Genomic DNA, 287,487 nt, shown 5'->3' with positions numbered 1-287,487 from the left:
AACCCGGCACAAGAACAAGTTCAAGCTCAAGAGCAGATTGTTCCAATTGCAGAACGGGGCTGTGCCGTTCACTGCGTATTTGCTCCTGAGGAACTCCAAGTCCTGGCAGAATGGAGATTCGACCTCGACAACCTGGCTGCAAATGGGTTTGATCTTCGTCCTGAAGTCCAAGCTCAAGGTTGGGGAAACTACTTCAACCGACTTCGAGGACCGGTGTATGAGAAGTTGGTCAAGGAATTCTGGAAGCACGCCGACTGCGATGATACTCAAGTGGTATCTCATATTCTTGGCAGGAAGATCATCATCACGGAGAAGTCATTCGTGAATCTGCTAGGTGCAGAAACTGCTTATGGGTTTCGATTCCAATTCACTGAGTCGAAGCTGAAACCCAGCACCAAAGACAAAACCAACCAGGCCCTGTACACCACTTTCAAACCGGGCAAGACAAGTTACAAGGTGATGGACCTTCACCCCAAACTCAGGATCTGGCACAAGATCCTGCTCAACTGCATCAATCAGAGACCGAAGGGCAGTTCCCCAGATTACATCAACTTCAACCAGAAGGCGATGCTGTTTTTCATTCAAGACAAGAGGAAGATCTGCCTTCCCTACTTCCTGTTCTCCTACTTGAAGGAGTGTATCCGGAAGTCTAGGACTACTGCCTCAATCAAGTCAGCAATCAAGTATATCCCCTTTGGGAGACTGCTGTCTGATCTCTTCATTGAGAGTGGCCTCATTCAAGACCTGATCAATGCTGGTTGCACAGAGGACTTGAGCACAATTGTCAGCGATGTCTTCACTGCCAACTCTCTGAAGAAGATGGGTTTGGTCCAGAAGAAGATTGCTCCTGCTCATGAAGACACATCTTCTGAGATCAGAGGAAGAAGGATGCCTCTGAATGACTACCCACTGTGGACTCAAGCAGACAATCCTGACGCCATCAGATGCTATGTTGAAGACCTCAGGGCTCAAGGATTCGAGATTGACCTTGATGATTTCGTCCGCAGACTACCGCCAGCTCCAGAGTTTCCTTCTCCTCCCAAGAAGAAAGCTCAGAGGAAGATGGTTCTGGAAGAATCCTCTGAAGAATCTGATGTCCCTCTGGTCAAGAAGACAAAGAGAAAGCCTGATGATGGTGATGATAGTGATAGTGAGGATGGTCCTCCAAAGAAGAAGCAGAAGAAGGTCAGAATCGTGGTGAAGCCTACTCGGGTGGAACCAGCTGCTGCAGTGGTCAGAAGGACTGAACCTCCTGCCAGAGTGACTCGATCATCAGCACATTCAGGTAAGCCTGCACTTGCTTCTGATGATGATTTGAATTTATTTGATGCACTTCCTATTTCTGCCTTGCTTCAACACTCCTCAAATCCCCTCACTCCTATTCCTGAATCCCAACCAGCCGCACAAACCACCTCTCCACCACATTCCCCACGATCCTCCTTCTTTCAACCTTCTCCTACCGAAGCACCTCTCTGGAATTTGCTTCAGAACCCAACCTCTAGGTCAGAAGATCCAACCTCTCTCCTTACCATTCCGTACGACCCATTATCTTCTGAACCCATCATCCATGACCAACCAGAGCCCAACCAAACAGAACCACAACCCAGAACGTCTGATCACTCTGCTCCCAGAGCATCAGCACGTCCTGCTGCCAGAACCACGGATACAGACTCTTCAACAGCCTTTACACCTTTATCCTTCCCAATCAATGTTGTTGATTCTTCTCCCTCCAATAACTCTGAATCAATTAGAAAATTCATGGAGGTTAGAAAAGAGAAGGTGTCTGCCTTGGAAGAGTATTACCTTACCTGTCCAAGCCCTAGGAGATATCCTGGCCCTAGACCTGAACGTCTAGTTGACCCAGATGAACCTATCTTGGCCAATCCTATCCAAGAGGCAGACCCCTTAGTTCAACAAGCTCACCCTGTCCCTGACCAACAAGAGCCCATTCAACCAGACCCTGAACCCGAACAATCAGTGTCTAACCAATCCTCGGTTAGATCACCTCACCCTCTGGTTGAAACTTCAGACCCTCACCTTGGAACCTCTGAACCCAATGCTCCCATGATTAACATTGGTTCTCCACAAGGTGCCTCTGAAGCTCATAGCAGCAATCACCCAGCCTCTCCTGCACCCAACCTCTCCATAATTCCCTATACTCACCTTCAACCCACATCTCTCTCTGAGTGCATCAATATCTTCTATCATGAAGCCTCCTTGAGGCTCCGCAATGTGCACGGTAAGACTGATCTCAGTGAGAATGCTGAAAATGTGGCTGATGAGTGGAACAATCTGAGCACTTGGCTAGTGGCTCAAGTTCCGATTATGATGCAGCTCCTGCATGCAGAGGGCAGTCAGAGCATTGAGGCTGCAAAGCAAAGGTTTGCTAGAAGGGTGGCTCTTCATGAACTAGAACAGAGAAATAAGCTTCTTGAAGCTATTGAAGAAGCCAAGAGAAAGAAAGAACAAGCAGAAGAAGCTGCACGTCAAGCAGCAGCTCAAGCTGAACAAGCCAGACTTGAGGCAGAGCGACTTGAAGCTGAGGCTGAAGCTCTTAGATGCCAAGCACTTGCACCAGTTGTGTTTACTCCTGCTGCTTCTGCTTCCATTCCAGATCCTCAAGCTGCTCAGAATGTTCCTTCCAGTTCTACTCAGACAAGCTCATCCAGACTCGACATCATGGAACAACGTCTTGACACTCATGAATCCATGTTGATTGAGATGAAGCACATGATGATGGAACTTCTGCGACGCACTGACAAACCTTAGTTTTAGGATCTCTTCTTTTTCTTCTTTTTCGTTACCTTTGTTTTCCTTTGTTAAACTCTGTTTCTTTTTATTTATTTATTCTCTTTTGTTCGTTCGTGATTATATATGCATAACTATATACTTATGTCACATATGTTTGCTAAACTCGTTTTATTCATAATTGTTTTGTATTTACATCATATTTCTTTCCATCATATAATCTAGAATGGAGGATCTCTCCTCATTCTTCTGCACTCCTGGCGCTGCTCTGACCTATCCTTCTCCAGACGCTCCAGTACATGCTGGATGTTGCTGAGCCTGATCTTTCGCTCATCCCTCTCCAGAATCTCTTCTGAAGTCTTGAGCTTCTCTTCCAAACTCTCTTTCTCTTCCAGCAGCTTGAGTTCAAGCCGGCTGAGTTCTTGCACCTCCTCCACGAAGGCAAGAAATTCCTTCAGGTCTCTCTCCAACTCTGGACGCAGGTCCTCTTCCAGCAGTGTCCGTGTCAGCTCCGCGATGGTAGTTGCACCCTCTGGATGCCTGATGTTCAGGAACAGGTCCTCTTCAAAGGCCTTCTTCCTCAGCTCTTCTAATGCTACGTTGTATGATGCCATTTTTTTTACTGAAAATTATTCGAGGTGTGAAGCTTACCTTTCTCTCCAACGCTTTTTATAGGCTTCACTTTCTCTCTGAAAGTTAATGCTCTTACAGTTTCTCGAGGTTAAGTTCTTGGTAACTGACCCTTCTATTTACTCACTTGACCGGTGGTAAACGTTCATCCCTTGCATTAACTCTTCTATTTATTTTCGCCTAACTCTGATTCTTACATCGTTTTCATTTTCTTTTAAACTTAGACCTTCTCTAAGGGGGAGTACCTTGTACGTCAAGCTAAGTTTTTCACACCCCAAGCTTTTTGCTTATGACAAAAAGGGGGAGTAAACCCAGTTTTTGATTTGTAAGATGTGTTAGTGTGACTTATTTTTCTTTTGGAGATTTTAAGAGTTCCACCTTCATGACCATAGATGTGTCACTGGGCAAATACAAGGAATACATTTCACTTCTTCTGAAGTGATTCTAAGTTGACTCTGATACCCAAGACTCTGATACCTTGTCCATGACTCTGATCACTTATGCGCTCTGATTATTCGTTTTTCATCTATGTCATAAGCTTTTCACTCTGAACTCTTATATTTTTTAGCTCAGAATCTAGACTTTACTAACGTTTTCATCAAGTATTAGATTCAGGGGGAGCTAAGCTCAGAATCAAGCAGTGACTTGAATTCAGAATGAGCAAGATAAACTATTCACATCAGGATAAGTCTTATTCTATATCTCTAAACTCTGAGTGAATTCAGTTTAATGTTTAAGAATTGTTCATCAAAAATCTTAGTTTTGTCATCATCAAAAAGGGGGAGATTGTAAGATCAAGTTTTGATCTAGTAGTACAACTCTATGTTTTGATGATTACAAGTTAACCTTTTGATATGAACAATTGTGGTACTCTAACGTGTTTTTCTGAGTGTGCTATTTACAGGCTCTGACCTCAACTCAATCTCACACAAATCAGAAGCACTGTGTATAAAGGGTAACCCAAGAAACGCTTTCGCATTCACCATGTTCAGTATGAACAGTGGAAAAGCTTCAGAAGTTCTGAAGCTATACAAACTCTGATGTGGACTCAGTCGCTAGAAGCTCTGAAGATCCAGAAGTTCTGATAACCAAGAAACACTGAAGGTTCAGATGTTCTGATGGTGTAGAAGACTCTGAAGATCCAGAAGCTGAATAGTGGAAACTCTGAAGTCCAGAAGCAAGAAACTCTGAAGGCCATGTTCTTCCCTCTGAGTTCAGAATCAGAAGATACAATGGTCAGAGGATCTGTGCTTTCCCTCTGACTCTGATCAACCGGCTTCACAAGTTCCAATATGAAGTATTCCCCTGATCAGAAGTCTCCTAGGTTAAAAGGTCAAGTCGCTATCCAAGTACAAAAGCAAGTGTACCTTCCTGACGACCTACCTAACGTTCTCAGCCACAGCAGAAGCTGGATTTTCCAGAACTGCCCTCCAACGGTAGCATTTCCCATGCAACGCTCAACCCTAATCCTTGGAGTATATATAGAGGCTGAAGATTGAAAGAAGCGGCTAGAAAAGAAACACATATACGCGCAAGACATATTCAAAATATTCTAAGCTTTCTTTCATCTGAAATTCATTGTGTTTACTATTAGCTTTTTAGAAGCAAATCTCTTGTAAACAATTCTTTGATAAACAGTTTGTTTAGTTCCTTTAGGAGATCAAGGTTGATCGGATCCTAGAGAAGACTAAGAGAGTGAATCTTAGTGTGAGCTAAGTCAGTGTAATTGTTAGTCACTTGTAGGTTTCAAGTGCAGTTGTAACTCTTACCTGATTAGTGGATTGCCTTCATTCTAAGAAGGAAGAAATCACCTTAACGGGTGGACTGGAGTAGCTTGAGTGATTTATCAAGTGAACCAGGATAAAATCCTTGTATGCTTTTCTATCTCTTATCTTTAGCACTTAAGTTCTCGAAAGATTTGTCAAAATCTTTAAGGTGGAAGTTTTGTTCTGAAAACGTTATTCAAACCCCCCCCTTTCTACCGTTTTTCATACCTTCATTAGGGACATGAATTGGAATAGATCCTTCTATACTTGCTTCTAGGAATAGAGTGAGGGTAGGGTTTTGTTGCCTGAATAACCATGCTATCATACCTCTTATGAATGTTTAAGTACACAAGGAATTGGGCTTATCTTTCAATTTGAGAGAATTACTTTTGTGAGGAATCAACTAGTAAGTACATAGGCTATAACAACAAGAGATAATTCAAGATATCACATGCATAGGATAAGTGGACTAAAATGGATTAGATGATCAAAAACCCAAGGCAATTTACCATCATTGTTATTTACCTCATTTTCAACATTGCTCTATTGCAAAACTTTACTCACAATCAACCAAAGCCAATTTCTGAATTTTACTGTTTTAAGAACTTGCAAACTCTAGGCTTAAATCAACAATTCTCACTCACAATCCCTGTGGTTCGATATTTTAAAACCCGGAGGTATTCGTACACTTGAGAATTGACCAACAAAGCGTCTCGTTAAAAAACTCCTTTCGGAGAAAAAGAGCACGCTTTTGTTACAATGGAGAGTTTTGGAGATACTTTCAGAGAAATTGAAGATATCTAACTTTGGCGAATTCACTTTGCTCGTCAGAAGTTCTTCCTTGGAGCTCCTCGCCTTTCCAGCTTCCTCGCTCACGATCAACTGTAATAATAGCGCAGACTTAAACCGTTGAACGACCTGGGTAGTCGCCTTCCATCAAGCTCTTCCAAGTGATAGGCCCCTGTACCAAGAACTTTGACAATGCGGTAGGACCCTTCCCAGTTCGGAGTCAGCTTGTTTCCCGGGGCTCCTGATCGCCACTTTAGGACCAGATCGCCAACTTGCATATCTCGGACGCGAACCCTGCTATTATACTTGGCGGCCACGCGCTGCTTCATCGCCGTTTCTCGAATGTGCGCCTCGTCACGCGTTTCAGTCAAGAGATCTAACTCCATCGCCATATTGGCTTGATTCTCCCCTTCAAAATCCGGCTGAGTCCGCCATGTGAAATTGTCAATCTCCACCGGCAACATTGCATCTACCCCATAGGTCATTCTAAAGGGGGTTTCTCTTGTAGTAGATTGCACAGTGGTGTTGTACGACCATAGTACCACTGGGAGTTCATCCAGCCAGGCTCCTTTAGCTTCCTCAAGCCGTCGCCTTAACCCACGCAGAATTACCCTGTTTGCAGATTCTACTTGCCCGTTCGTTTGCGGATGCTCCACAGAGGTGAACCTCATCTGTATGCCCATTTCCTTGCAAAATTCCCTTGTTTGGTTGCTTGAAAACTGGGTCCCGTTGTCGGATACGATCGCCCTTGGGATCCCGAACCTACAAACAATACGCTTCCAGTAAAAGTTGACTATTTTTGCAGAGGTTATTTTGGCCAGGGGCTCGGCTTCAATCCATTTAGTGAAATAGTCCACCGCTACTAATATAAACTTCATTTGCGACCTGGCGGTCGGAAAAGGTCCTACTAAGTCCACACCCCACATGGCGAAAGGCCATGGGGCGCTCATCGTTACCAGCTCTTTTGGCGGTGCCTTAGACAAATCCGCAAACACTTGACATTTTTTACACCGCTTCACAAAGTCCATACAATCTTTCCTGAGGGTGGGCCAGTAGAATCCCGCCCTTAACACCTTGCAGGCTAAAGACCTTCCCCCAATGTGGCTTGCACACACTCCTTCATGCACCTCAGACATTATCGCTTCATATTTCTCTGGCGGTACGCATTTTAACAAGGGCGTCGAAAAACCACGGCGATACAAGTGTCCGTCAATGAGAGTATAGTGGCTCGCCTCTCGCCGTTGCTCCTTCGTGCATTGCTCCACTTCCGCCGGGTCCCCCGCCAAGATCGATAATATGGGTCCCATCCACGTCGCCCCTCTGTTCATACATGCCATGAGCTCGCCTTCAATGCTGGGGCACGCTAGCGTTTCCTGAATCACACTTTTGTTGTTGCCGGGCTTCCGCGTGCTCGCCAATTTGGCCAACGCGTCCGCCCGCTGGTTTTCTGCCCGAGGAACATATTCTACCACAACTTCTTGAAAAAGTGTCATCAAATATCGCACTCGCTCAAGGTACTTGATCAGATTGGGATCCTTGACCTGGAAAGTTCCCTTCACTTGATTCTCTACCAACTGCGAGTCCGTTCTTATCAACAAACTTCTGATCCTTACTTCCCGCGCCAACTTCAATCCGGCGATGAGAGTTTCATATTCTGCCTGGTTGTTTGTTGCCTTGAACTCGAATTTCAGCGATTGCTCCAATACTAGATCTCCTGGTCCTTCCAACGTTACTCCCGCGCCACTGCCACTGCTATTGGAGGATCCATCTACAAAGAGAGTCCACTGAGTGTCCACTCTTTCAAACCGGTCTGGGGTCAACTCCACCACAAAATCAGCTAGTGACTGTGCGCCAACCGTGCCTCACTTATCATATTGCAACCCATATTTAGACAATTCGACCGACCAGGCGACCAATCTACCTGACAAATCCGGTTTTTGTAACACTTGTCTCAGGGGCAAATCCGTCCGCACCTTCACTGGAAAACTCTGAAAATAAGGTCTCAACCGCTGGGCGGTGACAATGACCGTCAGCACCGCCTTCTCAATTTTCTGGTATCTGACCTCTGCGCCCTGGAGTGTGTGGCTAACAAAATAAACAATTCGATGCTCGCCATCTATTTCCTGCAGTATCACAGAACTCAGAGCACTATCACTCACAGCAAAATACAAGTGCAGCGGGTGTCCCTGTATTGGTTTTGACAAGATTGGCGGTGATGACAGGATTTCATTGAGACGAACAAAAGCTTCTTCGCACTCCGTTGTCCACTCAAATGCAACATTTTTTCGAAGACACTTGAAAAAAGGGAAAGATCTATCACCAGACTTAGGGAGAAATCGAGATAAAGCTGCTATTCGCCCTGTTAAACGTTGGACTTCTTTTACATTAGAGGGGCTTTTCATCTGCTGAATCACCTTGCATTTATCTGAGTTTATCTCTATTCCTCTGGATGTGATCATGAATCCTAAAAACTTGCCACCCTAAACACCAAAAGAGCATTTCTCCGGGTTGAGGCGCATATTGTGCTTCCTTATCTCGCCAAATGCTTCTTCCAGATCTTGATGATGATCCAAACCACGTACTGATTTAACGATCATATCATCAACGTAAACTTCCATGTTTCTTCCCACCTGTCCAGCAAAAACCCTATCCATCAATCTTTGGTAGGTCGCCCCAGCATTCTTTAATCCAAACGGCATGGTGGCAATAATTGACTCTGGCGGTCATGAAAGTCGTTTTGTCCTCGTCTGTCGGGTGCATGCGGATTTGATGTTAACCAGAATAAGCATCCATCAAGCTAAGCAGTTCGTTGCCCGAGGCACCATCAACGAGACCATCAATGCTGGGAAGGGGATACGAATCCTTTGGGCATGCTTTGTTTAAGTCTGTGTAATCCACGCACATTCGCAATTTTCCATTCGCCTTCTTCACCATCACGACGTTCGCCAACCACGTCGGATATTTCACTTCCCTGATGAACTCTGCCGCCAGCAACTTGTCAACTTCCTGTTGAACCGCTTTTCCCTTGTCCCCGCCCAAGCGCCGCCTGAGTTGTGAAACTGGCTTGACACTTGGATTCAATGCTAATCGATGGCATATGAAGTTTGGATTAATTCCGGGCATGTCCTTGCAGCTCCAAGCAAACAAATCTAAGTTCTCGCCTAGCAACTTTGTCAGGCGCGTCTCCTGTTCGTCCGTCAATCTGGTCCCAATCTTCAAAGTGCGATCGTCAAACTTTAGCGCCTTTGTTTCCTCAATTGGCGTGGGCCTGTTCACTCGCCCCTCGCCACGTGGGTCAAGATTTTCATCTGAAGTCTCAATTTCATAACATCTGTGCCCAACCAACGCACTCTTCTTGCCATACAGGTTGAGGCAATTATTGTAACATTCCCTCGCCAATTTCTGGTCAACCTTCAGTTTTCCAACCTTGCCGTTGCTTAGTGGATATTTGACCGCCAAGTGAGCTGTTGAAATTACAGCACAGAGGCGATTCAATGTATTTCGCCCAATGATGACATTATAAGATACCACCACCTGGAGGACCAGATACCTTACCTTCAAAACTTTTGCACACTCATCCTCCCCAAATATTGTGTCCAGATCAATGAATCCTCGCACCATTACTTGCTCTCCTGCAAAACCCACCAAGGTTCCCGCATATGGAGTCAGATCATTGTCAGTCAGTCCCATCTTGTCTAATGCATCACCATAGATAATATCAGCTGAACTGCCCTGATCTAGGAGTACCCTTCTAACGTTGAAACTATTCAACCTTAATTGCACTACCATTGGATCATCCTTGTGAGGTTTTATCCCCTCAAAGTCTGCCATCGAGATTGTTATGTCAGGGTGCACGAATCCGAAAGCAACTTCATGAACTGAGTTAACTGCACGAACATGGCGTTTCCGTGCTGCATGGGTGTCGCCACCACCGCCAAATCCTCCAGCGATGGTGTTTATGGTCCCTACGGGCGGTCCTGAGTGTTGAGCGAACGTGTCATCAGCCCCTTTTGTGGCGATAGCCGCTGATTCTTGCTTTTTCTTGCCCTTAGTGTCCGTTCGCTCCTTCTCTCGCTTATGCGTTTTGTTGTGATCGCCGTTGTTGCGCCACTGGCCTTGGCGATTTCCTTGATATTCCGCCCGAATCAACTTATCAATCTCCCGCTGCAAAGTCCAGCAGTCGTCCGTGTCATGCCCGACGGACCGATGGTATTCACACCACTTCTTGGGATTGGCGTCCCGTGGTTGATACTTCGGGGCCTCCGGCTCATCCACTAGGTTTGTGCCCCTCGCCTCGCGGAGCATATCTGTTAAATCTGTGTTCATCACCATGTCAGCCTCCTCCCGCTGGCGATGAGACCTAGATTGCCAAGGCCGGCGTTGTTCATAATCATCACGCCGTGGATATAATTGCTCCTTGGTCGGCTTCAATACCGCCTTCCCTTTATCTTGTCTTTGCTGCTTGCCATCCCCCTTATCTTCGCCATTCTTATCTTTTTTCGCGCGCTTGGGTGACGTGTCGCCTTTTTCCAGTTTTGCGCGCTTTCTTTTGAAAGCATCGTCCTCTTCGTCAAGAATATAAGTGCTGGCGCGAGCACGCATCTCTTCCATCGAACATGCCGGCTTGCGTGTCAACTTGCTGTTCAACCCTCCCGGTAACAAACCATTCTTGAATGCTAGAGCGCAGGCTCGAGGCTCCTCGTCCTCTACCTTGACCGATGCAGCGCTGTACCTTGCCATGTACTCCTTCAGTGACTCTCCCTCCTGTTGGCGAATGTTGTATAGGTCATTGATCGTCACCGGCTGATTCTTATTCGCCGAGAATTGCACTAGAAACTTGGATGAGAAGTCTCTGAAATTCGAAATCGATCCGCGCGGCAAAGTTGTGAACCATGCCATCGCCGTCGATTTGAATGTCGATGGAAACATCCTGCACTTCACCGCATCTGATGCCGCAATTATCACCATCTTCGTGTTGAAATACAGAAGATGATCCTTTGGATCAGAATCTCCACTGTAAGAATCCAGAACTAACGTTTTCATATTATCTGGAATCGCCACACTCTCAACGTCCTCCGAGAACGGACGGAACTCAGCTACAGAATCCGCTTCTCTGCTTCCATCATCTTGTTGCTCGCGGCGGTAGAAATCCAACTTAGCTTGTAGATGCTCATTCCGCTGCTGGATGTTGCCAATGCTGCGCATCATATGGCGCCATTGCTCCTGTGTCACTGCCGGTTGTTGCTCCGGAGTAGGTGAATTCTCTGGTGAGCGCTCCAGAGATCCGATCTGCGAAGGCGATGGAGGAGGTGGTGGTGATGGAGGAGGAGAAGGCGGCAAAGAAGTGCGTGTAGCCTGTACTCCCGCTGTTCGTATCGGAGAATCCAGGACAACTCGATGAGGCCGCCGAGGCGGCGAGATTCGCTGTCGCACTGGTGAATGATGTTGCTTCCTGCGTCGAGTCTCCATCTAAACCAGGAATTAAGCAAACTCGATCGAAAAACGAACACCGGTCACAAAATCAGAATCAGAAAACTAGAGAATTGCCTAATCTTAATCAGAGATAGCTTCTTGCACAATCAATCCACGTGAATGGGAATAGAAAGTTTATCGGTCCCCACAGACGGCGCCAAATGTTCTAGGAATGAATATTGAAGGAAGGGATAGTACCTAGAGAGTTGTGGAATGTGCTAAAGAGTGAATGAGAATGAGAGAGAAAATGCTGAATTTCATGTGTTATTTCATCCAATGAGCAAAAAGTCCTTTACAATTGATATCTACCTCCTATTTATAGGGCTTGGGTACTATCCCTTGGGCCAATTGGGCCTTCCGCGATTGAGGCCCAATTTAAGGCCAGGTACCCGCCCTTGGGCGGGCTAAACCCTGGGCGTCGCCCCCTAGGGGGCTCGCCCAGTCCAGGTTGAAACCACCGTGACAAGGCGCGAGCAGGGGTGCTGGTCCTTAATTAAGAGGACAGAGAGCAAACCCACTATGAACTCACCAGCGACCAGAGATCAGCAGTTCTGTTGCAACCTGATTTAGTAAGATAGTCAGCAAGCTGATTTGATTCTCTAAAGATGTGTTTAATCTCTAAACAATCCACTTCAACAAACAAAGAAGGTCAATAAAAAAATTACATTACAATATCTTATGGGTTATCCATAACAACAAAAGCACACCACAATCGTCAATCGAGTCAGTGCATGTTTTATAAAAAGTTGTTTTCTTAATTTTTTTTCATCTTAAAAATAAATCATACTCCAGTATATTAAAATTTTAATATAATAAGGTAAGTAAATAGTCTCACTAAAAAAAGAAAGTAAATACTCTTTTATTTTTTTGTAAAGTAAATACTCATTTTTATTCTTGAAAAATATGGTTTAATCACTTTAGTACTTTAAAGATAAAAAACATTATTTTTGCTACTAAAAAATAAAAAGGTTATTCATTTTTTCGCGATCACATTGCTAGTATATTTTTATTTTTGAAGAGAAAATTTGAATGCTTTGATCTTTCATAGATGCAATAAAAATTTCCATATTGCAAGAATTCAAGTTTTTTTCTTAATGAACAAAAATAAGGGCTCGTTTGGTACGCTCTGTAGTATAAGGCCTGATAGTATAAGGTTTGATTGTATAAGGCTTGATTGTATAAGACCTGATAAAAATTTAATATCAAACAACGTTTGGTGAGACATTGTATAACTTATCGTATTGTTTAACTTAATACAATCTTACGTTTGGTGAAGCGATGAATAATGATGGGTAGTATAAAAATTAAATATTTGTACAAAAATACCCTTTAATAAGGAGCACAACATATGCTTTAACCTAATACAATAGAACAAAAATTAACTTGAGGTAATCTAACTATGAAGACATATCTTCAATGAGTAAGAACACCAATATATCCCCACAAAAGCCTAGCCACCACCCATCCCAACAATACATACCAGATCAAGGTTATATACCAACGGTGCAACATGTTGTCAAGTGCAAAATAAGAATCAAGATGCACACCACAACAAGTTTTCAATATGTTACACTGCCCCACTGATCACCATCAATCAAACCAGATTTTTAATGCTTAAGAATGGGTCCATAATAAGTTCCACATATTTACAAAACATAAGTTCTTTCAACTTTCTCTCTCTAGTCTCACGCCTTTTTCACGCTCTCGCTCAACTGCTAGGGTTGCCGCCGTACCCCTCCCTCCGACGCGGCGGCAACCCCTCCCTTTTCTTGCTTTTTGACTTCCGATCTTTTCCATGCCTGAAATAACGAGAGCTTTCTCTCTTTCTTGGCCCGCTGTCGCCTCTCCTTCCAGTTCGATGTCGCTGCCTTTGCTCCGCCACCGCCTCAACATCGACGCCGGCGATGTGTCTGCTCGGTGGTGGCGTCGGGCCCTGCTCAGCTTGGTTCTTTGGAGTTCGCTGCGCCTCCCGCCGGAACCTCGTTGTGGCTCACGTTTTTCGGCCTGGATCTGTGCTTGCCTGTTGAGGCCAGATCCAGGGGCGCGGTGGCCTTGTAGTGCAGCGGCGTCTCCCTCCCTCCCCTTGGAGTCTAGGCCACTGTTGTCTTCATCAGAAGTCGCTTTCCTTTTGCTTGCTGCGTTGCGGATTGGATCTGGTTCGTGTCTCGCCATTGGTGCTTCCATCGCTACTGCGCCTTGCAACTTCGTCGTTGGTGAGCCTCTTTGCTTGCCTTGATCTGTGCTAGCCTGTTGAGGCCAGATCCGAGTCTGTGGTGGCGGTACAGTGCGATGGTGGCGTCCCTGTTTTTCCCTTCGCTCGGAGTTCACTGGTCGTGGCTCCTCAGATCTGTTGATTTCGGCGTCTTTTCTCATATTTGAACCTTTCAGAGTGTTTATTTGCTATTCTATCCTTCACCATTTTGCAACTTTGGTGCCAGTGGCAGCTTCTTTTGATCTGCTTTTGAGGTGTTGCGCGGTGGATTTTTACTGAAAGTTCGATGCAGACAAGGTCGGTGGTCATGGTGCAAGCCTTCGGTGGTGTTTGGGTCTCTTTGGCTTAGGTCTCGGAGGTGCTTTTGGTCGATAGTTCGTGCGCTGTTGTATTTCTAGTGCCGAGATGTGGCTCCGTTTTTGTTGGGTTGTGTGACTTTTGTTACAAATTGGGTCCCCGACGGATGTCCGTCTCGTAGGTTTTTGATCTGAGTTTGTTCTCATGATCACCGGGTAGCAGTTTATCTGTTTTGTAGCATTGGATACTTTTGTACTATCAACCTTTTATATATATATATATATATATATATATATATATATATATAAGTTTTGTTTTCAAAAAAAAAAGAATGGGTCCATAATCCATTGGTAAATAGAAAAGGTGAACCCGTTATTCCTAAGAAGCCATAGTGACCAAACTACAGCAGCGCAAATCACTCTGAATTTGCTATTTTAGTCAGAGTTCAAAAGATCCATGAATTTGGGGAAAATAGTGTTTTTCATATATCTAACAGCAGGTAAACTAGAGGTTCAAGTCACGAGGAGAGCAATTCCACAAGAAAGATGATGCAGACAATGAAAAAATAGAACAGATGAAAATTTGTAAAATAGCCATGGAGAAAAACTTACTTGACAAGGAGGAGAAATGACGAAGAAGATGAATGAATGGAGAGGAAGCCAGAAGAGGAACTTGACAGCAAGAAGAGAAACATCGACCAACGTGATGAGCGATTAGGAGATGAATGAGGTTAGGGTTGGAATATTTTTTAAGTTTCTAATACATCAAAACTATCATGTCTCATCCTCCCTTTAGATGATGTATTAAATTATTCATCATTTTGATGTATTAGAAGGATTGATGGATTAAGTTATCCAATACAATGTAACCACCAATAAAACTTATAAGCTCATAACGTATTGTATTAGCTTATACAATGAGGTCTAATACAGTGCACCAAACAGACCCTAATAGTTTGGTACTAGAGGTACCAACCCAAGATATATGAAAAGTTACCTACAACAAGCTACTAGGTCCATTGTCCATTCAATAGAGAAGGGGGTAAATTCTCCACCCCACTCACCCAATTTCTCACCCCACTCAAATTTTCTAAAACTCCAAAATACCCCTTCTTCAAAATTAGATTTCCCCACTTCTTTTACCTTTCCTACTACCCATTTCCCACCCCACCCCATACACAATCTCCCACGCTCTTAATCTGCTTCTACTTCTTGTTTTCATCTTCATCGTTTCATCACCTTCATCATCTTCTTTTCATCTTCTCTTGGCTCATCACCTTCATCACTTCATCATCTCCTCTTCATCTTCTCCTAGCTCATCACCTTTATCTTGTAGTTGCTTCACCTTTATCTTTAGTTGTTGATTCATCTTCTTTATAACATTGGTTGCTGCTTCATTTTCATTATCACCACCAATCTTCATCACCCTTTATTCTTCAATTCTAGGTATGATTTACATTCCCTCCCTCTTTCATTTTTACTTTCATTTCCTCTCAAACGAAGTTTCTCCATTGGAGCCGACCTTCGTCGTTTTGGGTTTAAAAACCTAGAACTTTACTTTTATGTTCCGAGATTTAGGTTTAATCCTGGATTTATATCCCGAAATACATTGATGGTCTTCCAAGATTTATAACCCGGAAGCATTGTTAGATTGTTTTATGTTGTAGTTCTGGGAATTAGAACCAAGAACACACCATTACGTTTCCAAGATTTATAACTCAGAATCTTCCAGTATTTATAACCCGGAACATTAAATCAAGCTAATATTAAATTTAGGTTCTAGGTTCTAAAACCCAGGACTCAACCCTTGGAACATTTTTGCTTAATTTTGTTTTGATTTTCTAAACTAAGGTATCTTTATAGATAGATGGCTCGCATACGTGGAGGGCGACGAGGCCAGGAGGACCATGGTCGTGGTCAGGCATCGGGTCTGCTTATGCCACATATAGCCTCGCACCACAAGCGTTGACTGGAGGCTGCAGACGCTTAAGCTCCACCACCACCTATTTAGGAACATGCTTAGCAGGAGCATGTGTTGCAGCAGACCGTGCCGATGAGGAGCCTATACATGAGCATGTGGTTCCGCAGCAGAGCCCATGCCAGCAGCAATTCAGCAGGAGCCCGTGCCAGCAGCAGCTCAGCAGGAGCCCGTATTGCAGCAGACCGTGCCTCCAGCAGCTCCTCAGTGGCTGCCTCTTGTGCTTCAGCAGGACCCTCCATTTCTTGGAGGCCCTGAGGACTTATCATTGCTGACATCCTACTCAAAGCACGTGGAACCGTTTTTATGGAATGCCTTGCTACGAACTAACTCGGCATGCATTGGTTTGTTATTTAAAGTCTAATAGTTAATGTATGTTGATGTTTATTCAATGTATGATGATATTTGAACATATTTTCAGGCTTACATTTACAGAGGGGACCTCATAGTCGCCACTTGTAGGAACAAGTTGGCAAAGATGAGTTGTGAGGGTTCTCCCGAGGTGTTGGAGTTGGTGCAGCAATCAACCCTATATCCACTTTGAAATTCTTGTTCACCTAGGACGAATGTGTTACACAATGTTCAGGACATTATGTTGAACATGGACACAACAATAAACAAAGTTAAACGGGCTATTGAAACAAATAAAGCAACAAAGTAAAATAACACAAGGAATTAGTAACTCAGTTCGGTGAAACATCACCTACGTCTGGAGGGTTTTCACCCAAGAAAGGAAATCCATTATTAGTAGTTTAGGAACAACCGGTCTTACAAGAACACTCCTTGTTCAAAGCCTTACAACCTAAACGCTACCCAGTGTATTTCTACTTAGTACTCCCCCTAAGTATGAGAGCCCTTCTCATTTTCTCTCGCAATCACTGCCACAGTGATTGTATCACAAAGTACAATAAGGATGTAGAGATTGAAACTCAACTAAACAAAACAACTCAGTGCTTTAGTTATCAATGGGAGCACTAGAGTTGATTACAATACTCACACAATGGACTCACAAAGAAAACCCTAATAGCATAAGCAACACAACTAACAATCCACACGCAGCTAGGGTTTATTGATCAGCTTAAATAAATGTTCTCCAGACCGTGTCTTCAATGGGTTGAACATCACAAAGTCCATGTAGTAAAATTGAAGCAAATCTTGAAAAGATCTTCTACCAATTTAAATAAAATAGAACCAAATTTTCTTAATTAATTGGTTCACACGAATTAATCTTATTTCTCCAAATAGATTAGTTCTCCCAAGTCCACAAAAGATATGCACAGCGTGCAACGCGTAGAATCACAATAAATCTTCACAATTAATGCTTCACGTAAAACACACAAAATCCACACAACAACCAGTTGCACAATCTTCTACCCAATGCTAGAACATTTGGTTGCACATCACAAAAACCAAGTTGTTTATCACACCAAGATACATATCCATGCCAACATATAAAGTTTAGACAAAATGCAGCCAATATTTAAACAAAATACTCAACACACTTGTTTCTTGCTCTCACACGATGATAGACAAGGGGCTTATCTCAACCTTCGTGGAAAGGTGGCATAAGGATGCCTCCTTCTTCCATATTCCCATTGGGATGATGATTGTCACGTTGGATGATGTGTCCTACTTGTTGCACATCCCGATCATTGGAACGTTCTTTACGATTCCAATGGTCGGCCGAGAGGTGAGGGTTGTTGCTTGCGTTTATTCAGCACAAACCATGATTCAGTGGTGACAGAGTTTAATTCAAACAAAGGCTGCTATATGAGGTTCTCGTTGCTCATAAGCAATTATGCTTAGGAAGTTGCAGGTTAATTTAAGCATTTTTAGTAATTATAATATTCATATGAGCATTATTTTTACATGATTTAACCATTAAAATTGTTCTTACAGAGAAGCGTTGGGAGCATGTTGCTAGGACTTGCCTGCTCTATCTTGTTAGTGTGACCCAGTTCACCAACAAGAGCTAGACCTACATTGGTGTAGTGTACCTGTCGCCCTTCAGGGACCTAGCTATAGTGGGAACGTATGCATGGGAGCCATGGGTCTGGCAGCCCTATTTGATCATCTTTGTGTGTCGACTCGCAGAGAGACAAAACAACTTAGTGGATACACTTCTCTCCTTGAGGCTTGGATATATGAGCATTTTAAATCCAGTATCTTTTTCAAACATGAGGCGTTGGGTTACATAGAGGACCAGCTTAGAGTAGGGCTGAGCAGCGGGCAGGTTCGGTCGGATTCGGGCCCATTTTGGCCCAACCGACCAAAACCGAGTTGCGCATTTTTTGGCCCATTTCCGACCATTAACAGCTACGGGTTCATCGGGTCCGGGTAATGCGGGTAAACGGTATTTTCGAGTCGGTTGCAACGGGTTGGGCCCAGACCTAGCCTTTTCTCAAAAACGTGTTTTATGTCAAAAAAAAAAAGACATTAATGACCAAAAATTTGACGGGCCTGCAACTTTTGACAGTCTCTGTAAGGCCCAAGTTTTAACGCTTTGGATAAGTGAATAAAATAAAAGAGTTATTTGATTAAGATAAATTTGGGAAGGAAAGAGGTTCAGGAAAAGTCCAAGAATGTATCGAGAAACCGAAAGAGTTATTGCACGACTAACATACGCTTAATCCTAGGTCGAAGGTATTAGTGAATAGTTAATTTACGCTTTAGGACACGATGGAAACTAATTTCAAAAAAATCCTCAGAGAAATGTTAGAACTTCTCTTTTCCGTCCTTAAACAACCATTTCGATGCGAAATCCTGGAAAGTACGAACGTCAAATTCCAATTCTCGGAAGTTTGCCGAAACGGAATCCCTGATAGTTCGAAAAACCTAAGATCGACAGACGATGAAGACTTTTTCTATCCGGAAACTCAAATGAAGATTCCACCCGCGTTCTCCTACTTCTCTCATCATTCCTAATCTTTCTTCAGAAGGAAGTTTTCTCATCCGACGATCACTGCAAAAAGTAGTTTTTCGGGATAAACCGACTTACACCGACTTATGCCGATTTTGGATCTTTTGGTTTAATTCCAAGAATCCTGTTTTGAGTTCTGGAATTCTGTCGCCAGAACCTATCTTAGAATGCGCAGAGGAACGCGCAGGAAAAATCGGAATCGCAAAAAAATCATTTTTCCGTTTTTTCCAAAACCTATAAATAGCTTGAAAATTAGATTTTTTTGCAAAAAACCCATTTTCCCCACCCCCAAAACCGCGAGTTCCTAGAGAGAGAGAGAGATCCGGATCTTCGTCGTTTCTTGCCCGTTTGCTTCACCGATCGTCACTAATCGAAGACCTCGAGGTAGGTAATCTATACTCTCCTTCGAATCGTCGTTTCTGTCCATTTCTCCTGCGACTTTCTGAGTTCAAAATTTTGAGGTTTTTGAAAAACTGTTCAAATCAGCTGATTTCAGCGTCTAAACTTCTTCCCTGCATGCTCCTGAGCGTGTTCTGCGGATTAGATTTTGTCAAATGTCGACGAAATGCCGCCGGGATCAATTTCTACCCTAAATACCCATTTTTCGGCAAAGTCGCAACCTTTACGCTCTAATCTATCGACTTGGCTTAGTGCTAGTAGGATTTGTCGTCATAAACGTCGTTGTGGACGTCCCCATCCAATTTGTTTTTCAAAAATCCAATTTTGAAATTCTGAGCTAAAAATAATGACCAAACTGCCCCTATATCAGTTTTCGATCCGAAAATTTTTCCAAGCCTAGAACCGTCTTAGTTACGGCTTATGTTAACCTAGGAACCAAGTTTGATCGAAGAAAAATCGACCCTCCCAATTAAGGAAAGTGGCCGAGAGCTATATCAAGGGGGGAGGAGAATCCGATTTTTCGAAAACTTGTCTTAACGCGTTAGATTGTCGTACCAAGGAGGTAGTAGTGTACTGTGTAACCCTAGGACTCTTTGATTGCTGAGTTTCTGACTCTTGGTGTTGATTTCTGTGATTTTTGCTTAAGGTTCGTTTGAGGAGATTCCCAGAAATCAAGGAGAAGAGTTTGGAGAACATCTTGAGGAAGAAGCTGGAAGACCCACCGGTGAGGGCTACTCTCTGAATTACTAGATAATGCTTTAGGTGTCGACAAGTTCGACTTGATCTATGTGTTATGCACTTAATTGCTAAATGTCTGAATTGTTCTCTGAGGCTTCGGCCGACCTTGTTGAGTACTTGAGGCCATGATATTGTGTGCTAAATGATTCACATGCTATGTGCTACATGGTTAACTTAGGATGTGTTGGAAATATGCTGTTTATGCTTTTGACTGAGCTGTTTTATTTATGCTATTCCACTTGTACCTGAGATTCTGAAGAGTGAGGTTTACGGGCAGGTCATGCCGAATTTTTATGAGATTTTGAGAGAGTTTTAAAAGGACGAACGGAGTTCGGACCTTGTCATGCTTCAATGGATCGAGACCTTCTCAGGGAATTACTTGGGTTTATGGGAACTTTGAAACTCATAGGGAATACGATAAGACTAAAAAGAGCTATTTTTATAAAGAAAATTCATAAGATATTAAACAACCTCTAAACCTTTAAATAAAGATAACAATCTCGGATGCAAGCTTTGGATTGAAGTTTAGTTTTGGAAAACGAGAAGTGTCGTCGGATCCAAGTGTTGAGAAGATTTCGAGTTCTGGGTATGTTGATACTCATTCGCTCTGGGAGCAGTTTGTTTAGCCATCCAAGGGATGAGCCGAGAAGCTTCACGGAGGTGTGAGACCTTGTGAATGCGTGATACTCCACTGAGGCGTGAGACCTTGTGGAAAGCATGGATCTTCACTGAGGCGTGAGACCTCGTGAACAGCATGAAACTTCATTGAAGCGTGAGACTTCGTGCAAGTGTGTAAATTCACTGAGGCGTGAGACCTTGTGAAAGCATAAAACTTCACTGAAGCGTGAGACTTTGTGAATGTGTGAGACTCCACAGAAGCGAGAGACTTCGTGAGAGCATTGATGACTCGAAGAGTTGTCGTGAGTGGTTGCACTCTTTTGTTTATGATTAATTGTATTTTGTCGCAGAATCGACATTTACCTTAGGGTATTCTTTTAGAGACTTTAAGTTATCTAGAACACGTGGCGACGTGTCGGGTGAGGTCGGAGACGTTGTTTGGCTAATCACTTGCATTCATGCACTCATTTTGAGGTTAATACACGGCGTGATACCGGACCTCGGTGGATTCCAAAATGGTCATAAGACCCGGATTTCCATATTTAGGACACTACGGTGGTCCTCAGTAGCAGACGGAATGGCAGACCTACGGGTTCACTGCTGATCTGACTACTTTTGTGTGGTGTAAGAGACACGCGAGCAGGAAGGTACCCACCGTGGCTGGTGTTAGGGCCGCCTCGTTGATGTCCATCCTTCTTCCGGAATGCATTTTGTTACCCAGCATTGCATTTCATGCAACATACATGCTGACTTAGTTGCTGAGTGTGATTGGTAACTGTTTATCCTATTTTTGAGGTATGCTACTTGTTTTTATGGCTCTTTATATTCATTGTGATACATGCAACCCTAGGAAGCTATCCCAAAACTTATAAGCCTGAGAGGCGAGTATTTATTATCCTATAATTATATCTGGTTTTATTAATTATATAATTCTTTGGAGTTGACCCTCGCGTCTGCTGTATGTGTTTGGGCGGACTACGCCATTTGTCAGATGAGTATGGGGGATTGGTTTACCATGGCCAGCCCGTCGGGGGGGACCAGGTACGAGATGCTTGATCAAGATGACCCAGGTGCATGGGTGGTCGATCCCGAGGGCCACCGTGCGACCTACACCGGTCGGATCATGGAGGACCGTGTCGACCGATTTGGACGCTTGACGGAGGGAGTGATGAGGAGGCACATAGTGAGCTTCAACCTGCCTCCAGGAGTACACTGTGGACCCGGCTTGGGAGTACCTCCACCGCCATCATCCCCTTCAGATGATGAGGACCCCTCTGAGGAGGTGCCAGTAGGTGGGGCTTCGACGGAGTCTAGTCCGTCTACTGCTGCTGCTGTCGTCGCGGATCTCGTTCCGGGCCCCGAGCCCGAGAGTCCAGTGCAGGAGCGCATTAGGGTGGACAGAGAGGGCAGTATTGAGTACGTCGACCTAGTCGTCCTGGATGCAGATTCGGATGACGACCGCGCTAGCGTGTAGGATCGAGTGCTAGTGTGGGCTCCTCGGGTAGGGATAGTGTAGGAATAGTGTCGATGCTCTGACCGTCATGTTTCCGTTTTTGGGGACAGGGTAGTTTTCCTACCGGTAGCTTTTGTGTGGTTTCCTATGGAGATCACAGAGAGCTGGTTGGATTTAGGGGGTCTTTTCTTAGGCCGCTGGGCCAACTTGCTCTCAGATTTTGTAGTTTAGTGTTGCGGACACAGTATCTTTATCTTGGACTGTACATATTGCCTTCGGGCGTTACTCTTTTTCTGTCACCCGTCACTGGAGGTTACTCGTGACGTGGTAGTGTTTAGCGAGGCATGTATATATAGTTGTATAGTAGTTCCTGTTATCTTTTGTTGGGGAGTTTTATTGCTTTCTGTCTTTAGTTATATTGTCGAAAAAAATAATTCACGTTTTTCCGCTTAAAGTATTTTCTTTTGGTTACTAAAGTGACGCCACCGAAATCGGGGTGTTACAGTCTCTGGTTAATTTAAGCTTAGAATACTTTCTGTCTGAATTTGAATTGGTTATATTTTAGCACTATGTTAGCCTTATTTTTTAATTCTAAATCAGTTTACTAAAAAATCTAATAGCATATTGACCAAAAAAGTCTAATAAAACTTCTTCAACATAAAATCTGAGTGAACAACAATTTTTATCTTAAATACCATAAATAAGCCCAATCAAATACAAATGTTACAATTATTTTACAAATGTTATAAATCTTCAACACCCTGTTGTTAAATTTTGGGCTTCAAGCTTCCTTCAATCTTGTTTGGTTCTCTTCTTTCTTACTACACAGGAAAAGAATAAAAAGGAATATTAGTGAGATAAAACACAATAAGATCCATTCAACTAAGAACAACGAACACACAAATGCAAGGAACAATACCTAAGAACAAACTAACATAGATCAAGCCAATCTAGTTCAGCAGTTCAGTTCACACAGTAGCATCCAAACACAGACGGAAGCACAAACAAAACTAATGAGAAGAAAATCCCAGTAAATTTCAATGAAAGGCTCAACCTTTAGGTGTTTACATAAAAAAAAGATTTAATTTTTAGGTGTCCCAAGCATAATAAGACACACTCAACTGATAAAATGTGCAACCTTTACATGTTTAAAGGCAAAAGAAAAAGAAATACAAACTTGGACGGTGTAAGTGGCCATTGGCTTTATGAGTGCTTTTAACTCTGGAAAATGAACATTGATAAATTAGCAAAGAAAAATAAACAAAGATCTACATAAAAAAAAGCAACAAAGATTATAGAATGAAAACAACCGAACATTATAGCATAATAGCTACAAAATCTTACTTTTCTATGTAAATCAAAGAAAAAACAGAACTCCAATCCACTTCCCTGTTCATATAGCTCGTACAGTTCATCTTCATCTGAAAAATTAAAACCAAACCAAAGAAAGTTCAAACCTTTAGAGAAGCAAATATGAGAAGAAGTGCTCACAATAAAAAAATTTAATCTTTAAAGCAAGATGAAAAATAAAGTAGTAAAAAATAAAAATTTCACGGTGTTTGTTTAAAAAAGGAGAGATCTTTTGGAACAAAAGAGAGAAAGGTCTGAAAGGGGTTATGATTAGGTGGAGAAGAAGGAATGAGATGGAAAAATCAAGAAGGAGGAAGAAGAACTTGATTGGAAAAGGGAAACAAATTGTGGTTTCTCTTTCTTAATCCTTGTGATGCACCGCACAAGAGAGAAGGAAGTGTTAAGAGTTAGGGTTTTTTCTAATAGAGTATATTTATTGTCGAGGTAGTGAGGCATGTGGCACTGGAAAGTGGAACACGCGTTTCTTTCTCCAATAACAAGTCGGGTTGGTTCGGGTACTGATGGTATTTTTAACCACACCCGAGCCCGAACGCATGTGTCTGTTTCTATCCGTTGAAGCACTTCGCCTAGACCCACAACTAGACCCGTTTGACTTTTTTGCATGCAGGTAGATCGGGTACGGGCCGGGTCGGACTTTTTGCTCACCTCTAACCTAGAGCGTCGCGGTGGATTTGTGGCAAGGAAGGGACTTCCCCAATTCCGGTCAGGAGAGATCATCTGGATGACATGGATGCACATTCGGTCATATGGACCCCTTACCGTGATCAAAGAGAGTACTTCCCACTTCAGGAGGTGTAACTAGTGACTTCTTATGCCACAATGGTCCTTCATCTTGATGACCAAACCTCTATTCTCAACAATAATGTCAAGCAACGACGGTTCCGAGAACTAATTGATATTAAGAAAAGAATGCTTCCCGCACTTTAGTGGCTTCTTACATCACAACAGCTCATCCTCTTGATGACCAAACTCAAATTCACTTTATTTGCTCAACGCTTGGATCACCGATCTTTCCCTTTTTAACAAAGTTCCAAAGTCCTAAGTTCTTCTTCTAAAGGTGGTTCTCTTTAGTTGTAAATGTGTTATCACTTGGATAAGTTTCATTATGAGGTTTGATTCTCAAGACTCGAAGTCTTTTCTTAATTTTCTAAAACTTATCATTTCACAAAGAGTTCCCTTTCCTCCATGGACAATCTTCTCAAGGAAGATCTTTATCCCACAACAACAACAGTAGTTCAGACCTCTCGTCGAAACCTACTCGCTAATACTAAGAATTAGTTTGTGTTTACAATCGATAACAGTCAATCTCAACTATAATTAGACAGTCATTATCTCAAAAACATGCTTCAATAGCAATCAATATCTCAATCAACATGCGTCAATAACAATCAATCACAAATATGTCAAAGCTTAACATATAGCTAATAAACCGAAAGTTTCCTTCACCTTGCTCGTTTCCTTGATTCTCCTTCCTTCCTTGTGGTCGCTCCAACCGAACGTTTCAAACCTTAAGCAAAACATACTCACTTAGTCACTATGAGACTCTTCGACTTAAAGCGACTCACGCGATACAAAAAAAGCTCCCTAGGCTCTAGGAACCCATCACTTGAAACTTACCCCCAAAAGACAACTTGACTCAACTTGACTCAAAACACATGTCTAAAACAAGCATTTACCAAGTTTATTAAAGTCATAGTATCACATACAAGCACATAAATCATGCAACTTCTCAAGATTTAATCCTAGGCATGTTCCTAGTGATTTCCAAAAACTTTTCCCTCCCATTACCCAACATAAACCCACGATGACAAGGCCTAAAACATTCATAACTTTTCCTTTCAATTAATAACTCAAACTTAGGCTCATACAATGCTATTCAAGAAATTTCACTTAGCATATCCTTCATTTACTTCAAGAAAGAAACACATAAGATTTATCAACTTTTTCCACAAGTATAAACAAAAAAAATTCCCAAAAACAACGTAACCATCATGCATTAATTCTAAGCTTCAAAAACGAGTTTTCACCCCTAAAACACATATATAAGGCACAGCCAAGCTTGGTTCACAAGCAATAAAATATTTTCTTTCAAAACTAATTAATTCCTAAGCATATTCATGTCATTCCTATGGTGAAAAGCCCAATCAAACACTCATACAAGTCCTAACTTGAATTACAAATTTCTCAAGTTCACAATAATACATCAATATTGCTATCTTTAAAAAGTCCAAAGCATGCTTATTCCTCTTTTAAAAGATTTAACTTAAAAAGCCTAACTTACAAACCCTAAAAATACAAATTTGGGGTTTTCAAAAATTGATTCCATACATCTCAAATTAAAGGTCACCTGAACACAAAACATGAAGGCACTTAGCATAAATCATGTCATGACTCTATTATCAAGTCACAAAGTTTGAAAGTGAAATTCTTGTTCGTCTTGGACAGATGTGTTACACAATGTCTGCTCAAGACATTGAGTAGAACATGCATACAACAAAACACAAAGTTAAACGTGTTGTTCAAGAAATTAAAACAACAAAGTAAAATAACACAAGGAATTGGTAACCCAGTTCGGTGCAACATCACCTACGTCTAGAGGGTTTTCACCCAAGAAAGGAAATCCACTATTAGTAGTTTAGGATCAACCGGTCTTACAAGAACACACCTTGTTCAAAGCCTTACAACCTAAACGCTACCCAGTGTATTTCTACTTAGTACTCCCCCTAAGTATGAGAGCCACTCTCACTTTCTCTCAACAATCACTGCCCCAGTGATTGAATCACAAAGTGCAATTTGGATGTAGAGATTTAAATTTAACGAAACACAACAACTCAGTGCTTTAATAATCAATGGAATTACTTGAGTTAATTACAATACTCACACAATGGGCTCACAAAGAAAACCATAATAACACAAGAAACACAACTAATATTTCGCGTCCAGCAACTAGAGTTTCTTGTTCAACTTAAATAGATGTTCTTCAGACCGCGTCTTCAATGGGTTGAGCATCACAAAGTCCACGTAGTAAAATTGAATCAAATCTTCAAAAGATCTTCTTCCAATATAGATACACTAGAACCAAATCATCTCAATTACTTGGTCCACCTGAATTAACCTTATTTCTCCAAATAGATTAATTCTCCAAATCACAGAAGATATGCACAGCATATAAAACGCGTAGAATCACTTCATATCTTTACAATAAATGCTCCACGTAAAACACGCAGAGATCACACAACAACCCGAATCACAATGTTCTACCAGATGCTTAGAACATTAGGTTGCACATCAGACAAATCAATGTTGTTTGTCACACCACAAGACATATCAAACAAACACAAGTACCTTAGACAAAATGCAGCCAATATCTACAGAAAATACTCAACAGAAAGCATTGGGGTTTTGCCCTTTTTCATGCCATAGATCCAAGCATTTAAAGGTAAATCAACCATGAAAATATACTCCAAATCCCATCAACTCAAAGCTTGGGGCCAAACATACCCAAAGAAACTACATGAGAAAAAAAGATGAATATGAAGATGATAATGGTGTTGTGATACTCCTAACAACTTTCAAGAAAACCCAAACTCAAACACCAAGAATCACTCACTAGATCTCAAGAACACAAGATGAAGATCAAGCTTTTCTCTCCCTTTTTATCCTTTTAAACCCACGACTCACTCTCTCTCTAAGAATGGGGGAAATCATCTTTTTTTCTTTCTTTCTTTTAATCACTTGGGGTGACTAAACATGTGGTAAAGATACATGGTCTCTTTTCCACCACAAGTTTGGACATGTGTCCTTGTGTGGCCCACACCAAAAGAAAATGTCTTTTGGGCCCACAAATAACTTGCTCCTAGATTGGTGCGTTTTCGACCTGAAATTTTTCTCTAACAGGAGAAAAAATTTAATTTATAATTGAATTTATTTTCTTAACTGGAATCTTTTGGTGATTTTTGGATTTTCGAATCAAAGTTCCGAACTTGTTCGTCCGTGGCCCAGAAGTCATCCACTGAATATTTTCAGTCGACGAGAAAAACCTTCCTCCGATTTTCAAATTCCGGAATTAAACATATATTTTCAAACAGAACACCACAAGGTCTTATTCTCGCTCCAATTTAGAATGTGGGTTATTTAGTACTTTTACGACCAAATGTCGCCTTTCGAATATTCTGAGTCGTAGCTTTGCCATTTATACAATTTAGAATTCGCATTTGAGGTGTGACTACAACTTTGTATAGAGATATATAAGAATTTTACATCATTTCACTTGTAGGTTATATCATACACTTCTTACAATCACCCTTACACCAACACAAAAACCTAGGCCTAAATCAGAAATTAATTAATTATATTATGTTCGAAAATCTAGGTCTTATAAGAACTTTATTCAATCCCAAATTTACTTCAATCATGTGGATCTTCTCTATATCGGTTAAGATGTCAACCCAAAGGCAGGCTTTGATACCACTTGAAGGTTAGACCACGGGGACACAACAAGAGGGGTTGGATCATGTCCATTAAATTCGATCGCAATTGGCTAGATTCTGCTGGAATTTGTAGATGAATTGCTTCGTTTAAGCTTGTAGTCCAGAGACGAGTTGTGCAGATGATAAAGTAAAGAGTTAAGCAACAGACAATGCATACAAGTCTTTTATCTTGATTCACCCTATATTAGTTGGCTACGTCTATTCCTTTGAAACTACCAAGATTTCCAGTATCAAGGACTTTTCCTTACAAGCATTATTTTACGTGCCTCTTCAGGAACATTGAGTGTTCTTTATCCTGCTTCTCCAAGTATTGTTGATTATTCTTTTATACACTTCCTCTTTAGGCAACTACCCTGCCTCTCCAGGCAATGAGTATTCTTTTATACATTGCCTCTCCAGGAAACGAGTATTATTTTATACACTGCCTCTCCAGGCAACAAGCATTCTTTTATACACAGCCTCTTCAGGCAACATCTATTCTATTATACATTGCCTCTACAAGTAACAAGTATTCTTTGTCCTTCCTATCTAGGCCTTGTTGAGTATTTTTTATCCTGCCTCTTCAGGCACTGTTGACTATTCTTTATCCTTCCTCTTCAAGCATTACAAGTATTTTTTTCCATGCCTCTATAAGCATATTCATATATGAATTGATTACATTTGAGAGTGTTGTTCATACAAACTTAGGAGATGAGTGCAAGTATGCAATACAATCAATTCATCTCTAGTTGTATAGGATAGAGCTAATAGGCAATATATTTCTCTCGGTCCATTTCTGGATTTATTTGTGTTAATTTCAAACGCTATTCATATTGTTTATCATATTTTGAATGATAACAATTTCAATGGTATAAGTGTAATAGTTAAAATTTCATATGCATTGAATTTCAGGAAATACCACTCATGGTCCATGCCCTCCACTATCTGATGACAAGTGCAAGATTGATCAAAGCTACAAGACAGTCTGCACAAGAGAAGAATGATAAATGCAAGTCAATTTGTAAGGCCCTAAGTTCAATTTGGAACAATTTTATGGAAGTTTGAATAAAATTGAAGTTTTAGCTAATGTTTGATAACTGGCAGATTAGAACTGTCAACTTGTGCGAATTTTTAGAGGGTCTTAACGACTTCATTTGGGAAAACTTCCTTCATGAGAGTTGTAGCCCTTTAAGTTAAGAAAATTCTCGATGTAGTTTCGTGTAAATCCGATATCTGTAGCTCCAGATATCCCTGTTTTAATGAGCAAAGGTCGGGCTGTACAGTACCAGCGAACTAGATGAGGAGTTTTTATTTTAATTCCGATTTTGCTTCTGTTTTTACATAGAAGGACTTGGGTTTTAATTGAGTTTAGACCAGATTAAGAACTAAACTGATGGGCCAAGGGTTCGGGCTTGAAAAGAATATTGAAACCCTAGCCCACTTTGCATGGGGTTTAGTCTAGAGGGGGGAAAACCCTGTTCTTTCACAATCAGAACAGAACCTGCACAAACTCACGTAAGAACAGAAAGGGAAGCATACAGAAGAGAGAAAAGAGAGAACTCGAGAGAGAGCAAGAGAAGCCGCCGCCGCCCAAGCGATAACCATCATCGTGTAGCGCGCGCAAGGGAGTGGAGGAGGTCGCGCGCGAGGGAGAGAAGAGGGACGGCGAGAGAAGCTGAGAACGTGGACAGCAACGTTTCTGAACCGTGTTCATCACCAAAGCTTCTTCTTTTCAGACCAAGAACCCAAGGTAAGGGCTGGTTCTAGGAATGGGTAGGTTCTTTAGGGAATATGCCATGAGAAACAACTTGAGTTTTGGACTGTTTTTGCATGATTTCCTGTACATGCTTGCTTGCTAGAATTTTTCTCTTGAAAAGCCATGAATATGATCCTCAAACGTTGTTTATGATCTGAATCTATGATTTTATGCGAGTTGCCATGGTATTTGTTAAGTTTTGTGCTATTTTGCACTTGTTATAACATGATCCTTGCTAAATGTTTGGTTCTGAAATTTTGAGTGGATATTTGGGTTGTTGGGGCTGTACCAAGATTGCCATGATCAAAGGGGAAGGAAGGAAAATTATTTTTGAAAACCATAGAGCCATGGGAGTTTCGCTGCCAGTTTCCTGTACTGGACAGCGGACTTCAGAGCCCCTTTTTACCTGTTTATGGTCATCCAATGAAAAAGTGATTAAAATGAAAGTTGTAGATTTTCGAAATATCTTTCCAGATATATAAAAATCATAATTTTTGGTTTAGTAATGTGATCTGGGGGTCGTGTTTAGTAACTGTCACACCTGCTGTTTTTCCTGTTCCGAACAGTTAGCTTTAAGGCCTAATATCACCTAATTCTGGGACTCAAATGAACAAGTGTGTAACTAGAGAGTTGTAGATATTTAAAATAGCTTTCTAGAAAGGTATCATACGTGATTTTTGGTTGAAAGATACATTCTGGGGCTCTATTTTTGTGAAAGTTGTTTCTGCTGTCAATATGTTGAAGTTGCGATGATATATTATGCATGAGTGAATGTTCTTGCGTTCCTTTACGTGGATTATATTTATTTTCTCAGTTAATGGTTCAAGGGTCGCTCACCTAGCCGTAATTCCCTTGTAACCCGTGAATGTTGTGTTGTGAAGGTTGTTTTATAAAGAGTATGATAAGACTCTAGGATTGACTTTAGAGACTTAACAAAGAGAAAAGTGTAATAAACTCGCTTGCAAGTAAATGTGAATAATTTGGACATAGGTCAGGTAGACTATGGTCCATGAGAACGATGGTACCTTGCACGCGAGGGAGTTATTTGGGTTGACTGCGGTCTCCGTGAACCTTGTGGGCCGGTGTGGCTTCACGTGATTTGGTTGACTGCGGTCACCGTGAACTTTTGTGGATCATTGCGGCTCCACGTGAATTGGTTGACTGCGGTCACCGTGATAACCGTGCCTCTGCGGAAGCACGAAGATGGCCATGGAAGTTTTGGTGGGTTGTGTGAAGTGAGATTCCGTTAGTAACTGACTCTTTCCCATAAAAGACATATAATGTACTTATATTATATATGTTGTTGTTGATTTTGTCATTATCATTCTTTCTGTTGGACCTGACCATGCTTGTTTGCTATGTGTTTATTTGGGGGGGGGGGGGTAGATGGTCGTGAAGATAATGGCGATGACTTATTCTTGGGAGTTGATGCTACGTGACGTGCCAATACCGGAGGACGACTACACTTCAGAGGAAGAGGAAGAGGCTAAGGAATAGGGTTTTGGTTGAGAGTCTTTTGTTTTCTGTTGGGGTTGAGAGTTTCCGAAGTGTTGGTATCGAACAATTTTATTGCTTAAATTCGAATGAACAAGTTTTGATGTAATCTTTATTTTCATTCAGGTCTTTGATTCGTACTCTTTACAGTTGGTTATTTAAAAGGCTTAATTGCATTTTTCGTCCCTGATATTTGACATTTGTGCAATTTGAATCCCCTTTGTTTAAAACGAGCGATTTTAGTCCACGAACTTTCAAATTGTGCGAATTGAGTCCTACTGTTAGTCTCCGTTAAATTCCAAACAGAATATTCTTATATAGATTCTTTTTTTTTTGCTAATTACACCACCAAAGATGACACATCACCTTTTCAAAAAAAAAAAAAGATGATACATCACTAAATAAACTAAAGAAAAAAAAATGAAATTCTACATAAACTATTTTTTTTTTCAATTTTTAATCATTGAACGTCAAAAAAAAAATCTAATGTATCTTCTATCATCTGCATCCCACCATCTTCATTATCTTTCTTCGACCATTTTCACCAAAATCCAAAAAAGCCGTGATCATAAGCAGAAAGGACGAAGGATTGTGAGTGTTTCATTCAACCAATCGAGCCTTGAATGAAGATAAAAACCTATTTCATTTGCTTCAGATCTTTCTTCGATTCACAAAAACTGATTGCTTTAATTTATTTCAACTTCCTATTGATTCTGATTTCTTTTTTGTTCTCGCAATTCCCTTTCCTGTGGTCATTGTTATTCAAGTTGGCGCAATTGTTTCAGATCTGGGTTCTTCGAATACAAAAGACAAATGGCCCCCATCTTTCTTCTTCTTTTAGATCTGGGTTCTTACAACCACTCTCCAGACGAAATAGGGGTAAAAAGGAGTGAGAATGGGGTAAAACCGTAAAAAGGAAAGGATCTTGGACGCACAGCAAGGAGAGCGACTTATTATTTATGGAAATAGGTTTTTGGTGTTATTGGGATGAAGATGAAGATGGAGATGAAGATGGAGATGGTGGTTGATGTCATATTTTTTTTTCTCTTTCTGGATTTTTTTTTCCTGGATTTGGGCGAAGGAAGGGGAAAAGTTGATTTTTGTTTCTGGAATTTCTATAACTTGTTGTTTTGTTGTTACTTCTGAAACTTATTTCCAGATCTTTTTGGTGTTGATTTATTGGATATGAAGATGGAGAGTGATTAGAGATTAAAGATTTGATTAAATTAAAAATAAAAAAATTATGATTATTTTATTTTTTAGAATTTTAATTAATTTTATTTTGTATTACGTGGAGTCCAGGTGGCATCTGAGTGGTTAAATGTGTCAGAGCCACGTCATTAATGAGCGCCACGTATGTAACTTCTGTTTCAATTGAACGGTAGACTAACGGCAGGATCCAATTGACACAAATTGAAAGTCTGTGGACTAAAATCGCTCGTTTTAAATAAAGGGGATTCAAATTGCACAAAGGTCAAACATCAGGGATGAAAACTGCAATTAAGCCTATTTAAAAAGTTTTACGATGTTGGTTACTTCCGCGTGTTTTTGGAAAGGTTATGTTTCAAGAGTTTTCGTAAAATGAAAGGTTTGTCATTAATTGAAGATTAATAAGTGAATCGACGAAAACTCTTTACGAAAATTGGTTAATTAGTTACTGTGTAACACTCGAGAAATCGGGGCGTTACACAATTCTACAAGATCGTCTGCCCAAGAGAAGACTACCCTGACTGAATACATCCACCGTCTATCTTAAGCTGACCAATGAAAGTGTTGTCCAGAGAATGAGCGCCATCTTCAAATTAAAAAATATCTCTGACATACTTGAAGAGGAAGTCAAGTGCAAAAGGATCATGTGACACTCTACAAAGCACACAGACCATGGAAACAAGTACAACATTATCACAATCAAGCTTCCTCTTTCTCTCACTAAAGGAACGGAAAAAAGTTCAAGTGCTACCTACTGACTGACAAGATACATCTTTGTGGTAACAAGTCTCACTCAAAGGGTACAATGCATTTAATGTACCTGATGAAAAGATCGTTTGATCAAACAACAAGAACTTGTTGTGCTCTGCACGCTCTAACGGCTCTCAACAAACCCTAGAAGCACATAAAGTATAAAAGGAGGACTTGAAGATTTTCATAAATAAGAATCATCAACGCAAGAACTTTTTCTTTCACTTAGAAATCTTCAACAAGCAAAAAGTAAAAAAATCCTCACATCATCTGAGAGAACAAACCCTAAGAGTAAAACCTTTATATCTTGTTCTCTCTACATCTAGAACTCAAAGTATCTCTTAGAGTCAAATTAACTTCTATACTTTGTAGTTTCTGTGCTCAAAAATTTTCTACCATCCTTCTTGTGAGAAGAGAACTTTGTAGAAGCAAACAATCTTGAAAAAGATTGTAGGAGAAGTCCTTGATAATACTTGGTGAAGGAGAAGTCCTTGATAATACTTGGTTAGGAGAAGTCCTTGAGAATACTTGTATGAGAAGTTGTAAACACTAGATAGCAACCTAAGAGGGGGGTGAATTAGGTTTGCAATAAAATTGTCAAATTTAAAAAACACAAACTAAAAGTTCAAACCAAACGGAAGCGTAATCAAAGACCTTAGAATGAAATCAAGTATAACAACAAATGAAAATGCTGAAAAGTAAAGAGATAAGGTATAAGAAGATCACAAACAGATGTATCCTGGTTCACCTTCAACCACCGAAGGCTACGTCTAGTTCCCCTTTCTGATTCGGGGATTTTTCCACTATGTAATGATGTCCGGTACAAGTCTCAGTCCTAGACCCTCAAGAACACCCTCAAGAAAGCACACCACATCCTTGTTTACACAGCAAACACCAAACCCTATGGTGGACTCTGAATCACCCCCGATTCAAAGAACCTTTTCCACTATCACCAAACACTATGATGATCTTCACCAAACCTATGGTGGAACAAGAATCACTCTGATTCTAAGAGGAGAAGAAGCTTTTACAATGGCTTAAGAATTCTCTACCCAATCTAGATAATCTAGATAATAGAATCCTTTTCAAGAACAAGTTTAAGCACAATATCACCAAGGCTCTTAGTTTTCTGTTTTGTGAAAAATTGACAGCATTTGCACTCTTTGTAAATCTGAAAATTTTACTCAAATTTTGTGTTTTATCGTCTCTGAAAAATCTAGACAAAAATCAGATATAAAAGTGGTATTTATTGATTGTATGTTAAAGAGATATAATGGTTCATAGACTCTGTTTAAGGCACACTGGTTAAACGTTAAAATTTTTGTTCAGCAACGTCCCTGTAGAAACTTAAAGATATGCACTGGTTCACGTCCTTGTGTTTGGCTGTGCTAATTGTACCGTTGGAATTTTAAACTGATTTATATATGTATAACTTCCAATTCATATTCGCTTTGGCTTTTATTTATTTATTTATTTTTTTGAAACTCGCTTTGGCTTTTAAACCCAATATACATTTCGCAGAGGCATATCTTCGATGGCATTTTTTATATGTTCAAATTACCAATATAAATTCATGTGAACTAAATATCTATATATACCTATATGAATTTGATTTAGTGAATATCCAAACTTTTTACTTTCACTAAATAAAACCTTGTAGTTTTATTTTAAAACTTATTTTAATGGTTTCTACCTCTTTCAATTTGGAAAACATTTTAGCTTGGATATAAAGAGCCATAGGTGATATCAAACTCAAAAGTGAACTTTCAAAAGGAAAGACCTATAACTAGAAAGCCATAAAACTTATCTATGAACTTGAATTCTTGTGCTTTCCAATCTTCATGGTCTTCAACCTTTTTCTTCATTGTTGATGTTGTTGTCTTCATCAAAACCTAACCGAGGTCAAGGAGAGGCTCTTCTTCACAGAAGTCCTTGAGAATACTTGTGGGCGAAGTCGTTGATACTTAAATAGTGAAATCTGAAGTTGATTAAAGATAGCACAAGAAAGGGGGGGGGGGGGTTTGAATTGTGCCAAACAAAAACTTGGTTTTCCAAACGAAAGAAAGATTTTTCATCTTCGCTGGTATCCTTTGGTGTAGCGGAAACTCTATCATGGTAAATATCTGAAGACACACAAGCATTTTATCCTGGCTCACCCCCTGAAAGATAGGGCTACATCTAGTCCTTGGCTATACCAAGATTTCACAATTCAGGTATCAAAGACTTCTCCTTACAACTATTCTTTATACCTTGCCTCTTCAGACAAAACAAGTATTCTTTTGCCACTGCTTCTTCAAGAATTACCGAGTATTATTTGGACCTTGCCTCTCCAGAAAAAACAAGTATTCTTTTGTCACTGCTTCTTCAGGCACTTACAAGTATTAGAAGGACTTCTCCTTACAAGTATTATTGGGACTGCTCCTTACTAAGTATTATCAAGACTCCTCCTTACAACAAGTATTATTCAGGACTTCTCCTCAAACAATCTTTCTCAAGATTGTTTTCTTCTACATAAATCTCTTCTTTTAAGAGTGATTGTAGAGACTATTAAGCTTGGGAACTATAAAGTATTTTGTGAGGTTTGCTCTAGGCATATAATGTTAGATTACAGGATAGATATAGAGAAGATTTGACTCTTAAGAAAATCTACTCTCATGTTGAAGTAGACGATGAATAATGATTATTTAGTGGAGTGTATCATCGACTTTTCTAGAAATAAGTTGAAGGCTTCTGAGCGTGATCGCTTGTGAGCTGAAAAGCTGGTGAGCTCAAAGCTTGTGAGCGCAATTGCTGCTTGTCAATGTTTTAAGTTCTTCCCTTTATACTTCTGAATCTTCTGTGTGATGGATTATAGCTGTTGGAGCTTTTGCTTCACAAAGATTCTAGTCGTTGGATCAAACGGTACATTGTGTACTTGCGTCAGATGCGGAGTACTGTTTGATTGAGACCTTTTGCCGAAAAGATGTATTTTGTCAACTAGCAGGTAGCATAGGTCTGAACTCCTATCTGTTGATGTATGAATATAGCAATTTGATAGTGACACCACAATACCTTTCACGTCATCATAGAATTGTGCCAGATCATATGAGCTTGTCTTTGAAACTTCCGCACAAAGCTTTCTTGGGTTCATCTTCAATGGGAAGTATATTGATTTGACATTGTAGCTTTCTTTGAATATACACTTCAATCTCTTCTTCAGAATATTCTTCTGCTTCTATCGTCTTCCTTTTACTTCAGACGATCTTTATTCATCGTTGTTCTATTATTCAGACGATGTTTCTGTTTGGCTCATTCTTCTTTCATTTCTTCTATTGGTCATTCAGAATGTGAGTGATAACCTTTGACCAAATTCTTCTTCTTCTTCAAAAATGGATTGTCTTGTGTTGCCTGAATCAGATAGATGCTAGTAGGCGTAGATAATAAGCTTTACTCCATTTCTTCATTTCTTGCATGAGAGAGAAAGAGGAAACTTTGATGGTAACATCATTGTACTTGTTTCCTTGATCAACGTGCTTTCCAGAGTATCACGTGATTCTTTTGCACTTGACTTTCTCTTCAAGAATGTTAGAGAGATTTCATTTGAATATCCCGCTCTTTCTCTTGACACTGCTTCTCTTGATCAGCTTTGAGATAGACTATGAAGGTGAACGTTGAGTGTAGTCTTCTCAAACGATCTTATGACTTGGATTATTCTTGCATAGTTTGTCCTGAAGCTTTATTTCTTCGTATGTAGATCGATCTTGATGCTATGACTTTTCCTCATGAAGACGATCTTGATGATTTGACTTCTCTTGCGCAGACCTTCTTGTATCTTGATCTTGCATCATGCTCTCTCTTCTTCTATCTTTGGTTAGATGATCTAGCAAATATAGAATTCCTTTGCTAGTCCAAGTTGTCTTGTTGCTTTGGTAGATGTTTTCTTCTTGTCATTGTCTTGCATTGCTTCTTTGGACGATAAGGCATGAGGGGCATGTATATAATTTCTTGAAATATAATACACATGAAATATTTAAGCACTTCACTTGTACTCTTGAATTTTTTTTATCATTCAAAATATGATAAACGATACATCTAGCATTTGAACTTAACAAACCTCGTCATTTAGGGGTGAACCAGAATAAAATGACTATGTCTCTATTGTTTACTATTCTCTTCTTTTATCCGCTGCATTAAACGTTTGCGAAAAAGCTTTTAAAACTAACAATCTTTTGAAAAGCAAATTTTTGTAAGAACACAATTCAAACCCCCTTTCTTGTGTTATTTCATTACATCTCAAATTGATCACCTTGTTGAGTAGACAAGACATTGGATGCTCTTGATCAAGATCAGTTTACCATTTAGCATAAGCTTTAATATCTTCGTCGAATCAGCTCTACCCTTCTATTCTTCATCACACTAATGCTCCTACATTTGAGGTCGCCTAGAAATGGGAGTGTAGAGCTGAACCATCATCATCAACGAGCTTCTTCTTCTTCTTGCTACCCTCTCAATCTGTGCTAGATTGGGATGCTCCCCCTCAATCTGTGCATTCTTCTTCGGTGGAGGATTGATTAATAAGGTGAGGAAGCAGTGTTTTTCTCACTAAGATTAATATTGGTATATGAAAATTTAAAATAGATAACAACCAACCATGCACATCGCCTCGTGCGTGTTATCGTTCTGAAACTCACTAATCATTCTCCATAAATTATGAGTTATCTAAATGATCCTAGAAAAAATATGGAATAAATCATCTTAATTTTAGGTGGACCAATAATATGAGATGCAAATAAATAACACAAGAAAGGGGGGTTTGAATTGTGTTCTTGAAAATTGCTTTTTAAACTTTAGTTTATGAAAAGAGTATAAGTTCTTAAAAGAAAGTCTTAGGTGTGTCTTTTCAAAAACTGTTCAGTGCAGCGGAAATAAATGAATAAGTAAAGCATAACGATCAGCACATAGAGATTTATACTGGTTCACCCTAAACGATTGGGCTACGTCCAGTACTTGGCCACCACCAAGATTTTCACTAGCAAGTATCAAGGACTTCTCCAATACAAGTATTAGACAGGACTTCTCCAAGTATTATCACGGACTTCTCCAAATTGTACAAGACTCCTACAAGTATTGCTCAGGACTTCTCCTCCTACAATCAACAAGATTGTTTAACTCTACAAAGTGTTTCTTCTCAAAAGAGTGATGGTAGAGAATTTATGGCACTATAACTCTAAGTGTTTGGGTTCAGATATGACTTTGGATCACACAAGAGTTCTAGATCTAAGAGAGAAATAAATGAAGAGGTTTGACTCTTTTAAGGTTCAAGGTTCTCTCTTAGTTTGCAGAAGTAAGAGTTTGGATTTGACACTTATGAATTTCTGCTATAAGCTTTGAATGCTTTCAAGAATGTTTGGAGTAAATGCTCTGAGCTTTTTCTTCGTTGATAATGCTTGTTCTTCTTCTTCAATCTTCAAGTTTGTCCTTAAATATGATCTTGCAAGTGATGTAGCCGTTGTGACACAAAATCTGGCCGTTGATCTATCCGTTGGAGGTGTCATCTAACCGTTGATTCAAAAGCTCCGGTTGGTAGCTTCATTGAATGCATGCTGCTGTTCAAGACTATCCTTTAGCTAAAAAGGTAGAGTTTGTCAGCTAGTAGGTGGTAATAGCCTTGGGCTACTTTGCAGAAAAGAGACAATTTGGAAATATGATGTTGACGCTTTGTCCTTTTCCTTTTATTGGCCAGAGTGCCTTTATCAAAAGTAACTTAGTTTCCAAGTGTTCGGACCGGTTGCCTTCTAATTTGGGACAAGGGCAAAAGGTTGAGAGTTAACTTTAACTTTGCCGCTCAAATTCTTCTTCAAATATTCTGACATATGACGTGGCATTGAACAGTTAGAGGCAAGCTGTATTACTTCGTTTACTGAACGATGTGGCGAGAGCTTGAATATTCTCTTTCTTTTTCTTCTCAAAAGAATTAACCGTTGAGGCATATGACTCGAAATAAGTTTCTCCTGTAAATGTAATTGTTTTAGGAGATTAGTTTTCATACTTGAGTTATATTCATAAAAATTGTTAGAATCAAAATAAGATTGAAAACGTTATAAAGTGTTTGAACTTAACATAATATTTAAGATAAGTGACCCACTTATTATAAATATCATTGGTCCACCTAAAACTAAAGTGATGTAATTTAAATTTTATCTAGGATTATTTAAACAACTATGTAAATCATATATAAATAAACAGCTATGTAAGTCATATATAAATCTTCATCAAAACACATTTTATTAATTTGAAAAACATTCTAGATTTTTAAAAATTAATATTAGAATATTTGTTTTATCTTTTATTTATTTTGTTATATATAACCGTGCTATAGAGAAGATACTACTCACTAGTTAATTAAATGAAATTAATATAATAGATGAAAAGTAAATAAATTTAGAGATATAACTATTATTTAATTAAGCATGTAACTAAATTTAAGAGCAATGACGAATAGTAAATGCTAAAATCAAAGTCATAACGATAGTGATGCCATTATTAATATTATTATTATTATTTTGCTCTATATCATATAAAAGACTCATATATAGGTGGTATATTCTAGCTTGCATAGTGATCATTTTTAGTGGAATTATGACATTCTTGTACCTTCTCTTCCTACATCTCGTTTCCTCCCTTGTTTTTCATATAGCCTATTCAATTCTTTCTCATCCAATCATTTTTCATGTTTTTTACTTTTTTATTCTCCCGTCTCTTCGCAAATGGTGCCAACCCATCTTTATCATTTTACGTGGGGCAAGTGAATTTTTAGACAAACATGGGGTCAGACTGGATTGTTGTTATCTCTTGTTTCAAGAGACTCCGCTTGCAATACCCTCCCCACTCCTATCAGATACGAAGGTACTTTTGTTTGATTTAATTTGCTAGATTGCTACTAACTTGTTCTTTTCCTTCTTTGTTTCCCAAATAAACAAATGAAAAACACTGGTAATTTTTCATTGTCTAATACTTTATTTCTTGACCTTCAATTTTTCGTTCAATTAATTTCAAACTAAAAATATAAACTTCAGAGATTATAGATGATATTTAATTTATTTATTAATATGTGGATTGAATATATTTTAATTATTTTCTTGTTTTGTAAAATTTTGTCAGGTGGATTATATTAGTGAACTACCTGATTGCATCTTGTTTTATATCCTATCAAAGTTATCCATGAAAGATATATTGAACACTAGCGTACTGTCTAAAAGGTGGAGCTACATTTGGTATCTAATGAGAGATTTTAAATTTGATATGCTAAATGTGCTTGGAAGTGAGGAGACATTACTAGAAAAGGGATATATTGTTGATGTGACTGAGAAACGATATGAATTTTCGGATGCGAGTAGGAATGAATATGTTAAAATAGTTGATCAAATTATCAAGAATTTCAAAGGTACTGAGATTGATTCTTTTATGGTGGAATTCTCTATGAAACAAGAAAATAGTAGCACCATTGATCAATGGATCACTTTTGCAGTTTTAAGGGGAGTTAAAAGAATTGATCTTCTCTTTGGTTTTGATTATGATGGATATTACAAGTTTCCTTTTGGCTTATTTTCCAAGTTTGATAATTCAAAACTCAAGCATATGCAACTTAGATATTGTCTGGTTTATCAAGAAACAAGCTTTGAAATTTTACCACTCACAAATTTGAGATCTCTTATACTTGAAGATTCAAAGGTAGATGAAATCTTTCTCAAAACCTTGCTACATGATTGCCATTTACTTGAAGAGCTCAGCTTAATTCGTTGTGATATCAATACATCAATCTTAAATATTGAAAGTTCATCATTATGTCTTCTCAAGCTAGAGTTTTGCACGTTAAAAGGGTACAATTTACACACAGATCGGTTATGGATTAATACTCCAGCTCTGAAGAGTATTCACTTCCGCGCATATTGCACTATAGAGGAGACAGCTAAAATATTTCCACTCATTGCAACTCTTCCTCAGCTTGAGATTCTGAATTTATATATTCCCAACACACCCGACTTTATAAATTATCTCAACCGAGAAGATTTCACACTAGAAAATCTCAAAGAGTTGAATTTGATTTATGGACCGAGAGAATATAACTTTGATATTTCGTGGCTTTCAATCATTCTTCAAGCTTCTCCTATTCTACAAAAACTTTCAGTCATGGTAAGTCAATGAAGTTGTACACATGCATTATTTTAATTTATATGGTTTATTTTGCTTATATTTAATCCCATTTATCATATATTCAATCATATTTTACTATCTTACTTTATTCATATGTTTATAAAGCCTTTTTTATAAGTTTCTCTTTTTGAGTAAAAGAATTAATTAGAAAGACCATAGGCAAAAAAAATACCACTTGTCAGATACAGTTTAAAATAAATAATTTGTCACTTAATTAATTAATAATTATTACCGATAAGAAAAAATAAAAATATAGTGACAATTCTAAATAGAGTATCATATTACAACTTACTATACCCATCCTACCATATCAACAAATTTATAAACAAATGATGAGTTGAAAATAAACTAATATGGTGGATATTGTTTTTTTATAGTTTCTTATTTAACTTATATATAATGTGATAAAATTGTGACCCTATATCAATGTAAAATTTTACACTATCAATGTATAATTGTTGTTTTTTAAAAATCATATATTCCATACATTTATATTTGTATGTTTACACTATCATTCATATTAGTTATCGCTGCATATTTTTCAGATAACAAGTCCAATGGTTTCTACTCACCTACCAGCAATTCGAGATGTTAGGACGTTTTCTCATTGCGAGATCAAAATTATTGAACTAGGGGGCTGTGTGGGTAACTTTTATGAAATTGAGATCACCTTGAATGCTTTGAAATATTTTCACAAACTTGAGCGAATAGTTTTAAGTCCTTATTGGATAAATGAATTCTTGGATCAAGGCTTGAAATGCGATCCAACATGGTCTCAAAGTGGACGTGAAAGAATCCTTGAAGAGCTTCATGGTAAAGGGATTGGACTAGACAAACTTGTACTCGTATAAGAGTAGAATTTTTTGTTTATTTTATTTTAAAATTTCATAGAATAAATATATTATAATTACGGTAGCTTTATTCCTTTGTTAGTATACCAATAAAGCACAGTTGACTAATATGCACATTAAAGCTCGGTTGTGAATAATTTGAAGCTTATTTAGAAGCATTTTTAATATGAATAATAAATTTTCAAGCTAAGTCTTAATTTTTTTCATTTTTTGAAATAATCCTAAAAATAAATTATTTTCCAATATCTTATTAGCTGCTGATACAACAGAAGCACACCACAATTGTCAATCAAGTCCTTGCATTTGTTTTTAAAAGATGTTTTAATCTTAAAATAAATCATACTTCAATATATTAAAATTTTAATGTAATAGAATAAGTAAATAGTCATTTTAATTTCTGAAAAATATGGTTTGATCACTTTAGTACTTTAAGGATAAAAACATATTATTTTTGCTAATAAAATTAAAGTTAAAAATGAAGTGAAAATGGGGTTGAATATAATTGTGTTTGTAAAAAAAATTCGTATTGATAACTTTAAAACTTTGTGAGTCTTTGCTTTAGTTGGGAGTGTGCTCTCCCTTCTTCTGTCATCATCACATGAATCAACTTGCCTATGCAACACTAGCTACATATCTCATTCCCATGTACTAATCAAGATGTTGCTGCAATAAGTGAATGGGGGGTGGCGACTGGATCCCCATTCTGAATGGCAAAAGACGAGAGAGAAATGAACAGGAGTTGAGGGAGAGAAATCACCAGATTCAGAGGGATGTTGGGACCATAGGGAAGGAAAAGAAGCATTTGAGCCAGGGGTCAACGACGATCTTCATTGATGGGTTAGATGACCGAACTTCTTACGAACAAATCAAACAAGCATTTTCAAGGGTGGGAAAAATAGCAAGTGTTTTTGTACAGCGAAGAAAGAAGTGGAATCGCAAATTCAAATTCGGGTTTGTCAGGTATGAGGCAAAAGAATCACTCGGTATAGCTATCCAAAAGCTAAATGGGATGTCCATGAATGGCATACCCATGTCAGTTACGAAAGCAAGATTTCCCCTTTTTCACAACAAGGAAAGGAAATTTCCTAGCAATAAATAACAAAGGGGGATACGTGATCAAGATACAAAGACCCAAAGGAATGGACATGAACGGGACAGTGTCAAGAAAGTTTGGAAGAAGGGAACGTCCCCTCTGTGTCTGAGTTCATCTATTTTCCCCAAGAAGAGGATCGCGTGAGAGTGGAGAGATCTGCTATTGCGTCCTTAAAAGAAATCCAGAGTGTAGACTCCATTCAAGATTATCTGATTGCCAAAGGACTGTCCAGAATCCAGGTGAAAACATGGGGAGCCAGGGAGGTGGTCCTAGAATTTCCAGAAAAGGAGGAGTTAAATGCATTCATCGCGAAAGGTGGAGATGTTCTGGGTTGCAAATTTGAACTCGTTCAATCGGCGGAAATCACTAGTGTGCTTGGAATGAGGCATTCTTCAGAAAGGTAGCAGGGACCATGGGTGAATTCGTCTGCCTAGTTGAGGAGACAAAAGGCAAGTTCAGATATGATATAGCTCGGATGATGATTGCTTCCTCGGTTCCAGTTATTGGGGTGACTTCGATCCTGATCAAGATTGAAAGTGTGGAGGTCAAAATATTGATGGAGATGGACTCCACCAAAGTATTAAGTGTCAATTATCGGGACCATCCTGAGATGTTTGGGTTCTCTTCTTCATCGTCAAATGGCAATGTGAGTGACGGTTCCCAATCTTCTATGGTGGCAGAATCAATTTGTATGGAGGATGAGGTGGTTTTTTCCATGCGATTGTCCCGTCCTTGAAACGCTAAAGTGACAATGAGGTGGTTTTGTCCCACGCAATTGTCCCGTCTTGCGAGACGTTATTGATTGACCTATATTGTTGGTTTTGTTGATATATGAGTTTATCTATTTTGTTGAGGTTATTTTCATATGATTTGATTCTATATTGTTGAGGTTATGGTTATCTGAGTTGATATATATTGTTGAGGTTGTTGTTATCTGATCTGATTCTATATATATTGTTGTTAAGTTGTTGATATCTGAGTTAATATTTTGTCGTTAAGTTGTTGATAACTTGAGTTAGGTTTCTAGTTTATTTATCATGGCATACAATTAAATTCGAATAACATGCTCTTCTCTTTTATATGCGGTAATTGTATGGAGTTAACCCTTTCTGTTTTGCTACTTGTTGTTTAGGCGCTTAACGCTATTAGGCGATGAAGAATCTTCGATGGAGTTTAACCTTTGTGCGAGTTGGAGATGGGGACTTGAAGAATTGTGGAAGACTCGAAGAGTAGAGTCGGGTTTAGGGCTAGAGCCTTGGGTTAGAGAGCTTACCGTTATTGATTTAAGCTTGCATAATGATTTCATTGATTTATATTTGAGGTTTTGGGTAGTTCCGGTGTATTGCTTTCCTTTCCACAATGTGGAGATCGTAGGTAATATGTCGGACTTAGGGAGTCATTGCATAACAGATTCCTTACCGAATCTGGTACTGTTTGCTAGGTTTTGTAGGTTGCGTTTCTTTCGTTCTTACCTTCGGGTGCTTAGCTTGTTTAAGGCTCGATGTAATTTGATTTACAGTTGCATGACATATTTTAGAAATACATTTGAAAGGAAAAAAATGCTCGTGTTTATAAATTCTTTTGGAAAATATTGCATATTAATTTTAGCAGTTGTTACCATAACCTCTGAAAGTTGGGGCGTTACAGTGGTGGTAGTGGAGAAGGTTGTGATAGTGGAGGGTGGTGGTTGCAGGTATATATAGTGGTAGCAGTACTAGTGGTGGCGGCGGCACGATGTCGGAGGTGGTGTCAGCGGTAGCGTGGTGGTTATGGTGGTGGTAGGGTCATGGTGTCGATGGTGGTGACGGTGGTGTCGACAACGTGGTGGTGGTGACAGTGGTAGGGTGGTGGTGGTGGTGGTGATGGTAGTGGAGGAGGACGGTGGTTGTGGTGGTACTGGTGGAGGAGAACGGCGATGTTGGTGGCGATAGGGTGGTGGTGGTGATGGTGGCGGTGGTGGTGGTATTGGCGGCGATGGCGGTGTGGTGTCGGTGCAAGAGAGTGGTGTTGCTGCTGGCGGTGGAGGAGGACGGTGGTTGTAGTGGTGGCAGCGTTGGTGGTGACGCCAACGATGGTAGTGGTGGTGGTGGTGGAGGGTTGTGGTGGCCGTAGGTGGTGGTGCTGGTGGTGGCGGCGACAATGGAGAATGGTGGCGGTCGCGGTAGTTGTGGTGGACTGTGAATGGTGGAAGTAGTGGAGGGTGGTTGTGATGGTGGCTTATACGTTAAATCTTATTATGCCTTATCCATCACCTACATGGTGGATTAAATAATACATCATTTTGACGTATAAGGATGGGTTGATGGATATGCTTATACAATACAATGTTAGCACTAAACAATAGATAAGCCCATAATGTATTGTATAAGCTTATACAATCATGCCTAATACGACGTACCAAACGAGCCCTTAATGTTCATTTCATCCAGCGGAGCCATTCCAGCCACCATCTGGTTCCTACCTCCGCCTTGCCGTCAACATTGCTTCTTGTTCTGTTTCCTATCCATACACTCTCACCCAAACGATGGAAGCTTCTCTATATTTGGGCTTTATTTTTTGTGGGCAAAAGTTTAAGTTTGGGCTTTGGATAAAAACTGATATTTGTAATAAACGGATAACTGAACTAGTTTTCTTTCCATAAAATGGATTTTAAAACATAACTAATAAATTGGAATTTTTCCAGTTCAGTTTTTGGTTTGGTTCCAAAAACCCGTGTTTTTGCACAGCCCAGCAACCATGTCTCGCTTCTGCCTTACAAAGACATCAGAGATTTGAGGAACGTAGTGATAAAAGAAATTGTTTTTTTTTTTGAACAAGATGAAAGAAATTGTTGCAGCCAAGCAAGTTAGGTTTCAGCTGCATCATGAAATTACTTACCTTAGTCTCAGGATCTTTTAGCTTAGCTAATAGCATTGAAATAGTGGTTCAAGATACAACAAGCTAAGCTTTTTCATTCTCTATAAAAGAACTTAACGCACATTTAAGTAGCATATTTAAAGTCATAAAAATATTTAAAACCAAATTCTAATACCAAATTGCTTCCATTTGCATGCCCTTCCCATTTCAGACTGTCCTAGCTATAATTAAGCCTGGCCTCACTTTTCCCATTCACGCATCTACTGCTTCTTGCACATCACTATTACATTAGATAAAATTAAGTAACGGTTTATTGCATAAGAAACTTTACTTTTTGAGATCTTAGATTAAAAGATTGTTCTTTCTCTCACATTCATCAACTAGTATAAAAATGATAATTAAAAAAGTTAAGTGCTTAGGGTCATAAGCAACTATAAGCGCTTATGACATATGCACTTATTTATAAACTATTTTTAAAAATTTATTGAAATAAATTGAAAATAATCTATATATCTCTTTCGTAAGCTATTCTGAGTAGCTTATAGAAATAAGTTCAGAACAACTTATGGTAGCATAAACTTTCCCAAACACTTATACAAGAGTTTATGCTATCAAATAAGCTCTTCCAAACAGGGTCTTAACCTCTTTTACATAATTGTACGGGAGCATCTGGTTATTGGAGTTTGTTTTGTTGGGCTTTTAGCCCTCCTTATGACACAACTTTATTTTTGGGTTAAAGGTTAAATTAGTCTCTGTCTTTGTAGCAAATTTTGAATTTAGTTCCTCCCCGAAAAATACTAAGCGATATCTCCCTGTACTTTCACGCATTTTGGTATTAGTTCTCGCCGGAGGGTGGAGCTCCGGCGAGGTTGCCCAGTGGCAGGCTAGAGTGCCACATGTAATTTTGAATTAAAATTTTAATTCCACGTCTGTAATTAATAATTAAATTAAAATTATTAATTAAAAACTAAAATTAAAAAAAAAAACAATCATCTTTATTCCTAAAAAAACATTAATCTCCCACTCTCTCCTCTTTTTCCAGAAACAAAAAACAAAGAAGAACTGCTTCATTCATCCTTCAACTTATTTTTCCAGAATCTACTTCTAGACCGAAGAACAACAACAACATAACAACCCACTTTTCCTTTCACACTGGCTTCAACCATCATCATCGTAGGAAGGAACACAATACACCAACATATCTTCTTGTTTTTTGTAACGCCCCAATTTCTCAACTGAGGAGTCACATTGGAAACCTAACAAAGTTTAAGGACTATTCTACAATCCTTAAAATCCAAGGGGAATTTTTTTCTGAAAACAACTAAACACTTCAACCATAGGGTTGGAAACATAACATAACTTTATTTAGATAACCTGTTTCCCAATACCCAGTAATAATAGTTTACAACACCATAAGTAAGGTTCAGAATAAGTACGCGCACTTTATTAGTGGCGGAAGCAAGGCTTAAATAACAGAGTTCTCAAATAGAGAAGGAGACTCAAAACGTATTCCACAAAAGTGAAGCAAAACTGCTTCTTACACCTCTACTCCACCGCCTATAATCCGATCTCCAGCTTGAGCAGCTAAGCCTCGGTGGAAGGATCTCCATCGCCTAATAGCGTTAAGCGCCCAAACAACAAGTAGCAAATAGAAAGGGTTAACTCCATACAATTACCACATATAAAAAGAGAAAAACATGCTATTCAGATCTAAGTGCATAACATGGCGCATAAGCTAACAACCTAATTCAAGATAAATGACGACATATATTCAACAATATAGATTTAAATCAACTATCAACAACCTTAACAATATCAACTCATATATCAGCAACTTAACAACATATAGATATATTGACTCAGATATCATTAACTTAAAAATATAACATTTATTCAGACATCAACTTAACAGCATATAACAGCTCAGATATCAACAACTTCAAAAGTATAAAATCAAATCATATGACAATAACCTCAGCAATATAATATCAAATCAAATATCAACAACCTCAACTACATAACATGTAATCAGATATAGACATAATCAACAATATAGAATTTAAATCAGATATCAACAAGATCAACAACAGCATAGATTAACTCAGATATCAACCAAATCAACAGAAGCAAATATTATTGCCCTATAATGCAACTATATGCTGCAACCAAAATGGATCGATCAACAATGTCTCGCAAGACAGGACAGAGCGGAGAACCGACTCCCCTGAACTGTCACTAAATAACGCCCATGAAAGACGGGACAGACGGTGAACGGATCTCTCCTGAATGTCACTTAATAACGCCTATGAAAGACGGGACAGTCCTGTGGAAACAACCACTACACTGCCACTTAATAACGCCCATGAAAGACGGGACAGTCATGTGGAAACAACCACTACACTGCCACTTAGCACAAACATATATAGCATGTGATTCAGTCAAACATCAACCATAACAATAATCAAAACATCAACAATTCTCAACCCAATAATCAAGTCAGAGAAACCACATGTTATTCATAATTTCAACAAGCATAAAAAATCAATTCAAATATGAACACATATACATCAAGCTCTATTGAGCGATGAATCAATAATTCAGTGCTGTAAAACATAACCCTGTTCTATCCACTAGAAAGAAATAATGACAGAAACCAGTAAACGGCCGAAGCCTCTCAGAAAATGGAGACACACGTCTCAATAAGTTCACTCGGTCGAAGCCTCCCGAAAACATTTTCCAGCTCGGCACAATAATCATAATCATCTGCCAATCAATATAAACATCTTCATCTCAAACGCATGCAGTGCGATAAAAGCAGGCAAGACTCAAAGACACGCTAAAACCGAGTTACCCTTACCTTCGTGAGTAGAAGTTGTGCATGGAAATTGCGAACCTAGAACAAAGAAATACAGTCCCATCAACACAAGCTCCACCAGAAGCAAACAATTCATTAACACTAATTTGAAACCGAAAGGAAAGCTCCTACAACTTCAGAGTTCCTATTTAGGCACGAATAGACAACGGAGACTCCGTTCGCTAAAACGTACATAACTCGAGCTACAGAATTCGGAATGACACGAAACCAAAGTTAAAATTTTGACAATTGAAAGAGCTACGCTATAGTTCAGACCATACACGGTCCAAATCCTACAAGTTTCGGCCACTCCCAAAAATAGGGTTTCCCGAACTTTTTCTTCGATCTAATTTAATTCCTAGGTATTCTTAGGCGATATCTAGGCCAGAGAAACTCTCAGAAAAATTATCGGGTCGAAAACTAACACAGGGGTATTTTGGTCAGTTTTTAGCTCAAAAACTCAAAATTGAAATTTCGAAAAACAAATTTGATGAGTTGATCCTAACGACATTTATAACAACTAATCCTACTGAAGCTAAGCTCAGTCGAGAGTTTTTGATCCAAAAAGCGGAACCTCTGTCAGAAAATGGGTATTTTCAGAAAACTGGACCTCTGCGACGATGCGGCAGGATTCAGCCGAAGACAACTGGATATTCATGCTCTTGGGCACGTAGAGAATAAGTTTAGACAGACAAATCAAGTTATTTGGACACTTTTACAAAAAGCTCAAAACTTTGAGCACAGAAAAACATAGAGAAAAGCGACAAAATTTACAATCAGAGGTAAGGAATAGCATCAGTACCTCGAGGTCTACGCGTAGCAACGAACAGAGCGACGATCGGGCAAGAATTGGCAAAAATCACTTCTCCTCCTCTTCCTCTCCAAAGCCACGACCAAGAATGGGTAATGGGGTTGAATTTTTTTTTTTCATTTTTCAAACTATTTATAGGAAATGGAAAACGCGGGAAAATGAAAATTTCGCGATTCCGATTTTTCCTGTGCATTCCTCTGCGAATTATAAGTGAGAATCCGGCGACATAATTTCAAAACTCAGAAGAGGTTCCTTGGAATTAAAACAAACGATCCAATGTCGGTATTAAACGATTTAACCCGAAAAATTACTTTTTTGCAATCGATGTCGGATCAGAAAACTTCCTTCTGAAGAAAGATTGGAAACATCGAAAGAAATAGGTGTACGCATGTGGAATCTTCGTTTGAAGCTCTGAATAGAAAAAGTGTTCACCTAAGGTTAATTTTAAGGTTCTTGAGTTCTCAGGAACTTAGTTTCGGCAAACTTCCGAGAATTGAAATCTATCGTGTGTACAGTCCAGGGTTTCGTATCGAAACACTTGTCGTGGAAAGGAATAAGAGGAATTCTTATATTCCTCAGAAGATTTTTTATATTTCGCTTCTATAGTGCTTTAAGAGCAGATTAGTCCTTTACTAACGCTTTTGCCCTAAGGCGGAAGTTAATAAAGCTCGTGCTATAACCTATAGCGACTACAGTACTATTCTTAGTCATTTCCTGAACTTTCTTCTTCATCATACTAATCCAAACATCAAACACAAGTCAAATTCCTCTCACGCATACACGGAAACCTATGCGTGAGTTGAAAATTAATATTTATTTAATTCTAAAATCCTGGGTCTTACATTTTTCTTCCCCTACACCCCAACTAAAATTCATTTCATTCATCTCCTCACAACCGAGACATCATCACCTTCACGGCTTCACCCATTTTCTTCCACAAAGAAACAAACAGCCCCATTCTCTATTAAATGTGCAGGCCGTGAAGCACATGGTCACCTAGGAGGAGCTTCACCCATTTCATTATCATTTTCCAAAACTTCTCTTCATTTTCATCTTCACCTCTTCATCTTCATCTTCACCCCAAATCTAGATTCAACTTCATCCCAACCCAACCTCATTACCCAGAACCCAATCGGAACCACCCCCACCCACAGAACTCAGAAGTCCAGAACCTCATCCCCAGTTCCCAATCTAAACCACCCCACCCTCATCCCCAGAAAACCACCCCCACTGATCCCAAAAACTTCAGATTTGTGCCTCACCCTATGGATCTGCAGCCAACGCACCACCCACGAAAAGTTTTCTCCTCTCACTCCATCGCTCTCCTTCTCCCACCTCGGTTTTCTGCTTCTTCATCCTCTCTTAGGTTCTGGATGGGGTTCTACATCTTCTCTTCTCAGATTTTGGGTGGAGGTGGGTTGCGATGGGTTTGGGGTGAGGGTGGGGGTGAGGTTTCTGCGTGGGGTTGGGTTTCTGGGTGGAAGTGGGTTGAAGGAGAGGGTAAGGGTATGATGGGTTGGGGGTAAGGTTTCTGGGTAGGGGTGAGGTTGTGATGGGTTGGGGGTGAGGTTAATTGATCTGTAGATCTGCAGAGATTAATTAGTTGTGATGTGTTGGGTTTTTTGTGATTTTTTAAAACTTTTTATATTAAATTATTAATTACTGTTTAAAAAAATTAATTGCAGACATCGAATTAAAATTTTAATTCAAAATTACACGTGGCCTGCCACGTAAGCTCTAGACTGCCACTGGGCAACCTGCCCTCCGGCGAGGACTAATACCAAAATGTGTGAAAGTTCAGGGAGTTATTGCTTAGTATTTTTCGGAGAGGGACTAAACTCAAAACTCGCTACAAAGACAGAGACTAATTTGCTTTTTTCTTGCATATTGTGTGAAAAAATAAAAAAATAAAAAAAAAGTCTCAACCTATGCCAGTTATTAAATACAGATTTATTATTTGTGACGTTTTAAGCCGTTTGGAATAATAGTAAGTAGTGGAGCGGGAACACAAGTTTGAAATACCCTTTCTCATTTCTCTTCTCTCTCTCTCTCTCTCTCTCTCTGCTTCTCTCTCACCATTCAACTTCAACATCGATTTTCCATTTTCAAATCTCACCTCTCTCTCTCTCTCTCTCTCTCTCTCTGTGATTCGAATCATCTGAATCAACAATGGGCTCCGTTGAGAATTACCATGTCATCGAGCTCGTCGGCGAGGGTTCCTTTGGCAAGGTCTACAAAGGGAGGCGCAAGCACACCGGAAAGGTACCGCTACTGCTACTACTACTCTTCCTCTTTACTTTTCATTTTCCATCATCATCGCTCGATCGCTCTCGTTTCAGACCGTTGCGATGAAGTTCATCATGAAGCATGGCAAAACCGACAAGGACATTCACAATTTGAGGCAAGAAATCGAGGTGATTCATTTTTCATCCATTCGCATCTCACACACTTTTTCTTTCTGAATAGTTTGTTTTTGGAGTTTTCGGTGCTGTTTGGGATGCAGTGATGGTTAGGGTTTCTCTTTCTAGGTTTTTGTGAGAAAAATTGGTGTGATCTGAGTGTGTTTCTGTTATTGTTTCTTGGTAATAGCTGGTTGCTTTGGTCACTGATGCCAAAAATAGTAGATTTATAGAGCAACAGTGTGGGGTTAGTGCATGTATTGAACTTCTTCTACAATTGATTCTATGATGAGTAGTTTTTCCGTGCCAGAATTGATTTTAAGGAGAAATAAGCTGATCCAATCATCCAAACATGCTAAAATAGTAATTTTATTTACCTACTTACTGCAGGTAATAACAGGTTCTTAGGTCACTGAGCCAAAAACAATAGACTTACAGAGCAATAATTTTGGGTTAGAGTTATGATTATCACGATTCTCGGGTAATTGTTATCAAATAAATAATCAAGTAAACAAAAAGAATTATTTACCAACTCACTGTAGGAAATAGCAACTTTTTTGTTGTTGTCTTTGATGTTAAAAACAGGTACTTAATCTTACCGAGCATCAATGTTGTGGGTCTGTATGAGCAAAAAATGTGTTGTGAATATGGCATAGGCAATCCTTCTATTTACAAGGGGAAGATTCCATGACTTGAACTAGCACATGGCAACAATTCCAAGGGTCATGCTAAGACTCTCTTTAAATACTGCTGTTCACACCTCTGGTTAAATACTGTTAAGACTTGTAGGAACATTGTTAGTGTCCTGAAACCATTAATAAAGAATAAAGACTTTGTTTTAAATGGTTTAATTGAAACTCTTTTTTTTTTTACTTTGTGGAGCATATTGGCATACTTGAACCATGTCAACCTATTAGTATATGGCTTTTTATTGTTGTTTTTAATAATTATTTATGAATGCCTGTGCTGACTGGTGTGACATTTGATATTCATAAATTTTGCAGATCTTAAGGAAGTTGAAGCATGAAAATATTATTCAAATGCTTGATTCCTTTGAAAGCCCGCAAGAGTTTTGTGTTGTCACCGAATTTGCACAGGTAATTATCTGTATTTTCTGCCATATTTTTCAGTTGATAGTTTTGTTGATACTGGATCTGCTGTACTTTTCAATCTCTAAAAGTTTCTAGTTATGCACCAATAGGTGAACCAAGTATGCACACTATGCATAGGTAGATGATTGTGAAACAAGGCTGCTTAGACGGTTAGAGATACTGTCATTCTGATGATACTTTTTATTTTGCAGGGTGAGTTATTTGAGATTCTTGAGGATGATAAGTGCCTTCCTGAAGAACAAGTTCAAGCAATTGCAAAGCAATTGGTATTTCCCTTCGGAACCATCCTTTCCCTGTCTAATAATTTTTAGATGAAGAGGTACAAATATAAATATTATGTATTTTCGTTTTGGTTTGGATTATGCAGGTAAAAGCCTTACATTATCTGCACTCCAACCGGATCATTCATCGTGATATGAAGCCCCAAAATATTCTCATTGGTTCTGGATCTGTTGTCAAGGTTGATTAAACTATTTGTTCACATTGAGAAACATGCACTTGAATATTTCTTGTTATTGCTTGTCGAAGTAGTATTTTCCTATATCAATTGTTATGATTTGCATTAGACATGGAGTTAGTACTTCTTTTCACTGAATAAGACACATCATTCTCCATGGAGGGACTGCTTACATTTTTGGTTCATGTTAGAAACCCGGTTTTTCAGCAAGGAAATGTAGAAACAATGTTAGACACTAGGAATAGAACTAGAAAATAGAGGTGGAATTGCATAATATCACTGAACCCTCTGGTAGAAACCCAGAAGCAGTGCTGCAGAAGATTACAGAGAAAAGGAAAAATGAAAAGATAGCAGAGGCAAATTAGAGAGTGCCTCTATTCTCTCCCAAGTCCAAGCCTAATCCCAATTCAAGCCTACCCCTCTCTCACACAATACTTGCTTATATAATCCCCAATCTCTCTCTATTTCCCACTACCTGCACAGCTCATGCCACCTCAGCAGGTGGTTACACCTCTCATGAGAATTGATTTGGTGCATTGCACCTCTTCCTCTTACTTCCATGGACTCTAGTAGTATTGGGCCCATCCCTAACAATTGGGTTCCTATCATCACTCCCCCCTTCAAAACATCCTTGTCCTCAAGGATGGATGTGGAAAACCCTGGTTGAATGTATGTTGTTGCCCCCAAGGTGACCTGTAACAGCCTCCATTTGATCCCCTTCCATGCAGAATATGAGTATGGACTATAGAATCCAACACCTGGATCCCATTGTTGAAACGATGTGGGCCAAGTTGTTGCTGAAAAGTCAGAACAACCTCCAGGATTCCATATATCAGTCTGGCATCCCATCTCAAGTAGCAACAAAACCTTAATTGCTGTCATGTGCCGCCAGGACTCCCTCAACATCTCTTCAGCAAGAACAACTTGTGTGCAAGCATAGAAACCCGCCTGTAGTTGTAGTAACATTGGGACATCAGCATCTTTTCTCACTTCCGGGGACTTCATAACCAAAACACCCACATTTGCATATCTGAATAGAAGTGATTCATAAACATCATAGACAACTTTGCAGAAATATGAACTTAGCAATTGAGTTGCTAGGTCAAATCCTACCCCTCCAAGCCCACTAAAACCACTGCATCTCCCCATCTTTGGATCAGTAGTGAATTTATAAGCCAACAGTTCAGAATTGTATGCATAAGAAGTCCTAGCATCTGAAATATTCACCCAGTGGGTTTTTTCCCAATTCTGAACTACTGTTGAATTATCCTTATCTGCTAACCATAACACCCGTTGAATACAGTAGTATCCCTCAACATCACAGTCCGGCGGTTCCGGTGGTGGCCACTTGGCAACCCAGGGTTTGTCAACCACCATTTTAGTATCACCGTGTGATGGTTCCAGCAGCAAAGACAGGGCATCCACTAACCAGTATCTGATCACTATACTATCATCACTGCTTGTTTTTGGCAGAAGAAACTTGTGTCTCTTGTCCCACACTCTGGGTGTTCCATCAATATCTGTTTCTTCCCTAAAGCTCGAGTATCCACAGCTAAGTCTTTTATCTCCGCCTTGAACAATTGATTTCTCAAATGAGAGGAAGTGACCAATCTTTTCTATGTTATCCTCTGAATCTGACAGTTTTCTTTGAATTTGTCCACCATTTAGAAGATCACTTTCCTCCTTATCCTCATTGTAACTGCACTCATGGAATGTCTCCCAACCAACAGTAGCTGAATCCCTGCATAAATTCGTGCTTCCAATCCCTGCTGCAAAAGAAGCTGCAGTTGCTCTTTAACAGGTGTATCCTCCAAATTCATTGTAGAGATAATGTTTTTGAAAGGCCCAGTTCCTTTCTTTACTAATGGGCCACAATCAATGTGTCCACAAAATAGGCCACGGTTTTGTGATAAGAGAAGTGAGTAGGAGAGCAATTCCTGTGTTGTAAAATAGTTGCACACCTGTTGGGCCCGGCCTGTTAGGTCAAAGGGTGGCCTCAGATGTTGACTAAGATAAAAATGTTGACTAATTTGTTGTAATTCCAGTTTTGCCCCTCCTTGTTGAAGTATCTCTTCCTCGTGTTGTTCAAGAACTTTAGCAACTGTCATCTGTGTAACCTGGGTCTCCGACGCCGGCGCCGTCGTCGGTGGGATGAGCGCTGCCGGACCAACACCACTGTCCAGAGATTCCGGTGGCTTAGGTGGTGGCTGTTTGTGTGGTTTCTTCGGTCTTGCTTCTCGACCCTTCCTTTCCTTGCAACGTCGAGAAACTTCAGCAACATGTCCCTTCATCTCTGTCGTCCTTGTACTGCCGGTTACCTTCGTCATCTTCGCCGGCGGAGTGGAGTGCGTGGCCGGAAACACACCTTGGTTCTGCTTCACTGGTAGAATCTGGATTTTCTTATTCACTTCCAGATCTGTTGCTACTGCAGCGTCTCTTCTTGATCTAGGAAGAAAGAGGCATTCCACCTTCTCTTCCGTTGCTGTATCGTCGATCTCCTTCGGAGTAACTTCACTACTTCGGTGCTCTGAAACTTCGTCTCCATGTTGTTGTTCACCACCGAAGCAACTGGCGTTTATCCACTCTTCACACCGATTCCTTCTGATTTCCAGGTTTTTGGCTTTGGCTTTTCCGACTTCATCCCTCTGAGTCTCTTCCTCCCCTGTATCTGGAACTGGATCTGGCAGGAACGAATTAGAGTCTGGTTCGAATTTTCTCAGTAATGCTATCACAAAATCCATCCATGTTGCCCTCTGATTTCTTCTTTTCCAGTCGTACCACCAAAAGAGCGCATCACGCGTCAAAGCCTTCTCAGCCTCTGAGAATTTCTTCTCTTCGGAAACTCCCTTGGCCTCACAGTGCTGCTCCACCGTGATGATCCAGCCATAGGCCCATCTCCCGTCAAATTCTGGAAACATCCTCATGAATCAATGGTTACCACAGCACCTAGATCGGTGCTCTGATACCAATGTTAGAAACCCGGTTTTTCAGCAAGGAAATGTAGAAACAATGTTAGACACTAGGAATAGAACTAGAAAATAGAGGTGGAATTGCATAATATCACTGAACCCTCTGGTAGAAACCCAGAAGCAGTGCTGCAGAAGATTACAGAGAAAAGGAAAAATGAAAAGATAGCAGAGGCAAATTAGAGAGTGCCTCTATTCTCTCCCAAGTCCAAGCCTAATCCCAATTCAAGCCTACCCCTCTCTCACACAATACTTGCTTATATAATCCCCAATCTCTCTCTCTTTCCCACTACCTGCACAGCTCATGCCACCTCAGCAGGTGGTTACACCTCTCATGAGAATTGATTTGGTGCATTGCACCTCTTCCTCTTACTTCCATGGACTCTAGTAGTATTGGGCCTATCCCTAACAATTGGGTTCCTATCAGTTCACCACATCATTTTTTAAGCCTACTCATTGTTGGTATGACTCTCAGGTTAAGTTTCCTATTTTTAAGTACACTTGATCATGTTCTAATTTGTCATTTTCTTTTTTTGTGACCATTCAATAGCTTTGTGATTTTGGGTTTGCACGTGCAATGTCCACAAATACAGTTGTTTTGCGATCCATAAAAGGTTTGGCTTATATCAGAACTGAATTTGTTGCTTTTTTTAATCTGTAAGGTAGCTTTTGTGTAGCTACTTGTATGTTGAGGAATTGTATACCATTTTTGTACTATGTTTTACAGGCACTCCATTATATATGGCCCCAGAGCTTGTACGGGAACAGCCTTACACCCACACTGTAGATTTATGGTCTCTTGGCGTTATATTGTATGTTGAATATCTTTATTTATCTGCATCTAGTAACAGCTTCTCAGCTTCTTTGTATTCAGTTACATAATTGTGGTTGATTATTGTTCTTTTAGATCTTGCTTAGAGTCATGATATTAGAGGCCTACTCAAGATTTGAACTAGCCATTCATATTTTTCAGAATATATTTGTATTAAAGTCAATCCGTACTTCAAGTGTCAGACACCTTTTTACGGTGTGAGCAACTTTTTTTTCTTCAGCTCAGACACTTGAACCTGACACCTCTTGTGGCTGGGCACTTGTGGTTGTGGGACATGAAGGTGATTTCTGAGGGCCCAAACAAAATAAAAAACAGAAAATAAAGTTAAAAATGTGACGTTTTTGTAATTCTCATTGAAAACTGGAGTTGGATATTCAAACCAAAGTGACCCTAATTTTTCTATCTATTCTTCACATCTGTATTATATTTTTGGATAAAACTTTTGGTTTCATTCTAGAAGCAGATTCTTTCCCCTGCTTCATGTTTGCGGTACTCAACCACTGCTTTCCCTTTCCCTTATAAAATGCGAATAGGCCAGGCCTGTTAGAATTTACTGAAGTGAACTAAATGTTGACATTGTGTAACTAATAGTTTTCATAGCATGTGTTGTTGAACAAGGCTTTCTTTCCCTCATTTTTCTTTGCTCGTTCACATTAATTTGAAGCCACTTCTTTTATGCCCTTAACAGGTACGAGTTATTTGTTGGCCAACCACCATTTTACACAAATTCTGTATATGCTCTCATCAGGCACATTGTGAAGGTAAATATCTCAAATTTATAAGATTTGTTATGCAATCAATTATATACTTGTACTTAAGGGCGGGCTGACCACTAATTAAATCATCCAGGATCCGGTTAAATATCCAGATAGCATGAGCCCAAATTTCAAGAGCTTTTTAAAGGGTTTACTTAACAAGGTAGTTCACTTGTGATTATATCCCCTTATTTATTGCTAGATAACTGCATTTTACTATAACCTACAATGATTTTTGAAATGCTTTGGTTTCGGAATTTTTTCCATGCAGGCACCAGAAAGTCGACTAACTTGGCCAGCTCTTCTTGAACACCCATTTGTTAAAGAAACGTCTGATGATCCTGAAGCCAGGGTAGCTATATTAAACTTTTATGTAAACAGTTCCAAAATATGTAAGATGCTCATTAGTAAAATATGAATTGAACTTCAGGTGTTGCATGAGATAACTGGTTCAGCTGGAAATAGTGATACAGCACAGAGGGTCGAAGGAAAAACCATTCAAATTGCAACAGGTTCAGATGCTTCTATGACTGTAGGATGATAGTGCATACTACATACCCTACTATTTTATATTAATAAAGAATCTACTCTATATGCATATATGTTTTGTTTTCTTTCCCTTCATTAAAATAATATATCTTGTCTCAGTCAAAAACAATCATACAAAACGTTTGGAGGAGCATATTGCGTCACCACTCCACGCTGAAGCTCAGTTAAATGGTTCTAACATAAAGAAAACCAATTCTTCATTGCTTGATGAGTCCCCAGGATTTTCTAATGAAAATGCTACTGGAGAATCAGGTATTTCTCTTGGCTTTATTCCATGCTTATTCATACACAAATATTTCTTTGGCTGTTTGGAGAAACACTATACTGTTTCCATATTTCCAACTCTTGGCAGTCTTGTTATTAATTCAAATTTAATTTAATTTTAGAAACATTTTAATTCTAAGTACTTTCTATATTGAAGGCTGGACTGTATATATATATGAGAAGGGCTCCATTTACTCCAAGAGTAACTCTAAAGAATTAAAATGCAATATATTTATTGCATTTCAATAATAAGGAAAATACTTTTTTAATTATAAGGTGGTTTATAATTTCGTTAGTATTTAGTATTTACTAAAACTTAAAGAATAATTTCAAAAAAAATTTTTAAACTTAAATGGGTATTATTGGTTTTGGTTATGGATGACATTATAAAACTATTTAACACTTGCGCGTGCTTTGTTTCAGTCAACATTTTTCTCTTTTTACTTGCTGTATCCTTTCATATGATTGAGTTTGTTGATATTGTGAGAGCGTTTGCTGTTCAAACTTAAAAGTAATATATTTTTACCACCCATGTTACTTACTGTGTAATGGTCAACTAAATCAGAAATATAGAAAATTCATGGCATTGATTAAGTGTTTCCTTTGTACTGGCCCTTGCACTCGAAAAAAGAACATAAGAAGACACCTTTATAAGGTTGAAATGACTTAGAGAATTCAACATAAATAAGCTATAGCAGTGTTGTTAAATAGCGGTTATAGCGCCGCTATGCCGCTATCGCGATTTGACAACACTGAGCTATAGCCACCTGGAAATTTTCCCTATGCAGAAACCAATGAGTAGTGGATGTACACATATGTTTTGTGAGCATTTAGAGATTTGAGTGAGTTGTTAACTTGGTATTAGGTAGGATCTCGTGTTACAGTTTTGTTCTATTAGCTTTGTGAAATGAATTGTCAAATGTCTCCATTATTATTCTTTACTTTGCATGAACACCTGTCATATGGGATTAACATAAAAACTTCTGAGTAGGTTGCCAAAGATTGGACAGACTTGAAAACAACTCTCGCACAGTCAAAGGTGCAAAAACAATTGGTCAAGATAATGAAGCATTGGGACATATTCTGGTACCACTGAAGAAGTGGTCAAAGGGATCACAAAATACTTGCAGGTAAACATCACTTGCAGACTTATAACTATATGTATTTTGAGTCCTCATAAATCTCCTTTTGATAATGAATTGTTTTTAATGTCTGGAGTTTTACTAAACTGTATGCTTCTTGTTTTTGTTTTTATTTTAAGCTTCTGCTCATTGTCATGTTGAATATTCTTTTGACTTGGAATGTAAAAGATGCTTGGATATATTTATCTTCCAAGGACTTGATTAGTTTTAGTTTGATTAAGGGTTGGTGTGGGTATGGCCTAAATGAAACTTTCGTTGTATTCTGGTTGTTTTTTTTATGTTCAATATTGCAATGCTACCTAAAATAAGAGTCTAGTGTTTGCCTATTTGATCTCTCCACATTGTGTAATTCTTATCCTAAGAAATATTAGAAAAAATAAAAATACCGTGTTGTGTTATTCTAGTCTTTATTTTTCCTCAAAATGAAAATAAAATAAAATCAAGTGGATTAATGAGTGATTATTTATATAATTATATAAAATATAAAATGTTGTAGGCTTTTAATAATTAATATTAATTATCATGTATGAAGTCTAACTGTTTGTCAGGAATCTACAGTGATCAAGATATTCCTGATTCGAACCAGTCATTGAGGATTCTCTTAAACCTAGTTGCGGCTGGGGCTATCAATTCTAGTGGATGTGTAGACGAACTAATAAGTGAACTCCTCTTCTTTACTAAATCTGTTATAACCATGAAATCCGTTGAAGTTATTGACTTGATAACCAAGGTACATCACTAACATGCTTTATATTTTAGTTTCTTTCTTTCACAAGTATATAGCTTTTCTTCCTTCACAACTGATAAAAACTGCTTGGATCTAGTTTTGATATGCGTTAGATCTAGTTTTGGTATAATTTTATAGAATCACGCAGTTTAATATTTATCTATTCAGAAAGAAATCTCAGAAATTGTTGAGAAGCAATCTTAGGCGTGATTTCCTAATTTCATTATGTTTCTTGATTTTTTTTCTGATTTAATTACTGTTCGTGGCCTATTATATTATTGGGCTTGGGCTTATACTAGAAATTCAAAAGTAATACTTGACCTGATTATTAGAATAAATAGCTATTTTCATTATGTTTTATTTTGATAGGCAAATGTTAGTTGTTAGTAAATTAGTACAAATTATCCCTCCTCAGGGTTCGAACCCTGGCCCTTCAGCTGCAATTACCCTTAGCTATAGCCAAGACATCTATTTGATCTCTTGTTATCTTCTACGAGAAGAAATGCAATAAGACATAAGGTGCATTCCATGTTTCTCAACTTCAAAATGGAGTTGAATTATATTGACTGAAAATGATAATTGCACAAATTACAGTCACCTTATCACTGTAATTGTATGATTTATAATAGATTCTGATTTTTAAACATCCCACAATACATCTACCTCCAATACACCCCATTTTTCTCTATCTGTTTCCTCCTCTCTCATCACATCATATATTATATCGGTCACATCTCTTCCTTTCTAAGTGTTCTTATTTGGGGTATCTACCAAACATTTTCTGTTCTAAATAGCCTATATTTGCATGTTTTGTAACATTCCCTTCAAAGTGGAGCATAAAGGTTATATGCACAAAGCTTATTTCATGCGTAACATATCTGAGACTGAGTACCCTACAATGAGAAAACATTTGCTAGCTGTCCTTTGAATTAACAAAGTGAGCGGCTGCTTCTCTTTTAAACTGACAATCCATATTATCTTTGGTCTTTCAATGTGTTGAATATCTGTTTAGATTTAGTTTACTATTAGTATTATCTCATTGAGATATAGTTTAGATTTGTTTCTCTATTTTAGATTAGTATCTATTTAAATAGAGATAATATCTATTTAAATAGAGATAATATCTATTTAAATAGAGATAGGTTTAGATAGATTTAGTTTCTTTTTATCTCTTTGTTAGTCTATTTATATTGTAGTTTTAAGTCAAGTATTAATCAATGAAATACACAATAATTATTTTATCAAATTCAAGTTGGTATCAGAGCGAGTTTCGATCCTACCGCTGTGAGGGGGCTCCTCCCCCGTGAGCCCCCTCATGGTGACCTTCCAAATCTCTTTGGATTATTTTCACTCGTCCTGTGCTTCCGCGCTTGTTCGTTCTAGCCTTTTCTTACGGCCTCGTTTCTTTCTGATTATGGTCCCCTTTGTCTTGGAACCCTATTGACCCTTGTTTCTTAATACCTAAAACAACCGCGCCTTCTTCTTCGGCGCGTGAAGGTAACGCACAAACCTGAACTCGACGCGACGACCACATACATGTTCGTCCGTTGTAGTATAGTTGGTCAGGATATTTGGCTCTCCCTCCTGGTTCTGTTCCAGATGTTGTTTTCTCCAGATTTTCCTTCCTTTAATGCAGTTGCGTGATTGGAAGAAATTGTGGGAATTGATTCAACAATTGTTTACTCAAGAATTCTTGATTGGAATGACATAATAATTCTTCACTGCCAGCGAGAGTATTGGTTACATGAAGTGGAAATATGGAATGCCAATGCGTTGGGATGGTGATATTGGAAGTTTCTGATGATGCCAGAATGAAGCAGTACCATGTGGCTCTTTGGTCCAATCCAGTTCTCAATTAGTGTGTTGGGTTGTTCTAGTTTCTTGTTTTTGGTTTCTTGGTTTTGGTTGGCACAGTGTGGTTTTGGAGTTGGAAAAGATTTTTGCTCTCTATTAAAGTGGAGAATTGGTTTTGCATTGTGTGGTTTGTTGGTGTATAAATTTTGGACTATTTTTGGGAATATCTCTCTCCGGCAGCAGCTGCTTCTCAAGTTAATTATATTTGTTACAAGCTATGCATATGACATATATGCTATAGTTTGAAGGGAAGTGTTGGATATTGCTAAATATCCTAATAGAGACCACAGTCAACCACCGCCGACAATCGTTATCCTTGTTGCTGGTTTGGTGGAGGGTGTATTCAAGAAGTGTTTGGTTGGATCTAATTGTATTGCGCTGCATTGTTCTCGCTGGTCCTATTTGTGTTTCGGCCAGGTTTGGTTTTTAAGGTCCTCTATTTGACGTGTGTTGTGGCGCCACCGTTAATGGTCGTCTGGTCTTCCTCTTCCAGTTTGGTTTGTGGGTCTGCTGTGTTTTCTCATCTGCGATGTTTCTTGCTGTTTGAGTTCTTAGTTTGCGTCTCATGGTTCGTGATGCTCTTATTATATTGATCTTGGCTGACTTTATGCAATTTGGTTTTGTTTGGTTTTGAAGGTGACAGTTCGTTTGTTTTGTCTCGATTGTTTGGTTTTCTGGTTTTAGGGCTTCAGCTGCAAGTTGCGCTGGCCCACTCTCTAGTTGAGAGTTATTGGTTTTGGTTTTAGGGCTCTAGCTGCGAGTTGCGCTGGCCCGCTCTCTAATGTTTGAGAGTTGTCTGTGTCAAAGTTGACACCATTGTTTGTTTTAGAAGCCATCAATCGATCGACCTCAAGTATGTTTTATTTCTGTGTGGTTGTTGTTGGTGAGTTGTTGCTTCAGCCTTGTTTTGTTTTCGGGCGTATTGTTGCTGGTTTTTCGCCCTTGTTTGCTGACTCAGCTACCCTACGACACTCCAGAAGAATTGGTTTTTGTCTTGCATCAATTTCAGCCAGATCAAGTATGAGAAGTTGTCTTTTGCCTGCCCATGGATTTAGCAGAAGTTCGAAAGATTATTCAATTTGAAGTATGAGAAGTTGGCTTTTATCGCCATGGATTTACTAGAAGTTTGAAAGGTTATTCAATTCAGAAATTCGCCAAGACTGTCATTATTAAGGGATATCTATTAAGATAATTTTTTTCTTGGGTTCGATTTGTTACAAGCTTAAAGCTAAGTAAGCTTTAGCTTGAGGGGGAGTGTTGAATATCTGTTTAGATTTAGTTTACTATTAGTATTATCTCATTGAGATATAGTTTAGATTTGTTTCTCTATTTTAGATTAGTATCTATTTAAATAGAGATAATATCTATTTAAATAGAGATAATATCTATTTAAATAGAGATAGGTTTAGATAGATTTAGTTTCTTTTTATCTCTTTGTTAGTCTATTTATATTGTAGTTTTCAGTCAAGTATTAATCAATGAAATACACAATAATTATTTTATCAAATTCAAGTCAATGAAACAAATTATTTGCAGTGATATGCATTGCAGCTTGTTCATCACAATATACAAATAATTATCAGTTGTCTAACCTCTCACAATCTAAGTTTTAGAATGCATTTTTTTGAGCCAAGTTAGCTTACAAGCGATTGATGCAATTATTCGATATTTTGCTTTAACACATGATCTTCTGACAGCATTCTAATTCTTTTCTTGGATATCAAGTTATCCCTAGTGAACAGACTAGATTTCTTATTAGTTGGGTGATCTATCAAATTCATCTATGGATCCAATAATCTTAATTTGATGTATATTATCGTAAATAAGTCCTTTTCTTTGATTGGAGCCCCTTTAATGTACTCTATGATATACTTTATTATATCCCTTATGAATGATAATGGGGTAATTAGGTTTCCCGACTCTGCATCTGAAAGTTGCTCCTCTTGAGTGTCAATTGGTTTTCCCTTCAATAAATCAAATTCTTCAATAATCTTCATGGCATGCTTTCTCTAGTATATGCCGATATGCTTGGCTTGTAACACGTCTATTCCTAAGTAGCATTGAAGTTTCCTGGGCCATTTGTTTTAAAGTGATAATAAAGATGTTGTTTTACCTGAAGATATGCCATGGTGATCACTATGAATGATGACATTGTTGTTTACTTACACAATATGTAAATGCACCCTTCAGCTGACTGGCAATAAAAAATCGTGGTCAGCGGAACTCCGTGTCACACCAAACTATTGAACTACAATGCAATAATACCAAGCTAAGTTCTAAGGGCTTTTTGTGCCAGATAGAGATTTCCGGAGGTGATAATCAAGTCGATAATATTCCCGATGACAGAATAGACGTAGGTTGCTCCATGCAAACCCCTTTAGTGAGACCACCATGATGAATAAATCTCGATATAGAGCTGTTGAAGGGGTTAGTGATGACTATCAGTCTTAGATAGAAATGGTCAAGTAGAAGCTATATTTAGCCACAAGAGAGGTGTCACCATAATCTAAACCGAAGATCAATTCTATTGAGTAGTAAATGTGGCACATTAGTTTAGCTCTCTCTCTCTCTCTCCCCCCCCCCCCCCCCACTCTCCAATTACCGAGGACAAATCTGTTAAGGGTAATTTTGGAAAATTAATATAAATTGAAGACACTCAATGTTAGTAACAAAAATAACTACATTTCTTAATGGACGTGAAATAGTTACTTGATTCCTATAAAAGGACTGAACTAGTAAGTGCATCAATTACAGTACCCTTAATTACCAGAATTACTTGATTCCAATTATGTATGCCATATTTACATACATTCTAACATTATCCATTTAGGTATTACTCTTATTCACCCCTTCATTATCTGGGCCCTAAGTTTCAACATAGTTAGAGTGTTACCATCCACCTTGAGATGGTGCTCCCTTTGACTCCTTTCAGCTGGGCCGAGTTCCTCGAATATGAACTTTTTTGATAGTGTCCTATGAATTTTCCAAACTATTAACACCTTGAGAGCCCACATTATTTTCATGATTGTTTTGTTTTGGCATGTTTATTCTTTTTCTTTGATTAAGTCACTGTCTGCATATTTTTTGGTGGATGATTTGTGAAATTAATTGGAAACCTTTTTCCCGTGAGTAGCTAGTAAAACTTCAGATGTTCTATTTATGCAGAGTTTCTCTATCACTAAAGTTTTACTAGATAATGGAGGGAATTGTACTTCAAGCTCTTATCTAAATCACTGGGTCGAATTTCTTGAAATCTATTCTCAGGTGATATTCTTTCTATCTTGTAAGTTAGCATCTTGTTAGTAATTTACTAATTTATATTGGTTGCTACAAAGTAAATCTAAACTAAAATGCCCTGTATCCTTTCCTCATAATCTATACTTATCATACATCATTTATTAATATGTATTTGCAGGTTGTAAATTCAACAAATGATGCATCTGGAAGAGTTCTGTTTGAGTCTAGTGCTTGCATTACAGTCATGCTCTCTAAAGTTGCTCAGGTGCTTAGATCTTGTCCTCAAAGTACAAGCCCAGGGACACTAAATGAAACAGCTAACAGAATTATGGAGCATGCGAAAACATCTGGTTTAGTGGACCATTTGTGTCTGTGTTTAGCCACTTCTGGTTCGAGTCTTATTTCAGGTTCTTCCAATATGCTACGGGCTGCTTCTGAAGCATGCAGAGCTGTCTGGTCTTTGATTAATGCACTGGATATCCTTTTTATGAAGACAAGTGCCATTTTGTTTCCCATAAATGCTTTGCGGACTCATTCCAATGAGCAAGATCCCTTGTTTGGAGCAGAATCTACAAAAATTGTTGATGCAATGACAAGAGCATTCCTGAAATCCAAAGCTGTTCAGGTTGCTGTTTACTATTGTTTTCACCAACGTCTTGAGTCTGCAATGGGTTGTTGTCTTCAGGTACTTCTGAGTTTTGACCCCTTGCCTTGTTTGGAGGATTCCTATTATGACAGCTAGTTTTATGCATGTCTTAAAGCGGATAGATAAAGTGTATAAATCCAATTATTATTACTACTTTCTTTGTAATAAAGTTCTAGTAGTTCTGAATTTTAATTGATTTGTAGTTGAACGTATGGCAGTCAAAGTTAATTAAAATATTTATATTCTTGTTCCTTTTCAGCTTTTGTCAAGGTGCTGCCTCCATAGTGGAATTGTTCCAGCTCTTCTTTGTGGTCTGCCGAGTTCGCTTCCTGTGACTACTGTTGTTAGTGGTGGTGGTGATGGAACTATTGTTTCAGAGATTTTCTCTGTTTTGTCATTATGCAGTTCGTCTCTTAATAAAGATTCACAGAGTGTAGAACCAAGTAATGCTAAATGCAAATTAACAAATCCTTCTTCTGTGGTTCGTCATTCATGTCTAATTCTTGCAACAATTGCACAATGTTTGAAGTCAACCGGAAGAAATTCAGCAATTTTCATTCTCACTACCTCTCCAAAGAAGCAGCTTGCTCGACTTTCATTGCTTGCACATTATATTTCTTCTGACGATAAATCGAAAGCCTGTTTCCAACCTCAAAGTGCATCTGCCATGTTGGCTTTGGCGTCCATTCTATGCCTCGAATCTGGGGCTTTGGTTGAGTCTCCGATATCTGAAATTGCTATGCCCTTAATTCCTCGAACTTCTACACTTAGTGACCATGTTAAATTTTCATCTGGAAATGAAAATGATTTGGACTCTGACAATTTCAGTGGGAAGCTTTCATATTGGCAAGGGGTAAGAGATGGCTGTGTTGGGCTTTTAGATTCCAAACTCAAGTTGGGAGGACCATTAGCTGTTCAGCAGTTGTGTGCAAGTGGTATACCCCTTCTTCTTATGGGCTTATTAAGCAATGACTTCTTAAATGCTTCTGAAGGAAACGAGCACCTAAATGATAGAGTTGGATTATCTCCTATTGGTGTTGTATGGACAATTTCATCACTATGCCATAGTCTTTCTGGTGGTGCTGTGACTTTTCGTCAGGTTTTGATTAGGAATGAACATGTTAAGCTCATCTCCAAATTAATATGTGATGTTCATCTAAAGTTGATAAACTGCTGGACCGGACCTGGTGGAGGGAGGGCAGGAGTCAGAGATCTAATAAATGCAGTAATAGATCTCTTAGCTTTTCCTTTTTTTGCTCTGCAAAATGCACCTGGCATTCCATCAGCTACTGCTTCTGTCAGCAGCGGGTTTCTTCTTAATGCTGGTTCCCCCGGTCAGAGAGTATGCGTGGAAGACAAGGATATAGTTAAGGCAATAGAAGAAGATATGGGCAAGTACACTAAGATCCTTGTGGAGGTAAGATTTTCCTTCAATTATAGAAATTCATTTTTAAAACTGCTGAATTGATATCTTGTAACATCAATGCTCAAAATATTATCCTTATTAATTGCTTTGGAGTTTTCAGGTGGGTGTGCCTGGTATTATACTTCGATGCCTAGATCATATGGAATTGAACGATTTGGGAAGGCCTGTGGCCTTTCTTGCTAAAATGGTATTGCATCGGCCTTTAGCAGTACAACTTGCGGATAAAGGTCTTCTGGATTCAAATAGGATGAGAAGATTGTTTGATCATTCAGCCCCAAAAGAGGTCACACTAGATGCTCTTATGATAATTTCTGATTTTGCTCGCATGGACAAGGTTAGTTTTCATTCTTCATCAATTGGTTGTGTTATATGAATGCAAATACCAAAGGATGGTTGATGCTTTTAAACATGGTGTCACTCAATTTAATCCTCGAAGGATTTAATTATTTATTTTTAAATGAATTTTATTGAAATTTTATTTTTGTTAGAGCCTTACGGGCTCTTTGGTCCTTAAGCAAGTATTTGTTTTTGTAATGTCAAAATTTTGATTTAATTTTAGTAGATTCATATTTTACTTTGAACAAACATGCTTATGGTTTGTGGCCTGTGATGCTTATGTTTTTATTTCAGACATGCTTAATTGATTCATGTTCCCTTTCTTTTTCGATGTTCCTTAATGATAATCCTAAAAAATTACTAGTCTGTTTTCTGGTGTTCAGAGATTCTACGAGTACATCAAAGCTGCTTCTATTTTGGAGTTCTTAAAGGCCTTTCTTTCGCATGAGGATCCCAACATACGTGCCAAATCTTGCAGTGCTCTTGGAAACATGTGTCGCCACAGCGCCTACTTTTATAGTTCACTTGTAAGTATGATAAATAATATTATTGGTCCTGGGTCTTTATGAATATAATAAAAAATAAAGGAATAAAACTATTGAGAAGTCTCACATTGATTAGAGATGTGGCCAAATGAGTGTTAAAGGGTAGAGAAACCCTCACCTCTAAGCTAGCTTTTGGGGGGTAGAGTAAGGCCTAACCCTTATTCTAAAAAAAGCAATGATATTTCGTTAATCATAACAAAATTCTGAACTTGCTATAGTGACGTTCTCCTACGTCAACTTTCTCCTCCTGTTCATTGTTTCCTGCCAAGCAATCATCTCTTAAATCCTAGAGATATACAATTTTCCAACATGCATCTAATCATCTATAAATATCAGTTAAAGGAAATTTGGATGCCAGCACACATTTGACATTACATTACGTAAATTTCACTGACACCATAAAAACAATGAAAGTTAGTATTGATACTCCACTTTCGGAAGTTAACATATTTTGGATTATCTTATAATTTAGTTGGAATTTGCAGGCAAGACATCAAATTGTTAGTATCCTTATCGATCGGTGTTCTGATCCGGACAAACGCACACGCAAGTTTGCTTGTTTTGCTGTAAGTTTTATCCATCCTTACCGCAGCCAATATTTATGATTTACATGTTATGCACATTTATTTCTTTATCAGCTGAATTAATTTTCTTTAGAGGACTGTTGTGGTATTATATCAGCTGAATTATCCTGTAAATGCTAATGTTTTAGTTATTATTATTACCATTTCTATTGAGAAAATTGTGGCTTTTTCAGGCTTGGCACTCTTAAGGCGTTAGACCAATTTCTGCGATAGTTGTTCTTTTTTGTGTAACATGTTTTCCTTGTCAAATATTGAACAATTTAGTGTGTGTTTAGTTTAGAAAGTAAAGTGCATTTAAATGCATCAGAAAGCGAGATTATACTTATCAATAACACCAATTAGGAAAATGTGGAAGGGACTTCCCCTTTCCGTTGTAATTGAATATAATCTAACTCTTAAACACAAACTTAAACTGTCTATTTAGTGAGATGTATGTGCCTGGCATAAAATTGTCTTTCCTGTATTTAGAACAGATGGCATCATGGCTGGCTATGCTTTTCATACCGTGTATATGCTGCAAGTTATACTCTTCACATCTCTTCTAATCTGCTGTTCCATGCCTGAGCTCAGATTGGAAATGCGGCCTATCACACTGACATGTTGTATGAAGAGTTGAGGAGGTCGATTCCTCATTTATCAAATTTATTGCAAATGGCAGAGGAGGACAAGACTAAGGCAAATGCAGCAGGTGCGCTTAGCAATCTGGTTCGCAATTCGGAGAAACTTTGTGAAGATATTGTGTCCAAAGGCGCGATTCAGGTACGAGCACACTGCAATTTGATATATTCACACTCATACCTTCTTCCATCACAATTTCACCCACTTTCTTTTCCTATCTTTTTTTCCTATTACATCATTCATCCCATCTTTCACTTTTATTCTCTCCTAAGGTTGAGGAAAATTTGAGGTGTAAATGATTTTTTTTTCCGGTTTTTTGAGGGCAACATCACATTACGTTTACACGGTCAAATGCAATTTTTATCTTTTCTTCAATTGTTGAAGATAGTTTGCGAATTCCATCCATTGAGGATGACATAAAAGAAATTAGTTTTATTAGTTTCAATTCAAGCTCGGTTGTGTTTGCAACAACTGATTATCAAATATTTTGGTCCTCATGACAACTATGACTGTTTGATTTAATGTATTCATTCGGTGGTCTTTCGCTTTTGCAGTCTCTCCTGAAGTTAATTTCTGATTGTGCGGTAGTAGCACTAAATCCAAGCAGAAATGATTCAGCAAGTGAATCTCCTTTAAAGATAGCCCTCTTTTCCCTAGCAAAGATGTGTGCACATCCACTCTGCAGACAGTTCATACGTTCATCACCTTTGTCGCCTGTGATTAGTAGGCTTCAGCAGTCTCCAGAATCATCTATTGCCAAATATGCTTCTATAATCATTGGCAAAGTTTCTTAACCTTGACATTCAAAGTTCCACCCACTGTTTGGTTGATTTCCCTTAAGTCATTCTACAATGCTTCCTAGAGCACAAGGGCATTGTAACACTGCAAATAAGTGATTTTGTCAAGTCATGCTTTGTAGTGGCCCCTAGAAAGTTAAGAACTTAGGACGTCAGATGGAATTTTCTATTGTAAACTATGTTCATAATAATGCATTGTTATGCGTTTTTTTACCGCTTTAGTTTTGCATTTTGTCAGTAACTTAACTCTCATTTAGTACAACATTGGTTTAGGAAAGAATTTATTGACAAAAATTTATCACAAACTAAACTACCTAAAACTTCTTTGTGCCTAGGTGACTAATCCATACAGTGACATTTATTGAGAGACACAATTAGTGCCTTAGAAGAGAAAACAACTAGAGAACCACCACGCTAGTATTTTTGTTGATCTAGCTAGATCTTGAGGATGTCAATGAAGTTCTTCCCTTCAGCAATGTCATTGTTTGCCAGAAAGTTAAGAAAATCCCTAAAGCTGCTTTCCCTATACTTCTGAGGATGCTGATCATCCACAAGCTCTATAGCGGACTCCATCTTATCATCTATCCCCAAACTGAACAAGCAAGTAATGGAGATCCTGGTTCTGACACTGTTAAGTGTAGCCCTGTGCACCACACTCTTGTACAAACCATTGCTGAGGACCTCAAAGTGGTCACCCACATGCACTTGAAGGGCACCAGGAATGTGTGGGATTGCCTTCCAAGTTCCATCCTCAAAGTCCATTATCTCAAGGCCAGGGCAGCTTTGGTAGAGAATGGTGAGGCAGCTGTAGTCAGAATGCGGTGGGAGGCCAAGTGCAATCTCTGGCTCTGGGCAGGGTGGGTAGCAGTTCACTGCCATCACTTGCATCCCATCTTCAATCTTTTTGGTCAGGTTTGTTGGGTTTTTTAGTCCAAGACTCTCAATCACTGCTTCCATCACCTCTAACCCCACTTTCTTCACTTCTTCACAATATCTCCCCATCTTTTCCCTATCAAATTTAAAACATTTAATTTAGTTCACTTTACAATATAATCATTTCATCTTCAATTAAACTTGTATCTATACTGTGGATACGTTCAGGGATCAATCCCTGGAGGGTGCAATTTATCTTTTTGATGTTAAAAAATAAAACAGTACAAACTCCCATCATAGACAATATTTTTCTCTCTATTATTACATAATATATCTATTATTTTCCTCTCTTCTCTTTTTTTCTCTTACTAATATTTTCCATTTTATTATGAGGCTTTGAATAAAATATTTCAACTTTTTTGAGAAGCCGAACATTTTTTAAATTGCAATATATTTATGCCTAGAAAAACTACAGACATTCAATCAGAATTAAAAGTTCATTGAACTTATAACAGGGTATACCTATGTTTGCAAATAGGACAAATGAGTGAAGAGTGGGACAATACAATATTGATAGGGATATGTAAATGGAAATGATCACGATCGTCAAAGGCAAAATAACTTGGATGATTATAGGTAACCCCATAAGTGAGTTAAGAATGCTAATTCAAATAAGAATCAAGGACAAGAAATATATTAATATTTCAGCTAAAGCTTTCCAAAATATATAAAAAAGGGTTTGTCTTGTTAAAGAAATATAAAAATGTGAAAATAATATTTGAGAATTGTTGATAATTAATTCTTTAAATATTAGTTTTGACTTTGAGGTATTTTCAAAATGATATGGAGCAGATCATGTTAAAGCTTATCCACAGTGCACATTAGAAACCGACAGATGAACGAAATCTAACACGTGACATGTGATGATACAATATAGAAAAATTATGGGTAAATAGTCAACTTGGTCCTTGAATGTGTTAGCCGTCTTCACATTGGTCCCTAAACTTCTAAAATGTCTCACACAGTCCTTGAATGTGGCAAAACTCCTTCACGGTAGTCCCTGAGTTAAAAAAAGTTGACGGACGTTAACGGAATGCTGACATGGATTTTTTTTTGGCAAGGGTTAAGCTTATGTGTCATTTGAATGTTGGGAAAGGTTTAAAGCTTCAATTTAGTCCCTGTCCTTGAAAAAAAAATTCTCTCTCCCCCATCTTCCTCTACCTCTCCCCACCACCATCACCCTCTCTTCCTCCCCAACCGTCCACCCACTCCACCACCACCACCACTCTAAAATCTCATCACAAAAACCATAAACACATGATTCATGTTGTCTCCTTTTTTCACACCTGAAAACCAGAGATCTTGACAAGGAACGCCTGAAACAGCAAATAGAAAAAGGAAAAAAAATGATTTTTTAGGTACAATTCTCTTGATTGATGAGGAATCTAAACAAAATTGAACCAAATCTGATGAAATCATGGACGGAGGTAGCGGCAGTGCGGGTTTGAGTGTTGGAGGTTCTGGGTTCCTTTATTTCTTCTCCTTTCTCTGTTTATGGCTTAGGGAAGGTTGGGGTTGTTTCGGGTGAGGGGTTTTGGAAGTGGCTTGGATTTAGAGAGGAGAATCAGCGGTGGTGGAGCTTTTTGAAAAGGGTATTTGAAGGTGTTGAGGAGAGAATCGATGATGGTGGATGACGAAGATTGATGGAGAAATGGATTTTCACTTCTGCAATTTTTGTAGATGATGAAGGGGATTTGCTCTGATTTTGTTATGTGGTGGAAGGGGAAAATCAAAGAAAGAGATGATGAGTGAAGAAAATGGTGATTATTATTGAAAAAAATTTGATGTGGGTTAAGGAGCTGGGAATGGAAGAGATTTCATGGAGGTTGTGGCTGGTTTAGGAAGGAGGTGACGGTAGCAGCATGATTTGTTTTGTTTATTTATTTATTAAACTATTTTATTTTATTATTTTCTGGGTTAAAATGCCACATAAGCTCAGTCTTGCCAAAAAAAAATTCATGTCAGCATTCCGTTAACGTCCATCAACTTTTTTTAACCCAGGGACTACTGTGAAAGAGTTTTGCCACATTCAGGGACTGTGGGAGACATTTTAGAAGTTTAGGGACCAATGTGAAGGCGGCTGACACATTCGAGGACCAAGTTGGTTATTTACCCGAAAAATTATAGAAAACTTCCGTCTTCATTTCATGGTCATCGACGACTTCACAATATATAATCCAACCGCTTATTGATGTACATTAAAATATTTGGCTGTTAAGAACTGCATGTCAAATAGTGATAAGAATGCTATGGTTTCAAAGTTAGGGTAATCGGTTTGAAGTCATTTCTTTATATGAAGCTGACAACCATTCATCTTTCAATTTTGTGCTCAGATGTAAATCTATACAACATTCATGTTTGTACCTGTAGTCTGGTGGGTTTTGTGGCCACAAGTGAATCCAATCCTTCAAAGGGTGAGCATAGTGTTTGAGAAAAACCCTCCAAAATTGGACTTTGTCAATCCCATCTTTTAAGCTCGTTCCGCACCTCACTGGCTTGTGCACATCGTTTGACATTAACTTCATCTTCTCTCTTGTCGGCAAATCAAAGAATTTGCCAGCCACACTTAGAGCATCATCTAGCATTGCCTCACTAACCCCATGCTTCACAACCTGTAAGTTTTAATTAATTCCAACTTCATGGAATCATCAAATGTATCATCTCAAGGTTAAATTAAAGTATGAAATTGTAACGGATAAATTTACTTAAAACTTTTATAATTTTATGGGCAATTCTATGTGAAAATTTGTTTTTTACTACAAACATCTAGTTTACTTATGTGCTAAAATCAACGTGTTGAGAAACTCTTTTAACTTCTAAATCAGATATATTCTAAGTGGAAAAAAAAACCTTATAAATCATTTTTTTTCCAAGGTTGACTAAATATACTTTTAGAAGAGTATAATCCTTGAAAAGTATGCATAGTAGTATTAGTAAGTCAAATAGGTCAAGTAGAGTATACATACTGTTTTGTGATTTGTCAAATACCAACTATATACATCCTATTAAAATGGAAAGCTGGGTATTTGCTATACGTACAAAATGTTTTAGGACTTTGAATTTTTCAAAAAGTATTTTATAATTCTAAAAAAATGGAGATGAAAATTAAAAAGAAAATTGTAATCTGCTATAGCTAGCAGATCAACTTATAGAGGTGGAGTAAAGAAATGGAAAAAAGATAACGTGATCATTAGAGTTTTGATAAACAAACAGAAAAATTGGATGGAAAGAAAAAAAGATTATGACAACATTTTTGGAACACTTATATTTGGTCCCCGTAGGCCGTAACAAACCCAAATTGAATGCTAATTAAAGTATGTATACTACTACTATTATCATCACAACATCGAAAGAAATTAGAAACTTACTTGAAAGAAACCCCAACGATGACATGCATCTTTAATTTGTTGAATAACATGGGATCTTGATATTGAGCTATTCTTAAGGGCAGCCATATCAATAACAGGAACTCTAGCATCTTTAGGTGCCAAATGCAAGGTTGGAATCACGTAACTTTGAGGGACACAAGAAACACCCTTCTCTTGAGCACTCTCTAATGTGGAGAATGAGCTTGGAATCTCATCTTCATGCTCCATTTCTAGTGCAACTATAACCTAACACCAATAAGCTTGATGCAATGAAAATTATAAGATGCCTCCAATGCATTAATTTGGATTTTATAGCTCAAGTTTGAAGCCAATACTTGGTGAGTAAGTTAGTTAATGATTTGAATTGAGACCTGTTTTGTGATAATTAAGAGGTACAATCCAAAATATGCCTTTTATTTTTTGAAGAATCTGAATTTGGTCTAGTTTCCTGAATCAGAATGCTCAACGCAGTTTTAATTGATGGCTTTCATGTTCAGCACCTAGCTAATATATTGACTCCTATTTGATGGTATTACATGATATATATTCAATTGGAATGGACATAATAGGTCTAATGGGCAAGCAACAATTACTAGTTGCCACTGCCTATAAAGTTTAATTTTGAGCCATTTGCAAAATTCTCAGTAAATTTATATTGAAATTAAAATAAACACGTATATTTTGATTATTTTCTTATTCCATTGGGCCAAAATGCAGCTTTTTGAATTTGGGTATAGTTTCGTCCAAAACCACTTTGCCCATAATAATATGATAAAACAACAGGCCTGAATCAAAGTCTCAAATGGTATTGTATAATGTTCCAATCATTCAGGTGTATGCTAATAAATGCAGTTTGACGCGTTGGAGAAGTGCAACTCTTTGGAATGCTTATCCATATGTAAAGTCCCTGCTTATAAAAAAAAATTAAAATGTAAAGTCCCTCATTCCCTCATTTATGCTCTGTTTGTTTAGCATGAAAACAAGTGGAAGGAAAACAAGAGGATGAAAGTTGAATGGAAAACACTTGAATGGAAAACACAAGTCTTGGTTGTTTGGATAACAATGAAAATTTGAGGGGGAAGGAATACTGACACATGGGTCCCACCATAATGTTTTCCGCACAAGTATGGACAGAAAACTGAAAAAGCAGACATTTCTTTATCAAAAATTGTAATTGAACATCATACTCATTTTCCTTTATCTTACTTTTTCGTCTATTTTACATATATTTTCACTCAATTCAAACATCTTTTAAAATCACCTCATTTTCCACTTATATTCTTTTCATATATATTCTTTCCACTTATATTCCTTCCTCTCATTTTCACCTTTATATCCCAAACAGAGCATTAACTTTCGGAAGGATGTGAACAGAAAATCTACATGAATAAAAATAAAAGAGTAAATAATGAAAAAATAAGGATAAACTATTTTTTTTAATTTTTTAAATAAAAGTAAAAATATAATTAGAGATAGTCTTTTTATATTTAATAAAAATTAAAATATAATTATAGATAGTCTTTTTAAGTAAATATTTTTAGACTTAATTGCAACTTTGGTCCTCGACGTTTACCAATACCACGATTTTGGGCCCCCGCCTAATTTAATTACATGGATATGGTCCCCGACGTTGTAGGTCGTGTGCAACGTTAGTCCTACCGTTTATTTCTTAACGGATGAGACTTACGTGAATGTCCAGTTGGAGAGAGAAAGGAGGTCTGAGGAGAGAGCGAAGCACGTGAGTTCCAAAGCTTCATCTCTTCGATTCTTCACTTTCTCTCATCAATTCCTCTCCAAATTTGTCCCATTGTGTTTCTGGAAGATCACAGGATAATTCTAGGCGCAATTTGACAAGTTCTGGGTAAGAAATTGCGAAGAACAAGACGCTTCAAGCTCTCCGGCGACGCTGCCTAGTTGCCGACGACATTTCACGCCCTGTAACCGCATGTTTCTCCCTCCTTCGATCGACCCACTGCACGAGAACACCTCCATTCTCTTCCTGGAAGCGAGGCGCATCTGCCCCTGGTCCCAGATTCCTCAAACGCTGCGAACGACGCCGCTCCGGTCATCTTCTCCAGCGAGCAAGAAAATCGCATAATCAATCTCTGGTTCGTTCTGACCTTCCTGAACGTGTTTTTGAGCTCTGTTTCTGCATTTAGGACATGAAAAATGTAGTTTTAGGCCCTGAGCATCTCACTTTCGAATTAAACTAAGTAATGAACATGCATGATAAATTTGTTGAGTTCTAGGTTGTCCTGTGTATCAAAATTGATCTCTGCGATGTACTGGAATATTTATATGCCTTTCACGTTGCCTAAAGGTGCGCAGGGAAGGAGGAAAAGGATGGGGAGAAGAGAAACCAAGTTTCTTCTTCTCGGCCTCCATGGCCACCACCTCCATAATGGGAATCCTCCATTACTCTGGCTCTGTACGTGCTGTGTAGGTACTACATGTGACCTTAGAGCAATTCTGGACCAGAAAGGAGGGAAGAGAACTAATGTTTTGAGTTGTTGTAGTTAAGTGCATGAGCTTAACACCTTAATCTCACGTGCTTCCCTCTCTCCTCAGACCTCCTTTCTCTCTCCAACTGGACGTCTATGTAATTAAGCCTCCTCCGATAAGAAATAAACGGTAGGACTAACGTTGCACACAACCTACAACGTCGGAGACCATCCATGTAATTAAATTAGGTGGGGGGACCAAAATCGTGGCATTGGTAAACGTCGGGGAACAAAGTTGCAATTAAGCCATATTTTTATTCTAGTTAACTAAATACATAATTATATATATAGTTATTAGCGCAATATTTACTATTTTAATTAATATGTTATGAATTAAAATACTCATTCTAATTTAATATGTTTCTTAAAATGTATTTAATTTTATACAAAGAGTTAGTATAATATTTTAATTTTTTTTAAAACACACCGGTTTAAACGATTCAACCAGTGATCCAGTGGTTCAACCATCAACCAATTAATCCAGTGCCTTGACCGAGTCGATGACCGATTCGAGTTTTATAACACTGTATACAATTGCAGTCGCGAAAAGCACTCTTTAGTTTAGTTCCTATTTTCTAGATTTTCTAGATGAGTCTTATAAGCAAAAAGCAGAACCTATAGCTATAATTGCAGCAGTAGCTAGTCGTCACTGATAGAACCCTAAGTTGCAGAATGAACATAAAGAAAAGAACCCTTGCAGACAGTGACAGATCTAAGTAAACAAGTATGAGGGCAATGCCCTCACTTGAATATGAAAAAATGCATTAGAAAAAAATTTGAGTAGTAAAAGTATGTGGTTTTTTATGATTTCTTTGATAAATATTGCCGTCACTTATGTCTCATATTGCTAAATGCCCTCACTTGTGCCGCACATTGTTAAATGCTCTCACTTGAGTAGTAAAAATATGTGGTTTTTTGTTGTTCCTTTGGTAAAAAATGTTTTGACTCGTGTCTCTTTTGGTAAAAAATGTTCTCACCTCTAATTGTATATGTTAATTTTTTCTATTACGAATTTATATGTATATTTTGCCATCACTACATAAAATTTCTGGATCCGTGACTGCTTGCAGACTGAGCTAATATGTGGGACCCACTTATTGAATTGAGGTAACCATTAGGATTAGGACAGAATATGAGAACAATAACCTTTCAATAATATTTTTTCAAACTCATTTTTTAGGTGTAAAGAGGTGAAGTAAGAGAGATGAGAAGAAAGAAGAGAAAGAGTATAAACTTGATCAGCGATTTGATCGGTAGAGACTAGAGATATAAATAAAAAATAAAGGTGCAAAATGAATGGAGTCAACAGGATAATGTAACAGATTGAAAGTGAATAATTGACATTATTTCATATATGTGAAACGGTAATCCGTATGAAGCATTTACAAAAAATATATTGCCTAGAAAATGAATAGAAGAAGTCTCTGAAAGTTAGCTCAAGTGGTAAGAGTTAAGGTACATAAGGGTTGAGTGTGATGAATGATGAAGGAGTTCAGGACTAATTTACGCTTATCACTAAGCAAACTTTTATTTTCGGTCCAGCAATATGGTCAGCTTCCACAATTTATTGTGATGGATTTGTCAAGGCTGATTTAATTCCAATAAATTAAAAGCAACATATACTAATTTGCTGGAGGAATTATCGCCACGTTCAGAACCTAAGGGAAAGCAAATCAATTGGATTTTGACTTATTTGAAAATCATGAAGAGTAAATTAATTGGATGGTCAACAGAATAATGTAACGCATTATATTTCACATATGTGAAACGGTAAACACGACTTAGGAGTGAAGAAAGACAAGTACTGTTCAAAAAAAAAAAAGGAAGAGAAGTAACTAACGCAACAACAATTAAAAGCTCTTTTAGCGGCAATAAAAAAAGCCGCAAACACATTTACCGGCAACCGCAACTTTGCAGTTCAAAGTTGCATCGGAGTCGGTAAAGGCTTCACCGGCGAGTACACCTGGCGTGGTAAATGTTGAACCTTTTTCGCGGCCATAATTTACGCCGATAAAGATGTCATAGATGATCGTTGTAACAACTGTGATTCGCAATCTCATCTTACATATCATTACTTTATAGTTTATAGTCTCTTACTCTCGTTCTCTTGCATTCCCTTTCCTTTCATTAGTCCGATTTGTGTTGTTTCTGTTTCACTGAAATTGGAAATATTAATAAATAAGTAATTAAACAAGAATAACAGAAGATAATAATATTCTAGAAGATAATAATTCGAAAGATTCTAAAAGATATAATTTAGAATGTTCTAAAGAACGAATTTAATTGCGTTTCTTCATAAAATTCAAAGATTTTTTTTATACATCGAAAACTAAAATTCAAAGGTATTTTTAAATTAAATGAAATCTTATCAAATTTCAGAATAAAAGAAGATCAAATCTTAATAGAGTAGGGAACAAGAAACCCTAAGCGAACGACTATAAATAGAGAGGCTTTGGTGATAAACTAGAGTGAAAGAGAAAATAGTAACTTACGAGTTGTGGTTCTATCTTTCAGCCACAATTCTAAAACTCAGTTATTCTGAGTGTGAGAATAAGCTTCATCCTTGTTGTTAGATTGTGCAGAATGTGCAAGACGAAAAGCAATGTTTACAATTTTGCATCACGCAGGTAACTCTTGTCCCTTTACATGTTGAACTTGTGAATTTCATGCTAATTCTCTTCCCTTTACTTGGCAAATATGTTATGTATGCTTTCGTGATTAGGGTTTAGTACTGCTTGTGTCATGTATGTATCTATATCATTGCAAGTTGTTTGAGTATTACAAGCAAACTTAATTATCAGTTAATGTATACAAATATACCAATGAACAAATTTCCTTGTCTTCTGTGGCCGGTCTTTCTGCCTCCAATGTCCTTGTCTTCATCGAGAGGCCATCTGCTTCTCCATATCAAAACAATCAATCATCGCCGCAACCTTGCAGCCGCTGTGTTGGTGGCAGGACACATCTCCTTTTCAGGCCAACGCCGTGCTGTTGCTGTTTAGGCGGTCTTCTTCTTATGTCCATGGAGGTGTCTCTCTTCTCTCTGGTACAACAGCGTTTCTTTCTCACATATATTATTAGATTAGGTTTCCTTTTGTTTTAGATTTATGCATTATATTAATAAAACGAGAAATAAATTCAAAATAAAAGATGCAGCTGCAGCAGCAGCAGCTACCATGAATTCGTTAGGATAGTTTTTTTAACTTTTCCTTTCCTTTATTCATATTTGATTTGTTTAAAGGAAATATATAAAAATCATTAATATTAAGATAACTAACGCTTAAAAACCTAAAAGTTAATAAACTAGATAAAAACAAAACACAAAATCAAATAATGGAAAAGTGACAAGATATATTTTCACAAAATACATCAATATCAAATATCCTAAATAGTAATAAAATAGAATACAACAAATTTCAAAGATACTCTTGTGTCATTGTAAATTTAAATTATCATTCTTCAGGTTAGAAGTTCTTTTTCAAGGAATGCTGTCTCATTCGCCGGTTTAGTGTGGACTGAGGAGACTCCTCCTGAAGTCGTTTCTCTTGTAGACTCTGATATTTTTGCTTCTTTGCCAGCTTAATATTCAAGTTCCGGCTTTTTAAGTCTTTCAAGCTCCGATTTCTTCAAGCCTTTCATAGTCAAGCTCAAGCTCAAGCTTCTTCAAGTCGTTCGTAATCAAGCTTTCTCCAATCCTTTCAAGTCAAGTTTTTTCAAGCTTTTCCTCAGAACTATGTTGCCTTATGTTTCTCTAAAAAGAATAGGTAGGCCGAAAGTCTTCCCATCAGAAACCCCAAATAAAATTTCATTTAAGCCCTCAAAACTTTGTGGCATAGAAGACCCCATTGCACAACATGGGATATATAGGCGCAATCCTAAAATGCTTGTCAGGCACAAATTGTTAATTATATAAATCTATATTGCCTTAATTTATTGAATTTAAATATGTACTACAAACATACTTTTTTGGGGGTAACCGTTTTATAAACGGATGTCGTAGGGTTCTAGTATCTTCCCTACGCATAATTGACTCTCGCACATAACTTTATGGGGTTTTTAATGTTTCCCGCTTTAAAAATATTGGCGGCGAATCACCTAAACTTTAACCTTTTAGCGTCGTCCCGGGTTGCGACATGAAAGGTTCATCATCATCTTCTTCATCCATGACTTCCAGGAGAAATGATGCGGCTCTCAAATGCAGAAAAGTGAACAGAGTATTAGCAAGGTTTGCGGAAACACATCTCCAAATTAGAGAGGAATATAAAGCCAAAGGAGAATCAGTCTCACAAATCAAAGCGCTGAATGAGACAATACAGAGAATGAGGGATAAGTCACAATGCGAAAACACTAAAAAGCAACTAGGAGCTATTGAAGGTATCAAAATTGGCGACAGGTTTCGATACAGGGGAGAGCTTGTTGTTATAGGACTTCATCATCAATCAATAAAGGGAATTGATTACATGTGGGAGGATGACATCTCCTTCGCCACAAGCATTCTGGTGACCAATCGCAAAGATAATACCATTGTTCTGTACTAGGGCAAGCTTACGTAAAAGAGTGACAGAAAGTAAACCCTAGCAGAGCACTAAAATAGCAAAACTACCATAAAAGGAATATTCTCATTAATGCTGAAAAAGTTGGTTTCGTACAAGTGGATGACCTCCCCTTTTATAGAGGGGGTGGTCATGATATGGACTTTTCCTATATTTGGGCCTGACAATCAGGGCCCAAATCCCTGTACATATAAGACAAATCCAAAGGAATCTTCCAGCTGGCTTGTGGGTCCATCATCTAAGGGAGGGCAATGAAGCTCGTTGTGTTGCACTTCCCGCCATGGCTATCTTCAATGGTTTATTGTTCATTTTGGGCGGGACATAATCTTCTTTATGTCCCGCCCAGTCCACATGCCCCCAAGACATGAAACTCGAGTAAAGAGTCGAAATGTCTTCATCATGTTACCTAGTAGTTCGCCTCTATTGTTTATTCGTTCCTCGCCATTTTACTTTCGTTGTTACATCGCCATTTTCACGCTTCGCCACCTTTGTTGCCGTTTCAAAGATATGTCGCCATTAATCATAACCGTCAACCACGTCTTTTCAACTGACGCACGTATCCTTATTTTCCGGGATTTCGTCATCATTTGTTATAAATGCAATCTTCAGTTGTGCGTCTCGAGGAGTAATGTCTTTTCGCTTCCTACCTTTTCAAATTTCAAATCCCACGATCCCACGATCTTCCCCCACTCATTCTCTCTCTTCCTTTCTCTCTATAAAATCCCCTTTTCACCTTTCATTTTTCACTTTCTTAAAACTTTTGTTCTGAAAACCCTTTTCACCGCAGCTTTCATTCTCTTCTTTGAACTCCGGTGAACCTTTTCTTCCTCCGGCCGTCGTCATTGCGCGGTGCTCCCCTATCGCCGACGTTCTCCTTTCTCAAATTCACAGTTCTCCCTCTGGTTAGTTTTTCTCTTTCTTGAGATTCTTCGTTTACTTCTTTTTTCTCTGACTCTGTTCATCTTCTTTCTTCTTTTGACTCTGTTCATCTTCTTTTTACTTTTAGTTTGTTCATCTTCTTTCTTCTTTTTATGAAACTGCCTCGCATGTCTTTACCAAACGCTAGCCTTTCTTCCCTAGAACTTTCTTCACCCTCCACGGAGGAGGAAGTTGTCGCCCCCTCTATAATTGAAATTCACTCCTCGCCTTCTACCCATGATGATTCTGGTCCCGCCGGTTCTGTAGACTCAATTCTCTCCTCTAATGGAGATTTGTCTTCACCTGAATGGCGCTCTGACGTGCATTTAGTTGAAGATAAATGTCTGTTGCATTCTGTCTGGAGCAGTGTTGGGAGCATTAATTCGCTTCGAATATCTGCTCAAGGTTTCACGAAGATAAATCCCGCCACCTCGAATAATGAAGATCATCTGTTGAATGTCCTCCCATGTGGCGACGATGACTGTGTTCTGTTGCGCAAAGAACCAGCCGATGAATCGCCCGATTTCTTCTTTGTTTATGGCTATTTCTTCTTAGACTTGAACATCAAACTTCCTTTCTCGCCATTTATATGCCACGTTCTTTCTTTTCTGAATGTGGCGCCTTGCCAACTCCAGCCCAACGCCTGGGGTTTTCTCCGCTGCTTTGAAATTCTTTGTGAACACCTGAGTTTCACTCCAACCTATACTTTGTTCTTCCTTTTCTATAAATCAGTCACCACTAAACCTACTTCTGTGAAATGGGTTCCACTTTTAGCCCGTAAGAACATGAGTCGGTTCACCGCCCTTAAAAGCCATTACAAAGTATGGCAGAAAAAATACTTTAAAGTTGTGGAGTCGCCCGAAATAAAGAACTTGTTCCGAGATTCCGACAATAACCCTCTCTTCCCTTTTTACTGGACCAAGAACCCTCGCCGAAAAATATCCGTTTCATATGACGCCTTGGATGAATCTGAACAAGGCGTCGCTGATTACCTCCGCACACTACCGGTAATTTCCGGTCACGACTTGATTGAGGCGTCGAAATCCGGCACTTTAAATCAATTTTTTAGTAAGTTTATAATCTTTGCACATAACTTGTTTCTCTTTTTGTTCATGTATCTTGTCTAATTGGTGTTTTCCATACAGCTACGATGGGAAAAAGCAAGGTTGACGCGAACCCTATCAAGATGAAGGAATACCTCGCCCAATCTGCCGCGGCGGCGAAGAAGAGGGCCGCCGAGACTGAGCAGAAGAAGAAGAATGAAGGTACTTCGGGTTCTGACAACGTCAGGGACCCTAAACGTCAAAAAACTTCAAGTGCTGCTGGTGGTAAGCCTCTCCACCAATCGACTCTTGATCCAAAAAGTCATCCAGCTGAGAAAAAGAAGGGACATGATAATGTCCCGCCCCCTCAACAAGATTCAAGCGCGCTGATCAACCGCCCACCAACTCCATTTGGCCAGGCTGGCCCTAGTTCAGCCATTGGTGGCGAGGCTCCTCCCCCTTTGCTAAGTTTGAATGATCCTCACTTCAACGGGCTGGAATTCATGACCCGTACTTTTGACAACCGGATTCACAAGGACATTTCTGGTCAAGGCCCCCCCAACATTGCTTCCTTGGCGATCCATCACGCGCTTTCCGCCGCCAGTACTGTGGCGGGAATGGCTCAGTGCGTGAAGGAGTTGATCTCAGCCAAGAACCGTTTTGAGAAGAAGGTAGCTGATTACAAGACAGCCTATGAGCGGGCTAAAACTGATGCTGAGACTGCCAACAAAAAGCTGAAATCTGCTGAGGAGAAGTGTGCTAAGTTAACTGAAGACTTGGCTGCTTCGGACCTGCTTCTTCAAAAGACCAAGTCTCTTAAAGAAGCCATAAATGACAAGCACACTGCCATTCAAGCCAAATACCAAAAGTTGGAAAAGAAATATGATCGCCTGAATGCTTCCATCATAGGGCGTGCTTCTCTCCAATATGCTCAAGGCTTTCTGGCGGCTAAAGAGCAGATCAGTGTAGTTGAGCCGGGCTTTGATCTTACCCGCATTGGGTGGCTGAAGGAGATCAAGGATGGTCAAGTGGTTGGTGATGATGACATTAGCCTCGACCTCCTTCCCCAATTCGATGATGAGAGTGAGCCCGAAGAAGATGGCGAGGATGGGAATGAGCAGCACAGGAATGAGGATCAAGAGAAGGAAGATCCTCAAGCTGGGACAAGCCAGGGCAACAACGCCAACAACGAGAACCTGGCTTGAATTTGTTTTTATTTTATGAAGTTGAAATTTTTCTTTGGGCATTGCCCTGTCTTTTATTTTCATTCCGAATCATGTATGGGCGTCGCCCCCTTTTCTCTACTTTAAATGAATCATTTTAAGTTCATTCGTTGTTTTAGTTGTTTCCCACTTTCGTTGTTACTTTGGTTTACGTACCTTAGCCGATTTTTCGACGAGGCTTGGTTTCTAGTGGCCACTAGAATTGCCAAGGCTTTTAACTTTTGAAGGCGATACTCTCTTATTCCGAAAGGTTTACTCGCGGTATTGCATACCTTGATACGATTTGCATTGCATGAACTCGTAATATAAATTAAAAAATATATGCGATTCTGTTGAAATGAACTTTTTCATTAATTTTCTTTCGTATGGGAACAATTGTCCCTTCATTACAAATGTCGCCTCATTAAAAACCTTTCCAAAGAAAGGGAAAAAGAGTGCGACTTCATTTACATTTGTTGTTTCTATTAACTAAAATACTGCTTTAGATGGGAGGCGTTCCATGTTCGTGGAACCTTTTGACCATTTAGTTGTTCCAACTTATAAGCTCCTCCTCCAACATCGCCAACAATCCTGTAAGGCCCGCCCCAGTTGGGTGAAAGTTTGTTGTGTTTATCGGGTATTGTATTTTTTCGGAGTACTAAGTCTCCTACCCTCATTTTTCTTGGCACTACTTTCGTTGAGAATTTTCTTGCCACCTTCACTTTTCCCGCCTCATTTCTTATGTGAGCCTCTCGTTGTTCCTCGGGCAGCATGATTAGATTTGCTATTAAGTTTTCTCCGTTGTCATTCTCATTAAACCGAGCCACTCGCCAACTTTGGTTTTCAATTTCCACTGGGAGCATGGCGTCAGTTCCATAAGTTAAACGATACGGGGTTTCCTTTGTGCTTGACTGTTCCGTGGTGTTGTATGCCCAAAGAACGCCTGGCAGTTCCTCCGCCCAAAGCCCTTTTGCTTCATCCAGTTTCTTCTTTAACCCTTTCAGGATAACCTTGTTAGCCGATTCAGCCTGCCCATTGGTTTGTGGATGTTCTACAGAGGCAAATCGCATCTCGATTCCCATTTCTGCACAGAATTCCCGGGTAACACTACTTGTGAATTGGGTTCCATTATCCATTACTAACGCCATGGGGACCCCAAATCTACAAACGATCCTTCGCCACAGGAAGTTCCTAACCTTGGCAGCTGTGATAGTCGCCACCGCCTCGGCTTCTATCCACTTAGTGAAGTAATCAACCGCCACGATGATGTACTTCATTTGTGCCTTCGCTACAGGGAATGGTCCTAAGATATCAGTCCCCCACATGGCGAACGGCCAAGGCGCCATCATAGTTGTTAATTCTTCTGGTGGAGCCTTGTGCAAGTCAGAAAAGACTTGACATTTTTCACATTTCTTAACATACTCCAAACAATCCTTCTTCATGGTTGGCCAATAGAATCCTGCTCTTATCACTTTTGTTGCCAATGATCGCCCGCCGATATGACTAGAACATACACCTTCGTGGACTTCCGCCATTATTCCGAGGGCGTCCTTGGTATCGACACATTTGAGCATAGGAGACATGATTCCTCGCCGATACAACTCACCATCCACCAGTGTGTAGAAACTGGCTTCCCTGCGTTTTGTTCTCGTGTTCAAATCATCCTCCTTTGGTGGATTCTCTAAGGTGGTCTTAATCGCTTCCATCCAAGGTAACTCGCCCTCACTGACCGACTTTACACCTTTCAACTTTATTTCTACCAAATCAATGCTCGGGCGAGGCAGGGTTTCTTGAATGACTGTTTGGTAGTTGCCCAATCTCCCTGTGCTTGCCAACTTCGCCAACACATCAGCCCTCTCATTTTGTCCCCTCGGGACATGTTCTATTTTGATTTCTTTGACCTCCATCATCAATCTGCGCACCACTTCCAAATATTTGGACAGTTGCGGATCCTTCACCTGGTACTCGCCTTTCACTTGTTTGACCACTAACTGCGAATCTCCTTTAATAAATAACTTCTGGACTCCCAACTCGATGGCCAACCTTAAGCCGGCAATCAGAGCCTCGTACTCAGATTGATTATTGCTCGCCTTGAACTCGAACTTGAGAGACTGTTCAATGATCATTTTATCTGGACTTTCAATTGTTATTCCCGCCCCACTTCCAGCGTTATTAGAGGATCCATCCACAGACAGGACCCATTCTCCTTGAGTCTTCTCTCCTTCAGTGGGTGTTAATTCCGCCACGAAGTCAATTAAACTCTGGACTGTGACTTGGCCCCTTGGCTCATATTGTATGTCATATTCTGATAACTCCACTGACCAGCTAACCAATCGCCCTGATAAATCAGGCTTCTGAAGTACTTGCCTTAAGGGAACATCAGTTTTAACTTTGACTTGGAAACTTTGGAAGTAAGGTCTGAGGCGCCTTGCAGTTTTCAGAATCGCCAAAGCCGCCTTTTCAATTTTTTGGTACCGCAATTCTGCCCCCTGTAAAGTATGGCTCACAAAATATATAACTTTCTGCTTTTTTCCTTCTTCCTGGAGCAACACCGTACTTACCGCCTTGTCAGTAACCGCTAAATAGAGCACTAAGGGAACGCCTGGTGTTGGCTTGGAGAGTACTGGTAATGTGGCCAATGTTTCTTTCAATTTGGTAAAAGCTTGTTCGCATTCCTCTGTCCACTGAAACTTTGAATTCTTTTTTAAACATGTGAAGAACGGGGCCGCTTTGTCACCCGCCATTGGCAAGAAACGTGACAAGGCGGCCATTCGCCCTGTCAAACGCTGAACCTCCTTTACACTTGTTGGGCTTTTCATCTCCAAGATCGCCCTTCCCTTATCAGGGTTCACTTCTATTCCTCTTGATGTTAACATAAATCCCAAGAACTTTCCTCCCTGGATCCCAAAAGAACACTTCTCAGGATTCAACTTCATTTGATATGTTCTTAACTGGGTAAACGCTTCTTTGAGATCGCCCCCATGATCACTAGCCCTGGCGGACTTTACGATCATGTCGTCCACATACACCTCCATATTCCTGCCTACTTGTTTTGAAAAATTTTTATCCATAAGCCGTTGGTACGTAGCTCCTGCATTCTTCAAACCAAAAGGCATTGTCTTGTAACAATAGTTCGCCTGATTGGTCATAAATGTTGTACTTTCTTCATCCGAGGGGTGCATCATAATCTGATTATAGCCCGAATAAGCGTCCATGAGACTTAAAAGTTCATTCCCTGAAGCTCCATCCACAAGTTTGTCAACATTGGGAAGTGGGTACGAATCTTTGGGACACACTTTGTTCAGGCTTGTGTAATCCGTGCACATTCGCCATTTCCCATTGGCCTTCTTGACCATTACAACATTGGCGAGCCACGTTGGGTACTGTACCTCACGGATGAAGCGGGCCTTGATCAATTTTTCAGTCTCTAATTGTACAACCTTGTTCTTTTCTTCACTCATTCTTCGCCTTGGTTGGATGACTGGGGTCGCCCCTGGTCGTATGGCTAGTTTGTGAGTGATCACCTTGGGATCGATCCCTGGTACATCATTGATGGTCCATGCGAAGAGATCTAGATTATCACCCAGAAGGGTGACTAGTCTTTCCTCTTGTTCTGCTGTCAAACTACTGCCAATCTTGCTTGTCCTTGACTTGCACCTGCTTGGTTTCTTCCAGAGGTTGTGGGCGAAAATCATCAGCATCGTCTCTTGGGTCCAAGCTAAATCCTTCTTGTGGGAAGATTTCTGTAATTCGATGGCTCTCCTTAGCCGCCTTTCGCCCATAGAGCGCCACGCTTCTCAAATAGCACTCCCTTGCTGCATTCTGGTCTACACGCAATATCCCGACCTTCCCGTTGCAGGCGGGATATTTAACAGTTAAATGAGCAGTTGAGATGACCGCGCAGACCTTGTTGAGGGTGTCTCGCCCCAAGAGTACATTGTAATTGGCTCTACACGCCAATACTAAGTACTTTACTTGAAATTTCTTGACAAACTCTCCTTCTCCAAAGGCAGTCGGAAGTTCGACGTATCCCCGTACACTGACACGGTCCCCCGTGAATCCCACCAAAGTTCCCTTGTATGGTTTCAAATCTGATTCCTTTAGTCCCAAGCGATCAAAGGCGTCTCTATAGATGATATCCGCCGAAGATCCCTGGTCTAAGAATACTTTCTTTGTCACATAATTGTTAACCCTGATTGTCACCACAATTGGATCGTTGTCATGAGGAATTACATGCGCGAAATCCTGAGGGGTAAATATAATAGGGGAATGATTCACCCAACACTCGCCTTCGTACGACTCCTGTACTGAGTGTACTGCCGCCACATAGCGTTTTCTAGCCTTACTTGAAATTGCACCCCCGCCAAATCCTCCAGCAATAGATGAGCATTCCCCAACAGGATCGCCCAACTCTTCGACTATCTCTTTACCTTTGCCTTTGTCCCCCTGAGTGATCTTAGCTACCTCTGGCGTTGCCGTGTCTTTAACAAAGTTTGCCAAATGACCAGCTTTAATCAGACGATCAATTTCCCGCCTTAAATTCCAACAATTATCTGTCGTATGCCCCAACGCCTTGTGGTACTCGCACCACCTATTGGTGTCCACGTTAGCTGGCGGCCGCCGTGGTGGTGGAGGATACTGCACAACGTTGGTCTGCCCAACTGCCCTTAAAATGGTACTTAAGGGTGCATTCAACTTAGTAAGTGGGACTGGCGTTGGCGAAGCACCAGGCTGACCAGCTGTGGCAGCAGTGGGACCTTGTGAATTTCTGTGCCATGTATTTTGAAAACCAGGTTTAGAGTTTTGGTATGGTCCCGGTCTTGGTACACGGGGGGTTTGCGCTACCCTGGTTTCCTTCCCCGCCTTGGATTTTTCCTGTGAAACACCGCCAGTCTGAGACTGTTTGCGTCCTTCCTCTCTTTCTTGTTTCTTCTGATCATCTTGCTCGATTAATATGAACTCTTGAACACGAGCGCGAAGATCCATCATATCCTTTGCCGGTCGCCTTGTTAAGTCTCTATTCAAATCTCCCGCCCGAAGGCCATTTTTGAATGACGCCAAACAGACGTCTGGATTTTCATCCTCCAACTGCACCGCCATCTTGCTGAAGCGTGCCATGTAGGTTTTTAATTTCTCACCTGGTTGCTGATGTATGCTGATAAGATCAAACATTGTTGCCTTTGTGGTTTTATTGGCGGAGAATTGAGTCAGAAATTTCGTGGACAGATCAGTGAAATTATCAATGGAGAAGGGCGGTTGTCGAATGAACCACTGCATCGCCATGCCTTTGAACGTGGAGGGCAATAATCTACATTTTACCGCATCCGTCGCCCCGCCGATCACCATTTTAGTATTGAAATATCTGAGGTGCTCCATAGGATCAGATTCGCCCGAGAAGGCGTCTAATGTCATGGTTTGCAGGTGCTTTGGAATGTCCACTCTAGTTATGGCTGGAACAAAAGGTTGAAATTCAACTACATCCTCCGCCTCCAGACGTTGTTCTTGCTTAAAATCCTGCCGCTGAGTAAGATACTCAACTTGGGCTTGCAACTGCTCGTTTTGGGACTGCACCTTCTGCAAGGTATCTAACATTTGTTGCAAAGCCGCAGGCGTGATACCTGTCACTGCCTCTTGCGCTCTCCGTGGAGCAGTGGTTTTAAGATCTTCCAAGTTTACATATTCAGGCGGCGTTGAACGCCGCCGAACACCTGGATCTGATTTAGCGATCAGATCTGAAGGTCTTCCCGGAGCTGCATGCACCAATGACGCTGGCGACGGCGCCACTGAGTGGACCCCCTCCGAGGAAGCTTCCTGCTCTTGCTCGTCCAGTACGGGACGGTTGTTGTTTCGTCCGCCGCCGCGACCGCCGTGTCGACCACCACCGCGCCGACGATGATCGCGTCGACCCCCGCCGCATGAACGAGTTTCCATGGCTCGCAATTCCTCCTTTTGTCACCGGAAGAGCTAAGTCAGAGCCACAGACGGCGCCAATGTTCTGTACTAGGGCAAGCTTACGTAAAAGAGTGACAGAAAGTAAACCCTAGCAGAGCACTAAAATAGCAAAACTACCATAAAAGGAATATTCTCATTAATGCTGAAAAAGTTGGTTTCGTACAAGTGGATGACCTCCCCTTTTATAGAGGGGGTGGTCATGATATGGACTTTTCCTATATTTGGGCCTGACAATCAGGGCCCAAATCCCTGTACATATAAGACAAATCCAAAGGAATCTTCCAGCTGGCTTGTGGGTCCATCATCTAAGGGAGGGCAATGAAGCTCGTTGTGTTGCACTTCCCGCCATGGCTATCTTCAATGGTTTATTGTTCATTTTGGGCGGGACATAATCTTCTTTATGTCCCGCCCAGTCCAACCATGAATCGTGATGGTTCTCTGACATACGTTGGTGAAGGAGAGATTGGTGATCAGAAATTAGAGGATGGGAATCTTGCTATGAAAAATAGCATGGATGCTGGAGAGGAAGTGAGGGTCATAATGAAACTGAATAATGGCCCTTTCTCGTATATCTATGATGGACTCTATGTTGTGGACAACATGATCCAAGAAATAGATGACAAAGGGAAAACCATTTTCAAGTTTATATTGAATAAAGTTGCACAGAAGATTTGAGTTAGAAACAGATTTTGGGATGCCTGCATAACTTGAGAGTTGGAAGAAAATGTGAGGGAATGATATTTCTACACTTTCTCTTACTTCTAGTTTCGATGAAGAAACTTTTTTTTGGATTGTAGTATTGTGAGATTCTGAAAATAAATAAAAATATTTTATTTATTTAATTTCCTTAATTTATAGTAACACGTGCTATTTTACTGTTTATTTGTTATTGAAATATTATTCGCACCACGATAGTGGGAGATAGCTTAAGGAATAATTACCTTATATTAATTAATTGAGTGTTTATTTTTTATTATTTTTCCGACCCAAAAGTATTTGCAATTCATGAAAATTATTTGCACCACGATGGTGGGAGATAGCTTAAGGAATAATTACCTTATATTAATTAATTGAGTGTTTATATTTTATTATTTTTCGGACCCAAAAGTATTTGCAATTCAAGAAAATTATTTAAGTAATAATTAATTTCAAAATATTTTTATTTTATAGAGTTTTCTTTGAAAATAAGAATAATATTATAATTAACTTTGTGTCTACTATTTATTATAAATTTTAGGAATTTATATTCCTAAGTTAACCCACAAACACTTGTTATCTATATCTTTTATGAAGAGATGACTTGCACTAATTGGTCTCCTGACTCTGATACCTAAGATAGCCTTCCTTATCCCTCTATGGTCTTCAGCCAACAAGAATGAAGGAAAATATCCACGACCAATGAGAAGTCACCACCTAAGCGCACTTTCTCTATCTTTCAGTCTGCGCTGTAGTCTCCCCACCTGACTCAATATCTTGTATCCTCGAACGCCACGTCGACGGCCTCCCGAACCATCGTCCTTAGACGCGGCTCCTGACGACTCAAGAGTCTCTCGAGCATATCCTCTATGCGTGCCTCCTCAGCGACTGATGCAGCAGCAGGCTCCGGCTCTGGTGAAGTCGGAGAGTAGTCAGGATAGGCGGGCGTATACTCTGGAGAAGCTAGAGTGTACCTAGGTTCCTCGGACGGGTCAGTCACCATCGATGCCTCTGACGTGGGCTCCTCGGCAGGCGGAGTAAAGCGAGCAGGCGGGTAAGGCATGCGAAGTTCGCCTTGGAAAGCTGTCATCGTCTCGTGTGCTCCTTTATGAATGAAGGTCGTCAGAAGAATAAGACCTTTATGTGTATAAAGGCCACTCCCAGGACCGGTATGTGTATATAGGCCTTGCTCTTCAGACGACCTTCTTCCAGATTGGAGCACACAAGAAGATGACAGCTTTCTAGGGTGAACTTTGCATGCCTTACCTACCTGGTCGCTTTACTCCGCCTGCCGAGGAGCCCACGTCAGAGGAATTGATGGAGACCGACCCGTCCGAGGAACCTGAGTACACTCCAACTTCTCCAGAGTTTACGCCAGCCTCTCCTAAACTCTCCGACTTCACCAGAGCCGGAGCCTGCTGCTACACCAGTCACTGAGGAGGCATGCATGGAGGATATGCTCGAGAAACTCTTGAGTCGTCAGGAGCAACGCCTGAGGACGATGGTTCGGGAGGCCATCGACGTGGCGTTCGAGGATAGAGGATATTGAGTCGGGCGGGGAGAGAAGTGTGTCTGCAATGGGGGTTAGGTCGAGTGTTTTGTTTCTAGGGCTCGACGCCTACTTAAAGCCAATTGTATGTCGATGAGCTTAGGCAAGGTTGAAAGCAGTAGTTTCTCTTCTTTTGAGATTATGATGTAATGAAAAGCTTTGTCGTTTAATAAAATGAGGATTATTCAGTATTTACTTGTATCATTTACTTTACTGTTGTTTTAAAGTTTTTGTTTCGGCGGAAATTTACACACGTTTTTGGAAAAAAGGTTACTAAAGTGACCCTTGAGAAATCGAGGCGTCACTAAAGTGACCCTCGAGAAATTGAGGCGTTACATTGCATTACAACCACCAATCACGCTCTCTCTCCCTCAACACTCTCATCTCTCAACATTCTTCTTCTTCTCACTACCATCACCAAACTTTCTTCTTACTCTCACGGGTGCCACCAGAACTCACCCACCTCACCATTTGTTATTCCTTCTCTTCCTCAAACGTTGGCCACACCACCATCATGGCCTTCCACCTTTCCTTTCCCTCTCACGGCCACAACACCACTGAGTGCCACAACCCAATCTGTGTCGACGAACGCCAATAGCACCACCACGAACACGACAGCCCTAGAGCCACGACCATAAGCAGCCACCCCTGTGTGTTCTTTTTCTTTCCTTATTTACGGCGAGCACGAAAACAACGTCGTCGTCACCTCCTTGGTTTTCAGCAAGCTCGGCCACCACCGTTTGCCATGGTGACGCTACCACCTCCTCTCGACCTCTCCCTCTCTTCCCACGTCAAAGGGAGTAACAACGACGAGGAAACCGTGAGAAAAACAGAGAATAACGATGAAGAAACGCCGCCGACGTCGCAACATTTTCTCTTAATTTCGAGCATCCTCCGACCTTTGTTCACGATGAACTCAACATAATTGGAACCCATGTGACGTCCGCAACAAAACCCATGTCTTGGATATCGTTCCGCCGTCGTCGACCGCCATGGCTGCCGCCTTGAAGGGTGTTTTCCGGAAAAATCTGACCACCAATGGGAAAACAGACTATACCACGACGATCCTTGACACGAGGGGAGCAAAATCCCTCAATCAATTTATGATTTGGACCACCTTCTTTACCATGTGTTGCCGACCTACGACCGAACAATTGTTCACCGAGCAAACTGTCAAGCGTTTGGAGAAACAGACAATTGCATTGAGTTCCTGGCCACGAAAGGAAGAAGGAATACTTCTCGTTTTTATCTTCGGTGACAGCTACGCCGCCAACCAATACCTTTTCCGGTGACCTTCGTTGACAAGTTTCCTGAACTTGGATTTTGTGAGCATTTTCAACCTTTGATTTTGGTTTTAGCCTCGGGCAAACAAGGTTTTAAAGAAAAAATGACACATTTCTTGTTGTTGTTGTAACGCCCCGACTTTCGGGGGTCACCATAGTAACCTGATAAAATAAATATGCAATGTTTTCCAAAAGGATTTATAAACATGAGTATTTTTTTTTCTTTTCAAAGTGTTTCTAAAACATGTCATGCATACTCCCATCTACATATAGATTTACATCAAGCCTTGAATAAGATATGTACCCGAAGGTAAACACGAAAGCACCCAACCTACAAAACCTAACCAATAGAAACAACTCAACAAAGAATCTATTATGCAAGGACGCCATTAATCCGACATACTTCCTATGGTCTCCACATCGGGGAACCGCAGGAAAGCAAAGTATCGGAACCTACCCAGAAATTCAAACATAAATTCCTAAAAATCATTATGTGAGCTTAAACCAATAACGGTAAGCTCTCTAACCCAAGACTCTAGACATGAACCCGACTCTACTCTTCAAGTCCTTCACTAATCTTCAAGTTCTCATCTCCGACTCGTACTGAGGTCAAGCTCCATCGAGGGTTCTCCATCACCTAATAGCGTTAAGCGCCCAAACAACAAGTAGCAAACAGAAAGGGTTAACTCCATTCAATTACCACGTATAAAAGGGAAAAGCATGCTATTAAAATTTAAGTGCATAACATGGCACATAAGCTAGCAACTTAATTCCAGATAGATGACGATATATATCCAACGACATCAAATCAAATCAGATATAAACAACATAGATTTAATCAGATATCAGCAACATAATAACATATTTAGATCAGATAACAATAACCTCAACAATATAACATCAATTCAGATATCAACAACCTCAACAATAACATCGAATCAGATATCAACCAAACCAATATAAGTGCCCTGTAGTACAACTAGGTGTTACTACCAAGACATGTCAAATCAAAAGCGTCTCGCAAGACAGGACAGTCACCTGGTACGAAAACCATTGATCTGCCACGAAGGCCCACAACATGCTACACAGGCTCCACAACATGCCACACAGGCTCCACAATATAATCCAATAACGCATATGCACAAATATCAACACAGTATATAGCTACTTAGCACATACTTAGTATGTGATCCATCCCAACATCAACCACGACAACAATCAAAACATCCACAAGAAAGCAGTAATGACAGAAACAGTAAACGGTCGAAGCCTCTTAGAAAACGGAGACACACGCCTCAATAAGTTCACTCGGCCGAAGCCGCCAGAAAACATTTTCCCAGTTTAGCACAATAATCAAAATCAAATGCCAATCAATTTAAACATCTTCATCTCAAACGCATGCAGTGCGATAAAAGCATGCAAGACTCAAAGACGCGCTAAAACCGAGTTACCCTTACCTTTTATTCCCCTTCCCAGCTCGATATCACAGTCCAATCCAAAGTCAAACTCCTGAACTCAGCAAGTCCCCTAGTGCGTCTTCCTCCGTTGTGAAACCTCACAGCTTGTTCCAAACCTCTTTCCTCAGCTCAACTCGCTCCAAACCTTAAGCACAATATCATTTCTTAGTCACTAAGAAACAATACAATCCAATAACACTAAACAAGACCGAAAGAAAGCTTTTACAGCTTCAGAGTTCGACACTTGAGCACGAATGGACAATAGAGACTTTGTTCGCTAAAACGTGCATAACTCGAGCCACAGAACTCGGAAAGACACGAAACCAAAGCCAAAGTTTCGAAAATCGAAAGAGCTACGCTATAGCTCAGACCATACATACCCAAAAATTATTTTTGGACACGGTACCATAACAAACAGGTTTCGGCCACTTCTAAAAACAGGGTACCCGAACTTTTTCTTCGATCTAATTTAATTCCTAGGTATTCTTAGGCGATATCTAGGTCAGGGAAACTCTCAGAATAATTATCGGGTCGAAATGTAACACAGGGGTATTTTGGTAAGTGTTTTTACCTCAGAACTAAAAACAACTAATCCTACTGGCGCTATGCTCAGTCGAGAGTTTTCGAACCAAAAAGAGAAGCTTTTACATGAAAATGGGTATTTCCAGAAAAAGGGAGCTCTGCGATGATTCGGCGAGATTCAGCGGAAAGCAACTGGATATTCATGCTCTTGGGCATGTAGGAAATAAGTTTTGACAGAGAAATCAAGTTATTTGGACACTTTTACAAAATGCTCCAAACTTTGAGCACAGAAAAACATGTAGAAAAGCGACAGAATTGACGATCAGAGGTAAGGAATAACATCTATACCTCGAGGTATACGCGTAGCAACGAATAGAGCGACGATCAGGCAAGAAACGACGAAAATATCTCCTCCCTCTTCCTCCTTGAACCCGCGGCCTCAATGGGTGAAAATGGTGAGGATTTTTGGTTTTTCAAGCTATTTATAGGAAAGGGAAAACGCGGGAAAATGAATATTTCGCGATTCCGATTTTTCCTGCACATTCCTCTGTGAACTATAAGAGAGAATCCAGCGACAGAATTCCAGAACTCGAAACAGGTTTCTTGAAATTAAAGAAAACAATTCACTAACGGTTTTAATCGATTTAACCCGAAAAGTTACTTTTTGCCGTTGATGTCAGATGAGAAAACTTCTTTTTGAAGAATATTGGAAACATCGAAAGAAATGGGTGCACGCGGGTGGAATCTTCTTTTAAAGATCCGAATAGAAAAAGTCTTTATCTACAGTTCGTTTTAAGGGTTTGGAGTTATCAGGAACTTAGTTTCGGCAAACTTCCGAGAATTGAAATTGATCGTGTGTACAGGTCCAGGGTTTCGTGTTGAAACACTTGTCTTGGGAAGGATAAAGAAAAATTCTTATATTCCTCTGAAGATTTTGAATTTCGCTTATGCAGTGCTCTAGGAGCGGATATAGCATTTTTCGGACATTCTCGACCTTAGTCGGGTGCGAATATGGCTCGTGCTATCAAACAAAATGACTATAGTGTCATTCTTAAAATACTGTGAATTTAATTATCATATAAATAATATTCATGACTCGCAATAGGGTTCGAGTCAAGAAAATAACATAGAATATAAACACTCAATCATTTCATATAACGAAAATAGATAAATTAACTAGTTATTTATTTCGGGGTCTTACAGTTGTAAATATTCAATTTTAAAAGATGCTAAGTGAAGAGTTTTTCCTTGTTTTAAAAAATGTTTTCATTCTTAAAAGAGAAACAAAAATTTAGTTTATAATCTCTTTAATTGTTGTATCTGTTTGATCGAGAATGAGTAGCTAACGACATAAGTTAACTGTTTTGTGTGACTTAAATGAATCTATAATCTATGAACTTATATGTTTTCGATGATTGTAAGGGCAATTCTTAAACTTTGTTTCTTTTTATATTTGATTGAACATTTGATCGAGTTGGAACTTTGAGGATGTTTTAGTTCGAGTTGATTAGATTGTGTCGGAAGTCTGGATGTTGAAAAGGTGATTTGGGACTGAAACTTGACTTTTAACAAGTTTAGGAGCTTTTGTATTAAGTACTTAATTTTGGAGGATTAATATTTGAATCATTGGAAGTTCGATGACTTTTTATAGTTAAGTGATTAATCGGGGACTAGAACTCGATTTCTTAAAGGTTGAATACGGAAAATGAATATTTGAATCTCTTTCAGCTCAGTTGAAACCTTGATGTAAAACCTTCATTTGTGTGACTTAAGAGAATCTAGGAATTGTCATTTATTGTCCAAAGTGTTGTCTTTAATCGTTTCACGATAAATAATACATGGGTATGGAAGTCAATAATTTCGGAATGGAACATTTTTGAGGTCCTTAATTGGTTGGTTCACACGATTACTCCGAGTAATGATAGACCAAGTCAAGATATTCGATGCTAGACAACATGCAACGAAGTTGCACAAGTCTCTGTCAAAATCTGATCTCCAAGTCTAGGAAGACAAAGCTCAAATCGTCCAAAGCTTAAGGTCTCACTGAACCACAAGAAACAATCTGACATCCACTTCTGTGTAAGGAAAAGTTGTTTAAGGAGAATCAAAGGTACGATGACTCAAGCTTTCAAAAGAGGAACAAGTTTCCTGAGGCAATAACTAGAGTCAGATTACGCTCCCAAGGAAGTAACTAGGAACATGCAACTAGAAGTTTCCACCAATATAAGGTGAACCATAATAAAAGACTTGTGTGCATTGTCCGCTGCTTAACTCTTTACTTTATTGTCTACACCACTCGTCTTTAGACTACAAGCTTAACCAAAGCTATCTATCGAACGAAGACCAGTAGAATCTAGTCAATCACGATCAAATTATATGGACACAATCAAACCCCCTTGTTGTGTCCCCGTGGTCTTACCTTCAATTGGTATTAGAGCCTCGCTCTGGGTTGACATATTAACCAATGTAGAGAAGATCCACATGATTGAAGTAAATTCAAGATTGACTAAATTTCCACTATTCACTAAGATTCTGCATCCATTGGAAATCTTATGAAGCTGCTTGTGCCTAATAAAGATCAGAATGTTGAAGCATTCAAATATGAAGTTACACGAGCTCATACTAGAGTACATGGTCATATCCTAAGAAGCTTGAAAGCCTTGAGAATATAGAGACATTGATATCTGAACTACACACTACATGCTGCAATGTGCCTCCATGCTTCAAGCTCGATGTGTTGTGGACTTGCGAATTGGGCGAGACTCGAGACCCCTCATCATAATAGGGGTCCCGCTTTGGTGCTTGTTGAAGAGGAAGAGGAGAAAGACGAAGAAGAAGGGGAGAGAGAAGAAGAAGATAGGGCCTCCTAAGGGTTTAAACCCTGGACCCTTCATTCCCCTCAAACCCTTATGTTCCCTAACTCTTACCATTTGAACTAATCCTCGAAGATAAATACATAATTAATTTTTTTTGGGTTACAAACTACATAATTAATTAAGTAGTAATATATATACACACACACTCTAAATTAAAGTGCAAAGAATGTTAAATATTTGAATAGATGATATTGTTATTTTTTAAAAATGACTAGCTAATATATTTTTATTGTGAAATCAAGCAAATCAGCAATATAATGTGTATATATATAATATATGTATACGAGTTTAAAAGGTGGAGTAATATTGTCTGTGAGAGATTTGATATTATCCTATCAACAAACCTCAACTGAAAGTTAGAAGAAAAGGTGTTAGTCTTCAGTCACCCTTGTTTCATTAAAAAGAAAAAAGAATATAGGTGCTGCTGGAAAGTAAGAGCACACAGGATGATTGATTCAAAAGCACACATATTGACTTAGAATCATCCTGCAGGAAGGAAGTACCGTGGAAATGCCATATCGTGGACTGGTAGTCCCCACTCCCCAATGTTTATCTCAAAGTCAAGTTGAGGTTTGAAAACACCCAAAACGACAAAACAGAGACCAAACATTAATAAATTATTGATAGCTACCAAACGATGCTTCCTCTCTCCATCTTGGAATCCCACTAGAAGCCCACCTCTTGATAATTTTCTTCTCTAACACTCAAATTTCTCTCATATTTATGTACCCTTCACTCCCCATTTTCCACTCAAACCATTCTATTCTCATTCTCCAATTTTACTTTTCCTCCTCCAAGAATCATCAAGTCTTCTCTCCACAAATCACCACCACAACACAATAATCAGAAATATGCAAACCTTTGAGCCTAGCTTCACTTTTTGCACCCCACAAACCTCAATTTTAGAACCCCTCAACTCTGATATCAGTATCAGTGATTACTTTCTACCCCAACAAGTTGTTCCCAGTTTCTCCAAGCCTCCAAGATCTTCCTCAAATCTAAGCAACCGCAAACCCTCTTTAAACATCTCAATCCCTTCAATAAACTCAGGTCTCAAATCCAATATCTCACAGAGCAAAGAAACAAGCTTTTCCCATCAGAGCTCTTCTTCTTCTTCTTCAAGTGACCACCAAACCCAAGAGGAGGACAATAACAAGCACTACAGAGGTGTTAGAAGGCGACCATGGGGGAAATTTGCAGCAGAGATTCGTGACCCCAATAGAAAAGGGTCAAGGGTGTGGCTTGGGACTTTTGACACAGCCATTGAAGCTGCTAAAGCTTATGACAGAGCTGCTTTTAAGATGAGAGGAAGCAGGGCTATACTGAACTTCCCTCTTGAAGTTGGTAATTGTCATGAAGAAGAAGAATCATCAGTTGTTAATGTTGGTGAGAAGAGGATTAGAGAAGAAGACAAGTGTGTGGAGGAGAGTGTTACTGTTAAGAAGCAGGTGAAGAAAGAAGAGTGCTCTGATCCCAATAATGGGGTTTCTGTTTCTGCAGCAACAGTTTGCCCTTTAACTCCCTCATTGTGGAAAGGGTTTTGGGACACTGATGTCAAGGGAACTATCTTCAGTGTGCCTCCTTTGTCACCCTTATCTCCACTCATGGTTGTTTGAAATTATGGACTCTTGAAAGTTACTTATCCATGATTTTAACCAACCATAATTCTTTATGGTATTTCCAAATATGCATTGAGATGATACTAGTGCTTATCCTCTATTACAGAAGTGGAAGTAGATAAGGCAGAAGGATGGTTTGTCTCTACCAAAATAGGAAAACTAATAGTATATTTTTCCAGGTGAAGATATATATATTGGTTTGTTTAATGTAAATATAGGATAGTGTGAAGCTAGCTACATTAGTTTTTTTGGGGAAAGTATTATGGAAATTTGTTTATTCATTTATTGGATCAAAGTATATTGTCTATAATTTAAGGATTGCCACAAGTGAGAGTTGTTATTAATTTTCATTGTTTACTTGATTTGGATCAAGGTTGGTCTCGCAACATCATTTATTGGATTCCTATTTTCATAGGAATATATTGGTTATTTAAAAAAAATAAAATTGGAAAGAGCAAATTTGGGATGAGCTTCATCTCAATGCATATTGTGAGCAAATTTGACTTAGAATTCATCTTCATAAGAATTTTCGTTAGGGATGAGCTTGTTTACATTGACAATCAAAAGGGAAAGAGCAAAAACAAGAAAAGAAAACTACTAAGTACTCAACTTCTATTCAATTGTGCCAAGATGAGGACATCAAATGAAAAGAAGGGCTATCAGCCTATCATGTAGCTTTACTAAATAATCACTTTGATGAGTTTCCTTCACCAACTAACTTAGCAGAAACCACTTTCTGAACTACATCAGAAGCCGCATATGCTGTCTTGTCAAAACCTAACCTTTGCAATTCGTTTAAGAAACCATTAGCATATACATGTTTCACTGATTTTATATGGACTATATTCCTGAGTATCAGGAAATGAACCATTTATCACATCTTCCTTATACTCCACAAAGACTTTAGTGATGACATATCCAACACGGGCAAACTGCTGTTACTACAGCAGCCACTGGTGCAGGCACACATTCTAGAACAACAGAGAAGTACCCTGCTTCCTGTAAAGCCAATGCCGTCTCCACAACCTACACAGACATATTCCTCTTATGATAACGAAAGAATTGTTCCAAAACCAAATAGATGCATCATGCAAGAGGGAGATAGACCTTGACAGCACTAGCAACATTCCTTCCTTGAGGTCGAAATCCCCCTTAAGCACTAATTGCATGGGCAGTGAGCCCGACATGCCCATCACTACTATTCCAGCCTCAAAAATAGCTTTTGTTGCGACGATCCTATAGTTGAAGCGGACCCTGCTTCCAATTTTATGGCATCCATTCCCTCTTCTTTCAAAATCCGAACTGCTGCGTGATCCACTGCCTGCTTATAGCCAAAACAACACACTTAAAACCATTGCACAAGTGAAGAGAAGAGAGAAATAAATAGAAAATGAAGGTAGAAAATGAGTAAAGCTGTGTATAAATCAACTCATTCTCAATAGACACATAGGGGAAATTACATTGAATATCCTCTATTTCAAGTTCACATTATCGCATACTGACATACATGACATGACCAATGACACACATCCTCTATTTTAAAAAACCATTGATTTCCCTTGTGGTGCCTTCCTTGGCGGGGTTGAGGAAAAAGTGAAGAGGTGCAAGGGAGGTGGTTAGTCGGAGAATGTGACATATCATAGGAAGAGGGGGAGGTGAAGCACTTGCTCTCATTTGAGAAGTCATTTTGATTATTCTGATTTTACTGTTGAATGAGGGCGTTGCGGTAAAACAGTGATATTTTGTGGAGTGTATGTACAAATATTTTTTTGTGGAGTAACACCTTTCAACACTTGCTAAGGCGTTTTCAAGCCAATTTACATGAGGCTTAGCACTAGAATGTGGCACTTATCGCCACTCAGCTTCTTCTTTCTTCATATTTTAGGTTTCTCATCAGATTTCATGGGACATCTTAGATCTTTTAAGGAGAAAACACGAAGGAAAATAAGGGGAGAGACTCAGGAGGCCGGAGAAAAAGCTTTGAAGGTCATAGTGTAACATCTTAATGATTTCAATTCTTCTAGTTCCTCATCTCTATTTGCAAAGCTTTCCATGGAAATATATAAATTAGCTCTATTTTACTAGGATTTAGATGTAATACTATACTATGAAACTTATGGTTTATATGTGATTCTCTTGAATATAAATCTTGTTCTTTGCAATGATTCAATGGTTTTCTCTTGATCTTAATGTTATGTTTTAGTTTGCGCACCTAGAACATATTTGCTTGATTCGACGTAAGAGCAAGCAATTAGTATTTGCTTGAATGAATGTGAATATAGTGTAGAGTTTTTGTTTTCAATCTCTTGTGTTAGCTTGTTCTTTATTGTGCATACCAAATAGCTAGCTAAAGAGAAGAAGCAACAAGGAGCTTCTGAATAACAGTCTTCCAAAAATGCAACAATTATCCTTTAAAGAGAAGGTAATGTGGTTTGTTGTATGTTTTGATACTCATATGTTTGTTATTTCCATTTTCAGGAAGAACAATTGCCACCACCACTATACCAGCTATATTCATCCCCATAACATGATAGTACTTCAAGATTGGAGGATACACTGGCAAAATAAATGGAAATAACAATGATTAATCAAAAGAACACAGAGGCCTCCATCAAGAGCTCAGACATTTAGATGAGGCAACTAGTTGAACTAAGGATAAGCTTTTTGTTGAAAAATTGAGAATGGGGGAGAAAGTGAAGAAGAAGAAGAAGAAAAAAGTGAAAAAAATCAGAAAATCAAAGAAAAATAAGAGGAAGGATTGACAAATTCACGCATTTATAAATTTTCAAATCATTCAAAGCTCTCCAAAGGTGATTATAACCTTAATCACAAGATGAAGTTGAATTAACAGCAACCACATCCTACTGCATATTGCGTTGTGAAAAATATATTTGAGGATTCTTTTAATGAATATTATATACCCCTTTTATCTCATTATGTGTGCTAGAAAATATTGAAGATCATTCTTTATAACAGTAAAAAGGACTTTGTCCCAAGCCCTTTTTTATTTTACTATTATTGCTTGAAATAAATATGTCTAGTGTTATATATATTTCGAGTATCGTATTAAACGGCCATATTTATTGAAAATAAGAAAATAAAATCTACAAATTCATCTTCATCTCGTAAGGGAAACAATATACAAAATGAGAAAAAAACCCATAAAACAACCAACCTAGAAAAAATTCACAGATGAACGATAACAAAAAGCCCTAGAAACAAACCTACAATACCAAAGCCACAAAATCCTCAACTAGAAGCCCAAAAAGGTCAGATACAACACATGACAAAAACCACAAAAAAAACATCAAATCAACCACACAAACTAATACAACACAAACCAACAACAAAGAACAAGCTAAGAGACCAAAATGAAGGAACAAGATCAACACTAACGAAGGAGAAGCCAACTACCTCGACTAAGAGGACTTGCGAGCACGAATTTTAGATGTTATTTGGTTTAGAGCAGTCTCATTTGTACAATCATACATCATACCCAAATGATTCCCCATCAAAAAGGCAATCCTTGCCCTAGTCAAGACACCAGGTGACTCTGAAAACTCCGCTTGTAGAAGCATTAGATGATTCTCACTTTTTGAGCCGAGTCTCCACTAAAAAAAACTCCAACATGAACTTCCATCTTTCTAACTCTCTTCTCAACTTTTTTGGGTCGTCTCTTAGGCCTCACGTTTTTAAATGGAAGCATATGTTATATTTGCATTAGGTCTTTCATAATCAATTCCGAAAGTAAAGTGACATAAAATGTAAATGCATTAAATTATAGGAACATAGGAGTGATTGAAACAAAAATATATAAATAATAAGAATTTACATGGACATTCTGGTAAATGTAGGCTATCCTTGGATGCTATAAATCAATACGTAAGTTGTTTCGACTTTCAACACAACTCGAGTAAATTTCAACTATTTACTCATTTCTACAACTAGTTTGTCTCTCTCTCTCTCTCTCTATCCCCTCGTCTCTTTCCTTTTGTTCAACAATGGCTAATGAAATCGTTGATCCTACAAACTCACCTCCATCACCACCCAGAACATCATCTAATGCACCAATAATCTTTCTCAATTTTGGTGATTCTTCTTCAACAAATGTTCAACTACAAAGTTCTCCCATGCCTTTATGGTCTAATATGAACCTTACATACTATCGTCAAAATGCTTTATGGCCAGCTTCATCTCACATCTATGAGCCTTTTCACTTTCCTTTCAGTTTCCAGCCTAGCATGGACGGCAATCGAGTTTTCACAGTTCTCGAACCAGTCCCTGAAGCAAAATCATTCCTCTTTCCTCATGGAGTTAGGTTCAAGGAGCCTTGGACCGAGAGAGAGCATGAGTTTGTCCCTTTCAACCACAAATCTATTTCATTTTATATTAGTATTTTCTTAGTTTTCTCATGCATTTACTTGCATTTTAACTCCTAATAATATTTCAAACTTTTGGAAGAAAGATATTGGCAAAGACTTCATAGATCATTAAATATTTTAACTATGACTAATTTTCCTTTTGAATTTATTATTATTCCTTCCTTTGATTTAATTATGAAATTAAATGTGAGTTTATATTGTATTTCAATCTTAGGTTATTTTTGATGGGGCTAATCAAGTTTGGAAAAGGGCACTGGAGCGAAATCGCTAAATACTTTTTGTTGAACAAGACTCCACAACAAGTTCAAAATTACGCTGCTAGCTTTTACAGGCACCTACCAGCCACATACTTGTATGGATTTAGGAGAAGGAGGCTCACTAACTACTATGACTGTAGCCTCATGGCTGGAAACATGAACCTCATGGAAGCCCCAACCCCATATTCATGTCCTGTTGTTCTTAATGAGGCACCAAAAACCCTCACTCTTTTCTCAGAGAAAACTCCTTTATTTCCTATTTCGCCATTTGAAGAAGGTGGTAGCGGCAACGCAAGTGGTAGCAGCAACAATACCATCAACTATGGGTCCCAGATGCTTCCAAGTGATGCAAGCATTTCCTTGACTACTAGTGATAATGAAGGCATTGATTTGGAGCTTCGCTTAGGTTGATTCCAGTGAAATTTAAAAGTGTATCATGCGTGCATAGACAGCAAAAACTTAGCTGGATAGTGTGGCAGCATCACCTGAATATCTGGCTTTTTCCTGTGTAGCTTTTATTATTTTGTTTGTTGTTATGTTAGAATTTGTTTATGTTATCAAGGTTATGTGTATGTGTTTTCTCATAAACATGTATTCCTTTCGTGTAATATAACTATCTTGAGTTGTGCATGTACTGAACAACTTCTGTAAATGTTCATTTTCAATGTATTTTCTTACAAGAATTTCCTTTTATCTTGAAATTCTAGCATGTCCATGTATTCTTCTCTTCTTCTCTTCCTTTTGCAACTCAAATTTTGAATTTTTTTTATTGTTGAGCCACTTGCAAGTTCTTGAAAACTCAATAAACAAGTGTTGTTAGTGTAACAATCAAGTTTTTCTAATAGTTAAATGTGTTTTTCCATGGTCCTATGAGAAAATGGACAAACATCATATCTCCATTCAAGGGGGGCACCAAATTGTTCTAAAACCCCGTCACCACATTAATTATTTCATTTAATTGGAAAATTAGTTAAGTTTCTCACTGTCATCACGTATGACAAAATAAGGGAGAATAAGTATCAATTGTATGATAAAAAGTAAAAATCTTCTATCTACAAATTGTGCCTTTGCCTTACCACTGAAATTTTTCTACATCAATAAAAGGTACTTGTGTAAGTTTGTAACAACCTCACTGACTTACATGGTAAAGTTTAATGGGGGGGGATTGATAGAGAGTATTCTAGGCTTATTTGTTTGAAAGTCCAGAAACATTATGACTCAATTTTCCACTTCATAAGTGATGGCCCGGGGGTTCAAAATGATTGAGGATGCTATATTTCTAGTTGGCGTGTTCGAAGGATGCTTCGCTGGCCTATCCCTCCATGGATGGTCTTGGTAGATATGGATGCGACTCCCTCTGCCATGAGTGTGACGACTGAGCCAAACACTAAGTCTACCCCGGCTGAACTTATCATTTTAACATCTTTGGTGAAGGAGGATCCTTTCTATACTCCTTCTACCCCGGCGCATTATCGTCTCTCCATCCTATGATTGTTGAGGAGAACGTGGTGTGCACCGTTTACATGGATCTGATACGCACTTTGTGGATCTCGACCCGAAAGCCATTTTGGGGAGTTGTAATAGGCAGTGGGGGGGGGGGGGGATTGATAGAGAGGATTCTAGGCTTATTTGTTTGAAAGTCCAGAAACATTATGACTCATTTTTTCACTTCATAAATGATTACCCGGGGGTTCAAAATGATTGAGGATGCTATATTTCTAGTTGGCGTGTTCGAAGGATGCTTTGCTTCTTGGTAGATATGGATGCGACTCCCTCTGCCATGAGTGTGACGACTGAGCCAAACACTAAGCCTACCCCAACTGGACTTATCATTTTAACATCTTTGGTGAAGGAGGAGCCTTTCTATACTCCTTCTACCCTGACACATTATCGTCTCTCCATCCTATGATTGTTGAGGAGAATGTGGTGTGCACCGTTCACGTGGATCTGATACGCACTTTGTGGATCTCGACCCGAAAAACATTTTGGGGAGTTTTTATAGGCAGTAGAGAAGCGTGCTGGAGCATCGAGGGGCATGGAAGAGGATCCACGGAGGGGCCATTGCACTAAGCTTCCTCTGAGCAATTGACGTTTTGAGGGTAGATTTGGGCATGTAGGACATTTCTCTTCTTTTTGTACATGCAGGAACATTTTGAGGTGGAGTTCGATGTTGTGCTGCACTAGTAAATCTCCTGCGTGGGATTACAGGAAGTGTATCGTGTATGGAGTCTTTCATACTTGGTGTACTATCCGTTTTGTGTGAAGTTGACATCTTTCTTTTAACTTTGTTGTCCGCTAATTACATGTATTTAATTGCACTCTTACTTATTTATGCATCTTTGTTTTTTAAAACAAAAAAAACTACTCATATGTTAAAAGTAGTTTAGCATGTTTATTTTTGCATTTGATCACTATGGTAATTTCCTGAAAATCGAGGTGTTACAAGGGTTCGAATAAAAGTGCCATGTAGACAGACGACATTAGATTTTGGACAGAAAGATGGCAAAAGGATGAAAGTCGATGAATTGCATTACCAGTAGGTACAAAATAGCTCCATTTTTTTTTTCTTTTTTTACAAAAAAAGGGGACCACAATCATGTTAATTATGGGACCCAAAATGCAAGTAAGCCAAAGCCTTTTAAGTGTAATAGGCTGATCTATTTAAATAAAACCTCTTATGGACCATTGCTTCTCCTTCTTGCCACCCCTTCCAAGATTTTCTCTCATATTGTTTCCCCCGCTGTTTAGTGTTTTACTCATTTTTCCAGTTTACTAAGTTATCTTCACATTTTATTGTTGCCAAATGCATATGAACATGCTATCCTGATTCAAAGGCTTTCATATAGAAAAATCTGCCGGTCTACCTATCTTATACATATATTCTAATACATTTTCAAGGATCACGAAAAAACAAAATTTCAATTGCTTCTTCACCTTAACTTTTGGAAGAACTTTGTTACTGAGAGAATCAATTTTTCCATCCTGCAATGAATTCAATTTAAGATAAATTTGAAAAATATCAATCAGGTTTAATTTTAGATAACATAGCCCTTGTATATTTACCTATGAAAAGCTTATATTGCCAAGAGGGAAATATACAACTCTAGAGACAAGCAGCTTCTAGATACGAAAATGGTCAATCATATGCTGTATAACATCTGCACCATCTATATGAGAGATTTGGTCTTTGACCTGTAAGATAGGCATTGCAAAATATTATGGACAAGGAATATCAGCAAATAAAACCACAATAAAAGGAATGCTATCAACACTCACTTTAACACTCTTATTCAGTGGTTGAAATTTATGTGATCGCACAAAAATTGGAAGTGGAACCCACATTTTAAGGGGACCCCATACGAATTTCAACCAATAAATGAGAGATTGTTGAAAAAAGAGAGTTAAGTGAGTGTTGATACCATTTTCTTCCAGAAATACAACAACATGCCTGACTTGAAAGATTGTCAATAGAGTTGGAGTTGGATAATGATGGTGCCATATATATATATATATATATATATATATATATATATATATATATATATACACACCCACACACATGGTGATAGCAAGGCATTGACACATACCTGAATGACACTATGAGCAGCAAATCGCAGTCTGCTACTATGGAAGCTAACATCTACTTTTTCCCACGAAACACGAGATAAGGCCGTTACCAGCTCCTCTGCAAGTGTTCATTCTAGTTAGAGATAAATAATTTCTCAAATAGTTTTTAGTGAACTGAATATACAACACATCTATTTATAGAGTATATTCTCTAACCTAGAAGCTTATAGAATTTTCTAAGTTAACTTTTTACAACTGTTTCAGTTCCTTAGTCTTAGGTTTAACCATGTAACAATCCTAACAGTCTCTGAACTGACGACGGTAGTTGTCATAACTGTCTAACAACTGATCTATCCAAGTTCAGGGCTGACTAACATAACAACTGACCGAGCTGTCATACACTAATATTCTCCCTCAAATTCAGGAGGATGTGATAAAGTGAATCTTGTGAAACACCCAACTTTGTCACGAATGCAGAGACAACGTAGTCCTGGAATTTAAAGCATCTGCAAGTTGATCATCAGCTGGCACATGAGAAACAACCAGTTGCTGAGCAAGTACTTTGTCTCTGCCAAAAGAAGACGTCTAGCTCCATGGGCTTGGTGCAACTATGCAGAATAAGTTATGTGACGGATTCACAATACTTAAATTGTCACCATATACAAAAGGAGTAGCATTGAAGAATACAGATTTCTCCAAGGGTCTGTATCCACAAAATCTCTGCTGTGGTATTGGTGAGGCTGCAATATTCAGCCTTGTTGCTTGATTGAGTTAGCCATAAGGGTACCACCAAGAAACCAATTTTAGACCCAAAAGAATGTAACAGCCAGATGTGGAGCACCGGTCATCAAGGTTCACAGCCCAGGAAAAATTAATGAGGTAAAGGAGAGTGAGGTGAAGCTGATCGCAGCAACAATCCAAAAGAATAGTAGCTTGGGAATAATGAAGAATACATTTAGTAGCCTTCCGGTGAGAGACGAACGGCTGAGACACGAATCGACACACTTTGTCGATTGAGAAGCTTAAATTAGGCCTAGTAATAGGCATACAATACGTAGCAAATGGAGCGACATAGTGAAGTGGGGGATCATAAAAATAGTCACTGCCAAATTTTGACAGTTCACAGTTCCTAAGAAGTCATGGGAGTAGAAAACCTACAGATTGCATATTAACTTTGGAAATAAGCCACGGATGTATTTGACCTGAGAAAGTAAAGACAGCCACCAGAAAGAGAAATGACCTCAATTACAAGGAAATAATCACGGATGCCCAACAGCTTGAGAGCGACGTTCTGATGAAGTTGAGCAATAAGCTGTTGAACTAAGTTTGGAGAGGAGCCAGAAACAATGAAATCATCAACGTAAATTAAGACACGAAGTTTTAGCGATCTGAATGAAAAGAAAGAGGTCACGCTGGCTGGCAGAGAACCCAAAAGAGACGAGTAAATGAGCATTTGAAGGCACAACAAGGCTGACCAGACCATACAGAGCTTCCGAAAGATGACAGACAAGAGAAGAATTAGAAGTCCCAAAATTAGGAGGTATAGTCATGCGGAGAAGTCTCACATTGACTATGGTCAAATAAGTGTTTATAGAGAGTAGAACGACCCTCCCCCCTAAGCTAGCTTGGGTAGAGTTAGGCCTACTAACCCAAATTATAAGTTGATATCAAAGCATATCCTAGATTTTTTTCCCACGCTACATATGTCAATCTCTGGGCGTGAGAAGGTGTGTTGAGAAATCTTATATTGACTAGAGATATGACCAAATAAGTGTTTATAAAGGGTAGAGCAACCTTCACCCCTTCAACCTTCAACCTACTCCTATAACTTTCACATAAAGAAAGTCCCCTCTCCTCGTCATAATTTGCTTCCCAATCGAGTTGGTCATCATGAAATGTCTCCATTTTCTTCAGTTCATTTTTAAGTTTGAAATTTCAGTCATCTTTAGAGTAGGCATACTCTGTCACCTTTATTTGTACTTATTCTCAACATACTTGTGTTTGACAAAAGGTTGATCTAAGTTGTTTTCTATCTCAAAGACCTAACGATTTAATCTCAATTTGGTCCCTTCATTCATACTTGCGTAGTGATAATGCAAACAAACAGAATGTAATTTTTTTTAGAGACTGTAATTTTGTTAGAGAGAAGATCGTACATGGGTCACACCACTAGCTTCGTCAACAAATGTTTTACCAAGTCTCTGAGAGGATACTAAATCAGTTAGATGTGTAACAAGATTGGAGCATGTGATAAACTCGCTCCAACTTGAAGGGGAGGGGTCAAAATAATATAAATAGGGTAATCAGGTTGATCTTATGTTGTATATTGATATGTAATTATAGTAATTACTAATTCAGTTAATTATTGGTTGTTGTACGTATGACACCTATTAAATATATGATTCTCTAGTGTGTTCCTTTTCATTTTCTTTATCTCAATAGAACATAACAAAGAGTGAACATTCAAGAGACTAGAGATTCAAAATGACAATCGTAGATATGTGAAATCGTTAATATATATAGCAGGCGTCTCAGGTGAGAGGGCTTTCTTCATGTGAAAGTTAGGAGTACATCCTGAACATTAAATCCAACTATGATGGTCAAAGATTAAAACATATAGCCCTTTGAACTTAAATAACATTCAATCTTGGTCATATGGTTAGGATTTACTCCTTTCACTCTCAGATAAAAAAAAACCCTCTCATTAGATACGTCCAACGATACACACACACACACACACACACACACACACAATAATATACATAAAGATGCAAACCTTCAATCTTGTCAGAGCCGTTATCTTCTGTTGAATCACACTGCTCAGCATCACATGCCTTGCAATGCTCTTGATATACAACATGTGGATACTTTTCATTGAGGGTATCCTCCCACTGCCAACCAAATATTTTAACATCACTCAATGGCAACAAACGATTCATCAAATCAGACAGCACTAACAAGTTATGCTGGTAAATATACCTTTGGAAGTTCATTATCACGTCTAATGCATGATGTTCTCCAGCCAACAATATCTAAAGAATTATATAAAGGAAAAACCAAATAAAAATATATGCAATTAAAAAACTAGACACCAAACTAAGCAGAAAAAATAAGTAAATCCAAAGGATACGATCATAGCCTACATTTGAATATACCACCCTACGTTTGAAAGTGCGTAATGCAGACCTGCACATAGCAAGTAAGATTCATTTGATGAAGATCCTTCAATGGAAACAAACTCAACATAATCTATACATAAATGATAAAATAGGAAATTGATATGAGATAAGAAAATAAACATACATGAAATAACAGTCATCATAGTCTTCAACCATGCGTTTCAGCAACGGAGGTTTTCCTTCATCATCATCAGTAAGGAAAAGATGCCGACCTGTTCTTCTAAAAATCAAGTGAATGACACAACTTGCAAGTTTCTCAAAAGCAGTTACCCCGAAAAGAAATGGAACCTGAAATTCAAAACCCAGTAACATGTTTAAATACCCAAAAAGCAAAAGGTGATGAAACCATCTTCAATGAAAATATCCCAATAAAATGCAAAAACTTGTTCGCCCCTGATAGATGGTGAGACGGCACAGATAGATATTCTATGTGTTGAATTCAATTTCAACATGTATACTTTTGATGCAAATAGTATACTTTTAATTGTGTGTAGAATCTTACAATCGAAGATAGATGTTCTACATTTGAATTATGATCTGGTTTACAATTCTACGATTTACCATTTTGCACCCCATCTCCGAGCCTACGCAAATACCGATTTTCACAACATTGCTTGCACTGTGCTATAGTCAAATTTACCCCAAACCAGAGTAAAGAGCACGCGTCAGTAACTTCTTACACTATTTCCGTCCCTAATTTAAGTCAATTATTATAAAAGGGCAGCAAGATGAATAGCATGAGGCTCCCTCATTGTTGGACCCATGGAAAAGTCAACTGTGCACATCCTTACCCCCATAATAGAAAGGCTTCTTCTGATACCAGGTCGCCAAACAGCAACCTGGCTATTGCACCGAGGCTTATCCTCAACTTTCTAGGACAATTATTATATCCAAAAAATGGCAACGTGGTGATATAAAATTCCATCCAGGAAAGGGTCGGACCTAATTATGGGACACGTTTAGCAGTCTTGCCTTGAATTGCAAAGAGGCTAATTCTACAACTTGAACCTATGTACTCTTAGTCACACAGAAGCAACTCCAACTATTGCCCCAAAGCCCACCTATTAAGTCAATTATACCTAAGATTGCTTGACTTCAGTCTTGCATTACAAAATACTAAAGGTGTTAGTATGTTACATTATTGACCCTTGTGCTTTCTACCTGTTTTAATCCATTGTTCATTAGGTATGTAGCTCCTCAATCAAACCAGTCTTCAAGTTTACAATAAGATTATGCAACATAGCAAAGTACCCTGTAATAAAAGGCATACAAGGTTTTAAGCCCTTGATCTAAGCTTCTAAATAACTTATTCATGCTAGGATTTCCATTCCAACTACATAGAGGAAAAATGTTAAATTAAGATACTCGAGACGTGGCTTTAGAGTCTCCAATGTTCACAAGGTAAGCCAACATCCAAATCCAATGTACTACATTCGCTATGCGGGAGAAAAAGACTTGACCAGTTCAAAAGCATCCAATACCATTTTGTGTGATGCACACCCTACTCAACAGTATATTATGTTAATTGACCACCAAATATATAGTTTGCTGAGAGAGAGAGAGAGACAGAGAGAGAGAGAGAGGAGAGAATCATATGCTAAATCCATGTGTCAATGCACATTACATACAATAGAACATGTAATGTTACCTTGACACACTAGGCTAGATTATTTATGTCACCAATAGATACTTCAATCCCTATTACTAGATCTGGGCAACAACAACAAAAAATTAAGATAAAATGTTGGCACCTGCTTATTGCCCCTTGACCCAAGATGCGGTGTAGCAACAGTTATGAAATTCACTGCCTCCAAGCCACATATTGTACCATTTGAGTCCTCCTTACTTTCTTTATTGCATGAGTCCTTTATACACTCTTCTTTCTCAGGTGGCCTATACAGCCTTCCAATCGCATATCGAGCCACCAAACCTCCAACTGAGTGTGCGACAAAGGAGATTTTACGCATATTTGGCTTTCTCTGAATCAACTCAAGGACCTAACAGTTAAATTAGTTGTTAATAGCAATAATAATGATGTATTCAATGCCATGGTATAGATGTATGTAAAGAAGTACAGATCTCAAATACTACACTTTTCTGGTTAGTAAATGGATTCATTTGAACCAAAAACGAAACATGAAAGTTGTCTATCTACCACATACACAAGCAATTAACATATCAGTTTTCTATGTTGAACTCATAAACTGAATGTAAGTTCCCTTCTCCAAATAGAGACCAGCCATAAACCCTAAATCCTACAGAGTTCTACTGTGGAAAGACCTTCTTTCATAAATAGTTTATGAGATCTCCACAAAGAAAACTTCAACAGATTATGTTTTACCCGTACCCGTAGCAGAGAAGATATATAAAACAAAAGGCTAAACAGTATCACACTATTTAGCACGACACTATCATGAACACTACTTGGCAACAATAGAGATCATTTTATCTGCTTTCAAAATCATAAAATTTGACCCACTGTATTCTGTCTCAATTTGTGATTGATGGAAATAAAGTTTCATGATAACAAGTGGCACTGCATATCAAAACATATTCAATGCAGTACCCTATGATGCGGTACGTAACTTCAATACTAGGATTGTACTGACATCATGTTTAATCTCTAATTTTTTTCCCCTTCATTAAACAACACAAGATATCCCTTCTACGTATCTCATAAACATGATAACATTTATAACATCTAATGTATGACAAAGGTTGGGTAATGTAATATATGGATAATGAATCCGGAGAACTAGGAGTAAATTGATTTTAACAAGAGCAAGACATAAAAAACTCGTAAAGCAAAACTCCTATACAGTCAGATACTAACCTCCTCTGCCAATCGCTCCCCCATGACGTCGACACCATCAAGTGTCAGCCTAGACACATTTCGTTCGCTACCTGGGTGAAAGAATATGGAGACGTAAAGCAAGCAAATTATGCAGAATTTTAGGTCCATTCTAGATTCCAGAAGAAGTTAAAATGCTGAAAGAATGAAGTCAACAAATACTTCAAGTATAAAAAGTGGCCCTTTAAAGAGCCACGTAAAATAGATCTGAAGGTCTGAACTTCCAAACTAATAAATTCACAAAAAATAAAGCATACGTAATTTTGAATAATTTTTCAAAAGATATCTTCTCTACAATCAAAGAAGGAAAACTGTTTTCTGAGGATAACATAGGGCTAAAACAAGTTAAAGTAACATTCAAGAAATCATAACGAAGTAGAATCAGTGCCATGTTCCTATCAAACAATTAGATGAATGCAAATGGAGGAGTGAAACGGCCTTTAAAAGAAGGCATCGAGATTTGTCTAGCTGAACCAAATATTCTAAGATGTTTTATTATGCTCTAGCTGAGAAGCATGACTACTTCAACTTGAAATTTATTGAAGATAACTTAGGCCTAGGTGCTTAAAATTGAGATCCTACCAAGGATCAGAAAGGGATGAAATGCGTAAAGAAGTATGCATATCATCTGTTTGTACATCTAATTGTACTTAACCAAATTTATAAGTATGCATATAAAATAGAATAAATAAGGCAAAAAAACGTTTAAATCACTAATAACTCATACACTTATACATTTTAATTCATATTCCATAAAAATATCATGTATAAACCATGAAAATGTAAGATTTGAGATTTACATTATGTATTTTAAAAAAAGGATTTAATATTTATCTTATTTATAAGGATTTTTTTTATTAAGAAGCACATGATATGATATGAAAGAGAAAATAACCCTAACATATTTGCAGAGAGGCTGCGAGGCCTCCTTCAAAGGAGATAGGCTGCGAGGCCACCTTCAAAAGAGATAGGCTAGCGGCCTTGAGGCCACCGCCAAGAGAACGAGGGCAACACAAACCTGATGAGTAGAAGAACTCTCACGGTGGTGGACCTTAATCCTAACGAAAAAACAGAGCCTCGCATTGCATCGCCAAAGGAGGAGTGTTGCATGGTTCCATCAAACACATTTCAAATCCAATTTCCATTAAAATCATTAATCATGGTTTTCCTGTGATCTTGAAATCAAAATAGCGATTTCAAAACGATTAAGCGCATCCGATCAAAATCGGACACTAGAGGACAAATCGCATAATCGTACCATTTTGGGCTTTTTATGAGTTTGTGTATATGAGTATGAGCAAATAAAATAAAATAAGTAACTTTGAAATCATCACAAACATTTAATATAACTTACAAATTTAAAATCACATAAGAAGGTCACATAAACTCATAAGTCACAAATTGGCAACTGAAGCTTAAGTAGCAAGTTGACTAATCCAAACATAACATCATTCCCTCCCACCAAATGATGCTTCAATAGGTGAGCCCCCTCCATTTATCATCTTGTGATATTTACACCAGTCACAGAATTTATAAGAATTTATAATTACCCTACTAAGCATATCATGTTAATGAATATGATGATCAAATCAAATCAAATGAAATCTTCCGAAACAGAGAAGAAGAATGGTCCTTACAGTGAACAAAAACTTTATCAGGAAGCTCTTTAACAAATCGCTCTGCCCCAAACTTCCAATCTGATGAACTGCAGGAACAAACAAACAGTCAAAACATGCAACAAACAGAGAATCAATGAAGAAACTAGAGTCAATTCAATGCCGACACGCACCTTCCGAGAATTCCATTGACCATGACAACAAGATGGTCGGCGGTGGAAGAATCGGAGGAATTTGAACTCCACACATCGCGGCTGCTTCCATCGACGGACTCCGATGTGCAAACCTCGTTCTTATCCATCGGATTAACAAGGAGAAGGAGGCAATTGGAGTTTTCCCGAGAAAATAGAAAAGAAAGTGCGAGAAAGTTTGAAAAGAAACTTGCGATGGATAGTTAGTTTGGTGGGTAGTAGTGTCTACTTGTGATACCGGTTACCCAACAACAAAGGAAATTAAATAGAAATTAAATAATTAAATAATAATAATAATACATTTACTAGATAAGGAATAAAGATCATTGAACACCCTTTAGGTGTAGACCACTATAGAGAGATAGAAAGAGATGAGAGATAAGTGATAATTGTGATATATAATGTGATGCATGTAATCAGTAGAAAGAGATAGAGAAAAAAAGGTGTCCCCTTAAGTGTATGCATTGTTTAGTGATATATGAATCATTACTGCTAGATAAGTGTTTTTCGAAAAATACTAAATAAGTGTGAATTGTTGATAGATATTTTAAAAACATTTTTTTTTATTTTTTTTGAAAGATAAAAACATTTTTTATGGTTGATCCAAAATTTCAAGGCATTTTCTATAAATAATTCTTTCACAATTCCGATGTAGAAAAAAATGTGTTAAATTATTCCCTTGCCCTTTTTTTTTTTTTTTTTTGAGTGATTGCCCATTCTTAAATGGAAAGGAAAGGAAAGGAAAGATGTGAACGCTACTCTTTCTTAGAATACCGACATCATGAGAATTTGTTCCCATTGCATTGATCAGCACAAGGGGCAATTTTTTCTTCAAATTTTTCTAAAATGGTATGGTTTAAAATATTTTTGTAACGTACAAATATTTTTCTTTGTTGTATTTAAAAAAAAGAAAAAGCAAATCATTATGTGAGATGTAAAAGGTAAATCATATTTCTTATATACAATTAGTTTGATCACCATTTTAGAAATTTCAAACCTAAATTGTCTCCTTAAGGTAAAAAAAAAAAAGTTAGCTCAAGGATTCTGAGTTCTTACTTAGGGTTGTTGGTATGTCCGTTGGAAAAAAGAAAAAGAAAAATATAAACAGTTCTTGCAAACAAAGGAAGAGAGAAGTGGAAATTAAGAAAAGTGGATAAAAAATCTAGCGCCATTGGTTTATATAGATTAAATATATTTTTGGTCCCTCTAAAATTAGGATCTTTTAGTTTAGGCCCCTAAATGCAAAATAATATTGAAGTTTCAACTCCTACCATCAACTTACGTCGTTTAGAGGGACCTAAACCAAATAACCATGATTTTAGAGGGACCTAAGACATGAAAAAATCGAGAGAATGCTTCAAAGGATTGAGTTGTCTCATCATCTTCTTGGCGAAGGTAATGTCGTAGCGGACTTCTTGGCCAAGCCTGGTGTGTCAAGCCCTACCAATATTATGCTTTGGAATGCTCCCCGTAGGGTGTATCTTCTCTATTTTGTTACTGGCTGATCGTTTGGAAATTTACATTGCGTTGGATTGCTCGACACTAGTAAGTGAGACTGTTGAGTGTTAGTACTTCTTCCATTTGATATTTTGAGTATAATTGGTAACCCATATTTACCAAATTTATTTAAATATTAAAGTTATAAAAATGATACACGTAACCTGATTTTAAAAAGCGGAAGTAGGAGTGTTCAATATTATGGGAGAACTAAAAAAATTATCATTGCATAATTCTTTTTTCTGTATAAGACACATGTTCCATGAGGTAAGACACATGTTCCATGAGGTAATTATATTTGAGTTGGAAACATTTACAATCCGGTAGAACTAATTCTTTTGATGAGATTTTGTTTCATACACAATACTCCAAAGTCCAAACTTAAGAAGAACCACGGGCCATAGAGAAAACATGCAGGGAGATGGCAGAGTGCTGAGTGCACCAGTGAAAATCAGTAAAGTACAGACAGACTATGATTTTGCCTAAAAATCAGAATTTAAAAACAATAATACATAATTTTTGTCATGGTAAAAGTAACAATAATTCTGCAATGAAGTCATGCAAATGTTCAGCCTTCAAGTTGAAGGCTTTTCACATCTTTCATATTCTCTGTTATTAGTAATTAGAGTGCAAGTCATCAATTGGACCCTTCCAAACTTCACATTGCAAGATCTCAGAAATCGTGTGCTATATAGAAACTTTCTTTAGACTTGAGTTTCTCAACCTCTACCATTGTTTGATAAGTCAAGGTTATGCCACTCCAAACCTTTGAAGTTCAGGTGAACAGGATTAGATGAAACCCAGGTATCAGAGCTTCATGGCACAAACTAGTTGTAATCCAAATATATTTAACATGTCCAAAATCAATACCACTGACCACCAGCTCCGCCTTGAGCAGCAGCAACTTTTCTAGCCATGTATTGAGGCTTTGGCTGCAGTCCATTGGAACCTTCAATCCCATCATCATCTGGCCTCTCATTTTTATAGCTTGGATTTCTCCTAGGATATGAACCGCTTGAAGCGGCATACTGAGCTGAAACAGATGGATTCCTAACCACCCTCCCCTGATCGGTCTCTGCTGTCACTGCCACCCCACAGTTATTGTAACGCATTACTGAACCTACAACTTTTCCGGGCCTTGCAGCAACACCTGAAGAATGAGCCAGAAATGTACATTGGATAAGAATAACATTATAATAGGATGAGAAAAAATGGATAATATGATGAGATTAATAATAATAATAATTATATGACAATACCTAAAATCATATGTAATATTGCCATGGACATTGCTCTAGTACAGTATAAAAGGGGAGGGTTTTAGTACCTTCAGAATATCATGTAAAACAAGCCACTTACCACCAAAGATGACATGGCACAGTAAGGAAAAAAATTATTTGTTCAATTTAAAAGGGTACGAAAACCCATCTACTTGATCGGGTACCGGAGAAAATTCCTACTATCATATTCTGTAAGACATTTTTTTAATAAAAGGTGTTTATATAAGAAGTCATTTTATGTCCTGTGAATGTGCACCTGGATATGTCTTAACATGCATATAGATCAAAGAATATGATGACAAAGTAAGTCATCGGTAAGAATTCAAAGAATTCCACAGCTCTATGTCAGTATTTCATCGATAGAAACCTGATAGTTTTCAGCCATTCACACATAATTCCCATCATGTGGCTGAAGAAACTAGTAAATATGTGCGCACATATGCAGAAAACAATCTCCTTTTTATTCAAATAAAGATGGACTTAAATGTAACATGAATCAAGAAGGCACAGCACTATTGTTAGATAATGCCTGTTCCGTGTGTATATGATGGGTATGAATTAGGAACGAAGAAAGGGAGCAAAGGGATAATATGAATAGTTGAATAGTAAAGTAAGTCATCACACCTTGAATATTTTGAGGAGCTTGTAAGGGTACCCGAGTCATAGGGATAGCACTTCTCCTATCTATGGGTGGTTTCTGAACTTATTTGATGCAACATTTGGATAGATCATCTGCAACCTCAGCCGTATTCTGTATCGTGTTATCAGTATATGACACGCATGCTCTGCAAGTACAGCCTCAAATCAGCGGAGACAGAGATGCAATTCCAAAGCAAGAACATAGTTGTATTTTGTATTTCTATTTAACAAAATAAAAGAACAATGGCCAAAGAAGAGAGTGACAATTTCCAAAAAACAGTCACAAAATTAGGATACCTAGGAAATGATGCATTTCAAAATAGGTGGTAGGAAAAAAGAATGGGAGAAATCAAAGGCTGGCCTTACAAAGCTAAAATAGTTCAGGGCAAAAAAATCAAACTAAGCTAAAATACATCTATCTATACAAATTAAATATGCTTGAAAACCAAAATTTTACAATCTTACACAGAATAACTTTTAAACACATTTCAACATACATAATCAGGCAAAATTTTCAAAAAAACTTTAGCAACACACGACAAACAGTACGCATTGAAACAAATCAAGTTGTTCAGAAAAAAGAAAAAAAACCTTCGCCATCAAAGGTGGAGGGGGGGGGGGGAATTAAAACATAATAATCGAAAATGTTGCATAGTATGACAGAAAATGTTGCATAGTTTATGATTAATAATCAAAATACTCTTTGACTAAAGAAGAAATAATATAAAAAGGAAAATGAAGAAATGGAGGATTAAGAAAAACACAAATGTCTGACATACACATCTTTATGAACAATTACGTAAGAATATCAGGTAAAGCAACACAAAAATAAGTTCATGGGGTGTTTAAACCAATGCAAGAGAGTGAGATATGAAACAAAAATATGGGTATAGGTTTAGACCAACCATGGATACATGATACCCGTTGGCTCTGCAACATCTTCAGATGGTATTCCAAAGTCTCTCGGTATATAAGCTCTCGTACATCTTCCTTTGTTATCCTGCGTCTCTCAAATTCAAATTCCATCTTGGTAACTGGCTGAGCAGAAGGTTCTCTTTCAACCTTGGCCAAGCCTTTAAAATATGGATCTGCTAGGGCCTGACATTATTATCCACAAGATGCCCTGTTAACCAGATATAACAAAGAAAGTGAAAGACAGCAAGATGGACATCAATATTTAACCTCTTCAGCAGTAGGACGATCCTTAGGCTCAAATGCCAGCATTCTTTCTAGCAAACAAAGAGCAAGGGGGTCTGCATGAGGAAATTTATGAGAGAAAGGAATTGGCCTCTTACGCATATTGCTCAAGTATCTCCGAGCTTTCTCATTTCGTACCTATAAATATAGTACCAAGGTTGTATTTAAGTAAAAAATAAAATTATAAAATAAAATAAAATTGGTAAAAGGAAGAGAAACTGAACAACAGACCCTGGCTATGGCTTCAGGAGATGGTGTTCCAAGAAGATCAGTCATGAGATCCAGTTGATGGACAAAATTCTTTCCAGGGAAAAGAGGTTTCCCAGTTAAAAGTTCAGCAAAAATGCAGCCAATGCTCCATATGACTATAGTTGGTGTAACTGAAAATAAAAAGTTTCTGACCATATATATTACTAAGTCCAGCATTGTAAATCAGCAAGATATACCCAGAAGCATGACATCTTTATTTCACTAACATGATCTACCTCCTATTTTATTGGACTATAAGTTAAGCAGTTCAAAGTTAATGTGCATAAGTACGCAACCAAACACTTCTCACAAAATATGTAGCAACAACAACAACAACAACAGCCTTTTCCCACTAAGTGACGTCGGCTATATGGATCACTTTCACACAACGTCATTGTGCATGATCAAAACCAGATTATGAGGCATATTATTGATAATGAGATCAATTTTAACAAAATATGTTAGCATAAGAAGAAAAAAAATAGGCACTGATTCCTACGTTTAAATCATACAAGCATCCAGAAAAGAAATTATGATGATGTGATTAAAAGTAAAAAATGACCATAAGCTAGTTTTGAGGTCCAAACGCATCACAAAGGAAATAAGACCTAGCATTAATTTGATGAAAGTACTATTCTCCTACACAGGTACCCCTGTGAAAACCAAAGAGACTGAGTGAAAATGAATAGACCAGTTGAGATGTGACTGCAGTACATCAAAACACATTGTCAGACCATATCAGATGAAGAAAGCCCTAACTTCAGAAGGCACAAATAAGTACTTCTACTATACATATGCAGATGACGACATATTAGATGCCGGAGAATGATTTGAAATTTGTATTATGATTCAAGCTACCAGCTATTTACAAATTAATCATGGTAAGCATGAATAGGACTTCTGAAGCAACATACATATTATTTCAGTAATCAGTACAATTACAAGTTAAAACTACTATTTGAAAATTCATCATAAAAAGTACCTTTTCTGACTAAATAAATCAATAACCACCGTAAAAGAGTATATGATAGATGAAGTATAAGAAACAGAAACATAAAAAAAATCATATTCCATGATTGGGATCCTATGCCATTTCCACTAAACCTAAGAACTATAACATGAAAAAGTCCAAAATCACACTAATGGGTGCTGGTCAATATTTTAGGCACCCATTCCATGAGTCCTTTATTCCTAAAGGGCAGAAATTGTCATTATCTGTAGAGGTCAGACCCAATAGCTTGACAACAACAATCAGTGCCATACGTCCATAGACATTGATTGAATAATTTTTTATAAAAATCCCCAAGTCTAGTTTAGAGATCTGTAAATTGAAGAAAGCACAAAAATAGAAGAGATTTCTGCCTTATTGGTTTGAAGTAGAGAAGCAAGAGGTACAACTACAAGAACAGCGGGTGGGGGCGAAGAAATAGGATGTGCCTAAACTTTCAGATATCAAATGAGGGCAAATACTGAAATAACATATATTGCACCTTGTAGAAAAAGGATCCTCACAACTCAGGAGCCCTGTACCACCTTGTTGCAACATAATCCTGTGAGTAAACAAATGGAACTGAGAATGATGAACTGAGAAGGAGAGATATATTCAAGGTGATAGTTTCACGGAAAAAGATTCATACTGTCCAGAATATAGCAGTGGGTGTATCATTAAAAGCCACTCTGGCAAGACCAAAATCACAAATCTTCAATTTTCAGTCAGCATTGGCTAATATGTTTTTGGGCTTTAAATCTCGGTGAAAAACATTTGCTACAAGACCATTAAAAAGTTAAAAAATCAGCAATAATAATCATATAATTTAGCAACTAGTATTATGCACTAATGGAAGAAAATATGCTAGAGCAAGCAATCTAAGAAAATTCATCTAGCTAAATGTAAAGAGCATTCCATTACCTGTATGTATATATTTCAAGCCTCCATTAACTACCTTATAACACCACTGCACCCAGGCATTCTCTCAATTCTCTGACCCTGCATGACTCTTCTTACCAATGATACATCCTCCCACCTTCCTGCATCTGCATATATGTTTGATAGGAGAACTTTACCTCCACCATGAGATGGTGCCAATCCTGCCAAACTCTTTGCAGCCCTCTCTCCTATATTGACATTTCCATGAGTTTTACATGTCGCTAATAAAGCTCCCCATATCACAATGTCGGCCTCCATAGGCATGCTCCTAATAATTTCCTCAGCTTCCTCTAATAGCCCTGCTCTGCCCAAAAGATCAACCATACAACTATAATGTTTGATATCTGGTTCCACATTATATGTACTCTTCATGCTTTTAAATATTCTCCGCCCACGTTCAACCAGCCCCGCATGGTAACAAGCATTTAGGACTCCTATAAATGTAATTAGATTTGGTCTAATATGATACCTCTGCAAATCAGAAAAAACCTCCAGGCACTTACTTGCATGTCCATGTGAGGCTAACCCACTTAAAATTGCATTCCATGGGGAAACAGAAGAGACTTCGTCTCGAATCTGATTGAAAAATTGTAAGGCGCTGTCGATGCTCCCACATTTGGCATACATAGCAATCAGAGCAGCACGTAAATTGTCATTCAAAGGAATACATTCACTACTTATGTAACCATGGGCCCATCTTCCTTCCTTCAATGTGCCTAGTGTGCCAATTGCAGATAATACACTCACCATGGTGACTTCATTTGGTTTGATTCCACTGGCTACCATTTTATGGAAGATTTCAAGTGCCATCTTGGGCTGTTTGGTTTGTGCATAGCCAGAAATCATGGTACTACACGAACACACATCTCTTTCAGGCATCTCATCAAAGACTTGCCTTGCCTGGTCTGTCATTCCATTTTTTATAAATCCACCAATAAGAGCATTCCATGATTCTAGGTGATCCTTTACACCCACTTCAAATTGCAAAGAGGCAAGGTCCATCATCCCACAAGCTGCATAAAAAAAGATAATCCTTGTCTGTACAAAATCTTTACAGTCAAAGCCTTTCTTAACAACTGTTCCATGCAATTGCCGGCCGTCATCAATTGCAGTCTGCCGACCGCATGCTGAAATCAAATTAGCAGTTGTGACTTCATTAGGTCCTGCTCCAGTTCTTAGCATTGAACGATACATCATGAAAGCTTCACGGACACAATTCAATTGGGAATAACAATCAATCATTGTGCCCCAAGAAATCACATCTTTATCAGGAAATCTCTCAAACAACTCCCTCGCCATTTCAACAAGGCCTGTCTTTGAATATCCATTCAACATCGCATTCCACGTAGCCAGATTCCGCTCAGGCATCTTATCAAACAACCTTCTCGCTTCCCATACACCTGAACAACGACAGTACGCATTCATCAAATTCGTCGAAACACGGACTAACCCATCAACGACCAATTTAATCGCCAAGGCATGAATCATTCGACAATTCCAAATTTGACCAAAACGTGAGCAAGCAGATGTCACATTCACCACAGTCAGGTCATTAGGGACCACCCCATCAAACATCATGTCCTTGAAAACCTCAAGGGCTTCTCCATAGCAGCGATTTTGAACAAGACCCTTGATCATGGTTGTGTAGGAGACACAATCTTTACCAGGCATTATGTCAAACAGTTGGCGGGCATTGTCAAATTGACCAGCTCTCACATACCCAGAAACCATAATGTTACAGGATACATGGTCCAACACAGGAGAAGCCTGAAAAAGCAACCGGGCATCAAAAATCGAACCGCATTTGGCATACATGTCGATCAAGGTGTTTTGAATGAAGGTGTTGGAGTGGAATCCGAGTTTCAAGGCGAGTGAATGGATTTGGCGACCCTGAGAAGGGAATGAGAGGGAAGAACAGGACTTGAGTGCGGAAACCAGAGCACGCTCGCACTGGGCAAGGTTCTGGTTTTGCCTGGCATTGGAGAAAATGCGAATGGAGTGTTGAGGGTCTTGAAGGAGTGAAGGGGGTTTGATGAAGTGGCGCTTCTTGAGAGCATTATTCAACACACGCACCCTCACCATTTGCTGTGTGTTTCAGTTTTGCTTCCTCTGTTTTTTCCCCTTTCTTTATAGCGTTGCCCTGTTTTGCTTCGCTTTGCTGTTTGCGTTGCCCTTGCTTTCATGGCCCAAATACTTGTGTCCATTTAGTTTCAAAACCTTTTTTTTAAAGGGTTAAAGGTCATATTAGTCCCTGTATTTGTAAAAACGTTTGATTTTGGTCCCTCCGTCAAAAAACCGCTAGTAACTGTATTATAAACCGCCAGTAACTATACAAAAAACCGCCACTAATCATCATTTTTTAGTTAAGGGATCAAAATCAAACACTTTTACAAACACAGGAACTAATATAACCATTAACCCTTTTTTAAATTACTTGTGTTCATTGACAAAAAATAAGTTACTTGTGTTTGTTGAATTTTATTACAAATTTATGAAATTGAATTGAATCGAATTTTGTTTTAAAGTCAATAAATTTTTTAAATATTTTCAATGAAATACACAATATCACTTTAAAGTGCATCATCATTGCGTTTAGCTTCAGATTTCAACGGAACTGGTATTATATATTTTTAAAAATTATGAGGCAACCATAGTAAATCAAGATAGAATATTTGGAGATTTATGGTGGAACAAAAAAAATTTGAAATTCAAACTAAAATAGTAGATGAAGAAATTTGGTTCCGGAACACAGCTCGTGCGGCGAAGCCACAAGCAAGAAATTACTTTATTTTTCTCTTCAACTTTGCTTTGCTTAATCCGAGACTGAAAAAAATCATTTTTTAGGAGTGAAACATCCCATAGTGCATAAATCCTTACCATACACCGTCAATTTGCAATTTTTAACTGCAGATTTGAGCTCATAATGGTCATGTTACCTTGACCAAGAAGTTCCGGTCTCTAATTCCTTCCTGAAATTAAACAGGAAGATAAAGAAAGAAATTTATCGCACTTTAAAATGTGAGTGAAAAAAATTTTTAAAGTCTTTTCAGATTTTATGAATATAAGGGTGGGTTGAATAACCATTCTCAAACATAATATAAATTGGGGGATCAAAATCTATTACCGTCATAAATTGTGGAACAATATCATTGTACCCCGGGAATTCTCTCGGATGCTCACAATAATCCATCTCTTAGAATTAAGATACCATATATTAGTCTATTGGGTTCGATAACTAGGTCTTAACTCCTATATTGCGTTTAGGATAGAGTGAACTCGCTCTTGGCGTGAGTATGAAACATAACACGTGATAATGTCAAACATGCATTGTGTGCATCTCTCATTTCACTAATTATTTAGAGGGTCATACCTATTTCATACACATTATGATAGAGATAAATATAAAATGTCCATATGAGAGAACATGAGAGGACTTTCGTGAAAGGATCTGAACCCTTCTATTACATTCCATATTTAATTATGATTCTTTAGTGTGTAAATTCTCGCATGTTTTCACATGTAAAAAATTGTGTCTATGTCTCTCTTGGTACTTATTAAATAAGTGAGACACTTTAAATGTGTATAAAAATAGAGATAAACATAATGTTTCACTTGAAATATTATCTTTTTTTGGTTACAACTTGAAATATTATCTAATCCCAAAGAAGTGTGAAATTACTTCCAATTCTTCCATTTATTTCACCAACATGTGCATATATATAAAATGAGCTTGATCACCTACTAATTATACATACCTTTCGAAACATGATACTAAAAATTTTCAACGAGCAAATTAAAACTGAAAGAGAGTACAAAAAGTTAGCAACCCATGACTTTGTTTGCGGCCTTAGGCTTCTCCGCCACAGTGCCATCATTACCAGCAAGTGCTCGGTACTTATCCCTTCTAGTAAAGCTAGTGCACTCATAGGATAAGGTGGCTGCAATCACCCTTTGTATGTAATTCGCCACATCATGGCTCGACTTGCTTGCGGTACAAGTTAACTCTTTGGGCAACTTGTTCAAGAAAGTGACCTCATAGACAGGGCTAGGGTTCATGAAGAAGTAAAACGGGTCCATCCCTTTCCACCCTCTTGCAGTGGTTCCATGGAACATGCTCATCCGGTTCACCATGGCTACGGGCACGAGCTCATCAGTGAGCTCGGCAAAAAGTGCGGAGAATCTGAGGAGGAAGGGCTCCCGACAGGTGGTTCCTTCCGGGCATATGGCCAGGTCACCCTCCTGCAGGAGCTTCTTGATCATGGAGGCGTCTGTGGCGCGGTCACGGCTGAGTCGGACGGTCTTGATAGGGGAGATGATCTCGGAGAGGCGGGAGACGGAGTAGGTGACAGCCGGGATTGGGCGGCCGAGCGCAGTGGAGAGGAAGATTGGGTCGAGGAGGGTCCTGTGGGAGCAGATGAAGAGGACACCAGATTTATGAGGGTTGGATTTTCCGACCGGTGGTGGTGGTGTGCCTTTGACGATGACGCGGACACCAAGTGCCCAAAAGGCGTGATAGACTAGCTTCATGGGGAGGAGTGAGCCTGCTGCTATTCTGAGGCATGCTAAGGGGAAGCCTATGGGGATCCAAAGAATGATGAGAAGAGCAAGGAGGGGTGTGGGTTTGTGCACCAGCCTTCCATCATGGAAGATTATGGGCTTTGGTAGTTTGTCAGTTGTGACTGCTTTCACCTTTGGATTGGGTGGTACTATGTAACCCTCCTGCATGCATAAGATGGTTTGAATTTTGTCATACATATTAAAGTTGGAATAAAGGGCACAATTAAAGTTATGGTAGGTTGATGCCAATATATATGTCATGAAAATTTATGTGTTAAAGATTACCATGAATTGAGCTAGTATGCCAATAAGTGTTGAACCATAATCTAGATCTGATGGGATTACATATTTTGTAAAACCACTTCTTTTAGAACTTTTTTCAATTGTAACTTCATATCCAAGAATTAATTTTAGAGTTAGAATTAATTGTGAAAGAGGTACCATATAAACAACCAAAAATTGATTCTGAAAGCGGAGCTTAAGATTATAAAACCAAAAAGCTATTTAGGTTTTGAAACAAAACATACTCTTACTAATGCGGAAAAAGAAGGAGTTAAGATTATAAAACCAAAAAGCTAATTAGGATTTGATGTTACCTTGCACAAAGCCATGAAGGGAGCATCAGTGAGCCTATCTCCAAGTCCAATATCTGGCTGCTCCTCTCCAAAAGCTTTCTTGAGAGCATCTGCTTTTTTCCCACCAACAAGTATCCCAGGCTTGCAAATCATCCCAGTAGCTCTCCCCTTATAAGTCCCAATCTCAGTCCCCAATACCATGTCAGCACCCAAAAACTCTTTCAAGAAAGGCTCCACCATGATCCTCGGGTTCGCAGTGAGCACGCAACGCTTCCCGCACGAGGAGAACACACGCCAGCTCTCCGGATGAAGATCTCCAGAATAGAATTTTGGAAGAACAGCTCTCGCCACTGACTCAATGGAGGACACTTTCATGCCGGCCATTGATGCGAAGATGAGAACTTGTATGCCAGCAGCCTCAGAGACAAAGTAGTAGAGAATGCCGGCAATAGGGGCACACAAGAGATAGAAGAAGAGTCTTAAAATGCCACCGGCTTCGAAGGCCACAAGAGCAAAGTAGGGAAAGGAGCTACGACCTATGAGCAAGGTTCCATCCATGTCAGCAACCACTGTGTGCTTTTCCCTCCCTATTGAGGTGCATTTGTTCACAGCTGGAAACGTTGAAGACACCATGGTGAATGCACTTGTTGTTACTCTAATAACTCACTCTCTCTCTCTCTCTCTCTCTATGAGGACCAAAAACAAGGCATGTTTGTGCATGAAGTTCTTGTGTGTATATATACTCACTTAGAATAGAATGAATCTAGCTAGTATGTTAAAAACTCTAAATATCTCGACAAGTTTCAGACTATCGTGTAAGACAGTATTGGGTTTGGTATGAGTAACTATTTGAACGATGACATTAATGGCGACTCGGTGATTTCCAAAAGTGATTGGCGGATACTGAACGATGTAAACGAGGATTGGCCATATCCTTGTGTATGGAAAGGAAATATAAGGGGTGAAATTTAGAAGGTGCTTGGTTGCTCCGCCAATATTTGTCTTGGAATGTAGTCTTGGTTATTCGAATATTTGTTGATATGCAAATTGCAATGCTTTTTTCTTGGGGCATGACGCATCTACATCAGCAAAAACTAAAACTTTTATTATATTCATATCTCATTGCTGTATCTCATTACAGGCTGTAAACTTTTGGTTAGCTTCGGTTCTGAGAGAACCATGAACAGTCCTAGCTGTAAGCTAAGTCCAACTTCCTTTAGAATTTAACTAGTTGTCCTTGTGAAGTAAAGTTATCAAATTACAGATTACCTGGCTATAAAAATGAATAAGTATTAAGATTCAAGCATTCAACTACTCTAAAGTCGGTTGGTTAGTTTAGATGATAAAGTAAGTCATTGCAATCATTAATTGAGAAATAAATGTTAGAGGATTTAAATAGCCCTATAATTTGTAACACATGGGATTTTGGTAAGGAATTACCAAACTTGAGTAAGGACAATGACAATATGGAAGGGGTGCTTCGTGAGATTGCTCCTCCGTGGAATGGTCTTCTCCTAGTATTTTTTTTTTAAAGCCTCCCCTTCTCGTATCTAGTAATTAGGTGGGTATTGGAGGTGGATACCTGCAAGACACTCTGTCGTTCAAGTTAGCAAAGTTGGGGGAGAAATAAGGGTAAGGGTTAAAAGGTAGTGTGTACCTGAGGAGTGTCATCTTGGTGTGTATCCATACACTAGGGCGTGACAAACATGGAAGGAATCATATGAAGATATGATATTGATATGTCGATATGTAATAGATACTCCCATCGTTCATTTTTAAGTGTCGTTTTAGAAGAATTTTTTGTTCCCATTTAACTGTCATTTTGATGTTTTAAGGTTCTATTTGTCAATTATACCCTTACTTTTTCAATAACTCAACTTCACATTTTCCATAAAATTCTCCTTTCTCAATAACTATGAAGAGCTTTATGACTTTATGATTGGGTGAGAGTGGTAGATGGTTTAATGATATGAGAGAGTGGAAAAAAAACTAACAATCCACTATCTTGGTTAGAGAGCTTTATGACTTTATGATTAAGATGTGAGAGGGTAGAATGGGAAAAAACCCTCTAACAATCCACTATCTTGGTTGGAGAGCTTTATACTAAAATGACACTTAAAAAAGAACGGAGGGAGTATTATATTATAGTAGATTTTAGCAAAATTAGAAATCTTTATCCTCACATGCGTAGGACTTGTCAATATTGAGTCAAAGTAGACTTGTCAATATTGGGTCAAAGTATTGAGCCTATCCTTTTATTCCGTAATAGTTTTCCCTCGAGTATTCGAGGCATAAGGATGCTTAGAATGTTAAGATCTGAGATAGTCTTTGGTCCGAAGCAATGAGATGTTTGGCCGGCTTGCCCCATGTGGTATACTGGTGAATAGTTTGTTTGTACTTCTCTCCTATTTGGCTATAGCTTCTCTATGGGTCCCAAGTGTTCTTATGCAGCACCACCTAAAGATTACCTCTGCGGTATAAGACTCTTTTAGGGGTCGTCATCTCGCTTCACCATGGATTGACCTAGAAGTTCTTTCAATCAGCAATGACTTCATGGGTGGAGATCATGTGACCTGAGGGAATGCTTCAGGTTAACCGAGGGAGGTCGGACAGAGAGGAAACTCAACATCGAAGTTCCAAGGAAGATGGTCATGTGTGCGATTTGCGCATGAAATCAGGTCATTTTATGTATGTTTACGATTACATGTTTACTAATCTAAATGTCTGCCTCCCTTTCACTGGCTTTGAGTAGGAGGTGTTGAAGCATTTAAGGGTGACTCCGTCCCAATCACACATGAAGGGATGGGCAGCTATGCGGTCCTTTCAACTATTATGCAGAAACTTGCAATTTATTTTCTTAGTATTGACATAATTATCCCATTCTTACCTATGGGGAAGCTTTCAATCAGTATGATATCTGGTTGCTACGAACCATTAAGTTTTCCAGAGGCCCCATATTTCTTAATCAGGTGTCCAATCTTTCTCTCTTCTTGGAACCAACTTGGGCTGAATCTACGTAAAAATTGTTCCATCTAAAGTAAATAATAGGCCCTTGTAAGTTATTACTTATTAAGCAAATCAATCAACAATGAGGGAAAAGGTCGAACTCTATTGGGCAAAGATTGTCTAGAATAATTTTACCATTGATAGTAAAATATGCACCCAAAAGCAATCTAAACAAGAGCCAAATTTCTTGCACTCTATCACAACTCATGAGGTCTATATCATATCATTGACTGCAGATTTGCAGTGTTAGTGAGAGGACAAATGCTGATCATACCAATTCTGAAATTCTCATGACCTTTACAGCTCCAGTTCATCAACTGATTCAACTCTCTAAGGTCGCCAAATCTGAAGTGAAAAAGAAAAGAAGGTTAGGCAACCACAATCTTTGAGATAAAAATCCAATAAAAATTAAAACAAATTAAACCCTGATTCAGAAGAAACAACACTAGCAACATCTAGAGAAAAATTGGTGATAAAAATGACTAACTTAATTCACAAAAGAAATAAAGTCATATTGAATAAGAAACTCTATCTCTTTCTGTTCCGTACTAGGGAGTTCTGACGTCGGAAACTTACAGAAAGTAAACCCTAGCAGAGTACTAAAAATATCACAAAAGGAATATTCTCATTAAATGTTCGAAAGGTGCTTTTTACAAGGGGTTGACCTCTCCTTTTATAGAGGGAATGATCATAACATGGACTGTCACTGTACTTGGGCCTGATAACCGGGGCCCAAGCCTCTATACATATAAGACAAAACTAAAAGGAATCTTCCAGCTGGCGTGTGGACCCATCCAGAAGACGGGCGGGCTTCGACGTTATTCAATAAACCCCGCCATGACTGCTTTCGTTCATCTAAATGCTCGATTTGGGCGGGAATAAGGGATACTTATATCCCGCCCAGTCCACTTTCAATTGGTTTAATTCAGTTTAATATTTCAGAAAACACTTCAATTCCTTGAATTCAACTAGCTCGTACTTTTCCTGTTCTATTTACTTCAACATCAACTCTTTCAGTACAGTCACTATGAATGTGGCACATGAAACAAGCAACAAGAAAAGAGGAGCCTTGATAAATCATGCGAGCAATACGCAAGTCAAATTGAAAATGCATGAACAGGGGTGGATTTAGATATTTCACATAAGAAAGATCATAAAACAGTGGATTTACTTCATACTTTCAATGTATGCAATATTTATAATGTAATCAATTGGCACTCAGAAAAATCTGAAAGACTTCACACTAAATATGCTATCATACTAATTTCATTATACATGCAAATTTGTATAGCATAATACTTAATGTTGAGAAATCGATGTGAAGAATTTATGAACCTTTTCAATCATTTTATTCATTCCACTTCACCCTCCAAACATAAGTTTTAAAGATAAAACTACTTACTTAAAAAGCATCAATCTATTAAACAGTAAAGTAGGTAACAGATATAGTCATCTACCTCCGTTGGACATCCTGTTTCAGTTTGGACATGACATATGCTTCTTTGTTGTTAACAAAGCGAATTCAGGAACCATAGTCCGTAGATGGTCAACAAAGGTTCTTCCGAGATTAATTTTGAAGTCATTGCCTAATGAAGCCATCACAAATCAGCCAGTACATATTAAGATTTTAAGTCGGATGCTTTTTTTCACGAGAAACTCAGAGCTTGAAAAATCCTGTGAAGATCACCACGGTTCTCTTGGGTAAGCATCAGGTAATGTAGGAGCAAGGACCTTTTCCTTATTCTTTCTTGAGCCTTCAACTTGTTTAATTGTCTTTCTTTGTCCAATTTCCAGTGTTCCTGCATCATCATAATCTGAAGCTGTATCATCGTCGTCATCATCTTCATCACTCCAGTTATCATCATCACTCCAGATATCGTTATCATCATCATCATTGTCATCAAATCCATCATCACTCATGAAACTATCAACATCTGACCATTCTTGTTCCTCTTCACCACTTGCATCTTCTCTACTATCATTCCCTTCCATGCCATCTCCAACCCTTCTGCGAGCAGCACCCTTGGGAAACCTTGGAACATCAACAAGAGAACGGAGTTTTTCATTGATCAGTAACAATCGGTCCTTCTCTATCAACTGAGAATCTCGATAACCTTCCCTCAGAAACACAGAATCCGTATCTCCTTTCAGAGAGACATAAAACATATCGGGATGCCGAATCAACATCCCCCTCAGCCGCTCAGGGAATCTGAACTCCTCCCGGAAATGAGTCAAGTGATCAACAAGAGTTCTCTTCTCAAGAGTGAGGCTCAAAATCTCATGAACAACTCCACAAGAATGCTTCTCTTTCTCCCGTGACCCAAACCTCAGCATTGAGAAATCCGAGTAAGGCGATATAAAATCCAAGTCCCTGAATTGCATTAGCTTCCTTGTCTCTCCCTTGGAAAGATTAAGACCCTTAGGAAGCTTCACTCTATTGAACTTGGGAGGCCTGTCTATGATTAAATTTAGTTCTTCTAGTTCTCTGGCCCGCTTTTCTTCCGCGGATAGCTCGGCCGCAGAAACTGCAAGCTCAGGATCCCAGTGTGTTAATTCCAAGGCAGGCCCTCTTTCAGTTGCTACAACTTTGAAGTATTGAGGGTACCTGCGACAAATGGTGTCACGAAAGTCCAGAGGGAGCCCCAAATCAGTCATGAGATGTGCTATTTTCTCCAACAATATCCGTTTCTCCATGGACATCATCAACAATTTCCTAAGCTTGAGAACTAAGAAATCTTCCATTTCATTCCTGACCCTCAATTCCTCAAAATAAAGCCTTTCGGCATCAGGGGTCATCTTGAACCTGAGAGAGTGAACCCCTTCTTCCACAATCTGAAACACAGCAGGGAATTTCTTCAACAGAGCAACCAATCTCCTCTTCCTATCCAAACCCAATTCTCTTTTATACCTACCCAGGTCCTTAACCGACATGAACCGATACGGTTGCCTCATCAGAATCTTCCTGACCTTGAGAACAAATTTGAGCTTCTTGTTCCTCTGTATGACATTATCAAAGGGAAGCTCTTTCCTTCTCTTAACAGCTGCTCTCACTCTCATAGGCCTAATTTGAAATGGGGTTTCAAATTTAACATTCCCTTGTGACTGTGAAGGAACAAAACTCAAACTCAAACTCAAATTCCTCCCCCAAATTTGGGACTGTTTGAGGAATTTCACAGAAACACAAAGCTTTGGTTTATTTGAGATGAAAAATGGTAAAGGGGTAGAATATGATGAAGAAAAGACATTTGAGGAAGCAAGAAATGATAATTTAGACTCCATTTACCAAACCCACCTAAAACCAAAAGGATAATGAGAGCAAATAATGAATACTATATATACAGAAGCAAATAAAAAAATAAATGGGTATAATGTTTTGCAAACAAGACAAGAGACTCACAAGCAGTTTTGAATTTGGATAGATAACATTGGTCTGGGTTTGATCATACATGCTTTTGCAAGTCCACTGTGCAAACACCGGAACCCTTCCTCACCCGGCCACACTAGATATTGTTTTTCGAATTGTGTATTTTTCTTCTTCTTCTTTTTTTGAGGTTGAATTATGTATTTTTCCTTTTATTGTTTTGTCAACTCATTTCCTCCCTTGAGTTTTATCTTTTCTACCCCCCTTGAGTTTTATCAATACATCATTAAGCACTCCTCTATTATCTACCTATGTATTAACCACTCATATATATATATATAAATGGCTAAAAAGCATTTTTGGCCCCTGATGTTTCAAGTTTGTGCAAGTTCTGCCCCTATCTATTTTTGTTGATGTTTCTACCCCTCATGTTTTCAAACAGTGCACCGTCTACCCCTCCGTCAGGGGTAGACGGTGCACTGTTTGAAAACATGAGGGGTAGACAATGCACTGTTTGAAAACATGAGGGGTAGAAACATCGACAAAAATAGAGTAGGGGCAGAATTTGCACAAAGTTGAAACATCAGGGGCCAAAAGTGCTTTTTAGCCTATATATATATATCAAGGGCCCGTTTGAGAAAACAGCTTACTTAAGTGCTTATGGTCATAAGCGCATATTCATAAAATATTTTAAAAATTTTATTGAAATAAATTGAAAATAAGTTATATATAAGCATAAGCTCTTTTTCATAAGATATATTGAATAGCTTATGAAAATAAGCTCAAAACAGCTTATGGTAGGTCATAAGCTATTTACATAAGCTATGTCAAACACTTGCACAAGCTCTTATACTATCAAATAAGCTCAAATAAGCTCTTCCAAACGGAGCCAAGTATATAATAAACCCTACAATATTTGGAAAAAATAAAAATAATCAGTGACTTTAAGGAAAATTCAAAGAAGGACCAAGTTTGTTTAATTTTGAAAGTAGAGGGACTTGATTAGTTCGAAAGAAATTGAGGGACCAAGAACATGAAGTCCAAATTAAGAGGAGGACCAAAAATAAAATTAAGCCTTATTATTTAGGTGTTCACCAATTTTATTAGTTCAGGTTTGAGGTGAAATATAATTTTAACCGATTAAATTTGATCAATTTGGTTTTGTTTAACTTTTATAATTTTTATAGAAAATCTAACCAAATCGGTTTGATTAAAATCAGATTGGTTAGGTTTGGATCATTGCGTTGGTAAAAAACTTATTCATATGGATTATCTTTTTAATGTATAAATAATTAAATTTTATGTTCCTTGTTATTTTTTTTGTTACATAAGGAAGAAATGTTCCTTGTTCTTTAATCATTTTATACAATTTTGAATGTTGATATTACTTTTTTTTAATATTATTTTTCATTATTACTTTACGTAACTCATTTACCCTTTTTATCTAAATCATATTGAATAATAAATATGATAACCACTATGAAAAAGTCAAAATGATGTAAAAAGGATAAAAAATAGAAAAGGAATGTAAATCATAAAATTTAAAAGATATATATAAATATAAATATTAGGTGGAAGCCTCCCAAGCCAGGTATTTTAAAAGTTAATTCTGATGGGTCAGTTTTCCAAACCTCCTTCCAAGCATCCTGTGGTGGCCTCATTAGAGATGACATGGGGAAGGTTCTTGCTGGTTTTTCTACCCCTTTGGGAATCTGTAGCATCACTAGAGCTGAACTTTGGGGAGTCTTAAAAGGTCTCCGGCTAGCTTTCTCCCTTTCTCCGCCAGCTATCTCAGTTGAGATGGACTCAAAAACTGCTTTTGATTTGATCACTGTGCGATGCCCTCGGGGCCACCCTTGCTCTGATCTGGTTAAGGACATTCAGTACCTTGCTTCTCAAAGATGGGCAGTAACTTTCCACTTCATCTACAGGGAAGGAAACCGTTGTGCTGATCACCTAGCACGCCTTGGCCACAATTCTGTTGAAGAAGATTTTAATTTTACAAATATTCCTCGCTCTCTCTTCCCATTTATAAGGGATGATGTTATTGGGGTTTCTTTCCCCCGATTTATCTTGTAGTTTCTTTGTTTCCTGGGGCTTTGACCCCCCCTCTTAATCAAAAAATAAATAAATAAATAAATATTAAATGGGGCTGTGTAAATCACTCATGTGACAACTTTACACCAGTTTAATAACCAGAATTATTTATAAATAATAAAATATTTTTTGTAAAATTCTAATAATTGATCTGCAAGAACTTAGCTTAACAAACCCAATAATACTATGACATACTGATAAGGAAGACACAGATTATCGTTGACTGATTGAAGCATCCTGTTTCAACTGCTGAAATACCATATGAGTGTGAACCAACTATGACTATCCCAATTGTTTAACTTGTTGGGTAAAGACGAATAAATGGATTTATGTTATAAAGAGGTCCTGCTAAGTGCAAACTAATGCTCTAGTATCCTGAGATGATCACTGACATTTCCCTTCTCAGTGAACTATACACACTCACTTTCTATTTCCCAGCATTCATTTTCCTAGTCCTACCTATTACCACCTAGAACAGTGCATACTGCATAGTTTAAATTATCCCAAGAATCTTATGGCCATGAATCAAGCAACAAAGATCACCTAAGTTATCCAACAATAACAAGACCACACAAGGCGATGACCACAGAAAATGAAAAATGATATTAAAACACACAAAAAGAAACATTCAAAAATCCCTTTTTATGAACAAGTTCATATCAGTTTAGTACGTAGTCTCACATGCAATCAAATCAACAATAGTTTCTAATCAAAATTTAGCCAAATTATTTGGCCTATACAAAATACCAAAAGATATCTACACCTCAATCTTAACAACAATTAAGAGGGAAAACACATCTATATATATCATCTAGTCTTCATTCAAATCCGACCATCAAAGCCAGATAATCCAATCCAAACTCCTAGAACCCTGCCACTTTGCCTGTAAAAATGATAAGAATGAGAACTAATTAAGTATGCCTGCAATTAAACTTGTTATTTCCAAAAGAGAGCCACATATTAGAAAAGAGACAACTCAATGCAGCTATGAATTAAATTTCATATTACCTGAAGTAAAAGTGTCAGGTGAATTTCAAAAGCCAGAAACAAACATATTTTGGAATTCTGCACAAGACAACTGCCAAAAAAGGAAAAAAAAATCATGAATTTCAATAAGAATGAATAGCTTTTCTTGAGCCATGAAATGAAATTGAAAAGTTGTCAACTTCTGAAACAATGAAGAGCTTTTCCATTCAAAATTAAACTATATATTTCTTGAGCATGAAAAAGAGGGGAATGAAACATTCAAAAATTCCATGAAGGATGGTTTTTCGAGCCTTGACATGACATTCAACAAAGAAAGGGTAGAGTCCGAAGAACCTGTAGAGGTTCAAATTTTATATTTCTTGAGCATGAAAAGGGGGGGGGGGGGGAACAGATAAAGAAGTGAAAACAAAGTCAGCTGAAAAAATAAAAAAAACAAGAAAGAGGGAAGAGGGGTTATGAATGAGTGAATGTACATTAAATTGCCATTGTGAATTTTCCTTGTCCTGCTGGTGAGCAAACTCTGAGCTTGATCAAGATCCATCAAACTCCTGTTGGGTATGAAACGATCACCCTTCACAAAACAGAAAAATTAAAACAGAAAAGAGTGAAAAGTGAGGAATGCAATACGTGAAAACATATAAAACCCGTTTGGATACAGACCAAAGAGCACCTATTGGAGCTTCTCTACTAAAAAATGTTCTAAATAAGCTCTAATAAGTGCTCTTTGGTCCGCAACCAAACGAGCTCATAAAAGAAAATATTATCTTAATGGGGATATCTTCAGGGACAAAAGGTTATCCAGATATGAGATCTTTGATGTATCAGAAGCAGGTGGCCCAAAAATGTCCCAAAAGCGAAGAGTTTCATCTGCCCCAGCTGACACCACTGTTAACCCATCTGGGCTCTGCAAGAGATAAGAACCTAGTGTTAACTTGAAAGAAATAATTGCCAGAATTGACTTCAAATGGATTAATTCATTGGAGTCATCAGCATAATATGGCACTAGTGTTCAAACAAATACAGGTACTGCATAAGATGCTCTTCCTGATTGCATACCTTACATTACATGCTTTAAATATTTACAATTGGACCAGGTTCTAGAGTTAAGTTATGGAAAATAATACTTTGACACCCCAATTCCACCCCACACCACATTGGAATAAAAGAGAGAGAACTGAGATATATGATGAGTGGTGTGATAGGAAAAGGAGAGAGAGATAAAAAAACTGTTAAAAGTTTTTACTTATAGGAAGCATATATACCTGAGATAGATGGAGGACTCTTGAAGCATGAGGGTCCAAGCCTCCCACTTTATTCATGGATGGATACCTCCACAAGCAAAGTTGGTTGTGGGATGCACTTCTGCTAAAGCCATGGCCACTTAGTATCTCCTTGTGATGCCTATTCCATTCTAATCCACAAACCTGCACAGAATGCCAAACTATCATTCAGCAAGAGTAAACAACGGATGCATCTGTCCAAAGGACTAAAAAGTAATCAACTAAAACAATGTGATTAATTCTTAGTGGTGAATGGAAATCCTTAATTTTCCAAAAACAAACGGTAAGTATGTAACTTACCTGAGCTGTAGTGTCTGTGCTAGAAATGCAAGTTCCTTTTTGAACATTCCATATCTTAATACACCTATCATCTGTGCCACCTCCAGAAGCAAGCACATTTAAATCATAAGGGCACCACGCAAGGGCTTTGACTGCAGCAGAGTGGTCCTTAAAACAATGCAAGAAACTCGATGATCTCATTTTAGATGAGTCCCATATATAGATATGATTATCATTGCCGCCACTTGCCAGCATATTGCCCCTTTTTGACCATTTTAAGCCACAAACTTCTGCTCCGTGCGCTTTTACTCGTGAAATGACACTTCCTCTTGCTCTAACTGCTCACAATAACATAATCAAGCAAGGTGTTATATCATCTCATTTCACCAATAGCTTGCTATAGTCAAAATATATCTCTGAAGGGTTAATTAAAAAGAACCATACCATCATGGTTGATTATAGATTTGTCATGGCTTCCAGAAGTTAAAGTTTCGCCGCTCCATGCAATGGTTCCTATCCTTTGACGATGACCTTCTAGCACTCTTATCTGAAAGTTAAAAACTAGGAATTGAGTCCAGACGTTCATATTGTATAATTAGAGAAGCAGATAAATAGAGAGATACATACTGGCTTAGAAGTCTCAGCATCTCAGAGTTGAAGCTTAGAGTGCATAAATCCTGGTGCCAAAAGTTTGGCATCCCGTGACCAGGCAACACTTGAGAGACAATCATTGTGAGTGGCTTCAAACAACCTATGTACATTGTTGTTCACGGAGTTCCCAAGGTACATTTGTGATCCCAAAGCAACAGCAAGAATGTTATTTTTCCCCCAATCCATGATGTTAGCATAGTAATCATTTCTAATATTTGGTGCATCCAATCCAAGACCTTCGCCTCTTTCTTAGGCATTGTGCGAGGGCGGGGCTGATTGATACTGTTTTGAAGTGCGGCTGCCTCTGCTTCTCGAATAGATTGAAAATCGTGTGTTGCATAATGGAAACCCTAGAAGAGAAGAATGGAGAATGAGAGAACAAACCCTCATTGATTCGAAAGAGAAAATTAGTTACCGGAAAATGGTAATGGGTTGGAGGGCTGAAGAGGCTTCTAGGAGAGTAACAATCACGATCAAGACTCCACATTTTCGATCGCTTCCTTCTCCAACAAGAACAAGAAGAACTGAAAAAGAAGATGATTGGAATGAATGAATGAGGGTTTAATTGTTCTCAGACTCAGTTGTGTTTGTTTGTTTCGCTCCCCCGCCAAATAACTTACAGTTTATCTTAACAACTATTTTTTCAACGGCTTAATCTTTCCACTTTAACCTTGCCCTTTCGGATTCAATCTTCAACTTCAACAAGTATCAAAATCCAAAATATGAAATTAATATATGATTTTGTAAGTGAGTATATTTTAGTCTCTTAGCAAAAAGATGACGCTTAATGTCTAGTGGTTGTTGTTTTTCTGGCGAATGACTAAAATCAAACTCGTTTATAAAATTATGGACTAATTTGATCATTAACCCAATTTAAAATTTATGGTTATGACAAAAATATCAAATTAACATTATAATTTAATTAAATATATATCGATTCATAAATATTCAAATACTAGTATAGGGAGTCATATGATGCACGGTGAAATATTCTGTATGATTTTAATTATCTACATATTAGTATTTGTACCGTAAAAATATACACATACATATTTATTATTAAAAACATAATTTCCTTAAAAATGTAAAAAAAAATATGAAAAAATCCAAGAATCATTAAAAAAAAAGTGCACTATAATATTTTTTAAAATAACATAATCAAGGGTTAAACGCTTTGTTGTCCCTATAAATGGGTGGATTGGGCGAGCCCCTAGAGGGGCGACGCCCAGGATTCAGCCCGCCTAAGGGCGCACATTTGGCCTTAAGTTGGGCCTCAAAGCGGGAGGCCCAGTTGGCCCAATAGGTAGTACTCAGGCTCTATAAATAGGAGGTAGTTACCAATTGTAGGGGACTCTTAGTCCATTTGATTAATTCACTCATGAAATTCAGCACTTTCTCTCTCATTCTCTCTCTCTCTAGCACATTCTTCCACTCTCTAGGGGCTATACCCTCCCTTAATGTTCAATCCTAGAACATTTGGCGCCGTCTGTGGGGATCGATAAACTTTCTATTCCCATTCATGTGGATTGATTGTGCAAGAGACTGTTTCTGATTCCGATTAGGCGATTCCAGAGTGATTTTCGGCAAGATTCCGAGTTCAGTGTGCGTTTTCTGATTGTGTTCGTTCATTCCTGGTCTAGATGGAGACTCGACGCAGGAAACAACATCATTCGCCGGAGCGACGGCGAATTTCGCCGCCTCGACGGCCTCAGCGAGTTGTCCTGGAATCTCCGATGCGAACAGCAGGAGTACAGGCTACACGCACTTCTTTGCCGCCATCTCCTCCTCCATCACCACCACCTCCTCCGTCGCCCTCGCAGATCGGATCTCCGGAGCGCTCACCGGAGAATTCACCTACTCCGGAGCGACAACCAGCGATGACGCAAGAAGAGTGGCGCCATATGATGCGCAACATTGGTGACATCCAGCAGCGGAATGAGCATCTGCAAGCTCAATTGGATTTCTACCGCCGTGAGCAACAGGATGATGGAGGACGTGAGGCGGATTCTGTAGCAGAGTTCCGTCCGTTCTCGGAGGATGTTGAAAGTGTGGCGATACCAGACAACATGAAAACGTTGGTTCTGGATTCTTACAGCGGGGACTCCGATCCGAAGGATCATCTTCTGTATTTCAACACGAAGATGGTGATCATTGCAGCATCAGATGCGGTCAAGTGCAGGATGTTTTCGTCTACCTTCAAATCGAAGGCGATGGCGTGGTTCACAACTTTGCTGCGCGGATCGATTTCAAATTTCAGAGACTTTTCATCGAAGTTTTTAGTGCAGTTCCCGGCGAACAAGAATCAGCAAGTGACGATCAATGATCTGTACAACATTCGTCAGCGAGAAGGAGAGTCACTGAAGAAATATATGGCGAGGTACAGCGCTGCATCGGTCAAGGTAGAGGATGAAGAACCACGCGCTTGCGCTCTGGCGTTTAAGAATGGCTTGCTGCCAGGGAGGTTGAACAGCAAGTTGACACGCAAGCCTGCACGTTCAATGGAAGAGATGCGTGCTCGTGCAAGCACTTATATTCTCGATGAAGAGGACGACGCGTTCAAAAGAAAGCGCGCGAAGCTGGAAAAAGGTGACACATCACCCAAGCGCGCGAAAAGGGACAAGTATGGCGAAGATAAGGGGGATGGCAGGCGGCACAAAGAAGACAAAGGAAAGGCGGTGGCTAAACCGTCAAGGGAACAGCTGTATCCGCGGCGCGATGATTACGAACAGCGCCGGCCTTGGCAACCTAAGACTCATCTCCAACGGGAGGAGACCGACATGGTGATGAACACAAGCTTGACAGATATGTTCCGCGAGGCGAGGGAGGCACATTTGGTTGACGAGCCAGAAGCCCCAAAGTATCAACCGCTGGACGCTAATCCCAAGAAGTGGTGTGAATATCATCGATCCATTGGACATGATACTGAAAATTGCTGGACTTTGCAGCGAGAGATTGACAAGTTGATTCGGGCGGGGCACTTCAGGCGTGATGGGCGAGGAGATGAACGCCAAGGCGATGGTCGTCAGAAAAATCGCTCCGGGGCTGGCCAGTATCGGGGGAATCGCCAAAGGGAGTGGCGTTATAATGGCGATCGCAACAGAGGCAACAGGCGGGAGGAGGAGCGAACGGATGACAAGGGCGAGAAAAAGCAGGAATCAGCGGCTATTGCCACAAGGGGGGCTGATGACACATTCACCCAACACACAGGACCACCTGTTGGAACCATAAACACCATCGTCGGAGGGTTTGGCGGTGGAGGCGACACCCACACGGCGAGAAAGCAGCATATTCGCGCAGTTAATTCTGTTCATGAAGTTGCTTTTGGATTCCAGCATCCTGATATAACAATCTCAATGGCAGACTTTGAGGGAATAAAGCCTCACAAGGATGATCCAATAGTGGTGCAATTAAGGTTGAATAGCTTCAATGTCAGAAGGGTATTCCTGGATCAAGGGAGTTCAGCAGATATCATCTATGGCGACGCATTTGACAAGTTGGGACTGAATGATGATGATCTGACTCCATATTCAGGAACCTTGGTGGGCTTTGCAAGAGAGCAAGTAATGGTGCGGGGATTTATTGATCTGGACACAATATTTGGAGAAGATGAATGCGCAAGGGTTCTAAAAGTAAGATATCTGGTCCTCCAAATGGTGGCATCTTATAACGTTATCATTGGGCGAAACACATTGAATCGCCTTTGTGCTGTAATTTCAACAGCCCACTTGGCGGTCAAGTACCCATTGAACAACGGCGGGGTTGGCAAGTTGAAGGTTGACTAGAAGATGGTGCGGGAATGTTATAACAATTGCCTTAACCTGTATGGAAAGAAAAGTGCGCTGGTTGGACACAGATGCTATGAAATTGAAACTCCGGATGAAGATCTTGATCCACGTGGCGAGGGGCGAGTGAACAGGCCCACGCCAATCGAAGAAACAAAGGCGCTAAAGTTTGGCGACTGCACTTTGAAGATTGGGACCAGACTGACTGACGAGCAAGAGACGCGTTTGACAAGGTTGCTAGGCGAGAACCTAGATTTGTTTGCTTGGAGTTGCAAAGATATGCCAGGAATTGATCCAACTTCATCTGCCATCGATTAGCATTGAATCCAAACGTAAAGCTTGTTTCACAACTTAGGCGGCGCTTGGGTGGAGACAAAGGAAAGGCGGCACAACAGGAGGTGGACAAGTTGCTGGCAGCTGAGTTTATCAGGGAGATGAAGTATCCAACGTGGTTGGCGAACGTTGTGATGGTGAAAAAGGCGAATGGAAAATGGCGAATGTGCGTGGATTATACAGACTTGAACAAGGCATGCCCGAAGGACTCTTATCCCCTTCCCAGTATTGATAGTCTCGTTGATGGTGCCTCGGGAAATGAACTGCTCAGCTTGATGGATGCTTACTCCGGTTACCATCAAATCCGCATGCACCCAGCTGACGAGGACAAAACGACATTCATGACCGCTAGAGTTAACTATTGCTACCGCACCATGCCATTTGGGTTGAAGAACGCCGGGGCAACTTATCAGAGATTGAAGGATAGGGTCTTTGCTGGGCAGGTTGGGAGAAACATGGAAGTTTATGTTGATGATATGATAGTCAAGTCTGTACGTGGGGTGGACCATCACCAAGACCTAGAGGAAGCGTTTGGCGAGATAAGGAAGCACAATATGCGCCTCAACCCTGAGAAATGTTCTTTTGGTATTCAAGGTGGCAAGTTTTTGGGCTTCATGATCACATCCAGAGGGATAGAGATAAATCCAGATAAATGTAAGGTGATTCAACAGATGAAAAGCCCCACTAATGTGAAGGAAGTTCAGCGCCTGACAGGGCGGATGGCAGCTTTGTCCAGATTCCTCCCTAAATCTAGCGATCGTCCTCTTTTTTTTTCAAGTGTCTGCGGAAGAACGCTGCATTCGAGTGGACGGCGGAGTGCGAGGAAGCTTTCGTTCGCCTCAAGGAGCTTCTATCGTCGCCGCCAGCCTTGTCAAAGCCGGTCCAGGGACACCCGCTTCACTTGTATTTTGCTGTGAGTGATAGTGCGTTGAGTTCTGTAATACTGCAGGAGATAGATGGCGAGCAGAGAATTGTTTATTTTGTCAGCCATACGCTCCAAGGCGCAGAGATTAGATACCAGAAAATTGAGAAAGCGGCGCTGGCGGTCCTCGTCACCGCCCGGCGGTTGAGACCTTATTTTCAGAGCTTCCCAGTGAAGGTGCGAATAGATTTGCCTCTAAGACAAGTGCTGCAAAAGACGGATTTATCGGGAAGATTGGTCAGCTGGTCGGTTGAATTATCTGAATATGGACTGCAATATGATAAACGCGGCAAAGTTGGCGCACAGTCATTGGCTGACTTTGTGGTGGAGTTGACCCCAGATCTAGTTGAAAGAGTAGACACCCAGTGGACTCTCTTTGTGGATGGATCCTCCAATAGCAGTGGCAGTGGCGCGGGCGTGACATTAGAAGGACCGGGAGAATTGGTACTCGAGCAGTCGTTGAAATTTGAGTTTAAAGCAACAAACAACCAGGCGGAATATGAAGCCCTTATCGCCGGATTGAAGTTGGCGATCGAGGTGAAGATCGGAAGGTTGCTGATAAGAACGGATTCTCAGCTAGTGGAGAGTCAAGTGAAAGGAACTTTTCAGGTCAAGGATCCCAATCTGATCAAGTACCTTGAGCGGGTGAGATATTTGATGACACGATTTCAGGAGGTAGTGGTAGAGTATGTTCCTCGAGCTAAAAACCAGCGGGCGGACGCGTTGGCCAAATTGGCGAGCACGCGGAAGCCCGGTAACAACAAAAGTGTGATTCAAGAAACGCTGGCGTGCCCCAGCATTGAAGGCGAGCTCATAGGATGTGTGAATAGATGGGCGACGTGGATGGGCCCCATAATATCTATCTTGGCGGAAGACCCAGCGGAAGTTGAGCAATGCACAAAGGAGCAACGGCGGGAGGCGAGCCATTATACTCTCATTGATTGAAACTTGTATCGCCGTGGTTTTTCGACGCCACTGTTAAAGTGCTTATCGCCAGAGAAATATGAGGCGGTAATGTCTGAAGTTCATGAGGGGGTGTGCGCAAGCCACATTGGTGGGCGATCTTTGGCTTGTAAAGTGCTGAGCGCAGGTTTTTATTGGCCCACGCTCAGGAAGGACTGTATGGACTTCGTGAAGAGATGCAAGAAATGTCAAGTCTTTGCGGATTTATCAAAGGCGCCGCCGAGGGAGCTAGTAACGATGAGCGCCCCATGGCCTTTCGCCATGTGGGGAGTGGATTTAGTAGGCTCATTTCCAACCGCAAGGTCGCAGATGAAGTTTATTTTAGTGGCGGTGGACTACTTTACTAAATGGATTGAAGCAGAGCCCCTCGCCAGGATAACCTCTGCAAAAAAAATTTAACTTTTACTGGAAGCGTATTGTTTGCAGGTTCGGAGTGCCAAGGGCGATTGTGTCTGACAACGGGACCCAGTTTTCAAGTAACCAGACGAGGGAGTTTTGTAAGGAAATGGGCATACAGATGAGATTCGCCTCCGTGGAGCATCCGCAAACAAATGGACAAGTGGAATCTGCTAACAGGGTGATCCTGCGCGGGTTAAGGCGACGACTGGATGAAGCCGGAGGAGCCTGGCTGGACGAGCTTCCTGTAGTCCTTTGGTCGTACAACACCACCGAGCAATCCACCACGAGAGGGACCCCATTCAGAATGACATATGGGGTGGATGCTATGTTTCCTGTAGAAATTGACAATTTTACTTGGCGGACCCAGCCAGATTTTGAAGGTGAAAACCAGGCCAATATGGCGATGGAGTTGGATTTGTTGTCCGAGACGCGTGATGAGGCGCACATACGAGAAACGACGATGAAGCAGCGCGTAGCGGCCAAATACAATAGCAGAGTTCGCCCCAGAGACATGCAGGTTGGCGATTTGGTCCTCAAGTGGCGATCAGGAACTTCGGGAAACAAGTTGACTCCAAACTGGGAAGGTCCCTACCGCATCGTCAAAGTTTTAGGAACAAGAGCCTATCACCTAGAGGAGCTTAATGGAAGGCGGCTGCCCAGGTCATGGAATGGTTTGAGCTTGCGCTATTATTATAGTTGATCGTGGGCGAGAAAGCTGGCAAGGCGGAAGGCTCCGAGGAAGAATCTCCGATGAAGAATCTCTGATGAACAATCTCCAATGTATTCTCCAAAGTTAATGTCTCCAAACTATCCAATGTGTCTCCAAACTCTCCAATGTATCGCCATAATAAAAGCGCACTATTTTTCTCCGAAAGGAGTTTTTTAGCGAGGCGCTCAATCAATAAAATTTAAATTCATGAAATTCATGTGTCCAAGAATTCCAGGGATTCCCTGACGATCGGAATTGCCGATCGATATAAAAGAATTACGGCGATCACTAGGTGGGACAAGCTTGATCCCCAAAGGGGCTTGCTGGAACCCTGAAGGCGGCGACGATTCCACAAATGGCCTTTAACGCCTGGGAATCACCCCCCGGAAAGTCTGATGTGATCGTCGGTCCCGTAAACGATGTGCTGGGTAAGTCTCGCCAGAATACGACGAGCGCCGTTAACTAGGAAAAAGTCTTGGGACCCCTAAATGGCCATTGGGACCCAAGCACCGTAAGCCCCGAGCGGGCAAAGCCCCGGGCGAAGCCCTCAAGAATGGAGGCCATTTATCCCTTTGTGGGAAAATGTTTAAAGACTTGGCGGGGAAAAGCCAAGCAAAAAGCCCTAGTTAAAATTAACGCACAAAATCGTTAGGCGTAATTCAATTGCTTATATGACGCGTGAAAAATAGCGCAAGATATATGGTCGGCGAATGAATAAGGAGGAAGGCGAGTGTTTAGTCACTCAGGATGTCGAGTATTTTATTACTCCGGGGTGTCAGGGCGTTCGGCTATGAAATTCATTCTAAATCTTTAACAATAAGAATGCGGTGATTTACGAGGAGGCGATATAAGAGTCTATGGCGAGAACAACCATTCAAAGCAATTCGCAAAGCAAATATTCAAAGGCGATCAACACAATGGCGAAAAAGTTACTTATATTAAAAATAGCAGAAAGTACATTACGAAAATCAGACAAGAGGCGAAGAGGTAAAGGTTAAGTAAAAATTAAAATTAAACTACTGATTGTTATTTTTTGCCTCTCCTTCTTCTTCTTCTTCTGTTTCTTCTTCTTCTTCCTCAGTCGCAGTCCAGAAGTTTGGATCGATCAATGGAGGGTTGTCTGGGCCAACCAGTCCTTCAGCGGTGATTTCTTTCATGATCCCCATGGGGCTAAAGTCAAAATCAGGAAATAGGTGTTGGGCTTGGTCCTTGGCGAGGTAAAAGCCACGCTCGCGATTATCATAGGCGACATCGGCGGCTTTGTCCCTCGCCTCGGCGGCCTTGGCTCTCTCCACCGCCAGCTCGAACTCCAACTCTTTGATCTTCGCAAGTCGGGAAGTCATCTCAGCATCCTTTGCGGTGAGGGCTGCCCCATGAGCCTCAGCCGTTTTCTTGATTTCTTCCGCAGAAGCTTGCATCACCGCCTCCAGATCTGCTTTCGCCGACTCCTGAGCCTCGGCAAGCTTTTTCTCCTGTTCCGCCAGCGCTTTTTTTGTTGATTCCAGTTCAGCGCCCAACAACCCAAGTTCTGATTCCTTGGAAGTAAGCGCCTCGCCCTTGGCGGCCAATTCCTTCTCAACTTGCTCTTTTTCTTTTTTGCAAGCCTGGAGGCTTGCGTCAAGGCCATCAGCCTCTTCCCTCATCAACTTTAATTGGGTCTCCAGCTCACCAATCTTATTTCCCGCCATGCCAATCATTTTGTTGGCTTGAACCTTATCTTTCCCAGCCTGGTCCAACAGATTGTCGAACCTCCTCTTCCAGGCAGCGCCATCCTCTCGAAATTTGGCATTATCAGCCCTCAACTTTTCTACATCAGCAGCGGCGGCGCTAAAATTGTCAAAAGCATGGGCGAAGATGCACCCTGCACGCAGAAGGCAAGCAAGGCTTTCCTCCTTGGCTTCCTTTTCTATAACCTCGCGATCGAGATCGGTGAGCAAGAATTCGGAGGGCTCAATGGTGCTGGGCAATATCCTGGAATGACTAGTGGAGGCATTTTTGTCGCCAGTCGCCTGATCAATCTGAGCTGGCGTGACGGTGGCAGTGGCTTCAGGAACGGAAGATTCTTCCTCAGGGCGCGGTGGAGGAGTTGAATTGCGCCCATCGCTTGTTGGAGGCGGGCTAGATGGAGCACCCTGGCAAGTAGAGTTGGGATCTTGGCGAGGAGGGGACTTAGAGGTTTCCTTCTCTTTTCCTTTTTCCCCTCCTGGTTGTTGACGAGGCATGGTCGCCCCGATGGTAGTAGACTGGGTGGCCGGTGCGGAGGCGTTGGAGATTGCGGCGGCGGTTGCAGCGTTAATAGCAGCGAGCTTCTCAGCAGCTGAGGGCTGAGAAGTGATGGTGGCGGTTCCGGCATTCGTAGATTTGCTGGCAGTGGTGGTCGTTGCGCCTATGGTAGTAGACTTGGAGGCGGCAGTAGACTTGGTGGTTGCGGCGGTGGAAGTCTTGGTGGCTGAGAGTTTGCTTGTCCTGCCGATTGGAGACTTTGAACTTATGGCGGCGGCAATGATAGGTTGGGCGCCAGGAGTGGAGGCGCCAGGGGCTTCAGATCTTGGGGCGGTGGAGTCTTCGGCGATGGAGGAAGCCTTGACTAATTTCCTTCTTTTGGGGGCTTGAACGCCCTCGCCTTTGTTTTCTCCCCCGCCACGTTTCTTCGCATCTCCATCAGAGCTGAACTTAGGAGAGAAGCGGGCCATTTTCCTTTCGCGGGCCTTTAGGAACTCAGCGTTGGTGAAGTTCATATCTTCTGCAAAAAACAAAGGAGGAAAACGTTAGTAGCAGCATAAAAGTTCGAGGTAAGCAAAAAAAAAAAAAAAGAGGAAAAATGGCGATGGGACGGGAAGGAATTATGGGCGACCTAAGTATTTGGGTGTCTTGGAAAGGCGAGCACCTTCCAGGACTGTTGAACACTCAAGGATGGGGAGTGGAGCAAGGAGGTTTAGGAACGCCTTGTCCTTGACGGACAGGGATTCTTCGGAGGGGTCGGTAATCCCGTTGGGCTTTTCAGTCCAGTAAAGAGGGAAAATAGCGGTTCCATCTCTAGGGGTGAAGGCCTCGGGGTAGGTATGATAGATCGCCACACGGAAGTATTTCCAGGGGAAGGAAGACTTGGCGTTGCTCTTGTGAGGGTTCAAGCACTTTCGGCCGGTCCAGGCCTTCAGTGAGATCCATCCTCTATTCTTGATGGACTTGGAGTAGAAGAAGCTGGAGGGAGTCAGGGTGGTACCAACGGCGGCGCACAAAATCTCAAAGCACCGGATGAAGGCCCAGACGTTGGGATGAAGCTGGCAAGGTGCCACGTTGATGTCACGAAGAACAGTCTGGACGAAGGGCGAAAAGGGAAGCCATGAATCCAAGCTCGCTGAACATATACTTGTAGGCGTAAAAGAAGTGGGATCTCTTCACATCACTGTTCGCCCTGTGGAGCCAAGGACGATCATCAGCGGAGCAAGGCCAGATCCTAAGTTTGTCGTTTATCTCATCATCGTCAGACATACCACCAATGCTACTCACAAATTCCACAACAAGCTCTCTGTTTTGGAAAATGGAAGGTTGGTCAATAGCACCGTGGGTAGGCGCTCCCCGAACAGGAAGAGGTAGGGTCGCGAAGGTTCTTAGCCGAAAATGGGGGATTTCCGACACCTCCAAGCGGAGGCCGCCGACAGCAGTTGAATCAGGGTCATTTTCAGAGGAGGAAGAGGTGTGGTTTGGAGAGTTAGGGTTTGAAACCATGTTCGAGATAATGATGAAGAAGAAAAGATAAATTGAAAAAAGATGCAGAGTCAGGGAAGCAAGGACTCACCGGGCAAGGAGGTGAAGAGTGGATAGCGGAAAGGATGGTAAGCAACGGCACCGGAGCGGAAATGTGCAGTTGGAGCTTGGTATGCAATAAGGGAGGTAAAGAGAGGTTTCGGAAAGGGATGATTGAAGGGAAGAAGGGTTTTTATAGGCAAAGGGGGGAAGTTGGAAGGGTGACGCGTGGGGGACGCGTGTGGAAGGTTGGGAGTCATCATTGCCTTTGGGAAGTGGGACGCGTGTGGTGAGGAGTTACTGCGCATGATTGGACAGTTACTGAAGGGAGTGGGTTGCGTGCAAAAAGGAGTTATGATGAGTGAAGTGACGGTTGCGGAAAGAGGGGAAACTGACGTTTCACATGAAGCAGTTGAGATTTGAAAATATTTTGAAATCTAGGGAAGCGTGAAAGTCTCGCCATTGTAAAAGCCAAACGCCATCGCCTGACAAGTAATGTCGCCAATAAGATCTAGCCGCGTGCCAAGTGCATCGCCAGCCAGACACTCAAATTGTTAGCGCCTATCGCCTAGCCCGCCAAACGAAGAATGCCCGCCTACTCCTTTAAACCGCCAGTTTAGAATGCTCGTCCCCGCCACCTGTGGACTTGTGGACTCGTCGGTTTGGGTTGCCTACTGAGACCTGCGGACTCGCCGACCAAAGACGCTCGTTTTCCTTCACTTACGCCATGTTGGCGATATAGATTTTCTCTCTTTTCCGCAAAGCCATGTTGGCAACTTAAACTTCAGCACACAATAGGATAACATGTAAAAGCATTTAAAAGACACACTTAGCTCTCATGCTTCGAGCTCGGTGTCTTGTGGACTGGGCGAGCCCCTAGAGGGGCGACGCCCAGGATTCAGCCCGCCTAAGGGCGCACATTTGGCCTTAAGTTGGGCCTCAACGCGGGAGGCCCAGTTGGCCCAATAGGTAGTACTCAGGCTCTATAAATAGGAGGTAGTTACCAATTGTAGGGGACTCTTAGCTCATTTGATTAATTCACTCATGAAATTCAGCACTTTCTCTCTCATTCTCTCTCTCTCTCTAGCACATTCTTCCACTCTCTAGGGGCTATACCCTCCCTTAATGTTCAATCCTAGAACAATGGGTAAAACATTTTTTTGTCACACTAATTAAAATTTATAGTTTTTAGTAGTCAACTCTAATGCAATAGGTGAAGTTGATCCTCACCGGTGATGAACTTATGTTAAATGTTATTCGGCAAACAAAGATCTTACCACACTAGTTGATGTGTAATATTTCCATTAATATGAGGTGTAATATGTTTAAGTCACATAAGCCCTAAAAAAGGCCATGTCACAATATTGAACTACCGGCTTGTCTTTTTCTTCATTCTAGTCATCACCGCCACAAGGAGGGGGAAAGAGAGAACCGTGTTTCGTTTGAGTTCGTAAAGTAGAGCTCCTCGACGAGGGTAATGGCTCCTCGAAGGTTGAAGGAGAATGTCATGGGTTCACGGCGACGAAGTGGTCGATATTGGTAGTTTGGAGGACAATGGAGATCACCTCTTGACGATTTGAGCAAACGAAGTATTCGTAGCCTCATCTCTACAACACCCCATGCAAATTCTCCCACTAGGAATCACTTGCGGCTCCTTGTATTAGTAGAGGCAATAGTGTGCAATATGTCAAATCTAGGGTTTAAGCATCTTATGCTCTATTTATAAGCCCCGCAATGAGGCAAACCATAATCCTTATTGGAGCTTGATTAGGCTTATCCAATGGGCTAGTCCAATAATAGTCTATCCAATAGTCTAGTTCAATAAGACAATATATTATAGCCGACTTATTCTATGTGTGTGACCCTATAGATCGATATCCTTGATATATTTAGATTGCAATATTCAAATATAAATATTAAACTACTAGTGCATATACCAACAATGTAAAAGTAATGTTCGGCATAATCAAAAGCTAGATACAGAGACATGTGTTGGGTATAAAGGAGATGATTTAAATTACGGCGGGTCATCCATATTAAGCTAAAGAGAAAACCATAAGTGAGTTGGACACCACATTTTTCACCCAAAACTTTAAGACATTAGTGTGAGGTTGATCAAGATCCATCAAACTCCTGTTGGGTATGAACTGATCACCCTTCAGCCACAAAAAGTAGCAATTTCGTAAACTTGCGTGCGTGCATAATGGAAGGAAAACCTAGAAGAGAAGAATGATGAACAAAATAGAAAATTACCGGAAAATGGTAATGGGTTGGAGGGCTGAGAAGGCTTCTGGGAGTGTACCAATCACGATCAAGACTCCACATTTTTGAACGAGTTTGAAATTGTAATCACTTCCTTCTCCAACAAGAACAAGAACAACAAACTGAACAGGAAGAAGAAGATGAAGATGATTTGAACGAATGAGTGTTAGAGAACTCTAACTGTATAACAGAAATGTAATATTGAATTTATGAAAGGTTGAAGATTACACAAGATGATCTAAGCTATATATAGAGAGAAAGAGGCTTGCGCAGCAAGCTATCATGAGAGAGAGAGAGAGAGAGAGAGAGAATCAGTTACACAATAACTGATTCTGTTAGCTAAACTAACTACCCTAACTGATTCTGTTATGGCTTGCCATGTCAGCAAGGCCATGTTGATACATATACTCTAATATCCCCCCTCAAACTCAAGGTGGGTGAGAAACAAGTTTCTCACTCACATTGAGTTTGCTGCGAAGGTCTTCAAATCTTGTAGGAGAGAGTGCCTTTGTGAAGATGTCAGCAATCTGATCAACAGAGGGAACATGATGAACAAAAAGAGACTGATTCTGGACCTTCTCTCGAACAAAAAAGATATCAAGTTCCATATGCTTTGTTCTGGTATGGAGAACAGGATTGTGAGTTAAGGCAACAACTCCCATATTATCACAGTAAATCTTAGGGACTGTAAAAGGAACTTGCAATTCCTGTAATAAGGACTGTACCCATAGTAACTCAGCAAAAGTATTAGCCAAACTTCTATACTCTGCCTCTGTACTAGATCTTGCTACTAAGGTCTGCTTCTTAGAAGTCCATGTGACCAAGTTAGGACCAAAAAAGACACAAGAACCAGAGGTAGACCTTCTATCATCAGGGTCTGACCCCCAATCCGCATCACAGTAGGCCACTAAAGAAACTGGTGAGTTCAGGGAACAAGGCTTGATGTGAAGTCCATGATGAATAGTACCTTTGAGGTACCTAAGTATTCTCTTGACAGCCTTCCAATGCTCCTCCAAAGGTTGGCTGAGAAATTGACACACTTTGTTTACTGAAGAACTAATTTCAGGCCTTGTCAATGTTGCATATTGCAAGGCACCAACAATGGACCTATAGAGTGTAGGATCTGAAAAATAATCTGCCCCATGTTTACTAAGTCTAGCACCACTAACCATAGGTGTAGAGATGCCTTTAGCTTCAGCCATGTCAGCTGTAACGCCCCGATTTCTCGAGTGTCACACAGTAACCAATTAATCCATTTTTCGTAAAGAATTTTTGTTGATTCAATTATTAATCTTGAATTAATGACAAAAGTTCTAATATTGCGAAACTCTTAAAAACTATACCAAATTAACTTGCGGAATACAAAAAAACCAATGCGAACTCAAATTCATTAAACAACGGAAATGTATAAAATATTTATCCCAAATGAAACCTCGTTATAAATTATATTAAGTGGAAGGAAAATATCCAACTGAAAGGTAAACTAAATAGTTCAACGCCCACCCGATACTCTCAACCCAGAAGAAGAAGTACAAGTCACTCAACCCAACCCTAGTCATTCCGGAGCATGTCCTCCATGAAGTCTTCAAGTCCACATAGATGCCCCCTTGACCATTCTGGAACTGCCGCTTGGTCCTTGCAGTGAAGCTCCGGGACCACAACTCATCGTCAGATGGGTTAATCTCATTCCAAGGATCGTCTGTCACCTTGGGAAGCTCTTCCTCTGGCTCTAGTTCGGACTCCTCATCATCGTGGCTCAACTTCCAACAAGTCACCATGATCGTAGCCAACACCATCTACCCCCCACATATAACAAATAAACAAGTAGCGCAATGGTCAGGTCGATAGAAATAATAATAACAAAATCGACAGTACACAATATAAGTACGTTATATGTCTTTTATGGGAATAAAGTCAGTTAGTCAGTTACTAACGAAATCTCACATCACACAACCCACCAAACCTTCCTTGGCCAATCACATACATCCGCAGATGTACAAATCACGTGAAGCTGCAATACTTCACAAAAATCTCATGGTGACCGCAGTCAACCAAACACGTGGAGCCGCAATGATCCACAAAATTTCTAGGTGACCGCAGTCAACCTTTTCACGTGGAGACCAACAGTCAATCCACAATTCTCCCTCGCGTGCAAGCCCATCGTTCGCATGGACTATAGTCTACACTAGACCTATGTCCATATTATTCACATTTACTTGCAAGCGAGTTAATTACACGTTTCTCTTAGTTTAAGTCTCTAAAGTCAACCTAGAGTCTTACATCAACATCGCATAAATACAACAATTAAACGATCACAGACACATCGGGAATTACAGCTAGATGAGCGACCCTTTGAACAATTTCCAATAATATCACAATTCATGTAAGGCATAGCATAAACTTACACTTACGCATGGCACATCATGGCATAAATTATCAAATAAGGTAACATAAGGCTTATGCATGGAAAACAACACATTTTCGCAACTTAGCTTTTTGGACAGCAGAAACAACGCTCATTGAAACTGGTCTACAGAATGCGTCCTCCAACAAAAAATCATGTATAATATCTTTCTGGAAAGCTATTTTAAAGATCTACAATTCTCTAGTTAAAATCATTTTCATTTGAGCCCCAGAATTAGGTGATATTACTCCTTAAAGCTTCTGTCCGACACAGGGAAAAACAGCAGGTATGACAGTTACCCAAAACGACCTACAACACACAATACTAGACCAAAATTTATGATCTTTATATGCCTGGAAATCTCTTTCGAAGATATACAATTTGTATGTTAATCATTTCTTTATTTGACGACCAGAAACAAGTGAAAATAGGACCTGAAGTTTACTGTCCAGCACAGAGATCTGACAGAGAATGCATTTGCCATCAATTTCGTTTTAGCCATTCTATTCTATGGGTTCTAAGTCATCTACCAGCATCAAATATAGTAACATGTTCACAGTGTAACCCAATATCACATGGAAAAAGTCCAGCACACATCGCATATTCAAAACCTCAAGCACATCAATCAATTTCATACATAAAATCATGTCAAAGCATGACAATATGGCCTAGACATGCTACCCCACTCCTAGGACCAGCCCTTACCTTGGCTAACTTGGTGAAAAGGAAAAGGTTTTGGTGAAGAAAAGGTCCAAGAACGCTGCTGTCCACGTCCCCTCACTCTCCCTCGCAGCTCTCTCTCTCTCTCTCTTTCTCGCAAGGTTCTCTCTCGCGCGCGCGTCGTGAGTGGTGGTGGCGGCGGCTTGGGCGGCGGCACTACTCTTCTCTCTCAAGCTCTCTCTTCTCTCTTTTCTAACATGAAATAGTTTGGGTGCAACTTCTGTTTTCTGATTCTTAGAAAATAGGGTTTCCCCCCCCCCCCTCTTGACTAAACCCATGCAAACCAACATGTGGGCTAGGGTTTGGCTTTTACCTTTTTAAGCCCAAACCACTTAAACCTATTGCCCACTAATTAACCCTAATAAGGTCTGAACATAATTAAAACCCAACTATTTTTAATTAAAAACCCAACCAAATTCGGAATAAAAATAAAAACACATTAATGAATTCGCTGGCACTTTACTGCCAGAACCCTGGTCGGTAAAATTCGAATATCTCGACCTACAGAGGTCGGAATGACCTGATTCCACTTCGAGAATTTTCTACACTTAAAGGGCTACAACTCTAATGAAGGAAGTTTTCCCAAATGAGATTGTTAAGGCCCTCTAAAAATTCACACAAGTTGACAGGCGTAATCTGTCCAAAACTCAAACTTAGCCAAAAGTCTCATTTTATTCAATCTATCACTTAAGCATTACATAAGTAAGTCTAGGGTCTTACATCAGCTCTCTCCAAGAGATCTCCTATGTATTTAGTTTGAGTTAGGAGAAGAGACCTATCTTGCAAGTGATGAACTTGAACACCAAGAAAGTAGTCTAGCTGACCTAATTGCTTCAAAGCAAATTTTGAATTTAATTTCTGAACAACCTCTTGAATAAAGGGCAAGAAATTTCCAGTGATAATAATATCATCCACATAGACTAGGATGTAGATGACATTAGACTGGTTGTGAAAGGTAAAGAGAGAAGGATCACAACAGCTTGCCTTGAACCCATACTTGACTAGAGCTGCCTTCAATCTGTCAAACCAAGCTCTAGGGGCTTGTTTGAGCACATATAAAGCTTTATTGAGCTTGCACACAAGTGACTTGTCAGAATTCTGAAAACCAGTAGGTTGTTGCATGTAGACTTCTTCTTGAAGAGCTCCATGAAGGAAAGCATTATTCACATCTAGTTGATGAATATGCCACCTTTTGGAGACAGCCAAAGTGAGAATTAAACGAATGGTGATTGGCTTTACTACTAGAGAAAAGGTTTCTGCATAATCAAAGCCTTTCACTTGATGATAGCCCTTGGCAACTAGCCTGGCTTTATATCTATTAACTGTGCCATCTGCATTCTCTTTGATGCGAAAAACCCATTTACACCCTATTGGATGCCTACCCTTGGGAAGAGAGACTAAAGTCCATGTATTGTTGGCCATGAGAGCATCATATTCTGACTTCATTGCAGCCATCCACTTAGGATCCTTGAGAGCATGTTTTGTTGTAACTGGTTCTGCTTGTGCCAGAAGCAAAGTTGGAAAGAGTCTTGGCTTAACAATTCCAGACTTTGCTCTGGTTTGCATAGGATGCAAATTGGTCACTTGGTGAGGCTGAGAGGAGCCAGTTGTTGGAATTGAAATAGCAGAAGCAGGATCCTGTTGATTTGAAGGAGATGGACTGGAAATTGCAGTGGAGGAGGCAGAACCAGAAGCAGCAGGATTCCCTGAGATAGTGGCAGCACCATTGACTGATGAAGGTGGCTGGGACTGCAGTGATGCAACTGAATTAGGAGATGCCGTGTCAGCAGGCTGAGAATGATGAGGAGAAGGAAATGGTTGCTGCAAAGGAGGCACAGAAGAAATAACAGGGATAATAGAAGACATATGAGATGTATGAGAAGCAGGAACATCAGAGGAAAACAGAGTAGAATAAGGAAACTTGAATTCATTGAATTGTACATCTTTAGTGATGTAAATTCGACCATCACTAGCAAGACACTTATACCCTTTGTGTGAAGAAGAATAACCAAGGAACACACATTCCTGTGACCTAAAGGAAAGCTTAGAGGAATTATAAGGTCTGAGATGAGGATAGCATGCACTTCCAAACACTCTAAGAATCTTGTAATCAGCTGGAACCTTGAAAAGTTTGTGATAAGGGCTAAGATTATCAAGAACAGGAGTTGGAAGTCTATTTATGAGAAATGTAGCTGTGAGAAAAGCATGGTCCCAATAGGATGAAGGCATGTTAGCACAAGCTAAAAGAGCTAAGCCAGTCTCAACAATGTGTCTATGCTTTCTCTCTACACTAACATTTTGATGGTGTGTATGAGGACAAGTGAGTCTATGGGTGATGCCTAACTTTTGGAAATGTGGAATTAAAGGTTTGAATTCAGTTCCACCATCTGTTTGGACAGACTTAATTTTTAAACCAAATCTTAATTCAACCATAGCTTGAAACTGAATAAAAACAGTACTGGTTTCAGATTTTCTTCTAAGTGGATAAATCCAAGTGAATCTTGAAAAGGCATCAACACATGTAAGAAAATATGAATAACCAGCAGAGGATTCAATAGATGCAGGTCCCCACAAATCTGCAAAAACCAACTCTAATGGAGCAGTATAAAGAGTGGAGGAAGAAGATGAAGGCAATTTATGAGATTTAGCAACACAACAAGATTGACAAACACTATATTTTGATTTATGTGGAACATGAATTTTACAAATGGTAAGAGCTGATTGCAGAGCCTCATGATGAGGATGCCCTAGTCTAGAGTGCCACAGGTCATAAGCTGTGGGACTTGTTACATTATTGGAAGGAAAAACAGAAGCATTAACTGCAGGAGATGCAGCCTTGGACACTGAAAAAGCTGAAGGAACAGAAGCTGAAGAAAGACCCTTGAGAAATGTTGAAGAGTGCATGCCATCAAATGAATAGAGACCATCCTGACCAAGAGAACCTCGAAGAAGAGTCCTAGAGGTACCTTGAGATTTGATAGTAAAATGAAAGGGGTGAAATTCAAAATAAACACCATTATCTTGAGCAAACTTGCTTACACTAACCAGATTTTTAGTAATATTTGGAACAACTAAAAGATTTTTAAGAAGTAGAGTAGTGTGTGTGTGAAAGGGAGAAGAAAAGGAAGCTGAACCAATGGATTTGATGGGCAAACCTTGACCATTTCCCATGTACACTTGATCATTCCCAGTCACTGACACACCATCTGAAAACACAGAAGCATCATGAGTAACATGATGAGTTGCACCTGAGTCAGGATGCCAATTGCCAAGAGTAGAAGGTGCAGAAGCTAGCATTGCTTGTGGAGCACGTGGCTGTGGTGCAGGAGCTCTAGGAAGCAAACCAAAACCAGGACCAGGACCAAAACCATAGCCAGGAGGTGTAAACATTCCACCAAAAGCAAAAGGAAAACCAGAACCAAATCCTGAGTTTGGAAATGGCATTCCAAACTGTGAAGGAGCTCCATAAGGTTGAAAACCTCTAAAAGGAGAGTAGCCAAACTGAGGCATCATGCCAAAAGAAGAACCAAATCCAAAGGTTGGAGCCATAGGTGCTTGAGCAGACATGTTTTGCTGTGAGTTTGGCTGAGGATTAGGTCCAGAAGTTGAAGAATTTCCCCGATAGTAGCAAATGCTTGCATCATGGCCATATTTATGGCAGATCTGACACTGAACAGAAGAGCGATCACCGCCGCGTCCACGGTTGTTGTAACCGCCACGGCTGCCGCGTCCACGGTTGTTGTAACCGCCGCGATCGCGATTATCTCCAGATCTGGATCGATTGTCATCACGATCATCATACGCACGTTCTTCACGATCATCAGATCCAGTGCGAGAAACGTAATTGACTTCCGATGAAGGATGAGAAGCCGCGACTGGCGGTGGTGCCTGTGGTGGCGCTGGCGATGGCGCCTGAGGTCGCGCCGGTGGTGGCGCTTGCGGTGGCGCAGTCGCCTGAGCAAGAAAGGCTGACGGTGGCGAAGTCGCATGTTGACGCAAGCGCAAGCGATCCAAACGCGCTTCGTGCGCAATCACCATTGCTTCAGCTTGCGAGATCGAACAAGGATACTCGCTACTCGTCACAATAGTCATCAGATGACTGTAATCTTCTGGAAGTCCATCAAAAATTGCTTCAAGGTGTTCACGATAGGTAACAGGATCACCGATGGAGATCAAAGCATTCACTATCGACTTGATCCGCTTCAAGTAATCAGAAGTGCTTTTGGATCCTTTGGTGATGGATCGTAACTCAGATCTGAGTTGCGTAGACTGTGCGAGAGAGTGTGCATGGAAGAAATCCAGCACTGCTTCCCAGATTTGCCATGAGTGCTGGCAATTCACGACTGTAGGAAGCACAGTTGGTGAAAGCGATGAGAGAAGCCAGGTGAACAAAGCTGAATCCTGTTGCTCCCAAACGAGAAATGCAGGATTCTCCACTCCATTTGTGCGATCTGCATCAGAGAGATAACGAGGAGGAATCTCTGGCTGATGAAGAAGATAACTCTGTAATCTGTGAGTGCGCACAATTCCCTCCACATGCTGCTTCCATGAGAGGAAATTCGAATCATCAAGCTTCAAGAGAAGCTTGTGAACCAGTGAGGTTGAACTCAACTGAGGAGCTGCAACCGAAATCGGAGTAGGAGAAGGAGAAGATTCTTCTGCCACTGGAGTAGGAGAAGATTCTTCAGCCATTGGAACAAGGAAGAAGAAGAAAAATCAAGAAGAAAAATCCTCTGGATCGAACCTTGCTCTTGATACCATGTTAGAGAACTATAACTGTATAACAGAAATGTAATATTGAATTTATGAAAGGTTGAAGATTACACAAGATGATCTAAGCTATATATAGAGAGAAAGAGGCTTGCGGAGCAAGCTATCATAAGAGAGAGAGAGAGAGAATCAGTTACACAATAACTGATTCTGTTAGCTAAACTAACTACCCTAACTGATTCTGTTATGGCTTGCCATGTCAGCAAGGCCATGTTGATACATATACTCTAATAATGAGGGTTTGTTCTCACTTCTCAGTGTTGTCACAAAACAAATGCTTCTGTTTTGCTCCCCGCCACGCCACGCCACGCCACTTGTTATTAAATACTAGCAATTTTTCCAACCGCCATTTTTAGTTTTAGGCTTAACCTTTCGGATTAACATGAGCCAGCCAACCAGCTTTATTTTATTTTATTTCTTTTTCTTTTTATTTCTCAAAATATACCTTTCTTTGTGTTTCACCGTTTGGATTTTATATTCAGATTTTTGATTTATTTTCCCTCTCCCGCCAATTAAGTTACTGTTTTACTTAACAACTATTTTTTCAACGGTTTAATCTTTCCAGTTAAGCCTTGCCCTTTCGGATTCAATGTTCAACTTCAACGATTAATGTGACAATATTAAAATAAATAAATTTAAAAAATTCAAATAATTAATCATAAATGGGGCAGGTGACATTTTTTTTGAACTCTGTCTATCCCTGTTTTGGAATAAACCCTAAAACAGAGAATGACTCAGCAAAAGACTTAGAGTGTTATTCAAGTGGAAAAGTGAACCTCCTTGATACATCTTAGGATCCTCCTTATATAGTTGATAAGCCCAAAACATAGTCAAACATACATTAAGAAGTTGACTAGGCTACCTGAATGAGGGATGAAATCAAGGGGAATAATCATTAATTACTTTGACTAGTCTTGATGATAAAGGAGGATGAATTTGGACTACCCATGTTTGGTTTGTCTTCCTTTTGAGCTTGCTTACTTGATTCTTGGGTCGATCATCAAATTTGGAGGCACTCGATCCAATCCAAATCAATAACGGTACAATCCCCTTCTTTACAAAGCCACTGTATTATCTCCCCCCAAAGCTTTTGAACTTATTTCGAAGTTCAGAAGGCCCCCTCAGGTTCAAAGTTTTTTGTGGAAAGTTGCCCATGATAGATTAATGACCAATAAAGAGAGAATGAGGAGGAGCATGTGCACTTCTGCTTTGTGCCCCCAATGTCAGAATGCTGAGGAGATAGTCATGCACGCAATTAGAGATTGCCCTTATATCCAGGAGGTTTGGAATGCGTTTCTGCTAGCCAAGGATTGGAGTAAATTTTACAAGTTTATCTAACTGGCTGAACTTTAATCTCCACAAGAAATTTGTCCATAGAGGTGGATTTAGCTGGGCCCTTCTATTTGGGGTGGTGGCTTGGTACATTTGGAAAGACAGGTGTGATTTGGTCTTTAATAACCATATCACCATGCCTTGCAATTTGATGATCCTCATTACGAGCTTTACTGATGAGATTGTTCAAAATTTGAGCCTTCCTAATGCTATTTCCAATCTTCATATGAACGAGACTAAAATCTCCTGGACGAAGCCGAACTTGGGGGCTTGGAAATTAAATTCAGATTGTTCAGTTTCTGCTCGCTCCAACAGTGCTGCATATGGGGGATTGATCAGGGACTATAGTGGGAAGATTTCACTGGGCTTTTATGGCAGATTGGACTTTTGTACTGCTTTGAGAGCGGAGCTTTGGGGGGTCATTAAAGGCCTGGAACAAGCGCTGAATCTGCAGATCAAGGTCTTGGAAGTGGAGATGGACTCTAAATTAGCTTATGATTTGATTACATTGAGGTGCCCTCCTGATCATCCTTGTGCAGATTTGATCCAAGCTATCTCCGATCTGGCTTCTCTGAATTGGGAAGTCTATTTCTATCATGTTTTCCGGGAAGCTAATCAATGTGCTGACCATCTTTCTCACCTTGGACATAGTGTTCAAGAGCTTTGCTTTGATAGTGAACATGTGCCTAGTTCTCTTCTTCCTCTCCTTATGAATGATGTTGTAGGTACCTCTGTTTCTAGAGTTGTTTAGTGCTGTCTTTGGGCTTTTAGCCCCGAACATTATCAAAAAAAAAAAAGAGAACGGGCCCTAGTGCTAGAAAGTACAAGGCGAGCCGCATGCACTTTCTCTTATATCATTTCTTTTTCTTTTCTTTCTTTCTTTCTTATCCTGCATGACAGTGGAAATACACAAGCAGTGAAACGAGGGTAAATAGGTTTATATTCTTCAGTTTCCGATAATGATTTACCCGTGACCATGTGGAGGATGAATGAAGAAGACCTTCTAGATTCTAAGCCACAAGGTCTTCTTCCTCATTACAGATTCATTAGATGCAGGATTGTATTTACTAGTGGATTTAGTAGGTTCCAGCTTTTGTTTTAATGACTTTCCAGTAAGAGGCTGAAGTCCTTTTGGCAGTTTTATGAATGATCATTGCATGAATCAAGTTTGTTTTATTTTTTTCGTCCTTTATGAGGACTTATTTCTTCATTCTGTAGCTAATGTGTGATTTTTTCTTATCCTGCAACAAATTTTACAATTTCAATGGCTAGATTCCTTAATGCTCGATCTCTCTTTAGTTTAAAAAGGAATGGCAGGGGATCTAAATTCACGATCAAATTAATATGTAATAAAATAAAGTTCAAGTGCCATTTATGGCTTTTGATAATATAAACTAGGAACTGCAGTTTTTTTTTTCAATAAATGTAGTGCCAAATGTGCTTCACTTTTAAGTTTTAACACTCAATTCAATGAACAAGGAATCCCTTTTTGTTCACCTCTATATTCTGTACTTCTCTCAATGAATAATTTACAGTGATTTACAAAGACAAATTAAAAGAATCGCTGCTGTAATAAAGCTGGTGTGAAAACTATCAGATTGTAATTTCTTTTTTTCTTTCATTCATAGAATTACCCTAAATATATACAAGTAGGTAGAGTGATTACAGGGACATATAAAAGGTAAATACAGATTTGATTCTAAACTGACTAATATCACTTAATTTATGGGATATTACAGCATGCTGAATGTCAAATATTTATTGCCTCACACCAACACTCCCCCTCAAGTTGGTGTGTAGATATCGCATACACCCAACTTGTCAAGTGAGTTATTAAACTCCCTGCTAGAAACAGCCTTTGTGAAAATATCTGCCAGTTGGTCTTCTGATTTGACAAATGGGAGTTGGATGATTTTCTCATAGTAGAACAAATGAGGATTGTGAAAGATAAATCATAAAGTATGATATCATTGTGTTTATACCAAATCATCCAAGTTTGAGCCAATATTGCAGGGTACCTCCAGAATTTATGATATATATATCAGACTTTGTACGTAGTTGGTTTAATCAGTAAAGAATTATTTAACGGTAAAGGAAATAGAACACTAACCCATGTTTTGTTGATATCTGTTGATTTATATTGTTGATATCAGTTGTTATATCCTTCAAGTGATTTCTTATTATATGCTTTTTTTTATGTTTTGAACAACATGGAGTTAACCCTATCTATTTGCTACTTGTTATGTGGGCGCTTAACGCCAGGTGTTCCGGTATGGAACCAAAAGAGCGTTGCTAAGCAAATCAAAGAGCGAAGCGAGAAAGAGAGAAAATCAGAAATTGTGTCAAGAGTTGGATCCCCCACCGCTTGGGTGGTGTCCCATATTTATAACATTGTTTTGACCCGACTGGGTCATGGGTCGTCCGACCCATATGTGTACAAGTACTATGAAGCCCACAATATTACAAAGTTGGTACGCCCATATCAGTAATGCATGTTTCCTAAGGACTCGATGCTTATAGAATTAATGCTCCCTATAAACCCATATCAGTACACATAGTGGCGGAACTATTGGTTGACATAGGGGAGATTTTTTTTTCATATACATAGAATATAATATATAATATGAAACTGGTATATATAATAAAGTTAGTACAAAAAGTGACATAAGAGTGTGACATAAGTAAGAAAGTACAAGAAACTTGTTCAATAAGCTTATCTAATACAATTAAAAAATATTACTTTTAACTTTACCTTTTTCCCTTTAGAAACCTCAAACTCAAACCCTCATCTTTCTCCCTTTGTGAGAGACGTTCCTGTTCCTCTAGCTGCTGCAAATAATCAGTTTCTTTATCCAACTTCAATCTTCAAGTCCAAAGCTAAACGGTTAGTGGTGCACTGCACTGGTATTATTTTTTAGACTTCTATTAATTTTTTGAATATTATTAGACTACAAGCAAACTTTGAAAACTGAAGTGGTGCACTGGTATGGTATTATTAGGGGCAAGTTATGCTTGAAATGGTTCACTATTCTTTTCGTGACTTGATTTTCCAAGTCTAATACTAATATTTTAGTGGTTTGTGTGGAGTGTGGTGCTTCTAGTAAGTAGTAAAACTATTGTTTTCAAATGAAACAGAAAAGGTTTGGGTTTGTCGTTTGGTGCTTCTTGAAAATGTGCTTTATTTTGTTTTTAACGAAACAGAATGCTCCAATAGTGTACATCACTCTACTGTTGAGATTGTTATTTGTAGCTAGCAGCAGGGCCGGTCCCGACATTTTGGAGGCTCTGTGCAAAGATTAAAAATGGATCCCTAATAATTTTTTTTAAATAACATTATCTATTTAAATTTTAAATAGCATCAACAACTTCAAAAATATGTGTCTAACATAAACAAAATGTCATATTCTAATCAATATTATCTAAAAAAAAAAAAATTACTACTTAAAAAAAGCCTCCCTCCTAGCATTTTTTGAAGCAAAATTTTCAATCAAGTCTTCATATTGTATTTTATCCAACAAATTATTCTCAATTGCTATCAATGCTAACCCATTAAGCCTTTCTTGTAACATGGTAGACCGCAAGTAAGACTTCAACAGCTTCAATTTTGAAAAACTTCTTTCTGCAGAGGCAACTGTCACAGGAATAGTCAATAAAATTCTATATGCAATAATTGTATTAGGGAAAAAATCTATGCCTTTCAAAAATCTCAATATATCAATAGGTCCAATATTACCTGCAGGCAGCATATCTCTTAGTAACCTTAACTCCATACATAATTCTTTCCCATCAATATCACATTGCTCATTATGTTTCAATGCCTCTTCAAAATGAATACAACAAGACTCTAAAGTTGCATTGTCCAATGATTGTAAATTTTGAGAAGTAAACAAGAAACCAAAAACACTTTCATATTGTTGGTATTGCTCAAATCTCTTATTAAGAGATACAATAGCTTGATCAACAAGGTAAAGAAAAAAATTAACTCTAAATGATTCCTCTTCAGATAGCTCAACTGATGGGGTATTCAAATTCTCATCAAACTGTCTTTTTCTTTTGATTATACGCCTTTGAGGAAAGATTGGATCAATATTCAATTCAATGGCAATTTCCGTAGCATGACTCAAGGCATTTTTAAAACCGGTTTCCCTATATTCCTTAAAAAATGAAATCAACCCTGTTATTTTTTTCATAGCAACATCAATAACCATATCGCTTGATTGTAAAAGCTTGCTAACCACATTAATTGCAGATAATATTTCAAACCAAATAATTATCGCGATTAAAAACTCAAAATCACCAAGCTCATTTGTTGCTAAGGATTTAGCTTCACTTCTTATTTTAGAATCAAGATCCTTATCTGACACTTCAAGTAAAGCTTCTCTAAAATCTGACATTTGAGTTTTAATAGCTCTAACACTATCTACATGACTCTCCCAACGAGTGGATGACAATGATTTTGGAGTCAAACATTTTACATTATCTTTCAAAATTTGCCATCTCTTAGTAGAATTAGCAAAAATAGTATAAATGCGTTGAACAACGCCAAAAAAATCTTTAGCTTTAGCACAAGAGTTAGCCATATCACACAATGTCAAATTAAGACTATGACAAGCACACGGAGTATAAAAGGCTCTTGGATTTATGTCTAAAAATTTCTTTTGCACACCTTGATGTTTGCCTTTCATATTAGACCCATTATCATAACCTTGTCCCCGCACATCAAATATGTCAAGATCAAGACTTTTCAATTCATCTTGTAAAACATCAAAAAGCCCTTGACCAGTTGTATCATTGACATTCAAAAATCCTAAAAAAGATTCTTCAACACTAACAGAATTTGACGAAATATCCACATATCGTATTATCAAAGACATCTGCTCTTGGTGACTAACATCAGGAGTACAATCAAGTATCACTGAGAAATATTTTGCTTGTTTGATTTTTCTAATGATTTCATTTTTAATTGCAGAAGCAAGCAAAAGTATTAACTCATTTTGAATTTTATGCCCAAGAAAGTGAACATGAATATTATCATCTGTAATACGCCTAACATGTTCTTGGACAATTGGGTCAAATTCAGCTAACATTTCAATTAAGCCTAAAAAATTTCCATTGCTATTTTGGTACAATCTCTCATTAGAACCACGAAAGGCCAAATTATGTTTAGCAAGAAATTTCACTATTGAAATAATTCTTTTTAAAACATTTTTCCAGTGTTCCTTTTCTTTCTCAATCAACCTTTGAGTTGTTTTATCAATAGTTTGAAAATTTTGCATTCTTTTACGCAACTCATACCAAGTAGTCATATTGCGAACATGTTCCATGCCTGTCTCATGCTCTCTAAGTCTCTCACCAACATGTGACCATGTACAAAAACCCTCATTTGCTAATTGACCTTTACCAAACCCTCTTTTAAAAATTTTACAACAAAAACAAAATACTTTATCAAGCTTTTTAGAATAAACAAGCCAATCTCTATCACATTTCTCTCCATTTGGTAAAACTCTAGTATACAAATTAGCCGTAAAACGTCTAGATGATTTATCTTTAGGACCCTTTAGAATAGACAAATCTCTTTTAGGACCTTTTGTTGCTAATAAATCAATCATTCTAGACTCAAGATTATCCCATACTGTTGGATCAAATATGTCTATATCATCACCATTGTCATTAGCATTATCAACATCTAAATTCACATTTTCAGTATCATTAACATTAGCATTTTCCTCCATATTTTCAGCATCTAAATTAACATTTTCAGTAGCATTAACAGTAGCATTTTCCTCCATATTTTCAGCATCTAAATTATCATTTTCAGTAGCATTAACATTATCATTTTCTTCCATATTTTCAATAATTCCAACATCAACATTTTGATTTTCAATGGGAACTTGTGGTTCTCTTATAATAAATTTATTAAGAGCTCCTGATTGAGATCGAGTTAACTCATCAAGTCTCTTCTTTTTCTTACGTTTCTCACATCCAGAATCAAACTTTCTAATCTTAGGAGGCAATTTAGGAGGCATAGGGAAATAATGAAAACAAATTTAGAACCTGAAATAGTGAAATTTCTCACTTTCTCACTGTTCTTGATCAATTCCACAGCGTTGAAGTTGAATTGGTAAATAAAAAATGACTGATGTGTGCACTGGTTTCCACTACCTAGCAAATTGGCAATCAATCAGTTCTACAATTTTCACATGCCAAAAACTCATACGGTACAAAATAAGAAACTAAGAAAGTAAGAATAACAACAAAATTACAAAACAATCCAAATTCCAAAGCCATCATAATTCATGAACAATTGAACAGTAAATCAGTAATCAGTAATCAAAAGATGCATACTGAGTGATACTGCCACTGGAAAGTAAGAAAAATCAGTAATCTAAAATTTTCAGAAAAATCAGTAATCAGTAATCTAAAATTTTCAAAGTTTCCATCAAAGATGCATACTGCCACTGGAAAGTAAGAAAAATCAAACCTTTAAAATAAAAAAGAGAATAAGAGAATAAGAGAGAAGAAGGGTACCGCCGGTGTGGACAGTGGATGAAGCTTGAAGGGCGCGGTGGACAGTGGGTGGTGGACGGCCAGACGCGGACGGCGCACGGCGGACACAGACGGCGCACGACGGAACGACGGTGGTGACTGGTTCCGTTTCAGTGTTTCACTGTTTCAGTGCAGAGCACGTTTCAGTTTCAACGTGATTACGTGAGTAAGCCTCTTGAGTCTTAAAGTTTCTATGTTTCTAATGATTTCATTGTTTCTAATTAAAAAACTAGGGTTTTTTTTTGTAAACCATTGTTGGATTAAAATAGAACAGGCCCAAATGCAAGCCCACTGAAGTCTTTCTTTTTTTTGGTTGATAGCCCACTCAAGTCTGAAGCTACAGCAAGCAGACTGCCAAACAAATTTATTTTCTGGGGTAAATTTTTTTTTTCTGGGGTACGTAAAATTTTTTTTTTTGAGGCCCCCTATTTTCTGAGGCCCTGGGCTGTGGGCCTGCCCGCACAGGCCCAAGGCCGGCCCTGGCTAGCAGCATATACTATCTTAATCTTATAATTTTTTTGTGTATTTCTCTTTACATGAAACAATAGAGTGCTAGGTGATATATTTTTTGGGTGGTGCTTTTGATCTAGTTCCTTATTTCTTTTGGTTAAATTGCTCACATTTCCAACTTCCATAATTGTTTAAATACTTATAAATTATTGTGTGATATGCAGGTGATAAATTTATCTCAAAAGGAAGTAATGATTAAGAATAGAAGAATTGATTCTTTTTATAAGAGGAAGAGTTGTGAGGAAGTCGATACAAATATAACTTCCACATCATCTGAACCTGAAAAATGTCTTGAGCAGCAAAGAAATGAAGAAAGTGAGAAGCAACTTTCCAAAGTTCATAGAGTGTCTGATAATGAATTTGAAAATTCATTAGAACGTGATCCAGGAAAGCGTCCTCAAATTTGGCAATACCCACCAAATCAAGTAGATGAAATACGAAGGGCTTATCTAAAATGGGGTCCATACCAGATGCAATTGGAGCATTATCCTTGGCCTGGTAAAGATGATCATAAACGACGGTTTCAATATAAATGGTTTAGCGTATTTCCTTCATGGTTAGAGTATTCCCCTACAAAAGATGCTGCATATTGCTTACCTTGTTATCTTTTTAGCAAAAGGCCAAGTGGGCGTCCTGGATCAGATGTTTACATTGCTAAAGGTTTTAGATGTTGGAGGAAAGTCAAAAATGGAAAGAAATGTGCCTTTCTCAAACACATTGGGGATGATCCTTGCTCACCACACAATAATGCATTGAAAGCTTGTCAAGACTTGTTGAATCAAGATAGGCATATCAGAAATGTTTTTCATGTGCAAAGTTCAAATCAAATTATGCAGAATCGTTTGCGCCTCAAGACTTCAATTGATACAGTTTGCTATTTAACACTTCAAGCTTGTGCTTTTAGAGGCCATGATGAAACTAGTGAATCATCAAATCAAGGTAATTTTCTTCAAATGATAAAACTCTTAGCATCATACAATGATGAAGTTGCAAAAGTTGTGTTGGAAAATGCTCCATATAGTTCCAAATATACTTCTCCAAAAATTCAAAAGGAGATCTTGCATATTCTTGCTAGTAAAGTGAAAAACCATATCCGTGAGGAAATTGGGGATTCCAAATTTTGCATAATTGTTGATGAAACTCGTGATGAATCAAAAAAGGAACAAATGACGTTTGTTTTGAGATTTGTTGATAGAAATGGTTTCATACAAGAGAGGTTTTTTGATATTGTGCATGTGAAAGACACTACATCATTAACTCTTAAGGAAGAATTATGTGCTATACTTTCTCTGCATAATCTTAATGTTACCAACATTCGTGGTCAAGGTTATGATGGTGCTAGTAATATGAGAGGAGAATGGAATGGACTTCAAGCATTATTTTTGAATGATTGTCCTTATGCATATTATGTGCATTGTTTTGCTCATCGATTACAACTTGCCTTGGTTGCTGCATCAAGAGAAACTATTCCAATTCATCAATTTTTTTCAAAATTGACATTCATTGTCAATATTGTTTGCTCTTCTAGTAAGCGCCATGATGAGTTGCAAGCTGCTGTGATAGATGAAATTGCTCATTTGTTAGAGTTTGATGAGCTTGAAACTGGTAAAGGGGCAAATCAAGTTGGTACTTTGAAACGAGCTTGTGATACTCGTTGGAGTTCACATTTCTCTTCTATTTGTACTTTGATAGAAATTTATGGTGCAACTTGTTCTGTTCTTGAAAAAATTATTGTTGATGGATCAACTTATTCTCAACGTGGTGATGCTGATAGTGCTCATAGTAGCTTGACCTCATTTGAGTTTATATTCATCTTGCATTTGATGAAAGAGATTATGGGGATAACTGATGTTCTTTGTAAAGCTTTACAACAACAATCTCAAGATATAGTTAATGCTATGCATTTAGTGCGTTCCACAAAAGCACTCATTCAAAACTTCAGAGAAGATGGTTGGGATATGTTATTACAAGAAGTGAAATCTTTTTGTGAAAAACATGACATTGAGATTCCTCAATTGAATACTCCTTATGTAGCAAGACATGGACGTGCTCGTCACCAAAAAGATCACATCACAATAGGACATTATTTTAGAGTGGAGATATTTTTGGTTGCAATTGACAAGCAATTACAAGAGTTGAATAGTAGGTTTAGTGATCAAGCAATGGAGTTGTTAACTCTAAGTTCTGCTTTGATTCCTAAGAATGCTTATAAAGCTTGGAACATTGATAAGATTTGCACTCTTGTAGACAAATATTATCCCAATGATTTTAGTGAGCAAGAGAAGATTAATTTACGATTTCAACTTCAACATTTCATTGTTGATGCTCATCTAGATTCAGATTTGGAAAATTTATCAACTATTCAAGAATTGTGTGCTTGTTTGGCAACCACACAAAAGTCTGAAGTTTTCTACTTGATTGATAGATTGCTTCGCCTTATCATGACTCTTCCAGTTTCTACAGCTACCACTGAAAGATCTTTTTCAGCAATGAAAATAATCAAGACTAGGTTAAGAAACAAGATGGGAGGTGACTTTCTTGCTGATAGCATGGTAGTATACATTGAAAGGGAGATTGCATCAAATTTTAGTTCTGATTCTATTATGGATGCTTTCAAGTCAATGAAAGAACGCAGGGCCGCACTTTAATTAAAGGTAATTTCTAATCATTTTCTTCTATATTAATTTTGAGGTATGCTTTTTCTTAATGTATGGTATAAATGCAAATTGCATGTATAAGTTACGAATTATAACCTCAAATTTTGGATATGCAGGTCTCTTATGAGTTATGACACAGTGGCTCAGATTTTACTACTAGACTATTTTGGATTGGTGAATTTGGTAGCGGTCAAGTGTGCAACTTATCTTGGGCTTTTTTATGCTATTTTGGATTAGTGGATTATGCAATTTAGTTATGTTCAGTTGTACTTTTATGTAATTTTGATTTTAGTATATAAAATACTTTATTAATATATTACTCCTACTCTCTATGAAATTTTTTTTGTTGCTAAAAAATACTTGTAATTTTTATAATTTATGTTGGCCCCTCTAATATTTTGGTTGAAGGTCCGCCACTGAGTACACAAGCCCACAAGACACCAAGTCTTAAAAGCTTTAAGACGAAGTGTGTCTTCTTTTCGAGCCCACAAGTAATCAACTCACCTAACACTATACAAAGACTAACAAGTAATTGACACGCCCAAAATGTGCAAAGGAAATAATGGGCACACAGGCTCCAAAATCAAAATTTAAAAGGCATAAAAGCTAAGTAGTCATTCCTTTATCATTTGAACTTTTGCTGTTACTTCTTGATCTTTGTGTAGTGTGTAAGACCCAGGATTTTAGAATTAAATAAATAATTAATTTCCAACTCACGCATAGGATTCTGTGTAAGCGTGAGGAAATTGACTTGTGTTTGATGTTTGGATTAGTATTATGTAGAAGAAAGCTCAGGAAATGACTAAGAATAGTACTGTAGTCGCTATAGGTTAGAGCACGAGCTTTGTTCACTTCCGCCTTAGGGCAAAAACGTTAGTAATTGGCTAATCTGCTCTTAAAGCACTGTAGAAGCGAAATTCAAAAATCTTCAGAGGAATGTAAGAATTTCTCTTACTCCTTTCCATGTCAAGCGTTTCGATACGAAACCCTAGAATGTACGAACGATCGATTCCAATTCTAGGAAGTTTGCCGAAACTGAATCCCTGATAGCTCAAGAACCTTAAAGTTAACCTCGGATTAAGACTTTTTCTATTCGGAGCTTCAAATGAAGATTCCACACACGTACACCTATTTCTTTCGATGTTTCCAATCTTTCTTCAGAAGGAAGTTTCTTCATCCGACGCCAATTGCAAAAAGTAGTTCTGCGGCATGTCTTGATGCAGACTGCGCTCAAGCCATTTTCTCATTTGAAATGAACCCGGAGCAAGTATCAGCCTTTTAGGAAAGGATACTTAGCTTAGTTGCATAATATGATAACGCCATATTTATTCTAATTGTCTCACAATTATTCTTTAGCTCAGTTTTTACTCATTTCTTGGATCGTGGATCATTTTAATTTGCTCAAAGTGATCCTAATTTATATTTTATCATTTCATTAAACTTCTCATATTTTTTTGGTGTAATAATATATCACATTTATATTTTTCTCTTAACTCTGTGAGCTAAATCTTTTAGTGTCTAAATCAATTAGTACCGGTTTTAAAAAATATCTAAACTATCCATCCTTATCCTCCCTCTCACTGTCGACATCTTTCTCCCTCATTACACTTTTTCATTTTCTTTCTTCTTCTTCTACAGACCACGTTCTCTATCTTTCTTTTCTAATTCTCCTTTCTTTTCATTTTCTTTCTTTTGCTGCAGCAGACCCATTTCTCTATTCTTCTTCTTATGTCTCAAATTTTCTTTCTTGTTGCAGCAACAACCTGCCACCGTTCCTTCTCATCATCCCCACCATTTCTACTTATTTCTTCTCATCACCACCATAACAACCAAGGAGCCAACACCACCTCACCATATATCATGTTCTTCTTCCTCCTTCAATCAAAGACAAACCACCACTGTCCATTCTTCTCCTTCTCCTCTCTATGGCCTCAAAAGGAGCAGCACCCACACGCACCACATGAGCCACCACCTTCACGTTTTCTTCTCCTCCATGGCTGGCCAAACGCACCACAAACCTCTGTCCTTCTTCCTCACGTAGCTCCTTTGGACAGCCACGATGGCCACCAATCTGCCCCTTTGAGAACCACCATCACCTTCATCTTCCAATTTTATGGTAAAACTTCTTCTCTTTTGCTTGATCATGCTCTTGGTCAATTAAAATTATTCCTTTGATTTCCATACATAGTTATATCTTTAAAGTTATGGTCATGCCAAGAATTTAGTGAACCATAATTTTTGTTTACAGAAGGTAGAGTTTTTATATTTGGTAGAATTTTTAATTGGAGTTTTTTTTCGAAAGTGCTTTTACAAATGTTATTCCCCATCACCGGATCTATAGATTTCACCGATTAGTTTTCTAAAAAGTTGTTTTCTTTGAGTTAAGTGATTTTGGGGCTTTAATGATTTAATTTAAGCCTTGATTAATTGTTTTTAAATGTTAAAAATGGCTTTGGAAGTGATTTGGGGAAAAAGGAAAATTTGTACAGTTTATGTAGGTGTGGCCGAGTCTATAACATGTGTTTTGGGCTTGGAAAATTAATTTTTAAAACTTGTTTTTGTTAGTGAAGATCCTAAGTTAAGTTTGAGGACTAAAAGTTTATTGTAGGAAAACTTTAGGCTTAGAACACAAGAGGCTCGAGAAGTTTTGGATTAAACTTGAATTTTAATGTCTTGGGGGTTTGTTTGATAAATTTATTTAAGATTTAGGATTGAAAAAGAACTCATTTATAGTTGAGGGCTTGGTTGCAAAATGGTTTTTTTAAGGACCTTTCTTTAAAAACTCGCAAATATCTTCTCTTTGGAGTTTAGTCCTTGAAACATAAAGCATAAACATTAGCCTAAGTGAGATAGAAAGATTAGATAAGCTTGTTTTAGAACTTTAGATTTGACATTAGAGGCTAAGGTTTAGTATATGGACTTGTGAAGGGTACGAATAACGGAAGCGCCTTGCATCGGAGCTACACGATAGAAGGAAGCGAGTCGACGGACAAAAGCAAGGATGTGATTGGATTGGAGTTGCAGTTTAGGCAGGAAATTGGCTAAGGTAAGGGTAACTCAGTTTTAGTGCGTCTTTGAGTCTTGCCTGCTTTTATCGCACTGCATGCGTTTGAGATGAAGATGTTTATATTGATTGGGAGATGATTATGATTATTGTGCTGAACTGGAAAATGTTTTCTGGAGGCTTCGGCCGAGTGAACTTATTGAGACGTGTGTCTCCGTTTTCTGAGAGGCTTCGGCCGTTTACTGGTTTCCGTCATTATTGCTTTCTAGTGGATAGGACAGGGTTATGTTTTATAGCACTGAATTATTGTTTCATCGCTCAATAGAGCTTTATGTTATTGTGTTGGTTTAGTATGCTTGTTGAAATTATGAATAACATGTGGTTACTCTAACTTGATTATTGGATTGAGAATTGTTGATGTTTTGATTGTTGTTATGATTGATGTTTGGCCGAATCACATGCTATGTATGTGCTAAGTGGCAGTGGAGTGAATATTTTCACATGACTGTCCCGTCTATCAGGGGCGCTATTAAGTGGCAGTGGAGTGGATATTTTCACATGACTGCCCCGTCTTTTATGGGCGCTATCAAGTGGCAGTGTAGTGGTTTCATTCCACACGACTGTCCCGTCTATCAGGGGCGTTATCAAGTGGCGGTGGAGTGGATATTTTCACATGACTGTCCCGTCTATCAGGGGCGTTAAGTGGCAGCGGAGTGAATATTTTCACATGGTTGTCCCGTCTTGCGAGACGCTATAAGTGGCGATCAGGAGGTGTGGTCCTATGATTGTCCCGTCCGTTGTGGCGTTAAGTGGCGATGAGGAGGTGTGGTCCTATCATTGTCCCGTCTTGCGATACGTTATTGTTTGATTTGTGTTGTTGGTTTTGTTGATATTTGAGTTGATGTTATCTGGTTGTCCTGTCTTGTGTGACGTGTAAGTGGCTGTCAGGTGATTGTGTTCACCTGGTTGTCTCGTCTTACGAGACGTTATTGATTGACCCATAATGTTGGTTTTATTGTCATCTGATATCTGATAGATGATTATGTTGTTGAGGTTATTGATATCTGTTCATGATTATATTGAGGTTATTGATATCTGATAGATGAATATATTGCTGAGGTTGTTGATAGTTGATTTAAATATGTATTGTTGGCTTTATGGATATATGTTGTCATCTATCTTGAGATTAAGTTGCTAGATTATTTAGCATGACATGCAGTTAAATTCGAATAGCATGTTTTCTCTTTTATATGTGGTAATTGTATGGAGTTAACCCTTTCTATTTGCTACTTGTTGGTTGGGCGCTTAACGCTATTAGGCGATGGAGGACTATTGATGAAGTCGGACCTTTGTACGAGTCAAAGACGAGGACTTGAAGAATTGTGGAGGACTCGAAGATTAGAGTCGGGTTTAAGGCTAGAGCCTTGGGTTAGAGAGCTTACCGTTATGGGTTTAAGCTTGCTTAATGATTTCATTAATATATATTTGAGGTTTGGGTAAGTTCCGGTGCATTGTTTCCCTGCGGTCCTTCGATGTAGTTTGATTTACAGTTGGGAGTATGCATGACATATTTTGGAAATACTTTTAAAAAGAAAAAAATAATACTCGTGTTTGTATATCATTTTGGAAAACATTGCATATTTATTTTATCTGGTTACTAAGGTGACTCCCGAAATTCGGGGCGTTACATAGTGTGTGCAAGTTGACCCAAATCGTCTCTTCGCATCAATCATTGCCTCACTTTGTCATTATCATGATTAATTTTCTCTTCCCCTAAACCATGATCACAACCTGCTCTCATAATACTACAAGTAATAATGCACAATATATACTTTGAAACTTGAACAAAATAAAAGTTAAAGACTTAAATGTAAATCAATAACATGGAACACACTTACTTCACATCGCTTGCACATCCATCTATGCTCAGTGTAGTGTATCCGTTGTGAGATGAACTTTATTATAAAAACGATATTGTTTAATATCGCCCAAAAGACGATATTGTTTAATATCGCCCAACAATCTTATCCTTTTTCTATCAACTATTCTATGAATCATAAGGCCTTTGCATTTTTGACTTAGTCAAAATTCACATTTTGATCTTAGTCATAATTTGATCAGAGTTTCACTATCTGATACAGTTAGGTGCTCGCGTGGAGACTTTGTGCTTGAGTTGGGTAAGCTAAAACCAACCAAGGCGGTGCTTTTGAATTCGTGGTCAAATGCTCTAGTTTTAAGAGTCTTACTCTTATCTCAATTGTCTGACATCGCCCAATTGATAGACATAAGTTGGAAAAATGACGAACATGCTTGTTCAAGCAATGTTTTAAAAATTATGCCTCGTTCAACTCTCCCGCCCGGGGTAGAGAAAAGAGTTCACGCTCGTTGTTCTTTTCTTTTTCTGTACATAATGTTGTATGCTTTAACTGGTTTTAGTCAACTCATCACTTGTTAACTCATCACCTTGTTAGCATAAGATAAAATATAATATAACACATTGACAATATCAAAACTAGTTGTTCTCATCCCTGATACGGTTTGAAGAGCAAAATAATTACCTTCTGTATTTAAAATTGCAGCTTACCACTAATTCATTTTCACATATAAATAACACACAGTGGGTGGACCAAACCTCTCCACCCAATGTTTTAATTTCCACGCCCAAGTAAGAAAAACGAACTTCCATCTCCTTTTATTGAAATTAAAAATTGCAATAACAACATAAAATCTTGTAAAACTTAATACTTGCCAGAAGAATGAAACGCCTAACACTTGCACTCACTTGAAAAGCATACACTTGCACTCTTTCAAAGAAGAATTTCGACACAGGAGCAGTTCAAGCATATATATACAGACATCATGTGTGTCAAAAACTCATCAAGTAAATGTAACTCGAGAAAAAAGAACATGTTTTAAACATAGATCTTTCAAAAACAGTATTAGAATAAAAATCCTTCAATCAATAAAGAATTAACATTAAAAGAAATGGAGTCAAAAAACCTGATTTACAGATACCATGAAGCAAATCAACTCTGCCATGAAGGGGCTGATAGGCGAATCAACCTATGGTTTACAGTGATCAAACATCCTTTGGTGCAATACTGAAATTTAATGCACTATCTCAATTCCGGATTTCAGGCATTTCACCTCTCCGTGAAGGACACTTTCGAAAGTCACTGACACAAATGTCATATCTTTGTGCCTTTGAGACTTTTGCAGGACAATCCAATTTGCGTCTAGCTGGGGAAGCATTTTAAATACCATTCTTATCAGTGGCAATCAGTCTGCTTCACCTTTGTACTTACTCCCATCCTTTAGTTCTGCCCAATAATGGCAACAATTTTCTTTTCTCCTCCGGATCCTCAAAGAAAGGAAATCGTTTTTGACATTTGATTCCATGTCACCACTTCAAGAAATACTGTACACCCTCCGGTCACTATTATAAAAAAAAAACATTTTAGGTTCATTCATTTAATGAATGTATCTAGTGACAATAATGACTAGATACATTCATTAAATGAATGAACCTAAAATGTTTATTTTGCTTATATATGTGACCGGAGGGTGTATCATCTAGCATAATATCACAATGACAAGGTTATTCAGATCATAAATGAAACCAGATCACGTATGTAATATTAAGGAAAACTTCACATTCACATGAAACGAGTAACTATTAGCGATAGATGCTACTGTATAGGAATATGGCCATAATGAAAAATTCTTAATAAAAATAAAATCAGAAACTACCGTAGACAATCTACTACTTCTTATTCTTCAATTACTATTCCTAAAAGACCTCCAACCATGTTGCGCCACCTGTCTTTTTTTTCTTCTTTCTGAAACGGCATCGTTGGGCTCACCAGTACTCTTTCTCACCATGTTTTACTGTTCATCTGGGAGAGGATATCCCAACCCTTCATCCTCGAAATCTGACGGTCAATGTAATCTGGACCCTTTTCCTATTTTCTTCTCCACTGTCGTGTCGTTCTTTCCCGGAAAAGATGGGAAAGGAGTTACCCGCCGTCCCTTCCACCACCCTAAGATTACAAATCAAGCCTCTTCCAGATTTTGTGGGATTGTGGCGTGTGGAAAGAGATCAATTTAACCCTTTCCAGCTGGATTTGCTTCTCCCCGATTTTCAGCGACTTTCCATGGCTTCTCCGGTGGCACCCATCACATCCCGCCGTCAACAATTTCGTAGGTAAGTCGTGGTAACAGTGTACCTGCTGAGTGAACCTACTAGATTTTGGATTTCATCAACGATTTGCTCTAAATTTGGTGTTCCGTTCGAATTTTTTAAGTTATCTTATTGATTAGATGTCCTATTTTAGGGGGATTCGGCAGGGTTAGGTTTGTAGATGGAGGGTTGTAGTGGGAAGGTTTTACAGAAGTTCTTTTCTTTCGTGTTTTTTCCTCAAATTGAGTTGCCTATAAATATTCCCACCACCCTCATTGCACCACATTTCACTTTCCCTTCCAATTGCTATTTGATTCCTGTTGGTTGCAGAAAATCAGGAGATTTGGTGTCAATATTTGGTCTCGATGCAGAAAATAAATACTGCATACGCTTGGGTTTTTTAGTTACAGGTATGTTTTAAGTTGTGACACCTCTTCTTGCTAAAGATTATTTTTTTGGTTTATGGTGTATAATGGACACTACCATTAGGGGTATGTTCATAGTTTAAATAACTTGTGATTTTGTGAAGTACCAATTACTTTGATCAAAACTGCTATAACCAAGCCATAATATATGGTGCTGAGATGAGCATTGGCATATGGGGTGCAGATTCGTCTATCTGATTTCAGTGCTTCTATTCCCTATGATTGTTCTCATATAGTCATATTATATCCTTATAATTCCTACAGTGCTTATGTTGTTTTGATCTCTTTCTCTTCATTTCTGACTTTCTTAATATTTTTGGTAGCAGAGTTTTTCTCTTAATTTCTACTAAGGAGGATATAACTTACAGGGGTGCAGATTGTCCATGCTTGCATTGTAAGTTTGCTGAAAGATCGTCAATGGTCCTATCCACCGTGCCGATGTTATACTGAACTGGAATGTGGTCATGATGTTTTTAGATGTAATCGGTGCTTTCGAACAATTGCAAAATTTATGCATAGGTGTGTACTTGCCACTGCATTCCCTGGTCTCTTTTTTGGTCTTTTAATAGTGTTAATTCTCTAAATGGACCTGATAGTACTTACATTAGTCACGAGTCATCTTAATTCATATTATTGTATGTTGTTATTAATAGGTATTCCTTCAAAATTGAAGTGGATGATGGGCTTGATAGTACTGTGTTTGTTCTCAATCATCGTGAGGCAATGGAGCTTATCAATATACCATGTGAAGAACTAATGAATTCACAAGAGGTTAATTAAATTTGAAGTTATGACTTTATATGAAAGAGATTTTCCATTATGTTATATCTGTTAGTTTATAAATTGAAGTTGCTATTATGTTTTGTTTAAAGCTAAATCCTTTGTGAGGTTTCCTCCTCAACTTACCTTTTGGTGTCTTTATCCTGCATGGAGAATCAATCCCTACTCTGCCCTCATTTTTATTTTCTAGCACTGATCCCTGCATGTCCTTCTTGGTTAGTGGTATAGCTCTTTTGATATTCATATGATTGTGGTAATTGATTTTTGAAATTCTGCACAATTTTTTTCATTTTTCATGTCTTTTTTTACAGAATCCATTGACATTAATCTTATCATTTTTCATGTTTTTTTTTTTCATTTTTCATGACTTTTAAGAAATTAGTAGGCAAGGAGCTATTATTCAACATTGGAGATATTTATTTCTGTGCTTCTTGGTAATATTTACATGATATGCCTAAAGTTCCTTTTACAATTGTCATTGACATAATGAGCTGGTAGTTATATGTTTATTGCATTTGTGCTATTTGAACTACTGTGGAAATGCTTATGCATTTCTCAGAATTTGTTGTAACTAACAGATCAAATTGTGCAGGAAATTATAACTGGTTCAGGTCATACAATTATTGTGGATTGGTGGGCTCTAGGTAATCCTAAATTCCTATAAAAGAAAATAAATGCGATTAAGAATCTATGTCAGTTTCTGATTTGAATGCATATTGTTATTTAGGCTTATTGTGGATATTGATGCTTCCATGGATAAATAATTAGTTTTTATGTAAATATTATTCTCAGCGCTTTTCCTTTGTTTCCCTTTTGCACCCTGAGGCTATCTATTCATACCCAATTTAATGATTTGGAGAGTTGAAATTGAAACACTTAACAAAAGCCAACGCTTAAGATATCATTGTTTGACTTCAATGCTCTCTTTTAGGTATTCTTCTGCATGAAATGCTTTATGGGTATACACCATTCAGGGGAAAGACGAGACAGAAAACATTTGCCAATATTCTTCACAAAGATCTTAAATTTCCCAAAAGCAAACAGGTGAAATTGTTCTCCTATGTAACTTTTCATACATTTGTAATTTATAGCTAGGTTGCTTTGGTATTTAGTTTTCAGTTGTGGACTGAGTAAGGAAATGCTGGCTTAGGAAAATATTCTTCATACTAATTTGATGAAAGAGATTTATGAAGAGTCATATGCAATTGGCTATGTTTGGGCCACTACTCAATAATATAACTCCTTGAAATATACTTATTTAGATGTTGTCATTGTATCTGTAAGTTGTGTTCATTTTTTTTAATGTTTCTGTAAGGTATGAAGAAGACTTATTTGGGGGTAGAAAGGAAAAGGGATAAAAATAAAAACACAATTCCTTCAAGAATCTGAAGATTCTGACGATGAAGATGATATGGACTTTGGTAAACAAATATCTCTCTCTACAACTTCACACATAATGGGGAAGGGGGTTTATTTTTAAAACTAAACTTTCATATTCCATTTTTTTTTCTTTTGTATGTAGAAGAAAAGAACTTCTACCCATGAAAAGCAACCTGAAAAATACAATCAAAGATAGAGGAGATGGAGAAAGCCAACATAGGGCCAAAGTCATGGACTATGCAGGGTGAGGTAATATAATGATCCATTATTCTTTTTACCTCACTTTTTTGGTTTGCATCCATTTGTAGACCCTTTTTTAAATCTGTTATTAGATTATTGATTGTCGGTTTTATAATAGGTAACTGCTGCAAAGAAACTAAAGAATAGTACATTGGAAGTTGATCTTTACTTTGAGCACAATGTGAGACCTGCTACTGTAATCACTGAGGTTAAAACTTCAATTGAGGATATGATCAAGAAAATGATTCTTGAGGTAAATTAAGATGCTGAAGTGACATGCTTGGATTCTGCTATAATGCATTGCACAATGTTATTTTGGTAGAAGTTGGATTTATATTCTATAAAATTGTATTACTGGTAAAAGTTCTTGAAATTGAACTGGGTAGGGAACAAGAATTATAGCCACAAGGTTTTATGAGAGAACCAGCTTTCTCCCTAGAGTTCCCCATATTGCAATTTGGATTGGATGCCTTAAATTATTCCCTTTTTAAACTCTACTAATTTCCTAACAAACTGACCAACTCATTTATACATTAGGTTAGTTAGTTATTTTTACTTTAGCTATTCATGTGACAAAATTCTGCAATTGAGCTTTCTTGCATTTACTAAAATTGTTTGATGTCTGAATGATACAATTAGTTTTCAATTTGTACAAAGATATACATGGTCATTGCAAAAGCATGTAACTTACTATTTATTTAAGTTATGTTGCCACTAAAATAAATAGTTTGGGGCTACTGTGGGCTCAATTTGGAATTGTAGGAACAATGCAATATTTTGGGTAAAAGAAGCATATGTTGATCAGGTGGTGGATGTAATTCAATACAGAACTTGGCTTTGGATAAAGGCAAGGGAGAGATGCTTTTTTTGTTGCTATCTTCGAATAGATTGAGTATCCATTGGTTTGCCTAAATATGTTGTGAGATAGTGGAACTGGGAAGCAAATACATGGATTAAATAGAGGTTGCTGCAGATTCTGTGATCATCTGGAATAGGGGATTTAATTGGTTATCTCCTATTTCTGTTGCTGATAGTGGATGGTTGCTTTGTGATATAACAGCATGGATATTTCAACATGAATAGTGGGCTATTATTTCTTTTTTCCAATTGGGTGAGGCGCCAATATCTTTTCTGTTTCTTTCTTAGCCTTACGTTCTGATTATTGTTTCTTTTTCAAGTGTTATATTGCTTGCTTTATTTGCAAGCATTTGCTTGATAACATACTTGTATGATGGGTTTGGGGCACCCTTATGCTCCCTTATGTTCAATTTGCTTATAAAAAACTAAAATAAATAGTTTGTCCTCTGATGATAGAAGTATATTAGTCTCATTATTTAATCTGATTGTCGCAGTGTACCCACCACATGTACCTTGGCTGATTAGAGCATCACAAATTTGAATTAAAAAGATATTATGCTACTTTTTTATAAAAATGTTGGGTTTCTTTCTTTGATATTTTCTCCATTTCATGGATTTTGTGTTCCTCTTCTTTTTATACATCTCATTTTATTAACAAGGTTTTATTTTATAAGAAGAAAAACGCTGGAAATTTTGCATTGCTTTTATAATAAAGAGAGGTTATGCATTGCATTATCTTTATAGTAAGATTTAAGATACTGAAGTTATTCCAATAAAAAGATAATGAAGTTCAAACATTTAATCATTTTTACCAAGGGCTTTGTGTGCAAACACAAGGTTTTGATGTCATTGATATCCTTTTATGCTAATGAGGTAAATTTGGTTATGTCATTGTTATGCTACAAGTCTCTTGGAAATTTGTTTATGTCTTTGGTTTATAAATTTGGCTCCTCTAAAGTGTGTGAACTCTCAATGATTATTCCTCAAGAGTATGAATCACGTCCCTACACCACATTAATTATCAAAAGATTGAGTCTTATGATGTTAAAAAGTCTTTCCTTCCTTTTATGCGTGTTAATGAGTCTCTCCGTGCATTACATTAATCACCTTCAATGTTCAAGATTGATTTTAAACGATAAAAATATTAAGAAGATATTATACAGTGTGATGTGGGATGCATGATTGTGCCAAACAACACACACATTAAAAGGATTGCCATTTACATGCAAGATTGTACCAAACAACACACACAGCGTGAACCACAGTTGATGTTGAAAAGCTATCCAATTAATGTCCACACTGAAGATAATATGTAAAAACATCAATAGAAAATAATAACGATCGATCAGTAAATACATCATTGTATTATTCCATATATATTAATGTTCATCTATACTGAATAATAATGATTAGTAGTTAATTCGAATTAAAATTTCCCGTGCATCGCACGGGTCAACGGGCTAAATACTAGTTCTTAAAATAGAAGAGTTATGCAATCCAAATAGAGTTAAGCTAGCATATTAAGGTCACATCTGAGAAATCTGTGTAACAGCATCCAAGCAATATCATTGTTGTCCTTTACTATGTGAATCAGGAGAGCACATGTAAGCTGAAATCATGCTTACGTTAGGATTGGCATAAGGAATGATCAAGCATATTTTGAATCCTAACATATTTAACAACACAAAGTGACAGATTCTACTGCTTCTAAAACTCTCCCCTCCTTGTGGGAAACCTTACAGAAATTGTAAGCCTCAAAGGAGAGGAATTCAGGGGTCAAGGAGAGGAATTCAGGGGTCTGTAAGAACCTCAAAATAGAAGCACAAGGGATCCCTATTGTTCAACATTTTTGTCTGTTGGATATGTTGAGCATGCAGCCTATGACTGAGTATCCAGATTTGTTTTTTAAGAGTGCCGAGGCCCAAAATATACGTGGGCAGAGGCCCAGGACACAAACAACATAACACAATGGTGAAGAGTGAAGATTGACCAAAAAAAAATAAAAATGGTGAAGAGTGAAGATGACCTAGTTAAATTAGCGGCTACAAAGGGCATTTGCTGAAATCCCAACCCGATGAAACTCCTCCGTGCCACCCTCAAATCTTTTCGCCACATGGTCCGAATGAACGTAATGATCCGTGGCTTCGCCACAGAATCGGTGATGAGTTGCAAGGAGAAGAAGGTGGGAGAAACGTTTGGGTTATTGAGGATGGAGCCATATTTGGTTTCGTTCAAAGGCGTTATTAAGGAATTGTGTGAGAAAGAGAGGATGGAAGAGGCTAAGGAGGTGGTTAGGGAGATGAATCGGAAGGGTTTGGCCCCTGATTGTGAAACTTACAACGCCTTGATCTGTGGCATGTGTAAGGTTAGGAATATGCTTTGTGCTGTTGAGCTTTATGATCAGATGCGTGTGAGGGGGTTGAGTCCCAACGAGAGGACTTACATGTCTCTGATTGATTTGTTATGCACATGGTGGCTGGATAAGGCTTATAAGGTTTTCAATGAAATGATTGCTTCTGGGTTTTTGCCCTCGGTTGCTACATACAACAAGTTCATTACTGCATATCTCTCTTCCGAGAGGGTTGAGCAGGCTTTGGGGATTTTTAGTGCCATGGCTGAGAGGGGTTTGTCCCCTGATCTTGTTAGTTATAACGCTGTAATTTCTAAGTTTTGCCAAGACGGTGAGCTGGAGAAGGCACTTGAAATCAAGGCGGAGACAGTTGAGAAGGGCATCTTGCCTGATGATGTCACTTACTCGGCCCTTATACAGGCCCTGTGCCTGCAGGGAAGCCTGCCAGAAGCTTTTGACCTCTTCCTAGAAATGCTGCGAGGGGATGTGTCACCCAGTAATTCTACTTATACTAGATTGATGTATGCTTATTGTCTTGTAGGTGAATTCAGTATGGCTTTTCATTTGCATGATGAAATGAGACACAGGGGTTTTTTGCCTGATTTTGTTATTCAGTTTTCACCATCTCTTGTTACATTCAACGCCCTTATTCATGGGCTTTGCTCTTTGGAGAGGGTTGACGAGGCTCTGGGTATTTTGAGAGGCATGCCTGAAATGGGTTTGTCCCCTGATGCTGTTAGTTATAACACTGTTTTATTCGGCTTTTGCCAAATCAGGGAGTTGAAGAAGGCGTATGAATTGAAAGTCGAGATGGATGAAAAGATTATCTGGCTGGATGAATACACATATGAATCACTTATGGAAGGCCTGTCAGATGAGGTTACTTATTCTAGTTTGTTGAATGATTATTTTGCTCAAGGTAACATGCAAAAGGTTTTTAAATTGGAACGAGAAATGACACGTAATGGTTATTTGCCAGATAGTGTTACCTTAGGTGTGTTTATTAATGGACTTAATAAGAAAGCTACGACAAGCATTGCTAAGGGGATTCTTTTGCGGATGATTTCTTCTCAGTGTTTGACTATGCCATCTTATATAATATATGATACTCTGATAGAGAACTGCAGTTATGTTGAATTTAAGAGTGCGGTAGGGCTTGTCAAAGATTTCAGCACCAGGGGTTTAGTGAATGAAGCAGCGATAGCTCATGAAAGAATGCATAACATGAGTGTTAAGCCAGATGGAGCAGTCTATAATTTATTAATATTTGATCACTGTAGAAGAGGCAATGTTAATAAGGCGTATGAAATGTACAAGGAGATGGTGCATTATGGTTTTTTTCCTCATATGTTTTCTGTACTTTCTCTGATTCATGCTCTATATTACGATAGAAAGAACAGTGAGATGGGTTGGGTAATTCGAAACACATTGAGGAGCTGTAATCTCAATGATTCTGAACTACATCAAGTACTTAATGAAATTGAAGTCAAGAAGTGTAAGATTGATGCTCTTTTGAATGCGCTAGCTAAAATAGCCGTGGATGGCATGTTGCTTGATCGTGGAAAGTGTTCATATGCTTCTGACCGCTTCACTCCTGCCACCATTATCGTCTTCTCGATTTTCATCTTAAAAGGTAAATCTCGCTTCTTCTTTTCATGCTTGAGTCTTTTGGTGATGGGATTTTGGCTCAGGTTTCTGTCGTTATTGATTGGAGATTCGGGAATTTGATTGTGTTATGGGATTTCTCTTTATTACCCAATGGTCGGAACTTCTTCTTTTTTTCCTGAAACTTTTTTCTGACTGTAGAACCAGTTTGGTATGCTGATATCATTTGTTTTCTGTTAGTAACTTACAGTCCTGCTTCAGTTTGATTTTTTAAAACACATCTACGAATTAAAATATTTTGCTTCTTTTTTACTTTTAGCTGGCATAATGCTTATGTCTTGTTTCATTGTCATTGAAAACAGGTCTCCAAGATGTCTTCTCGTTCTTCTAATTGACCATTTAACAGCAGATTTAGATTCTATGTATGTGGTGGCTTTAGACAGACAATTATTGACTCTGTATGTTTAAGACCTATTTTTATTCGTTTGTAAGACCTATTGTTATTGCTACAGCTTTGGACCTGTTTGTTTGTATGTTGAAGCTTAGTTTGTATATTGAAGCTTAGTTTTAGTGGTGTTTGTTTCCAATTAGATGCAGGTTTATGGTTTATTCTTGGAAATGCAATGATATGCAAGTTATGTTATTGGGAATGGAATGCAATGATATGTAGAAAGACCTTTTTGCTGCTCGCCTTACCTATTGGCTTCTCTAAGAGGGCATTTTTCTTTTAAATATGCTTTTGTTTTTTTAATAACAAATGTTAGTTGTTAGTAAATTAGTACAAATTATATGTAGAAAGACCTTTTTGCTGCTCGCCTTACCTTGGCTTCTCTAAGAGGGCATTTTTCTTTTAAATATGCTTTGTTTTTTTAATAATCAAATATTAGTTGTTAGTAAATTAGTACAAATTATCCCTCATCAGGGTTCAAAGGTTCGAACCTTGGCCCTTCACCTTCTTTACCCTTAGCTCAACCATGTGAGCTACTCATCCCACTAGCTTGGGCCACAAAATTAGAATGTAGGTCAGACTGGGCCACACATAGCTTGATCTGACCTATTTCCACCTCTTATGGTATATCACTGTCTAGATCTATCTAGCTATCTTACCATGATCCGATTCTTTACCCAGTTCATAAACTTCTTATAATGTGATTTAATGATTTTTTTAAGGTCAATGTTTCATAAGCTGGAAAAGCATATAAGTGCAGAGTTATGTTACATATACACCTCAATCCCTTTTTTACTTTAATTTTTTATATATTTTTCTCTTCTTTCTCAATCAAATCACCTATCACATTTTTTCTCTCATTTCTTTCTATCTCTCTTTTCTTCCATCTCTCCACACCTAAAAAATGAGGTGTGAAGATATAATTATTCTATTAGTGCATGTTTGATAATAAGGTGTTCACAACTCCTAGGCACGTTATACCAAAAGTTTCAACTGGTTGCTTCCTCTAGATGTGTGTATAGAACCATTGGAACGTGGTTCTAAACGACCACTAAATAGTTCAACCTCATTTTGGTATCTAAGTTTAAAAGAGCTTATTTGAGCCTATTTCTCAGTATAAATGTTTGTGTAAATGTTTGGTAAAGTTTATGACCTATATATAAGTTGTTGTGGGTTTATGTTCACAAGATGTTTAGAATAGTTATGGATAGTATGCTTCTTTCATATAACTTATTTTCACTTATTTCAATTAAGTTTGTCAAATTAGTTTATAAAAGATGTTTATTGTTATAAGTGCTCAATTAAGCCATTTTTTCAAACACAATCTAAATATAGATCGACTCTTGAAACCTACTATTAAAAATTTGCTTCAGTCAATGAAAGTTAATATTAATTTTTAAAAAATATTAGATTAAATACTAAATGTTATATTCTTAAGGATCAACATGAAAATTTACTAGTGAAAAAAATCATAAACATAAGACTTAATTCCACTTTGGGTCTCTGATGTATCAAAAATGTGCGATCGGGGCCCCCGTGTTTAAAAGGCGCGGTCAGGCACCCCAACGTTACAGAAACGTTAAATCAAGGCCCTTTCGTCCACTGTCGTTTGTTTGACCAAACAGAGCCCGTTCATTAAATGACGTAGCTTTTTCTTTTTGTTTTAACTTATTTTTTTATGAAAAACACTGCCCCCAAATGAGAAACACGGTTCCCCCCTAATCTTACCGTAATTTCATCCTAATTTAGCAACACAAGAGATTGAGAGAGGAAATAAAGTGTGCGGCCTCAACCCTTCAAGTTCTGGGTTTCTTCGAGCTTTGAATCGAACGGTGGGAGACAAAGATGGTGTGCGTGACATGGAGAGGGAGAGGTTGTGGACGGCGAGGATCTTCTGTCGCAGGGAATCCAAGGCAAATGCTCCTTGCAGCGCCTGCTGTGTTGAGGTTTTTGAAAGAGCACATTGGGACTGATGTTGTTAATTTCTACATTGAGAAATTGACTGATGTTCCTAGATCTTTAGAAGACCTGGTAATTGATGATGATGTGATGTATGATGAGGTTGAGATAGTCTCTGCATCTGTTGCTCAACCTAGTCAAACTCTGAGTGTTCCTTCAACTGTGAGTAATCATGAACCTCAAACTGAACCTGAACCTCAAATCATTTCTCCTGAGCCTTTAAGTGAAGCCATTTCTCCTGAACCTTTGAGTAAAGTCATTTCTTCTGAACCTGTGACCGAAACCATATGTCTTGAACCTGTGAAAGTTCCTATTGTTATTGATGAACCTGAACCTGAACCTGTACCTGTAAGAGGGGATGTGGATGTTGATAGTGAAAATGAATCAAGTGAACATGAAAATTACCCTGGTAATTCAGATGATGAGGATGACAGTGATGTTAGTCTTGATGATAGTGATTATGAAGAAGGCTGTGATTGGAGCCAAGTTCTTCCAGTAAATTACCAAGCTCCTCTTGTTGTTTGCCCAAGCACCATTGATGCTTATTTTGACGATTACGAAGATGATAATGGGAGTTCTGAAGACCTAGACAATCCATATGACAGTGATGAGGACTGTGAGAAGCTAAAGAGGAGGAAATTTCCAAAATTCAAGGTGGGAGATGAAGGTTCTGTGATCCAATTTGAGGTGGGCCAGGTATTCACTGATCCTAATCTTTTTAGAAATGTTGTGTGAGACTATGTCCTGCAGAATAAGAAGGATATTGTGTTTCTAAAAAATGAGAGAAAAAGGATTGTAATCAAATGTCAGAAAGAGTGTCCGTTTTATTTCACGGCTTCCAAGTATGAACAGAATAACTATTTTCAAATTGTGACATTTAAGGATGAGCACACATGCTACTTGAGTAATAGAAACAAACAAGCAAGACCATCCTTTATTGCTAAGAAATATGTTCCCCTTCTAAGGTGAAATTTCAGATCTCCTAGGACAAATGTCCTAGCCGATGCTGGGACAATCGCCTTAACAACAGTCATACAACAAGAACACAATAAAAATAAAAACCACAATAAAACAAGAACATAATAACACCGCAGTTGGTAACCCAGTTCGGTGACAACTTCACCTACATTTGGAGGGTTTTCACCCAAAGAAAGATATCCACTATTATAGAGAATCAAGTAAAACACAAGGACTTAAGCAGAACAATCCCAGTTCCCCGCCTTTGCTACCCACCTCTACCAGTGTCTATTACCTAGGTCCTCCCTAAGTATGAGAGCCCCCCTCTCACTTTCTCTCAATCACAGTCCCAGTGATTGGTGTGGTTAAACAAAGTAGAGTTCACAACTCACTAACATAGATCCTAACCTTGCACTCACAAACTAGTAAGTCAAAGTAAGATCACAAAGAACACATAACAACCTTTGCCTTATAGTATCAGTATGCAAAAGGTAGTTCACAACTAAACAAGGACTCAAAGAACAAAGCACAACTCACAATCCTAAAACACAAGATACTACGCTCAGTTCAGTCACCTTCAACGTTTCGGGTCTTTGTCCTTTTATAATCTTCAGCAGCGGCTAGGGTTTGCATGGGCTGAAGTACATGAGTCCAACAAACAAAACAGAACGCAATCTTGAAGATCTTCAGTTGCGTTACAAAATCTTCCTCATTAAAACAATAGAGAAAAATCCTCACGCAGGGATTTTACTCAACAAATAAACCAGCCCCCATAATTGCGATTACCACACAACAACTTAGTCAACAAGTAATCACAAAAAGATCCCAATAAGATCTTTCAGGGCACACAATCGCACTTCCCACAGTAGGCAACGTTCTTGCACTACACAATGCAGATGTCACAACATTTGCTTCGACAATCAGCAGTTTTTGACAAAATGCATGACAACACAAGGAACTACATAAGACATACCCCTCACATGAAATTAAAAGCATTGGGTGAGGAAGCTATAAATAAGTGGGGTGTGAGATTGAACAGGCTTCAATTATCTAGAGCTAGAGTCAAGGCTTTGAAGATGATTGAAGGGGCAACCTCAGAGCAATACAAGTATCTCAGAAGTTTTGGTGAAGAACTGAGAAGAAGCAATCCAGGAAGCACAGTGGTTATCAAAGCCATGGCAGGGGATAGTGTAGCTGTATTTGAGAGGATATATGTGTGTCTAGCTACATGCAAAAGAGCTTTTTCCTCCACATGTAGAACTCTAATTGGTTTAGATGGGTGTTTTCTCAAAGGTGTTTATGGTGGGAAACTCTTAACTACAGTTGGAAAGGATGGCAACAATCAGATGTATTCTATAGCTTATGCAGTTGTGGAGGCAGAGACAAAAGACTCTTGGGACTGGTTCCTGGACTTGTTTCTGTTTGACTTAAACAATATTCAGAGAAAGAGATGGTGCTTCATCTCTGATCAACAGAAGGCGCTTGTTTTGCATTTTGTTATAACTTCTAAATTGTTCTCTGGATTGTTCTCTGAATTTATGCAAATGTGTGAAATGCAGGTACTGGTTCCTACACTGGCAGCAATGGATGAGAATGTTGATCACAGATTCTGTGTTAAACATCTCTATGCAAACTTCAGGAAGAAATACCCTGGGGAGGAAATGAAGGGAGCACTATGGAATGCTGCAAGGGCATGTAATGTCAAATGGTGGGAAAAGGTCATGCTCAAACTCAAAGAATTGAATGAGGAGGCTTGGAATGACATGAAGCAGATCCCTATGAAACAATGGAGCAGAGCTGGCTATAGCACATACCATGTATGTGACTTGCAGATTAATAACATGTGCGAAGCCTTCAACAGAGCAATCCTAGAATATAGGGATAAACCTATAATCAACCTACTTGAAGGATTGAAGTTCTATCTCACAAATATGATTGTGAAGCAAAAGGATGTGGTTCTTAGGTACCATGGAGACCTATGTCCAATCATTCAGAAGAAATTAGAGGTGTCTAAGAGAGACTCTACTGCCTGGCTTCCTTTATCTGTTGGTGATCCAAAGAATTCTCTGTTTGAGGTGACTAATGGCACTTGGAAGTATGCTGTGAACTTAGAAGCAAAGACTTGTGCCTGCAGAAGGTGAGACCTAACTGGCATCCCTTGTTGCCATGTTGTTGCCTGCTCATTAGGCCTGAGGAATATGTGGACCCTTATTACTGGCAATTGCATTCATATCATGCTATGTTGTTCCCTTGCTGCCATGTTAATTGAGATTTTGTGCTTGCCTTGTCTAACATGAGAATACCATTATATGCAGGAAAAGTACATTTTTTAAGACTTTTTTTTTGTCAAAATATATATATATATATATATATATATATGAGAATATCATATTCCCATGCAATGGTCCTGACTTGTGGCCTAGCCCAGGGGACAATGTCTTACCAATAATACCACCAAAAATGAGAAAGGCACCTGGAAGGCCAAAGAAGAAAAGGGTGAAGGCAGCTCATGAGACAAGAGATCCACAGATGTCCTACACGATGCTGTGACAATTGCTTTGACAATGGTCACTTAACAGACATACAACAAAACATAAAAACAAATAACAACATAAACACAACACCACAATTGGAGGGTTTGCACCCAAAGAAAGGAAATCAACTATCTCAAGATTCAGGAACTACAGACACTTATGAAAACCTCCGCTCATAGTTCTTCTTCCTAATCTACCCAGTGTATTTCTACTTAGTTTCCCCTAAGCATGAGAGCCCCTCTCACTTTCTCTCAACCACTGCCACAGTGATTGGTGTGTGTTCAATCAAAGTAGAGTTCACAACTCACTAACATAGATCTTAACCTCGCTCTAACAGAACAGTTGTAAGATCCAGGATTTTAGAATTAAAGAAATAATTAATTTCCAACTCACGCATAGGATTTTGTGTAAGCATGAGAGGAACATGACTTGTTTGATGTTTGGATTAGTACTATGAAGAACAAAGTTCAGGAAATGACTGAGAATAGTACTACAGTCGCTATAGGATATAGCACGAGCCTTATTCACTTCCGCCTTAGGGCGAAAGCGTTAGTGAATGGCTAATATGCTTTTAAAGCACTGTAGAAGCGAAATTCAAAAAATCTTCAGAGGAATATAAGAATTTCTCTTTCTCCTTTCCATGTCAAGCGTTTCGATTCGAAACCCTGGACTGTACACACGATAGATTTCATTTCTCGGAAGTTTGCCGAAACTAAGTCCCTGATAACTCAAGAACCTTAAAGTTAGCCTTGGATAAAGATTTTTTCTATTCGGAGCTTCAAACGAAGATTCCACACGCGTGCACCTATTTTTGTCGATGTTTTCAACCTTTCTTTAGAAGGAAGTTTCTTCATCCGACGTCAATTGCAAAAAGTAGTTCTGCGGCATATCTTGATGTAGACTGCGTTCAAGCCATTTTCTCATTTGAAATGAACCCGTAGCAAGTATCGGCCTTTTAGGGAAGGATACTTAGCTTAGTTGCATAATATGATAACACCATATTTATTCTAATTGTCTCACAATTATTCTTTAGCTCAGTTTTTACTCATTTCTTTGTTCATGGATCATTTTAATTTTCCTAAAGTGATCCTAATTTATATTTTATTATTTCATAAAGCTCACTATAATTTTTTATATAGTAATATATCATCTTTATATTTTTGTCTTGACTCTATGAGCTATCTCGTTCAGTGCCTAAATCGATTCTTACCTGGTTTTAAAAATATCTTTTGAAAATATCTCTCTTGATTGGCCATCTTGATCCACGTCATACTTGCCAATCCATTCATTTTCACCACATGTTTTAGCTTTCTTTATACTCCACATTTTCCTTCATCTAGCAGTACAAAAACGCAGACCACCTCCTTGTTTCTTACTCTCCTTCTCTTTCACGTTTCTTTTTCCTTGGCTGCAGTAAACAGCACCCTTTCTCCTTCTTTGCCGTGACCATACATGTTCTTCTTCTCCTTTCCACCATGAAAACCATCACCACAAAAAATGTTCTTGTTCTGGTCCTCCTTCTTCACGCAAGAAAGCCACCACATGGCAACCACTACGTTCCTCTTCTTTCTCTCCGTGGCCACCACGAGAAGGCCAACACCACAAGGAACACGTACAGCCCCATTTATCATATGGTATTGTTCAAGTTTCATCATCCATATCATGACAAGGAGACACGATTGCCATGCCACTTTACTTCCTCATGTGGTAAAACCTTTTTCTTTGCTATCTCTGATTGATAAACTTCACTTACATGCTTCAAAATTCTTAGAACAAGATCTGATCATTTCATGAAATAGGGATTTAAGCTCCTCCACCATCATCTTCATCTTCCAATTTTATGGTAAAGCATCTTCTCCTTTTTATCATGTTTTTAATCATAAAGATTGAGTTTTGGTTTGTGATGCTTTTTCAAAAATGACTTCCATCAAAAGTGCTTTTACAAATGTTCCCCATCACCGGATCTATAAATTCTACCGATTAGTTTTCTAAAAAGTTTTTTTTTAGTTAATTAATTTTGGGGTTTTAATGATTTTAATTTAAGCCTTGATTAATTGTTTTTTAAATGTTAAAAATGGCTTTGGAAGTGGGGGAAAAAGGAAAATTTGTACATGGTTATGTAAGAGAGGCCGAGAGACTATGACAAGTGTATTGGGTTTGGAAAATTACTTTTGAACTTTTTTTTGTTTAATGAAAATCATAAGTTAAGTTTGAGGACTAAAAGTTTATTGTGGGAAAATTTTGGGCTTAAAACACAAGAGGCTGAGAAGTTTTGGGTTAAACTTGAATTTTAAAGTCTTGGGGTTTGATTGATAAATTTAGTAAAGGTTGAGGGTTGAAAAAGAACTCACTTATAGTTGAGGACTTGTTTGTAAAATGGTTTTTAAGGACCTTGCTTTAAAACTCCCAAATATCTTCTCTTTGAACTTTAATTCTTGAAACATAAAGCATATACATTAGCCTAAGAGAGAGAGAAAGATTAGTTAAGCTTGTTTTAGAACTTTAGATGTGACCTTAGAGGCTAAGGTTTAGTATATGCACTTGTGAAGGGTACGGAGGACGAAAGCGCCTTGCGGCGAAGCTAAAGAATAGAAGCAAGCAAGCCAACGCAGAAAATAGAGATGTGATCAGATCGGAGTTGCAGCTTGGATGGAGAAATCAAAGGTAAGGGTAACTCAGTTTTAGCGTGTCTTTGAGTCTTGCATGCTTTTATCGCACTGCCTGCGTTTAAGATGAAGATGTTTATATTGATTAGCATTGGATTATGATTATTGTGCTGAACTGGAAAATGTTTTCTAGAGGCTTCGGCCGAGTGAACTTATTGAGACGTGTGTCTCCGTTTTCTGAGAGGCTTCGGCCGTTTATTGGTTTCTATCATTACTGCTTTCTAGTGGATAGGACAGGGTTATGTTTTACAGAACTAAATTATTGATTCATCGCTCAATAGAGCTTGATGTGCTTGTGTAGATATGGAATTGAATTGACGTATGCTCGTTGATATTAAGAGTAACATAGGATTACGCTGGCTTGATTATTGGATTTGAAATTGTTGATATTTATGCATATGCGGTGTTGGGTTGTACTGTGTGGCCTTCGTGGCGTTATTAAATGGCAGATCAGTGGTTTTCGTTCCACGTGACTGTCCCTTCTTGCGAGACACTTTTGATTTGACCTGTCTTGGTAGTAACACATAGTTGTACTACAAGACACTTATATATTGAGTTTTATTGATTGATTATATTGTAGAGGTTGTGGATTTTTGATTTGATGTTACATCGTTGAGGTTATTGTTATTTGATTTGATGTTATATTGTTGTGGTTATTGTTATCTAATTTAAATCTATGTTGCTGATATTTGAGTTGAAATATTTTTGAGGTTGTTGATAGTTGATTTAAATCTATATTATTGAATATATGTCGTCATCTATCTTGAATATAGGTTGCTAGCTTATGTGCCATGTTAGGCGCTTATATCTGAATAGCATGTTTTTCTCTTTTATACGTGGTAACTGCATGGAGTTAACCCTTTCTATTTGCTACTTATTGTTTGGGCGCTTAACGCTATTAGGCGATGGAGGACTTGACGTAGTTGACCCCGGTGCGAGTCAGAGATGAGGACTTGAAGAATTGTGGAAGACTTGAAGAGTAGAGTCGGGTTTAGGGCTAGAGCCTTGGGTTAGAGAGATTATTGTTATTGGTTTAAGCTTGCATAATGATTTTTAGGAATTTATATTGAGTTTTCGGGTAGTTTTCGATGCATTGCTTTCCTGCGGTTCCCCGATGTGGAGATCGTAGGGTGTAGGTCGGATTATGGTGTCATGGCATAACAGATTCCTTGTCGGATCTGATTCTATTCGTTAGATTTGTAGTTGTGTTATTTAGTTCATAAATTGGGGAACTTGCCTTGTTCAAGGCTTGATGTAAATTTGATTTACTGTTGGGAGTAGGCATTACATGTTTTGGAAATACTTTGAAAACAGAAAAAAAAAAAAAAATATACTTGCTTTTATTATCCTTTTGGAAAACATTGCATACTAATTTTAGCAGATTGTTACTCGTGACCCCCGAAAGTCGGGGCGTTACAACAGTAAAGCTAAGTAAGATCACAACACAACACATAACAAAATTTTGCTTATAGAGTCAGTATGCAAAGTAAGTTCACAATGAAACAAGGACTCAAAAATAAAGAACAACTCACAATCCTAAAACACAGAAACTATACGCTCAGCTTCAGTAGTATTAACGTTTTAGGTCTTTTCTCCTTTATAGTCTTCAACGGCGGCTCTAGGGTTTGCATGAGCTGAAGTACATGAGTCCAACAACTAAAACAGAACGCAATCTTCAATGATCTTCATTGCGTTACACAATCTTCACCATTAACACAATAGAGAAAAATCCTCACTCAAGGATTTTACTCAACAAATAAACCAGCCCTCATAAATGCGATTACTCCACAACAACTTAGTCAACAAGTAATCACAAAAAAAATCTCAACGAGATCTTCAGGGCACACACGCGTACTTCAAGTAGTAGGCAATTGTCCTGCACTACACAATGCAAATGTCACAACATCTGCTTCGACAATCAGCAGTTTTTGACAAAATGCATGACAACACAAGGAACTACAATCTCCCCCTTTGTCAATTTTTTTCTAAAATAACTTACAGCACAGATTAGAGAAGCAACACTCCCCCTCAATAGAAGAACTTCCATTAAGCAGCGGAACTCCCCCTTAACAGTGGAACTGGTAACCCACACAACCAGATAACATCTTACATGTAACTTCTAGATGCACAAAACACAATCACACATGTTCCAGCATATGTCTTGATATGGAACTATGACAATTGCACATAGCACAATCAAGCTAACCAGCAAACTTGAAACATTCAAACACAGTAGCTACTTGAAGTTGAAAGTACTACACATACCGAAATCCACAAACACAGATTAACCCTAGGTAATCCACAACCAGTAATGTTGCTCAACAACACACATTAGACATACACACCTAGAAGATGCACAATCCACACTTCATACCACATACCAGATAACTTGCACAACAGAGAACATAAGACTTGCAAGTAACAAATCACACAGAAGACTACAGCACAGCAAAACCAATAACAGAGAACCAATAATAGTGCTTACTCCATTAATCTTGATCGCAATAACAGAGGTCTTGAATTGTCTTCAAAACATAGTACAAACCCACAAATAACAGTACAACAACAGCACACTACTACTCCCTTTTTTTAGCACAAATTTGCAAAGGGGTCCACAATACAGCCAAGGAAAAAAAAAACTAGTCTTCATAATACTGATACAAAAACAAAATAACTAGTCTTCGTCCTCTTCCTCTGAACTTGAATCAGTACCAGTGTCTTCTTCAGATCCTTCCTCCTCATCAATGCTAACTTCCACATTAGCAGCAGCTGTAGCACTTTGCTTACCCTCTTGAGTCTCTTCATCCTTGAGCCTTTGCAGTAGCTCATCCACCTTCAGCTTTCTGCCAGTGCTGATCCTAATAGTGTCTTGAAGAGCCTTGGAGACTTCCTCCAATTCAGCAATGATGGCACCCTTGCCAGATTGTACACCAGAAGCAGAAGCAGAAGCAGATATCCTGCCGGTTGGCACAGCAATGTCTGGGACATGAGACCCAGTGAACAAACGATGATCCATGGTAATAGGAGTACCCTTGGAAATCTCAACCTCATCATCCCTCAATATCTTGGGATACTGCTTCAGTATGATTTCAGTGAGCAGAGAGAGAAAGGAAATAGGCAGTTTCACTGCACAAGTTTCTCCATGCTTCAGGGTCTGTTCAAACACAAAAGACTCAAAATCAAAATCTGCTCGTGTGCCTATCTTGTAGATAAGCTTTGCAAGATGAGCAGAGATGCCAGAAGTATGTTGGGATGGCACCCAATTAATCACACCAATCCTGTTAAGGATGACATACTTCACAGATAAATGCCCAGTAGACAACAACTTCTTCTTGGGCCATTTCTGAAAACCTTGGCTACCTCATCCAAGGATGGCTCAGGGGCCATTACAAGAGAAACACTCCTTCCAAGTGCTTTGTTGATCACAGCAGGAGAGAACTTGACACACTTCCCCCAAACATACACCTTCTGAAATTCTGGACTTGTAGGAAGTCCCACTTCCACAGACAGATTCACAATAAATTCCTTCAGCAACCTCTCATAGCTTCTCCCTATGTGGAGAACAGTCTTCATCAAGCCAGCATTCTCAATGAGCGCCATGACTTCCTTGCACTCTAACACATCAGATCCAACTTCTCTTTCCTTAACAACCCTCCTTTGGAAGACATAGTTCCATTTCAACACATTGGATTCAGAATGGAAAGAAACATTATCAAGTGGTGCAGCAGGAACATTTTGTGGAATTCTCTTACCTGCAAAGAGCTTCTTTTCAGAAGGCGCAATATCCTGGACATTAGCCTCAACATTTGACTCAGAGTCATCAGAAACCAGAACTTCCTTTTTCTTCTTGTCTTCCTAGGGCTTCTCAGTCTTCTTCTTGCCTTTATCCTTCACATTCACTTGCCTAGGAGGAGTGAGAACATTTGGATCATTACCATCATCTTGATCTTGGTCAGATCCAAAGCGATGATGGGACTCATCATGGTCTTCATTAGCAGGAGCGGATGTCTCGACATCAGGCTCAACATCAGGACTAGAATTCACTTCTTTGTCCACATCAGCAACAACATCATGAATGATGTCTTCTATTTCATCAGAGGGAACATCTTCAATATCAACTGGTTTGAAGGGCTCTGTTAACAGAGAAGCATTGTAGCGCTTGCAAGCAGGACATCTTTCCTTTCTTTTCCAGAGAAAGAAGGGTTATTCTTGGACTTCCTCTTCTCAGATGGCAGATGAGGAGAATGATTTGAACGAGAGGATCCACTCTCCAGTCCAATGACACACACATTGTGTTTGGTCTTAGTGACCTTGATCTTAGATTTTCCAGAAGGTTGAGACATTCTGACAGAATGCGAAGAGAAACAATGCACAAAGCAAGAATTGCAACTGATGAAATTTGGAGAATTGAGAAAACACAAGTAGCTGAGAGATGAAGATGAAAGTGAGATTGAGAAGATAAAAAAGGATTAAGAATAAAAGTTGTAATTAAGACAATATGTTTTCATTTTTATTTTTATTTTGAAAAAACTAGAAACCCCACTATTATGGGTCAAAATCACCTTGTACAACCTTGCACAAGTTTTTGTTTGTGCATAATAAATTTTTCCAATAACTCACAAATGATTTGCAGGGGGGAAAAGTTCAAAAGTTTGTCTTAGTCATGAGGCCTAACATCCATAGGAAATTTGTATGTGAAGGATCACCAGTTAATCTATTCAGTCTAGGCCTTAACACGTGAATAAGGAGGTTTTCATCTTATCTAAAATCTATCTATCTATCTATGATCTATCTATCTATAATCTATAATATATATAAAGCAGAAGTTTCTTGTCTTGGGGGAAAATTAGTCATTCAAATATTAATTCAAGAACCATGGAAGTTGGGCATGGTTATTATTGTAAAATTGCAATTTTTCACTTAGATTGAATCACAGTCGTTGATTCACAAATTAATTTTTTTAGTTGCATTAGTTTCACACTGTTGCATAGGTAATTTTTGGCATTCCATCTCATTAAATTTTTCATACTACTTTAATGTATCACATTTTTATATTCCCAATAAATTTAACGTTTTATGTTTAAATATTAATTAATGTGTGATTTTTAATAACATTGACTTTTCGTATTTCATTAGATTAATCAACAATGCTTTAATAAGTATGCATACTAATTATAAAAAAAATATTTTTATTTATTATGTGATTTTTGTTACTCATAAAAATATGTTATTTTATTAATACATGTTTTTATTTATTCTAAATTTTTAGAATTTATATATTTTTGTTTTTTTTTTGAACGCAAAATACATTATCATAGATAAGCAAAGTGCGTTTGTCAAACCCAAAAATAGTTCAATGGAAATCCAAACATACATATGTGAACTAAACTACTCCAGCAAGAAAATTGTAATATCAGTTTGTAATCAGTAACAAAAAAAAAAAATCATAGATCAGCTCTGCCAGGATATCGCGGGAAGGGAATCACATCTCTAATATTTTCGAGACCGGTTGCGAAAAGAATCATCCTTTCAAAGCATGTATGGCTCAAGAGGCAGACCCATCTCCTATATTCTTTCTACAATGACATCATACCGCTCTTCCCTTTGACTTCCACCAATTAACTCTCCAACCTTTGGGACAAGCACATCCATAGCAGCCACTGTCTTTGAGTCATCATTGAGGCGCATGTAGAAGGCTTTGATATCTTTTGGATAGTTATAGACAATGACAGGTTTCTGATATTTTACCTCTGTTAGGTATCTTTCATGCTCAGATGCTAAGTCGATCCCCCATTTTACTTCATTCTCAAATTTCTTACCATTCTTGACAGCTTCCTCTAGTATTTCTACTGCTTCTGTATATGAAAGTCGAACAAAGGGGGTGGAAGCCACCATTTTCAAACGATCGATGCAACCTTTATCAAACTTGTCCGCCATAAATTCCATATCTTCAAGGCAGTTATCAAGTAGCCACTGACACATAAATTTCACATATGCCTCGGCACACTTCATATCATCCGCTAAGTCTGCAAATGCAATTTCAGGCTCCACCATCCAAAATTCTGCCAAATGCCTCGATATATATTTTTGTTTTCCTTCCAATTTCGCTATTTGTCCAATCAAATATTTATATTTTTATGCATTTTCCAAAAAATAAAAAAAAACATATTTTTGATTCATCTCTTATGAAATTGATTTTAAAATTTGAGAACACTTTAATGATTTTATGACTTTAAAAAATTCTTCATCTTTTAATATTCTAATTTTTTCAACTTTTCTAAATTAATGATTCATGACTTTTCATTATCCATAACTCATATTCCCAATTTCAATTGATTTTAAAATGAATAATATTCAATGAATGAAATGAGGAAGAGAATTATTGAGGCTTTTCATATCTTGATGGTTTAGTCTCTAGGTATAAATACTCTTTATCTGTTTGATTTGTCTGCATCTTTCCTTTAACTTCATCTACATTTTTTAGCTTCAGAGTTGTCAGTGACGACAAATCATTACTCAATGCAAGGTTTGTTTTGCTGCTGTGAAATTGGTGAGCTACTAGCTTATGTTTTAGGTTTCAAGTTTTGTAAATCCTGCACAGAAAATCAATTTGGTTTTCAGATAGTGTTCATGTTCCGTTTTGTTCTTTATTTTTTCTAGATTTTTCTATAAGGATGTAAGATGTCAGGATCTCCTGAACAATGACTTAAATTTGGTTGAAACCTTGAAATATTTAATGTTACGACCATAGAGAATAGGAGAAGTTCATGTTTATTTATTTCATTTTTGTGTGATTTATTTTTCTATCTTCTTGACAATATGTTGCTAATATGCATTCTTCTTGGTTAAAAAACCAATCCAAGATGTGACGTCAATATCTTCTTATCTGAGGTCAATTCTTGATGTCGATCTACTCTCCAAGGTATAATGTAACCAATGTGAAGTTCCTCATGCTAGGCTTAGTGTTAGCCATTGTACATCTCAAGGTAGCCAACTAATTATACTTTATGAACTTTCATCTTTTTATATAGTTTCTTTATATCATTCATCTTAGTTTGATATTCTTTCCATTGCTTATTTATCATCTTGAAAATTTTGGTATATGTGATAAGTGTCATATTTACCTAGTTTTGATGTGCAATTTAGGCACTTATCTTTGTGATTAATGAGTTATATTTGACAACTTCACCCTCTTTTGATTAGAATTTCTTGATATGTGAAATTTAGTTAGAATATGCACAAGAATTGATTCTAATATCAAAAAGTGTTGTAGGATTGAAGATTGAAGAAATTGCAAGCTTTGTGTAGGAAATACAAATTTGAGGTTCCAGAGTGTCGGGCGCTTCTTAGAGGCTGCCGGGCACTCCTGGCGGTCAAGGAAAACTGACTTTGAAGAAAGAAGAGTGTCGGGCGCTCCTCAGAGGCCGCCGGACACTCTGTCTGACGAATACCAATAAAATTACAATAAGATTATTGTTTTTACTATTGAAAAATATTCCATTGACATGCTTAGTCACTATAGGCAACTATTATCCAATAAAACACTCAAAAAGTAAAATCTTAAGCATAGCGGAGAAAAACACAGGTGAATATAAAGAAAACTCATTAATATACTTTAGGTGTGATATAGAAATTAGAAAATATAAACTTTATAGATTGAATTTAAATATTACTTCAAAGTGTCTAATGATAACACAAAAATACAGAATTTAATCCACAGACTTTTAAACTTCTACGATTCCATTCACATATTATTACTATTATATAGATATATATTTTTTTGACAGCAAATAGGAAAGGCACAACTATTAATTTCAAGAACATGGAAGTTGGGCAAGGTTATAATTGTAAAATTGCAATTTTTTCACTTAGATTGAATCTCAGCCGTTGATTCACAAATTTGTTATTTTAGTTGCATCAGTTTCACACTATTTCACACTTTCAATTCTATTCCTTATAAACGCATTTCACGTTCTTCGTAGGGGGTGTTAGCAAAAGGATGGAATCCCAAGGGGATTTTAGTAAAACTTTCAATTGGATAAGAAATGGAAAACCATTCCACTTTGTTTGCAATGCTAAACAACCATCATCACATTTGTATATTTTATTATTTATCTCTATTTTAATTAATTGTAAGAAATAGAAAACCCAACAACTCTTAAAAGTTTCTATAGTGGATCTCACCATCAACATCACATTTGTATATTTTATTTTATTATTTATCAATATTTTAATTAATTATAAGTGTTTGTAATAAATACAAGCTCACTTTTCAAGTCTAGTGTAGAGTATCTATTCCCACATACCCATCTTTGTCATGTTGGAATTGAATATGTACTCCAATGGTAATAGATACTCATATGAGTATGTATTTAGGATTAGATACTACCATTGGAGATGCTCTCATAGTATTTTGTTTGTTTGCAATGCTAAACAACCATCATCAGCTGCACCATCAATACTGCCTCTTCAGAAAAAGAGAACCCTCAATTATGTCGTTTACATATATGGACATGGAAAAGTCTTGGGGTTAGAGTTTGAGGGAAGCGATTTTGAAGCTATTAGAGGGTTGGAGAAGGTTTATGAAGAACACTTCAAAACGTGATTTTTTGTTTGTGCCTCTCGGGTGTTGTTGGGTAGTCCTAGGGTGTCCTTGCTTTTGTCTTGGATGGGGGTTTTCCGGCTTTATGGGGTTTTTTGTGTGCTTGTCGCGGTACCTCGCTTTTTATTGGGCTTTTCCTTGCTCCATAAGGGTTTGTCCTTATGGATTTTTTTGTGGATAATAATATACAATCCTTTATTTTTCAAAAAAAAAATATATGGACATGGAAAATCACATGTTAAACCACATTTAAAAATAAAACTGTGACTGACATGATCAATTAATCCACATCAACGTTCAACGCCGGTGGTCTTTTTCTAGGAATTTAATTTTCTGTTCCATTACAATTATCAAGTTTATTCAATGGATAATTTTAAAACCCCCTTAATTTAATTTTCTTTATATGTGGGACCAAAATAATCTATTATTAATTTTTTGGGATACAACAACCTTTCATATTCTATAATCATATTCTCCTATGCTTTGCATTATTACATAAAAAATAAAAAACCATTCCACTTCTACAACTCCATACAAATTGTAACGGGGTTGTCTAAATGACCCATGCCAAAAATTGGATTAAATCACCCTTGATGAGGTGTCTCCAATAATATTGTCACATGTGGTGTTATAAATTCCAGCTCATTTCACTATTCTTTTTATTTTATATTTTCATATTATTCATTTTATTAAATAATCTATTTACAAAATAAACCAATCAATTTGAATAATAACACAAAACTCCTTTTTCTTTACAAACCTCAGAACCCTTGCGATATTTTGGAAGCTATCCAAGCTCTGCCATTTTTTGTTAATCTGCCATAGCCGCATCATAAAATATAAGAATAATTGTCATGGAACAACAATTAATCAATTATTTTTAAGTTTAAGAAAATAATAGTAGTACTTCAATTGGGTTATGCCTGTGAGTTCTCATCTCACCATGATCACCGTTTTCCAATTGTTCAAGCACTGCATCAATAATTGAATCCGGTATCATCCTTGATGCTTACACTTCGCATATGAGATTAATCCCAACAATACCTCATTGATTGTTTTCGCCAGATCTTGCGAATGAATTTAACAAGGAGGCCAAGAAGAAGAGCGAACAAAAAAAATCAGAAATCATGGAAGAATTGAGGATTAGGGTTCTAAATTGTTTCTTTTGGGAAAAAGGAGTTATGTGTTATTATCCTAATTGATTGGTTTATTGTGCAAATTGATTGTTTCTTAACATGAATATTATGAAAATATGAAATTAAAAAAAATGAAATGAGTTGAAATTTATAAAACCACATGTTACAATATTATTGGAGACACCTCATCAAGGGTGATTTAACCCAATTCTTATCAAGGGTCATTTAGACAACCCCAATTGTAACATATAAATTAAGAGAAACATTTAAAAGAAGTTAAAAAGGCTTAAATATGTTTGGGGTCCTTGAAATTGTAAGGGAATCTAATTAGGTCCTTGAAATTTTTTTTCATCAAATTGGGTCCTTAATTTTTTTTTTTAATTGGTCCGCTGTCGCACACGGGTCAAAAACGAGTAAAAACTGTAGTTTAGGGAAGCGACACTCGGTTATCGTATCACAAGGACTCTTATCAATGTTTACTATTATTAGAATCAAGAGTTACAACAAATTTGGGGGGGGTTTATGATTGTTCAGAGAGCATAAAAACAAAGTATAACAGATTAGAAACAGTTATGGAAGCTAGATCAATCTACTGATTCGGTTCCTACTTATCATTGATTGTTAACATGGCAATTCCCTAAGCAGGTTCAATTCCTTTTCAACTATAGCATTGATTTTAACAACCTAAGTGGCTCAACACTAACTGATTCATGTTCTTGTTTGTCAGATAAGTATTGAATTGGAAAACCTAAGCGGCTCAAAACTATCTGATTACAGCACATGCGTTTTAACAAATAAGCTAAGTTAAACGCAATCCAAATATTAAGAACATGCATCAATTGAAATAAATACAATCTTTCCTATAACAACTCAGATTAAGCAAATGAGAAACATACGAAAGATTGCAAAGGAAATGAATTTAAACTGAACATTAACAATCTCAAAGTTGTGATGGAACCTGAATACAGTAGATCAATCTATGAAACTTAGTTCTTCATGGCTTCCATCCTAACTCCTAAGAGTTCTAAGAACATAAACATAATGTGGTACAAAGAGAGAGAGGAGCTGGTTCAGAATGAAAGGAAATATGATTCGAAATGATGCCCTTAATTGATACAAAGATAAACTACTTATAGGCTCCAAAGTTCAGCCAAGTTTCAATTGATTGTCCAACTAAGTGTAGTGCTTGTCCAGCCAAGGATTCCACTCCATGTTTCCATTAAGTTCCAGCCGAAATAGTGCCTTTGCTTGTTGGAAAAATTGCTTGAATTGGCCCATGTGCTGGATGGAATGATGAAAGGAAATTGTGCATGTGCTTGATGGAATGTTGGCTGGAATTGGTTTCTTAATTTATTCGAATCTCAAGTGCTTGTCCAGCCAATATTCCTTCCATTATTCCTACCATGTTTGTTGCCATGTTTGCTGGAAAAGTGCTTGAAAATTCTTGGGGACCATTGGCTTTTATAATTTATTCTGCAAGAACAAGTAGTGTAGGCAAAAATTATTTTAAAGCTCAACTATGAACCAAAGTTAAGAAACATGATAAAAAGTTAATCTTAGGTGAGAAAAGCTTTCAACATGTTATCTTACAAAGCAAGAAAGTATGTGCCAAAATGCACTGATCAAATTCCCCCACACTTGAACTTTTGCACTCCGAGCAAAACCCAGAATCAAAGATTAATAAAAGGAAATAAAGCATGATGCAAAGTCACAAGCAATTTTTACATATTCTAAGATTCAAGGAGTATAGCAATTATGGACAACATCTAATAAAAATTGTAATGGACAAGATGGTAATCCGACTGAAAAGTGCATCAAAAGTGATAGAACTTCACGGAAAATATATATAAGGTACACTCAATCACTCATGAGGGTTTGTGTTTGCACTCAAAGCACATCATCAAATTAGCACTGCCATAGGCTTGACAAGACTCTAACATCCACAAAGATAGAGGAATTCAACACAACGAAGCACATGCACGCACAGATCAAAAGGTCTTTATTAAGGTTGTAATGGGGCCAAGGTGTAGGTGGGATGATCCTAAGGGTACTAGGCTAACCGAGGGAGGGCAAAAGAAGCATGAAATTCATGTTAAGATAAGCATGAAGGTTAAATTATCTCAACAAATCTTCACACAAACAACACATTTTTTTTCATTTTTTTTTTTTTTTTTTTTCCTTTTTGAATTTAGCATAGTAACATAACCAGAAATTCCCTTTCACAGATCATTCAATTGAGCACCCCCACACTTATCCAAAATTTATAATTCAAGCTCATTCAAAGGGTGGATAAAACAAAAGCTTATTAGGCTTGTAATGAGTTTATAAACAAAGAATGGGGTAAAAAGGCTCAAAGGGGCTTTATCAAAGGTTAAATCATCATGGTAGGCTCATTTGGCTAAAAGTAGCTTAAAAAAAAAACAAATGCCTAGATCATTTCATGTACATGCATGTGAACAAGTGCTTCAAGAGTCAAGTCAAGTTCTAGAAGTAACCAACAAAATGAGTGAATCACACAAGAAACAATGAATTTGTTGAAGGTTCAAAAGCTCACAAGGTTTCCTGTTTAATCATAAAGATGCACAATTCAGTATCAAACCAACTTATCACAATACTCTTTAAAAAGGAACAACAAGTTGTCAAAATTATGCCATACATCTCTAGACTTAGAACACAAAAAACTACTCATAACAGTTGCATGCATACCAAAACAAAAACAAACAACAAAACAAATCAAAATAAACAAGCTCAGCATGTTCTCCCCCCACACTTAAATCAGACATTGTCCGCAATGGATCAATAAGCATAAAGTGAGAATAAGGAAGGAGTGCACCCGAGGAGTCAAGGCGTAGCAGCTTGAAGATAGGAAGGCTCTTCCAGGGAGAGCTCTTCAACAGTTTCCACTTCTGGTGGTAGATTTGCATGAAACAGCTTCAGCCGCTGCCCATTGACCTTAAAAACTTTGTCAGTACCTGCACTTTTAATTTCTACTGCACCATGAGGGAAAACATTAGTAACAACAAAAGGGCCGATCCATTTGGATCGAAGTTTCCCCGCCATAAGCTTAAGGCGGGAATTAAACAGTAAAACTTGTTGGCCCACAGAGAATTCCTTCCTAGAAATCATTTTATCATGGAAGTGCTTAGTTTTCTCTTTATAAATCCTGGAGCTTTCATAAGCCTCTAGTCTCAACTCTTCAAGCTGTTGTAATTGGAGTTTTCGTTCGGTACCTGCTTGTTGCATCTCCAAATTACAACTTTTCACCGCCCAATAAGCACGATGTTCTATCTCTACAGGAAGGTGACAAGCTTTACCAAAAACAAGTCGATAAGGAGACATCCCAATGGGTGTCTTGAAAGCTGTTCTTTGAGCCCAAAGTGCGTCTTCTAGACGGCGGCTCCAGTCCTTCCTGTTTGGTTGCACCATTTTCTCTAACACCTGTTTGATCTCTCTGTTTGAGATCTCAGCTTGCCCATTACTTTGGGGGTGATATGCAGTAGAGACTCGGTGCACAACTCCATACTTCCGGAGCAGAGATTCCATGGTGCGGTTACAGAAATGAGTGCCTTGGTCACTTATGATAGCTCGCGGTATTCCAAACCTGCAAAAAATATTAGACCGGACAAAATCTGCAACAACTCTAGAATCATTAGTCCTAGTGGGGATAGCTTCCACCCACTTTGACACATAATCAACAGCAAGTAAAATGTAGAGGAACCCAAAGGACACAGGAAAGGGACCCATGAAGTCAATTCCCCAAACATCAAAGACCTCACAAAAGAGCATAGGTTGCTGAGGCATTTCACTCTTACGAGTGATGGCTGTACCTGCTATCTGGCACTCTTTACAAGTGCGGTAGGTCTCATAAGCATCTTTAAAAATAGTAGGCCAATAGAAACCAGAATCTAGGACTTTCCTGGCAGTCCTTTGAGGACCAAAATGTCCCCCCACTTCAGATGCATGAGAAAAATTCAAAATAGATTCAATCTCGTAGTCAGGGACACATCTCCTTATCACCTGATCACTACAAAATTTCCAAAGATATGGATCATCCCAAACATAGTACTTGGAATCACTCTTGAGTTTGTTAATCTGTGATCTAGATGCACCTGTAGGAAAAACACCAGCAACAAGATAATTAACAATGTCAGCAAACCAGGGAGTAATTCCATGCACAAGTAAAAGCTGTTCATCAGGAAAGTCATCCTGAATAGGAAAATGATCTTCATCTTTCTCTATCCTGCTTAAATGATCAGCTACTAAGTTCTCAGCTCCACTTTTGTCTTTAATCTCGACATTGAACTCTTGGAGCAACAACATCCACCGAATCAATCGCGGTTTTGCATCAGGCTTCTTCAACAAGTACTTTAAAGCTGCATGGTCAGTAAAAACAACAACCTTGGAACCTAGCAAATATGATTTGAATTTATCAAGAGCAAAAACAATGGCTAGAAGTTCCTTTTCAGTGGTGGTGTAGTTTGACTGTGCAGAATCTAAAGTCCTAGAAGCATAGGAAATAACATGGGCAGATTTGGCAACTCTTTGTGCAAGAATAGCCCCAACAGCATAATTAGAAGCATCACACATGAGTTCAAAGGGTAGGGTCCAGTCAGGGGGCTGAATGATGGGAGAGGAGGTCAATGCTTTCTTCAAGAAGTCAAACGCTTGCTTGCATTTGTCATCAAAGTTGAAAGGGACGTCATTTTTCAACAAGTTTGACAGCGGAAGGGCTATCTTGCTGAAATCCTTAATGAACCGCCTGTAAAAACCTGCATGACCAAGAAAAGAACGAATCTCGCGAATGCAAGAAGGGTAAGGTAATGTAGAAATCACATCAAGCTTAGCAGGATCAACAGAAATTCCTTTTTCAGAAATAATGTGACCAAGAACAATTCCCTGCTCAACCATAAAATGACATTTTTCATAATTTAAAACAAGGTCAGTTTCAATGCATCTCTGTAAAACCAAGCTCAGACTCTTCAAACAATCATCAAAAGAAGAACCATAAACAGTGAAATCATCCATAAAAACTTCCATGCACTTTTCAATAAAATCAGCAAAAATGCTAATCATGCACCTCTGGAAGGTGCCAGGAGCATTGCAGAGACCAAAAGGCATCCTCCTGTAAGCAAAAGTACCAAATGGACAAGTAAAAGTGGTCTTCTCTTGATCTTCCGGTGCAATATGAATCTGAAAGTAACCTGAGAAACCGTCAAGAAAACAGTAATGTGATTTCCCTGCAAGCCTTTCAAGCATTTGGTCAATGAATGGTAAAGGAAAGTGATCCTTTCTAGTAGCCTGATTCAATCTCCTGTAATCAATACAAACTCTCCAACTGTTCTGAACTCTAGTGGGAACAAGTTCATTCTTTTCATTTTTCACCACTGTGAGTCCGGATTTCTTAGGTACAACCTGTACTGGGCTTACCCATTTGCTATCAGAGATAGGGTATATGATACCTGCTTGCAGTAGTTTGGTTACCTCTTTCTTCACAACATCAAGAATCAAAGGATTAAGCCTCCTTTGGGGCTGCCTCACTGTTTTCGCACCATCTTCAAGTAAAATCCGGTGCATGCACATAGAAGGGCTAATTCCTGGGATGTCGGCTAACGTCCAACCAATTGCCTTTCTGTGTTTCTTCAAAACCTGCAAAAGTTTATTTTCCTGCTCTAAATCAAGGTTAGAAGAAATAATAACAGGGAGTTTCTCATCACTCTCCAAATAAGCATATTTCAGATTATCCGGGAGCTGCTTCAGCTCTAAGGATGGGGGCAGCTCGATGGATGGAGTGTTTGGGGAAACTGGGATGTCAAGAGCTTCAACCGCATAAACATCTTCACTATCAAGAACTTCACCTGTAGGTAACATATCACGCTGCAAAACAGTATCAATCTCAGCACAAACAACACAAATGTTAGTGTCAGTACAATCAACACATGAGTAAGTATCATCAAAACCAGATAAGGATGGCCATTCAGCTGAAAATAATTCAGAAAAAGTGTCATCAACCAATTCAGAGATCACTCCAATATGAAAGACAGAATGATCTTCCAAGGGATGTTTCATGGCATCATCAATGTTGAATTTTGCAATAATGTCACCAAACTCCATGGACATGGTTCCATTGTCAACATCAATTTTTTGTTTTTGCTGTTTTCATGAATGGTCTGCCTAAAATGATGGGAGCCCTGCTGGATTTAGTTTCTCCTTCCATGTCTAGAATGTAAAAATCTGCAGGAAAGGTTAATTCATTAACTTGAACAAGAACATCTTCCACCACTCCTTTAGGCCGAGCATTACTCCTGTTTGCCAGCTGGACAATTAAACCTGTATGCTGCAAAGGGCCAGGATGAAGGATGTTATAAATAGAAGTAGGCATAACGTTAATGCCAGCTCCCAAATCAAGCATGCAGTTCTCATATTTATTATCCCCGATGGTACAAGGGATAGCAAAAGTTCCTGGATCTTTCTGTTTCTGTGGCAGGATCTGAGTGAGGGATGAAACATTCTGCTCACTTGTAACCTTTTCAGATGAAGGTTTGGGCTGAATAAAGGCAGAGATATTTCTTCCCAAGCTTATTCTATCACTTCCCTTCAATTTCCTCTTGTTTGTACACAAATCTTTCAGAAACTTTGCATACTTTGGAATCTGCTTAATGACATCAAGAAGCGGAATGTTAACCGCAACTTTCCTGAATACATCTAGAATTTCTTTTTCTTTATCCCCTTCGTCAAACCTTTTATTTTTCTGAATTCTGTTTGGAAAGGGAACTGGTGGTGCATATTTCTCAGGAACATCATCAGTTTCTACCACAGATGAAGAAGGTTCAGATGTTACCTCAGGAATTTTTTTGGTGGCTGTTTCTGCAACTTTACCGGATCTCAGGGTAATTGCACTCACATTAGCAGGACCAGTTGGATTGACAACTGTTTGTGCAGGAAGTTGGCTTGATCCTCTGGACTGCATGGTATTTATTTGAGTAGCAAGCTGTCCAATCTGTGTATTGATGATCTGGATGCTAGAGTCTGTTCTCTGTTGGAACTGGAGATTGTTGACAGCCATTTGTTTGACAATGTCCTCTAAGGAAGGTCCAGATCCAGAGGGTGCAGGAGTAGCCACTCGTTGTGGATTCTGTTGGTGGTTGGACTGTTGGTTTCCATATCTCAGGTTTGAATGGTTCTTCCAACTGGGATGGTATCTGTTTGTTGACAGGTCAGGATTGTTGTAAAGATTTGCTGCATAGGCCTGGGGGATCTCAGCACCTGATTCATTTTGTAAGACAGGACAAATGTCAGTTGGATGCTCAGGAGAAGTACAAATACCACATACCCATTTTGTCTGAGCTGTTCCAGCTGGCTGAGATGTGCCTGCTACCAGTTTCTTCACCAGAGAGGTAAGCTCATCAATTCTGGTTTCTACAGCTTTGTTGGAAGAAACCTGAATTTCATTCACACCCTTGGTTTGGACAGAACTGCTTCGAGTGGTGAACTGTTGGGAGTTGAGAGACACCTTTTCAATCAAGGCCTTGGCAGCAGCTGGGGTTTTATCAACAAGTGCTCCACCACTAGCAGCATCAAGAATGCTTCTATCCATTGGTAACAATCCCTCATAAAAATACTGGATGAGTAATTGTTCACTGATCTGGTGTTGAGGGCAGCTTGCAACTAACTTCTTAAATCTCTCCCAGTATTCAGCTAATGACTCATTTTCCTGCCTAATACCACATATATCTTTTCTGATTGAGGATACTCTGGAGGCAGGGAAATATCTTTCAAGGAACACTCTTTTGAGGGCATTCCAGCTTGTGATGGAGTTTGGCTCAAGGTAATATATCCAGTCTTTTGCTGCACCTTGTAATGAGAATGGAAAGGCTCTGAGCTTGATGTGGTCTTCAGTGATTCCTTCAGGCCTTGATGGTGTAGAGCACACGACCTGGAATTCCTTCAGATGCTTATGAGGATCCTCACCTGCAAGACCATTAAACTTTGGCAACAAGTGTATCAAACCAGATTTTAGTTCAAAAGGTGCCTCAGTACCAGGATATTCAATGCATAAGCCATTATAATTCACATCAGGGGCTGCAAGTTGCCTTAAAGTTTGCTCAGCCATATCAATCAAATTTTCAGGATTAGAATCAATTAAGTGTGGTGAACTATTGCTACCCTGGACTGTTCTATGTTGTTTGTGCAATGTTCTTTCTATCTCAGGATCAAAATCAAAGAGTTTGGAACAAGAAGACCTAGTAGCCAGGGCTAATGTACAGCAATGTAGTAATACAGCAACAATTCAGCAGCACTTCAGCAGCACTACACAATAATACAGAAACAATTACAAAAATGCCAACAATGTCCTTAACAGACAGAGATAAACACAATGAGGGAAAACGATTCAAACAAAATCATAAAAATCTAAAAACTCAAATTTGATCTAATAAGAGGAAATGTGATTTTTGAGAATTTTTTGAAGGTTTTTGGAGACCATGAAAACAGAAAATAAATCATTAAAAATAGTAAACGATGGAATTTGGGAAATGGAGATCAAAGTCCCGCAGTTATTCCATAACAAGGGACTAATGACCGGAGAATTTTTTCACATGAGGTGGTTAAAACAGATCTCCAATCGGACACAATTTTTCCAAAAACCGGCTAACATAAAAATAGCAAAAATCTGACAGCAAACTGACTTGTGGAAGGAAACTATGGCCTAAGCTAGGAACATTAACCCTATGACTCTAAACTTAGTTAACAATAACAAGAGTCCCCGGCAACGGCGCCAATTTGGTCCGCTGTCGCACACGGGTCAAAAACGAGTAAAAACTGTAGTTTAGGGAAGCGACACTCGGTTATCGTATCACAAGGACTCTTATCAATGTTTACTATTATTAGAATCAAGAGTTACAACAAATTTGGGGGGGGTTTATGATTGTTCAGAGAGCATAAAAACAAAGTATAACAGATTAGAAACAGTTATGGAAGCTAGATCAATCTACTGATTCGGTTCCTACTTATCATTGATTGTTAACATGGCAATTCCCTAAGCAGGTTCAATTCCTTTTCAACTATAGCATTGATTTTAACAACCTAAGTGGCTCAACACTAACTGATTCATGTTCTTGTTTGTCAGATAAGTATTGAATTGGAAAACCTAAGCGGCTCAAAACTATCTGATTACAGCACATGCGTTTTAACAAATAAGCTAAGTTAAACGCAATCCAAATATTAAGAACATGCATCAATTGAAATAAATACAATCTTTCCTATAACAACTCAGATTAAGCAAATGAGAAACATACGAAAGATTGCAAAGGAAATGAATTTAAACTGAACATTAACAATCTCAAAGTTGTGATGGAACCTGAATACAGTAGATCAATCTATGAAACTTAGTTCTTCATGGCTTCCATCCTAACTCCTAAGAGTTCTAAGAACATAAACATAATGTGGTACAAAGAGAGAGAGGAGCTGGTTCAGAATGAAAGGAAATATGATTCGAAATGATGCCCTTAATTGATACAAAGATAAACTACTTATAGGCTCCAAAGTTCAGCCAAGTTTCAATTGATTGTCCAACTAAGTGTAGTGCTTGTCCAGCCAAGGATTCCACTCCATGTTTCCATTAAGTTCCAGCCGAAATAGTGCCTTTGCTTGTTGGAAAAATTGCTTGAATTGGCCCATGTGCTGGATGGAATGATGAAAGGAAATTGTGCATGTGCTTGATGGAATGTTGGCTGGAATTGGTTTCTTAATTTATTCGAATCTCAAGTGCTTGTCCAGCCAATATTCCTTCCATTATTCCTACCATGTTTGTTGCCATGTTTGCTGGAAAAGTGCTTGAAAATTCTTGGGGACCATTGGCTTTTATAATTTATTCTGCAAGAACAAGTAGTGTAGGCAAAAATTATTTTAAAGCTCAACTATGAACCAAAGTTAAGAAACATGATAAAAAATTAATCTTAGGTGAGAAAAGCTTTCAACATGTTATCTTACAAAGCAAGAAAGTATGTGCCAAAATGCACTGATCATTAATCTAATTGGATCTGAAGCCCAATTTAATCTGACGTGTCACTAATTGAATCTTGCTCAGCATTTCCAAGTGGAATTTTTTTTTAAAGGCGTAATCAAGGTTTACTGAATAAGAAGAAGGGAAGTCATAAGATTTCTTAGGCAATGTTCTCTTCAATCCTAATTGTTATTAATAATTCATGACTATTCTAATTCATGACCAGAAGTGGCTGTGGGTTCCTGGAAATGTTCATCATCTTTTTTTTTTTTTTGTTAAGCCAAAAATATATTGAAATGAAGTACAAGGATGTTCCGGTATGGAATCGTCGTCCGGGCTAAGCAAAACGAGAGCAAACAAAGTAAAGAGTAAACTATGAAAAATGCGTCAAATGTCAGGTCCCCCTACCGCTTGGGTGGTGCCTTTATTTATATCATGGGTTTTTTGCCCGGATGGACCATGGGTGACCCGACCCATTGAGTACAAATGCTGGTTAGCCCAATAATAATACAACTGGTTCGCCCCTATCAGACCACAAGCCCACAAAACACTGAGACTTAAAGGTAAGGCGAAAGTGTCTTATGTAAGCCCACAATGACTCAATGATAAAATGATATGGGCACGCAGGCTCCAATAAGAGTATAAAGGACTGTAAACAACCAGTGCAATAAACGTAAACAATTAAATTGGCGAATCTCCTTCTCTGTTCCACCTGCAAATAAATGGTTCGCCCAAACAACAAAATAGGCTAATCTAATTAGCATGCAAAAATCAATAATATCACAAATTTTAACCTTTCTTTCCTCTCTCCCACGTGTTCCTGACCAACATGTCATTTCATTCGTCCTATACACACTGTGCATCACGCGGCATTTCAGATCATCATTACATGCCTTAACTATTGTACCATATTCACACACAACAGATGCACCTCGGAACTTACAAAAATATTTAATCCTGACACAATAATATTTGTTCTCTCATCATTGCTCTTTACTATATATTTAAAACTCACCAATCAAAATGAAGAAAAAGCACTGAAGCAACACGGCCTGAAGTTAAACATCACATCCTCTGTTTCACCATTAGATGCCATTAAAACTCTCTTCATCAAACGTTCCTTCTTCCGGACCAATATACCCCTTCAAATTCAAACCTTCTAACAATGCCGGACCAACATGTCCTCTCAATTCAAATTTCCCCAACAGTCACCTACTTTCGCAGATTACACTCTTCAGACCAAAACGTCACTTCCCTCCAATCGTCAGATCGTACGTTTCAAACGCACGCGTGAAACCACGCGTCCACTCACCCTTTAACACACCCTTTCAACTTCACCCTTTCAACCTCATTTCTTCTCTATATAAATCCTCCTACTTTCACTTTACCCTCACTCATTTCTTCTCTTCACCAAATACCAAAGTTCTAACATTGCTAATTCCTTGCATTGAGTACTCCGGCCTTGCCTTCGAGAGCTTCCGTTCCAAAATTTACTCCGATCAGACTTCTCTAAGGTAACTCTCCTCTCCCCTATTCTTTCTGGAATTTTACATCTCCTATTACATTTAATTCTTGCATTCAACCTTATAAGAACATTCTACAATTTTATCCCAAAAATCTGTAACTTTGACAACCCAGAAACTTAAACCTAAATCAGTAATGACCTTAATAACCAATTACAACTTTCGGGCTGATAAACAAGATGTATATTTAGACATTATACCCTGTGACCCAGATGAACCCTGTTGTTTTGGCCAACAAGATGTTAATGGAAAAAACCACACTTATTTCTTTGAGAATATATTTGCTGATTTGTATTGTACACTTCCCCTTTCTGACTTTACATGTGCCGTCCTAACCTTGCTAAATGTTGCGCCCACACAACTCCATTGTAATAGTTGGGCGTACATTAGGGCCTTTGAATTGCTCTGCATCACTTTAAGGATAGAGCCCACTCCGAATAAATTTTTCTACTTTTTTGAAACCTGTGGGCGAAGCGTTAAAGGAGAATACCTATCACTTTCTACCGCCCGGGGAAGGGGTTTGTTTTCCCTTTATCGCAGTCATTACAAACACTTTAAGGGAAAGTTTTTTAAATTGAAAGAGACCGAGAGGTGTAAGGATGTTTTTTACTTTGATGACGGGAGCCCAAAATTTCCTTTCTATTGGACTAACCACTATGAGGTGATACACAAAGTCTCTGAAGACGCTCTGACCTCTGATGAATTGGTGGATTGCCAATTCTTATCCACCATTGAACTAAACCTCAAAGAATTCATGGATGCCTATTTAAAAAAGAATCTGGGTGCTTATATAGGTAAAATCGCCTTCTACTTTAATTTAGAAATATATATATTTCATTGGTTCTAACACCTTCTCTCAATTGCAGACAGAATGACGCGCCTTTCCGATGAAGAACTCCTCCGATTTCGCCGTGAACAACAAGCGGCGAGGGAAAAAAGAAACGCGTCCAAAACTCTTACGGAAGGAGATGCTAGTCATTCAGAAACTGAATCGAACCGCCCACAGAAGAAGAAAAGAAAAGTTCCCACTCCTGAGTCCAACAAAGGTAAGAGCACTAGCCAACCTTCCATGGAAAAATTTGTGAAGAAAAACAACCCTCCTCCTGCTGGCAATAAAGGCGGATCTTCCAGTGCTCCGCCCCCTTCCTGGAAGAATTTGCTCAAGGATTTTGAAGAATTGACCTCTGAAGAGGTCACATCATTATGGGATTCCCAGATTGACTTCAATACACTCGTGGAAACCAACTTAGTCTTTGAGGCGGACCGCGACAAAATCAGGAAGATCGGGCTTACTGAGGCTTGTCAAGCCCTGATAACCAAAGGTTTGGAAATTGCTGCTATTTCCAAGATGATTGACTTGGAATCTGCTGGATTTGACGGAATTTCTTCCGCCCAACAACTCGAAGAGAAGGAAAAAGAAATTGCTAAACTGAAGGCCACCATGAAGTTGCTGGACAATGCTAACAAGGTCAACGAGAAAAAGGTGCTGGACTTAACATCTGAAAGTGTGAATTTAAAGAAGAAGATTGAAGAAATGAACACTGCCGCGCAGTCCAAGGATGAGGAAATCAAAAAGTATCAAGCGGAAATTGCAGAATTGACTTCCGCTAATGCTGAATTGAAGGATGAAAACTCAAAGTTACACTTTGAGAATTCTGAACTTAAAAATTCTGTTCTTGACCAATTTGAAGCCGGATTTGCTAAGGCTAAAGAACAAATTCTTTTCCTGAATCCCACCATACCTATCAATCTTGCCGGTTCCGATCCTTATGCGAGGGTTGTTGATGGCAAATTGATCAGCCCAGACAACGATGAAGAGGAAGAAGAAGAAGAAGATAATGGAAATGGGGAAGAAAAGAATGAAGATACCAACCCCCCAAGGAAAGAAGGCGAAGGCGAAACAGCTTAGATTAAATTTTAAGTATTTTAAGTATTTTAGTATCTCCGTGTCCTAGTATTTAAGTTTTTCTAAGTTTTTCTACTATGTTCTTGTATTTTCCATTTAGTGTTTTATGTTGAAAATCACAACCATCTATGTCATACTCCGCTTGCTGATTAATGAAGAATGTTCCTGATTTTGTTATCTTATTGTCTTTACCTTCTAACTTGATGCGTTTTGATCAACTACAAATCCAAACTTCTACTTTAACCCTCGCCCCAACAGAGCATTGTGCCCACTAACTCTTGTTTCACTAAAAATCAAAACGTGCCAAACTTAAGATTTTTCTATAAATTCTATGACCATATTCACTTTTGTAGTTGTGCTTTTCAGAATTATCATTCTAACATACAAGCACATGAAAACGTAGAATATTCTAAGTTAAATCAATATAACTTTACTCTTCAGAATCAATATTAAATCAACAGTAAGATGGCGCACTAACCTTTGCTTCTGCACTTGTTTTGACTTCGAGTTTCTTACTCAATCTACTGTTGACTGGAAAGTTGTATAACTCTCCATAAGGCAGTAAATCGTTTGATTTACTTCGCCCTTTACATTATTCATGTATAGTGAGAAATTGCCTAAGCAAATTTATGGAATTTCTAGAGAAATTCCAAATAATCAACTTCTATTGGAATCATAAGGCCTTTGTAAATATAACTTAGTCAAAATTTTTCATTTGAACTTAGTTAAGTGTTGAATCGAAAATTTCCATTTTGATTCAATCATTTTGCTTGCGTGGAGACTTGTGCTTAATTTGGACAAGCTTAATCCAACTTAAGGCTGTGCTAATGAATTCGTGGTCAAATGCTCTAGTTTTAAGAGTCTTACTCTTTCTCAATTGTCTGGCGTCGCCCAATTGATAGACCTAAGTTGATTTGTTTCCAATCAAGAAAACAAAGAATTAAAAATGTTGCACACATGAACATTTTTAAAGGTTATGCCTCGTTAAAAACTCTCCCGCCTGGGGTAGAGAAAAGAGTGCATACCTGTTATTCATTAATGTGTGATGCCTCGTTAAAAACTCTCCCGCCTGGGGTAGAGAAAAGAGTGCATCCCACTAAGTCTTACACATGACAGAGTCTTTAAACAACACACTGAAACAAACACGGTGACGAAACAAACACAACCACGAACAGAACACAACAACACAAACTGAAACAACACATAAACAGTACTGAACACAAATGGCGAATCAGCTGTAATAATAACGGAGGTGTTGTGCATTCCATGCCCTTGGAATCCTTCGCCCAGATAACTCCTCCAAATGATAAGCCCCTTGACCAAGCTCTCTGAGAATCCTGTAAGGTCTTTCCCAATTCGGCGAAAGCTTTGAATCATCAGGACCTTTAGCCTTTCGACGCAGCACCAAATCTCCAACATTCATTTGCCTCGGAACAACTCTTGAATTGTATCGCCGCTCAGACCTCTGCTTTACAAATGCCTGCCTCAGGCGAACCTTTTCTTGCACTTCCTCTGCCAAATTGAGATCAACTAATCTGTTCATATCATTCTGATCTTCACTGTAAGTCGCCACCCTGAAAGTTACATCTTGTAGTTCCACTGGAATCATAGCATTTATCCCATAAGTTAACTTGAAAGGTGATTCGCCAGTAGTGGATTGAGGAGTAGTATTGTAAGCCCAAATTACTGTAATCAATTCCTCAGCCCACAAGCCTTTAGCTTCACCCAAACGCTTCTTAACTCCATTGAGAATGACCTTATTTGCTGACTCCACCTGACCATTTGTCTGAGGATGCTTGATGACCCTATTTTAGTAGTATTTTTAGGGTCATTTCTTTGTGTGTTTTGAGTCTTTTTGTTGAGTCTCATGTAGTGTTTCATGCATTCTCATGCATTTTTATATTTTCTTTAGTCTTTATTTGGCTTTGGTAATTTAGTAGTTTTATAGGGAGTTTTCTTGCATTTTGAGTAAAGTTTAGGACTTGCATGGTTTTATTGTGTTAATTGAAGGATCTCATGTGCTAATAAGCTCTTTGAGCTTCTAGAATTTTCCTTGGCTTGTTGGTTAAGTTTCAGATCAGGAACTGAAGAAGGAAGAAGGCCAATAAGCATGGAATTGATGGAAAACTTAAAGAGGATTGAAAATAGGAGTTTCAGAAGCCAAAAAGCCCTTTTCAAGCGAGCTCAAGCGCCTAGGCGCTGGGGGATGGGCGCCTAGGCGCCAATTGGTCCAGAGAGCATGTTTTTTAAGTGCAATTGGCGCTCAGGCGCTCTGAATTGGCGCCTGAGCGCCCAGACTCGACCTGTTAGCCTTTAAATAGGCTTTTTGCCATTTCTTGTGTAACTTTTGTCATTTATATACATTCCTAAATAAGTTAGAAGTAGGGTTAGGCTCTGGAGCTTGAGGAGAAGCATTCTCCAAGTCCATGTTCCAGGTTTTATCCTTCTTTTCTTGTATGGATTCTATAGCCATGCTTGGCTAAAACCCATTTTGCTTTGGGTTCTTTGTAAGACTTTGAATGTTTTAGCTATCAATCCTTTTCTATTCATGATGTTCTGAGTAAACCCTTGAATCTCACTTCTATGCTTTATCTTTCAAGCTTGAATGCATGCTAGCTTCTTACTTTTCTATAATCATAACGATAGTTTGTTATAGAATTGGGACTTGTTGTGAGATTACTCCTTCTATACTTGCTGCTAGGATAGAGGAAGGGTTGGGGTTTGTTGGCCTGATTTGTATGCTTAGTGCTTCTAGAAAATGTTTAGGTTGTCAAGGAATTGAATCTATCTTTTGATTAGAAAGAGTTTTCTTTACGAGGCATCGATAGATGACTATCTAGGCTAGAACATCAAGGAGAGACTCAGGATTAATTGAATAGGAAGGTTTGCTAAAACTGAATTTGTTGAGCAAGAACCCAAGGCAATCTCATCTCTGAATTTCAATCGCTTTATTACTTGATCACTTGTCTTTTTACAAACTCAAGAAACAACCAATCATTAAAACTGAATTTTATTTGCTTTCCAACCTTGAACTTGATTCTTAAACCGAATTCGCATTCCAATTCCCTGTGGTTCGATAAATTAAAACCGGGTAGATTCTGTGCACTTGCAGATTGACCAACAAGTTTTTGGCGCCGTTGCCGGGGAATTGTTTGTGGTTTTTGGTTTAAGTTTTTAGTTTTTGGTTTTATTTTTTTTTTTGTTTTGTTTTTATCTTTGTCTAGAATTGGTGCTACTAATCTTTCTTTGTTTGAGTGTCACACTTTCAGGTTGCTCTCGAGAGAGACACCGTCATGGGTGGCCATATGACGGAGGAGGAGATGCAAGCCCATATCGAGGCAAGAATCCAAGAGGGGATCACCCTCCGATTATGTGAACAAGAAGTTGAGAATGCCAACCGGTCTCTTCGGGAACTCACTTCGGCTACCATGAGTTATGACTATCCCGGGAGCATTGTCTTTCCCGAGGGAGTGAGAAACTTTAAGTTGAGACCGGCATTCATCAACTTGGTGAGCCAAAACCAATATGGTGGAGGTACTTTGGAAGATCCACATGCTCACATGGAGAGGTTCATCCGAAATTGCAACACTTACCGTGTAAACAATGTTCCGACGGATGCAATTCGGTTGAGCTTGTTTCCATTTTCTTTGAAGGATGCAGCGGAGGAATGGCTGAATTCACAACCTCAAGGGAGTATCACTACTTGGGAAGACTTAGCGGAAAAGTTCACAACAAGGTTTTTCCCAAGAGCCCTTTTGAGGAAATTGAAAAAAGACATCATGAATTTTGTGCAACCCACTGAAGAAAATCTCTATGAAGCTTGGGAGCGCTTCAAGAAGCTCTTGAGGAAATGCCCTCAACACAATCTTACCCAAGCTGAATTGGTTGCAACATTTTATGATGGTCTACAATACTCTTGGAGGTTTGGCCTAGATGCGGCTTCAAATGGGGAGTTCGATGCTCTTCCCCCACAAGCGGGATATGACTTAATAGAAAAGATGGCAGCGAGAGCCATGAACTCTGAAAATGATCGCCAAACCCGAAGGAGTAAGTTTGAAGTGGAAGCTTATGACAAGCTCTTGGCCTCCAACAAGCAACTCACCGAACAAGTGGCGGAGATTCGAATGCATATTAAGGAGACCAAGGCTATTGGTGCAAGAATGACTTGTGTGGAGTGCAAGTCTTGTGGTGGACCTCATGTTAGTAACTTGTGTACTGTCAATGCTGAGAGCAATGAAGCCAAAGCTATAGCTCCATCCTTAAATCATGAACCTCTTGTCCAAACACAAGTTGTTGGAAAGGTGAATTGCAAGAGGAGTTTAGAGGAGCTATTGGAGAGTTGCATCAACCGCATGAACAACAACCATAAGAACCAAGAGGCGGCTATCAAGAACTTGGAGAACCAACTTGGCCAGCTAGCCAAGCAAATGGCCGAGATACCTCAAGGTAAGTTTTCTCCCGATTCTTTAATTTTGTCTAAACAAGAGAATTTTGCTGTTGTTACCACTAGGAGTGGGAGAGTGTTACACGAGTCAAAAAAACAAGATGAGGGAGAGAAAAATGAGAAAGTACAGGAAGAATATGAGGGTGCTACGGAGAAGAGAGTGAGTGAACATGTGAAAGCTAGAGTTGTGAGCACTCCTTCTCCTGAACTTAGTAAGATTCCATTCCCCAAGGCTTTGGTCAAGAAAAATCTGGATAAACAGTTTTCTAAGTTTTTGGAAGTTTTTAAGAAACTCCACATCAATATTCCTTTTTCTGAAGCCTTGGAGCAAATGCCTATCTATGCTAAGTTCATGAAGGACATTTTAAATAAGAGAAGGAAGTTGAGTGAGGTTGATGAAACTATTATGATGACCGAGGAGTGTAGTGCCATTTTGCAAAGGAAAATGCCTAAGAAGAGAAGGGATCCCGGGAGTTTTACTATCCCAGTGGAGATTGAGGGGTTAACTGTTGTTGAAGCCTTGTGTGATTTGGGAGCGAGCATCAACTTGATGCCGCTTAGCATGTTTAGAAGGCTGAACTTAGGAGAGGTCACCCCGACCATGCTTTTCTTACAAATGGCGGACCGATCCCTAAAAACACCTTATGGGATCATTGAAGATGTGATGGTTAAGGTTGATAAGTATGTGTTCCCAGTTGATTTTGTGGTGCTAGACATGGAGGAGGATGCAAAGATTCCTCTCATTCTAGGCCGACCTTTCTTAGCCACTGGTAGGGCTAAAATTGATGTTGATAAGGGTCAGCTCATTCTCAGAGTTGGTGAGGACAAGGTAAGATTTTCGGTTTTCAATCCTAATTTGCAAACTAACATTAATGATGGTTTTGTTTGTGATATGATCAAAAGCTTGTCCAGGTCTTCAAAGGAGACCCCCAAGGTAAGTGAAAAAGATGTTGAGCTTAATAAAGCTCTCATCAAGCTTGTTAGTGAAAACGAGTATGGGGGGTCTAAAGATGAGAATTTCCAAGCCCACACGGTCCGATTCACTCAAGCTAGTCACCTTGTAAAGATGGAAGGTGTGACTAGTGATGAGCTCATGATTAAGCTCTTCCCTCACTCCTTGAAAGGGGGAGCAAGGATTTGGTATGATGGTTTAGATGATACCCTCTATTGGGAGGAGTTTTTCCAAAAGTTTTGTGCAAGGTTCCTACCTTGCTCATGTGGTAAGAAGATTGATGGTAAGGAATTTCCTTCCTAACACCAAAGGAAGGAGAGTCCACCTAGGACTATAACTTAGGGCTTCTTGGGAGACAACCCAAGTCTTGTTTTATTTCGCTTGTTGGTTTGTTGCATTTTGCAGGGAATGAGAGCATGGATTTTGGAGTAGGAGGTGTGTCTAAGGCCTCCATGGTAACTTGTAAAGGAGGTCGACTATTTCCCTTAGTTTACCTCATGTATTTTTGCATATTTTTCTTTTGTAGCTTTTATTTTTCTTTTATTCATGCATTGTTTTGTTAGAGTCGTTTTTGGGTCTTTACATCCCTATACTCGCATGTTTTTGCCCGTAGTTATGCTCTCGTACTAGTGCTGTTTTCGAAAATGCTTTTGTGAATACTTGTTGTTGTTTTTGGGGATGAGTGATTGCATGTTGGGGAAGAGTGGAGGAGACTTCGGTCTTCCGAATGTTTCTTGAGAAAGGAGTCGAGGTGAGTCCATTAAGGGTCTATCTTTGACCCTTCACCATAAAATGTCCCTGGAGGATCCTGACTCACTTGCAATTCTTGGTTCTGCGTTGATTTCGCTCGTAGCATGCTTAGTGATTCGTGCTTTATTCTTGAGACTTGTAGGATTTCTTGAGATTCCGAATTCATTGTTTGAACATTGTCTTTAGTTGTCCCATTTGAGCCTTATTGGAGAATTTGTTGTAGCCAAGTTTTTGGGACGGATGTTTGGTTGGAATATTGGGGAGTGATGGTCCTTGTTGTGTTGTTTGGAGCTGGAAAAATGAGAAATAGACCCTTGCCCCAAAAAGGAAAAAAAAACAGTAAAAAAAAGAAAGAAAAAGAACTCCTAACCAAGAGTTGGAGTTGGAAAAAAGGAAAAAAAGTTTGAAAAGTTGGGTGCAAGAGACTTGTAAAAGAAGTGTGTTGTAAGCTCCGGGGTTATTCGAAGAGGACCACACTCAATGTGCTTGAAAGCCTAATTTTCCCTTAGGGACCAACCACCATCATGGTTTACCTAGCCAATGTTTCAACCCTTTTGGAAGTCTCTTTGAATGTTTGCATGCTTAATCTTTGTTGCTATGGAGTGAATGACATTCAGGACCTATGAACTTGTTTGTGCGCTCAGTGCACTAAATGAACATCTCATCCTAGGATTCTTAGTTCTATATGTTTCTCATGAATGGACTCTACACTCTTCTCTTTTCAAAAGATGCATGAAGTAGGTTGTTGGGTCTTTCTCTTGGAACTAGCTGTGATTACTTTGTCCCCCTGTTTTTGTGAGGTATTCCTTGTGAGAGCACTTGTTTGGGAGCATTTCTTGCGCTTGAGGGCAAGCGAGTGTTTTTTACGCTCGAGGACGAGCTGTCGTTGAGTATAGTGGTGTGATGACCCTATTTTAGTAGTGTTTTTAGGGTCATTTCTTTGTGTGTTTTGAGTCTTTTTTGTTGAGTCTCATGTAGTGTTTCATGCATTCTCATGCATTTTTATATTTTCTTTAGTCTTTATTTGGCTTTGGTAATTTAGTAGTTTTATAGGGAGTTTTCTTGCATTTTGAGTAAAGTTTAGGACTTGCATGGTTTTATTGTGTTAATTGAAGGATCTCATGTGCTAATAAGCTCTTTGAGCTTCTAGAATTTTCCTTGGCTTGTTGGTTAAGTTTCAGATCAGGAACTGAAGAAGGAAGAAGGCCAATAAGCATGGAATTGATGGAAAACTTAAAGAGGATTGAAAATAGGAGTTTCAGAAGCCAAAAAGCCCTTTTCAAGCGAGCTCAAGCGCCTAGGCGCTGGGGGATGGGCGCCTAGGCGCCAATTGGTCCAGAGAGCATGTTTTTTAAGTACAATTGGCGCTCAGGCGCTCTGAATTGGCGCCTGAGCGCCCAGACTCGACCTGTTAGCCTTTAAATAGGCTTTTTGCCATTTCTTGTGTAACTTTTGTCATTTATATACATTCCTAAATAAGTTAGAAGTAGGGTTAGGCTCTGGAGCTTGAGGAGAAGCATTCTCCAAGTCCATGTTCCAGGTTTTATCCTTCTTTTCTTGTATGGATTCTATAGCCATGCTTGGCTAAAACCCATTTTGCTTTGGGTTCTTTGTAAGACTTTGAATGTTTTAGCTATCAATCCTTTTCTATTCATGATGTTCTGAGTAAACCCTTGAATCTCACTTCTATGCTTTATCTTTCAAGCTTGAATGCATGCTAGCTTCTTACTTTTCTATAATCATAACGATAGTTTGTTATAGAATTGGGACTTGTTGTGAGATTACTCCTTCTATACTTGCTGCTAGGAATAGAGGAAGGGTTGGGGTTTGTTGGCCTGATTTGTATGCTTAGTGCTTCTAGCAAATGTTTAGGTTGTCAAGGAATTGAATCTATCTTTTGATTAGAAAGAGTTTTCTTTACGAGGCATCGATAGATGACTATCTAGGCTACAACATCAAGGAGAGACTCAGGATTAATTGAATAGGAAGGTTTGCTAAAACTGAATTTTTTGAGCAAGAACCCAAGGCAATCTCATCTCTGAATTTCAATCGCTTTATTACTTGATCACTTGTCTTTTTACAAACTCAAGAAACAACCAATCATTAAAACTGAATTTTATTTGCTTTCCAACCTTGAACTTGATTCTTAAACCGAATTCGCATTCCAATTCCCTGTGGTTCGATAAATTAAAACCGGGTAGATTCTGTGCACTTGCAGATTGACCAACAATGCTCCACTGAGGCGAAGCGCATTTCTATTCCCATTTCCGCACAAAAATTCTTCACTGTTCTGCTAGTGAACTGTGTTCCATTATCAGAGACGATAGTAGCTGGTACGCCAAACCTGCAGATCAATTTTCTCCAATAGAACTTCTTCACTTTTTCCGCTGTAATCTTTGCCATTGATTCCGCCTCTATCCATTTAGTAAAGTAATCTATCGCAACCAAAACGAATCTAATCTGAGAACCTGCTGGAGTAAATGGTCCCAATATGTTCACTCCCCACATTGCAAACGGCCATGAAGAACTCATTGAGCTGAGAGTTTCAGGTGGCGCACGATGTAAGTCTGCGTATATCTGGCATTTTTCACACTTTTTCACATAGTCCATGCAGTCTCCCCTCAACGTTGGCCAATAGAATCCAGCTCTGAGTACCTTCGCCGCCAAAGATCTGCCTCCAACATGACTTGCACAAACACCTTCATGCACTTCAAACATGATTCTTTCTGCTTCATCTTTATTCACACACCTCAACAAAGGGACTCCAATCCCCCTTCTATATAACTGATCTCCCAACAGCGTATAGTGGCTTGCTTCACGAACCTGGTCCTTAGAAAATTTCAGCAAATCAGGACCCTCTGCTTCCAAACAAATCTTGATACGCCCTATCCAATCTGAATCTGCTACAGTCAACACCATCATTGCTTCATCCTCTTCGATACTTGGGCTATTCAAAACTTCCTGGATGACAGACTTATTGTTTCCTGGTTTTTTAGTGCTTGCTAACTTGGACAGAATATCCGCCCTTGTATTTTCCTCCCTTGGAACATAATTGACTTGCACCTTGCCTATCTGCTTTATCAACCCTTGAGCCTTCAATAAATACTTTGCCAGTTGAACGTCTTTTGCCTGGTATTCGCCTTGAATTTGCCTGGAAACAATCTGAGAATCGGTTTTAATCATTATGCTCTTGACACCCATTTCAATCGCCAGCTTCAAACCAGCAATTATCGCTTCGTATTCTGCTTGATTGTTACTTGCTTTGAAATCAAACTTGAGTGATTGTTCCACAGTCACGCCCCCTGGTCCCTCCAGAATTATTCCAGCTCCGCTTCCCTTGATATTAGATGAACCATCTACAGACAGGCTCCACTCGCCAATGTCACTTATTTGCTCGCCAGAAGACATTTCATTTACGAAATCCACCAATACCTGTGCTTTAACTAGACCCTTCCTTTCAAAGGTGATCCCAAATTCTGACAATTCAACAGCCCAGGAGACCATCCTTCCAGCTAAATCAGGTTTTTGTAAAACTTGGCGAAGTGGCAAATCAGTCTTCACCACTATTGGAAAGCCTTGAAAATAAGGTCTTAACTTCCTGGCGGAGATAATTAAAGCTAGAGCAGCCTTTTCAATTTTTTGATATCTAACCTCAGCTCCTTGAAGGGCGTGGCTCACAAAATAGATGATCCTCAAATCATCTTTATTTTCTTGCAACAAAACTGTACTAACTGCATTGTCAGATATAGCAATAAACATGGACAGTGAAATACCTGGAATTGGCTTAGCCAATATTGGCGGGCTGGACAAATGATCCTTTAAGCTTTTGAACGCCTTCTCACAATCTTCAGTCCACTGAAAAGCTTTGTTCTTCCTGAGACATTGAAAGAATGGTGCCGATTTTTCCCCGGAACATGGAAGAAATCTGGACAAAGCTGTTATCCTCCCTGTTAGTTTCTGCACATCCTTGACTGAAGTTGGACTTTGCATGTTCAATATTGCCTTGCACTTATCAGGATTCGCATCGATTCCTCTCTTTGTAATCATAAAACCCAGGAATTTTCCACTCTGAATCCCAAATGAACATTTTTCCGGATTTAGCCTCATATTATGCTTCCTTAATTTGCCAAAAGCCTCTTTCAAATCAAAACAATGTGCTTTCATTTCATCTGACTTCACTACCATGTCATCCACATAAATCTCCATGTTACGCCCCACTTGCTTATCAAACACTTTATCCATCAACCTCTGGTATGTTGCACCTGCATTCTTCAGCCCAAATGGCATAGTTTGGTAACAATAATTCGCCTGATTAGTCATGAAAACTGTCTTTTCTTCATCTGGCTGATACATTCTTATCTGATGATAGCCTGAATATGCATCCATGAGACTAAGCATTCCAAATCCTGACGCCCTATCCACAAGCTTATCAATATTTGGTAGAGGATATGAATCCTTGGGACAATGTTTGTTCAAATCAGTATAATCTGTGCACATCCGCCACTTGTCATTTGCCTTCTTTACCATCACAACATTCGCCAGCCATGTTGGATACTTGACTTCCCTGATGAATCCAGCTTCTAGTAATTTATTGGTTTCCACCTTAACTGCTACTGACTTTTCTTCGCCCATCTTTCGCTTGAACTGAACGACAGGTTTCGCCCCGGGATTTAAAGCCAATTTGTGACATATAAATTCCGGATCGATTCCCGGAAGGTCCTTTGCACTCCATGCGAATAAATCCATATTCTCAGCTAATATCTTGGTCAACTTGTCCTCCTGACTTGAAGTTAAATTGACACCAACTTTCAGGCTGCGCTCACCAATTTGAATCGCCTTAGTTGCTTCCTCTGATGTCATCTTGTGTTCCACGAATCCGTCACGAGGATCCAAAACTATGTCAGCCTGATCAACATTCACCTCATAAACTCTGTGTCCTTCTTTCACTGCCTTCTTTCCCATATGTCCATACTGTTTAAAGCTTTCTGAATAACACTTCCTGGCAACCACTTGATCAGCCTTTAAAATTCCAACTCCTCCTTTGCTCAACGGGTACTTGGCTGTTAAATGTCGAGTGGAAATGATCGCCCCCAATCTGTTCAATGAAGGCCTTCCGATGAGTACATTGTAAGGCGAAGTACACTTTACTACCAAAAACTTGATAGCAAATGTTTCCGCATTCTTCCCTTCTCCAAAGACAGTCTTCAACTCTACATAACCTCGAACAAATACTTTCTCTCCAGAGAAGCCCACCAAAGAGCCATCATAAGGCAACAGGTCAGATTCGGTTAGCCCCAATTTCTCAAAGGCATCACCATATATCAGGTCCGCCGAGCTTCCTTGATCCAGAAGTACCCTCTCAATTTCGTAATCAGCTATCCTCAGCATCACCACAATTGGGTCGTCTTCATGAGGCTGGACTCCCTCAAAATCTCGCACAGTAAAAGTTATGTCGGGTTGGTTGGTTGCCCAACTTCCCCAATCGTTAGAATACACAGCATTAATGGAATGAACATACCTCTTACGAGCTGAATTAGTTGTTCCGCCACCACGAAATCCACCAAAGATCGAATGGATTCGCCCCTTCGCTTTTCCTTCGGTCTGCTTATTCTGCTCTTCATTATCAATTTCCTTTCCCTTGTCATCACGCTTTGTTGAAGTCTCCGCCTCATCTGAATTGTTTCGCCCAGCTAAGTGTGACATGTGTCCAGCCTTTATTAACTTTTCAATCTCCTTGCGCAAAGTAAAGCAATCGTCAGTGTCATGTCCTGAAATCCTATGATATTCACACCACTTTCTCTTATCCACGTTATTGCCTGTTGGTTGTTTTGGTTGCCGGGGGAAACGGATTACATTCGCCTCCAAACACGTGTGCAAAGCCTCAGTCAAATTAACCGTCAAAGGCATTGCACGATCATTTTGATTGCGAGTCCACGTCATCGAATGCCCGTATCCACGATTCCCATACGGTTGTGCACGATATTTAAACTGAGAGCGGTTATCATAGCGGTTTCTGTAGTTGTGTCCTTTGTCCCCACGTTCAGCCGAACCTCTTGAACGCTGATCAGTAACCGCTCCCTTCTTCGCCTCAAACTGCTGTTGCTGCCCTGCGTACGCCGTGTTTGGGCGGTTCTTCTTGACCTGATCACTTTGCTCCTCCCTGATGAAACCTTGAACTCGAACACGCAATTGTGCCATCGTCTCAACCTGCTTCCTGCTTAAATTAATGTTCAGACTTCCAGGCCTCAGCCCTAACTCAAACGCTGCAATGCAAATTTCCGGCATTTTGTCTTCCAAGTGAACAGACAATTGATTGAATCGCCCCATATATGACTGTAACGTTTCATTGGGGCCCTGACGAACATTAAACAATGTCGCCGGAGTAACCTTCTGGGCGCGGCTGGTTGAAAACTGGGACAAAAACTTTGCAGACAACTCCGTGAAATTCACAATTGAGCGCGATGGTAAAGTGGTGAACCAAATCATAGCCGATTTCTTGAAAGTTGATGGAAGCATCTTGCACTTGAGTGCATCTGATGCCCCCACAATGACCATCTTCGTGTTGAAGTACACCAGATGATCCTTGGGATCAGTATCCCCATAGTATGAATCCAAGACGAGCGTCTTCAAATTGTCTGGGACGGTAGTGTTGGCGATTTCCTCTGTGAAAGGTTGGAAATCTACTACCGTCTCTGCCATTCGTCGATCGCCCTCGCGTAGCCCGTGTGTTTGATTGAGATCAGTAAGTTGATTCTGAAGTTGTTGATTGTGTTGCCGGAGATCATTAAGATCATCCATGATCCGTTGCAGAACGTCAGAAGAAACACCATCAGGAGGATTGTGATTCCTCTCTCCGTTCGCCCCAGATCGTGTAACCATCGTTTCCGGGAATGAAGCCAAGGATGAGTTTCCTTCGGCCCCACGGTGGGCGCCAATGTTCCGGTATGGAATCTTTGTCCGGGCTAAGCAAAACGAGAGCAAACAAAGTAAAGAGTAAACTATGAAAAATGCGTCAAATGTCAGGTCCCCCTACCGCTTGGGTGGTGCCTTTATTTATATCATGGGTTTTTGGCCCGGATGGACCATGGGTGACCCGGCCCATTGAGTACAAATGCTGGTTAGCCCAATAATAATACAACTGGTTCGCCCCTATCAGACCAAAGGGTTACTTCAACCCAATACAAGAGTAAAAAAAAAAAATTAATAAAGCTAAAGAAATAGCCAAAGCTGAACAAATCTAGAAAAAAGCTAAATCTCATCCTTGGAGGAAAGACAAGGAAAACATGCCTCGTTAAAACCTTACTAGGGAAAACCCCCTTGGGAAAAACCCTAGAAAGGAAAAAGAGTACAATATTTTCCAAGTCAATGAACTCCCACCAACGATTCCCAACTTTATACATATCATGCAGCCCCAAATAAGAAAATTACACTTGCATCAGACCCTGCACCAACCCAATCACTTGGACATAAGCAGCGCACACACACTCCCACGGTCCCACCCCTTCAACCATGAATCCAATTCCATTAAGATTAAAGCTTCTCATCATGATCACAGCAATTCCAAGCACGCTCCTGGATTAGACTTCCACTCAAAATAAGAATAACTAAACCCATCCACCTTCGTTTTTACCCACTGCCACGACTTGGTTTGGACCAAATCCATAACATTCTCCAAATCCAACGCTGCTCCTTGAAAGATGACTCTGTTCCGCAACATCCAGACAGTCCAAACAAGTGCCATCCAAATAGCTCATTCTCCTGCTTGTTGTTTCTTGGTCCTCCCAATCAACGGAAATTGTAGAAAGTGGTCCTTCACAGAAGCAGGAAACACTGACTGGACCCCTCTCCAAGCATAATAATCATACCAAATTCGTGAGGTAACTGGGCAAAAAAGAAATAAATGCACACTTGTTTCATCTGCCTGCTGACAAAACGGGCATCCTGCTTCCACCTCGCTGCCTATTATTTTCCTTCTTCGTAAATTATCCCTAGTAGCCACTCGATCCAACATCAATCTCCATGTAAATGCTCGCACATTTGAGGGTGCACATGTTCATCATCTATTTTACAACAACCAATTCATGATTATTTCTGTGGATTTCTGGATCAATCTAAGATGGACAAGACGAAGGAGCAACTAGCTTGGGTTTTACATTCTAGCCTTTTGGGGTACCTTATTAGCTCTGTTGTCTCAGCCTTCATACCCTGCTAATGTGACTTTATCAATTCTCATCCCAATTCTATGCGTTCACTTCACAATCTGCAATTGTGGCTTTGGTAATTCCCAACACAAATTCTTCCCACCACCACTAGATTACCACCAGGGACTCCACAGAGCAGCAAAAACCAGAAGAAAAAAAACACTGATTCAGACAACAAACCTTTTGTAGGAAAAGTTGTTGTATTATGTGGATATTTTAGGCAGATTTTACCAGTTATGCCTAAAGGTAGAAGGCAAGATACTATCCATGCCACTATCAATGTTTCTTATCTTTGGGATCATTGTCAGCTACAATATCATTTCTTCCAAAAATGTTAGCTTTGAAATTAGTCAACCACTTACAAACCAAAAAAAAAATTAACCAATATCGTCAACTATAACAATGGTTCTTATTTTTGGAATAATGAGCAGATACTTACATTAACAAAAAATATGAGGCTACAAATTGGAAGATCAGCTGCAGAGCTTGAAGAGCTAAAAAAAATTTCAAAGTGGATATTAAGCATAGGAGATGGAAATGCGGGTAAGCATATAAGAGATGAAACAATCCTCGATATCCTTCAGGATTTTTTGATCCCACATTCGGGTGATCCAATTGAAAACTTAATTATACTAAAGCATGTAGAAGAAGGATCTTAAGAATTCATAATCTTCACATAATAAGAATGGTTGTGGGGTACTAACCTCTATTCATAAATGTGATTGATCCCATTTGATCTTCTTGTAGAATGTCTTTCAGTCTATGTTCTTCAGCAATGGAGAAATTCTTCTATCTCTTTCCCGGTCCTTCTATGCTCTATCATTTGTGATGGTAACTATAGAGACAATCTATTATGGGCAGAGATAGGGACAATGGTTTAAGTCCTTCATCATTAGTATTATGCTCCCATCAAGCACTATATATATATATATATATATATATATATAGACTCTCTTCCAAGAGTTACATTCTTTCATACATAAAGTCATATCTCTTTATTCAAGTGTTCTTTTCACTCACATATGAAACAATACATCACTTTATTTAATAATCAATTAATTTAATGCATCACATGATACATTTCTTACACCAATGATTTTTATTGTCAAGTCTACTTATCCGTCTTTCCTTCAAAACTACAAAGATCTCAAATTTTTCCTGCATCGTGCTATTTTAGCCCCTACAAATGAGATTGTGGATAGTTTGAATGAATACATGATGTCATTGTTGTCTAGAGAAGAGAAAACTTTTTGAGTGTTGATAACACATGTTCATTAGATAGCAATTACGATAGCCTAGGTGATATCCACACACCGAAGTTTTTAAACACAATAAACTCTTCGGGTTTGCCTAATCATCTATTAAGGCTAAAAAACAGGAGCTTCAGTGATGCTTTTAAGAAACATCGACCAATCAGCTAGATTGTGCAATGGTACACGTCTAATTATTACTCAAATGGGGACATATGTTTTGGAAGGAGAGGTTATATCAGGAACAAGTGCTAGAAAAAGAGTGTCCATACCAAGATTAACATTAACCCCATCAGATAGGGTAATTCCTTTCAAATTTCAAAGGAGGCAATTTCCTATAGCGCTCTCTTTTGCCATGACAATAAACAAAAGTCAAGGATAGTCTTTGAAAAGAGTGGGGTTATATTTGCCAAAACTGGTGTTCTCACACGGTTAGTTATATGTAGCATTCTCAAGAGTCACGCATCGTAAAGGATTAAAAATCTTCATATGCGATAGTGATGACAACAATTCTCATAGTATTTCAAATGTAGTTTACAAAAAAGCATTTCGCAATGTCATATGAAGAAATTATGCTTTCATTTTCATTCTCAATTAAATAATGTCAATTGCAAAAAAAAAAACATGTTCTTATCGCATACATGTTATATCACCTCCATGTTATAAACTATTCAATAGATATACAAATAATACTAATCTAGCATTTAAAACAATAAGTACAAAAGATAAAAATATTAGCAACTCAAAAAAATAAAAACAAACATTTGGTTAAAAGAAAATTTAAAATTAAATAGTTAATAAAAATTGCTAAAAAAACACACAAAAGTAATACCCCCGTGCATCGCACTGGTAAAAATGACTAGTACCACATTAGAACAAGATACATCATCAACCAAGCCATAATTTTGATAGCAACCGAAATTTATTTGAAAGGAATAGAGTGGGGGAAATAGACCTTCAAGACAACAAAGATCTTTTAAGCGTTTAGCTCCAACGACAAAATTCTTTTGTACCCTATATGATAGAACACGGAACGGAACATATATGACAGAACAAGATGGAACAAAGCAGGAATATTATGTGTGTTGTGTTTGGTAACTCTAAGACATTAGAACATAACCATTATTTTAATTACATATATAATCCTGATAAAATAATTGAGATTGTGTTTGTTTCAAACGAAAAAACTAAAGGCATGTTCGGGGTGGTTGTGGTTTTTGTATTTTAGTTTTCAAAATTCATTTTCAAAACAAAACGCGTTCGGATGAAATGGTTTTTGTGCTAGTTTGGATTGACGTTAGAAACTGGTGTTTGAATTAACGTGATTTCTAGCAACGTGATTTTAGTATAAATTGTGTTAGAATAAACGTGATTTATATTTGGATGATTTATAACAAACGTGATTGTGAAAAGATGAATATTGTTTGGACGAAATGAAACAAATCCTGGTTTTGGCCCAAACTCTTCTCTAACGGTACAATCACAAACGCTGGTTTCTGCCAACGCTCCAATTTTGAGCTTCTCCACAAACCCTGGTTTTGGCCCCAAATCACGTTTGTGCGTTTTTTCCAACGCTAATCCAAACACTTCAGCATCACACCAAAATCACGTTTTTGAAAAGTAAATCATGGTTTGGAGATTTCAGTATCCAAACAGAGCCTTCAAGTGAGTTTTAACCCATTTTTGAAACGGTTTTATGCTAATTCACAAAACCACAAAAATACGTTTCTATTTTTGGTTTCAAGTTTTAAAACATTCCTTAGCTTCATCCATCTTTTTCAAGCATCTCAAAATCAGATCCAATATTTTCAATTTCATAGATGCTTGCTCGTTGTTTCCTTTCTCCACTCCTTTTTTTTTTTTGAAACCATTCATTTCTCTAAATTTTTTTTTTTGACAGTCATTTCTCTAATTTGAATTATACATTTTGGATCTGAAACTTTTTTGAAAATCTGTGACGACCTAACAGGGGAGAGATGCAACTTGCAAGGGTAGATTGGATAGATATGTAGGTGTACGGTGGTGACTATGACTGTTAATAGAAGAATCTGGCCCTACTTCATCATTGGTTCAACAGTTCCATAGTTGAGGAGTTGCTTTACTTATTTATCTATGGGGTTGATGGGTTTATGGGCATCCCACATGTGGCAATGTGAAGGGCAGTTGAGTTGAAAACTGTCGTGGTGAGGTGGGAATGAGTCTCATATGTTTCTCACATTTCTATTTCACGGTTTATAACAGTTTTAAAAATATTGGAAACTATAAAATTTGAAAACCAAAACCAGTTTTAGATTTTAAAAATTTTCAAAACACAAAACTAACAACCACCCAGGCCCTAATTTTTCTAAATAAAAGCTTAAACAAATGCACAAATCACAACTTCTCTTCAGCCGAAATGTGCCTCCAACCAGAATTGATGAGCTTACGCAGCTATTGAATGAAGGCAATAGAGAGTTTTGATAAATATCTTGGCCTTCCCACCATCATTAGTAGATCAAAGACTTAGGTGTTTAATTTTGTTAAAGACTGGGTTTGGAAGAAGTTTAAAGGATGGAAAGAGAAATCTCTATCAAGAGCAGGTAGGGAAACTCTAATTAAGTCTGTGGTCCAAGAAATTCCCTCCTATGTGATGAGTTGTTTTTAATTACCCAAAGGAATATGCAGGAAAATTGAGGGTATGATCAATCGCTTCTTTTAGGGTGGTAATGTTGATCATAGACCACTACACTGGATGAGTTGGGATGGAATGGCACAAGTAGTGGCGAAACTATTGGTTGACATAGGGGAGCCTTGGCTCCCCAAAGACTTTTTCAAATTTTTTTTTCATATACATAGAATATAATATATAATATGAAACTGGTATATATAATAAAGTTAGTACAAAAAGTGACATAAGAGTGTGACATAAGTAAGCAAGTACAAGAAACTTGTTCAATAAGCTTATCTAATACAATTAAAAAATATTACTTTTAACTTTACCTTTTTCCCTTTAGAAACCTCAAACTCAAACCCTCATCTTTCTCCCTTTGTGAGAGACGTTCTTGTTCCTCTAGCTGCTGCAAGTAATCAGTTTCTTTATCCAACTTCAATCTTCAAGTCCAAAGCTAAACGGTTGGTGGTGCACTGCACTGGTATTATTTTTTAGACTTCTATTAATTTTTTGAATATTATTAGACTACAAGCAAACTTTGAAAACTGAAGTGGTGCACTGGTATGGTATTATTAGGGGCAAGTTATGCTTGAAATGGTTCATTATTCTTTTCGAGACTTGATTTTCCAAGTCTAATACTAATATTTTAGTGGTTTGTGTGGAGTGTGGTGCTTCTAGTAAGTAGTAAAACTATTGTTTTCAAATGAAACAGAAAAGGTTTGGGTTTGTCGTTTGGTGCTTCTTGAAAATGTGCTTTATTTTGTTTTTAACGAAACAGAATGCTCCAATAGTGTACATCACTCTACTGTTGAGATTGTTATTTGTAGCTAGCAGCATATACTATCTTAATCTTATAATTTTTTTGTGTATTGCTCTTTACATGAAACAATAGAGTGCTAGGTGATATATTTTTTGGGTGGTGCTTTTGATCTAGTTCCTTATTTCTTTTGGTTAAATTGCTCACATTTCCAACTTCCATAATTGTTTAAATGCTTATAAATTATTGTGTGATATTCAGGTGATAAATTTATCTCAAAAGGAAGTAATGATTAAGAATAGAAGAATTGATTCTTTTTATAAGAGGAAGAGTTGTGAGGAAGTCGATACAAATATAACTTCCACATCATCTGAACCTGAAAAATGTCTTGAGCAGCAAAGAAATGAAGAAAGTGAGAAGTAACTTTCCAAAGTTCCTAGAGTGTCAGATAATGAATTTGAAAATTCATTAGAACGTGATCCAGGAAAGCGTCCTCAAATTTGGCAATACCCACCAAATCAAGTAGATGAAATACGAAGGGCTTATCTAAAATGGGGTCCATACCAGATGCAATTGGAGCATATTGCTTACCTTGTTATCTTTTTAGCAAAAGGCCAAGTAGGCGTCCTGGATCAGATGTTTACATTGCTAAAGGTTTTAGATGTTGGAGGAAAGTCAAAAATGGAAAGAAATGTGCCTTTCTCAAACACATTGGGGATGATCTTTGCTCACCACACAATAATGCATTGAAAGCTTGTCAAGACTTGTTGAATCAAGATAGGCATATCAGAAATGTTTTTCATGTGCAAAGTTCAAATCAAATTATGCAGAATCGTTTGCGCCTCAAGACTTCAATTGATACAGTTTGTTATTTAACACTTCAAGCTTGTGCTTTTAGAGGCCATGATGAAACTAGTGAATCATCAAATCAAGGTAATTTTATTCAAATGATAAAACTCTTAGCATCATACAATGATGAAGTTGCAAAAGTTGTGTTGGAAAATGCTCCATATAGTTCCAAATATACTTCTCCAAAAATTCAAAAGGAGATCTTGCATATTCTTGCTAGTAAAGTGAAAAACCATATCCGTGAGGAAATTGGGGATTCCAAATTTTGCATAATTGTTGATGAAGCTTGTGATGAATCAAAAAAGGAACAAATGGCGCTTGTTTTGAGATTTGTTGATAGAAATGGTTTCATACAAGAGAGGTTTTTTTATATTGTGCATGTGAAAGACACTACATCATTAACTCTTAAGGAAGAATTATGTGCTATACTTTCTCTGCATAATCTTAATGTTACCAACATTCGTGGTCAAGGTTATGATGGTGCTAGTAATATGAGAGGAGAATGGAATGGTCTTCAAGCATTATTTTTGAATGATTGTCCTTATGCATATTATGTGCATTGTTTTGCTCATCGATTACAACTTCCCTTGGTTGCTGCATCAAGAGAAGCTATTCCAATTCATCAATTTTTTTTAAAATTGACATTCATTGTCAATATTGTTTGCTCTTCTAGTAAGCGCCATGATGAGTTGCAAGCTGCTGTGATAGATGAAATTGCTCATTTGTTAGAGTTTGATGAGCTTGAAACTGGTAAAGGGGCAAATCAAGTTGGTACTTTGAAACGAGCTTGTGATACTCTTTGGAGTTCACATTTCTCTTCTATTTGTAGTTTGATAAAAATTTATGGTGCAACTTGTTCTGTTCTTGAAAAAATTATTGTTGATGGATCAACGTATTCTCAACGTGGTGATGCTGATAGTGCTCATAGTAGCTTGACCTCATTTGAGTTTATATTCATCTTGCATTTGATGAAAGAGATTATGGGGATAACTGATGTTCTTTGTAAAGCTTTACAACAACAATCTCGAGATATAGTTAATGCTATGCATTTAGTGTGTTCCACAAAAGCACTCATTCAAAACTTCAGAGAAGATGGTTGGGATATGTTATTACAAGAAGTGAAATCTTTTTGTGAAAAACATGACATTGAGATTCCTCAATTGAATACTCCTTATGTAGCAAGACATGGACGTGCTCGTCACCAAAAAGATCACATCACAATAGGACATTATTTTAGAGTAGAGATATTTTTGGTTGCAATTGACAAGCAATTACAAGAGTTGAATAGTAGGTTTAGTGATCAAGCAATGAAGTTGTTAACTCTAAGTTCTGCTTTGATTCCTAAGAATGCTTATAAAGCTTGGAACATTGATAAGATTTGCACTCTTGTAGACAAATATTATCCCAATGATTTTAGTGAGCAAGAGAAGATTAATTTACGATTTCAACTTCAACATTTCATTGTTGATGCTCATCTAGATTCAGATTTGGAGAATTTATCAACTATTCAAGAATTGTGTGCTTGTTTGGCAACCACACAAAAGTCTGAAGTTTTCTACTTGATTGATAGATTGCTTCGCCTTATCATGACTCTTCCAGTTTCTACAGCTACCACTGAAAGATCTTTTTCAGCAATGAAAATAATCAAGACTAGGTTAAGAAACAAGATGGGAGGTGACTTTCTTGCTGATAGCATGGTAGTATATATTGAAAGGGAGATTGCATCAATTTTTAGTTCTGATTCTATTATGGATGCTTTCAAGTCAATGAAAGAACGCAGGGCCGCACTTTAATTAAAGGTAATTTCTAATCATTTTCTTCTATATTAATTTTGAGGTATGCTTTTTCTTAATGTATGGTATAAATGCAAATTGCATGTATAAGTTACGAATTATAACCTCAAATTTTGGATATGCAGGTCTCTTATGAGTTATGACACAGTGGCTCAGATTTTACTACTAGACTATTTTGGATTGGTGAATTTGGTAGCGGTCAAGTGTGCAACTTATCTTGGGCTTTTTTATGCTATTTTGGATTAGTGGATTATGCAATTTAGTTATGTTCAGTTGTACTTTTATGTAATTTTGATTTTAGTATATAAAATACTTTATTAATATATTACTCCTACTCTCTATGAAATTTTTTTTGTTGCTAAAAAGTATTTGTAATTTTTATAATTTATGTTGGCCCCTCTAATATTTTGGTTGAAGGTCCGCCACTGGCACAACCTAAGGCTTATGGTGGTCTTGACTTTCGCATGACAACGACTTTTAACAAAGCACTACTAGCAAAACAACGGTGGTGCTTTGTCACTAGACCTCATAGCCTTGCTGCAAGGATTCTGAAAGCCAGGTATTTTCCAAATTGTTCAATTCATGAGGCAAGGCTGTCATCAAATGCTAGTTATTTTTGGAGGAGTATATATGGAGCCCAGAGGGTTATTGATAAAGGGGGTTTGTGGAAAGTGGGTACTGGTTTACACATTAATATTTAGTCTCAACATTTGGGTGCCATCTAGTCCAACTTACATGATACAAACTAGGAAGCCAATAAATCCTCCTGTGTCTCTTGTCTCTGAGTTGTTGCATTTTTATGGCACACGTTAGAATGTACCCTTGTTGCAATCAGTCTTCAATAATATAGACATTCCAAGAATCCGTGCAATTCCATTGTCCTCACGGCACCAGGGCCGGTCCTGGGCCTGTGCAAGCAGGCCCACAGCCCAGGGCCTCCAAAAAAGAAGGGGCCTCAAAAAAAAATTCCTAAATGCTACGGTTTCTAAAGTGTGGCCTAAAGTGTTTATGCAACAGTTCAGAAATCGTTTCCTTTTCTTCTGCTGAACATAGCCGGAAAAGATGCACCTTATAGCCTGATTCTCCAGCTTTGTCTTGAGTTGCTTCCTAAAGTGTGGCATGTGGCCTAAAGTATTTATGCAACAGCTTAGAAACCGTTGCCTATTTAGACTTTTGGCCACGGTTTTTTGACTGGTGCACACGCCCGTTGTTTTTTCTCCAAAAACTACCCTACTTTGCTAAATAATTTAAATAGATAATGTTCCTTAAAAAAATTATTAAGGGCCCATTTTTATTATTTGCTCAGGGTCTCCAAAATGTCAGGACCGGCCCTGCACGGCACCCCCCTATCAATTTATTTGGGGTGCAAATGTGAGGGGGGAGTATACTGTGAAAGATGGCTATAACCTCATCATGTCTTCCCAAGCTGCACATCGACCATCATCTTCTACTCTACCAAGTGGCAAATGTAACACCCCGACTTTCTGGGGTCACTTTAGTAACCTGTTAAAGTAAATATGCAATATTTTCTAAAATGACTTTATAAATGCGAGTATTTTTTTCCTTTCAAAGTATTTGTAAAACATGTAATGCATACTCCTAACTGTATATAAATTTACATCCAACCTTAAACAAGGCAAGTACCCGAAGGTAACAACAGATGAGCCCAACTTACAAACCTAACAAATAGAACTAGATTCAACAAGGAATCTATTATGCAATGACATCATAAATCAGATATACTCCCTACGATTCCCACATCGGAGAATTGCAAAAAAGCAATGCACCAGAGCCTACCCAAAACCTCAAACAATACTTATAAAATAATCCTATAAGCTTTAACCAACAATGGTAAGCTCTTTACCCAAAAGGCTCTAGCCTTACACCTGACTCTATTCTTCGAGTCTTCTATAGTTCTTTCACATGGAGTAGTATCTGCTCACATCATCACCTATCGTCGTCTGACAGCAGGCATACAGTTGCCCAAACACAAACAAGCACGTGCGAGGGTCAACTTCAAGGAATTACATAAATAGTACACATAATGGATATAGTGTACAGTGATAGCTCCTAGGGTTCAGTATACTTAGCATAGCATGTAAGTAACATGTTCCCAGAATAAATCATGAATGAACAAGTACTTATAACTTAACAATTACAAAGTAATCAACAACCATAAAAGAGTTAAGTCAGCATGTATGATGAAATGTATGTTATGTGTAGGAAAAATGCCCCGGAAGGATGGGCACCATCGAGTCAGTCCTAGCACTGGCCTTAGTGGGACCATTTCTGCTCGGGCGTCTCTTATACCAAACAAATGTAGTCAGATCATCCGTAACCCGTAGGTCTACCATTTTAGTGTGCTACTAAGAAACACTCTTGGTGTTCTTATGTGGACATCTGGGTCTTATGACCATTTTGGAATTCACCGAGGTCCGGCGTCCCACCGTGAATAAACCTCAAAATGTATGAATGATGCAATATGATTAGCCAATCAACGTACGACCTCACCCGACACGTCGTCACGTGTTATAGCTAACTTATTGTCTCTAAAAGAATACCCTAAGGTAAATGCCGATTCTGCGACAAAAGATAATTAATATAAAAAGAGTGTAATCACCCATGATGATTTCTTTGAATCATCTAACTCATCTAAAATTGATGGTCAAAAGCTGCTCAGAGAGCGAAGAAGTACCAAAGTACTGGGAAAACTTGTAATTCCCCAGCTTATCTCTTGGATTAGCCAAACAATAAACTGCTCATAGAGAAAATAAGTATTAATGTACTGGGAATTTATAGTTCCCTGGCTTATCTTTTAGATAGCCAAATAATAAACTGCTCATTGAGCAAAGTGTACCAATGTACTGGGAATTTCCTCAAAACTTGGATTCGGCGACACTTCTCATTTTCCAAAACTAATGTCCAAGCCCTAAGCTTTCATCTGAGACTTTTATCATTATTAAGAGGTTCAGAGGTTGTTTAGTGTATTATGAATTTTCCTTGTCAAATATTTTCCATTTAAATTCGTCTCTAATCTTATAAGTTCAAAAAGATCCCATCATTCCAAAGTAACTCCCAGAGAAGGTCTCGATCCACTAAATCAATAATAAGGGTCCGAACCTCGGCTCGTCCCATCAAACTTTTCTCAAACGCATCATGAGTATGGTATAACTACTCGTTACCCCACACTCTGGCGTTCCTCAAATCATTCGCACAATTGCATAATATAATCAATATAATTCAGCTAGTCATGTTCACAAATATCACCAATATGGTTCAACAAAACATGTGCGCAAGTATTCACATAGCCTATGGTTAACCATTTAGCAAGTATAGCATATCATCAATCATTGACATATCAAAGCGATAAATAAATCTCAATCAGCAATGTCGGCCGAAGCCCCAGAAAACGGAGACACACATCTCAATAAGTTCTCTCGGCCGAAGCCCTTACAAAACATTTTCAATCAAGACAATCATAAACGAAAAATAACAACCAGGTCGAACTAGTCGACACCTAAAGCATTAGCTAGTATCGATGAGTTGCCCTCACCTTAGCCAATTTCCATACTAAGCTGCAACTACAATCCAATGACAGCTTAGCTTTCCCGTGTTAGCTCGTTTCCTTTTGTCCTTTGGCTTCGTCTCCAAGCACTTCTGTTATTCGTACCCTTCATGAGTACACATAACGTAATTACTAATTGAGTTAACCTACTAACTCAAAGTCTAAAGCTACGACTTCAAGAAATTGACTTGAAGCGAATGCATGCTAAACAACTCTTTCTCAGTTAACAGCTACAACAATCAGTAGAGTACTTATCTCTTTTCGAAATGAAAACCATTTTGTAAAACAAATCACAACTCATCACTAATCAACTGTTAAACTTCGATTTTCACAATAACAATGAAAATGTTTATTTCTCTTTAAAACTTACTTACTCGAGGGTAAAACATATACAAGAGTTGAAGGCTTACGAAAATCAAGTTTAGAAACTTGTTGGCGAAGAGTCGCCGGAGAAAGTCGTGGCTGACGGGGGTTGATAGAGGAACTGTCGCCGGAGACACAAAGGAAGGGTGTTCCTTCATCGTTTCGCGTCCAGGAACTCAACGGCGCTATCCGTTTCCCCAAAGAGTTGACGGTTTGCCCAGAAAGTTCAGTCGAAGGTCGACGGTGGTCGTCGGGGTCATCGAATAAAATGGCCCAAATATGAAATTGAAAATAGTGTTTTACTCTGCTCGGGGCAAGGATCGTCGCAATATCCTCCATTTTTCCATTGGTCGCCGGAGTTGACCGGGAAAAGCTCCCGAAGGCGGCAGCGGCGGCGGTCGACGGCGACGGAACAATGATTCAGAACATGGGTTCTGTTGTGGACGTCGCAAGGGTTCCAACGGTACTAACCTCGCTGTGAACGAAGGGCCGAGGACACCGGAATCGAAGTTTGCAACATCAGCGACGTCGGCGCGTCGTTATGCTCTGTTTTCACGTTTTGCTTCCTCTGTTCTTGTTCATGGAGCTCGCCATGGTGCTCTCGGTTGGTGGCTGATGATTGCAACCTTGAACCAGAGGAGGTGGTGGCTCGCGTGGAAGGAGGTACGTGGCGGTGTGGCTCGCGTGATGGTGAGGTGGTGGTCGCGGCGTTCTCGTTTGTGGCCATTGTTAGAATATAATATAAAACCATTCATTTAGCCCTTAACCAATAGCTTAAGCTTTTGGGATTAAGTGGTTCCTTGACATGGTAGCAGAGCCTCTATGACTTAGCGGTCTAGAGTTCGATCCTTACTCCCCTCACTTTCTAATTAAAAGTGGAATTTAAGCACATGGTAGGTGAGCCTATGCATTATCCACGCTTCAAGCCCAAAGGGCTCTTGCGTGAGGGGGCGTGTTAGAATATAATATAAAACCATTCATTTAGCCCTTACCCAATAGCTTAAGCCAGTGTTATCAGACTCGGCTCGAACCAGCCGGTTCGACCGGTTGAGCCGGGAACCGGACCCTAAGCCGGTTCGAGCCGAGCTTCGGATCGGCCATGCAATACACCCGTTGCGAACCGGAAAAAACTGGCCGGTTCAGTAAAAAACCGGCGACTCGGCCCTTACGGTTGGACCGGTTCGTTATGTAAAAAAGAAACTGAAATACAGAAACAGAACTGCCGTAGTTTCCTTCCGTATAGCTGTGTAGGGTTCCTTAAACTGAAAACCCATTCTTCCTTGCAATCCAACATCTCGTACGCTTCTTCACTCTTCAGCCTTCGCCGCCGCTCCAAGACGCCTAGCCGTGTAGGCCCGCCGCCGCTCCTCCACTCCACCACGCTTCTTCACTCTTCAGATCTGGCTGAGTATCAATCAGGACAAATGGATTGGAAGAAGCAGTGAAGACAGAGAGGAGAAGAAGGAGGGTGGAGTAGTGTTGGGATGAGGAAATGGTTTGTTGTGGTTAAATAGCCAGTCCATCTTACCCAACATCCTCCATGATGATCTGCCTCTTCCTGCTTTTGTTCTATGTGCGTGCGGCTATTCTCCCTCCCTCTCCAGATCTGTTTTTTTTAATAACTTAGGGTTAAATTAGATTATAGTGTTAGTGGTGTTGGGCTTAATGGCCCAAACGTGCCTGCTGTAATTTTTTTTTTCCATTCTTGTTTTTTTATGAATATATCTTTTTTTTTGAACAGTTGAATATATCTTGATATGGTACTATTGACTTATCGTGATGGTTGTTTGTTTCCATTTAAATTAGGCACCTTCAAATTCATATATTAATATAAAGTTTTAAAATTTATGGTGGTTGTATGAGATTAAATTTATATATCTTTAATATATTGTCATTAATTTAGTGAGATAGAATTAATAACTTTTCTAACAGAATACATTTATATATTATTTTTTGAAACAACTTATATATATATTATTCTTAATTTAATATATGGTATTTGTGTGTGTGATATTTGTGATATTTTATGGTATTATGAATTTTTTTAATTTTTTTTAGTGTCGACCGAGTCAAACGGTTCAACCATTGACCCAGTGGTTGAACCATTGACTCATTGACCCAGTGCCTCGACCGAGTCGATCACCGGTCCGAGTCTGATAACACTGGCTTAAGCTTTTGGGATTAAGTGGTTCCTTGACAGCCATGGAGAAAGAAGCTTGTGGTGATGGCTGGTGCTTTGTTTTGGGTGGAGAAAAATTATCCATGGTGGTGGTTCCTTGGAGAAAAGAAGAAGAAGCTTTGTGGTGGCTTCTCTGTGGCTTGTGCGTGAAGGAAAAGGAGGGACAGTGGAGGCTGGCTTCCTCATGGTTGTTGCGGTCATGAAGTGGAGGGGTGGTGGCCTTGTTTGTAGGTAGCGTTGCTCTATTTCAATGGCTGAAAACAGAGAGAAATGTGAATAGGAGATGATGTAGTGGGTTGTTGAGAGGAGATGGTGCGGTGGTTGTTTGACAGCGACGGTTAGTGGCTCGCCGGTGACCAAATACGCACAAAGTGTCCATCCTCTGCTCATGGAGCTCACAATCAGATCCAAGGCAAAAGAAACATGGAGGTAGTGGTTTGTTGAGAAGAAATAAGTAAGGTGAACAAGATGAAGTATGGCATGGTGTTGGTGGCTTTCACAATGGTGGCGGGGCTGCCATGGTTGGGGTGTGAGGAAGGAGAACATGTTGATGATGGTTGCTGTGTGAAGTGGCCATGGTAAGCAGAGGAGTAGCTCCATGGTGGTTGGTGGTGGCTTGCGGCCATGTTAAAGGAGAGGTGGTGGTGTCTTAGACTCTTAGTTGATGGAAGTGGAAGGAGAAGTAGACATGGTGAGGTGATGTGTGATGGTGGGAAGAAGAAGATAGTTGGTGATGAGAAGGCGTCGCGATGGTGTTCGTGTGCTGCCAATGGAAGGAGGAATAAGGAGAAGAAGAAGAAGAAGTGGTGTGCGGCTGCAGCAAGGAGAAAGAAAATGAAAAGAGAAGAAGAAGTAGTGAGGAAAGGAGAAGAAAACATAATATATGTATAGGTGCCCACTAGGGTGGGCTAATTATATTTTGGTCCACCAATGGACCAGACTTTAATACCGTTGGATTTAAGAATCTTGGTATATTCTTTATTTGAATTACTTGGATTTAATGGATGATAAAAGGACAAAAGTGTAAACAAACCAATCTTCTTCTTCCTTCTCACCCTTTCTCACCGGTCCTTCATCGTTGCTATCACTGTTCAAAACCTCTGCCTCAATCCGGGATGACTCCGATTTCAACCGGGCAAGCCCAAAATCGCTGATTTTGGCCGAGAAACCGCAATTAAGCAAGATGTTACTGGGTAATGTCTCCGTGAATCACTGGAAAAGGGTCCAAAATGGCGAAAAATCAGATCTATGATTAATGGTTTCAAAATGCAACACGACAGGATTGGTTACAAATTTCAGTTCTTTTTTCAAACCTCTCCAAATCGAAGCACCTAGCAGGGGAGGGAAGAATGGTCAATCCAAAATATGCGAAAAGTCAACAAAATTTTGAACACCCAGAATCGAATCAAAGCATAACACGACAAAAGGAATCACAATTTAGAAAGTGGAGATTCTTGAATATAAGAAAATCAGAAGTAGTAGCAGGTAACTATTCATATTCATATGAGAAATAATTGCAAAAATGGGACAGTGGAGGTTCTTGAATATTCACAAATCAGAAGTAGCAGGTAACCATTCATATTCAGAAGAGACCACGGCCGGAGATATGGGCGGCAGGGATGGAGGGGAGAGTGGAAAGAGAAGGAGAAGAATTACAGAGAGAGAGAAGGGAACAGGAACAGGAACAGGAAGAGGAAAAGGGTAAAGACATGGAAAAGCCAAAATTGCCCTTTAGTCCACCGGTGGACCAAAATATAATTAGCTCACCCTAGTGGGCACCATATGTATATATTGAAGAAGTAGAAAATGAGTCTACCGAAGAAGGAAGGAAAAATGAAAAAGTGTAGTGAGAGGGAGAGAGAGATGTCGACAGTGAGAGTGAGGGAGGATAAAGATTGGTGAGTAATGGTGACATGGAGGGATAAGGTTGGATAGATATTTTAGGAAAGATATTTTGTAAACCGGTATGAATTGATTTAGACGCTGATAGATTTAGCTCAAAGAGTTAAGAGAAAAATATAGAGATGATATATGTAAGACCCAGAATTTTATAGATTAAATAATTAATTAATTTCCAACTCACGCATAGGTTTCTATGTAAGTGTGAAAGGAACTTAATGATGTGTTTGGCGTTTTTACTGATGATATGAAGATGAAAGTTTAGATTATGTTTAAGGATGACACTATGGTCATTTTGAGTGATAGCACGAGCCATATTCGCACCCGGCTAAGGTCGAGAGTGTCTGAAAAATGCTATATCCGCTCCTAGAGCACTGTTTAAGAGAATTTTAGAGTTAAAGGAAAAATAAGAACCTCTTAGTATTTTTCCCATGACCAGTTTTCCGATACGGAACCGTAGACTGTACGCACGATAGGGTTTGCTTCCCGGAAATCGTCGAAGCTAGGTTTTTATCTCCTTTGGGACTTTAATTAAGACCCTGAATGAAGAGTTTTTCTATTCGGAGCTTCTAACGAAGTTTCCATCTGCGGTGTCTCATTTGTTTCGACGTTTGCGATATTTCTTCAGAAGGAAGTTTCTTCATCCGACGTCAACTGCAAAAAGTAGTTTTTCGGCATAAATTGACTCATACTGCGTTTGAGACGTTTTCTTCAATTAAATGAGCCTCGATTTGATTTTCGACATTCTGTCGCCGAATTCACAATTTTTATCAGCAGATGAAAGTACCAAAACGATCGGAACCGCGAAATCTCAAATTTTCGGATTTTCGCCTCAACTATAAAAAGGAAAAAATATGAGAAATTTCTCATTTTCTTCCCCATTTGGCCGAGAGCTTCAAGAGAGAGAGTGATATTTTCTTCAATCCTTGCCCGATCGTCCTGATTTCAGAAGCTACGCGTAGGTGCAGAGGTAAGGATGCTTAATCTTACTTCTGTTTCTTCTTTCTGTTGGGTTTTTCTATGTCTTTCTGTGCTCAAAGTTTTGAGTTTTTTATAAAAATTTCCGATTACCTTGATTTTTCTTTCCAAATACCTTGTACTACAACCCAACATGCCATAATCACTGTCGGATCGTTCAGATTTTCACCGAGTCGCCGTAGATCTGAAAAACTGTCCAAAAACCCATTTTATCACATGTTGAAACTTTAATTCCAAAAAGCCACAATCTAACCTAGTGCCCTTAGGATTAGTTGCTCTAAATGTTTTTGTCAACAACCCCATCGACTTCATTTTTCAATTTATCAGTTTTGAGTTTTCGGGTTAATTCTTGACCACTTTGCCCCTAAATAACTTTAATTCTATCCGTTCGTCCCGTAATTTTTCTGAGAGTTTTCCTGCCCAAGATATCACCTAAGATTACCTAGGAATTAAATTAGATCGAAGAAAAAGTTCGAGAAACCCTATTTTTGGGTCTGTATGGCCTGAGTTATAGCGTAGCTCTCTCAGTTGTCGAAATTTTGGCTTTGGTTGCGTGCCATTCCGAGTTCTGTAGCTCGAGTTATGCGCGTTTTAGCGAACAAAGATCGTGTTGTCCATTCGTGCCTATATGTTGAACTCTGAAGCTGTAAAAGCTTTCTTTTCGGTTTCGATTAGTGTTATTAGATCGTATTGTTTCTTGTGGAGCTAGTATTGATGAGACTATATTTCTATGTTTTAGGTTCGCAGAGTTTATGCACTACTTCTACTCTCGAAGGTAAGGGTAACTCAGTATAGAATGTCTTGAGTCCTGCCTGCTTAAATTGACTGCATGTAATTGAGATGAAGATGTTTAGTTTGTTTGGTATTTGATTATGACTGTTGTGTTGAACTATGAAAATGTTTTCTGAGGCATCGGCCTTTGGTTATTGTTGCAATTATGAATAATATGTGGTTACTCTGAATTGATCATTGGTTGGGCATTGTTGTTGACTGACTTAGCATATAGGGTTTGGTCTTTAAGTGGCAATGAGGTGGGTATGGTCCCGTGTGATTGTCCCGTCTTTCGAGGCGTTATAAAGTGGCAATGAGGTGGGTATGGTCCCACGAGATTGTCCCGTCTTTCGGGATGTTCTAAAGTGGCAATGAGGTGGGTATGGTCCTGCGTGATTGCCCTGTCTTGCGAGACGTTATTGATCGATTCATTTTGGTAGTAGCATATAGTCGCATTTGTAGGGCACTGACATTAACTTTTATTGATATCGTACCTGATTTTCTGTTGTTGATTCTGATTATATTCGATTAAATTCTAGTTGTTCTTTACCATGAGATAAACTGTTAAGTCATTACCATGTCCTGCACTTAAATTTTAAATAGCATGCTTTTCTTTTCTATATGAGATAATTTCATGGAGTTAACCCTTTCTGCTTGCTACTTGTTATTTGGGCGCTTAACTCCATTAGGCGATGGAGATCCTTCCGCCAAAGCTTAGCTGTTCGAGTCGGAGACCGTGACTGTGGGCGGTGGAGCAGAGGTGGATGAAGCAGTTTGCTTCTCTTTTTGACATTGTCTGAGTTTCTTTCCCCATCTGAAAACTCTGTTGTTTAAACCTTATTCTCGCCACTTGTATAAGTTAGCGTACTTATCTTTGAAACTCGTTTATGATGTTGTGAACTACTCTATGTTATGTATATTATTATGTCGGGAAACATGTTATTTAAATAAAGTTATGTAATGTTTCCAACCCTGTGGTTGAAGTGGTTAGTTGATTTCAGAAAAAAAAATTCCCTTAGATTTTAGGATTTGCAAATAAGTCCTTAGTTTTGAACGGTTTCCAATGTGACTCCTCAGTTGAGAAATTGGGGCGTTACAATATATTACTATGCCAAAAATTATGATGAACTTTATTAAATGATCAAATATGAGTTAGGATCACTTTGAGCAAATTTAAATGATCCATGAACCAAGCAATTAGTAAAAATTGAGCTAAAGAATAATTGTGAGACAATTAGAATAAATATGACGTTGTCATATTATGTAATTAAGCTAAGTATCATTCCATAAAAGGTCGATACTTGCTCCGGGTTCATTTAAAATGAGAAAATGACTTGAACGCAGTCTGCTTTAAAAATGCCGCATAACTACTTTTTGCAATTGATATCAGATGGGGAAACTTCCTTCTGAAAAAAGATTGGAAACATCGAAAGAAATCGGTACTCACGTGTGGAATCTTCGTTTGAAACTCCAAATAGAAAAATTCTTCATCGACAGTTTATTTTAAGGTTCTTGAGCTATCAGGAACTCAGTTTCAGCAAACTTCTGAGAATTGAAATCGATCATTCGTACATTCCAGGGTTTCGTGTCGAAACACTTGTCATGGAAATGAATAAGAGAAATTCTTATATTCCTCTGAAGATTTTTGAATTTCGTTTCTAAAGTGCTTTAAGAGCATATTAACCATTTACTAACGCTTTCGCCCTAAGCAGAAGTGAATAGGGCTCGTGCTATAACCTAAAGCGACTTTAGTACTATTCTTAGTCTTATCCTGAACTTTCTGCTCCATTAATTTATTTCATTCGGTAAATACTTGTTCAGGTTTCCTTCACGATACGTCGAAACCTAATCGTGAATAAGAATTTAATTAATTAATTCTATAACTAAAATTTTGGGTCTCACAGCAAACACCCCATATGGAACAAGATTTGCACAGCCGGCCCAACACAAAATGAGGCCTAAAGCCAACTTTAAAGTGATGACTTTTTATCTAATTTTTTCTTTATTTAACATGTCTTATTTACAAAAATATGAGGTCTTTTCTTTTTATTTGAGGTCTTATTTACAAAAATATGAGGCATTTTTTTACTTAGTAAAATTTATTTTCTTTGGGAGGCCTAAAGCCCTTACTTGGGTTGCTTGGCCCTTGGGCCGACCCTGAAGATTTGGAAGATTACTAGTCCTCCACGGTCCCGTGAAGTGTTATGACGGGCTTGCCATGATATTTTGCCGGTCAAGGTGAATTTGTTCAGAAGGCGTATTACCACTGATAGTGTATGGGAATTGGGTTTGGGCCTCCCCTATGGGGCTGCGCGCCCCACCCTTTTTTTTTAAACCCAAAAGTGCCCTACGGAAAGGTACTTTCCGTATTCAATTTAACTGAATACGGAAAGGTACTTTCCGTATTATATTTTGATGACTACGGAAAGGTATTTTCCGTATTTAACTCTGACAGGATTCCCCCTTTTCCACCATTACTCCTCCCTCCACCAACCCCTTCACCATTACTCCTCCGTCACCAACCCCTCACCAGCCCCCCTGAACCTCCTCAATGCCTCCAGACCACCCTCTCTCTCACCCTCTCCTACCTCACTTTCATTCCCAAGCTCTCCACCACCATCCACTCCTTCATTTCCCAAGCTCTCCACCACCATCAACAAGTGTTGTAGTAGAGGTAAGTCTATGTGTTTATTTGTTGTTATTTTGTAGGTTTAAGTAGTGGAAGTAGTTAGATTAAGTAGTTTAAGTAGTTAGAAGGATGGTTTTTTGAATTCTGAGTCGTGATATAATACGGATTGTTATCTTCCGTATTGAATATGGAAAGGTAATTTCCGTATTCAGTATGGAAAGTAACAATCCGTATTCAGTATGGAAAGTAGCTTTCCGTATTGAGTATGGAATGTAACTTTCCGTATTCTCTTCCAGGGATGACAGATTCATTTTTCTTTCGTGAATCACAATTGATTGAAGTTGGATTGCACAATGTTCAACCTGAAGAGGCCACTACAGAGGTGCCACCACCAGCATTTGTACCCCCGTGTATAAGTATAGATCACTCGCATTTATTTGCAACTAAGCAGGTATTCTTTGAACATATTTTTGCATTGTTTTGAAAGTGTAATATATCAAATCTTATTATGTCTTGATCACCCTTGTTTATGCCTTGTTTGTGTGTTGGGACATCATTGAACAGATTTTCCCTACCCGTGATCATCTTATCAATTGGGTTCACAAAATTGCGAATGAAAATGGATATGTTGTGTTGATTACAAAGTCAGATAGCGGTGGGGATGGAAGCAGAAAAGCTTATGTCATGTTGGGGCGCGAGAAGCATGGTAAGTATGTTCCATACAGAGACCCTGACCTTGTTCAAGGAACGGGAACACAAAAGTCAGGTTGTGAATTTAGACTAAAATGACGACCTGTGAAAAATGGCATAGATAGAGATTGGCAGCTAAAGGTGATGGAAGGTAGACACAACCATGAACCTGCTAGGTCACTACTTGGCCACAATTTCGTTGGTCGTCTAAATTCCAAAGAGAAGGAGCAATTGGGAACAATGACAAAGAGTTGGGTTCCACCAAGAAAGATGCTGTTGACTTTGAAGGAAAACAATCCTTTGAACTTGACTACCATATCTCAGATTTATGGTGCTTGCAAGAGGTTAAGAAAATCCCTCCGCGGGTCATTGACAGAAATGCAACACTTGTTGAAGAAGTTGGACGGTGACAAGTACGTCCACTTTGAAAGACATGAGCCCGGATCGGAAGTCATTAGAGATGTATTTTGGGCCCATCCAAATGCTATCAAATTGTTCAACACATTCCCGTATGTAGTGATTATGGATTGCACATACAAGACCAACAAATATAAAATCCCCTTGCTTGAGATTGTTGGACTTACTTCCACGGATAAAACATACTCCATAGCCTTTTGCTACATTGCTAATGAGGGCACAGATGACTATGTCTGGGCACTGGAGTGTATGAAGTCTCTATTAGCTGATCAAGCCATGTTGCCTAAGGTGATTGTCACTGACAGGGATCTTGCCTTATTGAGTGCTGTTAAGCAAAGCCTTCCCAACACTACCCATTTATTATGCTTGTGGCACATCAACAAGTGTGTTTTGGCAAAGTGCAAACTCTATGTTGGCACAGATGATATTGTTGAATTGGTTATGGGGAAGTGGGCAGAGGTGGTGGATGCTGCAACAGTTGAAGAATTTGAAGTTAAATGGATGCAATTGTTTAATATGTGCAAGGACAGACACAGCAACTTTACCTCCTATTGTTCTACTCCATGGTTGGTCCACAAGGAGAAATTCTGCAAGGCGTGGACAAATCATGTGATGCACTTTGGAACAAGAGCAAGTAACAGGTACAAAGATTATATGTGCTTAATTTATGCCTTATTATATGTTTTTCATTTAATAGGATATCTATGCCTTAATTTACCTCCTATTTGCTGTTTGCAGGGCTGAGGGTGCACATGCCATTTTGAAGAAGATGTTGCGGGATTGCAAGGGTGATCTAGCCACTTCCTGGGATGCGTCGCATAGTTTGACCTGTAATCGACACACTGAAATATTAGCATCGTTTGAGCGCAGTATTCACAGGATTGATCACATTTTCATGTGCCCATTTTACACAAATATTAGAGGATTTGTGTCAAACAAATGCCTGCAGCTCATTGATGCTGAACAGATGAGAATGAAGTCCTACGGCGGATGCGATTGCTTGTTGAGAGAGACTCATGGACTACCTTGCGGTTGTGAACTTGCAGGTCACCGGTCAACCACTCTCTTGTCAATTAATTCTATTTGTTATTGAAAGTGACACTTTTGTGAACTTGCAGGTTATGAAAGAATTCCATATGAGGCAATTCATCCATTCTGGAAGAGACTTAGCTGGGAGCATGTACCTGAACCTGTTGCAAATACTAGCAGCTCCCATATTTGTGGCATGAACCATGGAGATATGCAACCAGAAGTTGAGGCATTGACACTTTATTTCAATTCTTTGGATACTGGAGGGCAGAGTATGGTAAGGAGGAAGCTTCAAGCGATCTATTGTCCTGAAAGCAGCTCACTTTGTACTCCTGAGGTTCAGATAAGGTCCAGGCGGACTCTTAAGGCAAATGAGAGAAAACCACCCAAGGTTAAAGCAATAGGATCCTTGACTCGTGATCCTTCAGGGTTTGAACATGTTGATAGGGAGATCAAAGAGGCAAAGAAGGCTTCACAACCACCAAAGAAGAAGAAGCGTGTGAAGAAGTCTGATACAAGCTATTTCATGGGTAATTTTCCATCCTTTTTCCACCCATATATACACACAGTGACTAATGTTGAGGATGATGGTAACTGTGGCTTTAGAGCCATTGCTGCATTACTGGGACGGCCATCCGGTGAGGAAAGTTGGCCATGGGTTAGGGCAGCGTTGATAGAAGAGCTTGAACGACACAGTCGGTTGTATGTCGAAATGTGGTCCAGAGATGTGGTTAGTGCCTTACATGACCGACTCACACTTCCTCATGGTCATCCGGCTACCGAGGATAAATGGATACAACTGCCAGAGATGGGATACCTTGTAGCAACCAAATTCCAATTGGTTTTCATATCCATCTCCTCTAAGGGTTGTTGGACATACCTTCCACTAAGAGGAGAAGGTCCACCAGAGGTGCATACTGTTATAGCTGTTGGTCATGTGGTAAATCACTTTGTACAGGTATTTTTTGATTGAGCACACACACTAATATCCATTTGGTGATTTATTTTGCTGCACTTGCAAGTTATCTAATTTTATTGTTATTCTCTATAATGTAGCTCCATCTAACTGATGGACATTCTATGCCGCCAATTGCTCTCCAGTGGGAACGGTATGTTGATCCTACATCAGTAGGGTGGTGGGCCCCATATGAAGATCGTCTGCGCAGGTTCACATCAGAATTCGGAGCTTGGCTTGTTACTTTTGGTGTTCCTGTTAGTCAGCAAAGCTATGTAGACATCACCTCAGATTGACACCACACTTTGTGTAATATTCATTTGTAAACGCTCTGTAATATTAATTTGATGGGCCTTGCCCTTATGTTGTTCATTTGATGGCCATTGTTATATTGATGGGCCTTATTATTTTGATCGACATTTTATACTAAACAGCAGGTGACCTTGCCCTTAGGTTGTTCATTTGATGGCCATTATTATATTGATGGGCCTTATTATTTTGATCGACATTTTATACTAAACAGCAGGTGACCTTGCCCTTCGGTTGTTCATTTGATGGTCATTGTTATATTGATGGGCCTTATTATTTTGATCGACATTTTATACTAAACAGCAGGTGACCTTGCCCTTAGGTTGTTCATTTGATGGTCATTGTTATATTGATGGGCCTTATTATTTTGATCGACATTTTATACTAAACAGCAGGTGACCTTGCCCTTATGTTGTTCATTTGATGGTCACTGAAACAGCATCAGGGATAATTAACATAGACAACCACTCCGTCATCAGAGTCTTATCATTTTCATCCACTAAATGACTTTTATTGAAACCTGACGTTACTCTTTACCTCCCACCAACCCCAACCATACTTGTACTATCCACCAAACACCATAAATCTTTTGACTATTTGGCTATAAATCTCTCTAGTTTCTCTAATCTTCTTCTTCATCCTTTTCTTACTGTCTTCTACCGAAGATAAAAAACAAACATACAATGGAGCAGGATCATCAGGACCTGAATGCATTCGTCCGCCGTTGCAAACGTCAAGGCAACACTTCTAGCAGCTCTCGTCCTCTCATTCCTGGCCCAGCAGGCGCCGTCTGTAAGATCAAGTTTTGATCTAGTAGTACAACTCTATGTTTTGATGATTACAAGTTAACCTTTTGATATGAACAATTGTGGTACTCTAACGTGTTTTTCTGAGTGTGCTATTTACAGGCTCTGACCTCAACTCAATCTCACACAAATCAGAAGCACTGTGTATAAAGGGTAACCCAAGCAACGCTTTCGCATTCACCATGTTCAGTATGAACAGTGGAAAAGCTTCAGAAGTTCTGAAGCTATACAAACTCTGATGTGGACTCAGTCGCTAGAAGCTCTGAAGATCCAGAAGTTCTGATAACCAAGAAACACTGAAGGTTCAGATGTTCTGATGGTGTAGAAGACTCTGAAGATCCAGAAGCTGAATAGTGGAAACTCTGAAGTCCAGAAGCAAGAAACTCTGAAGGCCATGTTCTTCCCTCTGAGTTCAGAATCAGAAGATACAATGGTCAGAGGATCTGTGCCTTCCCTCTGACTCTGATCAACCGGCTTCACAAGTTCCAATATGAAGTATTCCCCTGATCAGAAGTCTCCTAGGTTAAAAGGTCAAGTCGCTATCCAAGTACAAAAGCAAGTGTACCTTCTTGACGACCTACCTAACGTTCTCAGCCACAGCAGAAGCTGGATTTTCCAGAACTGCCCTCCAACGGTAGCATTTCCCATGCAACGCTCAACCCTAATCCTTGGAGTATATATAGAGGCTGAAGATTGAAAGAAGCGGCTAGAAAAACAAGAATACAAGAAGAAGCAATACGCTCAAGACATATTCAAAATATTCTAAGCTTTCTTTCATCTGAAATTCATTGTGTTTACTATTAGCTTTTCAGAAGAAAATCTCTTGTAAACAATTCTTTGATAAACAGTTTGTTTAGTTCCTTTAGGAGATCAAGGTTGATCGGATCCTAGAGAAGACTAAGAGAGTGAATCTTAGTGTGAGCTAAGTCAGTGTAATTGTTAGTCACTTGTAGGTTTCAAGTGCAGTTGTAACTCTTACCTGATTAGTGGATTGCCTTCATTCTAAGAAGGAAGAAATCACCTTAACGGGTGGACTGGAGTAGCTTGAGTGATTTATCAAGTGAACCAGGATAAAATCCTTGTGTGCTTTTCTATCTCTTATCTTTAGCACTTAAGTTCTCGAAATATTTGTCAAAATCTTTAAGGTGAAAGTTTTGTTCTGAAAACGTTATTCAAACCCCCCCCCTTTCTACCGTTTTTCATACCTTCAATTGGTATCAGAGCGCAAGTTCTGATTACCACACCTAACAGTGTTCAGTGATCCGGGCCGGTGTGAAAAACAATGGCTGCCACCACCAGTGAAACTCAAAGAGATGGTTACAACGCAAAGCCTCCTATGTTCGATGGTCAAAGGTTCGAATATTGGAAAGATAGACTGGAAAGTTTCTTTCTGGGTTTCGATGCAGATCTCTGGGATATTATTGTGGATGGCTATGAGCGTCCAGTTGATGCAGATGGCAAGAAGATCCCAAGGTCAGAGATGACTGCAGATCAAAAGAAGCTGTACTCACAACATCACAAAGCAAGAGCAATTCTTCTAAGTGCTATTTCTTATGAGGAGTACCAGAAGATTACAGATCGTGAGTTTGCTAAAGGCATTTTTGAATCTCTGAAGATGTCTCATGAAGGAAACAAGAAAGTCAAAGAATCAAAGGCATTGTCTTTGATCCAAAAGTATGAATCCTTCATCATGGAGCCAAATGAGTCCATTGAAGAAATGTTCTCCAGATTTCAATTGCTTGTAGCTGGCATACGACCTCTCAACAAGAGCTACACAACAAAAGATCATGTCATAAGGGTCATCAGGTGTCTTCCTGAAAGTTGGATGCCTTTGGTGACTTCAATAGAGCTCACGAGAGACGTTGAGAATATGAGTTTAGAAGAACTCATCAGCATTTTGAAATGCCATGAGCTGAAACGCTCAGAGATGCAAGATCTGAGGAAAAAGTCCATAGCCTTGAAATCCAAATCTGAAAAGGCTAAGGTTGAGAAGTCAAAGGCTCTTCAAGCTGAAGAAGAAGAATCTGAAGAAGCATCAGAAGATTCTGATGAAGATGAGCTGACTCTGATCTCCAAGAGACTCAACCGTATCTGGAAGCACAGGCAGAGCAAGTTCAAAGGATCTGGAAAGGCAAAAGGAAAGTATGAGTCCTCAGGCCAGAAGAAGTCTTCAATCAAGGAAGTCACATGTTTTGAGTGCAAAGAATCTGGGCACTACAAAAGTGATTGTCCAAAGTTGAAGAAAGACAAGAAGCCAAAGAAGCACTTCAAGGCCAAGAAGAGTCTGATGGTGACATTTGATGAATCAGAGTCAGAGGATGTTGACTCTGATGGTGAAGTCCAAGGACTCATGGCAATTGTCAAAGACAAGGAAGCAGAGTCAAAGGAAGCTGTTGACTCTGACTCAGAATCAGAAGGAGATCCTAACTCAGACGATGAAAATGAGGTATTTGCTTCTTTCTCTACCTCTGAACTGAAACATGCTTTGTCTGATATCATGGATAAGTATAACTCTTTATTGTCTAAGCATAAAAAGTTGAAAAAGAACTTATCTGCTGTCTCCAAGACTCTTTCTGAACATGAGAAAATTATTTCTGATTTGAAAAATGAAAATCATGCTTTGGTAAATTCTAACTCTGTGCTTAAGAACCAGATTGCTAAGTTAGAAGAAATTGTTGCCTGTGATGCCTCTGATTGTAGAAATGAATCTAAGTATGAAAAGTCTTTTCAAAGATTCCTAGCTAAAAGCGTGGATAGAAGCTTAATGGCTTCAATGATCTATGGCGTAAGCAGAAATGGAATGCATGGCATTGGCTATTCTAAACCAATTAGAAATGAGCCTTCTGTGTCTAAAGCTAAATCCTTATATGAATGCTTTGTTCCCTCTGGTACCATATTGCCTGATCCTGTACCTGCTAAAATTGCTAAACATCCTCTTAAAAAGGGATCTTTCTCTATGACTAAATATCATGCAAATATTCCTTTAAAATATTATGTTGAGACACCCAAGGTGATCAGAACCTCTGGGGTAACTAACAAAAGAGGACCCAGAAAGTGGGTACCTAAGGACAAGATTATCTATGTTGCAGATATCCTTGATAGCTCCACTGAAACACCAATCATGGTATCTGGACAGTGGATGCTCGCGTCACATGACGGGAGAAAAGCGTATGTTCCGAGAGCTGAAACTTAAGCCTGGAGGCGAAGTTGGCTTCGGAGGAAATGAAAAGGGTAAAATTGTTGGTACTGGTACTATTTGCGTAGATAGTAGCCCATGCATTGATAATGTTTTATTGGTAGACGGCTTAACACATAACTTATTGTCTATAAGTCAATTAGCTGACAAGGGTTATGATGTTATATTCAATCAAAAGTCCTGCCGGGCTGTAAGTCAGATCGATGGCTCTGTTCTATTTAACAGCAAGAGGAAGAACAACATTTATAAGATCAGATTATCTGAGTTGGAGGCTCAGAATGTGAAGTGCCTTCTGTCTGTTAATGAAGAGCAGTGGGTATGGCATAGACGGTTAGGGCATGCCAGTATGAGAAAGATCTCTCAACTGAGCAAGCTAAACCTTGTCAGGGGCTTACCCAATCTGAAGTTCGCTTCAGACGCTCTTTGTGAAGCATGTCAGAAAGGCAAATTCACAAAAGTCCCTTTCAAGGCAAAGAATGTTGTCTCAACCTCAAGGCCGTTGGAACTTCTGCATATCGACCTTTTTGGACCAGTGAAAACTGAGTCTATAGGTGGCAAGAGATATGGGATGGTTATCGTTGATGACTATAGCCGCTGGACATGGGTAAAGTTTCTAACCCGCAAGGATGAGTCTCATGCTGTGTTCTCTACCTTCATTGCTCAAGTGCAAAACGAGAAGGCTTGTAGGATTGTGCGTGTCAGAAGTGACCATGGTGGAGAGTTTGAGAATGACAAGTTTGAGAGTCTGTTTGATTCCTATGGAATTGCACATGATTTCTCTTGTCCCAGAACTCCTCAACAAAATGGTGTTGTTGAGAGGAAGAACAGAACTCTTCAGGAGATGGCTAGAACCATGCTCCAAGAAACTGGCATGGCTAAGCACTTTTGGGCAGAGGCAGTAAATACAACATGTTACATTCAGAACAGAATCTCTGTGAGACCAATTCTGAATAAGACTCCTTATGAATTGTGGAAGAACATAAAACCCAACATTTCTTATTTTCATCCTTTTGGCTGTGTTTGTTATGTTCTCAATACTAAGGATAGATTGCATAAATTTGATGCTAAGTCTTCTAAGTGTCTATTACTTGGTTATTCTGATAGATCTAAAGGTTTTAGATTTTATAATACTGATGCTAAGACTATTGAAGAATCTATTCATGTTAGATTTGATGATAAGCTTGACTCTGACCAGTCAAAGCTAGTTGAAAAGTTTGCAGATTTAAGCATTAATGTTTCTGACAAAGGCAAAGCTCCAGAGGAAGCTGAGCCAGAGGAAGATGAACCAGAGGAAGAAGCTGGTCCCTCTAACTCACAAACTCTGAAGAAGAGCAGAATCACTGCAGCTCACCCTAAGGAATTGATTTTGGGAAACAAAGACGAACCAGTCAGAACCAGATCTGCCTTCAGACCCTCTGAAGAGACCTTGCTGAGTCTGAAAGGATTGGTGTCCTTAATTGAACCCAAGTCCATAGATGAAGCTCTTCAGGACAAGGATTGGATTCTGGCCATGGAAGAAGAATTGAATCAATTCTCCAAGAACGATGTTTGGAGCTTAGTGAAGAAGCCTGAGAGTGTCCATGTTATTGGAACGAAATGGGTATTCAGAAACAAGCTGAATGAGAAAGGAGATGTAGTCAGAAACAAGGCAAGGCTAGTTGCTCAAGGCTACAGCCAGCAGGAAGGAATAGACTACACTGAAACATTTGCTCCGGTAGCAAGACTGGAGGCAATCAGACTGTTGATCTCCTTCTCAGTAAATCACAACATAGTTCTACATCAGATGGACGTAAAGAGTGCCTTCCTAAATGGTTATATCTCAGAGGAAGTCTATGTTCATCAACCCCCAGGTTTTGAAGATGAAAAGAAACCAGACCATGTGTTCAAATTGAAGAAATCACTCTACGGTCTGAAGCAAGCTCCCAGAGCATGGTATGAGAGACTTAGCTCATTCCTTCTGGAGAATGAGTTTGTAAGGGGTAAAGTAGATACAACTATTTTTTTGCAAGACTTATAAAGATGACATCTTAATTGTGCAAATTTATGTTGATGATATTATATTTGGTTCTGCTAATCAATCTCTATGCAAAGAATTTTCTGAGATGATGCAGGCTGAATTTGAGATGAGTATGATGGGAGAATTAAAGTACTTTCTGGGAATACAAGTTGATCAAACACCAGAAGGAACATATATCCATCAGAGCAAGTACACTAAAGAACTTCTGAAGAAGTTCAATATGCTGGAATCTACAGTGGCCAAGACTCCAATGCATCCAACATGCATTATGGAGAAAGAAGATAAAAGTGGTAAAGTATGTCAGAAGCTCTATCGTGGAATGATAGGTTCACTTCTATACTTAACTGCATCTAGGCCAGACATATTATTTAGTGTTCACTTATGTGCTCGTTTCCAATCAGATCCAAGGGAAACCCACTTAACTGCTGTTAAGAGGATCCTAAGGTATCTGAAAGGCACCACTAACCTTGGCTTGATGTATAAGAAAACATCAGAGTATAAGCTTTCAGGTTATTGTGATGCTGATTATGCTGGAGATAGAACAGAGAGAAAAAGTACTTCCGGAAATTGTCAATTTCTGGGAAGCAATCTAGTCTCATGGGCAAGCAAGAGGCAATCAACCATTGCACTATCAACTGCAGAGGCAGAATATATCTCAGCAGCAATATGCAGCACTCAGATGCTCTGGATGAAACATCAGCTGGAGGATTATCAGATCCTTGAGAGCAATATCCCAATCTATTGTGATAACACTGCTGCAATCTCATTGAGTAAGAATCCTATCCTACATTCAAGGGCAAAGCACATTGAGGTAAAGTATCACTTTATTAGAGATTATGTACAGAAGGGCGTACTTCTTCTGAAGTTTGTTGATACTGACCATCAATGGGCAGATATCTTTACAAAGCCCTTAGCAGAGGATAGATTTAATTTTATTCTGAAAAATCTAAACATGGACTTTTGTCCAGAGTGAAGATGGATCAGAACCTCTGACTATGATACTTCTTGATCAGAAGATGTCTAGTCCAGAAGGTAACTCAATCAGAGTGTGTGTGCCCACTGGTGCTGACTCTGAAGCTGAGACAACAACACGTGCGTCAGAATTTCTGATGCATAGTTCCTTGTGCCCGTGTGACAGTCTGTTATGATTGCGTGTAGATATGCTTATCTCCTGTGTGTGATTGTGCATTTTACTGTTACTATCCTCTTTAATTTTCAACCGTTGATCTTAAAGTGCTTTTTGAATCAATAACGGTTATTTGATAAAACCCACTATACACACACGTTCTCGTTCACTTCCGGTTTTCACTCTCGCACTCTCTGCTTTTCAAAACCGCCTGATTCTCGATTTCTCTCTCGATCTCTCTTCATCTTTCAACCTTCATCTTCAACCTCAAACCTTCAACCTCTTCAAAATGGTGAGACAAACCAGAAGATCTACTGCAGATGCACCTCAGTTCCCTCACATGGTAGTTGGTTTGGCAACGGGTCAAAGGGGCTCTGAGAATCCAACTCAAGAACAAGTTCAAGCTCAAGAACAGAGTGTTCCAATTGCAGAACGGGGCTGTGCCGTTCACTGTGTTTATCCTCCTGAGGAACTCCAAGTCCTGGCAGAATGGAGATTCAACCTCGACAACTTGGCTGCAAATGGGTTTGATCTTCGTCCTGAAGTCCAAGCTCAAGGTTGGGGAAACTACTTCAATCGACTTCGAGGACCGGTGTATGAGAAGTTGGTCAAGGAATTCTGGAAACACGCAGACTGCGATGATTCTCAGGTGGTCTCTTACATTCTCGGCAGAAAGATCATCATCACGGAGAAGTCATTCGTGAATCTGCTAGGTGCAGAAACTGCTCTTGGGTATCGGTTCCAACTGACGGAATCGAAGCTGAAACCCAGCACCAAGGACATCGTCAACCAGGCTCTGTACACCACCTTCAAACCGGGCAAGACGAGTTACAAGGTGATGGACCTTCACCCCAAACTCAGGATCTGGCACAAGATCCTGCTCAACTGCATCAATCAGAGACCGAAGGGCAATTCCCCAGATTACATCAATTTCAACCAGAAGGCGATGCTGTTCTTCATCCAAAATCAGGAGAAGATCTGCCTTCCCTACTTCCTGTTCTCCTATTTGAAGGAATGCATTCGGAAGTCTCGCACCACCGCCTCCATCAAGTCTGCAATCAAGTATATCCCTTTTGGGAGGCTGCTCTCAGACTTTCTCATCGAAAGCAACTTGGTGCAAGACCTGATCAATGCTGGTTGCACAGAGGACTTGAGCACAATTGTCAGCGATGTCTTCACTGCCAACTCTCTGAAGAAGATGGGTTTGGTCCAGAAGAAGATTGCTCCTGTTCATGAAGACACATCTTCTGAGATCAGAGGAAGAAGAATGCCTCTGACTGACTACCCTCTGTGGACTCAAGCAGACCATCCTGACGCCATCAGATGCTATGTTGAAGACCTCAGGGCTCAAGGATTCGAAATTGACCTTGATGATTTCGTCCGCCGACTACCGCCTGCTCCAGAGTTTCCTTCTCCTCCCAAGAGGAAAGCTCAGAGGAAGATGGTTCTGGACGAATCCTCTGAAGAATCTGATGTCCCTCTGGTCAAGAAGACAAAGAGGAAGCCTGATGATGATGATGATGGTGATGATAGTGAGGATGGTCCTCCAAAGAAGAAGCAGAAGAAGGTCAGAATCGTGGTGAAGCCTACTCGGGTGGAACCAGCTGCTGCAGTGGTCAGAAGGACTGAACCTCCTGCCAGAGTGACTCGATCATCAGCACATTCAAGTAAGCATGCACTTGCTTCTGATGATGATTTGAATTTATTTGATGCACTTCCCATTTCTGCCTTGCTTCAACACTCCTCAAATCCCCTCACTCCTATTCCTGAATCCCAGCCAGCCGCACAAACCACCACTCCACCACATTCCCCAAGATCTTCCTTCTTTCAACCTTCTCCTACTGAAGCACCTCTCTGGAATTTGCTTCAGAACCCAACCTCTAGGTCAGAAGATCCAACCTCTCTCCTTACCATTCCATACGACCCAGTATCTTCTGAACCAATCATCCATGAACAACCAGAACCCAACCAAACAGAACCACAACCCAGAACGTCTGATCACTCTGCTCCCAGAGCATCAGCACGTCGTGCTGCCAGAACCACGGATACAAACTCTTCAACAGCCTTCACACCTGTATCCTTCCCCATCAATGTTGTTGACTCTTCTCCCTCCAATAACTCTGAATCCATGAGAAAATTCATGGAGGTTAGAAAAGAGAAAGTGTCTGCCTTGGAAGAGTATTACCTTACCTGTCCAAGCCCTAGGAGATATCCTGGCCCTAGACCAGAACGTCTAGTTGACCCAGATGAACCTATCTTGGCCAATCCCATCCAAGAGGCAGATCCCTTAGTTCAACAAGAGCCCATTCAACCAGACCCTGAACCCGAACAATCAGTGTCTAACCAATCCTCGGTTAGATCACCACATCCTCTGGTTGAAACTTCAGACCCTCACCGTGGAACCTCTGAACCCAATGCTCCCATGATTAACATTGGTTCTCCACAAGGTGCCTCTGAAGCTCATAGCAGCAATCACCCAGCCTCTCCTGCACCCAACCTCTCCATAATTCCCTATACTCACCTTCAACCCACATCTCTCTCTGAGTGCATCAATATCTTCTATCATGAAGCCTCCTTGAGGCTCCGCAATGTGCACGGTCAGACTGATCTCAGTGAGAATGCTGACAATGTGGCTGATGAGTGGAACAATCTGAGCACTTGGCTAGTGGCTCAAGTTCCGATTATGATGCAGTTCCTGCAAGCAGAGGGCAGTCAGAGCATTGAGGCTGCAAAGCAAAGGTTTGCTAGAAGGGTGGCTCTTCATGAACTAGAACAGAGAAATAAGCTTCTTGAAGCTATTGAAGAAGCCAAGAGACAGAAAGAACAAGCAGAAGAAGCTGCCCGTCAAGCAGCAGCTCAGGCTGAACAAGCCAGACTTGAGGCAGAGCGTCTTGAAGCTGAGGCTGAGGCAGAGCGACTTGCACCAGTTGTGTTTACTCCTGCTGCTTCTGCTTCCATTCCAGATCCTCAAGCTGCTCAGAATGTTCCTTCCAGCTCTACTCAGACAAGCTCTTCCAGACTCGACATCATGGAACAACGTCTTGACACTCATGAATCCATGCTGATTGAGATGAAGCACATGATGATGGAACTTCTGAGACGCACTGACAAACCTTAGTTTTAGGATTTCTTCGTTTTCTTTTTTTTTTTCGTTAACTTTGTTTTCCTTTGTTAAACTCTGTTTCATTTTATTTATTTATTCTCTTTTGTTCGTCTGTGAATATATATGCATAACTATATACTTGTGTCAAATATGTTTGCTAAACTCGTTTTATTCATAATTGTCTTGTTTTTACATCATATTTCTTTCCATCATATAATCTAGAATGGAGGATCTCTCCTCATTCTTCTGCACTCCTGGCGCTGCTCTGACCTATCCTTCTCCAGACGCTCCAGTACATGCTGGATGTTGCTGAGCCTGATCTTTAGCTCATCCCTCTCCAGAATCTCTTCTGAAGTCTTGAGCTTCTCTTCCAAACTCTCTTTCTCTTCCAGCAGCTTGAGTTCAAGCCGGCTGAGTTCCTGCACCTCCTCCACGAAGGCAAGAAATTCCTTCAGGTCTCTCTCCAACTCTGGACGCAGGTCCTCTTCCAGCAGTGTCCGTGTCAGCTCCGCGATGGTAGTTACACCCTCTGGATGCCTGATGTTCAGGAACAAGTCCTCTTCAAAGGCTTTCTTCCTCAGCTCTTCTAGTGCTACGTTGTATGATGCCATTATTTTTTACTGCAAATTATTCGAGGTGTGAAGCTTACCTTTCTCTCCAACGCTTTTTATAGGCTTCACTTTCTCTCTGAAAGTTAATGCTCTTACAGTTTCTCGAGGTTAAGTTCTTGGTAACTGACCCTTCTATTTACTCACTTGACCGGTGGTAAACGTTCATCCCTTGCATTAACTCCTCTATTTATTTTCGCCTAACTCTGATTCTTACATCGTTTTCATTTTCTTTTAAACTTAGACCTTCTCTAAGGGGGAGTACCTTGTACTTCAAGCTAAGTTTTTCACACCCCAAGCTTTTTGCTTATGACAAAAAGGGGGAGTAAACCCAGTTTTTGATGTGTAAGATGTGTTAGTGTGACTTATTTTTCTTTTGGAGATTTTAAGAGTTCCACCTTCATGACCATAGATGTGTCACTGGGCAAATACAAGGAATACATTTCACTTCTTCTGAAGTGATTCTAAGTTGACTCTGATACCCAAGACTCTGATACCTTGTCCATGACTCTGATCACCTATGCGCTCTGATTATACGTTTTTCATCTATGTCATAAGCTTTTCACTCTGAACTCTTATATTATTTTTTAGCTCAGAATCTAGACTTTACTAACGTTTTCATCAAGTATTAGATTCAGGGGGAGCTAAGCTCAGAATCAAGCAGTGACTTGAATTCAGAATGAGAAAGATAAACTATTCACATCAGGATAAGTATTATTCTATATCTCTAAACTCTGAGTGAATTCAGTTTAATGTTTAAGAATTGTTCATCAAAAATCTTAGTTTTGTCATCATCAAAAAGGGGGAGATTGTAAGATCAAGTTTTGATCTAGTAGTACAACTCTATGTTTTGATGATTACAAGTTAACCTTTTGATATGAACAATTGTGGTACTCTAACGTGTTTTTCTGAGTGTGCTATTTACAGGCTCTGACCTCAACTCAATCTCACACAAATCAGAAGCACTGTGTATAAAGGGTAACCCAAGCAACGCTTTCGCATTCACCATGTTCAGTATGAACAGTGGAAAAGCTTCAGAAGTTCTGAAGCTATACAAACTCTGATGTGGACTCAGTCGCTAGAAGCTCTGAAGATCCAGAAGTTCTGATAACCAAGAAACACTGAAGGTTCAGATGTTCTGATGGTGTAGAAGACTCTGAAGATCCAGAAGCTGAATAGTGGAAACTCTGAAGTCCAGAAGCAAGAAACTCTGAAGGCCATGTTCTTCCCTCTGAGTTCAGAATCAGAAGATACAATGGTCAGAGGATCTGTGCCTTCCCTCTGACTCTGATCAACCGGCTTCACAAGTTCCAATATGAAGTATTCCCCTGATCAGAAGTCTCCTAGGTTAAAAGGTCAAGTCGCTATCCAAGTACAAAAGCAAGTGTACCTTCCTGACTACCTACCTAACGTTCTCAGCCACAGCAGAAGCTGGATTTTCCAGAACTGCCCTCCAACGGTAGCATTTCCCATGCAACGCTCAACCCTAATCCTTGGAGTATATATAGAGGCTGAAGATTGAAAGAAGCGGCTAGAAAAACAAGAATACAAGAAGAAGCAATACGCTCAAGACATATTCAAAATATTCTAAGCTTTCTTTCATCTGAAATTCATTGTGTTTACTATTAGCTTTTCAGAAGCAAATCTCTTGTAAACAATTCTTTGATAAACAGTTTGTTTAGTTCCTTTAGGAGATCAAGGTTGATCGGATCCTAGAGAAGACTAAGAGAGTGAATCTTAGTGTGAGCTAAGTCAGTGTAATTGTTAGTCACTTGTAGGTTTCAAGTGCAGTTGTAACTCTTACCTGATTAGTGGATTGCCTTCATTCTAAGAAGGAAGAAATCACCTTAACGGGTGGACTGGAGTAGCTTGAGTGATTTATCAAGTGAACCAGGATAAAATCCTTGTGTGCTTTTCTATCTCTTATCTTTAGCACTTAAGTTCTCGAAAGATTTGTCAAAATCTTTAAGGTGAAAGTTTTGTTCTGAAAACGTTATTCAAACCCCCCCCTTTCTACCGTTTTTCATACCTTCACCGTCCAGGCTGCCATGTATGCCCGTAGATCCAACCCTAACACAGCACTCATTCCGACACAAGAAATTGTGAGGCGTGCGCTCGAAGACAGGTCAACTGAAACTGATCCTGATTTCAATTCAAATGCTTGGCTTTCAGCCTTGCAATTGGTGGAATCCGCCACTCCGCTGGGCACAATCACAACGAATGTTGAGAGAGTAGAGAATGTTGTTGCTGTTATTAAATCATGCACTCCCAATGATTTCGGAGATGTCAAAGTTACCCTCAAGGTATGTCCTTGCTTTTGTCAATCTTCTTTAACCGTACATTTTTTTCCTCCTTTTCTCTCACGATTGCATGGATTTAGGACCCTACGGGCACCGTTGATGCTAGCATCCATCGCAAGGCCTTCACTGACGGCGAATTTGGGAATGCCATAACTGTTGGATCTGTTCTCGTTCTCCAAAAGGTCTATCATCTATTACCTAAACATTAATCTTGCTTCCTTTGAACAAGTACGCATGGTTAGTTTTAAATCTGCAATTTACGTGCAGGTTGTTGTGTTTGCACCGAGGAAATCTGTTCGTTATCTGAATATAACGTTGCCCAACGTGGTCAAAGTATTTCCACAGGAATGCGGACCCCACGATTTCATCAATATCGCTGAGGATTAATTTTGTTTTCGCGTTGCTTCTGAATAATTTCGTGTACCCTTTGAACTGCTTGCCATGGATTATTTATGTTACTTTTCCCACCTTTCATTATTTAAGGTGTAGTTATACAGGTTTTTTTTAATATAAAGGTCTAAATATAATGAGTGGAAATAGAAAGCACGAATAATATAAAGAGAGTCAAAATACAAAGAGTCACGTCATAATATACAAAAAATATACAAACATAAAATCAATCAATCCACCCGACCCCTACCGCCCCCCTACGACCCCTAGCTCCACGAGCACCCTCTCCAGGAGCACCCTCTCCACGGCCTCTGGCTGCACGGCCTCTGCCACGCACTCTGCCCCCACGACCTCTGCCTCCCACAAGTCCTCGGACAGCAGCAAACGCTACTCCCTGGGTACCAATGAAGGCACTGGATCTAATAAGATCAAGCGCTCTCTCAGTGAGGGATCGGGCATGCGTGCCCTCTGCAAGAGTATCTGGCACCTCCAGTGACTGCTCCAACAAGTCCACGGCCCGACGCACCACCGTCTGCAAAAATAATGTACAATACATGATGATTAGGTACAAATAAAATATCATGAACAAAAGTCACAAATGAATGGAAAATAAAATTCAAACGTACCACAGCACTGAACTCCTCCCTCCTCTCATCAGGGATGATGAACCGATGGGACACACCGCCGTACCACCTCATGTAATCCTGCACAGCCTCCCCCGCATAAGAAACAGGGATCCCCTGGGGGCGCATGTGCGGCTCAAAGTCAGCATAGGCGGCATCTGCGGTCTCAGCAAGGGACCCAGTCGTCGGGACCTCAGAGGGGTGTCGAGGGACATCCTGTATGAAGCCGAACTGCCGCAGAACCCTCTCTGGAAGATGTGGTCGAACAGCACGGCCAAATGGCATCCGGATGTAGCCAGAATACATGGCCCTCGGATCGCGCGGTCGATGAGCCCGGTGGTCCTCAAATGGGGTCCATATAATGTCACCCACCGTGAGCTCATCAAGCATGACTCGCCTCTCATCGAGGCCTGAACGCCCGACCCGGGAGGTAACCCACCGCCGCGCCCTAGGCTGGTCCTGCGAGTGCTCCGGATCCGCCCTCCGGATAATAACGCGGTCAGAAAGGTACTCGTAGGCCCATCCTAGCAGGAGCGAGCTAAAACCTCCCATCTGGGCCGTCTCCCTCCTGGACGCTCGACCAAGCTGGTCGTACAACGTAGCGAGCGCAATCGCGCCCCACGCGTACTCAGGCACTCGACCAAGATCCGCCAACATCCCTATCCAGTACACCGTCGTGTGGTAGCCTCCGCTCTTGCTAGCGAAGAGCGTCCCACCTAGCTGGTGCACCAGCCAAATCCGCGCAGCGTCCTCATATCGGTGGTCTACAATGAAATGAATTGAGTTAACAGTTTATAACAATACAATAACAATAGATACAATTAAATCAAGTAATAATTAAGACATACCAGCCAGCGCAGCCTTATACAGGCTCTCCAAGATATAAAATCGAATAGTCTGGCTCCTATTCGTATCAAACTCTGCATGGTAATAAGCAGCAGATCCTCCCAACAACTCAGCGCAGAGGGCTGCACACTCGTCCCTCTCGCCCCTCCCAGGCGTATAGAACCTCGACCCCATGGGGAGATGGAGAAGAGCTGACACGTCGTCCAGGGTGATAGTCATCTCCCCGAACGGCATGTGGAAGCTACTGGTCTCCTCATGCCATCGCTCCACCAGGGCCAAAATGAGGCCTGCATTGTAACACCCTCTAAACCCCGCATAATAATATATCATAAATCAGAGTAAAATGCATAACACAGAGGGTGTCACACTTATTCTCCAGAAACATAAATCAAAACACCTGTCATGCTCATAATAAATATATAAATTTTCCAACTTTAATGTCGCAACATCATATGCATAGCACAGCGGATTTATTTCAACTCCAAAATTTAACATAAAGAGAGTTCATAGGTAACTCTTAACATCAAGGTACAAAACTAAACGTTTCCCGGTGTTACATAACAGAGCATGACTCCCCTAACTAAACCGTAAATGAAAGACTAGCTCCTCCAACTAACCCTCGCGAGAAGCTCCCCTATCTTCGGTACCTGAGCGATGTCGCATAGAACATCATTCCAACAGAAGGGTGAGAACTCATATCATATGGATAAGCATAATAATAAATAATGTAAAAGCCTATCTATGCTCCACATAAATTACTCACATTCACTAACAAATAATAAATTATGTAATTTTAACATAATTAATCAAGTTCACAGTTATGGCAAATACTCCATAAATTATAGCTCAATTAGAACATATATAATAGTCTCTAATTACCACCACATCAAATCTCTCAAAAAATATCACCATAACACATATGACTCAAGTGAGACCCGTGCAAATGCCTTTGGTACCAAAGTTGTTATCCTTAGCGGTATCACCGCGTCCACTCCAGACAGATAACCACCAATAAAGCCCTCGCTCTAGGCTTCAAAACCACTCCAGTTTTGGGACAAGTCACTAGCCTCCACGAGAACTAGCAAACATTGTCTCTTGACAACCATGCAGTGTATTGTGCAAAACTCAACTAACATATGCATATTCAGACCATCTCCAAGTCCTAATTATTTTAGCATATTCATCACCAGTTGCACAAAACACATATTACATGTTATCAATTATACAACTTGCAATCACAACAACTTAGCATCTCAAACATAACATCAATTCAGAAACAATATCATATAATGATTATTAAAAATAGATGCAAATTAAATATAATTCATATATAACAGGTTCTGCAACTATTTCCTAAAGACTGGATTTCTCTCTAAATTTTCCCAAAAACTCGCGACATGCTCATGCTCGCCATCTCGCGACATCTCACTGCACAACTCGCCATGTCGCGACATCTCACGACATCTCCCTACGCAACTCGCCATGTCGCTGAATAACTCGCCATGTCGCGACATCTCACGACATCTCCCTACGCAACTCGCCATGTCGCGACATCTTCCTGCGCAACTCGCCATGTGCGCGCACCACACATCTAATGAACTATTAAACAGATGTAAATTATCAAATATACTCAGAAAAATCTAATATTTTTATCATGGTTCCGTATACATGTTTTGTAAACCTCTATAAATTTTCAAGTCACAATTCGAAGTACAAAAATCAGGAAAAATCGTACACTAACCGCAGTTCGTGAGAAACTGGACAGCTTAACCTATACTCACTAAAATACACATAACTCGAGCTACAGACGTCGGAATGACGTGAAACCAGTGGCAAAAGTTTCGTAACAGAAAAACCTACAACTTTTATGAATACTACTTCTTCAAATTCGGCCATTAACATAGCACGAAAAAGGGTACAAGAGAACGTAAATTTCTGCGCATCATGCAAGCCTATCATCTACCCCCAAAATCATCTAAAAGCCAAACCCTAACTATTTCAATTTGGGAATTTTTGCAACCTAGGGTTCCTAAATCATGCTTTCTATCATTATCCACTATCATACCAATCCATAAAACATGAATTCAAACCCTTACCTCTTGTAGATCAGTTCTAAGTTTTCTCCTCTTTTCTCCTCTCCTTCTCTGCTTTCACGTGTTTCTTGTTATGCTTCTCTTCTAATCCTTATTTTTTTATTTTCTTTCTTTATATTTCACTCCTAACCCCTTAAATAGCCATACAATGGGCCCCACTCTCAATTACTCACACTAAACCCTAAAACCTTATTTATCTATATCACATAATCACTTAATTATCTAACAAAATCACTTAATTACCATATACCATAATACTAATTAAAATAAAATAATAAATAACCTAATAACAGAAAAAGGGGTGTTACAACTCTCCCCCACTTAAGAATTTTCGCCCTCGAAAATTGCCTTAAACGAACAACTCGGGATAGGAATTCCAAAACAGTATCGATTGTGTCATAAACACATATCGAATACAAAAAGAATTAGACATGCTAATAACCCTAGACTACTTACCAACCTGGCTCTGATACCACTAATGTAACACCCTCTAAACCCCGCATAATAATATATCATAAATCAGAGTAAAATGCATAACACAGAGGGTGTCACACTTATTCTCCAGAAACATAAATCAAAACACCTGTCATGCTCATAATAAATATATAAATTTTCCAACTTTAATGTCGCAACATCATATGCATAGCACAGCGGATTTATTTCAACTCCAAAATTTAACATAAAGAGAGTTCATAGGTAACTCTTAACATCAAGGTACAAAACTAAACGTTTCCCGGTGTTACATAACAGAGCATGACTCCCCTAACTAAACCGTAAATGAAAGACTAGCTCCTCCAACTAACCCTCGCGAGAAGCTCCCCTATCTTCGGTACCTGAGCGATGTCGCATAGAACATCATTCCAACAGAAGGGTGAGAACTCATATCATATGGATAAGCATAATAATAAATAATGTAAAAGCTTATCTATGCTCCACATAAATTACTCACATTCACTAACAAATAATAAATTATGTAATTTTAACATAATTAATCAAGTTCACAGTTATGGCAAATACTCCATAAATTATAGCTCAATTAGAACATATATAATAGTCTCTAATTACCACCACATCAAATCTCTCAAAAAATATCACCATAACACATATGACTCAAGTGAGACCCGTGCAAATGCCTTTGGTACCAAAGTTGTTATCCTTAGCGGTATCACCGCGTCCACTCCAGACAGATAACCACCAATAAAGCCCTCGCTCTAGGCTTCAAAACCACTCCAGTTTTGGGACAAGTCACTAGCCTCCACGAGAACTAGCAAACATTGCCTCTTGACAACCATGCAGTGTATTGTGCAAAACTCAACTAACATATGCATATTCAGACCATCTCCAAGTCCTAATTATTTTAGCATATTCATCACCAGTTGCACAAAACACATATTACATGTTATCAATTATACAACTTGCAATCACAACAACTTAGCATCTCAAACATAACATCAATTCAGAAACAACATCATATAATGATTATTAAAAATAGATGCAAATTAAATATAATTCATATATAACAGGTTCTGCAACTATTTCCTAAAGACTGGATTTCTCTCTAAATTTTCCCAAAAACTCGCGACATGCTCATGCTCGCCATCTCGCGACATCTCACTGCACAACTCGCCATGTCGCGACATCTCCCTACGCAACTCGCCATGTCGCTGAATAACTCGCCATGTCGCGACATCTCACGACATCTCCCTACGCAACTCGCCATGTCGCGACATCTTGCGACATCTTCCTGCGCAACTCGCCATGTGCGCGCACCACACATCTAATGAACTATTAAACAGATGTAAATTATCAAATATACTCAGAAAAATCTAATATTTTTATCATGGTTCCGTATACATGTTTTGTAAACCTCTATAAATTTTCAAGTCACAATTCGAAGTACAAAAATCAGGAAAAATCGTACACTAACCGCAGTTCGTGAGAAACTGAACAGCTTAACCTATACTCACTAAAATACACATAACTCGAGCTACAGACGTCGGAATGACGTGAAACCAGTGGCAAAAGTTTCGTAACAGAAAAACCTACAACTTTTATGAAGACTACTTCTTCAAATTCGGCCATTAACATAGCACGAAAAAGGGTACAAGAGAACGTAAATTTCTGCGCATCATGCAAGCCTATCATCTACCCCCAAAATCATCTAAAAGCCAAACCCTAACTATTTCAATTTGGGAATTTTTGCAACCTAGGGTTCCTAAATCATGCTTTCTATCATTATCCACTATCATACCAATCCATAAAACATGAATTCAAACCCTTACCTCTTGTAGATCAGTTCTAAGTTTTCTCCTCTTTTCTCCTCTCCTTCTCTGCTTTCACGTGTTTCTTGTTATGCTTCTCTTCTAATCCTTATTTTTTTATTTTCTTTCTTTCTATTTCACTCCTAACCCCTTAAATAGCCATACAATGGGCCCCACTCTCAATTACTCACACTAAACCCTAAAACCTTATTTATCTATATCACATAATCACTTAATTATCTAACAAAATCACTTAATTACCATATACCATAATACTAATTAAAATAAAATAATAAATAACCTAATAACAGAAAAAGGGGTGTTACATGCATCGGTCTCCGGGTAGCCGCAATAGGGTAGCTGATGAAGACCCGTCTGCTCAACCAGCTCTCGAACCCGCCTGTGTCCCTCTGAATCACCATCAAAGGCAAGGTTCCAAACCTTGCCCCCAGCTGTGGCCACCTTCAAGTGGTGACGGTCCTGATACCGCTCGTGTGTGCGTAGGAGAGAATGCCAGGTCCAGGGAGCCTTGTGATCGGCATAATGCGTGAGAAGAGACAGCTCAACAGGCCCCCCTGGAAACGGCGGCAACCTCTGGATCAGGTCCTGCACGCCACCCTGTGCCCCGCCACCCTGTGCCCCCTCCTCTGGCACGACATCAGCATCCACATCAGAAGGAGGAATACTATCCTCGTCGGATGACTCCTCGCTGGATGACTTGCCAGATGAATCCTCGCCTGATGACTCCGCGCCTGATGAATCATGGCGAGATAACTCAACCGTGGGAGACGGCGGAGTAGGAACTGGATCGGTAGGATCAACCACAGGATCCATAGCTGGAGCTGAAGACTCCCCTCTGGTAGCCTCCACGGCAACTGGAGCCTGCACCGTGGGCGACTGCATACTATCAACTGGAGCTGAAGCCTCCACCGCCTGAGAGGATGCAGCATGATCACCGCGCCGGCTAGAAGCATGTAAGCGCCGGTGTCTATCCTCAGTAGCCCCCACATCCTCAATAGCTCGAGACCTCTTCCTGTTCGTCATTCTCACTATATATTGAAGAGCAAACAAATTTTAATTTCTCTCAATTACTAAATCTATCAATTAAATCTCTAAATAAATTCACTAAATAAATTATAGTCCCTCAATTACTAAATCTCTCAATTAAATCTCTAAATAAATTCACTAAATAAATTATAGTCCCTCAATTACTAAATCTCTCAATTAAATCTCTAAAAAATTCACTAAATAAATTATAGTCCCTCAATTACTAAATCTCTCAATTAAATCTCTAAATAAATTCACTAAATAAATTATAGTCCCTCAATTACTAAATCTCTCAATTAAATCTCTAAAAAATTCACTAAATAAATTATAGTCCCTCAATTACTAAATCTCTCAATTAAATCTCTAAATAAATTCACTAAATTAAATTATAGTCCCTCAATTACAAAATCTCTCAATTAAATCTCTAAAAAATTCACTAAATAAATTATAGTCCCTCAATTACTAAATCTCTCAATTAAATCTCTAAATAAATTCACTAAATTAAATTATAGTCCCTCAATTACTAAATCTCTCAATTAAATCTCTAAATAAATTCACCAAATAAATTATAGTCCCTCGATTACTAAATCTCTCAATTAAATCTCTAAATAAATTCACTAAATAAATTATCCATAAATTCATTCACTATATAAATTCACTAAATAAATTATCCATCAATTTAAAAACAATTTCTAAATTAATCATGCTATTTATATTTTTGTTTAAAAAACAAAACAGACCCAAAATACGGAAAGTTACTTTCCATATCAAATACGGAAAGTAACTTTCCATATTCACAGATTGAATACGGAAAGGGGCTTTCCGTATCGAACCAGAGACCCCATCTCAACAGAACTCGCACCAGAGGTCCATTCAAGCCATTTCAGCCAACAAAACCCATGAGAACAGATGAATCGACTATCCTAGGGTTGAAACATTCACATAATTTCAAGTGTATAAGTATAAATCCAAACTTACTAACCTCTACAATTCAATGCAAACAATGGGGAGAATGGGTTTGATGAATAGCTTCAATGGAGACAATGAAACCCTTTGCAAATGATGATTGAAGCAAGGGGAGCGTCGGAGATGGAAGATTGAAGAGGAAAAAGGAAAGGAGAAGGTTGAAGGTTGGAGAGGAGCGGTGAAATGGTTTTTCAAAACACTCTGTCGTGTTACATACTAATATAATACGGAAAGGGGCTTTCCGTATTCAATATGGAAAGGCACTTTCCGTATTCTATTAACGTGGGGTATTCCAGTAATTTCCCCACTTAAAGTGGGGCGTGCAGCCTCATAGGGGAGGCCCCAAACCCAATTCCCATAGTGTATGCCCTGTGTGTGGATTGGAGGCGGAAGACAGCTACCACGCTTTGTTTGCGTGCTCTGAAGCCCGTGGAATATGGTTTGCCTCGCTGCTCTCTATTGGGTACCAGCTTCCCCTCCAGCATCTTTGCAAATCTGGTTAGAAGACCTATTTAGAATAGAAGACATTTCCATGGTTTGGGCTGGGATCTTAGTTATATTGTTGCTGTTGTTTGGGCTGTATGGATGAGAAGGAATAGAAGACATTTCCATGGTTTCTTGTTCTCAACACAGCAAACTTTGTCCTTGGCATTATTTATGATGGAGGAACCAATTGCTTCCTTGAGTAATACCATGGGTGCGGCTCTTTTGAGTGGATGGCAATGTCCGGCTCAGGGGACTTTTAAAATCAATTTTGATGCTGCACACTCTGTTGAAAAGGGGACTGGCTTTGGTTTAGTTTGCAGAAATGCAGCAGGGGACTTGGTTTTCACAGCTTGTCATCGACCTACAACTTGCCTTGGACCGGTGCGGACTGAAGCACAATGTTTTAAATGGGCTGTTGAGAAATGCTTTCAACTTGGTATATCAAATTCTAACTTTGAGACTGATTGCTCTTCTCTCATCCAATCATCCAAGCTTGGAGACAAAAAAAATGGTCCCTGCTCCTATTTACACTCGGTGATGGCAGATTGCCATGCTCTTGCACAGGAATTTCGGTCCTTTTCCTTTTCTCATGTCAAAAGGCATTGCAACAAAGCTGTTGATTTTATGTCTAAGTTTGCTTTTAATTCTATTAGCTATGTATGGTTTGAAGAGGGTCCTAGTGATCTTAGATCAATTATGTTAGAGGACTCTTCTTCCGCATCTTTTCCTTCTTAATGAAATGCATTTGTTTGACTGTAAAAAAAAATTTCAAATAATATGCTTTCAGCTTATTTTAAAACAATGATTTATTTTTAAGACCTGAAACAAACATAAAATGAAAAAAACTGATATTTTTCTAAAAATAAGCTGAAATAAACACACTCTAAAGTAGCTTTTCTAAAGGTTCTACTTTCAACATTTTATTAAATAATGATTTTTTAAAAATTTGAAACAAACATAAATCGATTTTTTTTCTGAATATAAGCTAAAATAAACGCACTCTAAAGTAGCTTTTTCAAATAATATGTTTTCAAATAAGTGATTCGGCAAAGAAAAACAACATGGGTCAAGGAACTCTGAGCAATTTGAACCGGAAAGGTCTTCCAGGTGACCGAAAAACCGACAACGATGATAAGAAAGAGATGAAATTCGAGTTGACGACGCCTCCGGCGTGCGTTGGACGCAAGTAGAAGGGTCCAAAGGCGGTGGCCTGATTTTCGACGATGACACCGTTGTCAAAGTGCAAGTTGAGGCTGTTGAAGCTAGAGCGAATTACAGACTACCTTGTTGATGGAGGAGGTAGTTTATCGCCAACCAGGAATGCCTCAAGGGGATGTCATGATCGTCTGGGATCTTGCAGATCTGCCGTGGGCCTTGATGAAAGGTTATTTGATGAAAAGAAGGTTTCCTCCACAAACTATTATCAAATCTCTTTCAAGACTCAATCGTTGTATAGTATCGGGTTATTTCCTCTTCATTGGGATTGTGTTGCTACATACTAATCTCACTAGTTAGACATTAGATGAGCAATTCAAAGATGATAATTATTCAAATGAGAAAAACAATAAAGATAACATGAAAAGAACATGATAGATGTGAAAGAAGAAAGCATACCTAGGAAGTGATTTCACTTGATCCACAACTTGTTCTCAACCATTATACTCATACAAGATAGATTTAACATTCAAGATGCCGATAAGAGCTATTCACCCACTAAATCCTTAGATAGGTAAACCTACCCGTTGAAATCCTAGCCTTAATTCCTGAAGTCCTGGTAATCACAAAAGGAGCATTATAATCTAAACCTATTCGATGAGACATGCCCAAAACTTTGTTCCTATCCCAAAAGGTTCATATTCAGGTGGATGAAATCTAAGACGATCACTCATAAGATCCCTTTAGCCCTAACTAGGTAATCTTATCTTAGCGGTGAGTATCTCGATTGTCACTCGGTTCAGACCTCATTCCCAACTCATGATATTATTACCTAAGCGCTGATGTCTCCCATTGTCACCTAGAAAGCCTCAACCCTTCCCAAATACAAAGATTTCCTTCGATGGCTAATGCACAGGGCGATTCCTCTCATTTACTAAACTCACACCAACTTTCCAATTGTCATGTAAGCCATGGAGATCATCAAAGGGACAATTGATGCATGAAGCTTAAAGAGAATTAACAAACCTAGGACATAGATGTCTCTCCCCTTTCTATGAACTAAGCATACGACAATCCATATCAATCTTCCAACATGTTTATGAATCATTGAAGCTCTTATAACACCAATTGACCAAAAGAAGCATTAAGCATGGAAAGGAACTCTAAACAAAGAAAATTTATAATTATGATTATATAAAAGTATGTTGAATAAGAGTGAATCAAATTACATCACAGAAATAGAAACAACCTACATAGAAGGAAAGAGAGGAAAGATGAAGCCAAAGGTAGTTTGGAGACATGGCCTTTTGGGGGATCTGTCACCTTCCTCCAGGGTGCTTGAGCATCCAGCTCCAAGGACTCAAACTTCCTCTCTACCATGCAAGCCTTTCAGCTCTAGAGAACCTCCTAAAAAAGAAACGAATAATAAAAGCTTGGCTTTGATGAAGGTCTCTGCTGAATCCAGTATTCTATTATACTTCCTCCAACCCTAATTATAAGCTAAAGTTGCAAAAATCACGCTCACTAAGAAAGCTTTAATTGTTGCATTGGTTTTCAACAAAATGTTATCACCCTCCATATTTACCCCTATTTAAGGTAGAATTTAGTGGCTAGGTTTTAAGAGGAAAGAGAATAAAAGTGTGTTCAATTTCAAAATGCAAGGGTAAATACTAAATATAGATCTTACTTTTCTTCAGAAACTGTTTTTTCTTTTTTATTTCCCTGTATGTATCTCCCTAGCTACCCTTTGCTCAGTCAGCAGGCCCATACTGTTTTTTGTGAAGCCTTATGCTGTATTTTCGTGGGCTTGGTCCTTTTTATCAATGCTAAGTTTTACCTTTAGGGTTAGGAGAGAATCAGAGAACCAATTGTTTTTGTTTTTCCAGATCTAAAAAATGCTGAGAGCCGCTTTCACTCTCCGCCACGTTCGGACGCCTTGGCTTGGCGGCGTTCGTTGTCTCTGTTCTGTAGGTGCAAGCTCCAATCTCAATACAGGTGACTATTTCTATTCTGAAACGAAAGCTAGAGAAAAGTTCGAAATCTGGTGCAACAAATATGGCAAGACATACCCTTCGGAAGAGGAGAAACAATTCAGGTTTGATCGCTTCAGGCAGACTCTTGAATGGTGCACCCGCGAAAACCAGAAGATTGATAACCCAGAACAGGGCTTCTTCGGCACCTACGAACATGCTGATCAAACAGAGAACGAATATCTGAGACGCGGCGGTGGTTGGAGGCCACTTTTCCCAATGTTAGAACGTCCAGGGTACACTGATGATGAAGATGTGGATGACTATGACGATGAAGATGACGATGAAGATGAAGATGACGATGAAGATGAGGATTAGTGAAGGTGTTACCTGTATTAGCCATTATATTCAGTTAAGTTAAGAGATATTTTAATTTTCAATTTGAACTGATTTCCCTTTTCAATTTTAATGTTATTTTACATTGTGGCTCATTTTTCTTGTGTTTACTGGCTGCCTTTTAGTGTTAGTTTCAACACTGTGTGAATGGAATTGTGAATTGGTAATGAATGAGTCATAGTTAAAATAACACCTTGGAGACTTTGGAAATTTCATACTTTCTTGAAAATGATCAACCTTACCAAGGAGCTTGTAGGATAGATGGTGTGTGTGTGTGGAGATTACAGTAAAGGTTGTGGTTGAGGTTTAGGTGCATGGAGGTGTGTCCTTTTAAGGGATACAAGATGGTGAGAGAACTGAAACACATATCAGAAGCTGTTGAGAGAACTGCTCATACATACCCATGATGGGCACCTCTCATGCTCGACGCTTTCTAAAGTTTAGTAGGTAATCTCTCATAACAATGAGGAAGGATTTAAAATGGAAGGTTATTAGCTGATAGAATAGGCCTATCACCAACCCAAACTTGTATAAGCTATGGTTCATCACTTATTGTGATTCATGCTGATCCTCATCATGGGGTGTAGGTCATGAGAATGAAGGGCCAAAGAAGGTGTCCTGAATAAGGAGGAAGAATTCTGATCCATCCTCACCAGCAACAACAGAAGCTAGTCAAAATCCATCCCTTGAGGTGGAATTTCCCACATGGTTGTGGTCTTGTGGATGATGTCACAGCACCATCTTCCATGATGGTTGCTTCTACTTCTTTCTCTCAACCCGAAACACAAAGAGTTGTTGCTCGAATGAATTGTTATGCACAGGTTTCGGCTACTAAACAGATCTTGAATAGTGTTCCTCTCCATTTCCACCTCTTGCTACACCACACATTGCCCATTTAGCTTGCCACCGTGGCACTGAGAGAAGAAATTCATTTGGGCTGGAAAGTGAGAGTGAGGGAAAATTAGGTGGGAAAACAAAATTGGAAAACTTTTGGAGTTCTTCTTCTTCTTCACGCCTTTTCTCTTTCATCACTCTCACCGCACCGTCTTTTCCTTCGCTGAGCATCGGGCCACCACAGAAGAGCCACCTCCCTTTCTCCTTCCAAATCCTGCACCAAAGCGTCCTCTTTCTCATCTCCATTCCATCGCTGCCACCATGCTCCTTTTTGAACCCTGGAGGAAGTGCCAACGATCGTGTTGCAGTTCATATTATTCAATAGGTAAACTGCCCCTGTTAAAGAATTCATATTTTTTTAAATTTGTTGGAGTAAAACACAAATTAGTCCTAATAGCTCTAGTTTTTATATAATCGAAATTGTGTTTTTGAAGTCCCTAAAATGTGTATGTTGTTAGTCAATTGAGCTCTGCTTATAGTATTTTAAGGATTGGTCATTTAGGAATAAATTGACATTCAAAAGGTTAATATAATTCCTGTCATTTAGAGACTAATATAAAAGTATTGTATTTAGAGACTAATTTACTCACCTTTCATGTAAGAGCTTAAAAAACAAGTCATTGTAAATTATAAAAGGAGAAAAAAAAAAGGCACAATTATAAGAAGCATTAAGTTAGTCTAGTCTAGTTTTAAAACTGCTAGAAGCACCAAGTAGGCTAGGGAGCTTTGCGATGCTATGGTATCACAGACAGAAAGCAAAATTTGTAGTTTATATTAAGTTATCAGATCAGATAATGAAAGAACTTTCATATTGTCCACTGTTGTTGCCGTTGTTGGTACCACAAAATTTCTTCTCATTTAACACAAGAAAATAAATCCAAATAGTTTGCATATCTGTTTCCATACTATATATGACTCAAACTAGAAAAAGCCATCTCTTGTACTCATTTTCTTCTTCTATATCTCTTGTACTAGAATAATTAATAATCTAAAATAAGATACACTGTTCATGCCGGTTTCCTGAGAGGTCTATTGGTCTCGATATATTGTCTCCTGCTAACCAGTCCGCGATTTAAAACCAGCGAAACATATAAAAGATGCATAGTTCATCAATTTCATGTCGAAAGAGAGTCCTAAGCAGAGCTAAAATTGTTGTCCTCTAAGAAGCAGCTCATATCAACATGAGTTTGTGGCTGAATTATGTTATGTTGTTGTTCTGGTGATTGAGATTGAGTCATTTCCATGCAAATTAGTGCTAGTAGATTAGCATGTTGGCACTGCATGTTAACCATTTCAGCTTGAGCTTTGGCTAGTTGTGCTTGTAGCATTGCCTTAAAATTTTTGAACTTAGAAAACTCAAGCATCCATGAGGTGCCATCATCTGATCTCTTTTTATATCTCCTCCAATAGAACACCTAAAAGTTAAAAAACATAAAAGTTAAAAAACACCAGTAAAAATTAGTTACTTACAATTTGACACTCTAAGAACATGTTACACAACATCCATGTTACCATCATTAGATCACTATAGGTATTATTATAAAATGTTACAATTTTAGAATCACAATGAAACTCCATAATTTTTAGAATCACCTTGAAGCTCTTTGAGAGCTTGTTATAGGATACTGATATGTTTTCAATTAGATGAAGAGCGTGTAAAATTAAACAAAAAAAAATTACATTGAAGTGCATACTTTTAGACATGACGAACTGTATTTTATTTCACTGGAAAGTTTTGTTATCTAAGTTGTAAAATTATTTTTTCTAAAAGATTTCAGTTGAATCAACGTTGTCCTCCTTCGGAGTGAAGCTTATCCTAATGCTGGCCACAACTTTTGAGATAATCCTCCTACTATTCCAGGAGCTCATCCATAGCCTTTAGGGTTCTTCAATGTTCTCCTTCTCCTCCGGAAACTGATGTAGCTTTCCTTGCATTCCAAACAAAAACAAACACACAACAACAAATAGAGAATAATTTTAGACATCCAAATAAAAGAAATCCATAAGCATAACCCAAAAACATACGGGTCTAGGCAACACGAAACAAAAAAAAAATAGAAATTCAATAGTAACATTCCATAGTCAGATCATCGTAGCTCAAACCATATAGACCAATTATCACCAAGCCACTTATAATGGCTAGCAATATCATACTCAATTTGAATGACTCTTTTTCCACTCCACTAAATAGCATCATCACAATCTGAACAAAAGTGTTCATGTAGTTCAACTTCAGAATCTCATTATTTTTTGCTATATTTCATGAACTGTAGATATAAAAGAGCTATGTGAGTCAGTATATAGAACTGCTAAGGCAGCAGTTCTACACCTCTTACAAATAAAATAATGTGAGGCACCATGTCATCCATGGATACCATAACAACATCCTATTTGATATTTTGCTAGGCATTGCCAATTTTCTTCAAAGCCAAGAGCAAAATCTGATCGATGCAGGGAGAAGCAATAAATTCAAAACAACAAAATATTTGTGAAAAAGATGGGGCAAAAAATTATAAAGAAATACAAATTGAAATCATCATAAAAAAACCTGTTCGCAGCAGCTAACAATCATCATACAAACTGAAACACAAAGCTTCTGCAACAAGAGGGTCCATCCTATGGTCTTCATAGTGAGATGCTGCAGCTTGAAACAGACCTTTATCATCCCTAATGACCAAACCAAAGCCCGAGCCTCGATTACCCGACCAGCCTGCATCGAAATTCAGTTTCATGTAGCCCGAAGGGGGTGGTAACCACATAGCGCTAGGCTTAACCGTGTTAGCAGAAATTGGTTGGTGACTTAGCCATTCTGCTCTCAAATTAACTGCCATATCTAAAGTCTTGCGCACATCAGGCTTGATTCTCTTAAAGGTGCTGTCATTACGTGCTTTCCATATGCTCCAAAGTAGCATAGCAACCTGGTCAATAACCTCTCTTTCTCCTGAGGAGGACAACAGATATAGCCACTTATCTATGTCAACCTGAATGTCCCCAGAACGAATGGACATAGGAGAGGCGAACCAAACTTGCCTAACCCAATTACATTGCATAAAAATGTGAGAAGGAGTCTCCTCTAAGCACTCACCACAGAGAGGACAAATAGGGGCCACAAGAACACCTCTTCTTTTCAGATTGTACTGGCAAGGGAGAGATTTATTAACCAGTCGAAAAATGAAGTGCTGCACTTTCTTTGGAATTTTTAATTTCCATACAAACTTGCAATCAGTTCTCAGAGAAGAAGAAGATGCTACATTAGAAACCTTATGTTGGAGTATTATGGAATAAGCTGATTTAACAGTGAAAGCACCAGTAACAGTATGTCTCCAGCTTAATAGATCATTTCTATCAGCCCAAGCGAGAGGGATATTCTTTATTCTCAGCTTCAGCAACTACAAAAATCTGATCCACCACATCACTCCTCCATTTTCTCTGCTCATTATCTATAAGAGAGGCAACTTTGGCTGTTGAAGGGAGCTCTTTAACGGGGCTAAGAATTTTTCCTGAACTGGGACCTGGAAGCCATGAGTCTTTCCATATAGAGATTGATTTTCCATTACCCACTTTCCACAGTGATCCCTCTATGATTATTTTCCTCGCTGAGCATATACTTCTCCAGGCAAAACTTGGTCTAAAACCCACTGGAGCACTAAGAAGAGAAGCCCTTGGAAAGTATCTTGCTTTGAGACATTTGTACAGTAGAGAATCTTCCCGCTGGAGTAATCTCCATACTTGCTTGGCCAACAAAGCCTCATTAAAACTCCTGAAATCTCTAAAACCCAGGCCACCACAAGATTTTGGCTTGCATAAATTGGCCCAACTCATCCAGTGGATCTTCTTTTCAGAGTTCTTTTACCCCCACCAGAAATTAGCCATTTGAGAGGCCATGGAGTCACAAATATTATCTGGAATTTTAAAACAACTCATGATGTAGATGGGAATTGCTTGAGCTATTGATTTAAGTAAGACTTCTTTTCCAGCCTTTGAGAGGTATTTTTCTTTCCAACCTTTTAGCTTTTTCACCAATCTCTCTTGTACCTTGAGGAAAACCGCTTTCTTGGACCTTCCTATAACCGTTGGCAAACCAAGGTATTTATCA

General features: G+C 39.0%; 23 protein-coding genes, 2 long non-coding RNA genes, 1 other non-coding gene and 2 pseudogenes across 34 annotated transcripts; 13 read left to right on the top strand and 15 right to left on the bottom strand.

Annotated features, from left to right (window-relative positions):
* Positions 1 to 40,268: 40,268 nt before the first annotated feature.
* On the top strand, positions 40,269 to 42,112 carry LOC130722986 (putative F-box/FBD/LRR-repeat protein At5g62970). Its single transcript, XM_057573893.1, has 2 exons — positions 40,269 to 41,240; positions 41,807 to 42,112. Exons 1-2 carry the CDS (start codon positions 40,269 to 40,271, stop codon positions 42,110 to 42,112), a joined length of 1,278 nt encoding a protein of 425 aa, XP_057429876.1.
* Positions 42,113 to 51,741: 9,629 nt separating this feature from the next.
* On the top strand, positions 51,742 to 71,185 carry LOC130722834 (serine/threonine-protein kinase TIO). 5 transcript variants are annotated; one of them, XM_057573679.1, is made up of 22 exons: positions 51,747 to 51,988; positions 52,066 to 52,140; positions 53,130 to 53,222; positions 53,429 to 53,503; positions 53,605 to 53,697; positions 57,211 to 57,274; positions 57,388 to 57,472; positions 58,181 to 58,253; positions 58,342 to 58,410; positions 58,519 to 58,599; positions 58,678 to 58,759; positions 58,896 to 59,048; positions 60,052 to 60,190; positions 60,761 to 60,932; positions 65,949 to 66,047; positions 66,199 to 66,705; positions 66,926 to 68,083; positions 68,193 to 68,426; positions 68,812 to 68,955; positions 69,459 to 69,539; positions 70,128 to 70,316; positions 70,730 to 71,185. In XM_057573679.1, exons 1-22 carry the CDS (start codon positions 51,896 to 51,898, stop codon positions 70,967 to 70,969), a joined length of 3,999 nt encoding a protein of 1,332 aa, XP_057429662.1. In that variant the 5' UTR covers positions 51,747 to 51,895; the 3' UTR covers positions 70,970 to 71,185. The 5 variants fall into 5 exon arrangements, with proteins under 5 accessions (XP_057429664.1, XP_057429663.1, XP_057429662.1 ...); XM_057573681.1 differs by lacking the exon at positions 70,730 to 71,185 and having other exon boundaries at positions 51,742 to 51,988; positions 70,031 to 70,169; XM_057573680.1 differs by lacking the exon at positions 70,730 to 71,185 and having other exon boundaries at positions 51,742 to 51,988; positions 70,026 to 70,159.
* Positions 71,186 to 71,407: 222 nt separating this feature from the next.
* LOC130722836 (flavanone 3-dioxygenase 3) lies at positions 71,408 to 74,520 on the bottom strand. Its single transcript, XM_057573684.1, has 2 exons — positions 74,270 to 74,520; positions 71,408 to 71,981 (listed from the first exon to the last, which is right to left on the bottom strand). Exons 1-2 carry the CDS (start codon positions 74,488 to 74,490, stop codon positions 71,408 to 71,410), a joined length of 795 nt encoding a protein of 264 aa, XP_057429667.1. The 5' UTR covers positions 74,491 to 74,520.
* Positions 74,521 to 81,907: 7,387 nt separating this feature from the next.
* LOC130722983 (YDG domain-containing protein At5g47150-like) lies at positions 81,908 to 82,312 on the top strand. Its single transcript, XM_057573890.1, has one exon. It carries the CDS (start codon positions 81,908 to 81,910, stop codon positions 82,310 to 82,312), a length of 405 nt encoding a protein of 134 aa, XP_057429873.1.
* An 18,177-nt stretch (positions 82,313 to 100,489) lies between these two features.
* On the top strand, positions 100,490 to 101,771 carry LOC130723838 (ethylene-responsive transcription factor ERF105-like). Its single transcript, XM_057574975.1, has one exon. The coding sequence runs from the start codon at positions 100,677 to 100,679 to the stop codon at positions 101,439 to 101,441; it is 765 nt and encodes a 254-aa protein (XP_057430958.1). The 5' UTR covers positions 100,490 to 100,676; the 3' UTR covers positions 101,442 to 101,771.
* Positions 101,772 to 104,962: 3,191 nt separating this feature from the next.
* LOC130725914 (uncharacterized) lies at positions 104,963 to 106,666 on the top strand. The gene is made up of 2 exons (XM_057577102.1): positions 104,963 to 105,795; positions 106,041 to 106,666. The coding sequence occupies exons 1-2, from the start codon at positions 105,446 to 105,448 to the stop codon at positions 106,492 to 106,494; spliced, it is 804 nt and encodes a 267-aa protein (XP_057433085.1). The 5' UTR covers positions 104,963 to 105,445; the 3' UTR covers positions 106,495 to 106,666.
* Positions 106,667 to 108,851: 2,185 nt separating this feature from the next.
* On the bottom strand, positions 108,852 to 117,707 carry LOC130723966 (lipid droplet phospholipase 1). 2 transcript variants are annotated; one of them, XR_009014406.1, is made up of 11 exons: positions 117,470 to 117,707; positions 117,318 to 117,385; positions 115,663 to 115,733; positions 114,581 to 114,826; positions 112,954 to 113,117; positions 112,781 to 112,836; positions 112,630 to 112,682; positions 112,427 to 112,541; positions 109,671 to 109,768; positions 109,147 to 109,275; positions 108,852 to 109,065 (listed from the first exon to the last, which is right to left on the bottom strand). XR_009014406.1 is itself a non-coding variant. In XM_057575115.1 (10 exons), exons 1-10 carry the CDS (start codon positions 117,595 to 117,597, stop codon positions 109,204 to 109,206), a joined length of 1,071 nt encoding a protein of 356 aa, XP_057431098.1. In that variant the 5' UTR covers positions 117,598 to 117,707; the 3' UTR covers positions 109,056 to 109,203. The 2 variants fall into 2 exon arrangements, 1 of the variants encoding a protein (XP_057431098.1); XM_057575115.1 differs by having other exon boundaries at positions 109,056 to 109,275.
* Positions 117,708 to 119,272: 1,565 nt separating this feature from the next.
* Positions 119,273 to 121,949, bottom strand: LOC130722416 (mitogen-activated protein kinase 16-like). The gene is made up of 3 exons (XM_057573138.1): positions 121,809 to 121,949; positions 120,889 to 121,049; positions 119,273 to 120,134 (listed from the first exon to the last, which is right to left on the bottom strand). Exons 2-3 carry the CDS (start codon positions 120,926 to 120,928, stop codon positions 119,848 to 119,850), a joined length of 327 nt encoding a protein of 108 aa, XP_057429121.1. The 5' UTR covers positions 120,929 to 121,049; positions 121,809 to 121,949; the 3' UTR covers positions 119,273 to 119,847.
* On the bottom strand, positions 121,738 to 122,505 carry LOC130722982 (mitogen-activated protein kinase 16-like). The gene is made up of 3 exons (XM_057573888.1): positions 122,332 to 122,505; positions 122,086 to 122,238; positions 121,738 to 122,001 (listed from the first exon to the last, which is right to left on the bottom strand). The coding sequence occupies exons 1-3, from the start codon at positions 122,503 to 122,505 to the stop codon at positions 121,738 to 121,740; spliced, it is 591 nt and encodes a 196-aa protein (XP_057429871.1).
* On the bottom strand, positions 122,343 to 126,426 carry LOC130722412 (pentatricopeptide repeat-containing protein At5g19020, mitochondrial-like). Of its 4 annotated transcripts, XR_009013943.1 has the most exons (4): positions 124,259 to 126,426; positions 123,987 to 124,114; positions 123,840 to 123,899; positions 122,343 to 122,480 (listed from the first exon to the last, which is right to left on the bottom strand). XR_009013943.1 is itself a non-coding variant. In XM_057573134.1 (2 exons), exon 1 carries the CDS (start codon positions 126,356 to 126,358, stop codon positions 124,289 to 124,291), a length of 2,070 nt encoding a protein of 689 aa, XP_057429117.1. In that variant the 5' UTR covers positions 126,359 to 126,426; the 3' UTR covers positions 122,352 to 122,480; positions 124,259 to 124,288. The 4 variants fall into 4 exon arrangements, 2 of the variants coding, with proteins under 2 accessions (XP_057429117.1, XP_057429116.1); XR_009013944.1 differs by lacking the exon at positions 123,987 to 124,114; XM_057573134.1 differs by lacking the exons at positions 123,840 to 123,899; positions 123,987 to 124,114 and having other exon boundaries at positions 122,352 to 122,480.
* Positions 126,427 to 127,944: 1,518 nt separating this feature from the next.
* On the bottom strand, positions 127,945 to 130,163 carry LOC130722415 (glycerol-3-phosphate acyltransferase RAM2). Its single transcript, XM_057573136.1, has 2 exons — positions 129,430 to 130,163; positions 127,945 to 128,995 (listed from the first exon to the last, which is right to left on the bottom strand). Exons 1-2 carry the CDS (start codon positions 130,039 to 130,041, stop codon positions 128,096 to 128,098), a joined length of 1,512 nt encoding a protein of 503 aa, XP_057429119.1. The 5' UTR covers positions 130,042 to 130,163; the 3' UTR covers positions 127,945 to 128,095.
* Positions 130,164 to 132,497: 2,334 nt separating this feature from the next.
* Positions 132,498 to 136,143, bottom strand: LOC130722414 (protein WHAT'S THIS FACTOR 1 homolog, chloroplastic-like). The gene is made up of 3 exons (XM_057573135.1): positions 135,812 to 136,143; positions 133,872 to 135,706; positions 132,498 to 132,759 (listed from the first exon to the last, which is right to left on the bottom strand). The coding sequence occupies exon 2, from the start codon at positions 135,691 to 135,693 to the stop codon at positions 134,098 to 134,100; it is 1,596 nt and encodes a 531-aa protein (XP_057429118.1). The 5' UTR covers positions 135,694 to 135,706; positions 135,812 to 136,143; the 3' UTR covers positions 132,498 to 132,759; positions 133,872 to 134,097.
* A 1,303-nt stretch (positions 136,144 to 137,446) lies between these two features.
* LOC130722981 (uncharacterized) lies at positions 137,447 to 137,854 on the top strand. The gene has a single exon (XM_057573887.1). The coding sequence runs from the start codon at positions 137,447 to 137,449 to the stop codon at positions 137,852 to 137,854; it is 408 nt and encodes a 135-aa protein (XP_057429870.1).
* Positions 137,855 to 138,036: 182 nt separating this feature from the next.
* On the bottom strand, positions 138,037 to 141,556 carry LOC130722977 (cell division cycle 20.5, cofactor of APC complex-like; annotated as a pseudogene).
* A 25,293-nt stretch (positions 141,557 to 166,849) lies between these two features.
* LOC130722970 (uncharacterized) lies at positions 166,850 to 169,438 on the bottom strand. Its single transcript, XM_057573870.1, has 3 exons — positions 168,895 to 169,438; positions 167,618 to 168,768; positions 166,850 to 167,566 (listed from the first exon to the last, which is right to left on the bottom strand). Exons 1-3 carry the CDS (start codon positions 169,436 to 169,438, stop codon positions 166,850 to 166,852), a joined length of 2,412 nt encoding a protein of 803 aa, XP_057429853.1.
* A 1,221-nt stretch (positions 169,439 to 170,659) lies between these two features.
* Positions 170,660 to 173,409, top strand: LOC130722969 (uncharacterized). Its single transcript, XM_057573869.1, has 2 exons — positions 170,660 to 173,122; positions 173,242 to 173,409. Exon 1 carries the CDS (start codon positions 170,660 to 170,662, stop codon positions 173,114 to 173,116), a length of 2,457 nt encoding a protein of 818 aa, XP_057429852.1. The 3' UTR covers positions 173,117 to 173,122; positions 173,242 to 173,409.
* Positions 173,410 to 174,732: 1,323 nt separating this feature from the next.
* Positions 174,733 to 177,927, top strand: LOC130722008 (uncharacterized). The gene is made up of 3 exons (XR_009013745.1): positions 174,733 to 175,241; positions 176,054 to 176,171; positions 177,448 to 177,927. It is a non-coding gene; the product is annotated as an uncharacterized LOC130722008 (long non-coding RNA).
* An 8,142-nt stretch (positions 177,928 to 186,069) lies between these two features.
* LOC130723271 (pentatricopeptide repeat-containing protein At5g39710-like) lies at positions 186,070 to 188,534 on the top strand. The gene is made up of 2 exons (XM_057574255.1): positions 186,070 to 187,975; positions 188,310 to 188,534. Exons 1-2 carry the CDS (start codon positions 186,106 to 186,108, stop codon positions 188,336 to 188,338), a joined length of 1,899 nt encoding a protein of 632 aa, XP_057430238.1. The 5' UTR covers positions 186,070 to 186,105; the 3' UTR covers positions 188,339 to 188,534.
* Positions 188,535 to 195,181: 6,647 nt separating this feature from the next.
* LOC130726698 (uncharacterized) lies at positions 195,182 to 197,859 on the top strand. The gene is made up of 3 exons (XR_009014946.1): positions 195,182 to 195,552; positions 196,395 to 196,509; positions 197,414 to 197,859. It is a non-coding gene; the product is annotated as an uncharacterized LOC130726698 (long non-coding RNA).
* A 1,326-nt stretch (positions 197,860 to 199,185) lies between these two features.
* LOC130722964 (uncharacterized) lies at positions 199,186 to 200,854 on the bottom strand. Its single transcript, XM_057573860.1, has 4 exons — positions 200,767 to 200,854; positions 200,412 to 200,644; positions 199,872 to 200,297; positions 199,186 to 199,806 (listed from the first exon to the last, which is right to left on the bottom strand). The coding sequence occupies exons 1-4, from the start codon at positions 200,852 to 200,854 to the stop codon at positions 199,186 to 199,188; spliced, it is 1,368 nt and encodes a 455-aa protein (XP_057429843.1).
* A 1,033-nt stretch (positions 200,855 to 201,887) lies between these two features.
* Positions 201,888 to 202,658, bottom strand: LOC130723974 (asparagine--tRNA ligase, cytoplasmic 1-like; annotated as a pseudogene).
* Positions 202,659 to 212,377: 9,719 nt separating this feature from the next.
* Positions 212,378 to 216,214, bottom strand: LOC130722518 (uncharacterized). The gene is made up of 2 exons (XM_057573267.1): positions 215,605 to 216,214; positions 212,378 to 214,556 (listed from the first exon to the last, which is right to left on the bottom strand). The coding sequence occupies exon 2, from the start codon at positions 214,357 to 214,359 to the stop codon at positions 212,383 to 212,385; it is 1,977 nt and encodes a 658-aa protein (XP_057429250.1). The 5' UTR covers positions 214,360 to 214,556; positions 215,605 to 216,214; the 3' UTR covers positions 212,378 to 212,382.
* Positions 216,215 to 217,310: 1,096 nt separating this feature from the next.
* Positions 217,311 to 219,843, top strand: LOC130724060 (uncharacterized). Its single transcript, XM_057575230.1, has 2 exons — positions 217,311 to 217,763; positions 218,639 to 219,843. The coding sequence occupies exon 2, from the start codon at positions 218,644 to 218,646 to the stop codon at positions 219,679 to 219,681; it is 1,038 nt and encodes a 345-aa protein (XP_057431213.1). The 5' UTR covers positions 217,311 to 217,763; positions 218,639 to 218,643; the 3' UTR covers positions 219,682 to 219,843.
* A 1,066-nt stretch (positions 219,844 to 220,909) lies between these two features.
* Positions 220,910 to 232,703, bottom strand: LOC130722963 (uncharacterized). The gene is made up of 4 exons (XM_057573859.1): positions 231,343 to 232,703; positions 230,151 to 231,297; positions 228,049 to 230,093; positions 220,910 to 221,483 (listed from the first exon to the last, which is right to left on the bottom strand). The coding sequence occupies exons 1-4, from the start codon at positions 232,701 to 232,703 to the stop codon at positions 220,910 to 220,912; spliced, it is 5,127 nt and encodes a 1,708-aa protein (XP_057429842.1).
* Positions 223,440 to 223,546, bottom strand: LOC130727213 (small nucleolar RNA R71). Its single transcript, XR_009015239.1, has one exon. It is a non-coding gene; the product is annotated as a small nucleolar RNA R71 (small nucleolar RNA).
* Positions 232,704 to 238,975: 6,272 nt separating the features above from the next.
* On the top strand, positions 238,976 to 241,653 carry LOC130724460 (uncharacterized). The gene is made up of 2 exons (XM_057575689.1): positions 238,976 to 241,330; positions 241,450 to 241,653. Exon 1 carries the CDS (start codon positions 239,234 to 239,236, stop codon positions 241,322 to 241,324), a length of 2,091 nt encoding a protein of 696 aa, XP_057431672.1. The 5' UTR covers positions 238,976 to 239,233; the 3' UTR covers positions 241,325 to 241,330; positions 241,450 to 241,653.
* A 29,227-nt stretch (positions 241,654 to 270,880) lies between these two features.
* On the bottom strand, positions 270,881 to 277,521 carry LOC130722959 (protein MAIN-LIKE 2-like). Its single transcript, XM_057573856.1, has 3 exons — positions 276,804 to 277,521; positions 271,281 to 272,041; positions 270,881 to 271,186 (listed from the first exon to the last, which is right to left on the bottom strand). Exons 1-3 carry the CDS (start codon positions 277,519 to 277,521, stop codon positions 270,881 to 270,883), a joined length of 1,785 nt encoding a protein of 594 aa, XP_057429839.1.
* A 4,448-nt stretch (positions 277,522 to 281,969) lies between these two features.
* Positions 281,970 to 282,592, top strand: LOC130726738 (uncharacterized). Its single transcript, XM_057578040.1, has one exon. It carries the CDS (start codon positions 282,027 to 282,029, stop codon positions 282,477 to 282,479), a length of 453 nt encoding a protein of 150 aa, XP_057434023.1. The 5' UTR covers positions 281,970 to 282,026; the 3' UTR covers positions 282,480 to 282,592.
* The last annotated feature ends 4,895 nt before the right edge of the window (positions 282,593 to 287,487 follow it).

The sequence above is a fragment of the Lotus japonicus genome, chromosome 6 (genome assembly GCF_012489685.1).
Source record: "Lotus japonicus ecotype B-129 chromosome 6, LjGifu_v1.2".
NCBI lineage: Eukaryota > Viridiplantae > Streptophyta > Magnoliopsida > Fabales > Fabaceae > Lotus > Lotus japonicus.
Note: the sequence above shows the minus strand (reverse complement) of the source record. Positions and strands in the feature narration are given on the sequence as shown.

Coding starts and splice junctions, on each gene's coding strand:
- LOC130722986 (XM_057573893.1), top strand. CDS start 40,269: ATGAAAGATATATTGAACACTAGCGTACTGTCTAAAAGGTGGAGCTAC. Junction 41,241..41,806: donor TACAAAAACTTTCAGTCATG/GTAAGTCAATGA, acceptor CATATTTTTCAG/ATAACAAGTCCAATGGTTTC.
- LOC130722834 (XM_057573679.1), top strand. CDS start 51,896: ATGGGCTCCGTTGAGAATTACCATGTCATCGAGCTCGTCGGCGAGGGT. Junction 60,933..65,948: donor TTATTGACTTGATAACCAAG/GTACATCACTAA, acceptor CTATTTATGCAG/AGTTTCTCTATCACTAAAGT. Junction 66,048..66,198: donor TTCTTGAAATCTATTCTCAG/GTGATATTCTTT, acceptor ATGTATTTGCAG/GTTGTAAATTCAACAAATGA.
- LOC130722836 (XM_057573684.1), bottom strand. CDS start 74,490: ATGCTAGATGATGCTCTAAGTGTGGCTGGCAAATTCTTTGATTTGCCG. Junction 71,982..74,269: donor CAAAACCCACCAGACTACAG/GTACAAACATGA, acceptor TAAATTTGATAG/GGAAAAGATGGGGAGATATT.
- LOC130722983 (XM_057573890.1), top strand. CDS start 81,908: ATGAAAGGTTCATCATCATCTTCTTCATCCATGACTTCCAGGAGAAAT.
- LOC130723838 (XM_057574975.1), top strand. CDS start 100,677: ATGCAAACCTTTGAGCCTAGCTTCACTTTTTGCACCCCACAAACCTCA.
- LOC130725914 (XM_057577102.1), top strand. CDS start 105,446: ATGGCTAATGAAATCGTTGATCCTACAAACTCACCTCCATCACCACCC. Junction 105,796..106,040: donor TGGACCGAGAGAGAGCATGA/GTTTGTCCCTTT, acceptor TTTCAATCTTAG/GTTATTTTTGATGGGGCTAA.
- LOC130723966 (XM_057575115.1), bottom strand. CDS start 117,597: ATGGATAAGAACGAGGTTTGCACATCGGAGTCCGTCGATGGAAGCAGC. Junction 112,542..112,629: donor GTGATAATGAACTTCCAAAG/GTATATTTACCA, acceptor TTTGGTTGGCAG/TGGGAGGATACCCTCAATGA. Junction 109,769..112,426: donor CGGCTCTGACAAGATTGAAG/GTTTGCATCTTT, acceptor GAACACTTGCAG/AGGAGCTGGTAACGGCCTTA.
- LOC130722416 (XM_057573138.1), bottom strand. CDS start 120,928: ATGACTCGGGTACCCTTACAAGCTCCTCAAAATATTCAAG. Junction 120,135..120,888: donor AGCTCCTCAAAATATTCAAG/GTGTGATGACTT, acceptor CTCATTCTTCAG/GTGTTGCTGCAAGGCCCGGA.
- LOC130722982 (XM_057573888.1), bottom strand. CDS start 122,505: ATGGTCAGAAACTTTTTATTTTCAGTTACACCAACTATAGTCATATGG. Junction 122,239..122,331: donor CTCCTGAAGCCATAGCCAGG/GTCTGTTGTTCA, acceptor CTATATTTATAG/GTACGAAATGAGAAAGCTCG. Junction 122,002..122,085: donor ATCGTCCTACTGCTGAAGAG/GTTAAATATTGA, acceptor TAATAATGTCAG/GCCCTAGCAGATCCATATTT.
- LOC130722412 (XM_057573134.1), bottom strand. CDS start 126,358: ATGGTGAGGGTGCGTGTGTTGAATAATGCTCTCAAGAAGCGCCACTTC.
- LOC130722415 (XM_057573136.1), bottom strand. CDS start 130,041: ATGGTGTCTTCAACGTTTCCAGCTGTGAACAAATGCACCTCAATAGGG. Junction 128,996..129,429: donor CCTTCATGGCTTTGTGCAAG/GTAACATCAAAT, acceptor TTATGCATGCAG/GAGGGTTACATAGTACCACC.
- LOC130722414 (XM_057573135.1), bottom strand. CDS start 135,693: ATGGAGTCTAAATTATCATTTCTTGCTTCCTCAAATGTCTTTTCTTCA.
- LOC130722981 (XM_057573887.1), top strand. CDS start 137,447: ATGGGGAAGGTTCTTGCTGGTTTTTCTACCCCTTTGGGAATCTGTAGC.
- LOC130722970 (XM_057573870.1), bottom strand. CDS start 169,438: ATGCCTCCTAAATTGCCTCCTAAGATTAGAAAGTTTGATTCTGGATGT. Junction 168,769..168,894: donor TTTACCAAATGGAGAGAAAT/GTGATAGAGATT, acceptor CATGGTCACATG/TTGGTGAGAGACTTAGAGAG. Junction 167,567..167,617: donor TTTTACAATCAAGCGATATG/GTTATTGATGTT, acceptor TCATTTTTTAAG/GAATATAGGGAAACCGGTTT.
- LOC130722969 (XM_057573869.1), top strand. CDS start 170,660: ATGATTAAGAATAGAAGAATTGATTCTTTTTATAAGAGGAAGAGTTGT.
- LOC130723271 (XM_057574255.1), top strand. CDS start 186,106: ATGGTCCGAATGAACGTAATGATCCGTGGCTTCGCCACAGAATCGGTG. Junction 187,976..188,309: donor CTCGATTTTCATCTTAAAAG/GTAAATCTCGCT, acceptor CATTGAAAACAG/GTCTCCAAGATGTCTTCTCG.
- LOC130722964 (XM_057573860.1), bottom strand. CDS start 200,854: ATGTCTCAACCTTCTGGAAAATCTAAGATCAAGGTCACTAAGACCAAA. Junction 200,645..200,766: donor ACTGGAGAGTGGATCCTCTC/GTTCAAATCATT, acceptor CTCTGTTAACAG/AGCCCTTCAAACCAGTTGAT. Junction 200,298..200,411: donor TTCTCACTCCTCCTAGGCAA/GTGAATGTGAAG, acceptor GCTAATGTCCAG/GATATTGCGCCTTCTGAAAA.
- LOC130722518 (XM_057573267.1), bottom strand. CDS start 214,359: ATGGCTGAGCAAACTTTAAGGCAACTTGCAGCCCCTGATGTGAATTAT.
- LOC130724060 (XM_057575230.1), top strand. CDS start 218,644: ATGACGCGCCTTTCCGATGAAGAACTCCTCCGATTTCGCCGTGAACAA.
- LOC130722963 (XM_057573859.1), bottom strand. CDS start 232,703: ATGGTTACACGATCTGGGGCGAACGGAGAGAGGAATCACAATCCTCCT. Junction 231,298..231,342: donor ACTAATTCAGCTCGTAAGAG/GTATGTTCATTC, acceptor CGATTGGGGAAG/TTGGGCAACCAACCAACCCG. Junction 230,094..230,150: donor AGCCAGATGAAGAAAAGACA/GTTTTCATGACT, acceptor TTTGGGCTGAAG/AATGCAGGTGCAACATACCA.
- LOC130724460 (XM_057575689.1), top strand. CDS start 239,234: ATGGGGTCCATACCAGATGCAATTGGAGCATATTGCTTACCTTGTTAT.
- LOC130722959 (XM_057573856.1), bottom strand. CDS start 277,521: ATGACGAACAGGAAGAGGTCTCGAGCTATTGAGGATGTGGGGGCTACT. Junction 272,042..276,803: donor CTACCCGGAGACCGATGCAT/GTAACACCCCTT, acceptor ATTTCATTGTAG/ACCACCGATATGAGGACGCT. Junction 271,187..271,280: donor GGGAGGAGTTCAGTGCTGTG/GTACGTTTGAAT, acceptor TTATTTTTGCAG/ACGGTGGTGCGTCGGGCCGT.
- LOC130726738 (XM_057578040.1), top strand. CDS start 282,027: ATGCTGAGAGCCGCTTTCACTCTCCGCCACGTTCGGACGCCTTGGCTT.